The sequence below is a fragment of the Lithobates pipiens genome, unplaced genomic scaffold, assembly GCF_037356315.1.
Source record: "Lithobates pipiens isolate NorthernLeopardFrog02 unplaced genomic scaffold, aLitPip1_a1.2 Scaffold_16, whole genome shotgun sequence".
In the NCBI taxonomy this organism is placed as follows: Eukaryota; Metazoa; Chordata; class Amphibia; order Anura; family Ranidae; genus Lithobates; species Lithobates pipiens.
This window is the reverse complement of record NW_027507748.1, coordinates 214,974,029-215,262,386: the sequence shown is the minus strand read 5'-3', so window position 1 is coordinate 215,262,386 and position 288,358 is coordinate 214,974,029. Positions and strand designations below refer to the sequence as shown.

The 288,358-nt window shown below is 44.6% G+C and overlaps 2 protein-coding genes across 3 annotated transcripts; both read right to left on the bottom strand.

Moving 5' to 3' along the window:
• Nucleotides 1–7,923: 7,923 nt before the first annotated feature.
• Nucleotides 7,924–8,688, bottom strand: LOC143984126 (integrase/recombinase xerD homolog). The gene has a single exon (XM_077484437.1). It carries the CDS (start codon nt 8,686–8,688, stop codon nt 7,924–7,926), a length of 765 nt encoding a protein of 254 aa, XP_077340563.1.
• A 120,469-nt stretch (nt 8,689–129,157) lies between these two features.
• AHDC1 (AT-hook DNA binding motif containing 1) lies at nt 129,158–274,005 on the bottom strand. Of its 2 annotated transcripts, none has more exons than XM_077481014.1 (5): nt 273,588–274,005; nt 197,156–197,288; nt 182,448–182,494; nt 171,503–176,295; nt 129,158–129,625 (listed from the first exon to the last, which is right to left on the bottom strand). In XM_077481014.1, the coding sequence occupies exons 1-4, from the start codon at nt 273,652–273,654 to the stop codon at nt 171,554–171,556; spliced, it is 4,989 nt and encodes a 1,662-aa protein (XP_077337140.1). In that variant the 5' UTR covers nt 273,655–274,005; the 3' UTR covers nt 129,158–129,625; nt 171,503–171,553. The 2 variants fall into 2 exon arrangements, with proteins under 2 accessions (XP_077337140.1, XP_077337141.1); XM_077481015.1 differs by lacking the exon at nt 273,588–274,005 and adding an exon at nt 225,637–225,682.
• Between the last annotated feature and the right edge of the window lie 14,353 nt (nt 274,006–288,358).

Sequence of the window (288,358 nt, the reverse complement as noted above, 5' to 3'; positions counted from 1 at the left end):
AGGAATTTGCGCTCGGCTTTAGATCACCCGGGGGTGGTGGATGACAAATTGGGTAAGGAGGTGGCGCTGGGCCAGATGGGCGGCCTTTCGAAGTGCAGCCGTGGGGGGACCTGGTGGTTTCCCCGTTGGGTGTGGTTCCTAAGAAGGAGCCGGGGAAGTTTCGCTTGATTCATCATCTGTCTTTTCCGAAAGGGGGGTCGGTCAATGATTTCATTGACCCGGAGGCGTGTACGGTTTCCTACACGTCTTTTGACGCGGCGGTACGGTGGGTCAGGCGGTATGGTCGTGGGGCTCTCATGGCCAAGGCGGATGTGGAATCGGCGTTTCGACTTTTGCCGGTCCACCCGGACAGCTTCCGGCTGTTGGGATGCCATTGGCGGGGCAAGTTTTATGTAGATTTGTGCCTGCCCATGGGTTGTTCCATTTCATGCGCCTATTTTGAAGCTTTTAGCTCATTTTTGGAATGGGTGGTGAGAGATGTTTCGGGCCTGGAGTCGGTCATCCACTATTTGGATGACTTTCTGTGCGTGGGCCCACCTGCCTCCAATGTGTGTGCGATTCTTCTGTCCACGTTGCAGCACATTGCGGGCAGGTTCGGGGTGCCGTTGGCGGGGGATAAGACGGAAGGCCCGGTTACGGAATTGAGTTTTTTGGGGATCGTGATTGATTCGCTGGCAATGGAGTGTCGATTGCCAGAGAATAAATTGCGGGATCTGCAGGCAGAGTTGGCAGGGATGCAGGGCCGGCCGAAGGTTCAGCTTCGGGCCCTGCAGTCCCTGTTGGGCAAGCTGAATTTCGCTTGCCGGATCATCCCTATGGGCCGTGTATTCTGCCGATGGCTGTCGGGGGCCACCGCCGGGGTGACCGCCCCTAATCATTTTGTGCGTTTGCGGAAGGAACACAGGGAGGACCTGCGGGCATGGCATGAATTCTTGGGGTCGTATAACGGGCGGGCCATGTGGATGTCGGGGCCGGTGAGCAACTTCGATGTGGAGTTGGTTACTGACGCGGCTGGGTCTGCGGGTTATGGGGCATTTTTTCGGGGCCGGTGGAGTGCTGAACCTTGGCCGCGCTCCTGGGAGGTTGCGGGGTTGTTGGGCAATTTGGTTTTGCTAGAATTATTCCCGATAGTGTTGGCGTTGGAGCTGTGGGGGGAGGAGTTTCGTAATTTGAAGTTGCGCATCAATTGCGACAACATGGGGGTGGTTCAGGTCCTCAATCGGATGACTGCTTCCTCGCCCCCTGTCATCCGGCTGCTGCGACAGCTGGTTTTTCGCTTCAATTTGCGGCTCAATGTTTACGTTTATGCAGTGCATATACCTGGGGTGGAGAATTCTTTGGCTGACTCACTCTCTCGTTTTCAGTGGGACAAGTTCCGGCAGCTGGCGCCGGGAGCGGAGGAGTCGGGGGCGCCCTGCCCCGGGTGGATGTGGGAGCTGCCCTTGGAATCGCCGCAGGTTGGTTAAAAAGGTCATTGAGTGAGGCTACATGGTCCGCTTATTCTAGGGTGTGGGCGGAATGGTGAGCGTTCCTGCGGGAGGTTGGCGTGGCTGGTCGGGGCTCCGACCGGCGCTGGGTGGTATTGTATTGGGTGGCCCGGAATATTGAGACGGGTCTGTCGCCTGCATCTATTGAGCGGAAGCTGGCTGGGTTGGCCTTTTTGTTTAAACTGTGGGGGGAGCCGGACGGGACGAAGGATTTTTGGGTGCGGCAAACGTTGAAGGGGTACCGGAAAGATCGGAAGGGTCGGGATGCGCGCCGGCCGGTGTCGTTTGACAATTTGGTGGCAATTTGTTCTCGGCTGGTGGACGTTTGCTCGTCTGCTTACGAGACCGTTCTGTTTACGGCAGCTTTTTCGTTGGCATTTTATGGGGCGTTTAGGATAGGGGAGTTGGTGTGTCGCTCGACTGGGGGTCTGTTGGATCAGGATGTGCAGGTGGTTGCGGATCGGGTGAGTATACGGTTGCTTAGATCCAAGACTGATCAGCGGGGCAAGGGAGTGGTGATTACACTGCTCGCCCTTCCGGGTTCGGCAGTATGCCCGGTGGCGGCGGTACGGGCCTTCCGGGCGGTGCGGCCTGCGGGGGCAGTCCCCTTTTTGGTGCATGCGGAGGGCTCTTTTCTATCCCGGTTTCAGTTTGTGTCGGTTTTCCGGCAATGCCTGAGAGCGGTGGGTTTGGATGAGCGGGAGTACGCGTCCCACTCTTTCCGGATTGGGGCGGCAACGGAAGCGGCACGATGTGGGCTGGAGGAGGCGGTGGTTCGCCGGATTGGTAGGTGGGAGTCCCGGAGGTTCCGGTACTATGTTCGGCCGCAGTTGGTCTTGGGGTAAGATGGTTGCGGCTGGGGGTGTTGTGGTTTGTTGTTGGGATTTCTGGGGGGGAGTACTGTACTTGTAACGTTCCGTTGGTTGTTGTGTTATTTCTCGTTTTCATTCCAGATGGAGGTTCTCCACGCCTCGTTTGGATCCTGGGGCATTCGTACGTGTGCTGGGGGGCCAGGAGAGGTGATTCTCTACCAGCAGGCAGGCAATTGGGTATCCCCAGGCGGGTGGCTAGGGTGATGTGGTTGGGGTTCCCGGGCATGAGGTGGGAGCGTGTCATGAGGGAGGTGGAGCGCTTCGCTTTGAGAGACAGGCCCCCGGATGTGCTGGTTGTTCACGCGGGGGGCAATGACCTGGGCGTTCGGAAGGTGAAGGACATTTTGGCAGATATTAAGGCGGATGTGTTGCGCCTGCGAGTCCTTTTCCCGGGCACCATTTTGGTGTGGTCGGACATTGTGGCCAGGACGGTGTGGCGGTGGGCTAGGTCTTTAGCCAGCATTGAAAAAACTAGGATAAGGGTAAATAAGGTGGTTGGGCGGTTTGTGGTGCAGAACGGGGGCATTGTGGTTCGACATCGGGAGTTGGAGGTGAATGTGGGGCTTTATCTTCGACAGGATGGCGTTCACCTGTCGGATGTGGGGATTGACCTCTGGTCCTTGGGCTTACAGGAGGGGATACAGAAAGCTCTTCGGGTGTGGGGTGGCCCTCAAGGTTGAGGGGGTCACCCTTTCGGGCTGTGGCGGTGTGTTTTCTGGTGGTTTCTGACGGTAGACAGGTACTCAGAAGGGATCTGAGGGTGTGGGGGGCTCATCTAACGATCGGCCCCTCTGGGTATTCCTGAACGTTGGAGGGAATACGGTTATGTTCACTGGCGGAAGTTGTCTCCGACCGGTCACAGGTGGAGGCCTTTGGGAAGTTGGTCAGGTGTACCGCAGTGATTTGGTATTGGTTTAAGTGGGGTCACCGTCAGAGATCACCAGAATGGGCAGTTAATGTTATTTAATGTGGTTTAATGTTAATAAAGTTATTTATATTTATATATTTATATATATTTATATATTTTCATATTTACAAGTTATTGCAGTGAATTTTGAGTTATGTTTAATAAAGGCTGTTGTGGCCAGTTTACTCCAACCTATGGTGTGGTCTCGTTTCTAATAGGTAAGGAATAGTATAAGGGGAACATTCAGACTACACTAGTCATGGATGGGATGGAAGGAAGTAGCCACAAAGAAACCAGCAGGGACACTGGAGGTGCAGCGTTGGAGCAGAAGTGTGTCACTAATAATCAAGAAGTACATCGCCAATGAACAGGAAGTTCTGAAGTGGCCATTCTACTAGAGTCCTCAATGCCAGTAAGTGTAGGGTCTCAAGGATGACATTTTTGAGGCATTGCCTCTTTCCTTGGTTCAACTGCTGTGTTTCAGTTATGTCTACACACTAGCAGCTTTGTGAATCTTGTGTTACTACACTGTATCTTGTACAGTACATCCAACAGGTTTTTACAGCGCTTCACTTTTTCCACTTTGTTATGTTACATACAGCCTTATTCCAAAATTGATTAAATTACTTATTTTCCTCAAAATTCTACAAACAATACCCCATAATGACAACGTGAAAGAAGTTTGTTTGAAATATTTGCAAATTTATAAAAAATTTGAAAAAAATCACATGTACATACACTAAGTATACACAGCCTTTTCTCAATACTTTGTTGAAGCACCTTTGGCACCAATTACAGCTTCATGTCTTTTTCAGCATGATGCTAAAAGCTTGGCACACCTATTTTCAGGCAGGTTTACCCATTCTTCTTACCCATTCTTCTTTGCAGAATCTCTCAAGCTCCATCAGGTTGAATTGGGAGCGTTGATGCAGCCATTTTTAGATCTCTCCAGATATGTTCAGTCAAATTCAAGTCTGGGCTCTGGCTGGGACACTCAAGGACTTTCACAGAGTTTTCCCGTTGTTATCATGGCTATTTGCTTAGGGTTGCTGTCCTGTTGGAAGATAAACCTTCACCCCAGTCTGAGGTCCAGAATGCTTTGGAGCAGGTTTTCATAAAGAATGTCTCTGTACATCGCTGCATTCATCTTTCCCTCGACCCTGACTAGTCTCCCAGTTCCTGCCGCTGTAAAACATCTCGATAGAATGATGCTGCCACCACCATGCTTCACTGTAGGGATGGTATTGGCCTACTGATGAGCAGTGCCTGGTTTCTCCAGACATGACACTTGCCATTCAGGCCAAAGAGTTCAATCTTTGTTTCATCAGACCAGAGAATTTTGTTCTAATGGTCTGAGAGTCCTTCTGGTGCCTTTTGGCAAACTCCAGGTGGGCAGTCATGTGCTTTTTACTGAGGAGTGACTTCCCTCTGGCCACTCTACCATACAGGCCTGATTAATTGGAGATTGTTGTTCTTCTGGAAGGTTCTCCTCTCTCCATAGAGAAATGTTGGAGCTCTGTCAGACTGACCATCGTGTGCTTGGTCACTTCCCTGACTAAGGTCCTTCTCCCCCGATCACTCAGTTTGGCTGGGTGACCCGCTCTAAGAAGAGTTCTGGTGGTTCCAAACTTCTTCCATTTACAGATAGAGACCACTGTGCTCATGGGGACCTTCAATGCTGCAGAAAATTTTCTGTACCCTTCCCCATATCTGCGCAATCCTGTCTCAGAGGTCTACAGACAATTCCTTGGACTTAGTGGCTAGGTTTGTGCTCTCACGTGCACTGTTAACTGTGGGACCTTATGTAGACAGGTGTATGCCTTTCCAAATCATGTCCAATCAACTGAATTTACCACAGGTTGATTCCAATCAAGTTGTACAGACATTTCAAGGATAATCAGTGGAAACAGGATGCACCTGAGCTCAATTTTGAGTGTCATGGCAAAAGCTTTCATGTTGTCATTATGGGGTATTGGTTGTAGAATTTGGAGGAAAATAATTAATTTAATCCATTTTGGAATAAGGCTGTAACATAAAATGTGGAAAAAGTGAGGCGCTGTGAATACTTTCTCGATGCACTGTAATCCCCAGTGTTTGTGCATCCAGTGTTGTGTACCCCTTCTTGTGAGCCTGTGTCCCTTGTTTGTTTCCTACCAACATCTTGTCTCTTCCCCTTCTGCACATCCCTGACTGTCTGCACTAGTCTGTTTCTCTGCGTGTCTGTCAGTTTGTCATTACCTGCACCTATATTCCCTGCCTATGTTTCTGTGTGTGTTCAAACACTCCTGCTTTTTTTTCTGTGTACCCACTATCCCAGTGCTGCAAAAGAATCTCACCTGCTCTGCTCTCAGTTGCAGCCTGCTTGGACCACAACCTGGGCACCATCTGCATCATAACACTTCCACCTGTAGGAGCTCTGGTAAAGACCTGACGGTGTCTTGGATTCTTCACCTCACCCCTTTTCAAGGCTCTCACCTCTACCTAGAAAGTGGCTGGCTGAGTACTCCATGTCCACTAAGCTGCTACATGAAGTCCAGGGCAGCCACTCTGCCCCTAGTGGGAGAAGTTTCCCTAATCTGTGACAAAAGCATTCCAAAACACTCAGCATTCTCTTAATCACAGAAGCCATGATAGGGCTTGTAGTCCTCAGCAACAGAGCCTACAATCTACTTTGCCTCTGAGGAGTCCTATCTCCAGTCACCTTAATACTAGGATTTGCTGGGCTTGTGGGGCTTGTCTCTCACTGCTTTGCATGACTACAGGATGACTGACATGCTTCAGCTGCTGTACCGACCACCCAACTCCATAATTGTCCCTTCCCATTAAACGAGACCACACCTTCTTTTGGAGTATTTAGTGGCCGTAGCAGCCTCTTTATTAATATATTAAAATATAATAATTTAACGTATAACAAATATCAACAAAACATAGTTTAGCTTCAAACCCTGAGCGCGTTGGTCATCTGCAGTAAAACTCCCCCTCTCCACCCCATTAGCATATCGATCCAAACAAGCACTGTGGTAATATTCCTTTAACTAGGCCTCAAGCCGACATGCTGGCTCAAAGACACCAAACTATTTTACCGCAGTGCACCCATTCACCATCAGCCATATCAACCCTCACTATATGGCCATATCATCAACGAGCCCATATCTCCAATGGGTCCCGCATCAACTTCTGTGGGGAGGGGTTATCTTCCTGTACCTGCATCGACCAACACCCGCCAACCGCTACGACATCCAACACCGCAAACCTGAAACAGAAAAGAACAAGTTAGCCTGTCCTCCCCCCCCCCCCCCCCGGTAGAATCTACCACAAACACTCCATCCAAGGTAAGGGAGGGAGGGCGGGAACTGTAAAAATTACACTGCCGCCGGGGCGTAGAGCGCGCACACGTCCGTGCGCTGACTCCGCCCCCCGGCCAATCGCTGCAGTCCGCTGTCTTCATGCCAGCCCTGCACCTACGCTGTGCTTTCGTCTGCGGGCTGTGCTTGACTACAGGATGACTGACATGCTTCAGCTGCTGTACCGACCACCCAACTCCATAATTGTCCCTTCCCATTAAACGAGACCACACCTTCTTTTGGAGTATTTAGTGGCCGTAGCAGCCTCTTTATTAATCAAAATATAATAATTTAACGTATAACAAATATCAACAAAACATAGTTTAGCTTCAAACCCTGAGCGCGTTGGTCATCTGCAGTAAAACTCCCCCTCTCCACCCCATTAGCATATCGATCCAAACAAGCACTGCGGTAATATTCCTTTAACTAGGCCTCAATCCGACATGCTGGCTCAAAGACACCAAACTATTTTACCGCAGTGCACCCATTCACCATCAGCCATATCAACCCTCACTATATGGCCATATCATCAACGAGCCCATATCTCCAATGGGTCCCGCATCAACTTCTGTGGGGAGGGGTTATCTTCCTGTACCTGCATCGACCAACACCCGCCACCGCAAGCAAGGATAACACCTTATCCTTGAGAGCACCGCCACACCCTCAAGGCACGCTCCACCCCATCCTGTATGCCCAAAGTCCACAAATCAGTGCCCACATCATTCAGGTGTACGCCATCCCCTTTTAGGTACCGCCACGTCTCAACCTCCAACTCTGGATGCCGGACCGCCAACCCCCCATTGCGAACGACAAAACGACTGATCTCCTGATTAATTTTCCTGCGGGCCTTGTTAATTTTGTCCACAGACCTGGCAAAACGCCACTGGGTCCTGGCTATCATGTCAGACCATACTATGATCATGTGGGGAAAGGCCGCCCGCAGTCGCAAGAGATCGTATTTAATATCCTGCGTGACATCCAACTTGGTGCGGAGGCCCAAATCATTGCCCCCAACATGCAACACTAAAACATCCGGGGCCCTGTCAAACCCCGCAAAACGGCATACTTCGTGCACCATTCTGCTCCATAGCATGCCGGGAAACCCAAACCACTTCACACACGCCTCCAATCTGGATATCCCCAACTGTCTGCCCCCAGGCCTAACATCACCCCTCCGGGCGCCCCAGCAGACGTATGAATGGCCCAGAATCCAGACCAATCCTGGCACTGCATCTGAAAGAAAATAAAAACAGAACCAAAATCACAGTAACTGAACCCGTGTAACACAAACCCATGCCAAAACATCCCCCCCCCTAAACAGCCACCAATTCCGGCCGCACGTAAGACCGAAACCTCCGCGACTCCCAGCGGCCAATCCTCTTAACCGCCTCCTCGTCCAAGCCCCACCTGACAGCCTCCGTCGCAGCCCCAATCCTGAAAGAATGGGAGGAAAACCTTTCCCCTTCCAAACCTAAGGCCGTCAGGCACTTCCTAAAAACCCCTATGAACTGGTACCTCGAAACAAACTCCCCATTCCCATGTACCAACAGCGGGCCCGAACCATCCGGCCGAGCGTTCAAGAATTCCCTCAAAACGAACACCGGGCAAAGCTCGCAGTCACGAATCGCGAACACCACCACGTCCTTCCCTTTCCCCACCTGATCAGTCTTCGATCTCCGTATCCGCATGCGCACACGGTCATCCCCACAAAAAACATCCTCCATAAACAAACCACCCGGCCCAGTCTTGGAAGGGCTGACCAATTCCCCTATCCGAAACGCCCCAAAGAACGCCAAGACAAAAGCGGCCCTGAACAGCACCCTCTCGTACTCGGAAAAACACACCACCCCCAACCGGCCACAAAGTCTACCCAACAACTCGAAGGACACCGGCCTCCTGTCATCCTTCCTCAGCCTCCCCTTCCGATAGCCCTTCATGGCCTGCCGCACCCAAAAATCTTTGGTGAAGTCATGTTCCCCCCTCAGCTTAAACCAAAAGGCCAAACCGGCCAATTTCTGCCCCATCCGGGACACCGAAACCCCCTGCTCCAAGTTCCTGGACACAAAATAGATCACCATCAGCCGCCTGTCTCGCACATCCGCCCCCACCTGTAACCCCAAAGCCTCCCATTCAGCCCATGTCTTCTCGTACGCTGCCCAAGTGCCCCCACTCACCGACCGCCTGATCCAGTCGGAGGTTCGTCCAACGCAATCCTCCACAACTCCTCTGGGCAGGGCGCCCCCTGGACGTCCGCAGACGGCGCCAGCTCCCGAAACCTGTCCCACTGAAAGCGAGACAGCGCGTCAGCCACAACATTCTCCACCCCAGGTAAATGCACTGCATGTATAAAGATGTTCAATTGCATGCATCGCAGAACCAAATGTCTCAACAGCCTAACCACCGGCGGCGACGCCGCCGACACCCGGTTGAGGACCTGCACCACCCCCAAATTGTCCACATGGAAACGAACCTTCCGATCCCGGAAGAATTCCCCCCAAAGCTCCACTGCCAGCACCACCGGAAGGAGCTCGAGCAGCACCAAGTTCCGCAGCAATCCCCCACCCGACCATGCAGCGGGCCATGGGCCCGCACTCCATTTGCCTTGAAAGAAAGCCCCAAAACCCGTGGACCCCGCCGCATCCGTGTAGAGCTCCAAATCAAAATTGCTCACCGGCCCGGCCATCCACAGCGCCCGTCCGTTGAAACGCTCCAGGAAGACATGCCAAATCCGCAGATCCTCCCTATGATCCTTCGACAGACTCACGAAGTGTCACGGGGAATCCACCCCCCCCGTACTGGCCGCAAGTCTCCTACTGAAAACCCTACCCATGGGAATTATCCTGCATGCGAAATTCAACTTCCCCAGCACAGACTGAAGAGTCCTGAGCTGCACTTTACGCACGCCTACTAACCCCCGGATCTCTGCCTTCAGCGCTGCCAACTTGTCATCCGGTAAGCGACACTCCATCGCCTCCGAATCCAACACAATCCCCCAAAAACTGAGCACCGTCGTCGGCTTCTCCGTTTTCTCGGGAGCCAGAGGAATACCGAAACTCCGTGCCACCCCTTCCAGCGTTGTCAAAAGCACAGCGCACAGCGCCGATGAGGCCGGACCCACGCACAGGAAATCATCGAGATAATGGATGACCGAATTCACTCCCGCGACGTCTCTGACCACCCATTCCACGAATGAACTGAACTTCTCAAACAGCGCACACGAGATGGAGCATCCCATGGGCAGGCACCGATCCACATAGTATTCCTCCCGCCACCGACAGCCCAGAAGCCGAAAACTCTCGGGGTGCACCGGCAGCAACCGAAAGGCCGCCTCAATGTCCGTTTTAGCCATCAACGCCCCCCGGCCATAACGCCGCACCCAAAACACTGCCGCATCAAAAGACGTGTAGGAAACCGTGCTCAGCCGGGGGTCGATGGCATCATTCACCGAACCCCCCTTCGGATAGGACAGATGGTGGATCAAACGATACTTACCTGGTTCCTTCTTCGGAACCACCCCCAATGGCGATACCACCAGGTCCGGCAGAGGCATCTCCGAAAAAGGGCCCGCGATCCTCCCCAAAGCCACCTCCTTCCGCAGTTTCTCCGAAACCACTTCAGGATGAAGCATGGCGGACCGCAAGTTCCTGGACACCGGGGGGGCCGTCCCGAGGACGGCCGGAATATGGAAACCCTCCGCAAACCCCAAACCCAGAAGCCCCGCTGCCTCCCTATCCGGATATCGATCGAGAAAAGGACGCATCCTTTCCAGTCTCACCGGTGTCGTCCCTCTTGTTCGAAGGCTCCCCGGCCCTGCCCCGTCCTTGTTTGAAGCAGCGAGACACCGGGTGGGCACCCCCACAACCGGAGCACTCGTGCTTGTACTTGCAACTCCCTGCGAACCGGCAACTACCTTCATTGTACTGCCAGCAGACTCCCTTCTTTCGAACGGCCGATTGACCGGAAGCCCCTGATCCACCGGCCCCCCCCTGAAAAAACTGACTCGTAGTCCTCGACGACGACATAAGGCGCATCCACAGACTGATATCCTTATGATCCCAGCGAAGAGCCGGTCGAATCGCCCTCCGTTGCCGAAACTGCTCGTCATATCGCAGCCACGCCAATCCCCCGTAGACTCTGTGCGCTTCCCCTATCGCATCCAAGTAGCAAAACAGAGCGGAACAATGCTCTGGATTCTTCTCCCCAATCACGCTGGCGAGGATCGCGAACGCCTGCAGCCAATTCGGGAAGGTCCGCGGGATCAACCGGTACCGCCTCTTCTCCTCGTCCTCCTTCTTGTTGTCTTCCGGCTTGACCCTATCGAGGTTGAACTTATCTAGGGGCAGCAGAGAAAATATCTCCACGTATTCCCCCTTCCAAATTTTCTCCCTGACCTCCTGTTTTAAGTGCGCACCCAACGGCCCCTCAAAACACACATAAACTTCGCACCGCGCCGCGTCCGCCAACCTAACCAGGTCCTGTCGTTTTGCTGCCTCCCCCGCTTTCTCCCCCGCAGCCCCAGCTGGTGCCGCCGGCACGGCAGCCACCACCTGGTCCCCTGCGCCCGGAGCCGTGACTGTCTCCGCCGCAGCCGGCGCGGTCGCCCCATCTGTCGCCCCCCCAGCCACCGGCGGAGTCGCGCCCGCAGCCCCCTCTACCCCCCGAGCACCACCCACCGGAGCGTTCCACGCCGCCCCTGGCCCCGCCCCCCCGCCCTCCAGCCTCCCGACCAAGTCCTTGAGGCCCGCCAGGAGGCCCGCTAGCCCCCATCCGCCGGAACGCGGTCACTCTCCCGCTGTGCCAGATGCGGTGCAAGCGGGGCGGAAACCCCCCCGCCGCGGGCAATCCCCGGGTCACCCCCCCCCCACTACCCGACCCCCCCCAACCAACCCGCCCCAAGGACCCCTGAAGAAGATCTGACTTACCGGGCCGCCTGGAAGGATCGCCTCCAGCCGCCGAACCTCCACCGACCGCCGACGGAACGCCATCCGGTCGCTCCTCTTCAGACGACGACAGTTCGCCTTCCGACCGGTCCTGGGCAGCTGCTCCATCCCCTGGCGACATCCGTCCACGGGGCCCCGTCTGGGCAGCCGACGAACCGCTCCTGGGCCGTCCTCTTCGCCGCCCCACTGCCGACTTCAGAAACGCCTTCCCCCGGCTTTTCACCCGCTGCTCCGCAGCCGTGGGCTCACTGTGGCATGGCGGCCGCCGCCCCACAGGATTCTCGGCCTCCAACCCCTGCGCAGGCCCTCCGGCAGCTCGGAACTGCCTACTTCGGCGGAGCCCCGCCCCCGCAGCGGCTGCGCCACGAGACGTGCCCGGATCCTCTTCGCGGCGGACCGCCGCGCTGATGGAGGCCGGCGCCGGACCGGCCACCGACCCCACGGAGCTGCGCCCAGCCCCCCATCCGCGGCCCGAGGCCTCCACTGCCCGCCGGGCTGGCCGTTTCGCGGGCGGCTCGCAGGGGGCGGGGCCAGCGGACCCCGCATGGCGAAGCGGTGCAGGCCTTGTGTAATCTGGGGAGAACCTGGCCGGCGGGCGGGACCGCCGCACCCGGGCCGAGCCTTCCCCCTCCACTCTGGAACTGTCCTGGTCCCCCCCGAGGGCAGCCGCCACCTGTTCATGGAGCCAACGCTCCCCGTTCGCCGCCGCCGCGGCCCGCAGCTGAAGCACCAGGTCTCCGAGCGAAGACGCCATCCTGCCTCGGGAACTGTAAAAATTACACTGCCGCCGGGGCGTAGAGCGCGCACACGTCCGTGCGCTGACTCCGCCCCCCGGCCAATCGCTGAAGTCCGCTGTCTTCATGCCAGCCCTGCACCTACGCTGTGCTTTCGTCTGCGGGCTGTGCTTTTCCATTGGTCACTCCATCTGTTGAAGGTGTCAGAGATGCTCTACAATGGTAAGATAAAAAAAAAAAAACTTTGCCTAAAATAAAAAATGACCCGCTCGGATCCACCTGAAAAACAGACAGGCGGATCCGAGCGGGCCTAGCATATGAAAGGGACCTAAGAAGGAAGTTTCTTGCTTTTCCTTCATTGAAGAAATCAGAGTTATGATACATAGGAAATGGGTTAATCCAAATGAAAAAAATACTCTTTAGAACCGATTTGTTAAATGATATCCTCTCAGGCAGATGGACTCAAGTCTGTGGGGAACGCACCTAGTGGTTGACCAGACATGTGACTCTGCCCATAGAGAACTCATTGGCATTTAAAAGATCATATGGATTGCTGTATTGATGCAGATCTTAATAAGCTCTAAGCATCAGCAGGCCTAACATGCCATCCAGCTATAGCCCCAACCTTGGTCTCCAAGGCATTAAAGATGTAGATTGATAACTTAGAACAAGCAATCAAGTCTGGAGTAAAGCCAGCAGCCATTATCACAGCTTTGGATGAGCTGAAATTATCCTCAGACTTCCTAGCCAAGTTCACCATTGACCTTGTTACTTTCAGGAAAAATTATGGGGCATTCCGATACAGCCAAGTGGGCTTTGTGGCTCAGGCACTGATTCCTTTTTAAAGCAGGCTCTTTTTCAGTTTCCTTTAATAGGAAGAATTTATATGGGAAATTCTTTGACGTGGCCATATAAAGGGTGATGGGTGGAAAATCTGGTCTCATCCGTTAGGACAAGTAGAAGTGCCACCAGTCTTTTTGTAACAACAGAAAATTCAGAGAAGACTTTCGAGATAACAGAGCAGGGCCGCCATCAGGGGGGTACAGCAAATACACATGTAAGGGGCCGCAGGCGTTCCGAGGGGCCCATCTCTAAAAGGGGGTGGTACAAATACCCATTCACCTGTGTTCACCGTCCCTGAGCCTGGACCATGTCTGCAGACAGCAGTTTGTAATCCCTGGCAGGCAGGGTCAGATTAAGAACATCATGGGCCTGGTGCTGAGGATTTTGGTGGGGCCTTTTATAAACAATAAATAAATAAAAATGCAAACTATTTTTTGTTATAACAAATTAAAGAGAGAGAGGGAGGATGAGAGAGACAGAGAGAGAGAGAGAAAGGGGATGAAGGAGGTGTGAGGGGTAAGGGAGGGAGGATGAGAGAGAAAGGGGGGGATGGGAGAGAGAGGATGCACATGAGCATGTGTGGGAATGACATCAACGCAGCCTGGCCAAGGCAAGTGACCGAAGGTACAGAACCCAGAAGGAAAACCGGGTGAAGATGGAAGTGCCCGGGCCCTGCCGGATTGATCACAGCACAGCACTGGAGGGCTCAGTCTGACAGGTAAGTGTACCCTAATGTGCTAATATGCTGGGCATACTTGTACATTATGGCATAACCTACCCCAGGGCCTCTAAAAAGTAGTAATGTTAGAAAAGTTTACTGCCGCTTTAATATCACGAGCCTCTCATGGGGCCCCCTACTGACCCTGTGGCCCTTGGGCAGTGCCTAAGTGCATAGTTGTCAACATTTCAAAAATATTTTCAGGAACGCTTTTTTACAAGTGCTATATTTAGAGTAGCTGACATCCCCTATGTTCCTCTATACATCACAATAGTAATTACAAAATTAAATAAATACTAATAATGGGGCAGAACAAATATGAGGACTGTGAGATTTCCTTTAGTTGAACTGACAAAAGTGCCCATTCTAGAGCTGGTAACATTGAGGATATTCAGTTTAATTTTAAAGAACAGTTTTTGTGGGTAAGAGGCATAGGGGAGGAGTATAGATGGTATAAAAGTGGGAAGTATGTGCAGGTGAGGGAGAGGAATGTGGAGGGTCTAACAGTGGGCACTATGTACATGAGAGGAGTGCAGAGGGTATGGCCAGGGCCAGATTAAGAACATCATGGGCCTGGTGCTGAGGATTTTGGTAGGGCCTTTTATAAACAATAAGTAAATAAAAATGCAAACATTTTTTTGTTATAACAAATTAAATTAAAGAGAGAGAGGGAGGATGAGAGAGAGAGAAAGGGGATGAAAGAGCTGTGAGGGGTAAGGGATCGAGGATGAGAGAGAAAGGGGGGGGGGTGAGAGAGAGGATGCACATGAGCATGTGTGGGAATGACATCAATGCAGCCTGGCCAAGGCAAGTGACCGAAGGCACAGAACCCAGAAGGAAGTCCGGGTGAAGATGTTAGTGCCCAGGCCCCACCGGATTGATCACAGCACAGCACTGGAGGGCTCAGTCTGACAATTTAAGTGTACCCTAATGTGCTAATATGCTGGGCATACTTGTACATTATGGCATAACCTACCCCAGGGCCTCTAAAAAGTAGTAATGTTCGAAAAGTTTACTACTGCTTTAATATCACGAGCCTCTCATGGGGCCCCCTACTGACCCTGTGGCCCTTGGGCAGTGCCTAAGTGCATAGTTGTCAACATTTCAAAAATATTTTCAGGAACGCTTTTTTACAATTGCTATATTTAGAGTAGCTGACATCCCCTATGTTCCTCTATACATCACAATAGTAATTACAAAATTAAATAAATACTAATAATGGGGCAGAACAAATATGAGGACTGTGAGATTTCCTTTAGTTGAACTGACAAAAGTGCCCATTCTAGAGCTGGTAACATTGAGGATATTCAGTATAATTTTAAAGAACAGTTTTTGTGGGTAAGAGGCATAGGGGAGGAGTATGGATGGTATAAAAGTGGGAAGTATGTGCAGGTGAGGGAGAGGAATGTGGAGGGTCTAACAGTGGGCACTATGTACATGAGGAGTGCAGAGGGTATGGCAGAAGGCATTATATACAGGAGAGGAGTGTGAAGGGTATGACAGTGGGCAGTATGCACAGCAGAGGAGTGTAGAGGGTATGACATTGGGCACTATGTATAAGAGAACAGTGTGGAGGGTATAACAGTGAGCAATATGTACAGGAGTGTGGAGGGTATGACAGTGGGCACTATGTACAGGAGAGAAGTGTGGAGAGTAGGACAGTAAGCAGTAATTACAGGAGAGGGGTGTGGAGGGAGGGTATGATGCTGGGCACTATGTATAGGAGAGGAGTATGGAGGGAATGACAGTGAGTAGTATGTACAGGAGAGGAGTGTGGAGGGTGTGACAGTGGGCACTATGTATAGGAGAGAAGTGTGGAGGGTATGACAGTGAGTAGTATGTACAGGAGAGGAGTGTGGAGGGTATGACAGTGGGCACTATGTATAGGAGAGAAGTGTGGAGAGTATGACAGTGGGCACTATGTATGGGAGAGGAGGATGAAGTAATCTGGGAAGGAAAAATGTAAAGGTTTGTGGAAGGATGTTTAGGGACTGCGTAGTGGTTAATCGGGCCATACATGGATTGAAATTACACCAATTAAGCAGAGACCAGCCATAGTCGATCTATGTATGGGCTAGCTGGTTTTACACAAGTCAACCTATTAACCGACTTGAGTACAACCAGCCTGTCAGGTTTTCCCCAAAACAATCAGTGCTGCCAGCTATAGTTAGCAACACTAATCATTGTATTCACTGTCAGAACACAATAACACTGCGGGAGTGATTGCCCCATTCACAGGTCAGCAGGTGAGAGGGTGTGGGGGGACAGGCTGGGGAGAGATACTAGTCAGTCCCTGGGTAGGCACTGGTTAGTATCAGAGCCAGATACACACAGGTTACATACGCCACCATCGTTAGAGCGAGAGCAATAATTCTAGCACTAGACCTCCTCTGTAACTCTAAACGTGTAACCTGTAAAAAAATTTAAAGCATCGCTTAGTACACAACAAAAAATAGTGCTAACTTTAGTGGGTTTTTTTAATGAATGAAACAGTTTCTTTCCAAAAAAAAAGTTTGAAAAATTGCTGCGCAAATGTCATGTAACATAAAAAGTTGCAAAGACCACAATTTTATTCCATAGAGTGTCTGCTAAAACAATATATAATGCTTGAGGGTTCTGAGTAATTTTCTAGCATAAAAAAATGATGATTTTTACATGTAGGAGAGAAGTCCCAGAATGGGCCTGGGTGGCAAGGGGTTAATTATCATAAGTAATATACAAATAATTATTATGAGCACTGTGAGTTCATCCTCTCAGTCTGCTGCAGAGTGTTCCAGATTGTGTTTAAACTGGCCGCTCTGTATGTAGCTTCTGACAGGCTGCGCAAGCAGCCCTGTATCTCGGGAACCATAGATGATAGCAGCCCCAAATTTTAACCAGTGCTGGAGTGGGTCTTTAGCTACCTACCCCCCAAAATGTGGGGTCTCTGTGACTCCTGATCGCCGAGCTACAATCCTCAAAGTCAATCTTTTTTTATTTATTTATTTATTTTTATTTTTTTGGGCAAATGGGCCTATCTTGAGAAAGGGGCCTGGAGCTGCAGCTCCAATAGCCCCCATGTTAATCCGGCCCTGCCGGCAGGAGACAGACTGCCCTCTTGTTCCTCCCTAATCTCTGGACAGGCGACCCCTGCAGGATAACGGCGGAGCTCCAGATAGGAAAGTTACTGCAGGCAACAGGAGTGTGCGGGCTCTGCAATGTTAGGGGAAGGAGTCGGTACTGGTCACTCCGGGACGTCTGCTGCATACTCAGCCCAGCAAAGTGCTCTCGACCTCCCCTCAGCTCCTGTCAGCAGAGTGCAGAGCTGGGGTCCTGCGGGAGGATAACAAGCATGTGGGGGAGAAGCAGCTGGCTAAGTAGAGGATGTATTTGAGTGAAGGCTGCCGTGCTTCCCGATCATTCTGGTCAGTGCTGGCACCCAGGGCAGGCTGAACTCCTTCACCTATGGTATCCTATGGCATGGCTTTCAGCAGGATATGTGTTGGGCAGAGCTTCTCCAGTGCTGACCCACATGCAGGGAGTGATTGTTGCCTTTGAATGTCCAAATTATGTCCATATTATACATTATATTTAATATACTCGATAGACTAGAATTGAGGGGAAATCTCAGTATATTGCTGGCTATGTCCCCACTGAGATCTCCCCTCACTTCCTGTCTTGGTATCACCAAGGATGTGGGAGGAGGAGGACATTAGATGGGGGGTGTGACTGGAGGAGGAGGACATGGGATGGAGGAGGAGGAGGAGGAGGAGAACACTGGATAGGACTGGAGGATGACATGGGTTTGGACTGGAGAGGGAGGACATGGGATGGAGGAGGACATGGAAAGGGACTGGAGGAGGAGGACATGGGATGGAGGAGAAGGAGAACATGGGATGGGACTGGAGGAGGACATGGGATGGAGGCGGGGGATGACATGGGATAGAGAAGGAGGAGAACATGTGATTGGACTGGAGGAGGAGGACATGGGATGGAGGAGGAGAACATGAGATGGGACTGGATGAGGAGGAAGACATGGGATGGAGGAGGAGAATGTGGGATGGGACTGGAGGAGGAGGAGGAGGACATGGGATTTGACTGAAGGAGGAGGACGTGGGATGGAGGAGAACATGGAATGGGACTGGAGGAGGAGGAGGACATGGGATGGAGGAGGAGGACATGGGATGGGGGAATGGGACAGGAGGAGTAGAAGGCCATGGGATGGAGCAGGGGTGGACATGGGATGGAGGAGGAGAAGGACAACATGGGGTGGGGGGATGAGACTGGAGAAGGAGGAGGATATTATATAAATAAGGATATAAATGTTACCTCACAATAAGAGGGCACAATTGATGTGTGCGCACAGTCATCAAACCTCCATTGAGTGTGGAGGATTGCATGCTTCATCTCTGGCTAATGACAGCAGCCATTCAAGTAGTCCCTTGGGCTCAGTGATTAAATTATTGCAGACTGACTTCCTTCTCCAATGGGACCAGAAGATATTATTGTGTATGCCTTTGATGAGGTGGATAGTGCAAGGCAACTGGTCTCTGGGAAGGCCCCTCAGCCCTGAGGTTGGATCATTTTTAGTTTGAATGCTAGTCTCTGGGGGCTGGGGGCCCACTGCCTGGGAGAACATGCTCAGGGCATTGGAAGATGACTGTTCCATGTCACTCTGATTGTTTAAAGCCCCGTACACACGAGAGGACTTATGTCCGACAGACTTCCGAAGGAGTTCTGCCGGAGTTCCGACAGAGTTCTGACAGACTTTTCGGCTGAGCGGACTTGGCCACACACAATCAAACTAAACTCCGACGGATTCGAACGTGATGACATACGACTGGATTCGAATAACTAAGTTCATAGCCAGTAGCCAATAGCTGCCCTAGCGTCGGTTTTAGTCCGTCGGAATAGCATACACACGAGCGAATTTTTCGAAGGGACCGGGTCCGGCGGAGTTCCGTCGGAAAAATTTGAAGCATGTTCCATATTCTAAAGTCCGTCAGACTTTAGTGAATCAAAAGTCCGTTGCAGCCCACACACGATCGAATAGTCTGACGGAATCAGTCCGTCAGACTTTGGATGTTGAAAAGTCCGCTCGTGTGTACGGGGCATTAGAACTCTCGGCAGCTTGGGAGGCTCTCAAGACATTTTCTCATCTTCAAGGAAAATTGTATAAGTGGATATTGGGCAACAAATCAGCTCTCTACAAAGCCAACCTGAACAGCATGGAAAGTATTCCCTCATACGCCTCTGTACTTATGTAAATGCTGACACTTCATTGCATCAGCATTTATCCACACATGCATGTGTAAATATTTTCCTAAACGTGACAATTCTGCGTTTTGGAAAATACTCTATATGCAGGTAAACAGAGATGGAATGAAGCATCAGCGTTTACAGAAGTATAGCCATTACCTTCCATCATGAACTGTACAGCCCACCCACAGCTTCCCTGCCATTTATTTTTTTACTCTAGGCATATTATATGCATATATACATATGTGTAGATCTCCTGTAATTTTAAAGTGAGCTGCAGGGAGAATGCTGGGGGTTGTCATGGGCACAGTGGCCCTTATCAAATGGCCAGGAGCAAAAGGTCACATTTCAAATCAGGATTTGCTCTGCAGAGTCATATAGAGAACACATATTTACTCTGCATCGACCCTCATCAGGTACCCTGTGCTGCTGACTTTTGACATCACTGACAGCACTGTTCTATTTAGCATCTCTGCAGCTTACCCGGTAGTCTCAAGTTGCACATGATAAGGCTTAATTTACAAATTGAGGTCTGTTGGCATTGACGATAGTGTATGTATCTGAATAGAAAAATGGTTACAGAAGCGTGTCTAGAGAGTGGTGATAGCGTATCTTCTCAATGGTCTGGAGTTGCAAGTGGGGTAGCCCAAGGCTCAGTTCCAGGACTAATCTTGTTTTATTTGTTCCAATGATATAGAGGATGGTATAAATAGTTTAAACTTAGTTGCTGCTGATGATAAAGCTAAACAGGGTAATAACTTCACAGTAGGATATAAAAACTTTACAAGACCTTGATAAAATAGAGGTGCAAGTAACTACATGGCAAATGAGGATTAATATTGAAAAATGTAATACATTAAAAAAAACTGCTGAGGGAATCAGGGACGGAAAAGAATCTGAGGGTCCTGGTAGATCACAAGATCAGCGATAGCATGCAATGCCAAGCTGCAGAAAGCAAGGCTGCAAACTATTAGCATGCATTTAAAAGGGCATTTACTCAGAAGATAAAACTATAATTCTACCACTTTATTAACCACTTGACCACTGGGCACTTAAACACCCTTAATAACCAGACCAATTTTCAGCTTTTGGTGCTCTCACATTTTGAATGACAATTACTCAGTCATGCAACACTGTACCCATTTGAAATTTCTGTCCTTTTTTCACACAAATAGAGCTTTCTTTTGGTGGTATTTAATCACCGCTGGGTTTTTTTTTTTCTGTGCTATAAAAGAAAAAAGACCAAAAATTCTGTAAAAAAATTAATTTTTCTTTGATTCTGTTATAAAATTTAGCAAATTAGTAATTTTTCTTCATAAATTTTGGCCAAAATTTATACTACTGCATATCTTTGGTAAAAAATAAGTACAAATTGGTGGATATTATTTGGTCTTTGTGAAAGTTATAGAGTCCACAAGCTATGGTGCCAATATCTGAAAATTGATCACACCTGAAGTACTGACGGCCTATCTCATTTCTAGAGACTCTAACATGCCAGAAAAGTACAAATACCCCCCAAATGACCCCTTTTTGGAAAGAAGACATTCCAAGGTATTTAGTAAGAGGCATGATGAGTTTTTTGAAGTTGTCATTTTTTCCCACAATTCTATGCAAAATCAAGATTTTTTTTTCATTTTTTTTCCACAAAATTGTCATATTATCAGGTTATTTCTCACACACAGCATATGCATACCACAAATTACACCCCAAAACACATTCTGCTATTACTCCGGAGTATGGCAATACCACATGTGTGAGACTTTTACACAGCATGGCCACATAGAGGCCCAACATGCAGGGAGCACCATCAGGCGTTCTAGAGCACCCAGGCCAATTCTGATATTTCTCTCCTACATGTAAAAATCATAATTTATTTGCTAGAAAATTACATAGAACCCCAAAACATTATATATGCTTTTTTAGCAAAGACCTTAAAGAATACAATGGTGGTCGTTGCAACTTTTTATCTCACACGGTATTTGCGCAGCAATTTTTCTAACGCTTTTTTGGAAAAAAAGCTGTTTTGTGCTTTAAAAAAACAAAACAGTAAAATTAGCTCAATATTTTTGCATAATGTGAAAGATGAAGTTACGCTGAGTAAATAGATACCTAACATGTCACCCTTCAAAATTGCGCACTTGTGGAATGGCGCCAAACTTCGCTACTTAAAAATCCCCATAGGCGACAATTTAAATGTTTTTACTGGTTACATGTTTTGAGTTACAGAGGAGGTCTAGGGCCAGAATTATTGCTCTTGCTCTAACGTTCGCAGCGATGCCTCACATGTGTGGTTTGAACACCGTTTTCATATGTGGGCGGGACTTACGTATGCGTTCGCTTCTGCATGCGAGCACATGGGGACAGGGGCGCTTTACATTTGTTTTTTTATTGTTAATTTTACTTTATTTATTTTAGTATGACTTTTTTTCCCCTAAAATAATTTTTTTTATCACTTTTATTCCTATTACAAGGAATGTAAACATCCCTTGTAATAGGAATATGGCATGACAGGTCCTCTTTACAGTGAGATGTGGGGTCAATAAGAACCCACATCTCACCTCTAGGCTGGGAAGCCTGAAATAAAAAACAAAACAAAACAAAAAAGATTCTGGCTTTGATTGTATTGGTGAGTCGGTAGAAGCACTGGAGGGCAGCGGGAGGGGGGGTACGTCCCCTCTCCCCTCCTGTAAGAACGATCAAGCAGCGGAACAGCCGCTATGATCATTCTTATGGTGTAGGAAATCGCCGGCTGAAAAAGCTGATATCTGAATGATGCATGTAGCTACAGGCATCATTCAGAGATCCCCGCACAAAGTCAAGGATGTCATATGACGGCCGGCGGGCGGGAAGTGGTTAAAATGCATTTTTTTTAACACAAAGTTGTCCATTTATACAATATTTCTAACACATAGCATGTACATACCAAAAATGACACCCCAAAATAGATTCTCCTACTCCTCCTGAGTACGGCAATACCACATGTGTGAGACTTCCACAGCCTGGCCACATACAGAGGCTGAGTACAGCCAAGCATGGCCGAGCATGGCTGGGTATCACCGAGTAATGCAGGGTATCACCGAGTATGGCTGGGTATTGCAGGGTATCCGAATATGGCTGAGCATGGCCGAGTATGGCTGGGTATTGCAGAGTATCACCAACTATGGCTGGGTATTGCAGGGTATCACCGACTATGGCTGGGTATTGCAGAGTATGGTTGGGTATTACAGGGCATCACCGAGTATGGCTGGGTATGGCAATTTATGGCAGAGTATTGGCAGGATATTGCAGGCTATTGCAGAGTATTGCTGGGTATTGCAGAGTATTGTCAGGGCATTGCTGGGTATTGCAGAGTATTGGCAAGGCATTGCAGAGTATTGGCAGGGCATTGCAGAGTATTGGCAGGGCATTGCTGGGTATTGCAGAGTATTGGCAGGGCATTGCAGAGTATTGGCAAGGTATTGCAGAGTATTGGCAAGGCATTGCTGGGTATTGCAGAGTATTGGCAGGGCATTGCTGGGTATTGCAGAGTATTGGCAGGGAATTGAGGGGTTAATTGTCGGCAAGCAGCGCTGTGGGCACTGCAGATCCAGCCCACAGCGTTGCTGACACCGATCTCTCCCCTCTCACTGTACCGATCTGTACAGAGAGGGGAGGGAAGAACCGGCGTCATAACATGACGCCGGTTTGTTTACAAGTGATCGCTCCGTTATTTGACGGAGCGATCAAGTGGTAAACGGCTGCGATGAGCGGCCATTTACCATGATCCGTGATGTGTACCCGGAGGTCATGGATGCTCTCGAGTAGCGCGCAAGAGCGGAATTCTGGGAGGACGTCATATGACGGCCTCCCAGAGTTAAGCAACCGCCCCGTAGCTGTCATTCGGCTATGGGCCGGTTGTTAAGTGGTTAAACTCTGGTACAGCCACATTTTGAGTATGTCTTCAAGAGAAGGGCAACAAAGCTAATAAAGGGACTGGAGGACCTTAGTTATGAGGAACGACTACAATCATTAAACGTACTCTCCCTGGAGAAAATAGAAAAGGAGATATGATTGCAATATACAAATATCTGAATGGTGAGTCTATAAGGAGTAAACTATTCAGTCTCAGTAGACACGCAGCCACTCATTGAAGTTGGACAAGAAGCAGTTAATCCTAAACTGCATAACGGGTTCTCTACTGTTAGAGCGATAAGGATGTGGAAATCCCTTTGAGAGTTGGTGGTGTCAGCAAGGAGTATGAATATGGGCATCTTCGCTAATGCAATATACATGGGATATGGGCAATGGTAGTGGCATAAACACATACACACACGCTAACACAGGTTAAATGGGATTTATGGGTGTCTTTATTCAACCTTACCAACTATGTAATGATATACATGTAGCGCCGGTTCCTTAAGAGCACGCGCTATATGTTTTTGAAATTTAATGTTGCCCTTAAACCGCAGTTTGGTTTAGGTTTGATTACTCTAAATTTTGACCTCAGCATCAGTCTGACTGGACTAACGGGTGTTCTACCTAGCCATAGGTGGCGCTGTCACTTGCGGCAGGCATGGAAACACAGTCTAGTTGGGTGCGTTAAGGTTACTTTCTCTCGGAACCAGCCCAGTGGGAGTGTCACTCTTGCTGTGCCTTCTGGGAGAGGGTACTTAAGGTGCGGATGTCATGTGTTTCGGGGTTCTGGTCCAGAAGTATCTTCTCACTGCATGGTCCTGGTTCCCCTGACCAGCCCCCAGGACTTCCATGGCCTGGGGTGTGGATCCATCCGACTTTGTGTCTTGGGGCTGGCTAGCCTGAGGTGAGGAAACTGAGGAAGGGATTCGGAGGTGGTCCGTTGCAGTCTCGGTTAGGGGAGAGGCCCAGCAACTGTGAAGTTATCCAGGGGAGGACTCTTCAGGAGAAGGCCACGCAAGGGTTGGCTTCTCAACAAGAGCCTGGAAAAGCTGAAGGACCAAAGTGAATCAAATCTTGTGCGGTATCGCCAGACCGGCTGCAAGATACTGGTACCACACAAGTGTTCTACAAGTTTTTCAAGTTTCCCTCACATGCTCTATAACAGTCTGTGGCAGAGACTTGTTTCTCACTCAAGCACCCTGTTGGCTGCTAGGCCTGGTGAGAGAAGGACTATCCAACTAGGGTGAGAATCCAGCTGTGAATGGCTATTCTCTGGATTTATGCAAAGTAAGAGATTTCTCTTTTATACTGACTTTACCATTAAGAGTACCTGGACTTTTCACCCAAACCCTCTGATCCTATGTTGAGAGACTGTTGTTAACTATTTTTTTTGCAAATAAAAGTGGATCTGTCATCAGTCTCTGCAGTTTTTGGGCCATCTACCTCGGGAAACCCCTAGGCGCATACGAGGTGAAGAAGGCAACAGTAAGCCCAATAAATTCAACCGCTCCTTCGGGAGTCAGAGCTACATACAGTATATTGCAGCAGCTCACTGCTGGTGTAACTTCACTACTCGGTGCTGTAAACAGAGCTGTCGGTCCCAGAAGAGTTCTTTCACTACTTGCTTCCACTGCTGGGATCTGTATAGGTTAGGTCATCTGTCAAAACCCAACAACGGAAGTGAGTAAGGCCTTCTCTGTGATTGCTGGCTGTGTTTACAACAGTGAACATTGAAGTTACAGCAGTCAGTGGTGAACTATTATGTTCAAGTCCATACTGCATGTTTAGCACACAAAAGCAACCCCCTTGTTGCCATGAATGTGCCCCTTCCCACGTGAAAACCTTGTGTATAGGGAAGCTGCCTCTCGCTCCCAACACTGCTAGAGGTTCCAGTACTGAGTACTGACACATTCCATCTGAGGAAAAGCCCTGGAGAAGAGTGACTCTGCTGTGGAATGGTCTGCTCTAGGGCACTAACACTGAGCCATGGTGTTCCAGATGAAGACGGAAAATACAAGAAAGGAACATAAGGAACCCTCACTGAATGACTGAGGAATCTTAGATGCCGGAACCTGAAAACTGTTTGTCAAACAGACTCAAGGAGTGTATGAGAAGAGAGAGAGAATGCTTCCAGGAATGCTTCCAGGATGAACTTAGACTAAAATCCAGCAAACGTTGTGGGACATCTAGGAGGAAAGTACCATAGGCCAACTTGAAGATTCTCCAACACAGTAGAATTGCAATGGATGGAGAGATAGCACCAGAAAGGGAAATACAGGGAGAGGAGTTTCCAGGTTATCTCTGAGATTCCCTGAAGAATGTTCCCCCTGTGTGGGTTTCCGCCAGTTACTCGTTTCCTCACACACTCCAAAGACATGCTGGTAGGTTAAAGAGGAACTGCAGTCTGCTCACATAATTTGGTTACCTCCAACCACTTTGCATATTATTTTATATATACTGTGATTCTGTACTTGCCAAATATGCTGCAGAAATCTCCCTCCACTCCAGGGAGCTGTGCATTATGTCATAAGCCTAGGCTTTTTACCAGACAAAAAACAGGAAGTTTTACTATCCAAAGTTAAAACAACAAGGGCAGAAGGAGGGATTGATGTGAATGTACAATATATATATATATATATATATATATATATATATATATATATATATATATATATATATATATATATATATATATATATATATATATATATATATATATATATATATATATATAGCATTGTGTAAATTGACAGTGCTAAATAAGTACCTGTAATAAATAAAAAAAAGTAAATAGGAGGGAAATAGGCAAGCATCTGATAAACTCAAGGAAAATGGATAACAGATACATCTTTTGCAGGGACTGTGAGAAACAAGGAAAATTACTCTTTTTGGTGAAGGAGTCCAAGATGTTCTGTGATGACCAAGGAAACAGAAGGCACCAGGAAGGACATAATAGTCTGTGCCACTGGTCCATTGGTAGGGAGTAAAAAAGCTATAGGGTGTCACAGGAACAAAGGGTTAGTGGAAAACTGATCCTAATAAGTCATAAAATCTTTAAAGAGAAGGGTAGAGCTTAACCACTTCACGCAAATCGCTGTACCCGTACATCGGTACTTTGATGCCAGCTAGCTGCCATAACCCCAGTATTTTCAGGAACAGCCTGCGTTTCTCTTTAAGATTAAAGTGGTCTCTGCGGCGGATTCATCACGAGATCACTTTTGTTGGTGGCGGGTGAGGTGCCTCCCCCTCCCACCATGCTCTGGACTCGCCGGTAGCGCAGGAGACGATCGCGTCCTCTCCCATGGATGCATGGCTGCCAACTGAGGGGAAGATGGCCCCTGCTCGGTTTCATTGCATGGGAGGGTGGAAGCACCATCAAACGTCACTTCCACCCATAGCTCTTAAAGGAGACATTTTTATTTTTAATTTTTTTCAAATTTTTTTTTTTTAATTATTACATTTTAGTGTAAATATGACATCTGAGGTCTTTTTGACCCCAGCTCTCCTAATTAAGAGGTCCTGTCATGCTTTTTTCTATTACAAGGGATGTTTACATAAAAAAAAAAAAAAAAAACTTGTGTCAAAATAAAAAATGAAAAGTAAAATAAATAAGAATTTTTTTTTAAATTTTAAAGTGCCCCATCCCGATGAGCTCGCGCATAGATGCGAATGCACAGAGTAGCGCCTGCATATGAAAATGGTGTTCAAACCATACATGTGAGGTATCGCTGCGATTGTTATAGTGAGAGCAATAATTCTAGCCCTAGCCCTCTTCTGTAACTCAAAACTTGTAACCTGTAGAAAATTTTAAACATCGCCTATGGAAATTTTTAAGGGTAAAAGTTTGTCGTCATTCCACATGCGGGCGCAATTTTGAAGCGTGAGATGTTGGGTATCAATTTACTCTTATCCTTCACAATAGAAAAAAAATAAAAATGGGCTAACTTTACTGCTGTCTTATTTTTTTAATTCAAAAAAGTATATTTTTTCCAAAAAAAGTGCGCTTCTAAGACCGCTGCGCAAATACAGTGTAAAAGAAAGTATTGCCACGACTGCCATTTTATTCTCTAGGGTGTTCGAAAAAATAAATATATGTATGCATGTATATATGTATATATATATATATATATATATATATATATATATATAATATATATATATATATATAATATATATATATATAAAATATGTTTGCGGGTTCTAAGTAATTTTCTAGCAAAAAAAAAGATTTTAACTTGTGTGGCGCTATTTAGCTTGAATTAGCGCTAGTTAGACCTTGAATTAGCGCTAAACCGGTATTCACTATAGCGCTAGTAACAAAATACTCCCAAAACTGAATTTACTATAGTTTCCTGAAAACAAAACGGCGCAAACCCTTAAGCCTCGTACATACAATCGGATTTTCGGCAGGGAATTGTGTGGTGACAGGCTGTTTGTCTAAAATCCAACCGTTAGTACGTTCCATCAGACAATTGTTGTCCAACTTTCGGCCAACAAATGTTGGATGGCAAGCTAGTAAATTTTCGGCGGACAACGATCTGTTGTCATATTTTTGTATCGTGTGTACACAAATCCGTCACATAAAAGTCCAAAGTACAAACACGCATGCTCGAAATCAATGCTCACCAAACACAACATTAGCAGAAGGTGCTCAAAAGGTGGTGCTCAAGAGCTGAAATTCCATGTAGTACGTCACTTCATTTGTGTTTGTTGCCCGACAATTGTGTACCGTTTGTATGCAAGAAAAGTTCCTGGCATACGCCTTTCGGGCAAAAGTCTGACGATTTGTTGACCAACAATCCGATCGCGTGTACCAGGCTTTACTCTGCTAAAACTTGGAGTAGTGCACATGCAAATAATGTTTAGAGCATGATATAATTGCCTAACTGGTACTCTGCTTTTTAAACTGTGAAAAAAAATAGGATTTGTGTACTCACCGTAAAATCCTTTTCTCTGAAGTTCATTGACGGACACAGAACCTTTAATCTTGACCTTAGACTATATCGCCACCTTCAGGAGAGGACTAGGCAGAACATGTGAAAACAGCAAAACTGCACAGTACCACCCAGGGGGCGTTCCTACTGACTATAATCCCTCACTCTGCTTCCAGCTCAGTTCATCAAAAAGCAGTACAAACATAAATAGAAGGGGTAGGTGCTGTGTCCGTCAATGAACTTCAGAGAAAAGGATTTTACGGTGAGTAAAAAAATCCTATTTTCTCTTTCGGTCATTGACGGACACAGCTCCTTTAATCTTGACCTTAGGGATGTCCCCAAGCAGTGTCAAAAACGAGGGGTGGGAACACAAAGAAAATAAACTTCACCGATAACAAAAAGAACTCCTCAACAGAGGAGTTGCAACCTTAAAGAGGGATTCCACCAAAAAAAAAAAAATTAAAAGCCAGCAGCTATAAATACTACAGCTGCTGACTTTTAATAAATGGACACTCACCTGTCCCGGGTTCCAGCGATGCCGGCAGCCGAGGCCGATCGATCGCTCGGCCCTCGGCTGCTGCCGCCACCATTCTAGTTGAGGGAATCAGGAAGTGAAGCGAATCGGCTTCACTTCCCGGTTCCCTACTGCGCATGTGCGAGTCGCGCAGCGCAATAGGAATTCTCTGCGCTGTCACTGGGACCCGTGTGTGTCCCAGCAGACAGCGCGGCAGGACAGGAAATGGCGTAGACTCCCACAGGAGTCTATGCCCGGAAGTGGGTGTAAATATCTGTCTTTGACAGGTATCTCCACCCCCCTCCCCCCTGCAAGGTGCCAATTGTGACACCGGAGGGGGGGAGGGATCCGATCAGCGGAGGTTCCACTTTAGGGTGGAACCCCGCTTTAACCGCTTAAGCCCTGGACCATTTGGCTGGCCAAAGACCAGAGCACTTTTTGCGATTCGGCACTGCATCGCTTTAACTGACAATTGTGCGGTCGTGCAACATGGCTCCCAAACAAAATTGACATTCTATTTTTCCCCTACAAATATAGCTTTCTTTTGGTGGTATTTGATCACCTCTGCGGTTTTTATTTTTTGCGCTATAAACAAAAAAGTGCGTCAATTTTGAAAAAACGCATTCTTTATAACTTTTTGCTGTAATAAATATCCCCAAAAAATATATAAAAAAACATTTTTTTTCCTCAGTTTAGGCCGATACATATTCTTCTACATATTTTTGGTAAAAAAAAATCTCAATAAGCGTATATTGATTGGTTTGAGAAAAATTTATAGCGTCTACAAAATAGGGGATACTTTTATGGCATTTTTTTAAATATTTACTAGTAATGGTGGCGATCAGCGATTTTTAACGTGACTGCCACATTATGGCGGACACGTCAGACAATTTTGACACATTTTTGTGACCACTGGCATTAACACAGCGATCAGTGCGATTAAAATTGCTTTGATTACTGTAAAAAAAAGTGGTTACTATGTATCCTAGGGAGTGTTCTAACTGAAGGGGGATGGGACTGTGCAAGGAAACTAACCATCATACTCTGTATGAACAGACGATCTGTCAGTTCACTGCTCAGAGAACCGGAAATTGTGTGTTTACACACACACCTCCCGGTTCTCCGCGTGTCCCCCGCCGGGCACTCGCATCGGCTTAGGGAGCGAGCGGGGGGGCGCGTAAAACCTTTCGGTCGAAGCACGCATTTGAAGATGCGCTCACATCAACCTTGTAAAATTCTGTGAAAGAGTGAATGGACGAGCAGGTCGCCACCTTACACACCTGGGAAATGGACGCTTGATGTCGGAAAGCCCAGGAAGCACCAATCGCCCTGGTAAAATGTGCCATGACAGGAAAGGGGGGTGAACCACAATCCGTCTGATCCACCTAGAAATGGTGGCCGACGAGATCGCCAGGCCCTTCTTCGGACCAGCCGCCAATACAACCAGGGAGTCCGACCTCCGAAAAGGAGCTGTAGCAGACAGATAATCCAGCAGAGCCCACGTCCAAGGAATGCAAAGCAACCTTTTTGGGATGTGACATAAGCACGGAAGCCCAATGTCCTAATTTAGATGAAATGCCAAAGCAACCTTTGGAAGCACGCCGCTTCCACCCTGGCAACAAAGGACTCCAGGACTGCCGACAGAGTGTCCCTAGGCACCACAGGTGCAGGGGAACCGGTTGCAATAACAGGGATGTCTGGGGAAGAAGCGCCAGCTTCTGACGCCATGCTGACCCACTCTCGCCTGTCACTAGTAAGGCAAGCCACAAAAAATGCCCACCCCCTAACTGCCACAGACTGAGGGACCCCCTGCAGAACTCACCACCCTGACCCAGGTACTGTTCTGTGCTGCTGCCACCGTCCGCTCTCCTCTGTGCCAGCCACGAGGTGTTCTGTGTTAGTTTTGCACTGTTCCAGGCTAAACCAGCTGCCCAGCGCTAGAGTAAAATAAACCTGATGCTACTAGAAAATGGCCGCCCGCTGCCTCAGCAAAGAACGTCTGAGAGTGCCGGGAAAATGGCCACAGTTAAGAACCTGGCTGCGGCTAAAAGAAAATGGCCGCGGTTCGCGTGGCGGCCAGTCCTCACATGGCAACAGACAGCCACTCCAAAAACGGTCTAAAAACAGGGAGAAAACGAGCGGACCACCAACCGCCCAGTGCAGCCCCCTGCCAGGACCCAGAGACCCCCCCGAGCCAGGTACGTGCACTGCACCCCTTAGGGAAAGAGACAGGGAGAGAAGAAAGGGAGAGGGAGAGACCCCCTAGTCGACCTCCCAGGGAATGTCTAGCTGCTCCATCCTGCCGAAACAGGTGGAACCATACTTACCCCTCCTGCCGGGACTGCTGGATGCATTCCATGGACAGACCCTTCACCCAAGCAGTACGGGGTAGCTGTCGGTCATGGCACACTGTGACACGGACAGCAGTAGCCCGGTCATATGTGTTTCCCCCGGGGCATACAGCTCCCCGGCTGCTGCTGGACCAGACGGGGCATGTCATTGCCAACCCAGCGCGTAGCTAGGGTTTGCACACGCTCGATGGCCAGGCTGGGGAGACTACCGGGATCTATATTATCCAGCCTAAATTAAAAAGGGGGGGTGTGTGCGCTAACTTTTAAAACCAAAAATCTGAAGAAATAACAAACAATGTCCTCAATAGCAACCAAGTGTAAATATATGTAGAATATGTGGACCAACACAGGCAATTAAAAAATAAATAAATAAGTGGACATATACGTAGAATATGTGAACCAACACAGGCAATTAAAAATAAAAAGTGACTTAGTGCAAAGTTTAGATGAAAATTGCTGCATACATGAAAAACGCATAAATCATGTGTATAAAATATTCAAATAAAATCAAATAGGTGAATTATAGCAGCAAACAGTGGAATATAATGTGATACGGACCATATACGTGAAACACAGTGATATCAGTGCATCAGACTAAAGTGTCCCAAATAGGATGCAAACATGCAACTCAAAAAATCGCAGCAGAAAAAATAACAGCAGAAAAAATAAATAAATTTAAAGTGCAATGTGCCAAAAGAGGGACGATCCTCCGGTGGTGATCCGTGCCAGTAGTGCTAGCGCTAGGTAATTACCTCCCCGCTGCAAGATAAGCAGCGAAAAATCACACAGGGCAACCAGGTAACAGAGGATGATCCATGGGATGGCTGTACAGCAGAGTCTTGGGAATAACACAAATGTCTCCAATTTCCTCGTTAGTGGTATATGGTCACCAGGCTCAGAAGGATAAACCAAAAAATACCGCCATAGTGTAGTAGTTTAAAACACAATTTTATTATAAGTAAAATATCTACTCACAAGGAAATGTAAACACTAGCACAGCAGACCGCCGAGCGTCTTGCCCGGATGTAGACGTCACTTCCGGTTCCTACGCGTTACGTCATCAATAGGACTTCAACTGAGATCCCAGTTGAAGTCCTATTGATGACGTAACGCGTAGGAACCGGAAGTGACGTCTACATCCGGGCAAGACGCTCGGCGGTCTGCTGTGCTAGTGTTTACATTTCCTTCTGAGTAGATATTTTACTTATAATAAAATTGTGTTTTAAACTACTACACTATGGCGGTATTTTTTGGTTTATCCTTCTGAGCCTGGTGACCATATATCACTAACGAGGAAATTGGAGATATTTGTGTTATTCCAAAGACTCTGCTGTACAGCCATCCCCTGGATCATCCTCTGTTACCTGGTTGCCCTGTGTGATTTTTCGCTGCTTATCTTGCAGCGGGGAGGTAATTACCTAGCGCTAGCACTACTGGCACGGATCACCACCGCAGGATCGTCCCTCTTTTGGCACATTGCACTTTAAATTTATTTATTTTTTCTGCTGTTATTTTTTCTGCTGCGATTTTTTGAGTTGCATGTTTGCATCCTATTTGGGACACTTTAGTCTAATGCACTGATATCACTGTGTTTCACGTATATGGTCTGTATCACATTATATTCCACTGTTTGCTGCTATAATTCACCTATTTGATTTTATTTTAATATTTTATACACATGATTTATGCGTTTTTCATGTATGCAGCAATTTTCATCTAAATTTTGCACTAAGTCACTTTTTATTTTTGAATTGCCTGTGTTGGTTCACATATTCTACGTATATGTCCACTTATTTATTTATTTTTTAATTGCCTGTGTTGGTCCACATATTCTACATATATTTACACTTGGTTGCTATTTAGGACATTGTTTGTTATTTCTTCTGATTTTTGGTTTTAAAAGTTAGCGCACACACCCCCCCTTTTTAATTTAGTCTATACATTGAGAGTTCACTCATACAGTGATTGCTGCTGCTTTTGGTTTACCTTTCCCAATTTTTCATAGAGCGCGGAAGCTCACAGATATATATTATCCAGCCTGTCACCCAGCCCAGCTGTTGACTGTAGATCACAGGAATCAAAAAGCAGAAAAAAGAAAAAATTCCAAGGACCATTGGTCCCCACAGGGAGCCAAGTCCTTCTCCTATACTAGGCAGAAAAAAAAACTGAGCTGCTGGAAGCAGAGTGAGGGGTTATAGCCAGTAGGACTGCCCCCTGGGCGGTACTGTGCGGTTTTGCTGTTTTTACATGTTCTGCCTTTTCCTCGTTTGAAGGTGACGATATAACCTAAGGTCAAGATTAAAGGTGCTGTGTCCGTCAATGAACGAAAGAGAAATTATTTCTACACTGAAATATCTTTAAAAGTCTGAAAAGAGATAAATTCCCTATTTATGTACAACTAGGTTCCAACACTGCTGAGCATGCTCAGACCTGCAAACAGCTCTAATTTTATCTCCCATGGCTTTTTTACAAGGTGCTATAGTAAATACCAAAATTAGCGCTGGGCTAAAATGCGTTTTTGAGAATGAAAATCGTCGCTATTATAGTCCAATGCAAATTTTAGCCATTGATTCTAATGGTACAACTGTAACTTCCCCAAATAAATACTTTTAATGTTGAGATGAAATGTATCTTTCTCTGAAATAAACCACAAACAATACCATTGCTGATGCAAATTTAAAATGGGTCACAATTTTGTGTGTTTTTTATTATTTCCACATAATCATAATTTGATCCCAAAAATGTGATGTGTACCAACATCAGAAATCAAAATGTAGTTCCCAAAACTTTGAGGGTAACATCACTATTCTAAACTCACCCACCAAATATCACAGAAAAAATCAAGAAAAATAACTAAAAAAAATAACTATATGCCCAAAGAAATGCAGTATATGTGTATTTATGTGTAGGAGGTTTCCACATGTGGTGGCTCTGTGGCTTAGAGGTTAGAAATTCTGCTTAGTATCTCCTTGGGTCAAGTGTGCCGCTTCATGTAGAGAAGTTGTCTCATCTCCCTATACTGTTAAACATAACTCTGGACTCAGGTCCTAAAATTATTACTAAACATAGTATTTATGTGTAGGAGGGTTCCACCACCATTGTAAATCTTGTCATACTATCTAGCCAAAAGTATTGGGACACCTACCTTTACACACACATCGACTTACTTTAATGGCAGCCCAGTCTTAGTCTGTACGGTTAAAACTTGATTTTGCCCACCCTTTGCAGCTATAACAGCTTCTGGGAAGGCTGTCCACATGGTTTAGTGTGTCAATGGGAAGGTTTGACCATTCTTTCAGAAGCGCATTTGTGAAGCCAGGCACTGATGTTGGATGAGAAGGCCTGGTTCGCAGTCTCTGCTCTAATTCAGCCAAAAGGTGTTCTATCGGGTTGAAGTCAGGACTCTGTGCAGGCCAGTCAAGTTTCTCCACCCCAAACTCCTTCATCCATGTCTTATATGGACCTTGCTTTGTGCACTGGTGTGCAGTCATGTTGCAACCCTAAATCATAATCCCCCCTCCACCAAATGATTTGGACCACTGCACAAAGCAAGGTCAATAAAGACATGAATGAGTGAGTTTGGGGTGGAGGAACTTTACTGGCTTGCACAGAGTCCTGACCTCAACACAACAGAACACCTTGGGAATGGATTAGAGCAGAGACTGTAAACCAGGCCTTCTCATCTACATCAGTGCCTGACCTCACAAATGCACTTCTGGAAGAATGGTCAAACATTCCCATAGACACACTCCTAAACCTTGTGGAAAGTATCCCCAGAAGAGTTGAAGCTGTTACAGCTGCAAAGGGTGGGCCAAATCAATTTTTAACTCTACGGACTAAGACCGGGATGCCATTACAGTTCATGTGCGTATAAAGGCAGGTGTCCCAATACTTAGGCCAATATATTGTATATTGCTTCTGACACTGAGCATGGCTATGGACTTAGGCTGGATTCACACCTATGCATTTTTAGTGCTTTTTGCATTTTGCAGATTTGCACTGGAGTCCATTTAACGTCGTTTCATATGGAACACAATCTGTAGTGCAAATCTGCAAAATGCACTAAAACTGCACAGGTGTGAATCTAGCCTAAGGGCTGATTCACACCACAGAGATGCAGACTACATGTGTGAGCCTACCTGCTGGCTAAGTGGGTAGCAATTCCATCTAGCAGCACTGGGGTTGCTGGTTCAATTCTCCAACATCCTAATTCTTGTGTTAAAGTTTATATTTTCTCCATGTGTGTGTTTCTCAAAACAATCCAAAGACATACTGGCATTTTATTTGTCTCCTGTCAAAAGTTAGTTTTGGACTTTAGACTGGAAGCTCATTGCAGCCAGGGATTGATGTTAATGTTTGTTGGCACTAATCATGCCCAGGGACTTGGACATTTAAAATTGTAGGGTTTACACTGCACAGGAACATATGCTTAGAAAACTGTTGCTTTGTTTATGTGTATGTAAATGGACTTCGATCTTTGGCTTGTAGTCGAAGATTTGATGCACATAGCCAGGGGTAACACAGTTGCAATTAGTATTATGTGTTCCTGTTCATTAGGTGCATGAAAAGACAGATTGAAAGATACCGGTGGGTGCATAGTTCTATTGGGCGTGTGTCAGTGTGCTAGCACTACAACCTTATATAAAGGACTGCAGTAGAAGGGGTTAGTTTGGCCTGAAAAGTCGCCAAGTTTTTTGCTGTGATTTGTGGGGGAGAAGGAATGTTATTGTGCATATTGACAAATGCCCAACTAGGGCTGTTTGTTTGCTAAAATTCTTGTGCATTTTGTCCATCAAAAGTGGGTTTATGTGGCCATGCTGTCAATGTGTGTGTATTGTCTCTGTCTGAACAAGCATTCATGGTTTGGGAGCATCTCCTGACCTTCTACTCTTTGATCTCATTGTTTAAATGTGTACACAGAAATGCAGCTTTAAGCAGAACATACTCCCCAATTTACGTGTGGATTTTAGGGTGGTGGTGGGTGTTATAGTTTGAATATGTGCCTTTTTTTAATATCATGTTGGAATGCTTTGTATGAATAATGACTGTTAAGTATGTTTCTATAATCTTGCAGATAAAAATGTGATGTGTTGCCCATTATACACTGAAAGTAAAGCTGTGTTCACTCTAAAGTTTAGACAAATTTTAGATTGTACGAGCAGGGCCCTTAACCACTTTGCGCTGGGAGGATGTCCTGGGACGGCCTCGACTTTCCGGGGTTATATTTAAATGATGCCTGAGGTTACAGACATCATTCAGATATCGGCATTTTCAGCCGGGGGTTCCCTGCACCATAAGAACGATCATAATGGCTGTTCCGCCGCTTGATCGTTCTTACGGACGGCAGGAGGGGGACGTCCCCCCCCCCCCTCCCACTGCCCTCCAGTGCTTCTACCAACTCACTGCTTCCATGGGTGAGTCAGACACAGGATCCGCCGGCCCCCGGCTAATGATCATAGAGATTTCCGGTGGACCAGATGGTCGCCGGAGTCTCTATGATTGTTCGGAGGCCGGGCGCGATGTTATGATGTCTCGCCCGGCCTCTGCATTCAAATAATGGCGCGACCTCGGCTGGGAAGCCGTGATAGTTTTTGTTTTTTTGATTGTTTTTTGATTTTAGGCTTCCCAGCCTAGAGGTGAGATATGGGGTCTTATTGACCCCATATCTCACTGTAAATAGGTCCGATCATGCCATATTCCTATTACAAAGGATGTTTACATTCCTTGTAATAGGAATAAAAGTAATCAATTTTTTTTTTTTTAAAGTGTCAAACTAAAAAAAAAAGTAAAATTAACAATAAAAAATAAATAAAACATTTTTAAAGTGCCCCTGTCCCCGTGAGCTCGTACGCAGAAGCGAACGCATACGTAAGTCCCGCCCACATATGAAAACTGTGTGCAAACCACACATGTGAGGTATCGCCGCGAACGTTAGAGTGAGAGCAAAAATTCTAGCCCTAGACCTCCTCTGTAACACAAAACATGTAACCAGTAAAAAAATTTAAAGCGTCGCCTATGGGGATTTTTAAATACCAAAGTTTAGCGCCATTCCACGAGCGCGTGTAATTTTGAAGCGTGACATGTTGGGTATCAATTTACTCGGCGTATCTTCATCTTTCACATTATGCAAAAAAATTGGGCTAACTTTACTTTTTTTTTTTTTTTAAAGCATGAAACTGTTTTTTTCTGACAAAAACGTGTTTGAAAAATTGCTGCGCAAATACAGTGCAAGATAAAAAGTTGCAACAATCGCCATTGTATTCTCTAGGGTCTTTTAAAAAAAAAAAAATGAATTTTACATGTAGGAGAGAAATGTCAGAATTGGCCTGGGCGTGAAGTGGTTAAAACCCAATTGCTAACTGTTTTGCTAAATGTAGCACCTTATATCCTGTAGAATATTTATTTTTTTATGCTAGTAAATTTACATAATTTTGTTTCTGCTGGCAAAATAAAAGTATATTGAGCTTGTTTGTTGTTATTTCTCTTTTATTTCTTCTTTAATTAGTTTTGGGGGTGTTTGTTTAAGGAAGTGCAATATCTTACTTATACCCATAGAAATTAAGATATAATTGTGCACCAAAAAAACAAATCTCTTCAGCACACATGCAAGTAAAAGATAAATGTGTTTAGGTGGAGTCTTTGTATATAACAGCTGTGGAGAATTGCAGGTAATGAATTCAGCTGGTGGATAGGCAGTGCTGTATGCGTCAGCCCTGGTTCACATTGGTGTGATTTGACATGTCAAATCGCATGCCAAATCAATGGAAATTGCACCATCCTTATCAGTGCAGCGCTGCAATTTCCAAAAGTTTTGGTACTACTTTTGGCGACTTTGGGGTGCAATTTCCATTGAAATCTGTGCAGAAACACATGGGAATGAAACTGTGTGAGTTTAGCTGAACTTGCACGATTTCCTTCCGCTGTGAATCAGGGCTCACACTGGGCCTTTGTCTTTGCAATTCACCTGCTGCAATTCCAGGGACACCATTTCTTATAAAACTCTCTTAAGTTTGCCTTCAAATATCGGTATCTGTAGAAATACAGATTTGCATATCTGCAACCAAACAAAAAAAAGAAATTCTAATCGTGGTTGCGATCAAAAGAGCGTGGTTTCACCTTCTGACCTGGAAATGAGTCCTTGTAATCACCCGGAAGTTCCAGTGCTGGTCAGTATTAAGGATGAGCTCAGGTGTGTTCGCATGGACCACGTGCAGAGCCTGCCAGGAAGTTGGCGCAGCGCTAATCACAGGCAGTGAGACATTGCCCCGATGTGCGGCTGCAGAGATCGGGCAATGTCTCACTGTCTGTGATTAGCACAGCGCTGCGCCGACTTCCTGGAGGGTTCTGCACGTGGTCCATGCGAACACGCCTGAGCTCATCCCTAGTCAGTATCTCTATCTAGGTGGCCATGGCGAGGTCCCTCTTTAGCAAAGAGGAGGTGCTGCTCATTTGCCTGGTGAGTGTAGGATATGTACTTGTGCTTACTCGAGGTGGAGGTGGATGTGATAGTTAGATTTGGTGTGGGTGGGGTTTATTGATTTTTTTTTTTTTTGGGCATCACCACAAATCACTTCCTGCATTTGTTCTGCTGATGTAAATCAGTGAGGACTATGCAAATATAAACAAGAGCTCCTTTAAAAAAAAAAAAATATATATATATATATATATATATATATATATATATATATATATATATATATTTCTCTTGTTTCACACTTGGGTGACTTTTCCAGCAAATTTGGACCTCCGAGTTGTATGACAAGTTCCCCATTGATTCTCAATGATAACCAATCATATCTGTGCTACTTAAAGTTGCATCGGCTTCAAAGTAGTCTTTGTACTACTTTGGTGTGACTTTCATGCGAGTTGAGGTACATAGGTTGCTTTATTACACAGGTATTCCCAGAAGTTGGGGCCAAGTTGCATCAAAATAGTGTGACTTTCAGGTAGCAGCAGTGTGAATGAGATTCATGGATAACACCTTTGAATTTGACCCTATTGTCACATGTGCATCCTGAAAGGAGGGCAAATTTGTCCCTGCACTACCTTGGTTTGACTTTGATGTGATTTGAGGTCCATATACCACAAGATGACACAGGCATTGCTTCAAGTCACGGCTGTGCAATTTTAAGGTCGCACAAGTGCAAATAGGGCCTAATTCAAAAGGTGTTATCAATTAATCTCATTAGGTTACTTTCACACTTGGGTAACTTTTCATGTAGCTTTGGACCTCAGAGTCCCATGAAAAGTTGCCCCTCATGATTTCCATTCATATCTATGCAACTTCACCCATGTTCACATACCTCTGAATTGACATGTCAAATTGCAGGCCAAATCAGCGTCTGTTGATGGCAATGGAACTGCCCAAATTGGTGCAACGCCGCACCGATTCCCAAAAGTAGTTCCTGCACTATTCTGGGTGACTTCAGGGGGAAATTTCTTACCTCCTAACTTTTTCAGATGGGTATAATGGACACCTATTAGCAAAATTATGTAGGCATAGGACACATCCCCTAAAATACCTCCTTAACCACTTAAAGCGGGAGTCCGCCGTTTAAAAAAAAAAAAAAGCCAGCAGCTACAAATACTGCAGCTGCTGACTTTTAAAATAATGACACTTACCCGCCCTTGCGGCTTCATTTCCCGGTTCCCTACTGCGCATGAGCGAGTCGCGCTGCGCAATAAGGATGGTCCCCGCTGTCTCTGGGATCCGTGTGTTTCCCAGCAGACAGCGGGGGACCTTCGGAAAGGGGCGTAGATTCTGCGGAAAGGGGCGTACCTTCTGCAGATATCTATGCCGGAAGTACTGTACAGGTATCTGCACCCCCCTCCCCCCTGAAAGGTGCCAATTGTGGCGCCGGAGGGGGGGAGGGTTCCAATGAGCGGAAGCTCCACTTTAGGGTGGACCTCCGCTTTAAGGACCGAGCCTCTTTCTGAGATTTGGTGTTTACAAGTTAACCGGTTCCCGACCAGCGCACGCCGATGTACGTCGGCAGAATGGCACGGGTAGGCAAATGGGCGTATCTGTACGACCCTTTAAATTTGCCGTCCTGCCATCGCGAGTGCGCCGCTCAGTGTTCACTAAATTAAAGCCCAGCCCCCCACAGTTAGTAACACACCCCTAGGAACACTTAACCCCTACACTGCCACCCACTGGTTAACCCCTTCACTGCCAGTGTCATTTACACAGGAATCACTGCATTTATATAGCAGTGATTGCTGTATAAATGACAATGGTCCCAAAAACGTGTCAAAAATGTCCAATGTGTCCACCATAATGTCGCAGTCACAATAAAAATCGCTGATCGCCGCCATTACTAGTAAAAAAAATATATTAATAAAAATGCCATAAAACTATCCCCTATTTTGTAAACGCTATAACTTTTGCGCAAACCAATCAATAATCGCTATTGCGATTTTTTTTTTTACCAAAAATATGTAGAAGAATACGTATCGGCCTAAACTGAGGGAAAACATTTTTTTTATATATTTTTGGGGGGTATTTATTATAGCAAAAAGTAAAAAATAATGCGTTTTTTTCAAAATTGTCGCTCTATTTTTGTTTATAGCGCAAAAAATAAAAACCGCAGGGGTGATCAAATACCACCAAAAGAAAGCTCTATTTGTGGGGGAAAAAAAGGACATCAATTTTCTTTGGGAGCCATGTCACATGACCGAGCAATTGTGAGTTAAATCGACGCAGTGCCGAATCGCAAAAAAGTGGTCTGGTCTTTGACCAGCAAAATGGTCCAGGGCTGAAGTGGTTAAAAACATATTTATTTTTTTGCTAGAAAATTGCTTAGTTCACTTCTGCACGCCAGCTCAGCAGGACGGGGAGCGTTTAAAACACATTTTCTTATTTATCCTACCTTTTATTTTTACACTGTTCTTTAAAATTTTTTTTTTAAAAGTGTCACTTTTATTCCTATTACAAAGAATGTAAACATCGCTTGTAATAGAAACAAAGCATGACAGGACCTCTTAAATATGAGATCTGGGGTCAAAAAGACCTTAGATATCATATTTACACAAAAATGCAATGAAAAAAAAAATTTAATGTCAATTGAAAAAAATTAAAAAAGTCCCTTTAAGAGCTATGAGCGGAAGTGACGTTTTGACGTCGCTCCTGCCCTGCAATGATATGGAGACCGGTGGGGACCATCTTCCCCTCACTCATCTCCATACCACACAGGAGACAGGATGCGATCGCCTCCCCTGCTACTATGGCTCCAGTAAGCAGCTGAGCGCAGCGGGAGGGGGGCCCCTCTCCCGCTGCCGATAAAAGTGATCTTGCAACAAATCCGCCGGAGAGACCAGTTTAAACTGAAAGCGGACCGCCCGCTGAAGAAGAAGATACTGGGATGATGGCAGATGCTGCCATAAAAATAATATTCCTTTTCAAAGTATCGATATAAAACGACGGTGGGTGGTCCTTAAGTGGTTAAAGGAGAATTATACCAAAATTAAATTAAAAATTATTAGTTAAACCCCCCAAGGGCTTTTTTTTACCAATAATATTCCTTTAGATTGGCTTTGGAAATTTACAAACAAAGCAATTTAGACATTAGATGAAAGGTTTAGCGCTGGGAAACCCTTTTTGAAAGATGAAAAGTGCATTTTATATACAACTATATAGATCAGAACAAAATGAGGGACAAATAAGGAGGAAAGAGGGACCGAGGGACTTTGTTCCAAATCAGGGACAGTTGGGACCTATGCGATTTCACTAGACATCTGTGCAGGAAAGTCATACCCCATGATTTTCAATGAGTACCATTCATATCTGTGCGACTTTAAGTCACACTGACTTCAAAGTAGTCCCTGTACTACTTTGGTCCGACTTACACAGGCATTCCCTGAAATCGTGGCAAAATTGCAGATGCAAAATCATCACGACTTCCCTGCGACTCCTGCATCCATAGACCTGTAAGATTACACAGGCATTACCTAAAGTCACATCAAAAACATGCGACTTTCAGGTTGCACAAGTGTGAAAGGGGCCTAAGTCACTGTGCTGAGTACTATTATACCTAGAATATAAAGTAGTCCCACCATCAAACACTACTAAACGTATTTAGAAAAAAAGGGGGAGCAACGGGCGGGACTTTGTATGAGGCACATGGAAGCAGAAAAATAAATTTAGGTAAAAAACAGGTTTTAATAAATTCGAATAGTCATATATTTACATATTATTGCACATAACCATACATTAATATTTTCAATTTCATCAAAATATACATTCCAACAAGGACTTAATAGTACATACATGAGAAACTTCACATTCAGTAAGCACCAGTTATATATGGGTATGTGACACACTGAAGTGTCACTTAGGAAAAAATAAAAACAAAAAAAGGGATAAATCAAAACGAAACGTCCATTCTTTGTTAGAAATTGTGTACACAACATGGAAGTTGACAGCTCTACGCAGTTCCTGACCTTTTTGTCATTTGTCAGGAGCAAGACCGTGATGGTAACCTATGAATAGAGAGAACAACCATATTTGGGATGGTCTGGGAAAAAGTGGACAAATATACAATATGAAGAAACCCATATGTACACTTGACCCATAAACTTACATATATACCTGCGCATAGATGGTGCGGCACATAGTAGTCAGGCTGGCCAAAAATGCCATAGACCAGGGTTGAGGGGGCAAAACCCAAGAGACACCCGAAAAGCACAAATGACACCCCAAGCAGGTCAAACTGTAGAATGTGACACATTCAGTGTTGAAGATGGAGTGGCTCGTAATGAAGGGACATCTAAAAAATAAAACAGTCAAAAAATCTGAGTGTAACAAGTGAATGTGAAAGTGAGGTATAAGCCCTTGTACACATTCCAACAACCAAATCCGCCTGAGTTATTCTGATGGATTAATTCCGGGCGAGGTCCGGAAGTGATGTTGCATACACACGGTCGGACTGAGTTGTCGGAATTTCCAGTTGCCAAGAACACGGTGACGTAAGCCGCATACGGCGGGACTAGAAAAGGGAAGTTCAGCACCACGTCCGGCACCCTTTGGGCTCCTTCTGCTGATCTCGTGTGTATCGCGTGTGAGTAGAAGTTTGGTGAGAGACGATTTGCGCTTTTCAGATTAGTGATTCAGATCACTACTGCTCTTCAGTTTCTGCTTGTCTTTGCGTATCTGATAATCAGTGCGTGTAGTCAGTAAGTATTTGTTTCTCATTGTGGACTATATCTTGGTATAGTACGCTTTGATTTGCATTGCTTATTGTCTGCTTGCTGCTGCTATTCAGTTTGTTCTTTCAGGCATTGCTGTTTATCTGTGCTTTCTGTTGTCCGTTCTGACCAGCCGACCGTTTTCAAACCATGTTTTGTCTACGTACTCGTCGTAGAGTTTGTGCTGTGCAGGGGCTTTGTGTTGGGGTTCTTACTTTGACACAAGCCCGGTCCATGAACAGGCAGGGGAGGCGTTTGTGAACCAAGAATTGGTTGCGCCAGCGTGACCAGTTCTCGCACATGCCTTTGCTCCGTGAGATCCGGGAGAATAATCCTGATGATTTCAGGAATTATCTCCGGATGACGGACCCCGTTTTTTTAACCGTCTGCTGGCTTTGCTGACCCCTTATATCAGCAGGCAGGATACCTGCATGCGGCAAGCCATCACTCCGGAGCAGAGGCTCATCGCCACATTGCGCTACTTGGCGACTGGGAGAAGCCTTCAGGACCTCAAGTTCTCTACAGGCATCTCCCCCCAGGCTCTGGGGATCATTATTCCAGAGACCTGTTCTGCCATCATTCAGGTCCTGCAGAAGGACTATATGAAGGTAAGTTTTATCCTTTAACATCACATTCTATGTATTTCATGATTGCTAATGTCTTGCATTTCTTTCCTCATTCCCTAATTACTATCATTGCAATATGCTCTAATTCATATACTCTGCCCCTTTGTCCTCATGCATATTTGCCTCACTAACTTCACCACCATGCTCTTCTTGGCCCTAAAACTATAGTCTAGTCACTTACCAATGTCTTTTGTCAGCTCCATAGTATTGCTTTCCCCTAAACACCCCCTAAAATGTCTACAAATGTTATGTGTGTGCTTCAATTCATGCAGAGTGACATTTTTTTTTTGGGTTGTGCCAAACTCATTAGGAACCCCCCTTCCCTTAACTGCTAGCTCAGCTGATAGCAATCCTCTATCTGCTGACTTTACCAAACCCAATACACACTATATCTACCTTTTTGATGGTCACATTTATGGATGAATTCACCTAAGCATGTAGTGCAAGGGCCTGCCTCAATACTTTCAGATGCTATCATTTTTGATTTTTTTTCCCCTATTATCTTGCTATGTAATAGTAGAATGTCAAAATGTGCTTCCATTTTGTTTTCTTTTTGATATTATGACACTTATTACCTGTTCGGTGGGCTGCCAATAGTGTAAGTAAGGAGGGGCTTCCCAAAGTATCACACATTATTTAGGCATTCAGCTCTCAATCAAGTGGAGAGGGTTACCTGTCCAAAACACTCCCCCTCATTTTTTAGCAAGGGCACATCAGATTGGGGGGGGGGGGGGGGTGAAGACTCTGTTAAGGGGACCTTATACTTTAGGCTTTAAATACTCAGTTCCCAAAATGTTATACTAATCTTGGCCAAAAATGTTTGTGTCTAATCTGCTTGCAATGTGGATTTGTAAAATTACAAATTTTTGGTCTTGTTTCACTCCACAGTGTCCTTCAACGCCACAGGAATGGCAGACTTTGGCCTCCCACTTTGCCAGTCGTTGGGACTTTCCCAATTGTGGAGGTGCAATTGATGGGAAGCACATCCGCATCGTCCCACCACCCAACTCGGGGTCGTACTATTTTAACTACAAAGGGTTTCATAGTATCGTGATGTTGGCGGTGGTGTCTGCGACATATGAGTTTTTGTATGTGGACGTGGGGCAAAATGGACGGATGTCGGATGGTGGAGTGTTCTCACGGACGGAGTTCTACTGGCATCTCCAGAGTGACAGTCTGGGCTTGTCACCCCCAGAGGAGAATCAGGAAGGACTCCCATTCGTCTTCGTCGCGGATGAGGCGTTTGCCCTGGCAAACCATCTGATGCGTCCTTTCCCTCACCCCGGACCAGAGGATTTTTAATTTCCGCCTGTCCAGAGCCCCGAAGAGTGGTGGAGAACACCTTTGGAATACTGGCCAGCCGGTTCCGCCTTTTTTTAACGCCTATCCACATGGCGGAATACAAACTAAATCACATTGTGCTGGCCTGCTGCGTTCTTCACAATTTCCTAAAAAGACATTCTGCAAACTATGTGGTCTCAGTTGTCCAAGAAGCAGACTTGCTGGAAAATGATAACCTCACGGGCTTTGAAGCTGCTCATCCTGGCTTGCCCCCCCAAAGCGCCCGTGAGGTTAGAACCCAATACATGGACTACTTTGTGGGTAGGGGGGCCATTGATATGCCAGACAATGTCTGAGCGGCATTTTATGAATACATTTTTCTTTGAAACTCCAATATTTGTTTACATTTACTGCTTGGCTTGGTTTTAGGTGTCTCCTAGGTAAATTTATGTTTTTTCTTGTTGTGCCTTTTTCACCAACAGTGCAAACCCAAGTTCTGAGCGAGATGAGGGGACAGTCTCTTCTTCAGATAATGTTATTATGTTGTGGGTCTGCTACACACACACCTTGTTTTTGGTAACTAATGTATGTAGTGCATTACTGACCAAAATCGTGCTCATTTTCAGCACCATGGCAGGAAAATGGCATGATTGTCAAAATTAACACATCACTGTGGGTGTTATTTACTAAAGGCACATCCACTATGCACTACAAGTGCACTGCAAAAGTGCACCTGAAACTGCACTTGGAGTGCAAAGTGGAGTTACCTTTAGTAAATAACACCCATTGTCACCGAAAACAACAATTTTACTCCAAATACATAATTTGCGCAATGAAAAAGGAAGCCACACATTGTTGATAATTAAAATTTTTAATCAAAGCACACTCACATGTGCATTTAGAAAAGGGTTTTACAACAAACCAACAAATTGGGTGTATCAAAAACATTATTTAAGGTAATTTTTGTTTACTTGGTGTTTTTGTGTAAACAAGCATGTATCAAAGCATAACATACAGAACACAGGAACTTACAAAGTTAAACTTTGAAAAGTGAAGACAATATCAGACATGAGTATGTACAAACTGGGCTGATATTCCCTTCATCACATGGGGTGTCACCCCTGGAAAATCCAAATTTGGAAGATGCACACAGTGTGTCAACATGTGCTATCTCCCAAAAAAAGGGGGATCAATGTACATGTTTTGTGGCTGCAACCCCTTCATCTCAGCCACTTTCCACAAAACACGTACATTGATCCCCCATGATGGCGCATGTTGACACACTCTGTGCATCTTACAAATTTGGATTTTCAAAAAATACAAAAGTTGTGGTTTAAAAGCGAAAAAATAAAACTAGCTATTTTGTGCTGTTTCACACTCTCCCCAAAACATCAATGATGTTCTTCATTTTATTTTTAACATCATTGATGTTTTTCTGTATATTTTCTAAATCCTGATTGCATCCCATTATCTCCCCAATCAGGATCTGGGCACTTTCACTGGTAAAATGGGATTCTTCTTCCACATCACCTACAAAACAAAGCAAAAAAACACACCATGTATTATAAATATGGTGACATACATTGATGAGCTTATGGGAAGCTGTGTTCTCCGACACTCACCTGTTGTGGTGACAATTTGTCCAACTTCAACGATCTCTCCTTCCTCCACCTCCTCCTGCTCCTCTGCTTCTGGTTTTGGAATTTTGCTTTCTTTTGGAGGGGTGTGGTCCCTGGCGTCCTCATACTTGCCGAGTCTTCTCTCCACTATGGGAATGGAAAAAAAGAATAATTAGCACACAGAGGGCAGAAATAGGAATATGAAACATTGCTTGGAAGTGTTGTACAATTGTGTTTTTTGGCCGAGTTCCAAGGTGAGAACATTATTGTGGACACTTTGTTAAGTGAAGATGGATCCATTCAAAAAACCCAATTTTATGGGTCTATTCCTGGAGTTCTGGCTATTCCGAGTGCCTCATAAAAAGTCCCGCCCGTTGCTCCCCCTTTTTTTCTAAATATTGAACCCGGGATGGAGGAGGGGATCTGAACAGCCCCTACTACCTCATTTAAAGTCCCAAATATTGTTGCTCTTTTTCTTATTCATTTAATTAGGGATGGAGGCACACGGTCGCATTAACAATTAATTTATTTCTCCTTTCTAATTTTAATTTTGATTTACTCTATTGTTAATTTTGACTGTTTTTTGTATACCAATAATCAATTGGATACTATACTGCCCCCCCTTTTTTTTTCTTGTTAGTTCGTTCATTTTGGTTTTATACGTGCGCATTGGTGGCATTGGATGTTGCTGTCTCATGGCTGCGCTTTTCTTTGTTATGTCCCGGGGTTGCAACGTGCACTGGGGATTTCCCCCCCCCGCCCTGTTCTGACGTAGGGCGGGCGGGGTCTCCCCCACTGCACGTCTACGCCATGTTTCCAGCGCCGGATGTTTGACGTCCTCATGGCGCACTTATACCGGCTGTCGGGTTTTCCATCTCCGACAATTAGAGGGCTCGGTCTGACGCTCGCGGCTGCCTAGCCTGGTTGGCATGGCAGGCACCTTTTGGATGTCAGGTTCTTGGCGTTGGGGGTAAGTCTATGGCGGCGCCCTCTGCATGAGTTTTCCCTCCTCTGTAGGTTCTCATACCCTGTCTTTTTTAATCACTCATTTTTGCAATCATATGTACAATGGTTTCCTTACCTCCATCCACGTATTCTTAGGTACTCACATTTGTTTAAGATATAATTCCCCCCTTTTTTTTGCAGTGTTTTTCACCACTTGATTTCGTTTTCTGATTCTTTACTTCTCAAGTCTTTCCATTTTTTACTTCCTTCAACAATTTTTCTTGCTTTTTAACTTTTTCCTGCACTCTTCACCTTTTTCCCTTTTTCCTTTTCTCAGTATTATACTTCACTTTCACATTCACTTGTTACACTCAGATTTTTTGACTGTTTTATTTTTTAGATGTCCCTTCATTACGAGCCACTCCATCTTCAACACTGAATGTGTCACATTCTACAGTTTGACCTGCTTGGGGTGTCATTTGTGCTTTTCGGGTGTCTCTTGGGTTTTGCCCCCTCAACCCCGGTCTATGGCATTTTTGGCCGGCCTGACTACTATGTGCCGCGCCATCTATGCGCAGGTATATATGTAAGTTTATGGCTCAAGTGTACATATGGGTTTCTTCATATTGTATATTTGTCCACTTTTTCCCAGACCATCCCAAATATGGTTGTTCTCTCTATTCATAGGTTACCATCACGGTCTTGCTCCTGACAAGTGACAAAAAGGTCACGAAACGCGTAGAGCTGTCAACTTCCATGTTGTGTACACAATTTCTAAGAAAGAATGGACGTTCCGTTTTGATTTATTCCTTTTTTTGTTTTTATTTTTTCCTAAGTGACACTTCAGTGTGTCACATACCCATATATAACTGGTGCTTACTGAATGTGAAGTTTCTCATGTATTTACTATTAAGTCCTTGTTGGAATATCGCTCTCAACGGCGATATGCCGCGAGTGGCAGCTCCCGTGCGCATGCGCAGGAGTGACGTCATCGTGGCTTTATTGAATGACAGTGGCGGAGCAGCGAGACCCACCAAGATGGATGCTCTGGACTACAGGGGACAGCCGTGACATCGCTGGCTCCTGTGTCAGGTAAGTGACACATAATGGACTACTATGCGATGCATAGTAGTTCATTATGCTTTACCTTTGCAGGGAATCAAAGAGGAAGTAAACTCATCAGGGTTTACTTCCTCTTTAAGTCCTTGTTGGAATGTATATTTTGATGAAATTGAAAATCTTAATGTATGGTTATGTGCAATAATATGTAAATATATGACTATTCGAATTTATTAAAACCTGTTTTTTACCTAAATTTATTTTTCTGCTTCCGTGTGCCTCATACAAAGTCCCGCCCGTTGCTCCCCCTTTTTTTGTAAATATTGAACCCGGGGTGGAGGAGGGGATCTGAACAGCCCCTACTACCTCATTTAAAGTCCCAAATATTGTTGCTCTTTTTCTTAACTAGTAAACGTATGTTCTCAATATAATTGTGCTCAAATGGCTGAGAATCATACAGATGGTATCACCTACTGAAGCTTGCATTGTACTCAGCAGCATATGCTGAAAAAAGGGGAATACCTATTAGCCAATGCCACATCAGCATGGTTGTTACTATAATATAAATGCCTGAAATGCAAAACATTGTATAGAATTAAACATTAGTTTACATTGGTATGTATTTCCTATGCAGATATTTGCTCAGGTCTTTAGCATAGTGGTATGCCCTGTTACCTTCAAAGGTTCAAGCCATGAGTTCACCTCATCACCCCCTGAAAACATGCATTGTACTCAGCACCATAATTAGCCAATGCACATCAGTTTGGTTTATTCCATATTTTAACTCTTCAAAAGCATGCAATGCTATGCACTTATTCAATAATATTATGGTGTGGAATTCCAAAAGACGTTGGGCCCCCAAAATACTTACCAGACCCTTATCCAAGCATGCAGCCTGGAGGTCAGGAATGGGGTGACGAGCGAGTACCCCCCCTTCTGAACCGTACCAGGCCACATGCCCTCAACATGGGGAGGGTGCTTTGGGGTCCTCCTAAAGCACCTTATCCCCATGTTGATAGGGACAAGGACCTCTTCCCGACAACCATGGCTGGTGGTTGTCGGTCTGTGGGCAGGGGGTTTATCTGAATCTGGAAGACCCTTTAACCCCTGATCATGCCCCCCTATGGGAATGGGTATGGGGTACATCCTAACCCTACCCGTTCAGGAAAAAAAAGTGAAATGTAAAAAAAAAATAGCCGGTTTTTGACAAGTCCTTTATTGTAAAATAGCTGCTAGCTGTCTTCTTCCCTGAGCCGTCTTCTCTGCTAATAATAAAAAAAGACGCTCTTCTTCTGTGGCGTTCTTCCTCCACTGTGTTGTCACCCACTGTGTGGCATCTCTTACTTAGCCATGGGACGGGCTCTCTGGCTGACATCATAGGATGTCCACAGAAGACCACCACAGAAGAAGAGCAGCTTTTTTTTTTATTAGCAGGTAACCGGCTGCGCGGAACACCACAGTAGCAGCATGAGAGACAGCACAGGGAGAAGAAACATCAAACACTAGTAAATGTAATTTCTGTGGCTGATTGTGCTAAGCCCAATAGGCTAGTGGTCAGCTCTTCTACCTTGAAAAACTCAGGCTTTGAAGGACTCATGGGTTCAAATCCCAGAGAGATACTAAAAGATTAAATTGGTGGAAAAAAGGCAAATGACTATTAGCCTAAGCAGCATATGCTGAAAATAGGTGAATGCCAATTAGCCAATGCACTTTAATTTGGCTGATTCTATTATATTAACTCTTCAAATGCATGCAATGGTATGTAAGTATTCAATAATATTACGGTGTGGAATTCCAAACACCACACACTAGCTAACGGGCAGTTTACATTTCTTTGTTTATTTTAATTAGTTTGTGCACTGAAAAAATAAACACAGCTGGTGGATGGTAGGTTGGCTGGGATTTGAACTCATATCGTGAGTGTTGCAGTGATAGCTGAGCAGACCACCAAGCCACTGTGCTAAGTACGCTGAGACCTGCAAATAGTGTAGTATGATTAAAGAATGAACATAAATAAATTACCACTTTATAGTCATCTAAATAAAAAAAACAAAAAAACTTGAAAAAAAACAACATACAATAAATGGGTAACCTAAATGTTCAATAAATGTAACTTTACAGAATAGCAGACATTACTCTGTAATAATCCTTCATAACTGCTTTCATCAGCAAAAGTAGAAAAAAAAACTAGGAATACTAATTGCAATATACATCAATAGATGCATAGGAGATAGAGCGCATCTTGCATAAATATGTTTCTTTCACATACAAGAGAAGCACGGATTAAGAATGCAATGATATAAGGAGTGCTGGACATGACAGTGTGGATGAGGGACACAGAGGGTTAAGCTTTATGGGTGGAGTTCAGGAAAAGGTTTGCAGGAAACAAGTTCAGTGTAGGGGAGGGGTCACATAAAAGGGAGAGGTGTGGCTTTAAGGAATCATTCGGAGCCCAGTGTGACACAGAGGAGGCAGTTTTTCGCTGCTCCTCTGCTATGGCGGACCTCGAGGGACTCTTCGCGCGGCTGCGACGGGCGGCGGAGGTGCACGGTGCGGACTGGCTGCGGGAACGTGTGGGTGACCTGACGGACGGCGATGTGGACGGCGGCGGGACAGGTGAGGTTCCACTGCGCGCGCGGAGGTCTCAGCCTCCGGCGCGTTTTTCTCCTGGGCCTACTCCTCGGCCGCCTCGTGACTCCCGGAGCCCGGGGGTGGACCGATCGGTCCCCCCGGCAAAACGGCAGGTTATCGGCTCCCCCCGGTCCGGGCGGTCGTTGCGCCGCCGAACGGAGGGGGGCGGGGCTTCACGGCCGCATGGAAATGGCGCCGGGACCGCACGGGGCCCGGTGGAGGTGGGGGGGAGTGTGGATGGCTCTGGGTCGGCAGGCCAAGAGGGGGGGGTGCACGTGGCGGGGGATCTGCGGCAGGCTGGGTCTGGGGCCAGCATCCGCGCGGTGGGGGGGAGGGGGGCGCTCCGGGGGGGTCGCATGCCGGAGGGGGGGGAGGGAGGGTCGCAGAAGGCTGCCAAGGTGCCTGGCAGGGCTGGTTTTAGACGCCGGCATGCCGGGGGCGGCGGGGGGAGGAGGACATTGCCTGCAGTCCCGGATCGCAGGGACCGGATGGACCGTGCGGAGCACAGGGGGATTGCCGCGTCCCCGGTGCGCGCTGGAGAGGTCGGTTCGGAGAGCGAGCTGTCCCAGGAGGAAGAGGGGTCCTTTTCTACACCCGGACCGGTACCGGTCGCCGAGGCCCCTGGGGGCCCGGGTAAGTTGCGGGAGTCTACATTGTTGGCGGATGCCTTGCGGGATCTGATGGGGGTGGCGCAGGGGGGTGCGGTACCCACGGGATCCCGGGACGTATTGGGGGGGGTTGCGGCAGGTTCAGCGCAGGGGGCGGGGCCTGTGGCCCCGGGGGGGCCGTCAGGTCAGTTGCAGGAGCTGTTGGGGGGGCTGCAGGCCCTGGTTGGTAAGTTTGCTGGGGGCTCCGGGTCGCCTCAGGTGGCCCCCTGGATGGGTACTGTGGGGGGGGCCGGGGGGGCGGAGGTCACTCCTGCGCGGGATGCACCGCCTGCTGCGGTGTCGGGGAGCACGGATGCGGGGGCTGTGGGCTCGGGGGTCCCCCCGGTGCCCGCGGACCCGGGGGCGCGGTCTGACCTGGTTAGGATCGCGGATGCTGCCCGATGCGAAGTCTATGTTTGTTTCGAAGGCCCATTGGGGGCGCATTTGAAGCAGGAGGTGCGGGACAAGATCGGTAAGGGTGAGTATGTGGAGATTTTCTCCTTGCTCCCCCTCGAGAAATTTAATTTGGACAGGGTTAAGCCGGACAGTTCCAAGAAGGACGACGAGGAAAAACGTAGGTATCGGCTGATCCCGCGCACATTTGCGAATTGGCTTCAGGCGTTCGCTATATTGGCTAGCGTGATAGGGGAAAAGAACCCCGAGCATTGCTCGGCGTTATTTTGTTACCTGGACGCGATTGGAGAGGCTCACCGAGTGTATGGAGGGCTGGCTTGGCTGCGCTATGATGAGCAGTTTCGTCAGCGTAAGGCAGTGCGGGCTGACCTGCGGTGGGATCACAAGGACATAAGCCTCTGGATGAGGCTTATGTCTGCTCCGCGGGCGCCCACTCCGTTTCTTCAGGGGGGGGCCGGGAGTGCGTCTTCCTCGGGACTGCCGGCCGGAAAGAAGTGGGGGGTGTGCTGGCCCTTTAATGAAGGGGCTTGTAAATTCGGAGGCGCATGCCGCTTCAAGCATGAGTGCTCCGGGTGCGGCGGCACCCACCCCCTGTCTCGCTGTTTCAAAAAAGGTCAGCGTGCCAGTGCCGCCAGTCACAAAAGGGATGACGCCGGTGAACCTGGGAAGGATGCTCCCTTTCCTAAATAGGTATCCGGATGGTGCGGCGGCGCGTGGGTTAATTCTGGGTTTTCGGGACGGTTTTAGGATTCCCTGTTCTTTGGGAGGGGTGCCGCCGTTGGCCAGGAATTTGCGATCGGCTTTAGATCACCCGGGGGTTGTGGATGACAAATTGGGTAAAGAGGTGGCGCTGGGCCGGATGGGTGGTCCTTTCGAAGTGCAGCCGTGGGGGGACCTGGTGGTCTCCCCGTTGGGTGTAGTTCCTAAGAAGGAGCCGGGGAAGTTTCGCTTGATTCATCACCTGTCTTTTCCGAAAGGGGGGTCGGTCAATGATTTCATTGACCCGGAGGCGTGTACGGTTTCCTACACGTCTTTTGACGCGGCGGTACGGTGGGTCAGGCGGTATGGTCGTGGGGCTCTCATGGCCAAGGCGGATGTGGAATCGGCGTTTCGCCTTCTGCCGGTCCACCCGGACAGCTTCCGGCTGTTGGGATGCCATTGGCGGGGCAAGTTTTATGTGGACTTGTGCCTGCCCATGGGTTGTTCCATTTCATGCGCCTATTTTGAAGCTTTTAGTTCATTTTTGGAATGGGTGGTGAGAGATGTTTCGGGCCTGGAGTCGGTCATCCACTATTTGGATGACTTTCTGTGCGTGGGCCCGCCTGCCTCCAATGTGTGTGCGATTCTTCTGTCCACGTTGCAGCACATTGCGGGCAGGTTCGGGGTGCCGTTGGCGGGGGATAAGACGGAAGGCCCGGTGACGGAATTGAGTTTTTTGGGAATCGTGATTGATTCTATGGCAATGGAGTGTCGCTTGCCAGAGAATAAATTACGGGATCTGCAGGCGGAATTGGCAGGCATGCAGGGCCGGCCGAAGGTTCAGCTTCGGGCCCTGCAGTCCCTGTTGGGCAAGCTGAATTTCGCTTGCCGGATCATCCCTATGGGCCGTGTGTTCTGCCGACGGCTGTCGGGGGCCACTGCCGGGGTAACCGCCCCTACCCACTTTGTGCGTTTGCGAAGGGAACACCGGGAGGACCTGCGGGCTTGGCATGAATTTTTGGAGTCGTATAATGGGCGGGCTATGTGGATGTCGGGGCCAGTGAGCAACTTCGATGTGGAGTTGGTTACTGACGCGGCTGGCTCAACGGGTTATGGGGCATTTTTCCGGGGTCGGTGGAGTGCGGAACCTTGGCCACGCTCATGGGAGGTTGCGGGGTTGTTGGGCAATTTGGTTTTGCTAGAATTGTTCCCGATAGTGGTGGCATTGGAGCTGTGGGGGGCGGAGTTTCGTAATTTGAAGTTGCGCATCAATTGCGATAACATGGGGGTGGTCCAGGTCCTCAATCGGATGACTGCTTCCTCCCCCCCGGTCATCCGGCTGCTGCGACACCTGGTCTTTCGCTGTTTGCGGCTCAATGTTTACGTTTATGCTGTGCACATACCTGGGGTGGAGAATTCTTTGGCTGACTCGCTCTCTCGTTTTCAGTGGGACAAGTTCCGGCAGCTGGCGCCGGGAGCGGAGAAGTCGGGGGCGCCATGCCCCGGGTGGATGTGGGAACTTCCCTTGGAATCGCCGCAGGTTGGTTAAAAAGGTCGTTGAGTGAGGCTACATGGTCCGCTTATTCTAGAGTGTGGGCGGAATGGTGGGCGTTCCTGCGGGAGGTGGGAGTGGCTGGTCGGGGCTCCGACCGGCGCTGGGTGGTATTGTACTGGGTTGCCCGGAACATTGAGACGGGCCTGTCTCCCGCGTCTATTGAGCGGAAGCTGGCGGGGTTGGCCTTTTTGTTCAAACTGTGGGGGGAGCCGGACGGGACGAAGGATTTTTGGGTTAGGCAAACGTTGAAGGGGTACAGGAGGGATTGGAAGGGTAGGGATGCGCGCCGGCCGGTGTCCTTTGACAATTTGGTGGCAATTTGTTCTCGGCTGGTGGACGTTTGCTCGTCTGCCTACGAGACCGTTCTGTTTACGGCAGCGTTTTCGTTGGCGTTTTATGGGGCTTTTAGGATTGGGGAGTTGGTGTGTCGCTCAAAACGGGTGGCTGGGGGTTTGTTGGATCAGGATGTGCAGGTGGTTGCGGATCGGGTGAGTATACGGTTGCGTAGGTCTAAGACTGATCAACGGGGTAGGGGAGTGGCGATTACGCTGCTCGCCCTGCCGGGCTCGGTAGTGTGCCCGGTGGCGGCGGTACGGGCTTTCCGGGCGGTACGGCCTGTGGGGGCGGGCCCCTTTTTGGTGCACGAGGAGGGCTCTTTTCTATCCCGTTTTCAATTTGTGTCGGTCTTTCGGCAATGCCTGAGGGCGGTGGGTTTGGATGAGCGGGACTACGCGTCCCACTCTTTTCGGATTGGGGCGGCCACGGAAGCGGCTCGATGTGGGCTGGAGGAGGCGGTGGTGCGCCGGATTGGCAGATGGGAGTCCCGGAGGTTCCGGTCCTATGTCCGGCCGCAGTTGCTACTGGGGTAAGGAGGGTGCGGCTGGGGGTTGTTTGCTGTGGGATTTATGGGGGGGAGGACTGTGCTTGTAACATTCCTTTGGTTGTTGTGTTATTTCTCTTGTTTTCATTCCAGATGGAGGTTCTCAACGCCTCGTTTGGATCCTGGGGCATTCGTACGTCTGCTGGGGGGCCAGGAGAGGTGATTCTCTACCAGCAGGCAGGCAATTGGGTATCCCCAGGGAGGTAGCTAGGGTGATGTGGTTGGGTTTCCCGGGCATGAGGTGGGAGCGTGTCATGAGGGAGGTGGAGCGCTTCGCTTTGAGGGATAGGCCCCCGGATGTGCTGGTTGTTCATGCGGGGGGCAATGACCTGGGAGTTCGGAAAGTGAAGGACATTTTGGCGGATATCAAGGCTGATGTGTTGCGCATGCGAGTCCTTTTCCCGGGCACCATTCTGGTGTGGTCGGACATTGTGGCCAGAACGGTGTGGCGGGGGGCCAGGTCTTTAGCCAGCCTTGAGAAAACTAGGATTAGGGTTAATAAGGTTGTTGGGCGGTTTGTAGTGCAGAACGGGGGCATTGTGGTAAGACACAGGGAATTGGAGGTGAATGTAGGGCTTTATCTTAGGCGGGATGGCGTTCATCTATCGGATGTGGGGATTGACCTCTGGTCCTTTGGCTTACAGGAGGGCATACAAAAAGCTCTTCGGGTGTGGGGCGGCCCTCAAGGTTGAGGGGGTCACCCTTTCGGGCTGTGGCGGTGTGTTTTCTGGTGGTTTCTGACGGTAGACAGGTACTCAGAAGGGATCTGAGGGTGTGGGGGGCTCATCTAACGATCGGCCCCTCTGGGTATTCCTGAACGTTGGAGGGAATACGGTTATGTTCACTGGCGGAAGTTGTCTCCGACCGGTCACAGGTGGAGGCCTTTGGGAAGTTGGTCAGGTGTACCGCAGTGATTGGGTATTGGTTTAAGTGTGGTCACCGTCAGAGATCACCAGAATGGGCAGTTAATGTTAATTAAAATGTGGTTTAAGGTTAATAAAGTTATTTATATTTATATATTTATATATATTTATATATTTATATATTTTCATATTTACAAGTTATTGGAGTAATTTTGAGTTATGTTTAATAAAGGCTGTTGTGGCCAGTTTACTCCAACCTATGGTGTGGTCTCGTTTCTAATAGATAAGGAATAGTATAAGGGGAACATTCAGACTACACTAGTCAAGAGAAGCACGGATTAAGAATGCAATGATATAAGGAGTGCTGGACATGACAGTGTGGATGAGGGACACAGAGGGTTAAGCTTTATGGGTGGAGTTCAGGAAAAGGTTTGCAGGAAACAAGTTCAGTGTAGGGGAGGGGTCACATAAAAGGGAGAGGTGTGGCTTTAAGGAATCATTCGGAGCCCAGTGTGACACAGAGGAGGCAGTTTTTCCCACCCTCCCGCCCTATTGTTATGTGTTTGTTTTGTGGTGTTTTGTTGCTGGTCTTTTTCTTCTTTTTCAGGTTCATCGGTTGTCACGGCAGCTGAAAGTTTTTCGTGTTGGCGGTGTGTTTTCTGGTGGTTTCTGACGGTAGACAGGTACTCAGAAGGGATCTGAGGGTGTGGGGGGCTCATCTAACGATCGGCCCCTCTGGGTATTCCTGAACGTTGGAGGGAATACGGTTATGTTCACTGGCGGAAGTTGTCTCCGACCGGTCACAGGTGGAGGCCTTTGGGAAGTTGGTCAGGTGTACCGCAGTGATTGGGTATTGGTTTAAGTGTGGTCACCGTCAGAGATCACCAGAATGGGCAGTTAATGTTAATTAAAATGTGGTTTAAGGTTAATAAAGTTATTTATATTTATATATTTATATATATTTATATATTTATATATTTTCATATTTACAAGTTATTGGAGTAATTTTGAGTTATGTTTAATAAAGGCTGTTGTGGCCAGTTTACTCCAACCTATGGTGTGGTCTCGTTTCTAATAGATAAGGAATAGTATAAGGGGAACATTCAGACTACACTAGTCATGGATCATGGTTGCTGTGCAGTGCTATATAATAACTTAGTAGAAATTGGCATTTGCATATACGCGGAATCGCTGATTTCTGAATTTACTAATGTATGTTCGCCACTAATAGCGCTCTTTTTCATTCGCACATTCACCTGTTGAAATCTTAATTGACTAAAATGGGTGCTATTATATGTAATAGTGCCCAGTACTTCCTGGCACTATAGTAAATGACCCCCCACAAAAGTAAAAAAAGAGGCTCGGGGCTGAAGTGGTTAAGAATCAAGCAACATAAGCAGTACTTAAAGGAAAATTAATCAATTGTGATCAGGTGTGTGGGATGCATAATCAGATTTCTTCCAAAGTAGCAATCAGAGGTCCCAGGCTAACGGAAAAATGCACGATGGGATACAATAATGTTTGATCTAAAATTGTAGAATAAAACAGGGAAAAACCTGAACATCAAAAACTGCTATCATGGGAAGCTTAACTGCCAGCTACAAACATGACTAAGAGAAATAGGAAATACACACCATAGGCTGATCATGCCACCCAAGATATTGTTGGAGCCGTACCTCTCAGATCGGAGAAGGAAACACACATAGGCCACAGCCTCCAAGGGAGACTTCTACTGAGCTCCTGGTGCCAAATGGAGGATCCCATACAGCAAGCTTCCTCACAGGCCAAAGACAGGACTAGGGATAGGATTATGCTGACCCCTCAATCATACCAGAGCCCATTTTCAGTGATACAGATAGTGGTCAACACTTACAATACCTTCCTGTCAACATCCCCACAAAGCTTGAGCGGCATGAAATAAACATTCAACCTGACTTTTTAACCCCATTCTCTTTCAAAAGGCCACATAGCACCCCCTCCAGACCACCTACTCCAAGCATGCCACCACAGCCATTTCTTTTGAAACTTCTAATATTATAAAGATAGAGATCTGCAAAAAGCTAAATTATATAAAGATCTAGAAGTTGCAGACTCCAAAGTAAGTCTATTTCCGTATTTCTCCTCAGAAGTTCAATGCCATTACACCAAATACTCAGATGTCAAGAAACACTTTTGTAAATATGACATACCATACAAGATTATGTACTATGTCAAACTACAGTTGGTAGGCCGAGGCAACTTTTTATTTTATTTTAAATACCCCTGCCATGCTGTGGCTGGACAAGAATGAGTGAATGAATCTCCACAAATCATGTTACCTGTTTATGTCATTGCTATAACTAATCTCCTGTAATGAGCAAGCTTGACAACCTTGGAGGGCTCCTTCTCTATATAGACTGGACTTCAAACACCAAATACTGCTGTCTACTTTCCATTACCTTTGCATTCCACTACCTTTAAAATCCCCAGTATATGCTCCTGAGAGGAAACTTTTTTTTTGTTATTACTTTTCACTGGGAGTTGCACTAGACAACGTTCTTGCTTTTTGAGATTATAGTTTGCTTAACTGGATTACTGCTCACTGACTCTCTACAGATAATCTATGGACTACCTCTTGATCAAAGGTGATATCTAACCTGGACTGTTATTAACGGTCTTGCTCATACACCATAATCCTACCCTCTCAGCCCTCAAAATTGCCCATCAGTGATTGCCCATCTGTTTGCAGAAAACGCATCTTACTGCTGAGACTCTCACCTTAAAAGGAGACCATATAACTTTTTGATAGATACTTCATACACCTGAGGAGTTAGCCTTCACTGTCTGTTCCTGCAGACAGGTCAAGATGCACCCTATGGGCAGATTCATTTTCTTATACTGTGTGATGAATATTCTGCTTTGCGTGATAGCAAAGCAGATTATATTATTTGTATACAGGTGCATCTCATAAAATTTGAATATCAAAAAGTTTATTTAATAATTTATTTTAGTAATTAAATTCAAAAATTGAAACACATATTGTATATAGATGCATTACACACAGATTGATACATTTCAAGTATTTCTTTCTTTTAATTTTGATGATTACGGCTTACATTTTGAATATTTGACCAATACAAAAAATAATATTTTTAATACAGAAATGTTGGCTTACTGAATAGTATGTCCATGTACAGAGTGGTATTGGTCAGGGCTCCTTTTGCAGATGACATGGCTGCCCAAGTCATCACTGACTGTAGACACTTCGCACTAGACCTCAGGCAACTTGGATCCTGTGCCTCTTTACTCTTCCTCCAGACTCTGGGACTTTGATTTCCAAATGAAATGCGCAATTTTCCACAGTCTGTGATGATTTGGGGAGCCATGTCATCTGCTGGTGTTGATCCACTGCGTTTTATCAAGTCCAAAGTCAGCACAGCCCTCTATCTTTGTGGAGATGCTGATTTCGTGTTCCAGCAGGGCTTTGCACCTACACACACTGCCAAAAGTACCAATACCTGGTTTAATGATCTTGCTATCACTGTGCTTGATTGGCCAGCAAATTCATCTGACCTAAACCCTATAAAGAATCCATGGGGTATTGTCAAGAGGAAGATGAGAGACACTAGACCCAACAATGCAGATGAGCTGAAAGCCATTAGAAACCTTGGCTTCTATAACACCTCAGCAGTGCCACATGCTGATTGTCTCCATGCCATGCTGCATTGATGCAGTTTTAACACTGCCCCCTTGAGGGTGGCTAATAATTGCATATTATTCTGTGCAGCCTTGACCCTGTGAACTTTTCAGCCCTCCTGACACTCTAGGTTCAGACATGTTGTGTATACATCTAAAAAACACACTCACAATATGCAGATTGCTTTAGCTCTCTCAGATTTACTTAATCAAAAGAAGAGACTTAAAAAGGTATTAGTCAGCCAAGCCCTGGATAAACAGCAAAGACTTGGTTGAAATAGTTCTCAAAACAGTTAAATTACAATCTGAAATAACAGCCAAACAATATCAATGTACACAGTAACAGATAATAAATCAGTGGATTTCTCAAGAAGGCTATTAGGTGCTGGAAAATTACTACTGCTAGGCCCAGGCCGGCCTATTATAGTCTTAATCCTAATGAGAGATGAAACAGTATAGGTACTAGTGTTGTGTCCCCTTTAAGACCAATAGAATAGCAGTGTTCAGAATGCAAGACATTGCAATTATCTTCATCGGCAATTGGAGCTCAAAGAAATAAGAAAGTATGGCACAGCGATAAGTAATCAAGGCAAATTAGCTGGTTCTGAGTAGCAGCAATCCACGTATAGGGTGTCTGTATACAGTGTCCAACATACATAGTTACATAGTTAGTAAGGTTGAATAAAGACACCAGTCCAACCTTAGTGAGTGTCTACAATTGTCCATATTTCTGTACATTGCACACTCACATTGGTCCCTACCCTCAAGGAGCCCACAATCCAAGATCCCCATTCATATACTAGGGCCAATTTTGGACAGAAGCCAATTAACCTACCAGCATGCCTTTGGAGTGTGGGAGGAAACCAGAGTACCCAGAGGAAATCCACACAGGCACAGGAAGAACATGCAAACTTCAGGCAGGTAGTGTCGTGGTTGAGATTTGAACCAGCAACCCTTTTTACTGCTAGATGAGAATGCTAACCCCTACACCACTGTGCCGCCAACACGACATGTTCGAGACTGGTAACTGGATTTTTGGGCAGATGCCCTCTCTCCAATCTTGATAACTTTGTAGTAACTTCCTGAAGAGTGATCCAAGTCGATTCTTCTTACTGCAGGCGGGCTGAGAGGGCAATTAGTCTGCTGAATCAGTGAGTCGTCCAACTCTGATGCTTTCAGCGATACTGCTGGGGTGCCCCTCATGTAGCGTGCAATGTCTGAATGGGCTGGAGCTGCAAGGGCGGTGTACCGCGTGGTGGGCTGCATTCCTTTTATACAGCGGTGAGCTGGTTCTTACTCAATGGGACCTGAGAAGCAAAAAAGGGTGAGGCTACTCGGTAGATTACTTTATAGCCTCTCCCATAAATTCTCCCCTTCAAGCAGATGGCTTGCTGGGAGGTGTAGTCCATGGATTGTTCTGCAGTTCAGAAATGTCTGTTCAGGAGATTACAGTTCCCACAATGCTCTCTTCTAGGCTCACAACTGTGATGCAGGTAATCAGAGCCCAACACTAGGGAGATACAAAGACCGTCTAGAAAGGCAGAGGACAGGTCTACAGTGTCAGATAGCCATAGTCCACTCCCGGCTACACAGTAATTCATGCAAAAGAGCCCTGACCAAGTATTGAGTGCATACAATACTGTACATGGACATACTTTTCAGTAAGCCAACATTTCTATATTAAAAATCCTTTTTCTTATTGGTCTTATGTAATATTCAAATTTTCAGTTTTTTTTATTATTTTTTTTACACTAGCTGTAAACCATAATCATCAAAATTAAAAGAAAGAAATGTCTGAAATATTTCACGCTATGTGTAACACATCTAAATAAAATACAGGAGTTTTTGAATTGAATTACTGAAATAAACTTTTTGATGATATTCTAATTAATTGCGATGCACCTGTATGCCTTCAGTCCTTGACCACCTTCCATCTGCCGTACGTGTCTATACATCTTCAGACAGGAGCGGTGAGATCTCAGTCATCACTGCAGCTAAAGTAATGATTGAGGTATTTTTTGGTAGTGCTGGCGATTCCTCAAAAAAGTCAATGTGATTGGAGCGGTCATACAGCCAATTACTTTTAGAGGTGGTGGAATTTTCTTTAAAAAATTCAGACGGACCTAGAAATAGAACATGTTTCAAATCTGTCTGACGGACTCAATTCTTATCGGGAAAACCATTTGTCTGTATGCTGGTCTGATGGACCAAATACGATGCAAGGGCAGCTATTGGCTACCAGCTATTGAACTTCCTTTTCTGGTCCCGTCGTACGCCATCAGTTCAAAATGAATGGACTTTCGAATGGACTTTAGTCCGTTCGTGTGTGGGCAAGTCCATTCGTTTGGAAGTCCATCGCAACTCTGTCGAAAGTCCCTTGGGAAGACTGTCGGACCTTTTCTGGAAAATCTAGTCGTGTGTACGTGGCATAAGAGGAACTTCTGTTGTTCCTTCCACTCTGCAACGTCAGAAACTGGAAGAAACCAGGATTTTGTCACTTTTGGTGTCAGTTTGTTTAACCACTTCAGCTCCGGACCAATAAACACCTTAAGGACCAGAGGTCTTTTTGCAATTTCGCACTGCGCTGCTTTAACTGGTAATTGCGCGGTCATGCAATATTGCACCCAAACGAAATTTGCGTCCTTTTCTTCCCACAAATAGAGCTTTCTTTTGATGGTATTTGATTGCCTCTGCGATTTTTATTTTTTGCGATATAAATGGAAAAAGAGCGAAAATTTTGAAAAAAAAAGATATTTTCTTCTTTTTGTTATAAGAAAAATCGAATAAACTAAATTTTAGTCATACATTGAGGGCAAAATTTATTCAGCCACATGTCTTTAGTAAAAAAAATGTCAATAAGCGTATATTTTTTGGTTTGCGCAAAAGTTATAGCGTCTACAAACTAGAGTACATTTTCTGGAATTTACACAGCTTTTAATTTATGACTGCCGATCTCATTTCTTGAGGTGCTAAAATGGCAGGGCAGTACAAATCCCCCCCAAATGACCCCATTTTGGAAAGTAGACACCCCAAGGAAATTGCTGATGGGTATGTTGAGCCCATTGAATATTTATTTTTTTTGTCCTAAGGGATTGAATAATGACAAAAAAAAAAAAAAAATTTTTTTTACAAAAAGTTGTCACTAAATGATATATTGCTCACACATGCCATGGTTATATGTGGAATTGCACCCCAAAATATATTCCGCTACTTCTCCCGAGTATGGGGATACCACATGTGTGGGACTTTTTGGGAGTCTAGTCGCGCACGGCACCCCGAAAACCAATCACCACCTTCAGGATTTCTAAGGGTGCAAATTTTTGATTTAACTCCTCACTACCTATCACAGTTTCGAAGGCCATAAAATGCCAAAGTAGCACAAAACCCCCCAAAATGACCCCATTTTGGAAAGTAGACACCCCAAGCTATTTACTGAGAGGCATGTTGAGTCCATGGAATATTTTATATTTTGCCACAAGTTGCGGGAATATTACAAACTTTTTTTTTTTTGCACCAAGTTGTCACTAAATGATATATTGCTCACACATGCTATGGGCATATGTGAAATGACACCCCAAAATACATTCTGCTGCTTCTCCCGAGTACGGGGATACCACATGTGTGGGACTTTTTGGGAGTCTAGTCGCGCACGGCCCCCAGAAAACCAATCACCACCTTCAGGATTTCTAAGGGTGCAAATTTTTGATTTAACTCCTCACTACCTATCACAGTTTCGAAGGCCATAAAATGCCAAAATAGCACAAAACCCCCCCAAATGACCCCATTTTGGAAAGTAGACACCCCAAGCTATTTACTGAGAGGCATGTTGAGTCCATGGAATATTTTATATTTTGCCAAAAGTTGCGGGAATATTACAAACTTTTTTTTTTTTTGCACAAAGTTGTCACTAAATGATATATTGCTCACACATGCTATGGGCAGAAGTCAAATTACACCCCAAAATAAATTCTGCTGCTTCTCCCGAGTACGGGGATACCACATGTGGGGGACTTTTTGGGAGCCTAGCCACGTACGGGACCCCGAAAACCAAGCACTGCCTTCCGGATTTGAATATAAAATGCTATAAAAAACAAACTAACCAGAGTCACCCGTAACACTTATACGGTGATCAGTGGTGAAAGGGTTAACTAGGGGCAATCAGGGGGTTCAAATTTTTATTAGGTAGTATATGGGGGTCCCTGGCGCTATATAAAAACCTGACAGGGGAACCTAAATAACTAACTGGCTAACCAGCGTCACCAGTGACACTTATACTGTGATCGCTGGTGAAAGGGGGTGAAAGGGTTAACTAGCAGCAATCAGGGGGTTAAAACCATTATTGGGTAGTATATCGGGGTACCTAGCGCTATAAAAACCTGGCGGTGAACCTAAAAAAAATAACTAGCTACCTAGCGACACTAGCGACACTGATGCAGCGTTCAGAAAAATTATCGCTTAGTGACACTGGCAAAAGGGGGTGAAAGGGTTAACTAGCGGAAATCAGGGGGTTAAAACCATTATTGGGTAGTATATCGGGGTACCTAGCGCTATAAAAACCTGGCGGTGAACCTAAAAAAATAACTAGCTACCTAGCGACTGTAGCGACACTAATGCAGCGATCAGAAAAACGATCGCTTAGTGACACTGGCAAAAGGGGGTGAAAGGGTTAACTAGCGGCAATCAGGGGGTTAAAACCATTATTGGGTAGTATATCGGGGTACCTAGCGATATAAAAACCTGGCGGTGAACCTAAAAAAATAACTAGCTACCTAGCGACACATGCAGCGATCAGAAAAACGATCGCTTAGTGACACTGGCAAAAGGGGGTGAAAGGGTTAACTAGCGGCAATCAGGGGGTTAAAACCATTATTGGGTAGTATATCGGGGTACCTAGCGCTATAAAAACCTGGCGGTGAACCTAAAAAAATAACTAGCTACCTAGCGACTGTAGCGACACTAATGCAGCGATCAGAAAAACGATCGCTTAGTGACACTGGCAAAAGGGGGTGAAAGGGTTAACTAGTGGCAATCAGGGGGTTAAAACCATTATTGGGTAGTATATCGGGGTACCTAGCGCTATAAAAACCTGACGGTGAACCTAAAAAAAATAACTAGCTACCTAGCGACACTAGCGACACTGATGCAGCGTTCAGAAAAATTATCGCTTAGTGACACTGGCAAAAGGGGGTGAAAGGGTTAACTAGCGGAAATCAGGGGGTTAAAACCATTATTGGGTAGTATATCGGGGTACCTAGCGCTATAAAAACCTGGCGGTGAACCTAAAAAAATAACTAGCTACCTAGCGACTGTAGCGACACTAATGCAGCGATCAGAAAAACGATCGCTTAGTGACACTGGCAAAAGGGGGTGAAAGGGTTAACTAGCGGCAATCAGGGGGTTAAAACCATTATTGGGTAGTATATCGGGGTACCTAGCGATATAAAAACCTGGCGGTGAACCTAAAAAAATAACTAGCTACCTAGCGACACATGCAGCGATCAGAAAAATGATCGCTTAGTGACACTGGCAAAAGGGGGTGAAAGGGTTAACTCTAGGGGCAATCAGGGGGTTAAATCTTTATTGGGGGGTGATAGGGGGCTACCCTGGACCTAACACTAACTGTCCTGACAGTTTTTACTGTCACAACTGACACTGAATGCATTGATCAGTAAAGAAATGATCAATGCAATCAGTGACACTGTGACTGGGGGGGGGGGGGGGCGGGGGGGGATCGGGGGGCGATCGGGGGGGGGATCGGGGGGGGGTTTGTGTGCCTGTGTGTACCTACATGTCAGTGTAGTGTTGGTGCACACTTACTTTTAGTGTTCTCCTCGTAGTCCGGTCAAAAAGACCGCCCCGAGAAGAATGACATCACTTCCTCCTTCCTGTGTAAACAATACACAGGGGAGGAAGCTTCTCATTGGCCAGGAGCGATCCAGAGGGGGTGGCCGAAAACCAACGGCCATCCCCTCATCACGGAGCGCTCCTGGACCGAATCGGACCGCCGTAAACAGCGGGAGGGGGTCCGATCGGACCCCCCACCCGCTGGAAGGCAATCACGTAGATGTACGTGATTGTGCCTGCCTGTGCCATTGTGCTGACGTACAATGGCAATACGGCGGTCCTGAAGTGGTTAAAACCAGTTACAAGGAAAAAGCATCCGATCAAATGGATCTTGGTTTGATCAGATTCTTTGGAAAGCAGAGGAGAGACCTAGGGTCTCTCCTCTATACTATCCTATCCTATCCTATCCTAACTATACTATCCTTCTATACGAATCTCCATAAAGAGGACCTGTCACAGCTCATGCTTTCACAAGGGATGCTGTTCATCCCTTGTGATAGCAATAAAAAAATTAAATAAAGGTACAAGGTCAAATCCCACAAACACACATGTAAACAGTGATTGCACCACACATGAGGCTGTGCCACAAACGTCAAGACTGAGGGCAATAATTCTAGTGCCAGACCGTCTGTGTAACTCTAAACTGGTAACCTGTAAAGGTTTTTAAAGCTTTGCCTATGGAGATTTTCAGGTACCGTACTTTGTCGCTGTTTCATGGGCATACACAGTTTTAAATTGTGGCATGTCCTATAGGTATCTATTTACTTAACATAATATTATCTTTTATCATTTTACAAAAAATGGGTATTATATTATGTTTTTGTGCACTATAATTCATTAAAGTGTATATTTTCCTGAAAATCTGTGTTTGATAAACCACTGCACAAATAATGTGCAACATAAAAAAATTGCAACAAGACCATTTTATTCTCCAGGGCCTCTGGTTAAAATATATAATGTTTGGGTGTTCAAAGTAATTTTCTAGCAAAAAAAATGCAGCAAATAAGCCTATATATGTGAGGGTTAACCTTCTAGGTTTTGAACAAGGGAGACAGGATTTTTGGCTGCTTGAGTGGGAAATAGGCGGTGAATGTCTACTGTAGAAGATGAAAAAACAGGTTTTTTTTAGGTGTACACACTGACCACCATGGGTATTAGGAATGATATTGTCAAAAGACAGTACTAGAGAGATGTTTACATGTAATAGGGTATGTAAATTAAATGTTCCCTTTGGGTATCCTCAGGGTTCCAGGCACAAGGTCAAAGCACCCTACGCATGTGAACACACCAGCCCATGCAAGACACAAGTTTAGATATTGGCAAAAAGCCATTGTACATGTAATGCCACGTACATACGACTGGACTTTCTGGGAGACTAGGTTAGACGGTCTTCCTGACGGACTTTCGGCGGACTTTCCGAATGAAAAAAACTTGGCCACACACAATCACACCAAAGTCTGAGGTATTCGAAAAATGATGGCGTACGACCAGACTAGAATAAGGACGTTCATAGCCAGTAGCCAATAGCTGCCCTGTCGTCAGTTTTGGTCCGTCGGACTAGCATACAGACGAGCAGATTTCTCCATAGGAACTGGATCTGGCGGAAACATTTGAAACATGTTCTATTTCTAAAGTCCCTCAGATTTTTGGACAGCAAATGTCCGATGGAGCCCACACACGATCGATTTGTCCGACAGATTCGTTCCGTCTGACTTTTGCTGTCGAAAAGTCCAGTCGTGTGTACGAGGCATAACAGTGCTTTGCTCCCAAGTATGAGGGTTTAAGGTGACCCACTCTTAGACATAGATGCACAAATTTGAGTCACTGCCAAAGAGGGCCAAACATTTATATCAGAAAATTCAAACGGATGCCTTAGAATGAAGTCCAACTGATGATCACGTAAATCCTCAAAGGTAAGAACATCATCAACCTGTTTTGTTGCATGCTCATTAAGAGACCACTTCTCAATAAGTTCCATATCAAAGAGAGAAAGCTCCTCCACATTGCCAAGAGGGAACCACGACTCCACAGGTTGTTTCCAGTCTTCATAAAGGAAGGTTTTACAAACCGCGTGAAAGCCACAGCTCTATAAGACCCAGTTCCTAAAACAGACCAATCTCCTATTATCAGGGTATTATGTACTGCATAAATAAAAGGATCAAGAACTTTTTCTAAAACGGAGTCATAAGAGTCACACTTGCTGAAACAAAGGCACTTCAGGGGAAGACCGGAAGAGTCTCTGAATGAGAAATAGAGATGGTAATACAGGCCTCAGGCACACTTAAAGGTGGCAGAATGGCTGTGGGTTCTGTTGTAGAGTGCACAAGCCGATAAATATGAAATGGATATGTAGCAGAGTCCCGGGCCCCTGAGGCCTAAATGGTGACCTCCAGAGACAGAGACAGCTGACATCCTTCTGTGTATAGTGGGTTACAAGGCATTGTGGGTGTAATGCAAGATGAAATTGTGGACACCAGACGCTTTTTGACTGCAAAGAGATTTATTGTCTCTTGAACAAAACTGGGGGAGAGAGGGTTAGGACCAGGACACCCGTAAGTAGATGCAATGATAATTGGCAGACTCCAAGACTTCTATAAGTAGACAGCTATACAGGTGAAGGCCTCCAGCCAGACACCACTTCTGTATAGGTAGCACCGCTGTCTCCTATGGCAACAATCTTGTAGCAGCTACTAACAGTAGTTCAACTATTGTCAACACAAACAGTTCTCTGCTTACTCCACAATCACTCACTGTGGATCTTTACTCAATGAACTCTCTTTCACTAGACTTCGGATCCAATAGTCACGGAATCCCCTGAGTTACTCGACTTTTAGCACTCAGTATCTTCCTCAAGCGTTACCCCCGCTTTCCTGCTGGGTCCCTTACTTGGCACTCAGATACTCTTCATGCGTCACCCCTGCTGACCTGCTAGGTGCCAGGCTTGGCACCCACTGATGCTCCGCAAGCGTCACCTCTGCTGTCCCGCTGGGACCCTGGCTTGGCACTCGCTGAAGTTTTCCCACTTCTTCGCCATCCCTGGTTGGTGAGAAGACTGCTCAGGTACTGACTTCAGCTTACTCACAGTGGTCTCTTGTAACAAGGTGGATGGTCCCTTAGCTGCGACAGCTTCCCCTTCTAGCTCCAACCACACCTGGTTTCCCATCCGGCTGAACCGCTACTCCTGGTTGGACTACAAGCCAGTAGTCCCAACCCTACGATGCTTCTCCTCGATAGGCCTCAGGCAGCCTAGCAGCCAGGTGTCCCTGGGATAGGCTTCTGGCCTAGCAGCCCGGGGCAGCATAACACACGTCCACCCGGGGCAATCATCCTGGTGGCACAGAACCCTGATCACCTGACTCCACCCAAATAAATAGGCTCTTCCAGCTGGCCAAGGGACCAAAGAAAATCCCTGCCCATTGGCTGAGACACCCCATCCATTCATGTTATGTTATCTAATGTCACTAGCATAGTGTCACCCAGTGACAGAAGAGAAAGGGTGCAACAAGTCCACATTTGGAGAGGAATCAATTGATCTCCTAACAATTGGCCAAGGCAACTATCACCTGACAAATACATTTAATAGCAATCAGGGTGCTACAGATAATAAAAGGTCTTGTGGAAGTATGTGATTTCTCAGCTTAATACTGCAGAGCTTCATATAACCCCGAGAGGATAATCCTAAAGAAATAGGGGTACCAGGAGCTACGTTGTAGGTGTCTGGTGCCTGCTGGAGCATGTTATACATTACAACCTAAATATGGGTGTAATGTGTAACATGCTCCCAAAGGTGAAGCTGCACAATACACCAAGTTTTGAAAGGGTCATAAGCAAAGTCTAGTGCTTGAAGTCATGTTGCATGCAGATTCCTTAGGCTGACAAAGCAACAAGGATAGAAATACTGCTAAGGAAATGCCAAATGAAGTCAAGCTTTGTGACCAAATGAGTAGACCAGCTTTTCTGAACAGGGGTGCTGTTTAAGGTCCCCAGGGGTGACATTGCAAAATGCTTGAACGTTGACCCAACTTTTAAGGCAGACAGGAGAATTAAGCAATTTGTGTATGGAGTCACATGCTGCTATGTGACTGCAATGCTCAGAATACAAATACAGAGCACGTCCTGCCAACCAATGATCTCATAGGATTCCAAAGGCAGGCCTGGCACCAGCACAGGCTCCTTTGTGCCCTTCCACTGCCTCTCTTAGTCAGTGGTAAATAATTAAAGGAGAAGTCCAGCCAAAGCTTGTTTGGCTGTACTTCTTCTATGGATCACATGAGTGCAATTTGTTTTGCACTCCTGTCACCCATTTTCAGCAGAGAGCGGGCTGAAGTCTGCTCTTTGCTGATGTCACCGCTTTCAGTCCAGGCACCTGTCTCAGCCTCTCAGCGAGCCACTGAGAGCCTGGGACAGCCACTCGGCCTCTCCACAGCCCAGTTCTATCACAATGTTCACTTTCTAAATAGTGTAGAAAGCTGAAGACAGCAGATATACAAATAAAAATAAGGAAGATTTGTTTCATCTCTGAGTATAAGGAAATTGCATATTTCCTTAAAGTTGTCTAGTGGTCTCACAAATATCTAATAATAAATTCTAAACCTGGTCAAGGAGCCATATAAAGACATATGTAGTAGACTTGCGCACAATGGAAAATTTGTTTAGTTTCGGTTCATTGTCATTCGTAAAATACATAATTTCGTTCTGTTATATTCGTTATGTTACGTTAATAAGTTTTCGGATAATTCGTTATTATTCGTAGTGTCAAATTCATTTGTTCGTATTAGTTGAAATTTGCTATTTATGTATGTATAGACATTCGTGATAATGATTCGTAGTTTGGAAAGTCGTTTGTTTATTGAAACAAACACACAATGACAACGTCTCTTCTCCTCGGCTCAAATACAATACAACACCCTTCTAAGGCCGCGTACACACGGGCGGACTGTCTGCCGAAACTAAGTTCGTCAAACAGTCCGCTCAAACTTTTGAATGAACGAACTTGCCCACACACGGCACTTTTTGAGCGGACTAAGTTCGTCGTACTAAGTCCGCGCAACTTTTGAAATGAACGGACTCGCCCACACACGAGGACAGTCCGCTCATTTCGAGCGCGTGTCAAGGTAGGCTCCGCCGCCTGGAATGGACTTAAAGGGGAACCCCAACGCCGAAAAAAATCGGCGTGGGGGTTCCCCCAAAGTCCACAACAGACCCTTGTCCGAGCACGCTACCCGGCCGGCCAGGAAAGGGGGCGAGCGAGCGCGCCCCCCTCCTGAGCCGTACCAGGCCGCGTGCCCTCAACATGGGGGTGCCTTGGGGAAGGGGGGGCCACGCGGCCCCCCCCACCCCAAAGCACCTTGTCCCCATGTTGATGAGGACAAGGGCCTCTTCCCGACAACCCTGGCCGTTGGTTGTCGGGGTCTGCGGGCGGGGGGCTTATCGGAATCCGGGAGCCCCCTTTAATAAGGGGGCCCCCCGGATACCGGCCCCCCACCCTATGTGAATGAGTATGGGGTACAATGTACCCCTACCCATTCACCTGTAAAATAAAAGTACCCAAAAAAAAACACAACACACGAGATAAAATATTTTATTGCACAGCTCCGGGGGTCTTCCGTCTTCGGGGGTCTTCTCGCCGGACTCCTTCGCTATCTTCTTGTAGCTCTTTTGCTAGCGGAGGAGTCCGGCTTTCTTCCTCCCCGCCGCCGGCCTCTTCTCCCGACTTCGGGGGTCTTGTCCCCCTCTTCGGTTCTTCTGCCGGGCCACCGCACCTTCTTATAGCTCTTTTGCAGGCGGTGGCCTGGTCTTCTGTCGCCGCTGTCGCCGTCGCCTTCCGTTCTTCTTCTTCTTCTTCTTCTTCTCCAGGAGATGTTGACACGTCGCTCTCTCCGGCCGGAATGCCAGAGCCGCGCTGCGCGGCCACTTATATAGTGACAATGGGGCGGTGTCACATGGTATATGTCACATGGGTTGGTCACATGGTGACCCCGCCCCCTTACGATGTCATAGTCCCCATGTGACATCAACCCATGTGACCAACCCATGTGACATATACCATGTGACACCGCCCCATTGTCACTATATAAGTGGCCGCGCAGCGCGGCTCTGGCAATCCGGCCGGAGAGAGCGACGTGTCAACATCTCCTGGAGAAGAAGAAGAAGAAGAAAAAGAACGGACGGCGATGGCGGCGACAGAAGACCGGGCCACCGCCTGCAAAAGAGCTATAAGAAGGCGCGGTGGCCCGGCAGAAGAACCGAAGAGGGGGACAAGACCCCCGAAGTCGGGAGAAGAGGCCGGCAGCGGGGAGGAAGAAAGCTGGACTCCTCCGCTAGCAAAAGAGCTACAAGAAGATAGCGGAGGAGTCCGGCGAGAAGACCCCCGAAGACGGAAGACCCCCGGAGCTGTGCAATAAAATATTTTATCTCGTGTGTTGTGTTTTTTTTTTGGGTACTTTTATTTTACAGGTGAATGGGTAGGGGTACATTGTACCCCATACTCATTCACATAGGGTGGGGGGGCCGGTATCCGGGGGGGGCCCCCTTATTAAAGGGGGCTCCCGGATTCCGATAAGCCCCCCGCCTGCAGACCCCGACAACCAACGGCCAGGGTTGTCGGGAAGAGGCCCTTGTCCTCATCAACATGGGGACAAGGTGCTTTGGGGTGGGGGGGCCGCGCGGCCCCCCCTTCCCCAAGGCACCCCCCATGTTGAGGGCACGCTGCCTGGTACGGCTCAGGAGGGGGGGCGCTCGCTCGCCCCCCTTTCCTGGCCGGCCGGGTAGCGTGCTCGGATAAGGGTCTGTTGTGGACTTTGGGGGGACCCCCACGCCGATTTTTTTCGGCGTTGGAGTTCCCCTTAAATTCCATACCAGGCGGCGCAGCCCGCGACGTCTCCGTCACGGGCCCCGCCTACCTGGAGACGCGCTCGAAATGAGCAGACTTTTCTCCGGGCGGGAACAGTCCGCTCATTTCGAAAGTACAGCGGACTGGCCCACACACGGGCAGACTGTCCGCTGAAACCAAGTTTCAGCGAACAGTTTTACGGAAATTCCGTAAGACTTTGTTCGTCAAACAGTCCGCTGAAACTGTCCGCTGAAGCCCACACACGAGCGGACTGTCCGCTGAAACACTGTTCAGCGGACAAAGTTGGGCGAACAGTCCGCCCGTGTGTACGCGGCCTAACTTAGCTCTCAGGAATGCACTTTTCCAGTAATCCATCCTCCGGCACAAAATTAATTAGCTGATTGCACTATAAGATTTACTTTGAGCTGACCTTTTGTTTCATTAGATCTTTAAAGAATTACAGAATCATGACAAATTCATTCGAATTCATTCGTTATATTTCTTTCGTATTCGTTGTTATTCGTTATTTTTTTTTATTCGGACATTCGGATGCATCCGAATGTCCGAAAGATGCAAAATTCGGCCGAATTTCGATTCGTTATGAAACTAATTGCACAAGCCTAATATGTAGAGAGAAGAATTCGCCCAAGGAGAGATGTACCATGTCTTTGTTAAAATGAAAGACTGATAACACCTTAAGGAAGGAAGGAAGGATAATCTTGGGTGTAGTAATACCTTGTGATTGTGAAGAATGAGGAACGGCTCTTTACAAGAGAACAGCCAGCTCAGAGACACATCTAAAAGACATTGGAGCTCTATCCCCGCTCCTATATGCCTTGGCGGCGGAACCTTTAGCTATCACTATACGTGCTGATCCAGTAATTAAGGGTCTACAGTTGGGACATGTTATTGAGAAGATCAGTCTATATGCGGACGATACGCTATTGTATCTCTCTGACTCAGACTCCTCCTTGACTAGAGCCTTGAACGTTATAGAGCAGTTTGGGATATTTTCTGGCCTTAAAAATAACTGGAATAAGTCCCAGATTTTGCCGCTGGACAGCTTTCCCCCAACCAGATCCCAGAGCGATCCCTTGCAAAGAGCCGCAACAATTAAATATTTGGGTTTGTATATATCCAGGGATTCGAGAGATTATATAACCCTGAATATTGAACCCCTTTTCTCTCTAATAGAAATAAACTCTTTACATGGTCCCGCCTTCCACTGGGGGTGTGGGGTCGCATTAATCTCATCAAAATTATTCTATTGCCCAAAGTGTTGTATACCCTTTGGCATTCCCCAATATACCTCCCTCTAAAGTACTTTAAGAAACTAGAAGCCCTTCTAGGCCCCTTTGTGTGGGCTAAAAATAGACATAAGCTGGCGTGGCAAAAGCTTAAGAACCCGACAGATAGGGGAGGTATGGCGTTACCAGACTTTAACCACTACTACATTGCAGCACAGCTTTCCCAATTTTTTCATCTTGACAAAGCTGATGGTGATCACTTCATGACCTTGATCTGCCCTAAATGGGCTCAACGTACAGGTGATCCACTATATGCTATTACTATGGGCACAAAATGTAGGAGCTTAGGTGATGATACCGCACCCCTTCTACACCAATACAGACGTATTTGGGATATAGCCTCCGGTAGATTGGGAATCCCATCTTACACTGATTACACCCCACTGTGGAATAATAATCATATGAGGGAATTTGCTACCATACAAGGGCAGGAACTATGGAGCAAGTGTGGGGTGTTTTACTTACACCACTTAATTTCTGGCAGCACTCCCAAACCCTTTACTCAATTGCAGGAAGAGTTTGCAATACCATGCAACATGCATTTTCAATACCTACAGGTTAGACATGCGACTAATGCACAATTCCCTCGAGGAATATACCCACATCCCACCCCAACCCCATTCTCTCTGTGGCCAAGATCCCAAGGGCCTCATTTCGTCATATTATGATATGCTATCTGCTCCAATTGCCTCCAAGGTCGCATATGCCCCTAAGGTGAGCTGGGAGAGGGACCTAGACCACATGACAGATGAAGAATGGGAAGAAGCACTTGAGACGTGCAAGGAGGTGTCCCCTAAACTATCAGATAGAATGACCCAAATTTTTATACTGCATAGAGCTTACCTCACCCCGATTAGAATAGCGAAATATAAACCTGAGGTCCCCCCTAGTTGTCCAATGTGTAAAGTGGCCGCAGGCACCTTTTTCCATCTTGTATGGGCATGCCCTTTGCTACAAGGGTTCTGGATTCAGGTGGTGAATTTTCTGCATGACAATATGGGCACACCTGTTGGTCTGGACCCCAAACAATGCTTGTTGGGTGTATACCCGGGAGTACTCAACAGGAGTACTAAGTTATTCCTGCAGGAAACTTTGTTTGTTGCGAGAAAGCTTATCGCCAGGCAGTGGATGAGACCAACATTAGCGGAGTGGAAAGCTGACATTAATCTGACTCTGCCGTACAAAAAATTTATTTACATCAACAGGGGGTGCCCATTCAAATATAATAAAGTGTGGGACCGCTGGCTGAATGACTCTGACACCTGCATATAACCATTGTTAGACCCCGCCATTTTTAAGTGCATAATTCTGCTGCTGGTTTGATACTCATGGTGCTAAATGCTATAGGAGATATAATGTTTAGATACAAACCTGTACTCTATACTGAATGTACTATAGAATGCAAACTGTAGGTACGCTGCTGTAAACTACTTTCCTACGTGCTCATTACTGTAAACTAGGTTTTTGATATCTGTGACATTGGAGCAACCAAAAAGGCCACTTTGCAGGAGAGGTCCTACTTCAGGTGGACACTGCCATGATTTTTGATGACACAATCCTGGGTGTCTCCCCTACAACCCTACCCAGCTCTGCGTACTCAATATTTTTTAGTAAGAAATGCAGAGTAACCAAGGAACAGAAGAGAGAGTGACCCAAGTCCTGAACAGAACTGTGCCAACAAGCCCTATAACAACAAAGGTCAATAGAACCAACTTCAAAGTGCCGATTCAATGACCCTTATGGTTGAAAGCTGCATCTGCAAAAGACTGGATATCCACTTGATAGAATTTTGAAAACGTATAAACATGGCGGCCTTCAACAACTGTTCTACAGAGACCTGCTGCTGGAATGCCCAGGAAACTCCCACTGATCCGAAGGAACAGGCACATAAAAGCATAGTCAGAGATTTTTTTGAGAGTGTAAGCTTTACCAGATTTCTTATCCATCAAGCAATGGCAAATTTGAAAGCAGGGTGTCCCTTCCAAGGTCCTGAGAACTGAACAAGGGAATCAGTCTACCTGGCTGATGCTTTGAGGTAAACTCTTGTGGCTCTGACTAAATCCAGGCAATTAAGTGGAATTTCCTTTTGATGCTTTGGAGCAGGGCATAAGGATAGTAGGACTATATGGAAGACTGATACTACATTGGAAAGAAGATGGTCTTGGGTGTAAGCCCACGTACACACGGTCGGAGATTTTGCCAACCAAATCCGTCGGATTTTGCCCGTCGGATTTAGTCCGTCGGATCTTGTCCGAAACTGTTGCATACACATGGTCGGACAAAGTTGGCGAAAAATCCGATCTTTCAGAACGTGATGACGTAATTTCGTTACGATGGCACTATATTCAGGCTAGTAGCCAATAGCTTTGATGTAGGAATTTGAATGTGAGCATGCGTGGCACTTGGTCCGATGAAAATGCTCTACACATGATCGGATTAGGTCCGTCCGGCCCAGTTGGTCGGGAAATCTTTCCAACATGTTGGAAAATTGGGTCGGACGGAGATTCGGACGGAATCAGTCCGATGCATACCACACACAGTCGGATTATCTGACGACACGGTCCGATAAGACTCACTCCGACAGATTCTCCGACCGTGTGTACAAGGGCTAAGAGTACCTTGTCTTTGTGAAGAATCAGAGCTACCAACTCAGACATGTCTAATAGGGAGAAAAAATGCCACTTTGAAGGAAAGGTTACCTAAGGCAGTGGTTCTCATGTCTGTCCTCAAGTACCCCCAACAGGCCATGTTTTAGGAATGTCTCTTAGATAAAATAGCTGTCCAAAATACCAAGCCATTGGCTGATTTAATGCACCTGTGCAAGATAAAGGGAAACCTGCAAACATGGCCTGTTGGGGGTACTTGAGGACAGGGTTGAAAAAACTGATCTAAGGGGATATCCCTGATGAGTTACAAGGGTGGTTTCTTCAGGATAGAAAGAACCAAGTTTAGGTCCCAAGGAAGCAGAGGGTTCTGTAAGAATGACAGACTCAGAGACCCCCCTCTCTCTTAAGACCTTGACTTCAACAGCTATGCCTTTAAAGTTAGTGACTGCGAAACAGGGTGGAGTGGAGGGTCCTCAGACAGTCTGGCCTGTTAGAGAGAGAGGCTAGGGGTCATCTCCTAGTAGTCTGTATACCAGGTTCTTTTAGGCCAGGGTGTTGCAATGAGAATCTGGCTTCTTCTCTTGCCCAATTTTGTGGAGTAGAGGTAAAATATGCACTGGAGGTAAGGCATAGGTTAGACTGAACATAGACCAATGCATCCAATGCTTGTGCAAGAGGATCCCTGGCCATTAACAGAGGTATAGCTATCTGTTGAATCTGGAGACCATGTTATTCACATCCAGAGTCCCCCATCTCTGACACATCGTGTTGAAGGTGTCAGGGTGAAGGGCCCATTCGTCTTGATCAAGGTAGCCTTCCATGAGATTATCTGGCTTGCTTCCTTTAAAGGTTTTTTTGAAGAACCTTTGCTTAGAATGTGTCCAAAACTGAACTCAAGTATTCTAGGAGAAATAAAGGCTGGAAAGCAAGGCTTTGAAAATTGTTCACCCAAACATGGCCAGAATATCCTGAACTCTGAGAAGGTGCTAGAACCTTTGTGAATTCCCTGGGAGCAAAGAATAGGCCAAAAGGCAGTGCAACAAACTGGAAATTACTCGCTGCCACTGCAAAGAGCAGAAAATGCTGATAAGGTGAATAACTAGGAAGATGTAGATAGGCATCTTGGATGTCTACAGATGCCAGGTACTCCCTTGTCTGAGAGATGCAATATCCAACGTTGCAGATTTCAGGCAACATTTTAGAATTTGAAGATATCTGTTGAGGGACTTTAAAGTGTTACTAAGCCCAGGACCCTGCGCTCACTATCTGGTCTCCCACAGTACACAACATGGAAATGCAAATATTTTAGGAAACAAACTGCTAAATACCTTTTCTCATCAGCGATATATAGCAGTCTTGTGACTTCTATCAGTTACATCGTTTTTTTTTATCCAAAGAAAACATTTTTTTAAGTTAACATATACATACATACCGAGGCTTCACATGAAATCAATTACAAGTAATTGTAAACTTAATTAGTTTGCAATCTAAGTATATAGCAATATCTTTGGTATGGTTCAGTAGAAATGTTATATCGATTTTTTTCACCCAGCATTCATGTCTAGCAGCCTACCCATGACCAGATCCACCGGGATGAGTCCCAGCACATCCAGCCACGGGCCCCAGAGTTTCTCAAACAGCTGGGAGCATCCTCTATGTTGGTATATGACCTTTTCCTTTTGGAGTGTTGCTTCCACTGCATTAATCCATTCTTTAGTCAAAGGAACCACCCACAGTTTCCAGTGTGTCATTATTAGCTTGCGTGCCAAAAATAGGGTTCTGATAAGTGCCACCCTGATGCACTCTTCCCATTCGAATTCCTCTAGTACATTGCGTAAGCAGTGTTTTGGGTTTGTAGGCATAGAGATCTCAAATACCCTGTTTATGGTGCCCACCACTCCCTTCCAATAGGGATGTAGTTCTGGGCACCTCTACAGTAGATAGATCAGGTCTCCATGGTCTCTTTTACATCTGGTGCATAGTGGAGTGGGTCTCAGATCCATAATGTATATTCTGTGGGGGGTATAACACACTCTTAGTAGAATGTACAGTTGAGTTAGTCTCTACGATACATCTAGTGAACAGGTGGGCACTCCCTGCAGAGCCTCCTCCCACTGATAACTGTCCATCTGCCCCACATCTCCCTCCCATTTAGCCAGCATTCACAGAGGGTGTTTACTTAGGAAGTTCTGCAATAGCATACTTTAACATTGCAATATAAATCCCTTAGAAGCTCTTGTGATCAAATTAAACAGTGGTAATGGCAAAGGAGAAAATTCAGAAGATCTGCTCTGAGGCGTTACTGCATGTTTTATTTGCATATAATAAAATTGCATGGACTGCGGCAAGCCGCTTAGCTCTTGCAGAGTCTCAAATAATAGCAGTATCCCATTATGAAAAATCTGTCTAATGTATAACACCATGTACCTCTTCCAAAGGGCTCCATGTTGCAGCTGGGCTATTTCAGGGTACGTTTCATTGGACCGAATCAAGCTAAACTCTGTGTAGCCTGTCACTCCCTGGAGATAGTTTTATTGCAGATTTTTTGGATAAGGTTATTGGTCGAGTATATTTTATGGGGCTTCTCAAAGGCTGAAACCTTGAGGGCCACTGGCAGACTCACCTTTCACTGTATATAGCATTACAGACTCAGATCTGTAATTAGTGCCTCCTCCCTCCATGCCCCTATTCATAACTCTGAAAATTAATCGCCAGGGGCTCTATGACTAGTGCAAAGAGCAAGGGTGGCAGTGGACACCCCTGTCTCGTGCCCCTACCCAGGGCGAAGGCATGTGACATACTACCCGACCTCCGGATAGCCGCCTGCGAGTTGCAGTAGAGCAGGCATACCCAGGAAATGTATGCATCTTCGAATCTGAACCCCTGAAAAATCCCCCACAGGTACTCCCACTCTATGCTCTCGAAGGCCTTCAAAGCATCCAGTGAGAGTAAGGACCTCTGTCCTACGTTATCTGCTGGGGATTGCATATTCAAATAATGTCTCCTTAGGTTTACCTCCATCGACTTGTTGGGCATGAAATCAGCCTGGTCTGGGTGTACAATAGACGTAATGGCACCATTTAGCCTAATTGCCATGATTTTTGCTAGGAGTTTGATATTGTTCTGTAGCAAAGATATGGGTCTATATGAGCCTGGGTCTACAGGGTCTTTCTGGGTTTTAGTATTAAGACAATGTTGGCTATGGACATAGAGGGAGGTAAGGCCTGCTGTTCCCTAGCCACATTGAACACCTTAAGTAGTTTGGGTAAAAGTATTCCCACATATTGTTTATAAATTTCCATGGGCAGCCCATCTGCCCCAGGGGCCTTGCAGTTAGGGAATGCCGCTAACACCACTTGTAACTCCATAGTAAGTGGAGTGTCTAGGGCCCCCCTTTGGTCACTCATGAGTTGGGGAAAGGTAATGCCTTGTAGGTACTCTGTTAGTACCTTCGGAGTGTATTTACCAGTGGGAAGATACAGGTTTTCATAGAACTTGGCTAATTCCTGCAGAATTTGGTCAGGGGAGCTCACTAGTTTCCCCTCAAGTGTTCTAATAGCTCCGATAGCAGGGGAGCGCTGCTGCAAGTTAGCTATCCTAGCCAAAAGGCGCCCTGTGCTTTTACCTTCCTCAAAAAACGCTAGTTTGGAGAAAAATAGCTTTTTCTCCACCTTGGGGAATAGCAGCCGCTCATAAGCGGATTAAGATGACTGCCATGCCTCCCTGGCCGAGTCAGAAAGGGCTTGTACATATTTCTCCTCCAATTCCTGCACCTACTTCTCCAACTCCTCTCTATGCCCAGATGAATTTTTATTTACTTTGACAATTTCTGAGATAAGCAGTCCCTTCAGATAAGCCTTAATAGCATCCTATTGCATCAAGGGGGAATCTGCAAAATACCGGCCATCAAGAAATTCCCTCATGCTCCGCTCCATCCCTGCAAGAGACAAAAATAGCTTCAGCCAAAAGGTGTTCAATTTCCAGGGTGCCAAGGTAGCTTGGACACTGGGGATATAATTAGGGTAATCACCAGATGTGAGTGATCCGACACCCTGCGGGGTTTGTATACCGCCTCGGAGATGAATGGGAGCATGGCTAGGTTTCCTACTGCCAAGTCAATTCTGGATAGCGTTCCATGTGTTTTGGAAAGGCAAGAAAACTATTTCTCCAAAGGGTTCCTATGTCTCCATATATCTACCCAACCCACCTCGTTAAGCAGTTGTAGCAATGGAGAGTCCCTCGATGGGACAGAGACCCCCGAACCAGGGTGTCTGTTCATGGAGGGACTCAACCAGCAGTTGAAGTCTCCCACCACCAGCAACAGCAGATCCAGACGGCTCTCCAAATATGCTAGCAGAAAAGGGGGGGGGGACATATATACATGTAAGGATACATTGCAACCTCTCAACATAGCAATGCAAAAAAATATACAGTTCCTCTGAATCTATATATGCATCAAAGTCTACGGATCTGTGTATCATCACACTCACTCCCCTGAAATAAGAGGCGTGCATGGAATGGTACCCCTGCTCCACGCATGCATATCTAAGGCAAATCTGGGTCTCAGTAGTTGAATGAGTTTCCTGCATACACAAAATGATCGGATCATACTTTTTCAGGCAAGTGGAAATCATCATGCATTTAAGTGGGGAGACTAAACCCCTAACATTCCAGGATATTACCTACCATTTGGAGCAATTATACATGAACATAGTGGGGAACATGGTCTCGTTATAACATCTGGAAAACACTACTTTGGGTCTAGGCACATAGGGCTGAATAGGTTTGGGGATCCCCCTATTAGGGAGGCTGGGTGAGACCAGTGTCAGCTGGGGCATGCTCCATTTAGGGGTACCAAGCATGAACCATATGCCCACCGGCTTGAGTGTGTCAAGGCTCATGGAGCAGCTGTTCCGGTATCCAGTGTCCTCCATATGTAGCCTGCGGTAGAAGGAAAGTATGAAAAAATAAATCCAGGCCATCAGCACAGCCCATTGCATTTTAACTTGAAATAGAAACATGGCATTTTTTTCTCTACAGCTCACGTAGATAGTTCGTTTTTTTCTTGCCAACTTCACAAGCTCACGGTTCACATGGTAATATGTCTCCCAGCAGAACAAAGCAAAGGTTTTCCCTTTATGTGTGATCTTTGTGTCATAGGATCAAAAAAAAGGCAAGGATCAGATATGTGTAAAACCAAAAAAGGGAAAGAAAGAGCAAAAATGAACATCAAATGAGCTTTCCATATGGCTCTTGTATGGATGTCCGTGGATCCTGAAACCAGGCGCTACAGTTGTATCAATCATATCAATCTCCTTCCACGGTGACATAGGGCCTGCTCATTGCGGTCCAGCCAAAAGGCTGCATCTTGGGCCATTTCAAAGACATGTACCTGACGGTTAGTAACTATTAGCTTAGCAGGGTACAGCATGGCGTAGGGTAGTTGCAGGGACTGCCTGTTTACATCTGAAAATTTAGCCCAACGTCTCTGCACTTCTGCGGAGAAGTCTGAGTAGAATGACACTCTAACCACATTCACCTGTACGTTGGCCCTCTCTGTTGCATGTCACAGTACTGCTTCTCTGTCATGTAAGAGATGAGCCAGAATGGGTCTGGGGGGGTGGACACCTGGTTGTGGTGGGCAGCCTGGTGTGTGGTGTGCCCTCTCAACTGTAAAGAATGGGGAAAAGGCATCCCTCCACAGAGGAGGTGGTGTCTCTCCCCTCTGTTTTCTCCGGCAGTCCCACTATGCGGACAGCCAAAGTTGATTGTTCAGATTCATCAGTGTCAGTGTGCAAGGAGGGGGGCTGCTCTGCTGGGTTTTATTGCTCTCCCTGCTATCCTATGTTCACCGCAGTTTGTCCTGGTGTATCTTGTGCTGCCACGTGGGATGGCTCTGCAGTCAACCCCCCCTCCCCCCAGCTTTTGGGCATGAAAGAGCATATCACTTGGGTATGCCTTACCCTGACTTTTCTGTGTCATTTTGCCGGTCCCCTCTGTGAATTGCTTGGTTCCCCTCGGCGTGTGCTGTGCCAGGATCTTGGATTTCGGTTAGTTATGAAATCCTCCTCTTTCTTTGCCATCCCCCGGGTGCAGAGGGCCGGTGGGTGGTCCAGGAGGGTGAGCGGGTCGGTAGCCAGCTATAAAGCTGTGATTCCCTGTCAGATCACTGCTGGGAGAGGATCGTTTGTCTGTGCTGGAGCGGAGCTGTAAGACACGCTTCCACTCACATGCCCGTCCTGGCCACGCCCCATCAGTTACATAGATACATAGTAGGTGAGTTTGAAAAAATACACAAGTCCAACCTATGTGTGTGATTATATGTCAGTATTACCTTGTATATTGTGGTCGTTCAGGTGTTTAATAGTTTTTTGAAACTATCAATGCCCCCCGCTGAGACCACCGAATGTGAAAGGGAATTCCACATCCTTGCCACTCTTACAGTAAAGAACCCTCTATGTAGTTTAAGGTTAAACCTCTTTTCTTCAAATTTTAATGAGTGGCCACGTGTCATTAAACTCCCTTCCGCAAAAAAGTTTTATCCCTATTGTGGGGTCACCAGTACGGTATTTGTAAATTGAAATCATATACCTCAAGCGAGAGAAAAAGTTCAGTGTGCGCAACCTTTCTTCATAACGAATATCCTCCGGGCCCTTTATTAGTTTTCTTGCCCTTCTTTGTACTCGCTCCATTTCCTGTACATCCTTTCTGAGGACTGGTGCCCAGAACTGGACAGCATACTTCAGGTGCGGCTGTACCAGAGTCTTGTAGAGCGGGAGAATTATTGCTTTATGCCTGGAGTTAATCCCTTTTTTAATGCATGCCAATATTCTGTTTGCTTTGTTAGCAGCAGCTTGGCATTGCCATTTCTGAGCCTATCATCTACTAGGACCCCTAGGTCCTTTTCCATCCTAAATTCCCCCAGAGATTCTCCCCCTAGTGTATAGATTGCATTGATATTTTTTCCACGCAAATGCATTGTTTTACATTTTTCTACATTAAACCTAATTTTCTATGTAGTTGCCCATTAATTTGTTCAGATCTTCTTGCAAGGTTTCCACATCCTGTGGAGAGGTTATTACCCTGCTCAGCTTAGTATCGTCCGCAAATACAGAGATTGAACTGTTTACCCCATCCTTCAGGTCGTTTATGAACAAATTAAATAGGATTGGTCCAAGCACAGAACACTGTGGGACCCCACTACCCACCCCTGAACGTTCGAGTATTGCCCATTTATCATCACCCTCTGAACTCACTCTTGTAGCCAGTTTTCAATCCATGTACTCACCCTATGGTCCATGTCAATGGACTTTATTTTGGGGAACTGTGTCAAATGCTTTTGCAAAATCCAGATACACCACGCCTATGGATCTTCCTTTATCAAGATGGCAACTCACCTCCTCATAGAAGATTAATAGATTGGTTTGGCAAGAACAATTCTTCATGAATCCATGCTGATTACTGCTAATGATACTTTTTTCATTACTAAAATCTTGTATATAGTCCTTTTATCATCCCCTCCAAGAGCTTGCATACTATTGATGTATTTTGAGCCCTTTTTAAATATTGGTGCTACCTTGGCTTTTCTCCAATCCGCTGGTACCATTCCAGTCAGTAGACTGTCAGTAAAAATTAGGAACAATGGTCTGGCAATTACTTTACTGAGTTCCCCAAGTACCCTCCGGTGCAAGCCATCCAGTCCCCATGATTTATTAATGTTAAGCTTCCCAAGTCTAATTCTAATTCTGTCCTCTGTTAGCCATGAGGGTGCTTCCTATAATGTGTCACAAGGATAAACACTGCAATTTTGGTTACTGAAGCCCCCCCCCCCCCCCCCCCGATTCCCTCCTGAAGACTGAGAAGAATAAGTTCAATACCTTCGCCATCTCCCCAACCTTTGCAACCAGATGTGCTTTCTCATTCTTCTCTTTCTCTTGCTTTTTGGGGCCAATATGGTCTGTCCTTCCTTTTTTACATACTTAACCACTAAAATACAGGGCACTTTCGCCCCCTTCCTTCCCAGCCCAATTTTCAGCTTTCAGCGTTCTCGCACTTTCAATGACAATTGCGCGGTCATGCTACACTGTACCCAAATGAAATTTTTATCATTTTGTTCACACAAATAGAGCTTTATTTTGGTGGTATTTATTCGCGACTCCGTTTTTTTTTTTTTTGCGATATAAAATAAATCCAATAAAATCAAATTTTGTCATAATTTAAGCCAAAATGTATTCTGCTACATGTTTTTGTTAAAAAAAAATTCTGTTAAGTGTATAATAATTGGTTTGTGTGATCACGGACATATGTACGCAAATGATCATGTACATACGTGTGCAGGTGATCACGTACATATGTGTGCAGATAATCATTGGAACATGTGATTTTAGTGGGACATATGTGGGGGGCATGTGTTTTTTTATTTGGGGACATGTCTTTTTATTATTTGGGGACATGTGTGGTGACATGTGTATTGTGGTGACATGTGTGTTTACACTGTGTGGTGATGTGTGTTTAAACTAGACTGGTGATCTCAGTTAGTAAAAAGCTGTAAAAACAGCTCATACTCACTGATCACCAGCCCGCTGCAGCGATCTGCTCTCCTCTCCTCAGCGACGATTTCTGTGTGAGGAGAGGAGAGCCGATTGCCTAGTAACCGGCTGTTTGTTTACATCACATGACGGCCGTGATTGGACACGGCCGTCATGTGATCAGGAGGGCCAATCACAGAGCCCTCCTGCCGATCCGAGATGCGCCGTGTCCGGGTGACACGAGCACATCGGGATTGCGCCGCTGCACGGGCACGCGCGAGCGTGATCTCCCTCCTTCTGAAGGACGTTCCTGAAGGTCCTCTCAGAAGTAGAGAGCTCCCACTCGGCCGTATATGTACATTGGCCGGGTGGGAAGTGGAAAAGTCTTGGATTTTTTTTTTTGCTCTCTTCTGCTATGTGTCTTTTGTGTTCTATCTTAGCCGCTCTAATTGCACCCTTACATTTCTTGTTGCATTCTTTATAAAGTTGGAATGCTGATGATGATCCCTCAACCTTGTATTTTTTGAAGGCCTTCTCTTTTGCTTTTATATGCATTTTTACATTAGAGTTAAGCCATCCAGGACTTTTATTCGCTCTTTTCAATTTATTACCCAGTGGGATGCACTGGCTGATGCCCTTATTTAATATGCACTTAATACAAACCCCTTTCTCCTCCGTGTTCTTTGCTCCTAAGATTTTATCCCAATTTATGCCTTCTAACAAGGGTCCTAATTTAGAGTTGGCTCTTTTGAAATTCAGTGTCTTTGTATTTCCCTTATGTTTCCTATTTGTGTGATTTACACTGAAGCCAACTGACCTGTGATCGCCGTTTTCTAAATTGCCCCATATTTCCACATCCGTGATCCAGTCAGTAGATCTAGTACACTTTGTTTCTAGTTGGTGCCTCTACCATCTGACCCATGACGCAAGACGCTTAAGAATTGGCAAGCCTTAGACGAATGCGTGATTCCCTCTGCCCACTCTATGTCTGGATAATTAAAATCTCCCATTATAACACCACTTCCCATACGTGCTGTTAATCCAAATTGTGATAGGAGGTCTGTCTCCCTTTCCTCCCTCAGGTTAGGGGGCCTATATCACACTCCCAGTATTATTTTCCCCTTAGCTTCATCCCTTTGGAGCTCTACTCATAAGGATTCCACCTTCTTAGCTCCCTTAGTGATGTCATCTCTCACATTCATATACATTATTCTTGATATATACACATACTCCTCCCCTTTTTTTACCCTCTCTATCCCTATGCTAAAGGGTATACCCTTGAATGTTTGCCAGCCAATCGTGAGAGCTGTTGAACCAGGTCTCTGAAATTCCCACAAAATCCAAATCCTCCTCGTACAACAGTATCTCTAGTTCATCAGTGTCTGGTTAAAGCTTGTAGGAGTTTTCATTAATCTCTGACTGTCCTATGAGACTGCAGGACCCCTGACCCTCTGTTTGGATAGTGCTCATTCGTCCTGTGCTGATCACATGCACCCTCCCAAGAAAAAAATAAATGCTATAGCAAGACACAAATGGAACATGTACAGAGTTCCCCAAGGCTCTGTACTATCAGGAGATGGATTGGGGACAGTAGAAAGGGAGGATCAGAGAAGACAGCCTTTTTACAGAATGAGGATTAACCCCTTAGGTTTCAGTGAGTATAACTTTACTTTACTGCATATACACACGGATTTTACTGTTGTAGGTTTAGTAACACTAGGTCCAGAACAGGATAAATACAGTACCGGTGTGGGACTTTGGTACCATGTACAGGTTTAAATAGAAAGTTTTGAACCTGTTTTGTGGGGATACTTGCACAACTACTCCATGGGAAAAGAGATGGTTCTGCAAATTTGATTGTACATGGATAGTTTTTGATTTATTGGAGAAACTAAAACTATTAGAGGGTAGAGTTTTTAACTACTTTGTACCCCTTTGAGACCAACAATTTAACCCATGGGTCTGGGGCATCTGTGACCCAGAGAAAGGAAAACAAACAGACAGGGCTCGAGTGCTGCGGGAACGCATGGGAACGGCGTTCCCATACTATTTCCACAGCGGGAACGCCGTTCCCATTAGCTGTCTGAGCCGGGCTGAGGCTATGCAGCGCGTAGTCTGCGCCGCTCCTTAGCCGCCGAGTGACTGGTTGCTAGGCAGGGGCCGCTCCGCATCTAGCAACCGGTCACATGACTTCGGCCGTGCACGTGGGCACGCACTGGCGCGAGACCGTCAGTCAGTGTGACACACGCTGCGCGCCAGACTGTCCTCCCGCTCCCCTCTACCCAGTGCCTCCTGTTGCCACAGCCGCTGCACTTTTCAAGTTTACTTCTTCTCCCCCCAGAACAGAAGGGAAGAGAATAAATACCAGGAGGTCAGTCACTAGTGTGTAAGTAAGTTGCATTCTGCAATACCCTGCCAAATTGCCAATACTCATCCATACTCTGCAATACCCTGCCAATACTCATCCATACTCTGCAATACCCTGCCAATACTCATCAATACTCTGCAATACCCTGCCAATACTCATCAATACTCTGCAATACCCTATCAGTATCAATACTCTGCAATACCCTGCCAATACTCTGCAATACCCTATCAATACTCTGCAATACCCTGCCAATACTCTGCAATACCCTATCAATACTCTGCAATACCCTATCAGTATCAATACTCTGCAATACCCTGCCAATACTTTGCAATACCCTATCAATACTCTGCACTACCCTATCAATACTCTGCAATACCCCGCCAATACTCTGTAATACCCCGCCAATACTCTGTAATACCCCGCCAATACTCTGTAATACCCCACCAATACTCTGTAATACCCCGCCAATACTCTGTAATACCCCGCCAATACTCTGCAATACCCCGCCAATACTCTGCAATACATACCCTGCCAATACTCTGCAATACCCTGCCAATACTCTGCAGTACCCTATCAATACTCTGCAATACCCTGCCAATACTCTGCAATACCCTATCAATACTCTGCAATACCCTATCAGTATCAATACTCTGCAATACCCTGCCAATACTCTGCAATACCCTATCAATACTCTGCACTACCCTATCAATACTCTGCAATACCCCGCCAATACTCTGCAATACCCCGCCAATACTCTGCAATACCCCGCCAATACTCTGCAATACCCCGCCAATACTCTGCAATACATACCCTGCCAATACTCTGCAATACCCTGCCAATACTCTGCAGTACCCTATCAATACTCTGCAATACCCTGCCAATACTCTGCAATACCCTGCCAATACATACCCTGCCAATACTCTGCAATACCCTGCCAATACTCTTCAATACTCTGCCAATACTCTTCAATATCCTGCCAATACTCTGCAATACATACCCTGCCAATACTCTGCAACACCCTGCCAATACTCTGCAATACCCTATCAATACTCTGCAATACTGTGCCAATACTCTGCAATACCCTGCCAATACTCTGCCAATAAATACCCTGCCAATACTCTGCAATACCCTGTCAATACTCTGCAATACTCTGCCAATACTCTGCAATACATACCCTGCCAATACTCTGCAATACCCTGTCAATACTCTGCAATACTCTGCCAATACTCTGCAATACATACCCTGCCAATACTCTGCAATACCCTGCCAATACTCTGCAATACTCTGCCAATACTCTGCAATACATACCCTGCCAATACTCTGCAATACCCTGCCAATACTCTGCAGTACCCTATCAATACTCTGCAATACCCTGCCAATACTCTGCAATACCCTATCAATACTCTGCAATACCCTATCAGTATCAATACTCTGCAATACCCTGCCAATACTCTGCAATACCCTATCAATACTCTGCACTACCCTATCAATACTCTGCAATACCCCGCCAATACTCTGCAATACCCCGCCAATACTCTGCAATACATACCCTGCCAATACTCTGCAATACCCTGCCAATACTCTGCAGTACCCTATCAATACTCTGCAATACTCTGCAATACTCTGCAATACCCTGCCAATACATACCCTGCCAATACTCTTCAATACTCTGCCAATACTCTTCAATATCCTGCCAATACTCTGCTATACCCTATCAATACTCTGCAATACTGTGCCAATACTCTGCAATACTCTGCCAATAAATACCCTGCCAATACTCTGCCAATACTCTGCAATACCCTGCCAATACTCTGCAGTACCCTATCAATACTCTGCAATACCCTGCCAATACTCTGCAATACCCTATCAATACTCTGCAATACCCTATCAGTATCAATACTCTGCAATACCCTGCCAATACTCTGCAATACCCTATCAATACTCTGCACTACCCTATCAATACTCTGCACTACCCTATCAATACTCTGCACTACCCTATCAATACTCTGCAATACCCCGCCAATACTCTGCAATACCCCGCCAATACTCTGCAATACATACCCTGCCAATACTCTGCAATACCCTGCCAATACTCTGCAGTACCCTATCAATACTCTGCAATACCCTGCCAATACATACCCTGCCAATACTCTGCAATACCCTGCCAATACTCTTCAATACTCTGCCAATACTCTTCAATATCCTGCCAATACTCTGCAATACATACCCTGCCAATACTCTGCAACACCCTGCCAATACTCTGCAATACCCTATCAATACTCTGCAATACTGTGCCAATACTCTGCAATACTCTGCAATACCCTGCCAATACTCTGCCAATAAATACCCTGCCAATAATCTGCAATACCCTGTCAATACTCTGCAATACTCTGCCAATACTCTGCAATACATACCCTGCCAATACTCTGCAATACCCTGTCAATACTCTGCAATACTCTGCCAATACTCTGCAATACATACCCTGCCAATACTCTGCAATACCCTGCCAATACTCTGCAATACTCTGCAATACATACCCTGCCAATACTCTGCAATACCCTGCCAATACTCTTCAATACTCTGCCAATACTCTGCCAATACTCTGCCAATACTCTGCCAATACTCTGCAATACCCTGCCAATACTCTGCAATACCCCATCAATACTCTGCAATACTGTGCCAATACTCTGCAATACCCTGCCAATACTCTGCCAATACACACCCTGCAATACCCTATCAATACTCTGCAATACCCTGCCAATACATACCCTGCCAATACTCTGCAATACCCTGCCAATACTCTTCAATACTCTGCCAATACTCTTCAATATCCTGCCAATACTCTGCAATACATACCCTGCCAATACTCTGCAACACCCTGCCAATACTCTGCAATACCCTATCAATACTCTGCAATACTGTGCCAATACTCTGCAATACCCTGCCAATACTCTGCCAATAAATACCCTGCCAATAATCTGCAATACCCTGTCAATACTCTGCAATACTCTGCCAATACTCTGCAATACATACCCTGCCAATACTCTGCAATACCCTGTCAATACTCTGCAATACTCTGCCAATACTCTGCAATACATACCCTGCCAATACTCTGCAATACCCTGCCAATACTCTTCAATACCCTGCCAATACTCTGCAATACCCTGCCAATACTCTGCAATACTCTGCAATACATACCCTGCCAATACTCTGCAATACCCTGCTAATACTCTTCAATACTCTGCCAATACTCTGCCAATACTCTGCAATACCCTGCCAATACTCTGCAATACCCTGCCAATACTCTGCAATACCCCATCAATACTCTGCAATACTGTGCCAATACTCTGCAATACCCTGCCAATACTCTGCCAATACACACCCTGCAATACCCTATCAATACTCTGCAATACCCTGCCAATACTCTGCCAATAAATACCCTGCCAATACTCTGCAATACCCTGTCAATACTCTGCAATACTCTGCAATACATACCCTGCCAATACTCTGCAATACCCTGCCAATACTGTGCCAATACACACCCTGCAATACCCTATCAATACTCTTCAATATTCTTCCAATACTCTTCAATATTCTTCCAATACTCTTCAATATCCTGCCAATACTCTGCAATACTCTGCAATACATACCCCGCCAATACTCTGCAATACCCTGCCAATACTCTGCAATACATACCCTATCAATACTCTGCAATACCCTGCCAATACTCTGCAATACATACCCTATCAATACTCTGCAATACCCTGCCAATACTCTGCAATACATACCCTATCAATACTCTGCAATACCCTGCCAATACTCTGCAATAAATACCCTATCAATACTCTGCAATACCCTGCCAATACTCTGCAATACATACCCTGCCAATACTCTGCAATACCCTGCCAATACTCTGCAATACCCTGCCAATAGTCTGGAATACCCTGCCAATACTATGCAATACCCTATCAATACTCTACAATACACACCCTATCAATACTCTGCAATACATACCCTGCCAATACTCTGCAATACCCTGCCAATACATACCCTGCCAATACTCTACAATACTCTGCCAATACTCTACAATACATACCCTGCCAATACTCTGCAATAACCTATCAATACTCTGCAATTCTGTGCCAATACTCTGCAATACCCTGCCAATACTCTGCAATACCCTATCAATACTCTGCAATACCCTGCCAATACATACCCTGCCAATACTCTGCAATACCCTGCCAATACTCTGCAATACCCTGCCAATACTCTGCAATACCCTATCAATACTCTGCAATACCCTATCAATACATACCCTATCAATACTCTGCAATACCCTGCCAATACTCTGCAATACCCTGCCAATACATACCCTGCCAATACTCTACAATACTCTGCCAATACTCTACAATACATACCCTGCCAATACTCTGCAATAACCTATCAATACTCTGCAATACTGTGCCAATACTCTGCAATACCCTGCCAATACTCTGCAATACCCTATCAATACTCTGCAATACCCTGCCAATACATACCCTGCCAATACTCTGCAATACCCTGCCAATACTCTGCAATACCCTGCCAATACTCTGCAATACTCTACAATACATACCCTATCAATACTCTGCAATACCCTGCCAATACTCTGCAATACCCTATCAATACTCTGCAATACCCTGCCAATACATACCCTGCCGATGCTCTGCAATACTCTGCCAATACTCTTCAATACATACCCTGCCAATACTCTGCAATACCCTGCCAATACTCTTCAATACTCTGCCAATACTTATTCCTGTTTGTGGGATATTTTCTAATGGGCTGTGTAACAGAATTTGGAACAGGGTGTATTTGTGGTAGAAATTCCCTGCGAGGGAAAGATCATCACCCATTGTGTTGATTGTTTTGTTTGACACGTTATTTTGTTTTTGTAAACTGGCACTTTACAATAAATGTTGTACTGTATTTTCTGTGAAGTATATATGCATATGAGCGTACCTTTTTTTTTTTTTTTTGGTGGGGGAATGGATCTTGGGTGGGAGTTCCCACACTTTTTTTCCCAGGACTTGACCCCTGCAAACAGATATTACCTTGCTCATAGGAGTGAAGGCGCCCTTGCATTGAGAAGATGGCTTTGTGGGCCAAGTCTTGCACTGAAAGGAAGAGCTGAATTTATGTTTTGAGTTGAAACTTGGGTAGAGCAGTATTTCTAACAGTATTTTCTTCTTAAATGTCCGGGTTACACACTCTGTGCAATGGTATTGCACAGAACGGCCCCAAACCTCCCCATGTCGCAGTGCCTCAACAGCAAACAGCTTGATATGGGGGCACTCATGCACATGTGTTTGATCACTGCCCTAGTCTAGTTAGCTGCAGATTGACATGCTGGAATTGAGCTGATTGCAGAGCTGGCCCTGCAATAGTAGAGAACCTTTAAGAGAATTCCTAAACTTTCTGCATAATCTTTGAATGGAGGGCTTCTTCAATTGGTACAGTGAGATGTTTAAGGCAGGATCAATTAGCAGAACAGACCACTGTTTGGTGAACTCTTTTTCCACTAGATAGTGTTTGGCAAAGACTTATGGAGAAGTGAAAATCTTTTCTGGAATAATTCAACCATCATAAATTACAGATTCTGTTTGTTAATGAATAGGGAAGGTATTTAAAGATTTTGCAGGTCTTTTTGTATGCAAAAGGGGCATGTTGAGACTATAGAGAAACAAGTGCAACAATGGTAAGGCTTTTGCATGCAGAAGTGAGCATATCCACATTGACAAACATGTTGAATGACGCTGCAGTTTATGGGTGAGAAACCTTCAGCAGCCTCTTCTAACACTTCCTTTGCATCCTCCTCATTCACGTCTAGGCCAGGCATAACAGGATCTCACTGATATAACACCTGGTCATATACCCAAGACTAAAGTGGCTGAGTTTTAGTGCCTAGTTTGAGAAGTTCACACTGTCAGCCCAGGTTCACACTGAGCTGCGGGAATGAAGCCGTGCGAGTTCATATGATTTCACTCCCGCATGTCAGTCCCGTTTTCAGCGGCGATTTCACAGGCATCTGTGCATGTTTCTGCACGGATGTAAATGGAAATTGCAAAAAGTAGTACAGAAATTAACTTTTTGAAATCGGTGCAGAGCTACAAATGCGGCATCGCACCGATTAGGACGATGCCATTGCCGCAGATTTGACATGTCAAATCGCACCAGTGTGAACCAGGGCTAAAGCGAATACATTTCAAACATAGCCCGTTTTTATAGCAACTGTCAGATACAGGTTAATCCTGTAAAAGATGCCGGACCATATATGATATGCCATATACTCGTTTAAAGTGCAGGCTTCTCCCATCAAGGTGGGCATACCCTCAAAAGGGTCTTCAGGGTCTGGGTTCCATATGAATGGACCAAAGTCCTGGACTTGTATACCTTGCAACTGGCATGGGGGTCCAAGTATGGCTCTCGAGGCTGTACTGACTTCAATGCAGAGCTTCAGAAGACAGTAAAGGAATTGCTTGAAGAACTGGAGGATAAAATAATTAACTAAAAGCTATTTTTCTGTAGGGGAGAAGAGGTGCATCACCTAAGGACTCTCAGAGTGGGGTAGAGTTATAGGAGAGGCGTCTAGGGGGAGAGTCATCAGAAGCTTTTCAGTGTCCAATCAACAGAGGGTTTGAACCATGAGCCTAAAACTTAGGTCTATGAATACCCATCCTGTGCCCTGTACGATTAAGAAAACAGGATTTTTGAGTTCATTGACAGGCACAGCCTCCTTTATTCAGAACCATAGGGTTATATACACCCCCCCCCCCCCCCCACCAGGAGTAGGACAGGCAGAAAAAGAAAAAGACTTGGCTATGCCCATGGGCAGTCCTAGGTGTTATACACCCCCCTCTCTGCTATAGGCCTTTAGTTATGTAACAAGCAGTATCAGAAGTATTACAACTCCATAGAGGGGCAGGTGTTGTCTGTCTGTCAATGAACTCAGAGAAATGGAGTTTACAGTAAGTAAAAAATCCAATTTTCTCATTTGTTCATTGACAGAGACAGCCTTCTATATTCAGAACCATACGGATGTCCCAAAGCAGTGCCAAACATGAGGGGTGGGGAAGCCAACAAAAAAAAACAGGCCAACCAGATAACCTGAAGCTCAGCAAGAACAACCTGGAGCCCATCTGACCAGCAAAAAAAAAAAAAACGTCACGAGGGAAAAAAACTCACTGTTGTGAAAGTGTACACCGATGACCAGGTGGCCACCTTGCAAACTTGCGTTACTGACGCCTGATGATGGAAGGAGTCAAGTGCGCCTTAACCAGGAAGGGAAGAACCCGACCCTTGATAGAATAGGCCTGAGTCACCGTCTGCCTGATGCATCTAGTAATGGTCGCAGAGGAAGCGAACAGGGAGTCTGACTTTCGAAAAGACTCAGTGGCCGCCAAATACACCCTGACAGCCCGTATCACATCTAAGGTGTGCAAGGCAAATTCCCTTGGATGTTGAAGCCTGGGACATAGAGACGGCAACACAATGTTTTCATTTAAATGGAAATCAGAGACAACCTTTGGAAGGAAAGAAGGACAAGGACGAAGCACCACTTTGTTCCTATGAATCACCAAGTAGGGCATGTGACAGGATACCCTGCGAGCAGAATAGCTACCAAGAAGGCCATCTTCTGTGATAGCGTGAGCAGAGGAATTTCTGAAATATTTTCAAACGGAGGCTTCTGTAGAATTGAAAACACCAGATTCAAGTCCCACGACAGCAAGGGAGATCGCACCGGTGGAATCACGTCACACTCCCTGGATGAAGGTACGCACCAGGGAATGTGAAGCCAGGAAGTGTTGAAAGAAAACTGTCAAGGCCGACACTTGGCCCTTGACAGTACTCAAGAACTCAAAACCAAATTCTATTCCATGCCCCTCTAAGAAAAGTCAAAATCCGAGTCACCGAAAAGGAATGTGGGTGAAACCCCACGACTCACACCAAGAAATGTGCGATTTACACGTCCGATAATATACCTTCCTGGAAGCAGACTTTCTAGTTTTGAGCAGCGTCGGAATCACTGATGCAGATAAGGCCCTATCCTTTAACATCTGGCTTTCAATAGCCAGGCCGTTAAAGCCAGCAACGGTAAAGCAGGGTGGAAGACCGGCCCTTGGGATAGCAGATCCTCCCTGAGAGGCAGACATACCAGGTTGGCGTACCAGGACTGATGAGGCCCATCCAGGGCCACTAGAATCACCAGAATTCCTTCGGCCTCAATCCTGTGCAGCAGCCACAGCAGAAGCTTGAGAGGATGAAAGGCATAGATCAGAAGACATTGGCCCCACAGAGCATCTGAGCATCTGCCAGAGGGTCCTGAGGCCTGGCCACAAACCTCCGCACCTTCCTGTTCATTCGGGATGCCATCAGATCTACCTCTGGGGATCCCAAGTATAGACAGATCTGTTGAGATACACGATGGAGGGACCACTCCCTTTGGTCTAATACTTGACGACTGAGGTAATCTGCCTGCCAATTGTCCACCCCCAGAATGTGAATGGCGGAGTTGGCCAGGACGAAGCGGTCTGCCTGTCCGTAGAATGCCGGCTACTTCCAGGCTGGCTAACACAATCCTTGTTCCTCCCTGGTGGTTGACATAGGTCACCGCCGTGGCATTGTCTGACTGGGTCCATATTGGGTGCCTCTGAAGTTGATCCGTCCAATGATCCAGAGTCTGATCACCCAGAGTTCCAAGATTTTGATAGGTAGCCTGGATTCCTCCAACGTCCAGTGACCATGAGCCGAGTTCAGGCCCAGGATCCCCCCCCCCCCCCCCCCGGAGAGACTGGCATCGGTGGTGACCACTGTCCAGGACAGAGGGAGAAAGGATTTTCCCTGCCGAAGGGACGGGGAACAAAGCCACCAGATCAGGGACCCTTTGGTTTCTTGAGTCAGCCGAATCATTTTAACAAGATCTCCAGGGGTCTCGTATGGAACTGAGCAAACAGGACCGCCCGAACGTAGACACCATTAGGCCCAGTACCCGCATGCAAGTCCGCAGGGAGACCCACCCGCTGGACATCAGCAAGCAGGCTGCCTCCTGTAATCTCTGGAGTTTGTCCTGCAGAAGCACCACTCTGGCCCGAGCGGAATCCAGAGTCAGACCCAGATAAACCAATTTCCGAACTGGAATCAGCGCAGACTTTTGGTCATTTATCAGCCACCCAAAACCTGCCAGTCCGAGTCTGAGTCTGAACAATGATCTCCACGTCACCCTTGAGGGCCGCTGGGGACTCTGCTCACAGCAGAAGGTTGTCCAGGTAGCCCAGAACAGCAATTCCCCACTAAACTGGGGCCAACACTTTGGTGAAGACCAGAGGGAGCGGAGGCAAGACCAAAAGGGTAACGCCGCAAACTGATAATGCTCCTCTCCAACAGAAAAACTGGGAAACCAGTGGTGCTGTGCACAAATCAGAATGTGCAGGTATGCATCCTTGATGTCAATGGAGGCAAGAAAGTCCCCGTGGTGAAGAGACGCCACCACGGAGCGAATGGACTCCATTCTGAATTTCCGCACCCGCACATAGCAGTTCAGGGCCTTGAGGTCAAGAATCGGACGTTCAGTACCCTCTCTTTTGGGGATCGTAACTAGGTTTGAATAACAACCCTGGAAATGTTCTGAAACAGGGACAATCACCCCATTGGAGCAACAGGCCTCGCACCGCACCCCAGAGGGCTAACAAGCAGTCCGGAGACAGATGCAGTTTGGACAGAAAAAAATCAGCTTGAGGGTCAAGTCTGGAACTCGATCTTGTAACCAGACAGAACCACTTTGTGGACCCACTTGATGTTTATCAGAGAAATCCACGAGCTTGGAAACCAGCAAAGACGTCCCCCCACCCGGACTGCGGGTTAGGGTGCCTCTTCATGCCGAAGGATCCTTATCTGGGGTTCTGGAGAAGCCCGCTCTCGCTTTGCCTGATCAGGGCTGCTTGGAACCTCCCAAGGGAGGCTTGAAAGACTTTGAGCCTTTGTCAGTGGACCCTGAGGGACAAAAAAAATATTGTGTGCCAAGAAGGAAGGGCCACACTTGTGACTTGGCTTCTTCCGCTTAATATCATCCAGAGTGGCCCAAACAATCGCCTTGAAAAGACAAATCAACTAGGGCCTTTTTAGAGGCCTGGTCCACAGACCAACACTTCGGCCACAATACCCGTGAAAGCACTACAGCTGAAACAGATAGCTTAGAAAGTAAGGGAGCTGTGTCCAAAGAGGCACCGCACACAAACTGCATCCCCTGGACCAGTTGGTCTGATAATTCTGTGAAAGCAGGAGGAAACTGGTCACCTTCCAGGTCACGGTGCAACAGCTTCGCCCATTCTGTCAGCGTTTGCCACCAGAGCAATAGCCAAAACCAGTCAAAACCGCAATACAGAACATAGTGCGGCTCAGAGACTCTGCTTTCCGGGTCATTAAAGGCCGGAGAGTCCTGAACCGGAATCATAGTGGTTTTGTTCAACCGAGAAACCGGAGGGATCCACCACAGGTGGTGGAGTTGTCCATTTTTTGCGTAGACTTGCCTCAAAGAGATAACGCATAGTGAAACACTTTGGGATCACAAAGGGGTGTCATTCTTTATAGACAAACTTGTCAAAAAGGGAACACTTTTGCTGTGCCAGGCAGCTTGTGTGTGCCAAAGGGGACCGGCACTTCCACCGCAGCTGTGGCTGCATCCTCCATTTTTAAAGTTTCCCGCAGAGAAGCAATCGGTGCCCAGCGCTTTCTTGTGCACAGCCACTGGGGCCAAGGAATCATCCTCCCTGTCCGAATGATCTAGGAGTGTGACCACAGACCCACAGGGTGGGTCCTGTCCACGGCAGCTGAATCAAATTCAGGATCTGACGAGACAGATTAAGCAGGGGAAGGCGGGGGATGCTTCTTGCTAGTCTGCCACCAAAGAGCCACCTCCACCTGGGACACAAAGGGCTCCAGGGCCTCTGTCGGTGCGTCAACGGATGACTGGACCCAGAGGAACCTGCAGCCTCTGACAGGGGGTCAGGTGGGGAAACAAGCTCCTGAGACTCCGTTGGAGAGAAAAAAAGAGAGCCCGACACCGAAAGTGACTACTACAATGGGACACCCCCCACACCAGTAGTGGCACCGGACCATCAGGACACCCCACAGCCTGCAGCAGAGAGGAGGGATCCCCCAGACTCCCCCCTGCAGCAGAGAGGAGGGATCCCCCAGACTCATCACCCCACCAGCATAGCCCTTGCTGCCTCAGATGTAGACCTGCACACAAGGGAGAAGAAAACACAGGAGTCAGCGACGGGTTAAAAGGAGGAGCTTCCGCCTGCTAAAAACGTCATCCTGGGCTACACAGTAATGGCTGCCGTTGCCTGAGCAAAAATCCACCATATCATGGCCGCCGAGCTACACAAACATGGCCGCCAGCAACAGGAAGTCATCAGGCACTAGGGAAAAGGATGCTGGCTATGGCAAAATGGCAACCGGCATGCTACACGAGACTACCACAGATGCAGGAGAACCCTGTAGCCGCCCAGGATGAGAACGAGAGAGAGGATCCAGGCACCAGACCCAGTGCCTCCCCCGCTAAGCACAGCACCTAGGCAGCACACACCCCCAGCCCACCAGTACTCAACCCTGTCCCCCAGGACCCACCACAGACACACTACCCCATATGAAGGGGGGTTACCAAGGGACCTCCAGGGCCAGGAAAGGAGGGTGCAGGGACAGAGGGGACCCGCAGGACCGTCCGACCTGGGGAGGGACCCGCATCTGCCACAAAAACCGCCTAAGGGGAGAGGGGGACATTTACCTACTATATCAGGACCAAGTGGGCAACGCTCCAGACAACCTCCTCCCCGCCAAAGTGGGGGGGGTTGTCGACCAAGAGGGCCGAGACCCAGTCGTATGTGACCTCGTGAGATGCTTAACTTTCAGGGCCAGCCCCCGTCCAGTGTGGCTACATCGCAACCGACCTAGGGCGTAGCTGCGGTCTGCACACGCTTGCTGGCCAGACTTGGGGTGACCACTGGTTTGAATGTCCAGCCCTTCGCCCAGCCCAGCAGTTGATTGTAGATCTCACCGGAAAAATACAGGAAAAAAACCCAACAAATTAAAAAATAATAATTGCCAGGACAAGAGATCCCAGCAGTCCTCACTCCTGACTAGGCAGAAAAAAAACTGAAGGCCTATAGTAGAGTGGGGTTCATATCACTTAGGACTGCCCATGGGCATAGCCAAGTCTTTTTTCTGCCTAGTGTCCTACTCCTGTAGGGGGCAATATAACCCTGTGGTTCTGAATAAAGAAGGCTGTGTTTGTCAACGAACGAGTGAGAAAATAGGATTTTTTGTACTCACCGTAAAATCCATTTCTTTGTAATTCATCGACTGACACAGCTAATTTCTTAGCCATTGGGTTGTTACGCCACCTTTAGGAGAAGACTAGGCATTACATGTTATGTAAAACACAGAACTTTTTAGTTCCGCTCAAGGGGCGGTCCCTTAGGTAACAACCCTCCAGCCTGCCATGTAGCCATCAGCACGTCAACAAGCAGTATAACGCAAAGAAAAATAGGAGGGGCGGATGCTGTGTCAGTTGGTGAATTACAGAGAAAAGGATTTCACGGTGAGTACAAAAAATCCTATTTTCTATTATATTCACCGACTGACACAGCTCCTCTCTTAGCCATTGGGAAGTCCCAAGCAGTGCCAAAACGAGGGGCGGGAAAACAGTCTAAAAACTTCATCCACCATGGCAAGTGGGAACTAGTATAAACTTTACCCACAAAACGAGTGTGTGGAATAACCACCACAAAAAAACAGGGTGCTCCTCAACAGAGAGACACTACCCTTAAACTGCACCAAACTGCGGTAAAAAATGCAACAGGGTATTGACTTAAAAGGTGCTGTGTTTTTACCCAAAAAAAACAGGAAAATTCAAAAATTGTGTATACAATTGCAACTACACGGCCACCTGCAAAACTTTGCACCCAAAACAGGCATCAGCTGATGCACTGACATCTACCTTGCAGAATTTTGTAAAAGTGTGTACAGACGACCAGGTCGCCGCTTTATACACTTGAGCGACAGATGGTTGATGTCAGAATGCCAAAGACGTTCCGATTGCCCTCGTGGATTAGGCCGTGACCAGAAAGGGGGGCACCTGCCCCTTCAAGGCGTAGGCCTGTACTACAATCTGCCCGATCCACCTGGAAATGGTGTCCGACGAGACCGTCATGTCTTTCTTTGGACCAGCCACCAAAACAAACAGCGAGTCTGACTTCCGTAAGGGAGCCGTGGCAGACAAATACACCTTCAGAGCCCAAACCACATCCAGAGCATGAAGGGCCACTTCCTTAGGATGTGTCGGTTTAGGACACAGAGATGGTAACACAATGTCCTCATTGATGTGAAATGGCAAGACCACCTTCGGCAGAAAAGACGGTTATGGGCGCAACACCACCTTATCCTTGTGGATAACCAGATAAGGCCACTAGAAAGACCACTTTCTGGGAAAGAGTCAACAGGGGAATCTCTCTGGTATTTCCAAATTGCGTTTTTTGCAGCGCCGACAACACCAGATTCAGATCCCACGGAGGTAACGGTGGACACACCGGAGGAACAACATTCTGGACCCCTTGGACAAAAGTACTTACTAGAGAGTGAGATGCCAGGGGTCACTGAAAAGACAGCCAAAGCTGATATTTGTCCTTTAATGGTGCTTAAAGCCAATTTCTGGTCTACTCCTTGCTGTAGAAACAGCAGGATCCTGGATATAGAAAAGGAGCGCGGACGCCATCCTTTCTCCTCACACATGGAGATGTAGGCCTTCCAGGTACGATGATATATCTTCCGAGAAGATTGCCGTGTTCTCAACATAGTTGGGATCACCAAGTCTGACAGACCCCAGTTCCTCAACACCTGGCTCTCAATAGCAATGCCGTTAAAGCCGGCGATGGTAAAGCAGGATGGAGAATCGGACCTTGAGACAGAAGGTCTTCTCGCAATGGCAGTCGCCAGGGAGTGCCTGCCACTAGGCACACTAGGTCTGCGTACCATGGACACTGGGGCCAATCAGTAATACTGGGATCCCCTTGGCCTCCACTCTGCGAAGCAGACTTGGTAACAGTTTCAGTGGAGGAAAGGCATAGATCAGCTGGTACTGATCCCACAGAGCCACCAGCTCATCTGACGCGTCTGCCCACGGATCTCTCGTCCTGGACACGAATATCGGCACGTTCCAATTGAGATGGGAGGCCAGAAGATCCACATCTGTTGTGTCCCACCGCAGGCACGGTAGCCTGAACACCTCCAGATGCAACGCCCATTCCCCTTGGTTCAGCATCTGGCAACTTAGATAGTCCGCCTGCCAGTTCTCCACTCCCAGGATGTAAATGGCTTACAGGGCCGGTACATGTCGCTCTGCCCACCGAAGTATGTGAGCAACCTCTCGTGCGGCAGCCGAGCTTCTTGTTCCTCCTTGGTGATTGACGTATGCCACTGCAGTGGCATTGTCTGACCGGATCCTGTTCGGATGCTCTTGCAGTCCTATCGACCATGTGGAGAGGCATAGCCTAATCGCTCTCAGTTTGAGCAGATTGATCGGCAACTTGGATTCCTCCATCGACCAGAGGCCCTGAGTCGACTGAACTCCCATTACTCCACCCCAGCCGGATAGGCTGGCATCCGTTGTGATCACTGTCCAATTTAGAGGTAGGAACGACTTCCCAAACTGAAGCATCAGGGACCTCAGCCACCAGATCAGGGAATCCCTGACTAACTGGCTCACCTGGATCTGTCGATCCAGGGACAACGGAGATTTGTCCCACTTTGTCAAAATCTCCTTCTGCAGGACTCTGGTGTGGAACTAGGTATATGGTACTGCCTCGAAAGAGGCCATCATGTGTCCCAGGACTCACATGCAGAAGCAAAGTGACAACCACTTGCAGTTCATCAGCAGTTTTACTGCGGCACTAAGAGTCTGCAGCTTGTCTGAATGGAGAAACACTCTCACCTCCCTGGAGTCCAGCAACAAGCCTAGGTACTCCAAACGCTGAGTCGGTACTATCACAAACTTTTTTTAGGTTCAACAGCCACCCAAATTCTTGCAGGGTCTGCATGGTGATCGCCACATCGTCTTCTAACTCTGAGGCGAAAGAAGCTCTCAGGAGGAGATCGTCTAGGTAACCCACGATCGCGATCCCGCGTTGCCGTAGCAACACCAACACAGGAGCCAATACCTTGGTAAAGACTCGGGGGCTGATGCCAAACCAAAAGGGAGAGCCACAAACTGGTAGTGGGCTTCCCCGACTGCAAATCGCAGAAACTTTTGATGCCGGAGGCATATGGGTATGTGCAGGTACGCATCCTGGATGTCTAAGGATGCCCGGGCTGTCCTCTTGATGGAGTCCAGTGACTACTGAGCGAACTGATTCCATTCTGAACCTCTGCACTTTCACAAAGTGATTGAGGGCCTTTAGATCCAAGATTGGACGTAACATTTCCTTCTTGGGAACTACAAACAAGTTTGAGTAGAACCCCCGGAAGCGTTTCGATTCTGGAACAGGTACAATCACCCCGCAATTCAGCAGGTCCCTTACTGCCCCCAGGAGGGCCTCCTGCGAGCCAGGAAAACGGGTATGCTGGAGGGGAAGAATCTGTTTTGCGGCCAAGAGAGGAACTATCTTGTAGCCGTAGGAAATCAGATCACAGACCCATTGGTCGGACAGTCGAGGGGACCACCGGGCTTCCAACTCCCAAAGACGACCCCCCACCAGAGTCATGGGTGGGGGCAAACCTTCATGCGGTAGCACTTTTGTTCGCAGGCTTGTTAGGCTTGCGGTTCCAGGCACGTTTCTGTCCTTTCGTGTTCGTCCTGTCGGGCTGGGGACGTTTAGCTGAAGCTCCGGGTGGACGAAAAAGCCATTTGTGAGCGGAAAAAGAGGGCCCTTGCCTACGGTGTGGCGCCTTCACCTTCCTGGCCTGTGACAGTAGTGTGCTCTTACCACCTGTGGTATTCTTAATAATGTCATCCAAAGAGGCTCCAAAGACCCAAGGAAGGAAGATCCGTCAGGGCTTTTTTGGATGCCTGGTCAGCAGACCAGCATTTCAACCAAATCAGGCGCCTCAGCACCACTGTTGACACCGAAGCCCTGGATAACAGGGGGAGGGTATCCAGGGCCGCGTCACAAATGTACTTAAGGCCTTGCACTAGTTGGTCTGTTAGTTCCACTCAGACAGGAGAAGCCTGCTGTTCTCCCAATTCGCGGTGCAACAGTTTTGCCCACTCAGTTAGTGTCTGCGACACAAGTGCGGATGCCAGTACTGGTCGCATGGTTGACCCCACAACCGTAAACAAGGAACAAGCCACTGCCTCAGCCTTCCTGTCCGTGAGATGGAGTCCCCTCTACCGGGATTGTGGTTACTTTGCTTAACCTGGATACTGGGGGGTCCATGACCAGAGGAGCTGACCACTTTTTGAGAAGGCTCTCCTCAAAGGGGTAACGCACTGCCATGTATTTGGGGACCGAAAAGGTCCATTGCAGTTGACCCCATTCCTTGTAAATTAACTTGTCAAAATAAGTCAGATACGGGAACACCTTAGGTGAACGGGCTGGCTTACGGGACCCAAAAGGGGCCGCTACATCAGCAGAGGGATCTGCTGGCTCCTGAATATTCAGGGTATCACACACACAGCTGTGATAAGTGCTCCAACAATCACTTTGTCGCGCACGGACCCAGACGGGGACTCATCCTCACTGTCTGGACAGTCCTGGTCAGCGTCATCTGAAACGACAGAGCAGGGGTCACCAGCCTCAGCAGGGCTTGAGTCTGTATCAGAGCTCTCTCCAGAGGATGGGGGGGGGGCAGGGGCCGCTTTTTATCATCTTTTCGCCCACTCACCGCCTCCATCTTGGCAACGAACAAATTGAGGACCGCCTACAGAGCATCTAAGGGCACTATGTATTCTGCAAGCGAACCGGTTGCAATTGCCTGGATTTCGGGGGAAGAAACACCAGTTTCTGAAGCCATGCTGACCCTACCCTGTCTGCCACCTGAAGGGGACTTAGGACAGTGATGGTCCCACCCTCCTTACCGCTGCTGGCTGATGGGTTCTTTCCCGCAGGACTCACCAACCTGACAGGTTCTGCACTGTCCAACAAGTAGTGCCTGTGTTCTCTGTCAGCTCCCAGGTGCAGAGGAATCTGCACTGTGTCATTCAAATCTGCCACTAATGGCGCTGAAACTGCTCTGCAATGTGCTCAGGCTCAAAGAAGATGGCCGCCCAGCGTCCAGCATAAGGACATAAAGCACTGAGAAAATGGCCGCCGGATTACAGGAACACATGCCGTCTCTAGAGAAGCTGAAAAAACATGCTCAGGCTTCTATAAAATGGCCGCCGGCATCCAGTATAAGGACAAATCACAGGGAAAATGGCCGCCGAGACACAGGAGAGCATGCGTTCCCTTGCCCATACCTAAGATGGCCGCTGACACTGAAAAACCATGAGGGACAGAGCTAGAAAATGGCGGTGATCAGCGCTGCAGAGATCACAGGCACCCCCAGGGACATGAAAAAACACCACTCAAGACACAGCCAGCCAGCGCAGCCCCCACACAGGTGAGAGCCCCTGCACATGACATACACACCGCTAAGCAGCCACACACAGCATCCCCCACAGGGAGGGGGGAGGGAAGATAGGGACAGGGAGAAAAGAGAGGGAGGTGAGAGACCCCCAAATCGACCTCCCAGGGAATGCCCAGCTGCTCAGCCCCACTGAGGCAGGGAGAGCTGTATTTGCCAGTCCTGAAGAGCTGGGAGACATTCCATTACAGACCCACTCTCTGATCAGTACAGGGTGGCTGCTGGCCTCGGCACACTGTGACGCAGACATCAGTAACCTGGTCATTTATGCGACCAGGAGCATAAAAGCTCACTGACCACCTCTGGAGCTGAGGTACATCGTGGCCGGCCTAGCGTGCAGCTGCGACCTGCACACGCTCGCTGGCCGGACTGGAGAGACTACAAGGATAAGAGTATCCAGCCTGTCACCCAGCCGGCTGTTGATAGCAGATCACAGGATCTTTCATCTTGGGCACAAAGCAAAGCTTCTGCAGAAAAAACACAGACCGATGGGCCCGTCAGGGTTCCTAGGTCCTTCTCCTTCACTAGGTAAAATAAAACTGCTGGTTGCATGGCCGGCTGGGGGGTTGTTACCTAAGGGACCGCCCCTTGGGCAGAACTGAAAAGTTCTGTGTTTTACATAAAATTTAATGCCTTTAATGGCATAACAACCCAATGGCTAAGAGAGGAGCTGTGTCAGTCGGTGAATATAAAATAAAATTCAGATCCCATAGACTTTAATGGGGTTCAGGTGATGATCTGGGGATGCAGATTATTCTTTTTTTGCTCAGCTTGCTTATCACTACATCTAAGATAAATCTTGTGACCAGGAAGTGCAGGGGATATAGCGTTTTTATATCACACTGTGAGGTAGATTCTTTTTCCGGTCTATACTGTGAAACTACTCTAGGTTTAAAGAGCAACTCCACTCTTATTAAGAAAAAAAAAGCATTCCCCTTTGAGTGGTCAATGTACAGTGCTTTTAAAAAGTATTCATACTCCCTTGAAATTTTCCACATTTTGTCATGTTACAACCATAAATGTAAATGCATTTTATTGGTATTTGTGACAGACCAACACAAAGTGGCACATGATTGTGAAGTGGAAGAAAAATTATAAAATTATTTTTACATTATTATTTTTTTAGAAATAAATATCTGAAAAGTGTGGCTTGCATTTGTATTCAGCACCCGCGTCAATACTTTGTAGAACCACCTTTTGCTGCAATTACAGCTGCAAGTCTTTTTGGGCATGTCTCTACCAACTTTGCACATCTAGAGTGAAATTTTTGCCCATTCTTTGCAAAATAGCTCAAGCTCTGTCAGATTGGATGTGGACAGCAATTTAAGTCTTGCCACAGATTCTCAGTTGGATTTAGGTCTGGACTTTGACTCGGCCATTCCAACATATGAATATGCTTTGATCTAAAGTCCATTGTAGCTCTGGCTTTATGTTTAGGGTCCTTATCCTGCTGGAAGGTGAACCTCTGGCCCAGTCTCAAGTCTTTTGCAGACTTTAACAGGTTTTCTTCTAAGATTGTCCTATATTTGGCTCCATCCATCTTCACATCCACTCTGACCAGCTTCCTTTTCTCTGCTGAAGAAAATCATCCCCACAACATGATGCTGCCACAACCATGTTTTATGGTGAGGGTGGTGTGTTCAGGGTGATGTGCAGTGTTAGCTTTCCGCTACACATAGTGTTTTGCTTTTAGGCCAAAAAAAAAAAAAACAGGATTTTTAAAACAACTTTAAAACAACTTACCAGTAAAATAATTTTCTTTGAAGTACATCAGGGGACACAGAGCCATAGTAGTTACTATGTGGGTTATAGGCTACCTTTAGGTGATGGACACTGGCAGGCCCCAAGACAAAAAGTGCACTCCCTATATAACCCCTCCCACTACTGGGAGTACCCTTTGTGTCCCCTGATGTACTTCAAAGAAAAGGATTTTACAGGTAAGCCGTTTTAAAAATCCTGTTTTCTTTTCATACATCAGGGGACACAAAGCTATAGTAGTTACTATGTGGGATGTCCCATAGCAATGGCAACTGAAGGGAGGGAGACAACAAAAAAGGTAGGGCATTAAGAGGCTAGAGGACTTATACTGCAGCCTGCAGTACACTACACCCAAAGGCAATATCCTCATGACCTTTAACATTGATTTGATAGAATCTGGTAAATGTATTGACTGAAGACCAAGTTGCGGCCTTGCAGATCTGAGCCATAGAGGCCTGGTGATGCACCACCCAAGAGGCACTAACAGCCCTGGTGGAGTGCGCTATAACATGAAAAGAAGGAATTTTCTTCTTTAGATCATAAGCTTGAACAATCACTTGATGAATCCATTTGGGAATAGTAGATTTTTGATGCTGCCTGTCCTCTTTTAGGACCTTCTGGCAGTACAAACAAAACATCTGTTTTGCGAACCTGAGCAGTCTAGATCGAGGCTCTGGGAAGAAAGAAGGCAGAATAATATCCTGGTTCAAATGAAAACCTGTCACCACCTTCGGTTAAAATTTAGGATGAGGCCGCAATACCACCTTATCCATGATCAAATATGGCTCTTTACAAGATAGAGCCGCCAATTCCGATACTCTTCTGGTAGAGGATATGGCAACCAAAAAGACTATTTTTCTTGTCAAAAGAACCAAAGGAAGGCTGTAAAGCCAATAAGACTAAATTCAAATGCCAAGGATTTAGAGGTGCCCTGGCAAGGGGATTCATTTGTGTTACCCCCTGAATAAAACTACACACCAGAGAGTGAGAAGCAAGAGGCCATTGGAAAAATACTGATAAGGCCAAGACCCGGCCCTTGATAGTACTCAAGGCCAGCTTCATCTCCAATCCCATTTGCAGGAATTCAAGGATCCTACCTTTGACATACTTCCTGGTGTGCCAACCCCTGGATCCACACCAGCAAACATATGCCTTCCAGACTCTATATTAAATGACTCTGGAGGCCAGCTTCCTAGCATTAACCAAAGTAGACACTACTGAAGGGGACAGTCCTTTAGAATATGGGTTTCAATAGGGATTCCTAGCGCCATCTTTATGATCTCGGCAAACTAAGATCTTCCGTGCCACCAGAATCACCTCCTTTAATTCCCGCGGAGAAGGCACGGAAGTAGCCAAACCGGAGGAAATGCATAGATCAGTGAAAACTGATCCCATGGGAAGACCAAGGTGTCTGCACGCTAGTGGATCCCTCGTCCTTGACACAAAGTTGTCGACTTTGTTGAATCTGGACGCGAACAGATCCACGTCTGGAATACCCCATCTTTGACATATTGATAGAAAGATGTCGGGGTGAAGGGACCATTCTCCTGGAAACAATTGTTGTCGACTTAAGTAGTCCACCTGACAATTTTCTACCCCTGGAATGAAAATCACTGATAGGCAAGGAATTTTGCTTTCTGCCCAAGCTAGAACATAATTCACCTCTTTTTGGGCTGCACAACTTCTCGTGCCCCCCTGGTGATTGATGTAAGCCACAGTCGTGGCATTGTCGGATTGAATCCTGACAGGACAATTCCGTAGCCTGAGCGTCCAGGATTCTAGGGCCAGACGTACTGCCCGAATCTCGAGAATGTTGATGGACAAGGTCCTTTCTGATTCGGACCATTTCCCCTGGAAAGAAGCTTCTTCCAGGACTGCTACACAGCCTAGAAGGCTGGCATCCGTTGTTGCCACTTTCCAGGATACTGGTAAAAAGGATTTCCCCTTTTGGAGGTTGCTGGATTATCAACCACCAATTGAGTCTCGGACACACCTTGGGGGATAAGCGCATTGGAAAGTCCAAAACCTGAACCTTCTTGTTCCAGGCCGACACAATGGTGTTTTTGTAGCAGTCTTGAATGAAACTGTGCATAAGGGACGGACTTGAGGGAGGTCACCATCTTCCCTAACAATTTCATGCACAGCCGAATGGAAGGATTTCTCTTTACTTTGACAAGTTGAATCAGTTCTTTAATGGAGCTGATTCTTGCCTGGGGTAGGAATACTTTCTTTTGTACGGTATGTATGACCAGCCACAAGTACTGTAATCTCCTCGATGGTTTTAAGGAGGATTTTTCTAGGTTGAGTATCCAACCTAGGAATTCCAGGTAGCTTACAGCTGAGATTAAACTTTGGTTTAGACCAGAGACTGATTGATCTACTAAAAACAGATCGTCTAAATAGGCTAGGACAGTTATGCCCTGAGCCCTTAACCTGGCTAAAGGAGGTGCCAGAATCTTTGTGAACATGCGCAGTGCGATGGCTAGACTGAATGGCAGAGCCACAAATTGAAAATTATGATTTTCTACCTTGAAGCGCAGAAATTTCAAATGAGCGGGAAATATCAGCATGTGGAGATATGCATCCTTGATATTGATCAATGCCAAAAACTCCCCTCCTTGCAAAATGGAAACAACCAATTGGATTTACTCCATGTGAAAGGACCGGATATTTAAGTGCTAGTTCAGATCATTGAGATCTAGAATGGGTCTTACTTCCCCATTTGGTTTTGGAACCGTGAAAAGGGTTGAATAAAACTCTGAGCCCTGTTCCTCTAAGGCAGTGATGGCGAACCTTGGCACCCCAGATGTTTTGGAACTACATTACCCATGATGCTCAGCTACACTACAGTGTGCATGAGCATCATGGGAAATGTAGTTCCAAAACATCTGGAGTGCCAAGGTTCGCCATCACTGCTCTAAGGGAAGCTCTGATATCACCTCCTGGGATAAGAGATGATCCAGAGCTAGAAAGAGAGACTTCCTTTTCTCTGGATCTCTGGGAACATTTGATTTTTGAAAATGAGGAGATGGGAATTTTTGTAACTCTAGTTTGTAACCTATGGAAACTGAGCAAGCCACCCATCTGTCTTGTCTTTGTTCCTGCCAGATCTTTGAAAATTGCAGAAGCCTTCCCCCAACCCGAGCAAGCAGGGGCGCCCTTCATAAGGAGGCTTTAGCATTTTGTTTTGCAGGCTTTCTGCCCCAAATCCTCTTTTGGCCCTGGGGCTGCCCTTGAGGTCTTCCTCTTGAACCCAACGGTGGAGGCCGTTGAGACTGCCTAGAGGCAGATGCCTCTGGCACTGGAGAGGAAGCACGCTTAAAAGGAAAAATTTTAAACTTCTTCTTTACTGGTAAAAGAGAACTTTTCCTATTAGAGATCCTTTGGATATATTTATCTACATCGTCTTCAAATAACCATTCACCATGAAATGGGAAACTGGCCAAGAGCTTCTTACACAATACTTTGGCTGACCAATTCTTCAGCCACAGGACGTGTATGCACTAGTCCTAGCATAAGCCGTGAGTAGGGATGAGCTTGATGTTCGACTCGAACATCTGCTGTTCGCTCGTTTGGCGAATACCGAACGTTATGGGCCGTTCGCGCCAAATTCATGTGGCGCTCACGGCCCACAATGCACTGCACCATCGCAGTGCATTGCTGGCTCATGATTGGCCAAGCATGCACTGTGACCACGCATGCTTGGCCAATCACAGTGCCAGCAGCGAGGAGAGCCATGATTGGCCACAGGCAGGATGCCTGTGACCGATCATAGCTCAGGCTGTGTAGTACACGCCACACACTATATAAGGCCGCCAGCGCAGCGGCATTGTGTAGTGTGCTGGCGTCTGTAGGAGTTAGTGGGTGTTCTCTGTGTACCTTCAACACAGTATACACCGTTCGTTATTGGCCGATTTAGCATTCTTGCTCTTCTGTAATTGAGCTTTTGGCAATCTGCAGGAATTTGTGGGTGTTGTCTGCGTGCCCTGAGCGCAGTATACACCATTATATCCACCTATCTAGCTAGCTATATTGCTCTTCTGTAATAGAGCTTGCAGTCAGTTGTAGGAGATTGTGCGTGTTGTCTGCGTGCCCTGACCGCAGTATACACCATTATATCCACCTATATAGCTAGCTATATTGCTCTTCTGTAATAGAGCTTGCAGTCAGTTATAGGAGATTGTGCGTGTTGTCAACGTGCCCTGACCGCACTATACACCATTATATCCACCTATATAGCTAGCTATATTGCTCTTCTGTAATAGAGCTTGCAGTCAGTTGTAGGAGATTGTGTGTGTTGTCTGCGTGCCCTGACCGCAGTATACACCATTATATCCACCTATATAGCTAGCTATATTGCTATTCTGTAATAGAGCTTTCAGTCAGCTGTAGGAGATTGTGGGTGTTGTCTGCGTGCCCTGACCGCAGTATACACCATTATCCACCTATATAGCTCTTCTCTAATTGAGCCATCTGCAGGAGTTAGTTGGTGTTGTGTGCCTCCAGCACAGCACAGTATACACCAGTATCGATCCTTTAATTCCTGTTCTATAATAAAGGCATCTGCAGGAGTTAGTGGGTGTTGTGTGCCTCCAGCACAATATACACTACCCAATTGCTGGTTTTCCCATCTCCCTTCAGGCCATTACCATGTCTGCAAGGCCAAAAAGGAGAGGCAGACAGGCGTGAGCCGATAAAAGAGGGCAAGCAGGCTCTGTGTCTAGAGACAACAGTGTTGGTCGTGGACGCGGTGCATCGTCATCATCAGCACGTGGCCATGGGACACGCTTGTCCTTCTTTTCGGCAGCTGGATGTGTTGAGCCGCATCATGCCGAAGACTTGGTAGAGTGGATGACCAAGCCCTCTTCATCCTCCTCATCCTCTCTCACACAGGCTCAGGGTACTAGCAAAGCAGCTGCCAACGCATCGTCTTCCCTCGTCTCAATGTCATCATCAGTGACTCCTTCCCTAGACCCACCACGTCCTCCTGAGGAGTCCCCTGAACTCTTTGAGCACAGTATTGGGTACATGCTCCAGGAGGATGCCCAGTGTTTTGTAGGCTCTGATGATGATACTCAGCTAGAGGAAGGCAGTAGCGTGAGTGCAGAGAGAGGGGATGCTTAAGAAGGACAGCAATCTGGCAATCATGTTCCACAAGCTGCAGCATACTGCCAGATTTGCTCCAGCGATGAAGAGGGAGGGGATGATGAGGGCACTGACTCCCCGTGGGTGCCTGGTAGGAGAGAGGAGGAGGAGGAGGAGGCACATGTCCAACGAGTCAGGATGCCCTCCGGGGGCCAGCTTAGGGGCAGCACACCGACTGAATCACACCGCAGAGCTCCGCCTGTGCAGGTCGCTGCCTCTGCGTGTTATTCTAAAAGTTCTTTGGTGTGGGCTTTTTTTGAGACGAGTGCATCAGATCGCACCGCTGCTATTTGCAACATATGTCTCAAGCATATCTCGCGTGGTCAAAACATCAGCCGCTTGGGCACCACATGCTTGACCAGACATATGTTGACCTGCCATGCAGCTCGTTGGCAAGCGTACCTCAAAGACCCACACCAAAGAACAAAGCGGACATCTCCTTGCTCCTCATTAGCTGGGATCTCCAACCCCACTAGACCTTTTGTCCTCTCTGAAACCTGCTCTGAGAGGAATGAAGGTGTAGAATTAGGTGTGTCACAGCCAAGTGCTTCCGGGCACTCTGCTAGCAGTACACCCACGTCTGATTATAGCAGGCAAATTTCCCTGCCCCAGCTGCTGGACCGTCTAAAGAAGTTCACTCCCAGCCATCCACATGCCCAGTGGTTGAATGCTAGCTTGGCTAAATTGCTAGCACTTCAACTGCTGCCTTTTCAGTTGGTAGACTCGGCCCCCTTCCGTGAATTTGTACAATGTGCGGTTCCTCAGTGGCAGGTCCCCAAACGCCACTTTTTCTCACGGAAGGCGATTCCGGCTCTCTACCGGCATGTGGAAGGCAATGTCCTTGCCTCGCTGGACAGGGCGGTCAGGTGCATATTACCGCTGACTCATGGTCCAGCAGGCATGGACAGGGACGTTACCTGTCTTTCATGGCCCATTGGGTCACTCTTCTGGCAGCTGGGAAGGATGCAGGACAAGGTGCAGTAGTGTTGGAGGTTGTTCCACCACCACGCCTCCAAAATGCTACTACTGGTTGTGACACACCTCTCTCCTCCACCCCCTCCTCTTTTTCTTCCTCCATGGCCTCTTCCAGTGCTCTGTCCTCAGAACCAGTGGTGCTCTGCTGGCGTTCAATGGGCTAGGCAAGTACGCAGGCAAAACGATGCCATGCCATGCTTGCGCTGGTTTGTTTGGGGGACAGGAGCCAAACTGGGGCAGATATTTTGTCAGCTCTGCAGGGGCAGGCCGAGAGGTGATTGACGCCACGCCAGCTTAAGCCAGGAATGGTGGTTTGTGACAATGGCACCAACCTCCTCTCCGCCCTCCGACAGGGACAACTGACCCATGTGCCCTGTGTGGCTCACGTCCTTAACCTGGTGGTGCAGGTACCCGGCTTACAGGATGTCCTGAAGTAGGCAAGGAAAGTCTGTATGCATTTCCGCCGATCATTTAATGTCTGTGTTCGGCTGGCTGAGCTCCAAAAGGAGTTGAACCTGCCCAAGAACCGCCTTATATGTGACATGCCCACCAGGTGGAACTCAACATTGGCTATGCTGCAGCGGCTGCACACGCAACAGAGGGCCATCAATGAGTACCTGTGCGACTACAGCACCAGGACAGGTTCAGGGGAGATCGTTTTTTTCTCACCACGCCAGTGGGGCATGATCAGGGATGCATGCACTGTCCTGTCACCATTTGAGGAGGCCACAAGGATGGTGAGCAGTGACAGTGCATGCATCAGTGACACTGTACCTCTTGTCCACCTGTTGGAGCATACGCTGCATGGAATAATGGACAGGGCACTTGAGGCAGAACAGAGGCAGGAAGAGGAGGACTTCCTTGCCTCTCAAGGCCCCATTTATCCAGACAGTGTTCCTGCTGACCCACCCATCACACAGGAAGAGGACGAGGAGGATAATTGTGTCAGCATGTAGTTGGAGGCTGACACTCAGCATCAGCAGCAGTCTTGTAGGGATGATTTACAGTCCCAAGAAACCCGTGGACTTGTACGTGGCTGGGAGGAGGTAGCTACGGATCATGTTGTCCTTAGTGACCCAGAGGACTCCGGACCGAATGCCTCAGCGAACCTACACTGCATGGCCTCCCTGATCCTGCAAAGCCTGCAGAAGGATCCTCGTATTCTTTAGATCAAGGAGAGGGACCATTACTGGCTGGCCACTCTCCTTGATCCACGGTAAAAGGGTAAGGTTGCCAACCTTATCTTGCCATCGCAGAGGGAGCAGAGGATGAGACATCTCCGGGAGGCCTTGCAGAAAGATCTGTGCAATGCGTTCCCAGAGACTGGGAGGTTACAAACTCCTGGCCCTGGACAACGTGTTGCTGAGGCATCAGTCAGAAGGAGTGGTGGAGAAGGTGGCCGTCTGACCGATGCGTTCAGACAGTTTTTTAGTCCACAGCCCCAAGGTATGATTGGTTCCAGCAACCATCGCCAGCGTCTGATTTACATGGTGCAGGAATACCTAGGGGCAAGGTCAGACTTGGACTCCTTTCCCACCGAAAATCCTCTGGCTTACTGGGTCTTGAGGATGGATCACTAGCCAGAGCTTGCACAGTATGCAATTGAGCTACTGGCCTGTCCTGCATCCAGCGTTCTTTCGGAACGCACCTTCAGTGCTGCTGGTGGCTTTGTTACCGATCACAGGGTGCGCCTGTTCAACGACTCGGTTGATCGACTGACCTTCATCAAGATGAATCAGTCTTGGATCACCCACAGCTACCAAGCACCTGAAGCTGATGTAACCGAATAATTTTTTTTTTAAATATCACATCCCTTCAAGACTGCCTATGCTGATGCTGAGTGACTGTCCTGTTATGTTGATTGTCTATCCTCTTCCTCCTCCTTTAATATGTTGGAAGAACATTTTTGGTTCTGGATGATGCCACCAGCCCAATTTTTCCGCCCCTGTTTAACAAGGGCGTTTAATTACAATTTTTGATGCAATACTTTGCAGCAGGGCTCATTCCTGCACCACAACTAGAGTATATGGGAGAGGTTGCAGTTACATAGTTAGTCAGGTTGAAAAAAGACACAAGTCCATCCAGTTCAACCTTAAAAACAAATAAATAAAATAAAAAATAATCGTACAATCCAAATACCCAATTTTATGCCCACAATTGATCCAGAGGAAGGCAAAAAAAAAAAACCCCCAGCAGAGCATGCTCCAATTTGCTACAGCAGGGGAAAAAAATTCCTTCCTGATCCCCCAAGAGGCAATCGGATTTTCCCTGGATCAATTTTACCTATGTTAATACCCAGTTATATTATGTACATTCAGGAAAGTATCCAGGCCTTTCTTAAAGCAATCTACTGAGCTGGCCAGAACGACCTCTGGCGGGAGTCTATTCCACATTTTCACAGCTCTAACAGTGAAGAAACCTTTCCGTACTTGAAGATGAAATCTCTTTTCCTCTATACGTAAAGAGTGCCCCCGTGTCCTCTGGGTTGACCGTACAGAGAATAACTCAACACCAAGTTCCCTATATGGACCCCTAATATATTTGAACATGTTGATCATATCCCCCCTTATTCTCCTCTTCTCAAGAGTGAATAAATTTAGTTCCTCTAATCTCTCCTCATAGCTGAGCTCCTCCATGCCTCTTATCAGTTTGGTTGCCCTTCTCTGCACTTTCTCCAGTTCCCCGATATCCTTTTTGAGAACTGGTGCCCAAAACTGAACTGCATATTCCAGGTGAGGTCTTACTAATGATTTGAACAGGGGAAATATGATATCGCTTTGGAAACAGCAGCTTGGCATTGCATGTTGTTATTGAGCTTATGATCTACCAAAACCCCCAGATCCTTCTCCACTATGGATTCCCCCAGGTGTACTCCCCCTAGCATGTATGATGCATGCATATTCTTAGCCCCAAGTGCATAACTTTACATTTATCAACATTAAACCTCATCTGCCACATAGTCGCCCAATTAGACAGTGTATTGAGGTCGGCTTGCAAATTGGAGACATCCTGTAAGGACGTTATTCCACTGCATATCTTGGTGTCATCTGCAAAGAAAGAAAGGTTACTTTTGATCCCAGACCCAATATCATTTATAAAGATGTTAAAAAGTAAGGGTCCCAGCACTGAACCTTGGGGTACACCACTGATAACCTTAGACCATTCAGAGTAAGAATCATTAATCACTACTCTCTGAATTCTGTCTTTTAGCCAATTTTCTATCCATTTACAAACTGATATTTCCAAACCTGTAGACTTTACCTTACACATGAGCCGTGTGTGCGGAACTGTATCGAACACTTTTGGAAAATCCAAGTATACCACGTCCACCGCCACCCCTCTGTCCAAGGTTTTACTTACCTCCTCATAAAAAGAAATCAGATTTGTCTGACAACTTCTGTCTTTCATGAATCCATGTTGTCTGTTGCTTAAAGTGTTTTTGTTCAGCAAGAACTCGTCTATGTGGTCTTTTATTAAACGCTCCAGTATCTTCCCAGCTATAGAAGTTAAGCTAACAGGTCTATAGTTACTTGGTAAAGACTTTGATCCCTTTTTAAATATAGGCACCACGTTTGCCCTGCGCCAATCCAGTGGGACTATTCCAGTCATTAATGAGTCCCTAAAAATTAGATACAATGGCTCTGAAATTACAGAGCTCAATTCTTTTAGGATCCGTGGGTGGATGCCATCAGGGCCAGGTGCTTTATCCACCTTTATACTGTCTAAATATTTCTGGACCATATCACTTTTAAGCCATTGTGGATCATTATGGGCAGTATCACTATCACCCCCATTATGGACATGCACTCCCCCATGCTCTTTTGTGTACATAGAGCTGAAGAAAGTATTTAATAAATTAGCCTTCTCTTTGTCCCCAGTCACCCACTCTAGATTATTTTGTAAAGGGCCTACATGCTCAGACTTGACCTTTTTACTATTAATATATGCAGTGTCTTGGCCCTAGCACCAGTGCCTAAGGCCCAATTTTTCAGCCCCTGTTTAACAGGGGTGCTTAATTACAATTTTTGATGCAATGCTTTGCAGCAGGGCTCATTCCTGCACCACAACTAGAGTATATGGGAGAGGTTTCAGTGTCGTGGCACCAGTACCAGTGCCTAAGGCCCAATTTTTCAGCCCCTTTTTAACAGGGGCGTTTAATTACAATTTTTGATGCAATGCTTTGCAGCAGGGCTCATTCCTGCACTACAACCAGAGTATATAGGAGAGGTTGCAGTGTCGTAGCACCAGTGCCAACAGCCCAATTTTTCAGCCCCTGTTTAACAGGGGCATTTAATTACAATTTTTGATGCAATGCTTTGCAGCAGGGCTTATTCCTGCACTACAACTAGAGTATATGGGAGAGGTTGCAGTGTCGTGGCACCAGCACCAGTGCCTAAGGCCCAATTTTTCAGCCCCTGTTTAATAGGGGCATGTAATTAAAATTCTTGATATAATATTTCACAGCAGGGCCTGTTCCTGTGCCCACCGAGAGTAACTGTGAGGACTTATAGTGTTGTGGCACAAGCACCAGCACCACAACCACCAAAGGCCCAATTTTTCTACCACTGTTCAACAATGGCATGTAATTACAATTCTTGATATAATCGTTCACAGCAGGGCGCTCCAGCGCCCACCAAGAGTCACTTTGAGGGCTTACAATGTTGTCGCAAAACCAACACCTTGTTCCGCCATTTCTGCAGAGCATATAGGGCAGGCCCCTACTTTCAAACATTCAACTTACAAACGTCTCCTACTTGCAAACAGAAGGAGACAACAGGAAGTGAGATGAAAAAAAGACGGGCGGCAAAACAAATTATACAGGGGTGATAACCCTTCCCTATGTTTTCCAAAAAGCTTAAAAATAGATTTTTTGACTGGAGCTACACTTTAAAAATGTACCAGGTTCAAAATTACAAACAGATTCTACTTAACACAACAAACCTACACAGTCCCTGTCTTGTTTGCACCACCTGTATACTGTTGTTCTGCCCAGGCCCCACGTCTTTCCTTTTTTTAATATGGGTACGGGGTTCCCCTTAATATCCGTACAAGACCCAAAGGGGCTGGTAATGGGCAGGGGGGGTCTACCAATGCCATTTTTCTCAATGATTTTCATCCATATTGTCGGAACCAGATATTACATTAAAAACGCAAGCAGTTTTAAATTACTTTTTTTCTGATAAATGTAATTTTGTGCAGGGACTGTTCTAAACATGGGAAACACGTGGCACTTCACAGGCATACTATAGATACCCCCAGGCATGATATTTAAAGGAATATTTCACTTTTTTTTCACTTTAATCATCACTAAAATCACTGCTCCCGCCAAAACTGCAATTTTTAGAAACATTTTAGCCATTGACCCATGTCCCCTGGGGCAGGAGCCAGGTCCCCAAACCCTTTTTAGGACAGCATCTTGCACATTAGCCATTAAAATTAGCACTTTTTATTTCGAACGGTCGAGTCCCATAGACTTCAATGGGGTTCTAAAGTTCGTACGAATTTGCGGTCCATTCGTTCTGATGCGAACCAAACCGGGGGGGTGTTCAGCTCATCCCTAGCCGTGGGGCTTGAATGATAGAATCTTTCATTGCATCCACTGTAAAACATTGTGCATCTGATACGCCAGCCCATTGCTGGCCCTGCTGATCAGGAAGAATCTTAAAGTGGTTCTGCACCTTTAAAAAAAATATTAAAAGCCAGCAGCTACAAATATTGCAGCTGCTGACTTTTAATAAATTCACACTTACCTGTCCCAGGGTCCAGCGATGTCGGCGGCAGATGACGAGCGATCGCTCATCTCTCTGCTGCCCCTGCCGCCATCCTCTGTCAGGGAATCAGGAAGTGAAGCATTGCGGCTTCACTGCCCGGTTCCCTACTGCGCATGCGCGAGTCGCTCTGCGTGTCTCTGCTGTTCCCCACTGTGTCCTGGGTACTGTGCATTTCCCAGAACACAATGGGGGGGGGGGGCATCTGCGGCGGTCTTGTCCCGGAAGTGGGTGCAGATACTTGGATTATCCAGGTAACTGCACCCCCCACCCCCCTGAAAGGTGCCGATTGTGGCACCGGAGGGGGGGAGGGATCAGATGAGCGGAACTTCCACTTCAGGGTGGAGGACCGCTTTAAGAATCTCTACAAACTGATCCTTTATGGACAGATACACCAATTGCCTCAAGAACCGGCTGCCCTACTGAACTTGCCAGAGACATGTTGTTCTTAAAAAGAAATTCCAACTTTGTATCTGTTAGAGCCTTTAACATCTGCGCATTGTCTAGCGGACAAGTGAGATTTTTATTCACTGAGGCGATTGCAGCATCAATTGCTGGAATGTTCCATTTCTTATAGAAATCCTCCTCCATAGGATACAGTGTAGAAAACTTTTTTGGAGGAAAAAACTGCTTATTTGGGTGTTCCCAATCCAAATATATCAGCTTTTTTAGCCATGAATGGATAGGAAAAGCATCCCCAGATGGGGGAGGCTTTAGTGATCCCAAACCAGAGGTGGGCTCATCAATAGACTGCACTACAGGCAGCAGAAAAGTTAAGCAAACCAATTTAGTAAGGGAGTGTACAAGTAAACTGTCTAGTGAGACTACTCCCTCCATATTAGGATCCTCGGAAGAGGATATATTAGTATCTTCCAGATCTTTTGGAAGACCTTCCTGATCCCCTGTCCCTTGCACCTCAGTATTGAACTAACAGAATTAAGGTTGAACTGGATGGACTTGTGTCTTTTTTCAACCTGACTAACTATGTAACTATGTATGAGTGAGGGTCCTGAGCACTGGATGGGGATCTGCTACGTTTGGACCCACTATGGAGCGTGATCATAGCATCAATCTTCTTTTCCAAATGATAAATGGTAGAAGAAAAAAAAAACTCCTGTGATTATATATATATATATATATATATATATATATATATATATATATATATATATATAGGGGCTGAAGTGTCCAGCGCTGCTGCAACATCAGTCTCCCCTGATGGCTCATTCTGACCGGCTGCATCCCTCTCAGAGGAGGAGGACATTCTTTTGGAGATGGATTTAGGTTGCTGTAAAACAATCGAAACTCTAGAAGCCTTTGAGGATTTCCTGGTCCCTCTTCCACTCATAGCCTGATGCACAAAGTAGACGCAATACCAGAAGAATGCACACTGCTAGGCTATAGTCCAGCAATATAATGCTGCTATTAATGCCCAGCCTGAAGCAGTAATAACGTGTCAAGGGAAAATGCCTTTGTCACCAAACCTGACGTAATGCCACCTCTTTGCTTGTGTCCCTCCACAGCCAGAAGCAGCAGTGTGCTTTTATAAGCTTCCTCCACGTGCACCTGGCATTGGAGAACTCCAACGCGTTAGCCCCGCCCCTCAGCATTGCCCACCGCTCTACCCCGTTTTTAAAAGGATGGGTTTTCCCGTGCAAGTGGGATTACAGGTACCTTGGCACCCAGAGCTAGCATGGCGGGGGGGGGGGGGTATTCAAAAAAAAAAGCAGAGCGGCCGGTGCATTTTTTTTTTTTTAAGTGAATCCGGGCTCTTAAATCCCCCAGGAGAGGGAGGTAAATAACAGCATAGGGGGCAACAGGCGGGGAGACAAGTCCCCCCTCTTACTTACCAGAGGACAGTTGCTTAGGCATGACATTATTTTACTTAAAGCAGACATTCATAAGAAAATTCTGATATTTCTTAGAAAAATCCACTAACCTTCCCACCGCCAGGTTTTCTGTGGTAAACCCAATCTTCACCCTTCACGGTGGGCTCCGTAAACCTTCAGGAGCAGGGGAACCTAGAGGTAACCCACAATCCTGGACCTGCAACAGCACCCTGCCAGTAAAACTTTATGGCCTTACTACCAAAAAGTACTGGATCCCAGGGTTCAGCTCTCTAAAAAGAGAAGCATTCACAGACAAAACCTAGTTTCTTCGGATACCATTCCATTTGGCCCAAAAAAAAGGACACTTTGAATGGATTCGGTCAGCATGGCTAGCCCCAGCAAGGATTGTTCCAGTGGAGCTCAGCACAGCACATCTTTACCATGACCAACACCTTAGACACTGGTGAAAAAAACTGAGGTACTCCCAGTAGTGGGAGGGGTTATATAGGGAGTGCACTTCTGGTCTTAGGGCATGCCAGTGTCCATCACCTAAAGGTGGCATATAACCCACATAGTAACTACTATGACTGTGTCCCCTGATGTACGAAAAGGAAAGTTACATTTTGGTCTCATCGGACCAGAACACCTTCTTCCACATGTTTGCTGTGTCCTCTGCGTGGCTTTTCACAAACTACAAACGCAATTTCTTATGGCTTTCTTCTTGCCACTCTTCCATAAAGACCAGATCTGTGGAGCGCACGACTAATAATAGTTGTCCTGTGGCCAGATTCTCCCACCTGAGCTGTGGATCTCTGCAGCTCCTCGAGGTACCATGGGCCTCTTAGCTGCTTCTTGCCCAGCCTGTCAGTTTAGGTAGATGGCCATGTCTTGGTAGGTTTGTAGTTGTGCCACTCTTTCCATTTTCAGCTGATGGCTTGTACAATGCTCCATGAGATGTTCAAAGCTTGGGGTATTTTATTTTTTATTACCTAACCCTGGTTTAAACTTCTCCACAACTTTATCCTTGACCTGGCTGGTGTCTTCCTTGGCCTTCATGATTCTGTTTTTTCACTAAACATTCTCTAACAAACCGCTGAGGGTTTCACAGAACAGCTGTATTTATACTGAGATTAAATTACACACAGGTGCACACTATTTACTAATTAGGTGACTTGTGAAAGCAATTGGTTCCACTAGACTTTAGTAAGGCCCCTTTCCCACTGGGGAAGGGGTAAAGCACCAATATATTTAGCGGCGCTTTATCGCCGCATTTGCAGAGGTATTTGGCCGCTAGCAGGGCACTTTTAACCCCCCTGCTAGCGGTCAAAAAAGGGTTAAAACCACCCTCAAAGTGCTGCTGCAGCAACGCTTTACCGGCGGTATAGCCACGCTGCCTCATTGATATCAATGGGCAGGATCGGTATACACACCATCCAAAGATGCGGCTAGCAGGACTGTCCTGCCAGCACACTGGAGTGAATGGAGCGGCTCTTTCAGGGCGCTATTTTTAGTACTGTAGCGCCTGCAAAGCATCCCGGTGTGAAAGGGGTCTGAATAAAAACATTACATTTTTCAGACATTTACGTGTATATAAAAAAATAAAATAAAAAAGGAAAACCATTTATCATTTTCCTTCCACTTAACAATTATTTGCCACTTTGCTTTGGTCTATCACATAAAATCCCAATAAAATACATTTTTGGTTGTAACATGACAAAAGGTGGAAAATGTCAGGGTATGAACACTTTTTCAAGGAACTGTACATTGCAAAAATTTTAAACACTTTGTAGCAGATTCCTAACTTTTGTTATTCTGAAGAAATAGGTGTGTATTAGTCTATGTCCGTGTACAGAGTGAATCTGTATGAGATGTGTTTTTTAATTATCAATCAGCTGCTACAGGGCTCTAATGAGGAAATTGGCAGTGTCTGTATCCCTTTAGGCTGGGTTCACACTGAAGTGATGCGGGAACGCCGCAAACCCGCGTCGGGTTCCTGCATCGCATGCCTCCCGCCGGCAGTTCACACTGCCCTATGCGGACTGCTGGGAGTGTCAGTGAAACCTTAATGACACCCCCAGATCAGTTCGCATATCGCAGTGCGATCTGCAAACTCGGACAGGAATCGGATCGCATGGTGTGAACACCCATGCGATCCGATTCTGCTGCGGACCAAAAAAAGGGTCCTGTGCGAGTTTGGAGCGGGTGCGATACGAATTCAGCCATACTATCTATATGGCTGAACTCCCATCGGATGTGATTTGCACTGCAGTGCGGTGCGAATCACATCCGGGTCTCCCAGCCGCAGCAGTGTGAACCCAGCCTTAGACACGATTTTGGGAATATCTCCCCCAAAAGGACTTCTGGGATAAGCAATAAGCCAATCACACAAGCAGAACATGACATTTTTAGGGAGTGTTCTGTACACCACCTGAAAATTACAGTGCTGCAGATTGCAAAGGGACTATTTAAAAACATTCAAATACAATATGACTTGAGTCACAATTGTATACGCTATATTTTTTTTATTAGCCATTTTTTTCTCATGAAAATGGAGTTACCCTTTAACTATTATATTTACGTTGAGGCTTTATGTTGGTTAAAACTAATTTGGTTGCTGTGCAGCAGAATCAATGAAAGAACGGCTCAAAGGACCCTGTGCTAGGCGTGTGTTAAAAAACAAAAATCCCTAGAAGCTCAAAATTACTTACTGTAAGCTTCCAGATTTTGCAAAGTTTCTTTGACCTTTCACAGTATAGTGTATCCGTCATGAACCATGTTCCAGAAAGCGAAGTTCCAGTAAAATCTATATTTAAATTAAATTGAAAAGCAAACCCAACGCAGGGGAGATACATTGAAAATATCCTTTAAAATGTTAGCTACCAGCATATTTTAGAGCACAAACGGTCATTTACAATTAAAACTGCAAAAAGCAGCATTTCTTTTGTAAAAGTGGCAGAACGTGTAAATTTAATTTGGTGCTTAAGTAAAAACAGCACTAAGGAACGATGTGAAAATGAACACTGCATATTTACTTATTTAAATGTTCATGCTCAGAAAGCCTATAAGCACCATTGATGTGTGTGTGTTTGTGTATCTATATATATCTATATACATACACACATATATATATATATACATACATACATACACACACTTTATATAGTTGTTCATAAGTAGACATGAATTTTGTGACATTACATGTACTAGATTACCTCCTGTGCATACACTTATGTATTATTTAGTTCTCTTCTAAAATGCCCATGTGCATCAAGCATCGCACAAGGCAGTCTTAGAAATATTCTTCATTTTCCGGCAAACATCCATTATATCTCACAAACAACCCTCTCCCTATCTTGCATGCACACCTCTTTGCACACAGCTGTGTCAATGCACATTGTACAGGGTCAGACATCTGGGCTGTTGCTGGGCAACGCAGTCCCCCCACTCACCACTTACCTGGCAGTAAGGCAGACCCCCCCGCGGGCAAATCTGGAGGAGCAGCAGTGACCTCCACCCCCCCACTAATCTACAGCAAGGCCAGAACAGAGGATTAACCAGCACCCTGCCAGAGAACAGTGCAGAGCTTAGCAATGTAACTCTTTCCCAGCCAATAACAAACATACAGAGCATAGCAATGCATAGCCTTCTCTGCCAGAGACAAAACCCTACCGAGCGTGACAGTGTAACCTCTTCTCTGCCAGGAAACTGAACATTGTTAATGCGCAGAAAAGGAAAACTCCTTCTAGAAGCTCTGGTACAAGGCAAGGATGGCTTCTGAGGCAGAATGCATAACTCATTCAAAGATACAGAGAGCAACTTACTGTATATGTACATACATCTAAACATGCTCACATATGCATGCATTTACTCCCTAAACCACACAGCCACACACAAGCAATGAGGTGTGTCTGCAGTAATTAGTATTGGAGGGCGATAGTAATGTAGGCCTGGGGGAATTGTGGGAGGAAGTCTGTTCTGAGCAGGAAGGGTCATAGAGCAGCAGGAGATTGTCACACTGCTGGCACAGCTAGGAGAGAGAAGCTGACGAGTGGGACATCAAGAGCCTGGTGTGAACTGGTTGGGAGGGGGAAGAGTAGGGGACAGTGATCATAAGCAAGGACAGAAATGAGGGGTTTAAAACACACAACTTTTTTTTTTTTTTTAAACCCAGAAACCATGAGCGTAGATTAAAATGAAAAAAAGGGTAGAAAAACAGCTCAGAAAAAAAAATGGCTGGTCTTGGACTACGCTAACATGCACTAGTCCGATTTGGAAGCCTATCCATAGCAATTTGCCACACGCTTTTTTCAGTTTTACAAAGTCTTCTGCCATCGAAAATGCACTGAAAATTTCAGTCGCCACCTCAACTTCAATAGTCTGTTCGCTCAAAACAGGAAAATTATTCTAAACATCTGAGAATGGTTGCTGTGGACCATGCAATTGTGTTTTCAATCAAAAGCTGATGGCAACCTACCACTATGATCAAACACATGGCTTGCATTAGGCCCAAGATAAACAGGCAGTTTTTGATTGTGAAATTGTACTATTAGGATTTTCAACTTTTGCTTGTTTTGAGACAACACATTTAACCAAGAGTAGTAGAGTATACGTAAATCAGGTTTGCATATACAAATCTTATCTTGGTTTAAAGCCTGTTTACTTTCACTTTGAAGCAGGGGTCTTCAAACCATGGCCCTCCAGTTGTTCAGGAACTACAATTCTCACCATACCTAGTCATGTCTGTAAATGTCAGGGTTTTACAATACATCATAGGATGTATAGTTCTGCAACAGCTGGAGGGGCCCGTAGTTTGGAGATCCCTGCTTTAATGGAGAAGTTCACCTTTTCTGAACATTCTACCCATATTCAGGGTGAGACATGTAACATGTTACTGTAGCACCAGCCCCACACCCTCCAATCCTCAGTTGTGACAGTGAACGGGAATCTTCTACCCCTGCTCACTGCCTCCATTTTAAAAAAAAAACTGCCGCCATGCAGGGCACTGCAAGCATCATTGATTCACAGAGTTGCCTACATTTTGCAGCTATCGGCTTGTAGTCCTCAATGAACTATCAGGGTGCTGTTGAGCTCTCTGGTATTCCATGGATTCTTCCCGTCAGTGTGAAACTGCGTGCCCAATGTACGGTCAGACAGCTTACACCAAGAGTCTGTAGGGAGTCCCGCATGGCTCCCGCGATCTGCTGAATGCTTTCCATGCTCCAAAAAATAAAAATAAAAAGCAATTTTTTTTTACCTGCAAGAAGTGAACTTATCCTTCAAGTTCGTTTGGGCCAGTTTGGTCCAAAGGAACCATTTCCTTTACTAATCTCTGTGGTTGCTGTCAGACCTGTAAAACTGTATGTAGCATGAACCACATACTGTATGCGGGACTGTGTTCCAGCAGTGGCATGGGGACTTCCTGTCTGCTCCTGGAACAAAATCAAGTTGAGTCGAGTGCTGCTCAGCCATTTACAAAAAGACCTGTATTTTTATCAATGAATGCAAGCCTGTGACTGGCTGAGGTGGGGACACAGGTGGATGGCTGTGGCACATCTCTTTACTGGTTCATCACCGATATGTGGTCATACGATAAACAAATGGATTCATTAACAAACTAGTTAATTTTGGCCAGCTTGGTCCAAAAGACTATTTAACCTCTTCCCGTCCATGCTATAACCGAATGACGGCACAGACCTACATTGCCGGGAGGCTGTCAATAGAAGTCTTCCCTTCCCCAGGTCACACGCATGGTGCACTCGATCACCGAGTTAATGAGACTCGGGTGATCAGAGTAAGGGGCCTATCCTGGCCCCTTACCATGTGACCATGTGATCAGTTGTCAGCCAATGACAGCCAATCATGTGATGTAAACCGAAGCTTGATAATAGATAGCATGAGCAGAAAAAAAAAGCTGATCACCGGCTTCTGTTGAAGGGACATCTGTCCCGAAGAGAAAGGCATAGCCTCATCTGTGCCAACCAGTACCTCCTGCCAGTGCCAATCGGTGCCCACCAGTCATCAGTGCCACCTATCGATCCCCACCAGTGATGCCAATCAGTGCCTCATTAGTGTAATCTACCATTGCTGCTATCAGTGTCACCTTAGTACCGCATATTAGTGCCCATCAGTGCAGCTTCATCAGCGTACATCAATGAAGGAGAAAAATTATGTTTGCAAAACTTTATAACAAAACATAAAACTGTTTTGTTTTCCAAATTATTGGTCTTTTTTCAACAAAAAACCCAGAGGTGATCAAATACAAAAAAAAATTAAAAAAAATTGTGGGGGAAAAAATAAAAAATAAAGAGATAAAAATTTCAGTGTTACATGACCACGCAATTGTCATACAATGAGTGCTGAAAGCTGAAAATTTGTCTGGGCAGGAGTGGAGTTTAAGTGCCCAGTAAGCAAGTGGTTATAGTAAACATGGAGCTCGGCTTTAAAGTATAACTAGAGAATAACTAAAGCGCTGTGCAAACTGTTGGCACTAGATAAATCCTGTATAAGAGCCAATATTTTTTTTTTTTTTTGATGGAGGGGCAACGATCAAAACACCCATCAGGTTTTTATTGCTGCCTGTGACCCATTGGGGACAATCACTCTGTCTTGTTTGCTATTATACCCCGAGAGTGAAAGTTAAAAGACAAATATTTTGATTTCTCACCAGGGGCAGGAAGTGAAAGGAAATCTTGCAACTGGGGCACAGATGGCAAAAAATACTAAAAGGGGGATTGTAGCCCTCCCTTACGTTATCCAAAAAGAAAAAGGTTTTGCCTTTAATTCTACTTCTAATTTTCAGTAAATCCAGTCGAAGGCATGTTTGGAAGTGTAACTGGTCCATGATGTGCACAATTTTGCTGGGCTTAATGAGGCTGGCCATATGCCAATAGATTTTATTTCCCTGAAAAAATAAAATAAAAATATTTAACACAATTCAACATTCAAACTAAACAGCATGGATGGATAAATCTTCTGCTGCAGCTATTGTACTCTGGCAGCTGGCACCTCCAGCTATCAGAATACCCACATGGTGTTTGACTGGCTTCTTCGATTTTTCGAGGGTGGAGTGGTGTCTACAGGGCCACCTATTGATTACATTTCGGTCAACTTAAAGGGATTGTAAAGCCTCTTTTTCCCCCTCTAAAAATAACAAAAACTTACCTGCTCTGTGTACTGGTTTTGCACAGGCCTTTTCCACAGCACAGATCCTCTTCACGGGTTCCACTTTGGCTCTCCTGGCCCCTCCCTTCTGTTGAGTGCCCCCACAGCAAGCAGCTTGCTATGGGGACACCTGAGCCGAATCACAGCTGCCCGTGTCAGACAGGGAGCCTGCCACCCACATTTGGCCTGCTTCCTCTCTCCTGATTGGCTAATTGAGAGCAGCGGGAGCCAATGGCACCACTGCTGTGTCTCAGCCAATCAGGAGGAGAGTCCTGGATGGCTGAGACACTCGTGGACATCGCCAGAGATGGGGCTCTGATAAGTATTAGGGGGGCTGAGGGTGGCTGTTGCACTCAGGCTTTATTTTTTTTTTATCTTAATGCATAGAATGCATTAAGATTAAAAAAAACTTCCGACTTTACAGCCATTTTATGCTAATAGCATAGTAAATCATTGAATAGTCTCCTGTAGAGATATTGCTAAAGGTAGGTGTTCAGCCTTTGAGTCAGTGATCCATACTTTCCACTTCCAGCATGAAGAGCAGCCAGGAATCGGAATTGGAGTATATCACCCACTCATCCTCTGCCTTTAGTTTTAGAACCCTATGAACTACACTGCAAAAGTGTACACCTTTGTTTGGCTCTTTTGCAATGGAAATCATGTACATTGCATTCAATCTTTTTCTGAGGTTTTACACGTTTCTTAAACAAACAATCAAGTGTGGGTGTACACTGGGGAAGAACTGCTCACAGGATTCAATAAACTCTCAAGGCCATATGAGGGTGTGCTGCTCTAGCAGGCAGGGCCTTGGGTGCTCTACAAAAGCCTATGTATACCTATGTGACTATATTGGACTGTTGTGCAATAAAAAGCGATATGTAATGTGACGGGAAGTGAATGAGGACTTCAATATCAAAAAAAGCGAGGCAAATTTGAAGGTAGAAATGTTACTGTATATGCAGCTTAGAAAGGAATTCTGAAGACATGACAGGGAGAGGCACGAGCATTATGGCAGCATAAATGATGGAATAAAGATGATAAACAATATCATAAAAGGAAGCAAGAACGTGTTAGTGGGAGATAAGGGACAAGCAATGATGAGAGATAAAAGACGGAGGTGGGCGTGTGTGTGTGTGGGGGGGGGGGGGGTTGAAATACACATTTCAGAAAAGGGGAAGGACAGGAAGGGAAGAGGAGAGGAAATACATATGGCTGTTGATAAAAGAAAAGATACAAAGACCAGCAAAAAACATGTCATGATCACTGTCACCTTGGATTACCACGCTATACAAGAAAATAAAAAAGGACTACAAATTCAATAAACTAAGCTCAAACACACCACATAATACACGATATACAGCAAACCATATCTAGCCATTCACACATTGAAAACACAAAGCCAGTTTTGGACAATACACAATTTATGAGAAATCCTTATTTACAATAAATAGTTTTAACCGCCAAGGGTGGTGGTGGTAGGGCTTTAACATACGCAAGTTCAGTGCAGCCGGTAATTTTTTTTAGGGGGGGGGGGGGGGGGCAGGGAGGGTGGTTGTGCAGGATTAGGGGTATGTGAGGGAAAGGGAATGGATCCTTTAACCCTTTCCTTAACAGAAGCGGCCCTTGCCTTTTTTAGGCTGCTCTGCTCACATGGGAACAACAAACTTTCCACCCTCCCACGGTCCCTACCTCACCCCTCACATACTCCCCATCTCCGCATAATTTTTTTTTTTTTGTTTTTAGTTTTTTTACATTTTGATACATTTAAAAAAAATTCTTATGTACAATTTTTGCTGGTTTTGTGAAGATAAAACAAAATAAAACAAAAAAAGTTAAAAAACAAACACAAATTTCTTCTTAGGGGAGGAACTGGAGGGGATGAGGTTCCAGAGCTCAGGTAGAAGAGACAGGGAGCGCACTCATGGTGTAGCTGGTGCTTGCTCAGAGGGGAATCCCACGGCATTTCTTCTGGCTTCAGTGGAGGGAAGGGCCTGATCTGTAGATTGAAGAAGAAAAAAATAAATATAATAAGTGAAGTCTCATCATGCATATGTGAATTTAAAAGATTAGGCCTGCTTAATACAAAAAAAAAAAGTGAGATAAGTTGTGATGTCTATAGCAATCAGATTCCAGACTTTTTTTTTGCTGCATGGAAGGAATAGAGTTGCCATCCGATAGTCGTGGGCAACGCTGTAACTTTTTTCCGAACGAAGCAGCCCCACAGAGTCAACTAATTTAGTAGGAAAGCAGAAAGAAAAGGCTGTATACAGATTGGTGTTAAAAGGATGAGACAGACATGACTCATAGTTCTGGGTGTGTGCACCACATTACAGTGAAGAAGGCAGGATAAGGGATTAGCAGACAGAGGACTGCAATTAATTTGGTCAGCATACAGTATCAGCAGATGAAGCAAACAAAAAATCCATTCCCTCTGCCAGTTCCTGTTCTTAGTTTGGAAATCCCAAGCAAAGAGCTGAAAATGACCTGGTGGATTCACAGGAGCCTAAATATTTTTGCCATCGATGCCAATGATCCAGAGTGGATATTTACAGTTTGTTTTCTCACCAACACCAGTCCTTTGTCATCAAGTATAGCATGTCTGGTGGTCATGCAGGTTTTATGCTGTAATAGAGAAAATACTAGAGCCTGGCTGGTATCTCCAGGTTACTATGATGACTATACTCAGCAGAGATGCAAGTCTTTTGCGAATGCAAATAAAATGAGGAATTTAGGTTTTTTGAACTCGTGAACTGCTTTACCTACATGTACCCAAAATATGTCACTGCTTCAGTCAGTGACTATAGGAAACATGAGGCAAACTAATAAGCTGCAGCAGAAACAGTGACACCTACAGGGTATTTATTCCTACTGTATCTTTGTTTTCATGTTTTATTAGGATAGAAATTCCAAATTTAGCAAGTTGATTTAGGAGGAAATATTTGGATTCACCGTATCAATGCTGTTCTCACATTAACTACTGTAAAAATAAAATACTACATAAATATATGAAAGCTGTAATTTCTTAATTCCTTAGAGTAGGGCAATGATATAATATAATATTTAAAACTGGGGTTTCCAGCTTTCACTACCCCGAGTTTTATGGCCAAGATATATTTTACCTGAGCATGTGAGAACAGACTTATGGTACCTTGCCAATGATAACTTTTTAGGGCTGCACAAAAGTAACCAATCTTTCTGTATTGATCTTTAAATACGTACTAAAACTTCCAACCATTTGCAAGAACAATCCTAGCTAAACATTAAAACATTCTTAACAGTTGCTAACCTTTTCTCAACTTGCATTTCAATGCTCATACTTTTTTTTTTTTACTTTGGCTTTAAAAGTAAACTTGTTGGGTACCTCATATTTTAAAAATACAAAGCCCTACCTACAGGAAGAGGAGGAACAGGAAGTGATTTTTTTTCCCCCTGCTGGGGCAAATTGGAACATGCTTTGCTGGTGTTTATTTGTGGGCATGGGATCGCATATATACATACATATATACATATATATATATATATATATATATATATATATATATATATATATATATATCCCTTTACTGGTTGCTTTTTTCAACCAGACTATGTAAGCAGTCTCATGAACTGTTACCTTAGTGTGTTTTTTTTTTTCCTTTTGTTTTTAAGGCTGGGTTCACACAAGTGTGAATTTCGTCACAGCAGGAGATTGTGACTGGCTCTCTATGGAGCCGATTTACATATATCCACAGCGGCTCCAATGCAATTTGCAACAGGATCCCTGTGCGTCTTTTGGTCTGAGGTCCGAATTCAGCCAAGGCTGAAATAAGACTTAAATCAGTGAACCGGGATGCACTGGACTTCTGCTGTAAGGTGCTGCATATTTAAACCCAGCATAAAAAGGTATAGAAGAGATTTGGGGTCTTTTTGACCCTCAGATCTCTCCATAAAGAGGACCTGTCATCTTCATTTCTATTACAAGTGATGTTTACATTCCTTGTAATAGGAATAAAAATAAAAATGATTGAGGAATAAAAATTGAAAAAGGTACAGTGTATCAAAAAAAAAAAAAAAAAAATTTTAAAGTGCCTCCATACCTCCGTGATCGTGCACAGAAGCAATCACATAAGTCACGCGTGCATATGTAAACGATATTCAAACACCTGAGGTATTGCCAGGAATGTTCGAGCGAGAGCAATAGTGCTTGCGCTAGACCTCCTCTGTAACGCTAAACAGGTAATCTTGTAAGGGTGTTTAAAGCACTGCCTATGGAGAGCATACATGTGACATAAAAAATTGCAACAATTGCCATTTCCTAGGGTCTCTGCTTAAAAAAAATAAAAAATAAAAAAAATTATGTTTGGGGGTTATACGTGATTTTCTTTTTACCAGAAAAAGCCTGGTCGGCAAGTGGTTAATACCACTCTTTAACCTTCTCTATAACATATCTGCAGTGACACACGGATGTCTGCAGGGGCCTAGGTCTTGCTGATGGCTTTTACTTTGCACTATAAATACTGCAGAGGAGAAGGAATACATATATTTGAGGGGAGTCTACCCATTGAATCCCTGTAAGACAAGCCAGTGATCAATCTAACAGTTTTGGATGAACTGAGACGGCAAAGAAACAAATGAGTGGGAAAGTACTGTGTAATCATTTGTTTTCATCTCTAGAGAACCAAGATCCCCTAATAAGCCAACAAGCCCTGGCCCACGTCCCTTTGCACCTCTTTACTGGCCCACTACTGATATGTGGCCATACAATTCACAAGTGAGGCACAGGGAAGAGAGCCAAAAGTGTTAGGTTTTCAGGGATTCAGGGTGCTCTAGAAAAGAGGAGATCATGCATGCATTTTCCAATATGGTTTCATTAAAGAAACTAATACAGTGTATGGACCTGTATTTAGTCCTTTATTGCTCATTAATTATTTGACTGCGGTAAACCTGACCCTGACCATTTCCATTTATGTACATTGGCCGGGCAGGTGCTCTCTGGTTCCAGGATGACATACTTGTACCATCCTCCCAGAAGCTTGCAGTGGCACAATCTGACTGCTGTGCCCCCCAGATACAGCAGATCATGGTACAAGGTCACGGTGAGTGGCACTAGTACAATGTGACCAGTTACTGTAGTAAACAAGGCTGTCCGTCATGATGCCTTGCCTACTACTGTGTGATTTCTGATTGGTCAAAGCAATCACATGGTACCAAGGCCAATCACAGCTGCCCTGATCATAGTAGTAAACATGCTTATACAGTGATCAACACTAATAAACAATCAATGTTAAAAAAAAAAAAAAATCTGAGACACTGAGTGTCACTATTGTGACATTGCACTGCTCTGATGACTATATAAAAAAAAAAAAAAAAAAAAAAAAAAAAAAGTGAAACTTTTTTTTCTGTAAATACTGTGACCAGAGCACCTGCAGTACCACATGTACCACTGTGGCAGTAATCATGTACAATGGCGGACTGCTCTGATATCACTGTATGTCACCGCCACAACATTACAATGCAACCAGATCAGACTGCCAGTTGGTGTCTCTAATCACTGCTGTCCACTCACAGTGCCCCTAATCACTGCCACTTACTTGCAGTGTCCATAATTACAACCACACCAGTTACAGTGTCCCTGATCACCGCCACACCAGTTAGTGTTGCCTCTTCCTTCTGCCTGCACTAACTCTGGCCTATTTATTGACCCTGTTTCTGCTTGTAGCATGAACAGACCCATTGAAACCAGCCCACTGACTACGTTCCTGCAAGACACCAGGTAAGTCATGTACCAGTAGGCTAGCCTTGCTGGACTTATAGGAGCTGGGACTGATATAGGTGGCGCTACACTACATTCCCTGACCTCACAATATATATATATTTATTTTATATCTATATTATATCTATAGATATTGATTTTATTTTCAGCGGGAATGCACCTCCAGCACTAAATGTAAGGGGTGTGCTGGAGGGTCTATTGATGCTGGCTGCTAATAAATCTATTGTCACTGGTGATCTGTTTTTGTGTGAGGGTCTATTGTTGCTGGGGGGGGGGTGTCTTATGTTGCTGGTAGGAAACTATTATTGAGGGAGAAGGTCTATTGATGCTGACTGCTGGGAGATCTATTGTTGCCGCTGGAGGGTCTAATGTTGCTGGAGGTGGTATTTTATTGTGGGTGGTCCAGTGTTGGTGTGTGTTTTGTCTAGTGCTGCTGGGGGTGTCTATTGCTGTGGTGAGGTCTATTGTTGCTAGGGGAGTCTATTGTTGTATTAGCGATCTATTGTTGCTAGGGTGGGATCCTATTGTTGCTGGGATGGGGTCCATTGTTAGGGAGAGTCTATTGTGAGAAGGATCTTTTGTTGCTGGAGTGGGTTCTGTTACTGGGGGATCTATTGTTGCTGGCTCCAGAGGATCTATTTACTGCTTTTCTTGTTATTAGATAAGAGCACATTTCCATACAAATTATTTAGCACCACAAAATTATACTTGGGGCAGTACTGGGAGGTGGGTGGGACCAAGGGACAGTGCTCAGAGGAGAGTAGGGTGCATAGACAAGGGGGAACTCAGAAGGGGGGAGTTCCTGCACCTATTCTGAGAATAAAAAAGCCCTGGGGGGGGGGTAGGGGGGGTGAGAGCGATATGGGGGTGACCATTACAGAACATTGTTTTTGACACAGCTGGTTGATTTGTGCGATACACAAGATACAATGTCCACCAATGAAAGTCTCACAAACGTGGTATATATACTCCCATACTCGGGAGGCACAGCACAATGTTTTGAGGTTAATACTAAGGGAATTACAGACTTCAGTCTCTTCTCTACTGCAGCCCTAGCTCACACATTGGACAGAGGTGCTGTACATAGAGCACTTCAAGTTCATTCACAAAGAGGCATAGTAAACATGAATGACCATGTTTACTATGTCATTTATAAATGAACACCAGGTGATCAACACTCACCTGCTGTTCATTCAAAACAGGCAGATGATCAGTAAATATGACATGTCATCTACTGATCCACCTAATGGGCATCTACATATTTCTCCCTTGCACAACCACGGTAGAGGGGTTGGGGGGAAATCATCGGGCTGAGGAGAATGTAAGTTGTGCAGGGGGATGGAAGTTATCTGTTCGCACTGCCCGTCACTGGATCCTTTCACTGGGCACCAGTCACTTCTACCCCTACACAGCCTGCCCTTTCCCCTGCTGTCGGCTGGGAGAGAGGGGTGCCAGAGGTCACAGGGGGTTCTGGGCTGTGCAGGGAGCCCAGCATTTTTTTTTTTTAACCAGAGCCCAGCAGGATCACAGTCACAGCAGCAGCAATGGCAGAGGGGGTCAAGTCACTTTTTGTAATGCAGTTGCTGGTATGAATTAGCCCTTACAGTGGCTGTCAGGAAGAGTGGGTTATATTGTATTTGACACTACCTGCTCCATTTCTTTGCTCTCTGCCTAACGCTGTTTAAAAGGAGAAAGCCTGTATGTGACTGCAATTTTAAGTTTAGAGACTAAGGAAGATGGGTGTCTGCAAAGATAGAGGCAGAACAGATCATAGGGTGGTAAGGAAGAACATGATTTTGGCAGTTGTACAGGGACAAGGCCTACTAATGGTGCACTCAGAAAAAATAAAAATAAAATGATAAAGACATTGCAAGCTGTACCATGCACACACATACTAAATCCAAATATACCAATAATCACATCTACGATGCAAGAGAAATGGCACTGTCACAATATGTAACATTCAATGGCCAGCATCAATGGGAGTATGATACATTATTCAATTAATGGATTACATTCATATTTGTTAACCCTTTATTAAATGTTTTAGATTTCCAAACTTGTACAATGTTAAATACAGTGTTCCACTATCCACTGAGGATGCAGGTGAGTGAAATTCATCAGCGTAGCATAGGCAGTGACCTCATCGTGCACAACCACAGTCCGGAGTAGCGCGCAAGTTCTATACTGAATAAGTAAATGCTGACTATATACTGTACTTTGCCAGTGCATAATCTTTTAAATAAATGTAAGTATATTTAGTAACGCAATATAGAGCTCTTTGTATTTTCTATGTGCCTATCTGCGAGCGTGGCTGCTGTATGAAAATGCAGGACCAGTAATTCAGGTGCACGATGGTATGGAGCCTTCAAAAGATGGATTAAACTCAGTGAAGCCTGTCTGGATTGTGTGCTGGTTGCCCATACAATTTTATCAAGCAATGTGTGGCATGTACTATGTGGCCTTAAAGTGGTTCTAAAGGCTCAAGTTTTTTTACCTTCGTGCATTATAAAAAAAAAAACCTTGTGCAGCAGCGCCCCCGATATTTAACTAAGTCCCATCTCGATCCAGCAATGTGCATGAGAGCCTCGTCTCTTCAGGGGCACTCACTCCTCATTGGCTCACTGACCGACTGACAGCAGCCAATCAGGAGAGGGAGAGGGCGAGACCTAGGTGTGGCTGTGTGTGCGTGAAGCCTGTTTGGGAGCCCCCTGAGCAACATGGCAGGAGGGAGGGTCCAGGAGCATCAGCAGGGGGCCTAAGAGGAGGATCGAGGCTGCTCTGTGCAAAACCATTACACAGAGCCAGTAAGTATAACATGTTATTTAACCACTTTAATATAGGGCACTCCCCCTCCACTCCACCTTCCTGCCCAAGCCAATTTTCCGCTTTCAGCACTGTTTAAATGACAATTGCGTGGTCATGCTACACTGTACCCAAACAAAATGTTATTTTTGTGGTATCTGATCACTTCTGCGGTTTTCATTTTTGCAAAATAAAAAAAATAAAAAAAATCGAAAATTTAGAAAAAGTTTGGGTACTGATGAGGCTGCGCAAAAAAAAAAAAAAACTTTAATATCACTTTAACCTCTGGTTAGCAGGCTATGCGCTCACATGACTGGTTATGGTACACCAAAAATGGCTGCCAAGAGCCTGCTGGGGATCCACTGGATTAATGAATTTTGGATATTCCATGAGGAACTTAATCGATGCACATTTGTAGTTATTTATAGCATGTCACTTTATTGCACATTTTTTTAATATAATTCTTGATCAGACTTTTGCATAACATTTGTGGCACATGCATTGTTGATTTATTGATTTTGGATTCATCGAATTGCATTTTGTTATGGATGTGGGTATTTAAAGAGAGTGCATCCAATTAATGTTAGATATTAAAGAATAACTGCAGTCTTCTCACAATTTGCCATTCTAAAGGTTCCCTCAAACCACTTTGCATATTTTATATATACTACGATTCTGTACTTGCCAAAACATGCTGTAGAAATCTCCTTCCACTGAGTCTGGTTGCATTCATTTTAACTGTGGGCAGCTGAAGCTGTTGCCTGTTCAGTTGCTGGATTTAGACAGAGGCATGCCTCCAGTTCTGCAGCTCCCGCTGGCCCTCTTATGACTCACCCCCTCCCTTGCTGGAAAACTCATGAGAGCTAGAGAGCGCGCTGAGCAGGATGTCATAAGCCTAGACTTATTACCAGACAAGAAACAGGAAGTGGGCTGTATAAGGTATTTGCTGGCAGAAAACAAAAATGTTTTACTATACAAAGTTAACAGTTCCGCTTTAAATACAGTGTTAGCCACACCTATCAGTGTGGTCAGGATGGGAAGCCTCTTAATCCTGAATTAAGCTGGGTATATATTTGCAACCAGCGGCTGGTTGAACAAAAAAAAAACAAAGACATCCCCACATCAACACAATGACGTGCGATTTGGGGGGGGGGGGGGGGGGGGGGGGGAGTCTTCCCCCGCTGCGCTATCATTCCCCTCCCCGCCAAAATACACGGACCAACGCTTGCAGCCATTTGCTGAAAGCGCTAATGGTATGCTGATTTTCCAGCAAGACCGACTTCTGTCGAACAGACAGTGGTATACATGTACTGAAAGTAGTCTGGTTCCTGCTGAATTGGCTGTCTTTTGGTACATGTATAAAGGGCTTTAGCCCTGTGGCTGTGTTATGTCACTTCACATGAACAGAATTAAAGCGCTGAAAGGGGGAAGTTACATCCAGGACACTTCTTTCACTGAGAGTCCATTCACACAGGGGCAACTCCTGATCCGACTTCAGGTCGCCCCTAGTCGCCTCAGGTCGGACAACATTTAAAAAGCAATGTAAGTGAATGAGAGCCGTCTTAATGCACACTACTGAAGTCGCTCCGACTTCAGAAAAGGTTCCTGTACTACTTCTATCCGACTTGTAGACGACCGGTACCCATTGATTTCAATGGAGATCGCCTCCAAGTCGGATCTCCGTCTATACGGAGGCGACTCTGACAGAATTATCAGCTCTCAAGAGGGAACTCCACGCCAAATTTCTGAAAAAAATTTGGCGTGGGTTCCCCCTCCGAGAGCATACCAGGCCCTTAGGTCTGGTATGGATTCCAAGGGGAACCCCCTACGCCGAAAAAACGGCGTGGGGGTCCCCCCCAGATCCACACCAGACCCTTATCCGAGCACGCTACCCGGCCGGCCAGGAAAGGGGGTGGGGACGAGCGGGCGCCCCCCCCCCTCCTGAGCCGTACCAGGCCGCGTGCCCTCAACATGGGGGGGGTGCGTGCGCCCCACCACCCCAAAGCACCTTGTCCCCATGTTGATGAGGACAAGGGCCTCTTCCCGACAACCCTGGCCGTTGGTTGTCGGGGTCTGCGGGCGGGGGGCTTATCGGAATCCGCGAGCCCCCTTTAATAAGGGGGCCCCCGGATACCGGCCCCCCACCCTATGTGAATGAGTATGGGGTACAATGTACCCCTACCCATTCACCTGTGAAATAAAATACAAAAAAAAACACAACACAGGGTTAAAATATTTTATTGCACAGCTCCGGGGGTCTTCCGTCTGCGGGGGTCTTCTCGCCAGACTCCTCCGCTATCTTCTTGTAGCTCTTTTGCTAGCGGAGGAGTCCGGCTTTCTTCCTCGCCGCCGGCCTCTTCTCCCGACTTCGGGGGTCTTGTCCCCCTCTTCGGTTCTTCTGCCGGGCCACCGCGCCTTCTTATAGCTCTTTTACAGGCGGTGGCCCGGTCTTCTGTCGCCGCCGCCGTCGCCTTCCGTTCTTCTCCTTCTTCTCCTGGAGATGTTGACTCGACGAGCTCTCCGGCCACAATGCCAGGGACGCGCTCCGCTGCCACTTATATAGGGACAATGGGGCGGTGTCACATGGGTTGATGTCACATGGTGACCCCGCCCCCTTACCATGTGACATCAACCCATGTGACCAACCCATGTGACATCAACCCATGTGACACCGCCCCATTGTCCCTATATAAGTGGCAGCTCAGCGCGTCCCTGGCATTGCGGCCGGAGAGCTCGTCGAGTCAACATCTCCAGGAGAAGAAGAAGGAGAAGAACGAAAGGCGGCGGCGGCGACAGAAGACCGGGCCACCGCCTGTAAAAGAGCTATAAGAAGGCGCGGTGGCCCGGCAGAAGAACCGAAGAGGGGGACAAGACCCCCGAAGTCGAGAGAAGAGGCCGGCGGCGCGGAAGAAAGCCGGACTCCTCCGCTAGCAAAAGAGCTACAAGAAGATAGCGGAGGAGTCCGGCGAGAAGACCCCCGAAGACGGAAGACCCCCGGAGCTGTGCAATAAAATATTTTTTCCCTGTGTTGTGTTTTTTTTTGTACTTTTTTTCACAGGTGAATGGGTAGGGGTACATTGTACCCCATACTCATTCACATAGGGTGGGGGGCCGGTATCCGGGGGCCCCCTTATTAAAGGGGGCTCCCGGATTCCGATAAGCCCCCCGCCCGCAGACCCCGACAACCAACGGCCAGGGTTGTCGGGAAGAGGCCCTTGTCCTCATCGACATGGGGACAAGGTGCTTTGGGGTGGGGGGGCCGCACGCCCCCCCTCCCCAAGGCACCCCCCCATGTTGAGGGCACGCGGCCTGGTACGGCTCAGGAGGGGGGGGGGGGGCGCCCGCTCGTCCCCACCCCCTTTCCTGGCCGGCCGGGTAGCGTGCTCGGATAAGGGTCTGGTGTGGATCTGGGGGGGGACCCCCACGCCGTTTTTTCGGCGTAGGGGGTTCCCCTTGGAATCCATACCAGACCTAAGGGCCTGGTATTCTCTCGGAGGGGGAACCCACGCCAAATTTTTTTCAGAAATTTGGCGTGGAGTTCCCCCTTGAGCTCATTCTCTGCTTGGCCACGGCAAAAGTCGCCTGGCCTGGGGCGACTTGTAAGTCGTCCCAAGTCAGGTTGAAGTCATCACAAGTCGTGTTGAAGTCGTCCCAAGTCGCGCTGTGATCTTAACTCAAGTCGTGTACAAGTTGCCTCACTCAAGTCGCCTACAAGTCGTGTTGCCCCTGTGTGAATGGAGTCTCACTGTTTGGACAGCACGGTTACAGGATTATTTGTAACAAATATTACAAAGCTGTAAGGCCCCATTCACACCTGGGCGTATCGTTTTTAGGCAGAAAGTGGCGCAATTTTACCACCATTTTGATGAGTTTTGTACAGGTCAAAAGGGTTACCAATGTAAAAAGCTGAAAAATGCCCAAATCTGCCTAAAAAAAAAAAAAAAAAAGCTCCAGAACTTGTTTGAGCTTCAGGCGTTTTGGAGCAGAGATGTGAACCATAGAGAATAATTGAGAATTGATTTTTTACCCTCCAGTGTTAGGCTTCAAGCTACAAAACGCTCAGGTGTGAATGGGGCCTAAGTCTGTCAGAGATGTGCAAGCTGCAGCAGTGAAGGAACTCCAAAAAGGGAGTGCCCACAATCTAGGACAGGTTGGAAGAGGGCTGTGGCAAGGACTCAGAAATACCAAGAACCCCTGGAGACATTTATTTTGCATTAGACAAACAAGCCCTAAATGGCAGAAAACAAACATCCGAGTATGTGTTAGGTATTATAGTACACCACTGCCCTATCGTCCTTATTTAAAGAGGACCTAAAAGCTCTGCATTTTTGCCAGTTGCCTTTCAATGCAATAAATGGAAAAGCATCAAAATGCATGTTAAAGGAGAAGTCAAGTCTGAGCTTTTTAGCCTGGGCTTCTCCTACGGGTCACAGGAGTGCAATTCATTTTGCACCTCTAACCCGTTTTCAGTGGAGATCGGTCTGAAGTCTGCTCTCCGCTGACGTCACTGGAATCAGTCCAGGTACCGCATCATCCCGACTTCCAAGTCAGGATCCGCGAGCTGCCTTGATTGATGGCAGTCTCAGCGAGCTGCTGAGACGGCCTCTCCCCGCCCCTCTATAGCTCAGCGCTCCAGTGAGCGTGGAGGATCAGAGAGGAGACATGTTGACTGACTTTCCTCTCGAGGATCTGTGAGAAGAGAGCCACATGTGAACCAAAAAAAAAAAAAAAACACACACACTTTTTAATGTGTGTCTGTCAACATTCAATGCGTTCATCAGCTGGCATTTCAATGCATTTATACAAGTTTGATTAAAAAAAAAAAAAAAACACTCACTAGGGAAAACCACCAAAATGGAAAGGTGTGTTTGCAACTGAACAGTAAACATGCAGTCCTATGTGGACTCCCAGAAGGGGGAGGGAAAAAGAAAAAAGGCAACATGACAGAATCTTCTAAGATTCATGTGATCATGACCTCTCTAATCTTTCTAGCCCTTCTGGCTGGCTTTTGGTCTGTTGAATTACTGAAAGCAATTGGTTACAGTGCAAAAATACCTGAGGATTCTGACAGGAATGTTGCCAGTGCATAGACAGAGCGCAAAAAGTTACCAGTTAGGCCTTTTGGACACTTAAAGGAAAGATATGGGGTCTGAGACCTCAGATTATCTGTTACAGGTCCATACTATAACAAGGGATAGCGTTCATGCCTTGCGATAGCAAAATTCCAGGGCCAGACCATCTGTGTAACTCTTAACAAAACCTTTAAAAGCTTTTAAACTCAAAGCGTCGCCTAGGGTGATTTTTATTTTTAGTACCATAGCTTATTTTAAATAAGGCAAAAAAAATAAAAAATATTACACTTCTAGCCAAGTAGCAATTGTAGCAATTGCAGCAATTGCAATCACCCTTTTAGGCCTTAACTAATCTCATCAATATTTAAAGGCCAGGTGAGCTCAATATGTGCTTTTCTAGCTTGGCATATGCTTACAATATATGCAAACTTCTTACTATTGTAGGGAATTTTTCTTGCTCTTCTAGTATCAAAAAGGAAAGCAAATAAAATGATCTTGACATTATATGTACAGTGTAACCCTACAGCAGCCTATTGCTTGTTTACTGAAATAACAAGTGTTAATAATTTCCATGGAAACTTGTGCAGCTTTGAAATAGTAAAAGTAGACTCATCTATATGCAAGATGACCCAATCATTTAAATTCCAAGTAAACCCTCCTATCGTTTTCAGCCAAGGAAGCTGCCATCTTTGCCTCTGTTTAATTTACAACTACCATGATGCTGCACATGTGATCAGTTATGATACCAGCCATTGGATGGTTTGACAGCACAACCAATGAGAGAGTGTTGAATTTCCAGCATGGGCCGTATATGAAACGGTTTTATGGAAGGGTTAACTTTCGCCTTAACATTTATATAACTTCAGTTACTAATTTCTGAAATCTTATAAGCCTGTGATAAGTCTTAATGACTGAGATCAATAATTTAAGATTTTCTTTTAACCCTTTTTCTGCTAGGGCCATTTTTTTGCATTTCTTGCCTATTAAAATGCATGTTAGGCTTAAAGATTAGTGAAAACCCCCAAAACATTTATTTTTAAAAGAGATGCTGGGGAATACAATGAGAGTACCGTATATACTCGAGTATAAGCCGAGATTTTCAGCCTCTTTTTTGAGGCTGAAAGTGCCCCCCTCGGCTTATACTCGAGTCATCGCTGTCTGCCCGCTCGATCAGCGTGTCGAGCAGACAGACAGCGGCCATTCTATAGTTCAAAAGCCGCGCCTCCGGCTCCGCCTTCGCCTGTGATAGGCGGAACACTGAATTTCCCAGCAGCCTGTGTTCCGCCTATCACGGACATCGTATCATCCTCGTACTACGGACGAGGATGATACGATGTACGTGATAGGCGGAACACAGGCTGCTGGGAAATTCAGTGTTCCGCCTATCACAGGCGAAGGCGGCGGCGCAGCTTTTGAATTTTACAATGGCCGCCGAGGCGCCGACGAACGAAGAGGGCACGGGACGGAGGCAAGGCAAGGCACGGCACGGCACGGGACGGGACGGGACGGGACGGAGGCAAGGCACGGCGGCGAGGCAAGGAGGCTCGGCACGGGACGGAGGCTCGGGACAAAGGCTCGGGACACAGGTAGGCTGGACACACACACACACACACACACGGATGGATACACACACACACAGGGATGGATGGATGGATGGATGGAGACACACACACACACAGGGATGGATGGATGGATGGATGGAGACACACACACACACAGGGATGGATGGATGGATGGACACACACAGGGATGGATGGACGGACACACAGGGATGGACGGACACACAGGGATGGACGGACACACAGGGATGGACGGACACACAGGGATGGACGGACACACAGGGATGGACGGACACACAGGGATGGACGGACACACACACAGGGATGGACAGGCATGTCTTACCCTCGGCTTATACACGAGTCAATAAGTTTGCCAGTTTTTTGGGGGGTAAATTGGGGGCCTCGGCTTATATTCGGGTCGGCCTATACTCGAGTATATACGGTAGTTGCATTTTATGACAAATTAAATTTGTACATAAGCTTATCAAACCCACATTTTCTGTAAGAAATACACTAAAGTTAGTTTTAGTGCACACAAATACATTACCTTTTTTTGGTAAAATAAGAGATAAGGTTGCATTGAATAGATACCAATAATGTCAAGCGCCTGTGAAATGGCAAATCGTTTTGTACCCAAAATTGCCCACAAGCAACAGTTTAAAAGCCTTTGCAGTGCATAAGTTTAGAGTTAACAGTGAAAGACTTACTCAGAAGTGAATGGCAATACCTATTATAGGTATACAAGTCCTAAATTTAAAAAAACACACAAAACGTAACTTCCACATCTGGGAACTGGTAATCTACATTTTTCACTTACAAGAACATAGAGGCTGCCGCTATTAAAGAGGGATTCCACCAAAAAAAAAAAAATATTAAAAGCCAGCAGCTATAAATACTACAGCTGCTGACTTTTAATAAATGGACACTCACCTGTCCCGGCGTCCAGCGATGCCGGCAGCCGAGGTCGATCGATCGCTCGGCCCTCGGCTGCTGCCGCCACCATTCTAGGTGAGGGAATCAGGAAGGGAAGCGAATCGGCTTCACTTCCCGGTTCCCTACTGCGCATGCGCGACTCGCGCAGCGCAATAGGAAATCTCCGCGCCGTCACTGGGACCCGTGTGTGTCCCAGCAGACAGCGCGGCAGGACAGGAAATGGCGTAGACTCCCATGGGAGTCTATGCCCGGAAGTGGGTGTAAATACCTGTCTTTGACAGGTATCTCCACCCCCCTCCCCCCTGAAAGGTGTCAATTGTGACACCGGAGGGGGGGAGGGATCCGATCAGCGGAGGTTCCACTTTAGGGTGGAATCCCGCTTTAACTTTCTATTGTGCAAAAAATCTGCATCGTTTCAGGACTTTGAGTAACTAGCCCTGAACAAGTATATAAAGAGCCAACTTAAAACACATTTATTTTTTGTTTAACCACTTAAAGTGGTTGTAAACCCTTACAACACACTTTGACCTACAGGTAAGCCTAGATTAAGGCTTACCTGTAGGTCCAAGAAATATCTCCTAAACCTATACGGTTTAGGAGATATTTGCCCGAAGACAGGCACCGCTGGCTACGGCGCATGTGCTGTAGACAGTGGCGCGCAGGCGCACTGAGCGCAGCATCGTCAATGACAAAGATGCTGCGCGTGTCGGCTCCCGTGCGCATGCGCGGGAGTGACGTCATCGCGGCTTCGCCGAATGACAGCGGCGGAGCTGCGAGACTCCACAGAGAAGATGGATGTGCCAGACTACAGGGGACAGCGGTGACATCGCTGGCTCCTGTGTCAGGTAAGTGACACATAATGGACTACTATGCGATGCATAGTAGTCCATTATGCTTTGCCTTTGCAGGGAATGAGAGAGGAAGTAAACCCATCAGGGTTTACTTCCTCTTTAAGGACCAGGCCTATTTTCCAGACTCATTGTTTAAAAGCCCTACAAGAAAGCCCTAAAGAATAAAATGCTTTATGTCACACCGTATTTGTGCAGCGGTCTTACAAGCACACTTTTCTTTACTTAAAAAATAAAACTGTAAAGTTAGCCCTATGAAAGATAAAAAAATCTCCCTAGGCGACGTTTAAAAATTTCTACAGGTTACATGTTTAGAGTTATAGAGGAGGTCTAGTGCTAGAATTATTGCTGTTGCGATCAAGGCAATACCTCACATGTGTGGTTTCAACACCGTTTTCATAAGCGGATGCGACTTACCTATGCGTTCGCTTCAGCGTGTGTGCTTGGCAGGAGAGGGCTTTTTTTTTTACTCTGTACTTTTAAAGAAAAAAACAATACAGGAGATGTGGGGTCAAAAAGACCCCAGATCTCATATTTACACTAAAATGCAATTTAAAAAAAAAAGAAAAAAATCCCTTTAAGAGCATTGGGCGGAAGTGACGTTCAACATCGCTGCCCCCGTCCAATGCTATGGAGCTGAGCGGGGGCCATCTTTCCCTCACTCTGCATCCAGGCAGTGAGGGGAGTGGACACTGAAGTCTCCACCACTACCGACGTCTCCGGTAAGCGGGAGGGGGTGCCCCTCCCTGTTAAAAGCCATCTCTGAGAATCCACTGAGACCACTTATCTGTAAGAGGACCACCGTTTTTTTTTTTTTAAATACCGGGGTTATGGCAGCTGCATACTGAAGGTTTTTTACCTTCATGCTTAGAATGCAAAGTAAAAAACAGTCAGCCTTTACAACTACTTTAAGGTGATTCTGAAGTCGATTTTTTAGCTTAATGCATTCCCTGTATTAAAAAAAATAAAAATAAAAACTCATTGTTCGTTGTGCCCCTTAATCACCTCTCCCCTTCCATAAACACTTAACCAACTTTATTCCTGATCCAACAATGTGTATGCAGCACCACTGCTCCAGACGGGAAGGGACAGCAGGTGATCAGAAGACCTCCCTGTCACATATTGCAGCTCCCTAGCTAGATCGTGGGACACCTCCACCATCCAGGAACAGCGAATGATGGCGGGGCCAACCTAAAAATCACCCCCTGCCAATATTTAGATATGGCCACATAGTGAAGATATGTCAATGTGTGTATAAATAATGGCTAATGGGTGGCAGCAGACCAGGTTTGGCTAAATGGGCGTCTTCCACCCAAATTTGATAAGAACATTTTGAAAGGTCTGGTGTCACCTCAACATCACCTACAGTTAAGCATCTACCTCTCAAAAACTAGCATGGTCTCGTGAAATGCGTCGGGTACCACCGATGCGTGTATACAATTTTGATGTTTGTACACTGATGCTATATGCAATTTTATGTGTGTGGATTGTTTTTTTATATTGTATGTATACTCTACCAGTCTGCTACTAATGCCGTTGTGCTTTACACGCATGACAACTTGCAAGAAATCCATTTTGCATATACTTTTGGTATTTTATTGGCTAACCATACCTCATTTAAAGTCTGTCAGAAACCATGAATCAGACCGAGACAGAAGTACAATTAAATTGGCTGAACCACCAGGTGAAATAAGGCGGAAAAACAAAAATGCAGCCACAATATCTGCCAGGGTTTTGTTTAAGTTGTGCAGGCAGCGGCATTGTCAAATGAGGCACAGCAGTTGAATGGCCAAAGCTGCCGTATCCCAATATGGCATCTGTATGGATGCAGGTTCATTTCCCCAAACGCAAGCAGTGTGAGTTTAGGAAAACACTTACACCAACGTCATATTGGGACAGGAAAACTATGTCAGTGTCCCAACAGACATCAATGGAACCGTCTGCATGGAGATTCACAGAACACTTGTGCATCCCTGTGCAGATAAACATGGACCTGCATGGATGTAGTACGATATAGAATGCTGTGTGAATGAGGCCTTAGGACTGGTAGAAGGAAAAATTACATTTGGTTTTTGGGTTTAGATGCACTTTAAAGTGATTAAAAACCATCACCTTGTAAAACAATCCATTGAGTTTAAAATAGAAAAGTCGAAACGTTGTATTGGTATGAAAAACAAATACCTTTATTCCTTTTTTTTATAAAATGGTCACATTCTCTGTTCTCCGCTGCCTAAGAGCCAGGGGGGAGGAGAAGCAGCACACTGAGCTTGCCACTGAATGGCTGTGTAGAGGGAGTGTGTCAGGGACAAGTCTGATCATTGAAGGAGAGCACACAGAGTTCCCAACACAGTTAGAACTAACCACAATGTGCGCTACTGCTTAGTGTGGTCAGTTTTTAATAGGAAAGCAAGGGGACTGGCAGGAATGCCAGGGATTTCACACAAAGGAAGCAATACGAACAGAAGACTTTCATACAAGTACATGATACAGCAGGCGCATATCAGGAATATGAAGTGTTGGGGTAACCCTTTAAGCTTCAACCTTGGACTCAACTTTCCTTGACATGGATGAAAGCATCCAGCCATCTTGACCAGAATCAGCACTAAAGCTACCTGACAAGTGTGCCAAAAAAAAACAAAAAACATTGCTAGTAAATCAATTCATCAGGGGGCATCCATCCAATACAACACAAACCGTATTGCAATCAGGACTGTGCAACGTATGCTACATAACCCTAACTACTGCAATATGTATGCTGTGCTGTACATTGCATATACCTTAAAAGGTCAAGGTTTTTTTGGCCATACTTCTATGGATCACAGGAGTATAGTTCGTTCTGCACTCTTGTGACCCATTTTCAGCTAGGCTATAGCCCGCTGTTGGCCAACCTCACTCAGCTGTTCCAGGATGGGCAGCTGGTTCAACCTCTCAGCGAGTGCTCCAGTGAGTGCTCTGCTGGAGGCGCAGGGCAAAGCAGAGAGCGGGTGCCTGACAGTCACAGCTCTCTGCTTAGAGTGGAGGGGGGAGAACTGAGTGATCAGTAGTTTGATCGCTCAGTTTAAACTGCAGGAGACAGATGCAGCATCAGAGTATAAAATGTGTTTTTTTGTTTTTAAAATACCCCATACTTCTCTTTATTGCTGCAGTCACAGTGTATATATAGTGCAGGGGGTGAGGTACAGCACACAACCGTAAAAATATAAAACTTTTGCGTAAACTAATATACACTTATTGGAATGTTTTACCAAAACTATGTAGCAGTATACATATTAACCTAAATTGATGATGAAATTTGATTTTTCAATTTTTATTGGGTAGGTTTTATAACCGGATGTAAAAAAAAATAGCTTTTTTCAAAAATGGTCAGTCTTTTTGTTTTGTTTATAGCGCAAACATTTTGTGGGGAAAAAAAAGGACAATTTTTATTCTAGTAGTGTCGCATAGCTGCCAGTTAGAGCAACGCAGTGCTGTATAGCAAAAAATGGCCTTTTCAGGAAGGAGATAAAACCTTCTGAAGCTGAAGTGGTTAAACAATTCCCCTACCCCTGTAGCCCATCATGAGCACGACCTGTCCTTTAATAGCTTCCTCCGCATCCCCTTCAAAAATCCCCCTTGACACCTTCCTCCAAAACTGCTCACTTCTGCACTGTTCAACCCTGCACTGCACCCTGCAAGTTTCACTCCTGCACTCCTCCCTGCAGGTCTCTTCCCGCACTGTTAATGCCTGCACACCCCCTTTTTTATACTTACAAACCTTTACAACCAGCAGCTCTCTCAATCCAATCGCTTACAACTCGCCCTAACAGAACTCCAACTCTAGCAGAAGAGGTACATGTGGGACAGTGGGTGGTGCTGGGAGGCAGAGCCAAATCACAGACCTATCGACAGTCACCTACAGCTTGAAGCTCTGGGCTAGAAAATTGCACGAAGGGCATATGTATTAGGGCTGGTAGGGGAGTGTCAGGCAGTAATTACATTGCAGACCCTGGGCTGGGAATGCAATTACTGAAACTGGCACGAGATCAGGGGTGCCATTGTTGAACCTGGGATGAAATAGAGAATGGTGTCTAGGGACAGTCCCCGGTACGAGACTGTCCCCGTAAACTAGAGATGTCTGATCACACAGAGAAAATCAGCATGAATGAGGTATCTGTTTATGCGTCGGACGCCGTTTGCAGGTAGCCTTTATTAGCGAATAGAGCTATATCAACTGTACAGGCACACAATAGCAGGGGCAGGTGTGCAGCCCTAAACACACAGAGCCTGCATTAGGAGCCATGCATCCATCTTTGTGTTCTTGTCAAACTCGGATGTGTGGGTGTGTCTATAAAGCCGCTGCGTAAATGTGCACAAGATCAGCAACAGTAGCCCTGAGACCCCATTCACACCTGAGCGTTTTGTAGCCCTACGCCTGAAGCTACAAAACGCTGGAGGGGAAAAATACATTATTCTCAATGGAGATGGTTCACATCTCCACTCCAAGTCGCCTGAAGCCCTACGCCTGAAGCTCAAACAAGTTCCGCACCCTTTTTTGTCGCGCGAATCGGGCTGATTTGGGCGTTTTCATTCCCATAGAAACTAATGGAAACGCTCGATTCGAGCGTTTAGCGCGACAACGAGCGTTTCTATGGGCGTTTTGACGCTGTATCTGCAATGCTTAACATTGGTGACCTTTTGCCCTGCACAAATTCGCGACAAAACGGGCCAAAAAATGCCGCGAATCGCGGTAAAAAAACGCCGCAAATCGCGGTAAAAAACGCCGCAAATCGCGGTAAAATACGCCGCAAAAAACGCTTGAAAAAGCTACGCTCAGGTGTGAATGCAGCCTGATACTTCACATGACAGTAACTAAAGTTTTTATTTTATTTTTCCCTTATGAATATACCGGCACTCCTTTTCTTTTTCATGAATCAAAGTTTACCTTTAGAAACCCACTGTATTCAAATGTGGGCTGGGTCCTGTAGAAACAGTGTAGGCCATGTAACTCACCGAAAAAGCACCATGGATTTTCTGAAAGGAAAGGTCTGACTTATGCAGCCCTTTAAGTAGAATCGGTTAATGTAAATGGATTTCCTAACTTCATTTTATGAGGGTATGAGGAAACTATAAACCATCAACGAATCCTTGTCATACAAATTTTTATTTTATTTTTTAAGGCTGGGTTCACACTGGAGCGATGCGGGAACGCCGCGAATCCGCTGCGTTTTCCCGCATCGCATGCCTCCCGCCGGCAGTTCACACTGCCCTATGCAGACTGCTGGGAGTGTCAGTGAAATGTTAATGACACCCCCAGATCAGTTCACATATCGCAGTGCGATCTGCAAACTCGGACAGGAATCGGATCGCATGGTGTGAACATCCATGCGATCCGATTCTGCTGCGGACCAAAAAAAGGGTCCCGTGCGAGTTTGCAGCGGGTGCGATGCGAATTCAGCCATACTATCTGTATGGCTGAACTCGCATCGCACAGAGATCGGATGCGATTTGCACTGCAGTGCGAATCACATACGGTTCTCACTGCCGCAGCGGTGTGAACCCAGCCTTATTTATACCAATTAAAGCTTGAAAATACTACAGGTAGCTGTTTCTTAGAACATTACTTTTTGAGATGGCAAAAGGCTTTGAATTTGTCAAGAGACTTTAAAGTGACTGTAAAGTCTTGTTCTATTTTTCTATTAAAATAACAAACATTATACTTACCTGCAGCACAGTGGTTTTGAAAAGGGCAGCCCAGATCCTCCTCTTCTTGGGTCTCTGGTTGGAGCTCCTGGCCCCTTCCTCCCGTTAAGTGCCCCCGCAGCAAGCAGCTTGCTATGGGGGGCACCCAAGCAGAGCTGCAACTCACTGTGTCCATTCTTATATGGAGCTACTGCTCGGCCCCGCTCCACTCTCTCCTGACTGGCTGGCTGAGTTTGACAGCGGCAGGAGCCAATGGCGCCGTTGCTGTGTCTCAGCCAATCAGGAGGGAGAGTCCAGGACAGCCGAAGCACTCGTGGACATCTGTGGATAGATATAAGGGCTCAGGTAAGTATTGGGGGGCTGGGGATGCTGCGCACAAAAGGCTTTTTATCTCAATTCATAGAAAGCATTAAGAAAAAAAAAAAAAGAAAAAACCTTGTACCTTTACAGCCACTTTAATCTTGTAACAGCTTCATGCAAGTTGACTCTACATACTGATCTATATCTTAAAACAATGTTTCTCATCTCCAGTCCTCAAGTACCCCCAAAATGTCATGTTTTCAGGCTATCCATTATTTTGCACACATGATTTGATCAGATTCACTGCCTTTGTAATTACCACAGCCATTTCATCTGAGGGAAGTCCTGAAAACATAATCCATTGGGGGCACTTGAGGACTGGAGTTGACAAACATTGATACAAACCATTGGTTCTGGACACATGACATCGACGTGGTTACTGCATGAAATTTCAATACATCTAAAGACTAATAAGCTGCAATATATTAAGATTCCAGGACTTCTTCACATTTCTGTATGTATAGTGGCAGTGGTGGATTAACCTTGTTCAAGTCCCTATTCTAAAAGTCCTGTCGCACCGTGACATCAAATGGAGATGACCCTCCCCCATCCAACCCCTTTGCATGCTACTGTGCAGTTCCTAGCACAACTTGGCATATGAAAAGCAGATGACCATCATTCTTACATATGTAAATGTACTGTGAACAGCTGTCAGAGACATTGACATTCACTGTCAGATTGATGCTAGCAGATAACATAGCAGAACCTACTGCCACATTTTTGGTGCCAAAGAAAAAGATTTTTGTTCCCATTTGAATTTTGCATCTGGAACTAGAAGACTGATACTGCAATAAGTGTTCCGCAGGTTTACTGGCTTGCAAGTTTCACATTCTATTGGCTTCTATTGCACTTCAGAGAGTTAGATTTAAACTTTTGAATTCCATGCTCACAAACTACAGCTATCACATACTCTTACCTGTTTTTTAATTACATTTATTTTTCTGTGGAAGATATGAGGCCCTCCCAATTGCCTTCATAAAAGCCCCAGTTGAAAGGCAGTGCTGGGAACCCCAGGAGGAGAATGTACTACTGTGGTATATGAAATATCAACTGAGAGGCAAATCAGCTCAACTGAATATTCCAGTTTTGAAACGACTGACCAATGGATGGTTTGCTAGATACGCTGCTGATCCAAAATACAAATCCCCTTATATGGAAGTTGATAAAAGATTATTCATTCAAAAAGAACATAAAAACAGGTCTCAAAATAGGAGGAGGTTAAGGCACCTTACATATGGGGCATGCTCTGTTGGGAGTACACCTGCTCAGTGGGGAATGTCCTCTGATCCCCACTGAGCAGACAGATGGCAGGTCTACGCCTGCTCCGCTTATGCAGAACAGACACAGACCACTCTCCTCTATGGGTGGCTGCATGTAAACAGAATGCCTAAACGGCCATCCAAACCAATAGACGGTTGGGGAACGAATCCCCAATGGTCCGTTTTTAGCTGACAGGAACAGATATTGACATGTCCGTTGACACTCGTCGCTCCATAGATTAAACTGGAGGGTCCAGTCAGGTCCGAATGCAAAACTGACAGGCGGACCCCAGTCAACCGTTTGAAAGGGCCCTTAGGCTACATTCACACTTGTATGACTGCAACTTTGGATGTTGCGACTTGTCCCTCTGAAAAATCACTGTTACATGTAAAACATTCAGGTACTTTCATGCAACTTTTGAGGGATAACATTGAAGTGTATGGCCCTCAAAATGCATGAAAGTCGGACCAAGGTATCGGACCAGGGTCCATATATAATTGGACACAAGCACAATTTTCACACTTTTTGTGGCATACAGAGCCAAAAATAAAATGAAACAATCCAAATGAATTTAAAGCTGGAAGTCTGCACTTCAAATTCAAGGAGTTGAACATAAATTTCAAGTACAAATTTAAGGAACTGCAACCATTTTTTATATACAGTACCCCAATTTTCAGGGGCTCAAATGTATTGGACAAACGAATATCAAAAGCAACTGTTAATTTTTAATATTTTTTTGAGAATCCTTTACTGGCAATGACTGCTTGAAGTCTGGAACCCATGGACATTACCAAAGACTGGGTTTCCTCTTTTCTGATGCTTTGCCAGGCTCTAACTGCATCTGTCTTCAGCTCTTTGTGGGTCTTTCCGCCTTTAGTTTTTCCTTCAGCAAGTGATATGCATGCTCAGTTCGGTGGAGAAAAGGTCATTGACTCAGCCATTGCAGAATATTCCACTTTTCCTTCAAAAGCTCTTGGGTTGCTTTTGCAGTGTGTTTTGAATCATTGTCCATTTGTACTGTGAAGCACCACACAATCCACTTTGCTGCATTTGGCTGACTCTGAGCTAACCGTATCTCTTTAAACAATCTCTCTCTAAATAACCCAGTGCCACTGGAAGCCATGCCATCACACTGCCTCCACGTTTTACAGATGACGTTGTGTGCTTTGAATCATGAGCCGTTTCAAGCCTTCTACACAACTTTTTCTTACCGTCATTCTGGTACAAATTAATCTTAGTTTCATCTGTCCAAAGAAAGCTTTTCCAGAACTGGTCTGGCTTTTTTTTTTTTGATTTTTTTGGCAAAGTCTCATCTGGCTTTTCTATTCTTCAGGCTTATGAATGATTTGCGCCTTGTGGTGAACCCTCTGTATTTGCTCACATGAAGTCTTCTCTTGATTGTAGACAATGATGCGCCCACTTCCTGGAGAGCATCCTTCAATTGTCTGGATGCTGTGAATGGGTTTTTCATTACCATAGAGAGGATCCTGTGATCATCCACCACTGTTGTATTCTGTGGCTGTCCAGGCCTTTTTAATATACAGTGCCTTGAAAAAGTATTCATACCCCTTCACATTTTCCACATTTGGTCAGGTTACAACCAAAAACGTAAATGTATTTTACAGGGATTTTATGTGATAGACCAGCAAAAAGTGAAGTGGAATTGTGAAGTGGAAGGAAAACCATAAACGTTTTTCAAATTTCTTTACAAATAAATATTTGAAAAGCGTGGCGTGCATTTGTATTCAGCCCCCAAGTCAGTACTTTGTAGAACCATCTTTCGCTGCAATTACAGCTGCAAGTCTTTTTGGGCATGTCTCTACCAGCTTTGCACATGTACAGTGAAATTTTTGGCCATTGCAAAATAGCTCAAGCTCTGCCAGATTGGATAGAGAGCGTCTTAACAGCAATGTTCAAGTCTAGCCACAGATTCTCAATTGGATTTAGGTCTGGACTTTGACTGGGCCATTCTAACACATGAATATGCTTGATCTAAAACCATTCCATTGTAGCTATGGCTGTATGTTTAGGATTGTTGTCCTGCTGGAAGGGGAACCTCCACCCCTCTCAAGTCTTTTACAAACTAATAGGTTTTCTTCTAAGATTGCCCTGTATTTGGCGCCATCCATCTTGCATCAACTCGGACCAGCTTCCCTGTCCCTGCTGAAAAAAAAGCATCCCCACAACATGATGCTGCCACCACCATGTTTTAAGGCAGGGATGTGGTGTGCAGGGTGATGTGCAGTGTTAGTTTTCTGTCATACACAGTGGTTTGCTTTTAAGCCAAAAAGTTAAATTTTGGTCTCATATGACCAGAGCACCTTCTTCTACTCCCAGGGCATGACTAAGGCCCCTTTCACACTGAGGCGCTTCTAAACTGCCAGTAAAACACTGGAGCGCATTTGAAGAGCTTTCCAGGCACTTTTGAAGAGCTTTCCATTTTAATGGAGAGGGCCGTTTTTTCAGCACCCTGCCAATGCACTTCCCCAGTGTGAAAGCATTCATTGATTTTAATGGAAATAGGTTTTCGTGAGCTTTTCAAGCTTTTTTTGCCTGAAAGCGCCTGAAAAGTGTCTTAGTGTAAAAGGGGTCTAATAGTTGTCCTGTGGACAGATTCTCCCACCTGAGCTGTGGATGTCTGCAGCTTCTCCAGAGTTACCATGGGCCTGTTGGCTACTTCTCTGATTAATGCCCTCTTGTAAGTTTAGGTGGATGGCCAGGGCTTGGTAGGTTTGCACTTGTGCCATACGCTCTCCATTTTTGGATGATGGACTGAATAGTGCTCCACGAGATGTTCAAAGCTTTGGATATTTTTTTTATTTTTAATAACCTAACCCTGCTTTAACCACTTGCAGACCAGCCGCCACAGTTTTACTGCGGCAGAATGGTATGGCTGGGCGATGCAACTTTATGTGGCCACTAGGGGCACGCACTCCCGATAAAAATCACAGATCGCCATCATTACTAGTATATAAAAAAAAAAAGCTATAAATCTATCCCCTATATTGTAGACGCCATAACTTCAATATACACTTATTGCAATTTTTATTACCAAAAATATGTAGAATACTACATATCTGCCTAAACTGAGATTTTTTTTTTATTTAAAGCTAAACAGGGATAGAGCAAAATAGTGTTTTTTTTCAAAATGGACGCACTTTTTTGTTTACAGCACAAAACAAATGAAAACCGTAGAGATGATCAAATACGACCAAAAGAAACGTTTATTTATGGGGAACACATCAATTTTGTTTGGGTGCAGCATCGTACGAGTGCGCACTTGTCAGTTAGGCTGCTTTCACACTGGGGCGGTATTCAGGCGTTACAGCGCTAAAAATAGCGCCTGTGTAGCGCCTGAAAAAAACCGGCCCCTTTAACTCCAGTGTGAAAGCCGGAGGGCTTTCACACTGGAGCGATGCGCTGGCAGGACGGTGAAAAAAGTCCTGCTAGCCGCATCTTTGGAGCGGTGAAGGAGCGGTGAATACTTATACCGCTCTTATACCGCTCCTACCCATTGAAATCAATGGGACACCGCGGCAATACCGCCGGCAAAGCGGTTTTAACCCTTTTTCTGCCGCTAGCGGGGGTCAAAACCACCCCGCTAGCGCCCGCAAACCGCCGCTAAAACGACGGTAAAGCGCCGCTAAAAATAGCGGCACTTTACCGCCGACGCCGCTCCCGCTGCAGTGTGAAAGCAGCCTTAAAGCAACGCAGTGCCGAGTCGCAAAAAATGGCCTAGTCATTCAAGCAGCCAAATCTAAAGCGGTTAAACTTCTTCACAACTTTATCCCTGAACCATCCGGTATGTTCTTTGGCTTTCATGATGTCTGTTCACTAAGGTTCTCTAACAAACCTGTGGGCTTCACAGAACAGCTGTATTTATACTGAGATTAAATTACACACAGGTGGACTCCATTTACTATTAGGTGACTTCTGAAGGCAAGTGGTTCCACTAGATTTTAGTTAGGGGTATTAGAGTAAAGGGGGCTGAATACAAATACACCCTACACTTTGATACTTATTTGTAAAAAATTGTGAAAACCATTTATAACCCAAACCCAAAAGAGAACCTCACAACTTTAGCCCCAGAAGGATTTACCCACTTAATGACCAGGCCATTTATTGTGATACGCACTGTCGCTTTAACTGCGACACTATACCCAAACAAAACCAATGCCCTTTTCCCACAAATAGAGCTTTATTTTGGTGGTATTTGATCACCTCCAGTTTATTTTTTGCGCTATGAAAAAAAAAAAGGAAATATTGAAGAAAATATATTTTTTTACTTTCAGCTATAATACATACAACCCCCCCTCCCCCCGCCAAAAGTATTCTTCTACATATTTTTGGTAAAAAAAAAAAAAAAAAAAAAAAGACAAACTTGCAATAAGCGTATATTGATTGGTTTGCGCAAAACAGCGTCTATAAACTATAGCATAGATTTATGGACTTTTTTTATTGGTTTTACTGCCATTGGCAGCAATCAATGATTAAATGACACTGGCAGGGAAGAGGTTAACACTAGGGGGCGATCAAAGGGTTAACTGTGTTCCCTGGGTGTTACTGGGACAACACAGATTGCCATTTCTGATCATTAGGAACAGTAGATTTCAGTATCGTCCCATCAGAACGGGGATCTGCCTGGTTTACATAGGCAGATCCCCATTCCGCGATAGTGGGTTGCCTGGCGGACATGGAGTCCCCTGGACCTTCGGCGGATGCGCTGCCACAATAACACATGCAGGGACAGACATAGGTACGTTGGTTTGCACAGCCGAGCTGCCTTGCTGCAGTATATATGCTGAAGGCTGTCAGCAAGTGTTTAACAGCAGGCTGCAGACCTGAGAATTCAAGTCCAGAGATCTTGACAAAATCTCTAAAATAAAAACCTTTTGATTTAACATGAAAGCCAATATTTTTGCAACGTAAAATGCAATTTTATGGATTTCACATAAGGCACCATTTTCTCCCTCAGATGTGCTAGCACAGACTAGATTATGTAAGGTAACACTAGGGCGTAAATTGGTGACCTCAGTAGATCCAGCACCTCATCCCTGATTTAATGAATTATAAACGGAGGGTAGAAGCTAGGGATTATATTGGTGATCAACGTATAATAAACAGTATGTTTATAGTATAAAACTACTTTTTATTACATAAAACCATGAGACATAAGTCAAGGTGCATAAAATACAGCGTATACATATGGTCAATACTGGCCAATATATCCAGGCAACAGCAATTACTGGTAGCGATCTACATGTTTCGCTAAACAATGGAGTCTTCAGAGGAGTAATTGCCAGTATGTGATAATGGCTCTAATAGTAATGAATACAGTTAAAATAATGTAACAGAAAATGACAAAGTATGCATAACCTATAGTAAGTACTCTTGATTGTATGGCATGGCTCATAGACTATCCTCCCAGTGATCCAATGCCCCACCTACCTCAAGCATCCCCCACTGAGCGAAACATGCACCCGGGTCGTCCAAAGGCAGCAGTTGGGGTGTAGTGAAGGGCAGTTGCAGGGGGCATATAAGGAACCAGGCTAAAAAAAAAAAAAAAAAAGGATATAAATAACCCATTCCAACAGGCTAACATAGCCTCAATACTTAGTTAACTGTGTATTGAGGTTATGTTAGCCCGTTAGAATGGACTATTTATGTCCATTTTTACATATTCATTGTTCCCCTTTTTCTATCTCCGTCCTTTCAATTTTAGCCTGGTTCCTTATATGCCCCCTGCAACTGGCCTTCACTACACCCCCATCTGCTACCTTTGGATGGCCCGGGTGCATGTTCCGCTCGGAGGATGCTTTAGGTAGGTGGGGTGTTGAACCACTGGGAAGGGGGTTTATGAGTACTTAATATATGGTTATGCATGCTTTGTAATTTTCTGTTATTTTAACTGTTTGTATGCATTACTATTAGAGCCATTATCGCATACTGGCAATTACTTACGCCCCTGAAGCCGCCATTGTTTGGCAAAACATGTAGGGATCCCTACCAGCAATTGCCGTTACCTGGATATTTTGGCTTGTACTGACCATATGTATACTCCATTTTATGCACCTTGACTTTTTCAGTCTGATGGTTTTATGTAATAAAATTTTTTATACTATTTTTTACTATAAACATATTGTTATTATACGTTGAGCACCGCTTTTACTCTACAATTATAATACATTATGTAAGATTTTATTTTTTTAACAAAGCACCTCACTAAATGACATGGTGTGAACAGTCTTGGGCATAGTTAATTTCCCATGGATTCTGGCATCATATGCAGAATGTATCTAAAGCACAAACGGGCTCCCATAAAAAGTGCAGTTATGTGTGTACTTGCAAAAAATAAAACAAATGAGCACTAATCGGACTGTTTATACTAAAAACGCATGTATCAAAAGAAGAAATGGCCGCACTTTGTACTCGATCAAAATTATTTTATTCAGAACATCCCAAAGTGTTGACAGAAAGCTGGTAGATGCATTTCACACACTCCAAGTGTGCTTAATCATTAAGGGGTAACAATTAAGCGCACTTGGAGGGTGTGAAATGCATCTACCAGCTTTCTGTCAACACTTTGGGTTGTTCTGAATAAAAGAATTTTGATCCAGTACAGAGTGCGGCCATTTCTTTTGATTATATGTGGAGGCGAGCACCTGTCCAGATCATCAGGCTTTCAAAACCTCACCTGGAGCAGCAAGTCTTCTCGTTTGAAAAACACATGTATTGTCAGCCACCCCTTGCTCTGGGTGCCTCACACAGAACATAGTGATCAATATTAAAATAATGGATATCATGCCTTGGGGGGCATGCAGTGTTGCTCTATGCCAACTGGTAATATCTGCATGCCACTTACCAGTGGCAGGGAGTTAGTTATAGTTGTTACTGGCAAAAAAAAAAAAAAAAAAATCAAGCTAGGAAAGATATCCATAAAATGATGATACCAGAACAAGATGAAGGGATCCAAATCTTCTGATTACTAACAGGTTAAGACCCCTTTCACACTGGGGTGTTTTTCAGGCACTTTAGCGTAAAAAATAAATAAATAAAAAAAGCGCCTGTAAAGCGCTTGAAAGAAGCCTCATCTGCAATCCCAATGTGAAAGCCCAAGCACTTTAAGAGCCCTTTCACAATGTCAGCGCCCGAAAAACGATGGTAAAGCGCCGCTTGAACTAGCAGCGCTTTACCAGCATTTTTCAAGCGCTATTGGGACACTTTTAACCCCCGCTAGTGCCCAAATAAAGGGTTAAAGGCGCCCACAAAGTGCTGCTGCCAAACACGCTTTTCAGGCGCTTCCCATTGATTTCAATGGGAAGGGGCGCTTTAGGAGCGGTGTATTCACCGCTCCAAAAGCGCTGCAAAGAAGCTGCTTGCAGGACTTTTGACACCCTGCCAGCTCAGCGCCTCAGTGTGAAAGCACTCAGGCTTTTACATTGGGATTGCAGTTGGGGCTTCTTTCAGTCGCTTTTTTTTTTATCGCTAAAGCGCCTGAAAAACGCCCCAGTGTGAAAGGGGTCTAAGTGAGAACTCTTCACATTATAGCATTTAAAGTCTATACTTGGCCTCAACTGAAACTGCTTTTCTCATGATCATCCTCTAACACTGGACTACAAATCAAAGAGAAAAATGGGGGGCTACCAGCCTGTGGTAACATGATACAAGTCAAACTTTTACGTCATTCCATCAGTACGAGCCAGCTATTAACTCCTTTCTGGCCAACAGTATTTTTGTGATCTCCCAGGTACCCTGACCCTAAAGAATCTTTATGGTCACAGCATACACTTTCATTTTAGAAGACTAGCATTGTTAATTGCAATATAAGCAATATTTGGTGGACAGTCCAATACAAGCTTACTTGAAAAATCTCCTATTGCTGCCCATCTGCTGGTCATCTTTTTCCACAACCTCATGCATTTCCCATATGCTTTGCAGCTTCTCCTCTGCCGATTCCTTTTACTTTCAACTTCTAAAAATTACATCAGGGGTAGGCAATCTCGCCACTCCAGCTGTGGTGAAACCACAAATCCCATCATGCCTCTGCCTTTAGGAGTCAAGCCTGTGATTGATCTAACAAAAGGTCTTTTTTTTTTGCATTTACCACTAGAGAATGTCTAGCTCATAAGCAGTCTATGTTTTAAAGAGGAAGTAAAGCCTCAAAAATAAGAAAATTGAATAAAAATAAACCCCTGCAGGGCAAAGGCATAATGAGCTAGTATGCATAGAATACTAGCTCATTATGAATTACTTAGCTGAAATCGAAGCCCACAAATCAGTCCTCATTCCCCTCCTCCGACCCCATCTATCCCAGCATGATAGCGCATACGCGCTGGTGCCGCCGCTAATGGCATGATCACCGTTAGAAATGGCACGTTGGGTGTGCAGTAGACATTGGCGCAGCTAGTTCTTCAAATATCTCCTAAACCTTTTAGGTTTGGGAGATATTTCTTGCACCTAGAAGTAAGCCTTAATCTAGGCTTACCTATAGGTTAAAGTGGTTGTAATGGGTTTACAACCACTTTAACCACCTTCAATACCAGCAGGTTTTCCAATTTAAAAAAACACAACTGCGGTAAAAATATTTTTAGGTACACTGTTGCATGTGCAAGCAATTGTCAAACTATTGAACAGTGTATACTGAAAAATGGACCGGTAATGAAGTAGTATTACAGGCAGGTACTCAAGTGGTTACCCAGCATAAGCAGAAAAGCTTTGAATACTAAACATTATCTCATGCTGCCACTGTCAACCTTTGTCTCTAAAAATGCAAGCTACCTGGCTGTCCTGCTGATTATTTTTGCTTTAATATTTGATGAATGACTGGTATAAAATAAATGAAAGACAGGAAATTCTGGCTTTATTTTCTGCATGCTTGTTACAGGTCTGCAGCTGAGACATAATGATTACAGATGCAGCCTAAAAACATACACCTTAAGGGTGGGCCGTTAATACAGGTCAAACTGTTGTCTCTTGACTTTTAAAGTTGAACGCCAGAGAAAAATAGTTATTTTGTAGTGTGGCTCGCCTTGAACTGCAAGGGTTAAAATGTTGGTTTAGGTACAGGGGCTGCAAAAAGTCAATCACTGCTTAATGGATCAAACAGTCGATTCGAGTTTACATTCTAATGGAAATAACTGCTGCACATTTATGCGCCCACTCCACCAGATCAGTGGATGTTCCTGGGTTTTCCCAACACCAGGCCTCTGCAGCCCAGCTCGGTAAGATTGCCACCTAGTCCTCTGTTCATACCATTTAAGTTTTAACAGTTACCATTGAGTCTGCCCATTTTATTAATCTTGTTATCTGACTATAGATCTAGGCTTATCCCAAGCATGTTTGAAGCCATTTACTGTTGACTGTCTCACTACCTCTGTTGGTAGTGTATGCCAATCAACTACCCTTTCAGTAAAATACTACTTTCCTTTGAATTTTCTTCTAGTCAGTTTGAGGACCCGTGTTCTTGATTTTGGTTTCATATTGAAAAGACTGCCTTCCTTAACCATTACCACCCCTTGATCTATTTAAAGGTTTCAATCATGCCTCCTCTTTCTCTTCTTTTCTCCAGCCTGTACATTTTAAGTTCCTGAAGTCGCTCTCGATGTGTTTCATCTCCCAGACCTTTCACCATTTTTGTTACTAGTCTCTTACCCAGTACAGAGCCTTGTGGTACCCCACTAGCAACTGGTTTCTGTTCTGAATGAACCCCATTTACAACCACAACTGGTATTGATCCTTCAGCCAACTGCATATCCACTAGCTTGTACAACTTTTGTATTAGATCATTATGTGGAACTACATCAAATGCCTTGCTGAAATCAAGATATGCCATGTCCACAGCACCACCATGGTCCAAAACACTGGTAATATAGTCAAAAATATCAGGATTAGTTTGACATGATCGGCCCTCAGTAAAGCCATGATGCTTTGGGCCCAGCAAGCTGTGTATTTTTAGGTGATTAATGATCCTTTTCAGGAGTGATTCCATTAACTTGACAATCAATGCTAAACTCACTAGCCTGCAATTGGCAGCTTCTACCTTGCTGCCCTCCTTGTGGATAGATACAATATTAGCTGTCCGCCAGTCGTAGGGAACTTCTCCTGTTAGAAGAGATTGATTAAAAAGAGCATTCCCTGCAAAGCATTCATTCCCTGCAAAGGTAAAGCATAATGGACTACAATGCTTAGCATAGTAGTTCATTATGTGTCACTTACCTGACACAGGAGCCAGCGAAGTCACTGCTGTCCCCTTTAGTCCGGCGCATCCATCTTCTCGGTGGGTCTCGCTGCTCCGCCGCTGTCATTCGCGAAGCCACCACTCCCGCGCATGCGCACGGGAGCCGCCATGCGCGGCATATTCGCTGTTGACGGTGCCGCGCTCAGTGCGCCTGCGCCGTAGACAGCGGTGCCTGTCTTTCGGCAAATATCTCCTAAACCGTGTAGGTTTAGGAGATATTTCTTGGACCTACAGGTAAGCCTTAATCTAGGCTTACCTGTAAGTCAAAGTGTGTTGTAAGGGTTTACAACCACTTTAAATGGTCCAACAACTATATCTCAAAGTTCTCTTAGAACTCTGGGATGAATACCATCAGGACTTATTGCTTTATTAAGCTTTAACCAAGCCAGTTCCTCTGCTACCTGTCTCCGGGAATCCTAATAAACCGTACTAGAACCAATATGACGACAACTTTTCATTGGTGCAATTTCTGAGAAGACTGAACAGAAGTAATTGCTTAAATGGTTTGCTACAGCCTGGTCTCCCTCAACATATGTTCTGTGCCCAGTTTTCATCTTGGTGATTCCATTGTATTTTTTCCACTCTAACTAATGCACCTTAAAAAAATGTTATCTCCTTTAAAAGACTTGGCAATTTCTTCCTCGTTCTGTGCTTTGGCAGCACTGCTAATGTGTTTGACCTCATTTTTGTCTATTATACGCCTCTTCCAGCTACACCTCCTGTTTTCTTGAATCTTTTCCTTTACTATCCTACTTACCTCTTTAGTGAACCATATCGTTTTTTTTCCCCCATTTATTCTTGCTTTAATAATGCCAATTACTTACTCCCATTGCAGCAAAATTTGTCCTTTCAAAATCTAAAACTTTTTTACAATCCTCTGCAGATAGACTTTGGTCGTAAGGTTCTTGCATTCACACTCTGAAGTTGTGTCTGTTCACCCTGTTGGCAGAGTCTTGGTTGCCTAGTTGTTGCCCACCCTTCTCATTCATTGCTTGGAGACATCACAGGGTTTATGAATACTCAGCCTGTGTCCTACACCGGACAATTAGGACAAGAGAAATAGTACCTAGTAAAACTTAGAGAAAGTATGAACAGAAGACCATAAAGCGACCTTATAGAGTTGGGCAACAAAAGCTTGGTGCCAAAATGCCCATGAACCCACTACAGAGTGGAGTTGGCATGCAAAAGCGCAGGAGGTGGTTTTGGTTTTAGAGCATAACCTCTTACATTCAAGTTATTTATTTATTCATTATACAATGGTGGATTTTGATGCAGGATGTTCTCCTTACAAAGACTTGAGGAAAGAACAGAGGGAATGCATTTGATAGCAGTAGCTTTAAGGTATACTTTTAACAGCTCTCACTACACCCAGGCAATGTAGAGCATTCCTTTGGATGCTTAGAAGGGCACAGGGAGGGCAGAACAATATCCCCATTGAGATGGAATGCAGAAAACACCTTTGGAAGAAAGAATGATCTTGGACATAAAACAACCATTGTCATTGTGCCGTATGAGGAAAGGCTCTTTATGGGAAAGAGCTGCCAATTCAGAGACATGTCTGACAGACATGATAGCTACCAAAAAGGCTACTTTGCTGGCAAGACTCTCCAGGGGAACATCCCTAATGGGTTCAAAGGTTTCTGCAAAGGCAGAGAATCAAATTAAGGTCCCTGGGAAGCAGTGTGCTGCAAGGGAGGCATGATCTGAGAAACGCCCTGAAAATCCTTACCCAATCCTGACCCAAACTACAAATTCTACCAGTTCACGAACAAGAAATGTTTTGTAGGTTTTCACAGCTTTCTTTGTGCCCAAACGGGCATTGCGAGACTGAGGAAGGAAATATTAATAGGAATATTAACAAGCATATTGCATAAAGCTCCTTGGTTAGAATAGCGACAATCTGGGGAACAATCTTCCACAGCTTCCTTCAATAATGCACCTTAAAGCGGGAGTCCGCCGGGACTCCGCATTTTTTTTTTTTTTTATAAGCCAGCAGCTACAAATACTGCAGCTGCTGACTTTTAAAATAGTGACACTTACCTGTCCAGCGCGCCCGCGATGTCGGCACCCGAAGCCGATCTCTAGATCGTCTTGTCGGGTGCTGCCGCCGCCATCTTGGGTATGGGAATCAGGAAATGGAGCCTTTCGGCTTCATTTCCCGGTTCCCTACTATGCATGCGCGAATCGCGCTGCGCAATAAGGATAGTCCGTGCTGTGCAATAAGGATGGTCCCCGCTGCCTCTGGGATCTGTGTGTTTCCCAGCAGGCAGCGGGGCACTTGCGGAAAGGGGCGGGCACTTGCAGAAAGGGGCGTAATCTACGCCCCTTTCCGCAGAGAGCTATCCCGGAAGTGGGTGCAGAATACCTGTACTGTACAGGTATCTGCACCCCACTCCCCCCTGAAAGGTGCCAATTGTGGCGCCGGAGCGGGGGGAGGGTTCCGATGAGCGGAGGTCCACTTTAGGGTGGACCTCCGCTTTAATATTGTCATCCTTTCATGTCTGCATCCTCTAGGATTGCCACATGGGGATCTGACGCTGGTTGTGAAACTGGAGTAGGAAAAGATCCCAGGACAAAGATGGCTATTATAATGTTACATAGCCAGGTTGAGAAAAAAACAAGTCCATCTAGTTCAACCAATAAAGGGGGGGGGGGGGTGGGGGGGGAGAGGGGAAATCATACAATCCCATAATCCTATATACCCAAAGTTGATCCAGAGGGGGGGTGGGGGGGATGGGGAAACCCAAAGCATGATCCAATTTTCTCCAGCAGATGGAAAAATTGCTTCCTGATCCCCTGAGAGGCAATCAGATAATCAACTTTACCTATAAAATGTTAGTAGCTAGTTGATCATTTACATTTAGGAAAGATTCCATTGCCTTTTTAAAGCAAGCTGCTGAGCTAGCCAGAACCAGCTCTTGGGGGAGTCTATTCCACATTTTCACAGCTCTTACTGTGAAGAAACCGTGGATGTGATCAACCTGTATAAATGCATAAATGATCCGTATAGTGAACTTGGTGATGAGTTATTCACTTTAAGGTCATCAGAGGGCAAGGAGGCACTCTACATTTGGAGGAAAAGAGATTTTCCTCCAAATGTAGAGTGCCTCCTTGCCCTCTGATGACCTTAAAGTGAATAACTCATCACCAAGTTCACTATACGGATCATTTATGCATTTATACAGGTTGATCACATCCACCCTAATCTCCTCTTCTCAAGAGAATAAATTTAGTTCCTCTAATATTCCCTCATAGCTGAACTCCTCCATGCCTCTTCTAAGTTTGGTTGCTCTTCTCAGCACTTTCTCTGGTTCCCCCCCAATACCCCTTTTTGTGAACTGGTGCCCAAAACTGAACTGCATATTCCAGATGAGGTCTTATGAATGACTTGTACAGGGGTAAAACAAACATAAACGTAAAACATAGCCCCCGTTTTAACAGTAATGGTCAGAAATACAGGGTGAACCGGTGAGCTGCATATAATGTTCAGGCTCTGCCCATCACAGTGGGCATACCCCCAAAGTGGTCTTAACCATATCAATAAAAAGGCACTTTCACCCACTTCCTGCCCAGGACAGTTTTCAGCTTTCAGTGCTACCGCAATTTAAATGACAATTGTGTGGTCATGCAACATTGTACCTATATGACTTTTTTTTATATACAAATAGAGCTTTTGGTGGCATTTAACCACTTGCTTACAGGGTACTTAAACGCCCCTCCTATCCAGACCAATTTTCAGCTTTCAGCGCTGTTGCAATTTGAATGATAATTGAGCAGTCATACAACCCTGTACCCAAATTTAATTTTTATAAATCCCCCCCCCCCCCCCCCAAATAGAGCTTTCTTTTGGTGGCAATTGATCACCTGCACTTTTCTTTTTTTAAATGTAAAAAGAACAAATTTAAAAAAAGTTTTATTTCATTTTGTTTGAAAATTTTATTAACGGGTAATTTTTGTCCGTCATTGATGTACGCTGATGAGGCGGCACTGATCGACCGATAGGCAGAACTTCTAGGTGGCATTGATAGGCGGCACTGGTGGGCACTGTTACTGTTATAAATGAGGCTTAATTGCCTCTTCCTTTTCGGGACCGATGTCCCTTTAAGATAAGCCGGTGATCGGCTCCGCTGTCAGCTTGAGGATGCAAAAAATAAAAATAAAAAAAATCACTGAGCTTGTGTTTACATCATGTGATCAGCTGTCAGTGGCTAACAGCTGATCACATGGTAAGGGGCCGGGACCAGCCCCTTAGTCGGATCGGTGCTCACCAGAGTCTCATTGGCTTGGTGATCACAGCGCACTCTGCTCATGCCCTGCAGGGCCCACGCAGGGAGCGTGCGCAGTGGAGGCAGTCATACGACGGCCTCCCGGAAATTCATATCCACGCTGTAGCCATCATTGGGCCATAGCGCGAATTGCCAGGAGGTTAATCATTGGGTTTTTACATTTTTTGCTAAACTAAAAAAGACCGAAAATTTGAGAACAAAAAAAAAATTCTGCATTCATTTTGCAAGTAAGTTGTTTTTCCTCTTCACTGATGAGCGCTGATGAGGCTGCAGGGATATGTTGCACTGGGCACGGATAGAGCTGCAGCGATAATTAGTGCCCAGATTATCAGTGTAAATAAAGTCCCCTGTAACTGGAAAGCCAGTTATTGGATTTATTTTCCTATGGCACTGACAGCGCTGAGGAAAGAAAATGCCTATAACCAGCATTTGTTTACAAGTGATCAACAAGTGATTGGACACAGCTGATCACATACTAAAGAGTATGTCATTGGCTCTGTACCCCGATCGGTGATAATACAGCTCACCATCGATTGCTGCAATGCGAAGGACGTCATATGACGTGCAGTCAGAATGATAAAGCCACTGTCCGTCATTCTGATATAGGCTGGACGGGAAGGTGTTAAGGGACTTGGTTCCATAAGGATGGACCACAGCCCTAGACCTGACCTGTATAGCACCCTGTGGCTTACTCGACACACAAATTGCCAAGATGAGCATCCATGTAGGATCCAGTGCCCTAAGAAATAGTGCAGACTGTCCCCACATTGTGTACAGCTCAAGGTTTTACTGAGTAGCAATCCATATACACTGCTGCTGTGTAAGCATTAAAAAACTGAGGTGTTGATTGAAGAGTTCAGAAAACAAATAAAAATCAAACTAGTGAAGCAGAAGAGGTCCATCTTAACACACTAGCAAAAAAACTGAGGACTATAGGAGTGGGACAGGATTACAGGGAAGGCTCCATAAGGGGGGCCGGTACACACCCATAAACCATGGCGTATGAATGTTGCCTCTGACCTGTACTGTATGATTAAGCATTTACCTGATACTCCACTCATGTAACCTCCCTCTGCACTGCTAGACTGGTCCCCACAGCCCCCTTCTTCCTTATGCTCCAGTGGTGACCGGTCCTCTGGCATCATCAAGTGAGGATGCTAAGGGACAGTCCACTGCTGGGTCATAGGGGAGTAGAGAAGGACCGCTTCTGGAGGCCTCCAGATCCAAATGAGCATTTCATTCTTGTGGTGTGGAGGTGGATCCACTGCAATGGATTTTTCCTTTCCCCAAAGGTAAGCAGAAAGATTTACGGTGCATTAAAAAGCATGGAGTAGAAGAAACCAGCTGTCAGAAGTTTGCAGTGTCAGACCTCCAACCATTGCTACCCACGAGACCTTCATTTCTTACAATGCTAAAGACTGGACTGTCAGCTTCAAGCATTTCACATATCGGACAAATAGCAAGGATGCATGCAAATAACTGGTTTTAGGATCGTAAGATGTAAGATCACAAAAACTATTTTCCAATTTTCATTCAAAGCTCTTTGTAAAATAAGGGGGATTTCCCAGCCAAATGCACTCTTAAAAACAGAAACATGTTTCTTTACAGTGTTATAGTGAATTATACCAGTCATGTTTGATACAATATCACTTATATTGTAAATTTACTTTTTATTATGGATCTGAATGCAGATCTATCGTTTTCTGTGTCCCATGCAGAAAGTGCATGAAATGCTGTAAATTTGAGCTGCGTTAAGATTTGCAATGTCAAAATAGACAATTCTTTGTCTAGGGTCAGTAAATTAAGTGTGTACACATAAATGCGTGTACAAACACACATTTAAATGTAATGAAATTCAATGAATGTCAAATTTGAGGCTAAAACGCTGTACAGATCTGTGCGAGGCTGTGCGTCTGTCAGTGCATGCCTGTGTGGCTCTGTCTTGCTGCAAATTTGAGCTGCGTTAAGATTTGCAAGGTTAAAATAGACCATTCTTTGTCTAGTATCGGTCTATCATCTATGGTGGGAATGGATTTTTCTGCATGCTAGTGCCAAGTTTCCACCCCTCAGGATCACTGCATGTGTGGAGAAAAACTGCCTAAGAGAATATGGAGGAGAGGTGAGGAGGAGATCCAGGAATCAGGATAAGGGTTAAGGCAAGCAACAGATGAGCGAATCCAAAAGATTCCTGGTCCATCGTCGTCCATCTATGGTGGGGATGGATTCTGTGTGTGTAAATGCATGCAGTTTATGGAACATTTTTTATGTATACATTACATATGTATTGTATGGTGGCAGCAGTGGAACCAATTTTGTTTTACATTTTTTTTTTTTTTTTTTTTAACGCACAATATTTGACAGTAAGATTTTCCTTAGATAATCAGTAATTTTATTACGTCTATGTGCATGCAGACCTAAAGTTTGTTCTGGACTACAGTTTTTTTGTTAAAGTGGAACTGAACTAAAATCAGTTAGGATTTGCTATGTTTTAGGGAACACCAAGATATGGCAATTGAAAACAAGGGCAAAACGTCCATACAACATAATCCACCAAGTGTTGCTAGTAGTGATATTACACCAATGTGCTGCTGCTCTTTGAAATAAAATAGCACAGTCCTCTTTAATACAAATATCCTCCCAACTCAAGACATCTCCTTGCGTGTGATCCCTCTCCCTTTCATATGAAAACTCACAGACTTCATATGCCCCCTATTCTCGTGGTTGGCAAATCAGCTTTTTGGTTTAAAACACCAACTCCAGCATGGATGTTAAACCATGCCTCCGTATAGTTCACAATTAAGCAAATGTCATGTAGGAGAAATAAGGAAAAAATTTCAGTGGTACAGTAACCAAACCACCAAAATTTATTTTAAAAATGTTACCAGGGATTTGAGACCATGTCTATTCTGGAAATGTTCAATCAATATCTATAGTTATGTTAAAAATGAAAGCCGGTCACACTGATGAAAACACTTCAATAAATTTTAGTCCTCGTCATGAAGCTGAAAGTGATGAAACACGTCGGACGTGGCTACACAGTGATCAGAGATACCAGGACAGAAACAATGTCTGGTGGCGAGATCCAACAGAGATACAGCACCTGATGTGGTTTTATCCAAAAGAAAAGTGAACATTTTTTTAATCAATGTGAGCGGTGCTTTTATTTTTAAATACATTTTGGTGGTTTGGTTACTGCATCATTGGTTTTTTTCCCCTTTTTTCTCCTACATGACATCTGCTTATTGTGAACTATATGGAGGCACAGTTTAACATCCATACTGGAGCTGGTGTTTAAAACCAAAAAGCATATGAAGTCAGTGAGTTCTCATCTGAAATGGAGAGGGATCACTGGTGTATGCGAGGTGGTGTCTTGAGTTGGAAGATATTTGTATTAAAGAGGACTGCACCATTTTATTTTATTTTAAAGAGTAGCAGCACATTGGTGTAATATCACTACTAGCAACACTGTGTGGATTCTTTTGTATGGACTTTGTTTTGAACCTGTTCTCATTTGGATTTTATATATTACAGCGCTACTTGTAAACTGAATCACGGAGATTATACAATTTTTATGTATATTTGTATTGAATAGTGGCAGCAGTGGAACAATTTTGTTTTCAATCTTAGCGCACTGATAAAATTGGGATAGGTTTATATGGAGATAGTTATTTGGTCCTTAGCGCGCAGTTGTTTCTTTCATGAAAGATTATGCCAATTGTGCCTAAGCAGAATGTTGAAAAAAAAAAAAAAAGCCAGTGATGGCAAACTTTGACACCCCAGATGTTTTGGAACTACATTTCCCATGATGCTCATGCATGCTGCAGTGTAGTTGAGCATCATGGGAAATGTAGTTCCAAAACATCTGGGGTGCAAGGTTCGCCATCACTGCCCTAGGCATTGCTGTGCCTACAGATTCATAACTTTATATCTGCAGTTTAAGTTTAAAGATGGCCATATACTTAAAAAAAAATTTTCAGCCTGAAGGCTAAAATCAAAATATACAGCTCCGATGGACCAATCTCACTGTGTCCATTGTATTCGGACAGCCACTGCATCTCATTAAATGCAGTCTGTTTCCAAAATTTTCACATCAAAAGAGGTTGGTGACTGGGCCATTCAAAGTGATTTTCAAACACTTCATTAGGAATTGTCTGGAATTCGAATAATGTATGGCCAGCTTAAGGCTCTGCTGCCCATTGACTGCTAGTCTCAAGAGACTTAGAGCAACTATTGAGGTCACTCCTGTGTTGCTCCTGGTTTGTCTTGCTAGAAGCTCTGACATATGGGAAGCAAAACTCTGCCTCTACCAAGGTGGTCACATCTACATACACACACAAAGCAGAATAAGGGCCACTTATACGTTTTTTTTCCTGCGTTTGTACCTTGCAAAAAAGACAAGAAAAAGGCTTCCCCTAAATCCTATGGGACTCTTTACAGCACTGCGTTACAGGTGCAGTGAATTTTTTAAATTCCTGAATGCTGCATCTTTGGTGCAGTTTTGAAAACCTCAAACTGTTTCCCATTGAAATGAAAGCACATTGTGGTAAAAACAGCAATTTGCATTTTTGGTGCATTTTGAGTCACATGCTCATTTTCACAGGTGCACACAATCCAAAAATGCACAAGCACACAGGAAACGCAGCATGTGTTTTTACAGTGGTTTTGCTACAGAGCTGTGTGAAAGGGCCCTTAGTTATAAGTAATAGTGAGAGATTAACTGCAAGGAAACAAACCACAGGCAATGCTTCCCCCTGTTTGCCTTTTTTCTGGGTTTAGCTTTCAGTTTCCCTAACCTTCTTGGCCTCACAAACTTGCACCCAAAGCCATGTTTGAAATATGTACCCTCACGTGATAAAAAATAAAAAATTTTTAAAAAAAGACCACGTATAATGGCTTTCTCCAATGCATAGAGATATTTTGATATTAACGAATGAAACAAAATGAAGCACAGCTTTTAACATTGTGCATGTCAACTTAGAACTTGTTGCATAGTACACAACTCAATTACAAGGCAGTATATATAGTAAAATTATATTTTTTTTTGTGCAATTATACCAAAACATATTGTAGCCTATTTCTCACCTCATCCCTTTGACTCCGCTGCTCCTGATGACTCTGGACATGCCACTCCCCCTAGAGGGAGGTGACTGTGAAGTTGTCCTCTGGTATGTTCTCGGGTCCCAAGAAACCACCCTTCAGGTTCGGGGGTGAAAGGACTGGGGGACCCTGGGGAGGGAAGGCTGGGTAGCGATAAGTATCCTGGAGCTGCACCATGGAGTCTCTCTGCACGGGGGAATGGGTAATATCACTGATCAGGGGGCAGGGATATGAGGCTCTGTGATGCCCCCTTACCATGTCCAGCGTCTCTTTGTCTCTTTTAGGGCTTGGGATATGAGGGCTCAGGCAGGACACACCCTCTGCTCGCCTGCCCATGAAGTCCGAAAGTAATCCACCCTTACCATCATAAGGAGGACTGCGGGGTGGATACCAGTAGCCAGCGTTCTTGCAGCTGGGAGGGTCATAGCGATGGTGTGTTGTGGGTTGTGGAGGAAGTTGCTCCCTACAAGAGGGTAAGTGGGGGGGCAGGCTGTGTTTCAGGGGATCACAGGATGAATGGGGAGGGGGTACAAGTTTTCTTCCCTCCCCTGGCCGCAGCTCAAGCGTTGGGGAGCAGTTAGGGGAAAAGGGAGAGTCTTGTAGCGGGTGATCATACCCCAGTCCAGGTGGGGGTGGTGGAGGATGTGGGGCACCAGTGTTGGTGTTGCCAACTGTAGGGAGATGGGAGAAGTGTTTACTAGATTCAAGCTCTGTGGAGGGAGGGCCCAGCCCAGGAGAGTCACTCTGGAAGCCAAATGTGCCATCTGAAGGGGTAGATGGATTCATGGAATAGGGTCCAGAGAAGTCACAAGGAGGCTCCCTCTCACCCACCCCATACGCCCGCGAGTGGGAGGGCAAAGGTGACATGCTGCTATCTCCACTATAGCAGTCCAGTCCTAAATCTGAGGTGTCTTGAAAGAGGGAGTTGACTGAGGAGGATGGTGGTGGAGCAGGTGGTTTTGGGGAAAATTTCGCTTTGCTTGAACCCCTCTCTTTCTTGTTGGTTGTACAATTTCCACCTCGCCCACCTCTTGGGCCCCTGGGCCCGCCTCCTCTTTTAGTGGGAAATCCAGATGGTGGAGCTGTAGCAGATGATGATGAAGATGAAGGGGAAGATGAAGAAAAGCCCAGGTGGTGGTGGGGTGACGGCTCAAATATATCAGTTTTCTTTCTTCGGCCTCTGCCAGGTTTAGCTGTTTGGTGGAAGAGGACAGTTTGGTTCCAGCTGTAACCTGGTGCAGATGATGTGTCATTCCAGTCCATCATCAATTTTTCAAGGCTGGAGAGACTAGACTGCCCTTCACTAGATGAGGCTTCACTGTTGGCCCTGCGATAGCCTGCACCAGGTTGAGTGTACTGTGTACTGTCAGAGGAAGACTCTGACAAGTTGTCAGTATTTTGTTTAGCCTTCTGTGGTGTATAGTTGCTTATGTCCAAGATGACATTAGATTCAGTCATGTGGCAGTCAAACCCAGGCCCATAAAGTTGCCCAAAATTATCAGGGCCCCAATCAGACTGTCCATAACCTTGTCGAAATCCCCATTGCCCTGTTCCTACTGATGCTGGAAAGGTGCGACTGTTTTCACCGGGAAACATAGGACCAGACACCTTAGGCAACATATAACCTGCAGGTGAAGAGGTGCCTGAACGGCTTTCACTCCTAAGTGGTGGATATGGTGGCAGCTCTGATGTGCTGAAAAAAGGACTTTTAGCTACATTAGACCCTGAACCTGCTGCTGACATCTGTTGTTGCTGGCTAAAGCTAGTGCTACTATGGGCACTACCCGGTGATGACGGGAGACTATTGCCACCACCAGTGAAGGAAAAGCTACAGTCCTTATTACCCAAGCAGTCAGGTGGAGCAGGGTACTGCTTGTTTGGTGCAAAAATTCCATGGCCGGGTAAGTTTTGACCAGTAGATCCTTGAAAGGCTCCAAACTGGCCAAAGTTTCCAGAATGCTGGGAATTGGGAGAACGTGACAACAGCTTTTGAAAGGCATCAGATCCACGGCATTCTTGTTGGGTAAGTGAGACATAATTTGTGTTTCCCCGGTTGGGGGGGAACGGCTGCCTGGAGGCTGCTGAACTTTGGTATGATGATTCTGGGTTTCTAGATTTCCCTCCCCGAGAATTGGGGTATGACTGAAGTGCCCTTGGGTTGGGTGAGGCTGATGACCCAGAGAAGGCAGATGCAGATTTTCTTGCTTCTTGTCTCTGTGCAACAGAAGAAAAATCCACAAGGTCAGAAGAGTCATCAGAGTCCAATAGAGATCGGAAGTAGCCTGTAAACAGTCCATGACGATCCTGCCCTCCACTTTCACTCTGGGTAACAGATCCTGTTCCACCATAAAAACCTGAACGAGATGGCGAGCCATCATGCAAGGCAGAAAAACCTGTGCGTTCTGGTCCTTGGTAACTACAAGGTCGATTACCTGACTGACTGTTGGAAAGCTGTGATGCCCATGGACCACTTTTACTCTCACCACCCCAATCTGACACACCTTGGTAGCTAGGTTCTTCTCCCATGTCACCCAGCAGAGCACCATTTTTTCGAGATCTTCTCTTGCGCTTGGGTTTAGCATTAGGATCTGGTTCAGGCTTTGGCTGTCTCCGTTTTCGTGGTTTCAAAGGATCAACGGTTCTTGGTTTTGTTTTCTTCTTCCCAATGCCTTCAAAAAACTCACTGAAAGAACAGCGAGATAGCTCTGCATTGTGGCTATTGCAAGCTCCTCTTCGCCCTGGTCCTCCCCCACGACCTCCTCTTCTCCTATAGCCCTGAACTCTATGAAGGTATTGAGATATATTAGGAGTTCCAGGTGCCTGGTGCACAGACTCTGGTAATGTTGGTGTCCAACAACGAGGAGGTGAAGTTCTCGATGCTCCTTGACTTTGTCGGTTGAGAAAAGCAAGTTTTGCCAGTACATCACTGTAGTCAGATTTGCTGTCATTAGTGTCTGCAACATAAGAAGGCTGCGGTGATTGTAGTTTTTGCTTCCGTCTTCTCCTTTTCTTTGCAAACTCTCCTTCTGGAACTGGTTGAGGGGGCATGGGACTAGGCTGTGGTGGTAGTGTGGGTTCAACAGGAGGTGGTTGAGGAAGGATTGGTGGTGTATCCCTAGCCAAGACCAAGTTCTTGGGAGGCCGACCACGTCGTCTCTTAAGAATGATTGGAAGTTCACCAGGTGGAAACACCATTACTACATTCCGTCCATTGTTTTTCATCTTTAGAAGGGAGGTGGGACCTGGGCCTGAACCACCAATCAACTCTCCTCCCTCCACACTTAGAGTGCTACTGAATGAAGATACTTTATAGCTTGTTTTATTTCTCCTTCCCATTGGCATTGGAATTCTGGCAATCCGAACTACCATTTTGCGTATGCCCCTACGTTTTGGCTTTGGTGGTGGACCCTGCTGTACATTAGCCTCTGCTGTGGGTGGTTTGTGATGAACAGCAGGAACTGGAAATAGTGCATTTTGTTCATTAAGTCTGTAAGCCCTAGGCTCCTCTGGTGTTCTATAAGGAGGCATTACAAATGCACGGGAAAGGCTGCTCTCAGATGCCCTTGGCCTTCCAGGTCGTCTCCTCCTTCCCCTGCCTGATCTGTCACTTCTGCGGCCTCTGAAACCAAACCGATGTCCGCGGCTAGAAAATGGAGTTCGTCTAAGGGTTTCTGATGTTTGAGAAAAGAGAGGTAGCATCCATGGCATTTCATCAATCTGTTGCTCTACAGTACTTTCCTTTTCTTTGTAAGTGTCTTCTATTTGGCTACACTTGTCTACCTCAATGTCATCTTCGTCATCTGAAGATTTCTCTTTATCACCACCTCCTGTTCTTTCCTGCTTTTTAATATCTATAATTAGTTCCTGACTTTCATTTATTTTAGCCTGCTCTGCTTCAATCTTCAGATCTTCCTGGTCTTCAATTTTAACTGCAGATTCCCCTTCCTGCTCTTCATCTGATGACTCTTCTTGCTTACTTTCCTCCTGCTCCTCACCAGATTCATCATCTTGTTTATGCTCTTCATGCTCCTCCCCTGACTCCTCCTCACCCTGTGTATTCTTTTGTTCCTCCTCAAAACAGGATTCCTGTTTAAATACTTCCTGCTCAGCAGATTCAGCTTCATGTTTACCTTCTTCATGTTCTTCTCCAGTCTCCTCAATTTCATGCTTACTCTGCTCGTCACCTGATAACTCGTCTTTATCATTTTGATTCACAGTCCTTATATTGCTTGAACTTTCTCCCACATTATTACTACCATCATCTTCTTCCCTTTCTTCTACAGTGTCTGTAGGCTGTGGTTCCATCCAGGCAAGAGCTGCAAGCTCTCGAAGAACATTTGAACTGGCAGACTCAGAAAAGTCTGGGTTGGGAGACACAGGGTTTGTTTCTTTATCCACCGTTTCTGAAGGCTTTTCTTCAGGGCTTCTCAGTCCACAAGCAAGGCTTTGAGAAGAAAAAAAGCTGTACTGTAATCCTGGCTCAGCATCTTCAGGCTCTGATGATGGGCTGGTGACATGGCTGTAATTAAGGCGGACACCACTGGATCGCAGGTCATTGGATAGTTGGCTAAGGTCCTTCATGATATCCATCAAACGCACAACTGGCTGAAGGTTGACACGACCATTGCCACATTTGCTTTTTAATAGAGCGATTATTCCATCAACACCTAATTTTGGAGTTCCTGCTGATGAACGGCAGAAGGGTTTGCTTGAGCGACCCCAGGAGTGCTGGGATCGAGCGTCTTCACCTTGGTGTTCTTGATTGGCAATGGTGGTGCCTGGAAAGAAAAGAAAAAAGGGTTACGGTTTTTAAAAAGGGACAGTAGTTTTTTTTTTTTTTAAACTTCATGTAAACGTGCACAATCAGCTTGGTCTGTAAATGTATAATCCCATATGTTCCTGGGGTTAGCCATACTAGTATATTACATATACGAGATCTGCTTCCTACACAGTAGTTGTGCTTTATCAAACCAAAATGCAGCTGAATTTTGACCCATGTATAGGCAGGCTGGTTGTAGAGAAGAAGTAGATCTACATCTATAGATTTCCCAGAAAAGCACAGATGAAGCTTTCCCATAGTACAGCTGTGCTACCCTGGCTATATTATCAGTGCCTCATTCAACCAGGAAGTGGATGACCGTAAGGGAGGCAAGTTATATGTGATATATTCATGTCCCTCATTCTTGCTTACTGAAGTTGTAATTTTTTTTATATTAAAGTGGTTCTAAAAGGCAGAAAGTTTCTTACCTTGATGGATCCCCCCCTTATATACTCACCTGAGCCAGCGATGTGCAAGAGCATAAGGTCTGCCTACCCCATTGGCTGAGACACAGCGGATGGGAGGCATTGGCTCCCGCTGCTGTTAATCACAGCTAGTGATGAGGGAGCAGGGCTGAGCCACACTGTTTGACACACAAAGGCAGCTCGGGAGCGAGCACACAGCTTGCTATGGGAGGATTCAGGGGGGGGGGGGCACCGGCAGGCGAGCTGAGAAGAGGAGGATGGGGACTGCTGTGCAAAACCATTGTATGACGACATGATTTTATTTTTTTAAACAAAGTTGAACCTTTACAAGCACTTTAAGACTTCATGTACACTTGGACATCATTTCCCACGGCCATGGGAAAAAGTCAAAAACACTTGCGATTTTGATGCAGTTTTCCCTTAGTCGACGATCAAAGTGTTCCTATTCTGAATGCGATTTTTCCTCGTTCAGGACAAAGAGGTTGAACCTGACCTAACCACAGGGGCTCTTAAACGCTGCTAAAAGCCTATGTATACAAAATTTATACACACACACACACTTATACTAATACATATACACACATATATATACATATATATATATATATATATACATATATATACATATATATACATATATATACATATATATATATATATATATATACATATATATATATATATATACATATATATATATATATATATATACATATATATATATATATACATATACATATATATATATATATATATATATATATATATATATATATATACACACACACACATACACACACACACACATATACACATACATACACACACACACACCTTTTGCATGTAGTTAACCCCTGTCCCTCTCTATACTACTACCTGAGCTTGATCCCAAACCAGATGTGCACAAGAGCAGCGGCTCTCTCCCTCATCAGCTCAAAGACAGCAGCTGGAGCCATTGGCTTCTGATACTGTCATACTGATACTGTCAATCACAGCTAGAGAGGAGGGAGCAGTGGGCAGGGGCTCAAGCGCAAACATGCACGAGTACCCCAAAAGCAAGGGGCTTTCTATGGGGGGCGCTCAGCAGGAGGGAAATGCCAGGGAGGGCTGCCTGGTGACCCAAGAAGGAGATTGGGGCTGATGTGTACAAAACCATGGCACAGAGAAAGTAACTAACACATATGTTATGTAGGTAAAGCGGCATTATTTTTAGCCATTATGCCACTATTGGGGTGGTTTAAACTCCCCCCCAGTGGCTGAAAGGGGGTTAAATCCACCCATAAAACACAGCGCTTTGCCAGAGGTATAGCAGCGCTGCACCATTGTTTTCAATGGGGAGCAGCGGTGTCTTCACTGCTCCTCCACCTCTGCAAAGAAACTGCTGGCAGTACTTTTTGTGACGCCTTGCCAGCGCAGAGCCCCAGTGTGAAAGCACGAGTGCTTTCACACTGGGTTTGTAGCTGAGGCTTTTTTCAGGCACTTTACAGGCACTATTTTTAGCACTGTAGCGCCTGAAGAACGCCTCAGCGTGAAAGCAGTCTAGGACCAGCCCGATTTAAATAGACCTAACTTTACAGTTTAGATCTAGACTAGTTGGGTCTAGAAGAGGGGACTAGAAAGTGCTCAGCATATTTTACAGCAATAAGAGAAAGAACAAAGGATAACCTTTTATCCCAAATTATTAGGGACCCACAATGTTGAAGTTTTTTCTGAGTAAGAAAGAAAATATAACTAAAGACTTCAAAAAGTGGTTTCACCTAGTTCTTGCTGTCATAAGCTACCCGCTACTAGGCAGCTTTTAAAGACACTACTGAAAAATAGGATTTTTGACATGCAAGTAAAATCAGTTTCCTTGAGCACAGAAGAGGACACAATGCTTCTTTAAATGGGTACAACTGGGTTATATGCAGCTACTTTCAGAAGACCAAACAAAAAACAAAAGCTACCGGGACATCCCTCATAACCCTTCCACTTCAGTTTGCCTCAGTTTTGTAGCAAGCAATAGAAAGAGCACAGGAACAGAGGTGAGTGTCTGGTATACTGTACTCAAGGACACCGAATTTAACTGGTAAGAAACAGAATCAAACAGTACAGAACTGATTACACTGGAAGATCCCAGGTGCAGGGCCACCCTAACCCTCTTGTATTAAATTGTATTGTTGCTTTATTGTCTCCCTTTATATTGTAAAGCACTGCGCACACGGTTGACGCTATATAAATCCTGTACAACAAGACAGGCTTATCCATATAAACATCCTGGACTTCAAGTGGTTAAAACAAGTTAACAGTTGCAGCCATGAGCTTGGTACCATGTTTTTTTTCAGCCAGCGAATGTTTTTTCATTAAAAGTGATCTAGGCAGCTTTAGACGCCTGATCAGTTTTAAAGTACTGAGGTTGGGACACCAATCCCGAACAAGAACTCATGAGCCCAAGTGCAACAACCATTTTGTCCCAGGTTAAAAGCTGTCATTTACTGGCTACTGAAGCCAGACATCCAGCTAATCAAGCATGATCTGACAAGCCTCCGTTTTACAGGACCATGGCTTTAATGGCCATGCAATTAAGACAAGGAAATGAGATGCAAGATGGAACATTAGTTCTTGGGACAGCAGGTGTGGACAATCCATGCGGTACAAGGAGCATCTGTCAAGATTCTTGAGTATGCCCGAGTACCACATCCTCTGTGCCATCTAATGGACACGAAAATAACTTAAATGTCCTCATCTTGATCCTGCAAGGAAGGCAACGGCAAGTCTGAAAGTAGTGTCCACTCAGAACTCTCCAGCAACAAACCTGTCCAAGTTCTAGGTCAAATCTAGAGGCCAGAAGATCCACACCCAATGCCACTAATCTTTGGCAAAGGGCTTGAAAGACCCATGGATAAAATAGTATGTTCACCAATCCATACCCTGAATACTAAGAAGGTCCACTTGCCAATTTTCCATGCCTGTGATGCAAATGGACAGGGCCAGAATGTGAAGCATCAAGTCTTTAAGAGCAGCACGACTACTCCTGGTGACTTTTAGATGATCGATGTGGGTGAGGGCCGTGGCAGTCAAACTGGATTCTCATCTGGGATCCTCGGAGTAGAGTCTTACAGCATTGAAAGGCCATTCAAACTGCCCCAGGGTTAAAAAAAAAAAAAAAAAGGTTGATAAAAAGCGAGTTTCCTTCAATGCCCACAGCCCCTGTACCAAGAAGGTATCCTGGACTGCACTCCAGCCTGACAGGCTGTCATCCATCCTGAGTGCCTTACATGATTAAGAAAAAGGGCTGCTTTAACTCCAGCGCTAGGTTGGGATGCCGCCAAACTAAGAAAAAAAAAAGTTTTGCCCCAGGGGTCAAGTGCATGGAACAGTTCAGTGACCGAGCCTGTCTCACTGCCAGAATGTTGAGTTGCAACATACTGGAATGAAATTGGGCATATGGCACTCCTAAAGTAGGCAGCCATGAGACTAAAGACCCTCATATGCAGACATGAGCTGAGGGCCACTTCTGAGCCCAGGACACCAAGCAAATGGACAAAAACTTCCCATGGCAAGAAGATCCTGGACAGGGCATGTCTGAGTCAAGCCCAGATACTACAACCTGTGGGAGGGGTTTAGCTGTGATTCTCAGATTGAGAATCCACCTGAATCTCTGCAGAAGTTGTACTGATGTTTGACTGTCGGGGACAGGGAAGCCTTTTACCTCAACAGAAGATTGTCGTTGTACCCCACATCATGAATTCAAGAACCTTGTTGAAAACTCAAAGGGCCACACAGACCGAATAGAAGGGTGACAAACTGGTATTCGTGGTCTCCCACTGTAACTGTAGATAACATTGGTGTTGTGGAAAGATAGGAATGTGCAGATAAGCATCCCTGATGTCTACAGAAGCCAGACAATCCTCCAGAAGGAAGGAGAACGGCTGACCTCACATTTTCCATAAAAAATTTTGGAACCTGCAGGAACAAGCTGAGAATCTTTAGATCCAAAATGTGCCCGATTTCTCCATTCGGCTTCTGAAGTAGAAACCTTGAATTCATTCCATTGTTGGTATGGGGTGATTGCCCTTTAGGACAAGAACTGCTGCATAGTAGTCAAGAGACCCATACAGTTGGAAACAGGGCATCTTCAAGAGCTCGAAGCAGTGAAGAGTCAAACACTTAATTGTAGCCTTGGGAAACAATCTGAAACAACAAACAAGATCTGTTGGGATCAGAAAGCTGAGAAGGCCAAAAGACATAACCCCCCCCCCTCCGGTCCCCCCCCCCCCCCCCCCAACTGCAAGAAGCAGGGGTTTCTCATTACTGTGAAGAGGCCTTCACTGTCTTGGAAAGACCGTAATAACCTCAGAAAGACGACCTACTGGTATAGACATGCGCCTTCGAGTAGGAGTATACTCTTAGCTCCTGTCATCTTCTTAACTTATCCAAAAAGGACATTTCTTGTATGAGAGCACAGCTCTCCAGCATTGAAACCAGAGAGTCCTGTGTAGGTGGATAGAGAAAAGACCGATCCTGGAATTTTGGAGATGTGCATTTACCAAAGCATTCACACATTTAATGCAAGGCCATAGGTAAAAAGGTCCAGTTGACTCTAGACAGAGGCATCTGACCTCTTATCCAGGAACTTGTAACCACCACCCGAGGCTAATAAAATGTCCCCCAAAAAAGGGTACTCAAATGCCCTAATAGTGGAGCAGGAGGGAGATGCCTTGGTGCAAACAACTGAAAGGGTCACCAATAAAATTGTGTCCTTGGTAGCAAAGGACCAGATGATGCTTTTCAGTCAGTGCCTTGAGACCAAAGAGAAGGGAAATGTTTAACAAGTGCAGAGACAGCCTTGGGAGCAGGGTAGCACCATACAGGTGCAGTGGTGCCCCACTTAGGAGATTGGGTGCGACAGCACCCTGCTGTTCATGTTTGGAAGTCCAACAAAGAAATGTGGAAAAAGACAACTGCAAGTGTCTTTTCCATTTCTCTTTGTTGGCGTAATTATTAGTGGGGACACCCACCTCCACTGAGGTTAGCACCAGGACCAAATAGTTGGCTCCCACAACCATTTTTTTTTCTTGTTTTAGGACACTAACAGCAGAATACCACATGGATAAGGCTAAAAATAAAACCATTAACCTTCTCCATCCTGGTCTCAAAAAGGTAGTCCTGCAAGGAAACAGTCACAGCAGAGAAACTGAAAAGGGGACACCCTGGTAGATATATTTAGAGGGCTTCCGACCTATAAAAATTGCATTAGCAGAAATAAGGGGGACTAACCCCATACCTGGTTTTGCCCTCTAAAATGTGAATCTGGGAGGGGCTGTATGAGGGATTTCTCAGCAACCAATCACCTGAAGGCAGCTGCATATAACCAAACGAAGAACTTGAAGACACCTGTGTCCTGTACTGTAAAATCAGGAAAAGGCATTTTATACAATACTGCATGAGGATGCCAAAGAAATAAATGCAATTCTGGTCTCCTTGTATTGTGCAGCTGTGAGGAACAAGAAAGAAACCGAGGTCTGCACTTTTATTTCCCTTTTCTTTTTTGATCAGAGGGAACATTGGAAGAAGAATTTTAAAAAGTCAAGCTCTCCCAATGATAAATTACAGGTATACTGATAAAATATAAATGCATGAGGTGAATCTAGTAATACAAAACCCTAGAAACAATGTATTTCATATTGATATAATATATACTTACTTTCTTGCCTTTCTTGCTTTGCACTTCGCCCACTGTACTTGTGATCTCTGAGGAAAGAATAAATATGATTAAACTATCAACCATATAACCAGAAGAAAAGATAACAGGAAAAGCAGATGGAATATCTTAGGAAGTCAAAAGTTTTACTCAATATCCAATCAGTATCTACGCTTCTCGTTTTACCTTATAACTACAGGTACCTATAGACATGAGATAATAGTAACCCAATCCAGTTTTTCACTGCTGTCAGCTGGATGTACTATATCACTCAAGTCAAAAGGCTGCTTAACTCTAAGAACAAATTTTTTTTTTTTATTTCCTTGCCACTGGCCGAACACACATCTGAGGTGCTCCAAACATTAGTAATAAAATGAGAATCAGCGTAGCTTGAAATGTTACTGGTTGGGAAGATGGTGGAACAGATATAAGCTAGATTTACATATATAGTTTAAAATTAACCTGGTCTGACTTAATGTACCTAAGGTGACAACAATCAACGTGCAGGACACCAGGTTAGCCTTTAACCACTTAAGGACCGAGCCTCTTTCTGAGATGTGTTTGGCTAGAAAATTACTTCGAACCTCCAAACATTACACATTTTTTTCCTAACACCCTAGAGAATAAAATAGCGGTTGTTGCAACACTTTGTCACACCATACACTTTTTTGAATTAAAATAAATCAGTAACGTTGGCTCAATTTTTTTTATATTGTGAAAGCTAATGTTACACTGAGTACATTGATATCAAACATGTCACGCTTCAAAATTGTGCACGCTCGTGGAATGGCGACAAACTTTTACCCTTAAAAATCTCCAGATGCAACGTTTAAAAAATACAGGTTGCATGTTTTGAGTTAGAGGTCTAGGGCTTGAATTATTGCTCTCGCACTACCGATCGCAGCGATACCTCACACTGTGGTTTGAAAACCATTTTCATATGCGGCCTCTACTCACGTATTGCGTTAACTTCTGCACGCAAGCTGGGGACGGGGCACGTTTAAAGTTTTATTTCTCATTTATTTTACCTTTTTATTTTATTTTTTACACAGTTCTTTAAAAAAAAAAAAAAAAAAAAAAAAAAAAAAGTATTTTAGTCCTATTACAAAGGAATGTAAACATCCCTTGTAATAGGAAAAAAAAAAAATAAATAAATCATGATAGGACCTCTTAAATATGAGATCTGGGGTCAAAAAAAAAAAAAAAAAAAAGTCACTTTAAAGGGCAATGGGTGGAAGTAACATTTTGACGTCGCTTCCGACCTGCAATGGTATGAAGACAGGTGGGGGCCATTTTCCTCTCACTCGTCCCCATGCCTAGCAGGAAGGAGGATCCGATTGCCTTCAAAGCTGCCGACGGCTTCAGTAAGCAGTGGAGGGCACCGACGCATGGCGGGGGGGGAGGGGGGGGTTGAGGCCTCTCCGGCCACTGATAAGTGATCTTGTGCCGAATCCCCTGCAGAGACCACTATTAATCAGAAACTGAGGGCAGAGGAAATTGAGGAAATTGAGATTTGTTTTTTTGAGATGTGTTTAAATTTATTTTTACACTGAATTTTGTTCCCATCACTTGGGGGGCAATGGTCCCCTACATGATGGCACACCAATGGCAGGTTCTCTTTATTGTGACATAAGGGTCCTTGGAGCTACTTGGACCCCAATACAGGGCTGTACACAGAACCTTCACTTACTGCAAGATAGAGACCCCTCTGACACAACATCCAATGTCATTCAACTAATATTCCAGAGCATAAATTGCACTAGAATTTGACAGATAAATCACATGGTATGAGGCTTAGCATTAAAGTTGAACTATAGGCAACCTTTTTTTTTTTACAATTTTTGACAGTAAGGGAAGTTTTTTTAACCCCTGAAAGCTTTATTTGTGCCCTTTTTGTCCCAATGGGGAGATATACATTCACTTCTTCCCCATAGCCAAAACAGGAAGAGGAAATCCTTACAAATAAAGGGAATTTCTTTGGGACCCTTAGGTCATCAGAACTAGCAACCCCATTGGGATATTTGCCCTCAATTACTTTTCTGGGGACAACTCAAAATTTGGGATTTTCTTTACTTTCAAATATAATGGTTAACAGGACAAAGAGGGTGAATCTCAATAATGGGGACACAGACCGCAATAAAAACTGACAAGCATTCCACATTCCAAAAATTGTTCTGCCTTTAGTTCTACTTTAAGGCCGGGTTCACACTATAGCGATGTGGGAACGCCGCGAATCCGCGGCGTTTACCCGCATCGCACACCTCCCGCCGGCAGTTCACACTGCCCTATGCGGACGGCTGGGAGTGTCAATGTTAGGCCGGGTTCACACTATAGCGATGTGGGAACGCCGCGAATCCGCGGCGTTTACCCGCATCGCACACCTCCCGCCGGCAGTTCACACTGCCCTATGCGGATGGCTGGGAGTGTCAATGTTATGTTAATGACACCCCCAGATCCGTCGGCATATCGCAGTGCGATCTGCCGACTCGCACAGGAATCGGATCGCATGGTGTGAACCCCCATGCGATCCGATTCTGTTGCGGACCCAAAAAAGGGTCCCGTGCGAGTTTGCTGCGGGAGCGCTGCGAATTCAGCCATACTATCTGTATGGCTGAACTCACATCGCTACGGAGATCGGATGTGATTTGCTGTGCGAATCACATCCGGATCTCCCCCCGCAGCGGTGTGAACCGGGCCTAAAGTGGAATTCCAGTAAAAAAAAAAAAAAACACAACATTTACCCTTGCTTAGTATGTGTAACAACTTAAACTTATCTTATGCATGGTCTTAATTTCCGATTGTCTAGATTAGAAAAATTAGCTAGACATTTAGCAATTTCTGGAGCATCACCGACAACTGTGTGCCTTTGCAGTAGAATGTGGCTGCTCACAGGCACTTGCTCACACTGTTGTGGGCATGTGTAATTTCAGCACAGCCCGATTAGCCCCACCCTGTCCCATCTAGCTTTGCCTCCCCAACCATCAGCACCATCGACAGCAATGTGCTGCAGCTTCTCCTTGCCTAGCTTTCAATTGCAGGAGCAACGGAGAGCTGTAGTGACTATACTGGCAGGAAGTGTATACCCAACAGTCAGCCTGGAAAACTAAAGTCAAGAGCTTTGCATTTATGTGACAAGAGGCATTTTCAAACCAAATAAGATAGAAAAAACAAAAAACAACAAAAAAACACATTTGCATTTCGAATGACAAAGCTGTCCTATTAATGTCGAATCTGATTATAGGGAGGTAAATGGAAAAAAGCCTTTCCTTAAACTAACTGGGAAAGATGCTTTTCTAAAAACCTTGAAGATGGGGCCTCATTAGGTCATGACTTGGGATCAATGTGAAAACTAGTAGTTATCCATGGGCACTACAAAGTACCTGCCCTTCAACATTGTTACCCAAGGCACTTTAAAGACCAGGTCAGATTCACCAACTATCACACGAAACGAAAAGGGGCTCAATGTAGCGGTGGTCTTTAAAAAAACAATTCAAGTCGTTAACTGAAAAAACAGAAAGTACATTTAACCCTTGCAATGCCACTGTCTTTATGAGAGGATACAGTCACAATCTCAGTTTCAGCCAATAAGATGAAGATTTGTATTCAGAGAATGCAATGCTTCCTATGAGTAGCTGAGCATGCTCAGTCCAACTAAATTTGGCTGCAGGAGTGGGACAGGAAGTTTTTATCCCATGCTGGAACAGAGCGCTTTATACTGTATATAGTGGAGGCAACACAGTAAATACAGCACTGAGAACTGCTGCATATCTTAGTGAAGTAAATACCGGTAGTTAGTTTGGACCAGCTTGATTCAAACTAAACTAAAAGCTAAAGATGAACTTTAAAACCCCCAAAACAGTATATATTTTCAGAAATCAAAGACCCTAAAGATAAAAATAGCGGCAATTCCAATTTTTTTCTGTCACATATTTGTGCAATGGTTTAAAAAGTGTAAATTTTCAGTAAAAAAAGAAAGAAAAAAAAACACACTAAAGTTAATTTAATTTAAGGTACACAATGGCAATATGACACCAAATCTTTTGGTAAAAAAATTAAAAAAGGATGCGCTTGCACAGAGTAAACAGATACCCAACATCCCAAGCTTAAAAACTGCACAAACGTTGATACCCTTTTCTCTAGAGGCAATATGTAACAAAAAAGCCCCTACAGCAGTTCATCAGTTTAGAGCGAACCCAGAATAATTCAGCACTCCGTGTACAGAAATACGCAACATGTAGTGCAAGAGATATTTTTGACTTCCAGGGGACAGTGAAAGCGATCAGGTGGCTGTATAGCCATCAAATTGATTTGATCAGAAAGCCAACAGTCAGCTTGTGGAATATGCGCCTTTACATTTTTCTGTAAGCAGTGAAGTTGATCACTGAGTGACAGGGTTGAGCTCATCAGTGGGCTGATTCTCATTTTATTGTCCAGACACAGGGGAGGGGTGGTGATAAGACATGCAAGCTTAAGATAAACTGCAGCAGGAAATATTACATTCCCCTCCACTGCTAGATGGGGTGGTGCTGGGTGGCATAGCTATGTAAATAACACACACTAAATGGCCCCTGTATATGCATTACGTTTTTTAATTGGAGCTGTTCTACAGGACCATAGTATCAACTTAGAAATCTTTGAGGGTTTTAAAACATAAAACAAGAAAATGCACCACAATTAGCACATACAAGCCTGTGTTGGCAGATCCAGTAGCTTCAATACTTATTTATTTAATGACGCAAGTCATTAAGTACGCATAGCGGTTTTTCTGACACTATTTGTTGTTTACTGGTTCTGAGTTCGAGACTTTTTTCACCTCAATATATCAAGGTAAAAAAAAATGTTAAAACATGAGTATCGCCCCCTCAACTCCTTATACTTAGTGAGGGAAAAAAAGTATTTGATCTCCTGCTGAATCTGTACGTTTGCCCACTGACAGAAATGATCAGTCTATAAAATTTGAATGGTAGATTTTAACAGTGAGACAGAACAAAAATATCCAGAAAAACACATTTCAAAAAAAGTTTTAAAACTATTTGCATCCCCCCCCATTATACTTACCTAGGGTGGATGCAGCATCTGTCCCCCGGCATGTCTACACTGAGAACCGAGCCATTGAACACCGCCGATTGCTCGGTTCTCTCGGCTCCCCAAGCAGAGAGCTGCCAACTGTCAATCAGCAGCTCTCCTGCTCTGCTCCTCCACACTCAATGGAGCGCCGAGCTGTGGAGGAGCGGGGAGCGGCCATCTCAGAGGCTCGTAGAGAGGCTGAGACAGCCATCAGTCCAGGCACCTGGCGGATCCAGGGCTTGCAGAGTTGGGATGACACAGTGCCTGGACCGATTTGTGCAACTTCAGCAGAGAGCAGACTTCAGACGGCTCTCTGTTCAAAACAGGTCACAGAAGTGCAAAACAAATTGCACGCCTATGACCCATAGAAGTCCAACCAAATGATCTCAGGCTGGACTTCTCCTTTAATAAGTGCAATAAGTATTTGATCCCCTATCAGCAAGATTTCTGTCTCCCAAGTGTCTTCTACACAGGTAACAGATTAGGAGCACTCAAAGGAAGTGCCCCTAATCTCAGCTTGTTACATGTATAAAAGACACCTGTCCACAGAAGCAATCAGATTCCAATTTCTCCACCATTGCCAAGACCAGAGAGCTGTCCAAGGATGTCAGGGACAAGATTGTCGACCTACGCATGGCTAGAATAGGCTACAAGACCATTGCCAAGCAGCTTGGTGAGAGGGTGACAACAGTTGGTGCGATTAGTCACAAATGGAATGAACACAAAATAACGGTCAATCTTCCTCGGACTGGGGCTCTATGCAAGATCTCACCTTATGGAGTATTAATAATCATGAAAAAGTGATGAATCAGCCCAGAACTACATGGGAGAATCTTGTCAATGATCTCAAGTCAGCTGGGACCAAGTCACCAAGAAAAATTGGTAACACTACACCGTGAAGGACAAATCCTGCAGCACACGCAAGGTCCCCCTGCTCAAGAAAGCATGTACAGGCCCATCTGAACATCTGCTATGATTCAGAGGAACATCTGAATGATTCAGAGGAGAACTGGGTGAAAGTGTTGTGATCAGACCAAAATCAAGCTCTTTGCCATCAACTCAACTAGCCATGTTTGGAGGGGGAATGCTGCCCATGACCCCAAGAATACCATCCTCACCATAAAATAAGAAGGTGGAAACATTATGCTTTGGGGGTGTTTTTCTGCCAAGGAGACAGGGCAACTTCACTACATCAAAGGGACGATGGAGTGGGTCACATACCATCAGATCTTGGGTGAGAACCTCCTTCCCTCAGCCAGGGCCTTTAAAATGGGTTGTGGATGGGTATTCCAGCATGAAAATGACCCAAAACACACAGCCAATGCAACAAAGGAGTGGCTCAAGAAGAAACATTAAGGTGCTGGAGTGGCCTAGCCAGTCTCCAGACCTTAATCCCATAGAAAATATGTGGAGGGAGCTGAAGGTTCGAATTACCAAACGTCAGCCTTGAAACCTTAAAGTGGTAGTAAACTCCCCTATCGTTTTCAGCCAAGGAAGCTGCCATCTTTGCCTCTGTTTAATCTTCAGCGGCTATGGTGCTGCACATGTGATTCGTTAGGACACCAGCCATTGGATGGCCAATGTGCAGTTGGCTTTCCCGGCATGCTTTTTTTTTTTTTTTTTTTTTTTTTTTTTTTAACTGTTTAAATCGAGGGGTTTACTTCCACTTTAATGACTTGGAGAGGATCAGCAAAGAGGAGAGAGAAAATCCCTCCTGAGATGTGTGCAAACCTGGTAGCCAACTACATGAAACATCTGACCTATGATTGCCAACAAAGGTTTTGACACCAAGTATTACCGTATATACTCGAGTATAGGCCGACCCGAATATAAGCCGAGGCCCCCAATTTACCCCCAAAAAACTGGAAAACTTATTGACTCGTGTATAAGCCGAGGGTGAGACATGGCTGTCCATCCCTGTGTATCCGTTCATCCCTGTGTGTGTGTCCGTCCATCCATCCCTGTGTGTGTGTCCATCCATCCATCCATCCATCCCTGTGTGTGTGTGTATCCATCCATCCCTGTGTGTGTGTGTGTGTGTATTCATCCATCCATCCCTGTGTGTGTGTGTGTGTGTGTGTGTGTGTATCCATCCATCCGTGTGTGTGTGTGTGTGTGTGTGTGTGTGTGTGTGTGTGTGTGTGTGTGTGTGTATCCATCCATCCCTGTGTGTGTGTGTGTGTGTGTGTGTGTATTCATCCATCCATCCGTGTGTGTGTGTGTGTGTGTGTGTGTGTGTGTGTGTGTGTGTGTGTGTGTGTGTGTGTGTGTGTGTGTGTGTGTGTGTGTCCGTGCAGCCTTGTGTGTGTGTCCAGCCTACCTGTGTCCCAAGCCTCCGTCCCAAGCCTCCGTCCCGAGCCGCCGTCGTCCCGAGCCTCCTCCGTCCCGTGCCGTGCCGATGGATCGCCGCTCCAGGATCGCCGCTCTTCTCGGCGGCCATTCTACAATTCAAAAGCCGCGCCTCCGCCTGTGATAGGCGGAACACTCAATTTCCCAGCAGCCTGTGTTCCGCCTATCACGGACATCCTCTCATACTCGTCCGTAGTATGAGAATGAGCGGATGTCCGTGATAGGCGGAACACTGACTGCTGGGAAATTCAGTGTTCCGCCTATCACAGGCGGAGGCGGAGAAGGAGGCGCGGCTTTTGAATTTTAATGTCCGCCGTCTGTCTGCTCGATACGCTGATCGAGCAGTCAGACAGCGGTGACTCGAGTATAAGCCGAGGGGGCACTTTCAGCCTCAAAAAAGAGGCTGAAAATCTCGGCTTATACTCGAGTATATACGGTAAGTAATGTTTTGGCAAAGGCGTCAAATACTTTATTCCACTCATTAAAATGAAAATCAATTTTATAACTTTTTGAAATGCATTTCTCTGTATTTTTTTGTTATTCTGTCTCTCACTGTTAAAATAGACCTGCAATTAAAAATATAGACATTTGTCAGTGGGCAAACATACTGTACCTGAGCCTTCATTCAAGGCAGCGCTGTTCACAAGCGCAGCTCTTCACTCCCCTCACTTCCTGTTCTTACAGGCTTTGCTGAAGCAGCAAGAGCCGGTATAAATGGCAGTAGCAAGGGAGCAGTCAATGTCTGTAGATGCATACAACAGGGTTTGGAAGGAAGCATGCAGGTGGGCCCCATAGGAAGCATTTTCCTATGGGTGTACCACCTAGAAGAGGAGCCAGGTGTGCCAGCACAGAGAAGGCAAGTATACACCTGTGTTAAAAAAAATAAATAAAAAAATACAAGCTTTACAATCACTAAATGTACCAAAGCCAGGGACAAAGATTGGAGAAAGGGGCAGAACTACAGATCATCTTGACAACAGGAAGGTCAGATGACCTGCTGCACTTTCTAAGAAAAGAAATTCAAAATAGTTCATCTTAGCTAAAAGTAAATGTGGGATTCCCAAATATTGCCAAGAAGGGAGAGCGCTTTGAAAAAAAAATGCTATACCCAAGCATTTCATATTGCCAGTAAATGGGTGTTCAGCTCTGTGGGCAGTATGGCAACTGACCACAGAACGTTTGTTAGTTAACCACTACAATACAGGGCACTTTCACCCCCTTCCTTCCCAGCCCAATTTTCAGCTTTCAGCGCTCTAGCGCTTTCAGTGACAATTGCGCAGTCATGCTACACTGTACCCAAATGAAATTGTTATCATTTTGTTCGCACAAATAGAGCTTTATTTTGGTGTTATTTATTCACGACTCCGGTTTTTTTTTTTTTTTTTTGCGATATAAGCGCAAAAATAGCGGAAATTTGGAAAAAAACTATATTTTCTTTTTTCTATTTGAAAAGAAATCCAATAAAATCAAATTTTGTCATAAATTTAAGCCAAAATGTATTCTGCTACATGTTTTTGGTAAAAAAAATTCAGTTAAGTGTATAATAATTGGTTTGTGTGATCACGGACATATGTACGCAAATGATCATGTACATATGTGTGCAGGTGATCACGTACATATGTGTGCAGATAATCATTGGGACATGTGATTTTAGTGGGACATATGTGGGGGACTTGTTTTTATTATTAGGGACATGTGTTTTTATTATTTGGGGACATGTATGTTTTGGGGACATGTGTGTTTTGGGGACATATGTGGGGACTGTGTTTGTACTGTGTGGTGTGTTGTGTGTTTACACTACACTGATGATCAGTGAGTAAAAAGCTGTAAAAAGCAGCCCATACTCACTGATCATCAGCCGGCTGCAGCGTTCTGTTCTCCTCTCCTCAGCGGTGACTTCCATGTGAGGAGAGGAGAGCCGATTGCCTAGCAACCGGCTGTTTGTTTACATCACATGACGGCCGTGATTGGACACGGCCGTCATGTGATCAGGAGGGCCAATCACAGAGCCCTCCTGCCGATCTGAGATGTGCCGTGTCCGGGTGACACGAGCACATCGGGATCGCGCCGCTGCGCGGGCACGCGCGATCCCGCTACTCCTGAAGGACGTTCCTGAACGTCCTATCAGGAGTAGACGGCTCCCACCCGGCCGTATATATGCATTGGCCGGGTGGGAAGTGGTTAAAGGGGATGCTATTGGATTCCTATCAAGGGAGGTAGAAGTAGGCTGTGCCAGATGCATTGATGGTCCCTGTAACATAAGGTGCTACATGGCATAAACAGGTGTTATGAAGATCCACAGCCCTGCACTTTTTGGGAAGGGACAGCAACTCTGTACTTATGGACCTATGGAAGGACCAAAATGTCAGGAATAGAGCAAGAAAGAAAAATTGTCACATTTCCTTTAATTAAAATGCAGATCTTCAATGAATAATGTCTCTTCATGCACCCGATTGTGTCCCGATGTTCATGCTCCTTTGTAGGCCGATACCTCAACTAAACATCCTGTAGCTTTTATTGCTTTAGGTTCTATATTTTAACTGCTAAAAAGCAGATAACACCAATAATAAAACACATTAAAAACAAAACTATGAAACAATATTTCAGTAATAAGTTTGCATACATATACACTTTACCTCGCTGAATGGTTTGTTAAAAAGCAGAGAACTTCTTTAGCGCACAAGTTGTAACAGATATAAAAATTTGATTTAAAGCTCAACTTCAGGGACAATAACCTTACTAGGGTTCATCAAGTTATATATTCCACTGCCTCAAATCTACGTTAGATAAATCTGCTCTTTTACATGCCAGGGAAAAAGTACAGCTCTGCCTGTATTCCCAGCCCACTCAGATGTAAATATTGCAAGGTCTTAGACCCCAGTACTTGAGGTAACGGAATGGATAACTGAATTTACACTGGTTATTGTGCCAGGCATTAAGCCTTACAGAAGTTTGGATTTAGTGCAAAGATTAGTAACATTTTTACTATTACCTACTGTCTAATGTGTATAATTGTATTTAAGCCCTACAGGGACTTGAAAAATTATTCATACCCCTTGACATTTTCCACATTGTCATGTTACAATCAAAAATGGAAATTTATTTTATTGGAATTTTGTGACAGACCAACATACAAAGTGGCACATACGGTAATTGTGAAGTGGATGGAAAGTGATAAATGAAGAGTGGTGTGCATTTGTATTCAGTCCCCCCAGAGTCAACATTTTGTAGAACCACCTTTCGCTGCAATTACAGCTGCAAGTCTTTTTGGGTATAGGTCTAGCAGGTTTGAGAGTGACATTTTTGCCCATTTGTCTTGGCAAAATAGCTCAAGCTCTGTCAGATTGGATGCATCTGAACAGCAATTTTCAGAGAAACGGTCTTACCACAAATTCTCAATTAAATTTAGGTGTGGACTTTCTAACAAATGAATATGCTTTGATCTAAACCATTCCATTGTAGCTCTGGCTGTATGTTTAGGACCATTGTCCTGCTTGAAGGTGAACCTCCACCACAGTTTCAATTCTCTTTTGCAGACTAATTCTGACCTTCCGTGTCTCTGCTGAAGAAAAGCATCCCTACAACATGATGCTGCCACCACTATATTTCCCATTGGGGATGGCGTGTTCAGGGTGAGTTTTCCGCCACACATAGGGTTTTGCTTTTAGGGCAAAAAAGTTACATTTTGGACTCATCTGACCAGACCATCTCCTTCCACATATTTGCTTTGTCCCCCACAAAGTTACATAGTAGGTGAGGTTGAAAAAAAAAAAAAAAACACAAGTCCATCACATGGCTTCTCGCAAACTGGACTTCATATAGCTTTCTTCTTGCCACTCTTACATAAAGGCCAAATTTGTGGCGTGCAGGACTAATAGTTGTCCGGTGGACAGATTCTACCACCTAAGCTGTGGATCTCTGCAGTTCCTCCATGGGCCTCTTGGCTGCTTCCTTTTAATGTTCTCCTTGTCCGGCCTGTCACTTTAGGTGGATGGCCAGGTTCTCTAATAAACCTGAGGGCTTCACAGAACAGCTGTATTTAAATTGAGATTAAATTACACACAGGTAGACCATTTATTAGGCAACTTCTGAAGGCTATTGGTGCCATTAGATTTTAGTTAGGTGTAACAGTAAAGGGGGCTGAATACAAATGCACACCACACTTTTCAGAAATTTCTTTGTAAAAAATGTTGAAAACCATTTATCATTTCATTTACCTTCCACTTCACAATTATGTGCTACTTTGCGTTGGTCTATCACATAAAATCCAAATAAAATACATTTATGTTTTTGGTAGAAACATGAAAAAGATTTTGTACCTTTTTTTGGAATTTTCCACATTTTGTCAAGGAGCTAAATCTATGTTTCATAGAAAGTTAGATTGAATCCTATACAGTACTACAGTACATAGCAGTGTGACCTACACATGTGGTGAAGTTGACCATTTTCTGCATTAATTCCTTGGCCGCTAGCATAACTAGTATACAATATAATTTCCTTATAAAGTCACTGCATTCAGATATAGTAAGTTAAAGTGCTTGTTAAACCCCCCCCAAAAAAAAGAATTCAGATGCTGGGATCTTAAAGCAGATTTAACAGCAGCACTTTTGCTGTTTATTATGCCTCTCTCTAAACTGTAAAAAACAAAACAAAAAAAACCCTCCCCAAACCTGGCACTTCCTGTATCCCCCTCTCTGTACTGACCATGAAAATCAGGCCTGCAGAGCCCTGACCACTATGGTCAGAGGGCTCCCTTCCATCATATGCAGCTGTCCTTGCAGTCTCATTGACCATGTGGAGAGGCATAGCCTGATCGCTCTCAGTTTAAGCAGATTGATTGGCAACTTGGATTCCTCCGTCGACCAGAGGCCCTGAGTCGACTGAACTCCCATCACTCCACCCCAGCCGGATAGGCTGGCGTCCGTTGTGATCACCGTCCATTTCAGAGGTAAAAACGTCACTTCCGCCTATAGCTCTTAAAGGGCCCTTTTTTGTAAATGACAATTCTTTTTATTACATTTTAGCGTAAATACGAGATCTGAGGTCTTTTTGACCCCAGATCTCATTTTATGAGGTCCCGTCATGCTTTTTTTCTATTACAAGAGATTTTTACATTGTATGAATAATCTGAATAAAATTGAATTTTTTTTTTAAAAGAACATTGTAAAACTAAATAAAAAAAACAAATGTTAAACACTCCCCGTTCCGCCGAGCTTGCGTGCAGAAGCGACCGCATACGCGAGTAGTGCCCGCATATGAAGACGTTGTTCAAACCACACGTGAGGTATCGCCACGATCGCTAGAACAATAATTCTAGCCCTAGACTGCCTCTAACTCAAAACATGCAACCTGCAGAATTTTTTAAACTTTGCCTATGGAGATTTTTAAGGGTAAAAGTTTGACACCATCCCATGAGTGGGCGCAATTTTGAAGCGTTACATGTTGGGTATCAATTTACTCGGCGTAATGCTATCTTTCACAATATAAAAATTGGGCCAACTTTACTGCGGTCTTATTTTTTTTAATTCAAAAAGGTGTATTTTTTTCCAAAAAAGTGTGCTTACAAGACCGCTGCCCAAATACGGTGTGACAAAGTATTGCAATGACCGCCATTTTATTCTCTAGGGTGTTAGGGGAAAAAAAAAAAAACATGTTTGAGGGTTCCAAGCATTTTCTAGCAAAAAAAAATTAATGTTTTTAACTTTTAAACAAATCTCAGAAAGAGGCTCGGTCCTTAAAGCGGAGGTCCACCCTAAAGTGGACCTCCGCTCATCGGAACCCTCCCCCCCTCCGGTGCCAGAATCGGCAGCTTTCAGGGGGGAGGGGGGTGCAGTTACCTGGATAATCCAGGTAACTGCACCCACTTCCGGGATAGCTCTCTGCGGAAAGGGGCGTAACGTACGCCCCTTTCCGCAAGTGCCCGCCCCTTCCCGCCAGTGCCCCGCTGCCTGCTGGGAAACACAGATCCCAGAGGAAGCGGGGAGCGTCCTTATTGCGCAGCGCGATTCGCGCATGCGCAGTAGGGAACCGGGAAATGAAGCCGAAAGGCTCCATTTCCTGATTCCCATACCCAAGATGGCGGCGGCAGGACCCGACAGGTGACCTAGAGATCGGCTTCGGGTGCCGACATCACGGGCGCGCTGGACAGGTAAGTGTCACTATTTTAAAAGTCAGCAGCTGCAGTATTTGTAGCTGCTGGCTTTAAAAAAAAAAAAAAAAAAAAAAAAAAAAAAAAAACGCGGAGTCCCGGTGGACTCCCGCTTTAAGTGGTTAAAGATTGCATGCCCATGTGGAAAATGATAGTGTCTCTTTAAAAAGGAAAATACAGAGTTATTTAAATGAGAAGGTGAATTTTTCAAATATATACAGATGACTGTAAAAAAGCCCTATGTACAGAGTGGGACTTCACTTGTGAGGTTCCTTAAAGTGAACCTGTGCTTTGCCCACAAAGGGACAAGCAACAGGTTCACTTAAAGTGGTTGTAAAGCCTGAAGGTTTTTTTTTTTATCTTCATGCAGTCTATGCATGAAATTAAAAAACCTTCAGTATGCAGCTCTCCTTCAATACTTGCCCAAACCCGATCTCGACCTAGCAAAGTGAACAAGAGCCAAGGGTCTCCTGCTTATTCGTTGAGATGCAGCAGCAGGAGCCATTGGTTACCACTGCAGTCAATCACAGCCAGTGAGAAGGGAGCAGGGGGTGGGGCTGAGCTGAGTACTCGGTCTCTTATAGACACAGAGCCCCCATAGCAAGGCTATGGGGTAAAGGGCAAGGAGGAGGGGCCCAGAGCACTGGCGTGGGGACCTGCAAAGAGGAGGATTGGGGCTGCTCTGTGCAAGACCAGAGCACACTAGTATGACTTTTTTCTTTACAAACGTTTTAAATGCTCCCCACTCCACCTCTTCCCAGCTACTTTGGCTTGCCTTCTCTTCAAAGGGCAAAGAAAAAAAAAAAAAACTTGTGTAATTTAAAAGTAGCTGGTTGGAGCTTACAGAGGACCAACAGCGCTCCCCAATACCGAGTGGTAGCACTGAGGCCTGGCAATTAGGCAATAAAGTACTCATCATTGCATTATGTGAGAAAGTGTAGAGAGAGAGAAAGAAACAGGTTTCCCAACATTTTAGGGAGAGTGGACTGGGAATCAGTCATTTAATTGAACCAGTCACTGTTCTGCAGGAAAAACATAGGTTCACATTAAAAAAAATAAAAAATAATTGTATGTTGGATATTCAATTGCACTAGTTGGCTCGCGGACTCTACATTTCTAACCATTTTTACAACTCTAATAGCCTCACCTTGAACGTGGGTGTCTGCATGCCTGGGTCACTCTGCGGCCCCTCTCTATCTCCTTTGGATGGGAAGTACGCTTCTCAGCAGGAGTATCTCCATTTTCCAGGCTAGGCGGAGTAACATCAGTAGAACTGACATCTGCCAAAAAAATAAATAAAAAATAATAATAATTCAGATATCTGAATTTGAGCAAATGATAATTTAAAAATCGTTTGGTTTCTGCAAATAAGAATTTTCTTAATCTTCAAATATGACAGTTACTCTTCACACAAGAACTGGTCTTTACCATGCACTCATGTCTAGGACTCGTTACTACCCTTATGACCCAATTATTTCCTTGTACCTTGTCATTTCTTTTTCAGTATCTCCCCCTTTTTTGCACTTCTTCCGTGTCCCCTGCCGTCTCTCTTTTCGGTTATCTATTTCTCAGTATCCAGTGGAGCGGTGTATATATAATGTGTCTCTCTCCTACACACTGACACAAGTCCTCACCTCGGGGCTGTAATGCCCTCCCCCCTCCTCTCGAACTTAATCCCATGATCTTCTCACGCCTTTCCTTAAGGCTTTGTGTCTTCTCTCTGCATTCGCATCTCTCCAACTCACCTCAACCTATGTGTTGTAGATACCCTTTTCATTTCTCCATCATTCATGCAAACTTTTTCATAATACACCCCCCCCCCCCCCCCCCAACAGAGTAAATGTATTCTACACTGTTCCGCTCATTAGTACTTTTCCTGACTACTGGCACAGTGTAGCACTCTTCTTCATGTGCAGTTTGTGCGCCTGTGCTCAGGGGTTGTTTGTGTGTGCGCGCGCATCAGCGCACTGAAGCCAAGGACATAAGTCAGTACTGGCCTATCTGCACCTGCCCATGCATATACAAGTATTAAAGCCGACAATGATTTATTCGTTTAGGGTTTGAAGCCAAAGTGCATCTAAGTATGTGTACGTACGTTTGTGTATAAATCAGTTGCAAAATTGTGATCACATGGATTACAGTGAAGTGTTCCTAAATAAAATATTTAAATATGTCAACGCTGATCTTCAGTGAACAGAGTGATGCAAGTATGACAACTAGATCATGCCATTTTATGGCAAAATCAACAATGAACCACACATGTATCACTCACATAGAACACTGGGCAGCATTGATCACTGTAAGGGGGATCTATTTGATTCAGTGAGAACTGCAGGAATTAAATGGATAACTTAAAAGCGAGATGCTGCAGGATTACGGTGAGCATGTTTTCCAAAAGCTGAAACGAGTCTATCGATCTGAGAAGTTGGAAAAGAACATAAATATAAATATAAGAGAAGTATATTCGACTAGGAATAGGAGACTAAAGATATGATGTAAATAAACTCGGTAACAATAGCTTTACTACATCGAAAACAGTATTTCCCAGTGAAACAACTGTTTTCAGATTAGTACAGATGAGGCAAGATAATAGAACACAAGAGTAAATTGTGTCAAAGAATTAAAGGGAAGCAATGAGTGTAAACAGCTATTCACAGGTACAGCGAGCATACAGTGAATACAGATGCTATTCAGTGCCACTGCAGCATAGGTACGTTTAATATGGCCAATCATTTGTTCACTGTGGGTGTATGTGTAGAAATTGGTTCTGAAGCATATACCTATATAGTCAGACATCAGGAAGTTTGCTCGTGTCACAGCTGAGTGTATGTGTGGGGGAGGGTAGAGGGCAGACAGATGGTGCAGTGATGAGAGGAGGGAGCAGGCATTGGATTCCAGGCACAGGACTAATTATAGCTGCCCTCCTCCCAGAATGCTTTGAGGCAGAAAGCACTCAGCCAGGGAACCACATCCTGGCAAAGCATTCCCTTTCCAGCCAGAAAGCCCTGCAGACCTTGGCATTCTGACCATCCTCTTTCCTGCCTGAAAGCAGCATGTGACAGTGTAACCCTTTAGGTGCTGTGCACAGACGACCTCCTATTTACAAAGGCTGTGCACTGTGCTCACTGCCATCTAATCCAGATACCACATAAATGAACTACACCAAAAAAATGTAAAAAAAACAGATGTCTGAAATCTGTGTCAATACAAGTAAAAACATTTTCTACTGTGATACTTAACCTCTTGACTAACAGTCTTTGTACCCAAAAATCGGACCACCAAATCTGACACCAGAGCATGCTCTGCCTACCCAGTAGTGCAATGGTGTGTAAGCCGTGGGGGATACATAAATTGGAGAATATAAACACAGGCCTACAACTGAGCACACATTACAATTTGATTGTACAAGGTTTTAGAAATATACCAACTATGCAGTGCAAGGGCCTATATATATATATATATATATATATATATATATATATATATATATATATATATATATATATATATATATATATATATATATATATATATATATATATATATATGATATGACATCAATTGAGTGGGCTGTTTTGTTTAGCCCTCATATTTTTAGAGTTCGTAAATCTAAGGGACATAGGGTCAATTTACTAAAACTGGAGTGAAAAATCTGGTGCAGATCTGCATGATAGCCAATCAGCTTCTAACTCCAGCTTGTTCAATTAATCTTTGACAAAGAAACCAGGAAGCCGATTGGTTTCTATACAAAACTGCACTAGATTTTGCACTCTCCACTTCAACCCCATGGCGTACAGATTTTCCCTATACAGAGAAAATATGTACGGTCATCAGTGTACATACTATAAATGCTTAGATTCCCCTTCATTTTAAAAAGGTTTGTTCTTCATGATTTTTTTCCCCCAGAATTCCCTTTAGGCTTGATTCACACCTATGCATTTTTAGTGTGTTTTGCTCTACAGAACGTGTTCCATAGGAAACCATGTTTAATGGACTGTAGTGCAAATCTGCAAAATGCACTAAAAATGCATAGGTGCGAGTCGGGCCTTAGACCAGGTATGCTTTTTTTTGCTAAACTTCCCCAAAAAGTAAAGCTCTGAGGAACATTTCAGCACTATATAATTCAGGTAGGAGATGTCTAAAGAATGATGGCAGTCAGAATCTGATTTGTCATGAACAGATATTTTTTAGCTTTACAGAGCACCTCTTCAAATGCAGGACAGAGGTTTAGTAAATGTACACTAGACAAAGTTAGGTATGTATCTTCACCTGCATAGGAAAGTTTGCGCATAAGTACATGGCGATTTCTGGCATATGAGCAAATGTTAGCCTTTTGAAGTTGCTAGACTAATATAACCTTGTTTTATAAAAATAAAATTGGAACAGCGAGACAGATGCAGGTAGCAGATTCTTCTTCGTTCCTTCGAGATTTGTACACGGCAGTCTTTAGAAAAGTCACTGGGAGAAAGTTGAGATGCAGGTTCCCATGTACTATAGATCGAGAGTGACCATGCACACTAATGTTCATTAGAATAGCTGTGCTAGTGATGAAAGATCACATGCCTCCATGTTGAAAAAAAGTGCAGAGGAAAATCTATTCTTCCCACCAGATGTCTCTCTTTGCTTCTTTTCCCACTACAAAGGCCTGCACACTAACTCCTTCCTTCCCTCCCTTTCTCCTGTCTGTCCTGTCTCCTCTGTCTCTCTCATCCTTTATTTATCTGCTTCCTCCTGTGTGCACAGATTAGCTGCTCCCCGCTGGATCCGGGATCTGTCAGACAGGCAGATAAAATACACAGCTACAAACAGAGAGGGGGTGTGCAGATACTCAGCATCATTATACAGCTCAGCGTGTGCATTTTCTGTACAGATACTCAGTGCCACTCTCTGTTCTAACAGGATGCCGCTGTACCGGGCGTTACATGAGGTAGGGCAGAGGGAGCAGGAGCATGTTGCCTGGATACCGAATGTGGAAGTGGGTCATGCAGCAGTGGGGACACGGTGACATCCGAACAGGGAGTGCTCACCATTAACCCGTGGACTGCTATGGTCTTTTCGCACTGGCGGAAAACAAAGTTTAAGACATCCAGGTAAAACTTGTCGGGGAAAAAAAAAAAAAAAAGAATCAGACAATTAGCAGAATATTTGGCAAGGTGTCACGGGCACCTCTAAAAATGCTAGATGGGCAAGACTTTCTGTTAAGATAACTCTTAGCAGACATCAGAAATTATTGGTGAGATGTTCCTACTCAACAAAATATTTGAAAAACAGAGTTGCCTCCTCCCAGGCACATTTTAGAGATGTGAGGCATGCCACTAGACACATTAACACTGACCATTCCTATAAAAGACAACCTCCCACCAATCCTATGTGCATTTGGCATACTTATGAATATGGGTTGCATATGGTCAATACCAAAAAGTCCAACAAAAGACCAGGTGTCATCTGTTTATAGATGCTTGCTTTGCAGTGTATGTCAACTATGCCGGAAAGTCATGGCTCAATCAAGATCTTCAGTTTACAGAGAACACAAATACTAAGGGTTGCTTATAATTAAGCGAAGACTCGTTAAACAGTTTTCATCAACGAAGGCTTTTCAGCTACTTTTCTACAGTACAAGGCATTGCACAAGCAATAAGTGCTTTAATGTACTGAGCGAGCACAGTGGTCACTTCCATACATTTCTGAGTTTGCCTTTGTACTGCACACAAGAATCCCTTGCTGTAATCCATCTTGGTTTTCCTGTAGGAACCATGGCACAAAGACATGAATATACCAGGTGTGTGGAGAATTTAAGAGGATTGATTTTCCTTTCAGATATCTGCTCAGCTCTAGATTTTTTTTTCTCTCTCTCTCTCTCTCTCTCTCTCATGCTGTACATCTATAGACACATTATGTGTGCAGGAAGCTTTTATTCCAAGCTGTCTCTGGCTAGAAGGTGACAAGGTCACATTCTCCCCAGAGCTGACAGTGACATCATTTGACAGGGGAGGGGTGTTGCTGACAAGGTATTGTGTTACCATAGGTACATAACTACGATGTTCAGAGCTCGGCAAGGGAAGGGTTACGTTGCTATGCTCTGCAGGGTGCTTTATGATGCAAAGCTCTACTGAGCTCTCTGTGGCAGGAAACTGATTGCAGCCAAGGAACTGAGAGGAAAGGGTTACACATTGCCACACTGCAGTGAATGGTCTCTCACAGTCTGACCTCTCTCAGTGTAATCAGTTCACTGATTCGGACTCTGTCGGCTAGAGATGGCTATGCTTGCTGGAGATTTCTAAATAGAGAGCAGATGGGCCCCAGCATAGCTGGAATGGCCAGTCATAGCTCTGATACAGAGAACAAAGCCACAGAAGCAGATTTTTCTAAAAAGACTTACAGCATTTTGGTGGCTAAAATGCTCATTTTAATCATGGCACACCCAACATGTCCATACTAACTAACTATCTTTAAACTATGCCATGCAAGTATTCAAAATACATAGGTGGACAGATAATGAGCCACATTAGGGTCTTGTGCTGTAGGTGAAATACAGGATTTGTATTTATTTGTGGTATCCTATAACAATCCTGGGATATAAATAAATCCACCTATCTATGCTCACAAGGTGTACTGGGAAACTAATGCTTCCAGGTTCACCTTATGTGTGCATGCATACATTTTCAAATAGAGAGGACAATCCATTTTTGCATTAGGTATAACTCCTCTTTTTTTAAGGGGGGCACTGGTATCCACGTGTTATTGTGCAAACTGCAGTTTGTTCTGAATTTTCAAAGAACTTTAAAGTGGAATATACCAAAATCTGACAGGTGAGCCCTTTAATTATGATATGCAATAATAAATGTTGGGAATATTGCACACTTTCTGAATAATCACAAAACCGAACATAACGAGCACGGGAATGGGAAAATTCATGGCCTGGCACTTACACATGCTGCAGCAGTGACATCACTAGGTCCTCTGCTTCTTTCAGAGGCAGAAGCTCATTTATGGCTGGTTCCACTCTTGCCACTAAATACAACCCCGCACGGTATCGACAATGGAGGAAACACCATTCTCAAACCGACCATAACCCCTATGATTTAGCAGTACATGCAATTTACCCATTTACAACCTCTCTCAACCTGAAGCAATCGGGCCCTGACCACTAAGATTTTCCAACAAATTTAAGAAGCCTTTTAATAATTACATGATTCTAAAGTTTTTAGTTTTTTTTAAACATGTTATACTTACCCGCTTTGTGCAGTGGTTTTGCACAGATCAGCCCTGATCCTCTTCTCAGGTCCCCACTGCTGGGGCTCCTTGCTCCTCCCCCTTGACCAGTATCCCCAATAGCAAGCTGCTTGCATGGGCACTGCTGCGTGGTTGCTCCCAATCCTGTTCTATGCATCCAAAAGAGCTGCAGCTCGACCCTGCCCACTTTCTCCCTATTGGCACACTAGCTGTGATTGACAGCAGTGGAGCCAACTGCTCCCGCTGCTGTTTCTCAGCCAATGAGGAGAGAGAGACCCAGGACTGCCAAGGCTCCTGTGCAGAACGCTAGAGCGAGAGGGGGCTCAGGTAATTAGGAGGGCTGTTGGGAAGCAGCGCATGTTTTTTTTACCGTCATGCATAGAATGTGTGAAGATAAAAAACAACCTTCATGCCTCACAACCACTCTTAATTTCCATGCACACTGGCATAAAAAAAACATTGTTTCTACAGGTGTTGTGTGTTCTGCCTGTAGAAGCAGCTCAGTGTTATCCTATGTGCATGCCACGCACATTAAGACGATTACAGGCATATTTTGAACTCAACGTTTAGAGGCAGAAAAAAAAAAAAACACCTTGCTCATGTTTCCGATTGGAGCGCACTGGCAGAAGAAAAAGTAAAACTTTCCTAAACTCGTCTAGACTTTGTACAAAAAATTATCTGAGCGTTTTTTACTCTCAAGCAGACTTTTTTTTAAAGCCGTGTGCATGAAGCCTAAGAAACTTTGATTATGCTTCAAAGATGGATTAGGCCTCATACATGCTGTATGCGCAACGCTTTTTTTCTCCTCTATAAGTTTAGCAACAGCAAAAACATAAAAAGCCATGTCTTGCATGGGCATTAAAGCGCATTCCCGCATTAATACATTCTATTGGCCAAAATTCTGGCCATTGGAATGCAATAACGTGGAAACGTGCTTGGCTCCTCTCCTGAAAACACAAGTGATTTTTGTTTTTCTGCCACTAATCTCCTGAAAACACCTATAGTGTTCACGGACACACAGGCCAACATGGAGGGGAGTTTACAGAGAACTTTTCCCTGGATCAACTTTACCTATACATGTTAACATCCAGTTATATTATGTACATTTAAGAAAGAACCCAGTCCTTTTGAAAGCAATTTACGGAGCTGGCTAGCACTAGCTCTTGAGGGAGTCTATTCCACATTTTCACAGCTCTTACAGTGAAGAAAACCTGTATTTGGAGATTAAATCTCCATTCCTCCAGACAGAGTGCTACCTTGTCCTCTGATGACCCCCAAAGTGAATAACTCCATACCAACTTCACTATATAGAGCATGTATTTATACAGGTTAATTATATCCCCCTTAACCTCCCCTTCTCAAGAGAATAAATTCAGTTCCCCCAATCTTTCTTCATAGCCCAGCTCCTCCATGCCTCCTATCGGTTTGGTTGCCCTTCTCTGCTCTCTCCAGCTCCTCGATATGCTTTTTGACTGGTGCCCAAAACTGAACTGCATATTCCAGATGAGGTCTTTATAATGATTTGTACAGGGGCAAAAATGATATCTCTTTCTGGAGACCATACCTCTATTAAAGAGGAAGTAACCTGTGCCCAATTTTCTTTTAAAAGAAACCCTGCAAAATTATGAAATACTTACCTTAGAACAGTATTTCTCAACCCCAGTCCTCAAGGCACGCCAAAAGGTCACATTTTCAGGATTTCCCTCAGAATAAACTGTGGTAATTACTAAGGCAGTCAAACTGATCAAATTGACCTGTGAAAAATAATGACAAGCCTGAAAACATGACCTCTTGGGGCGCCTTTAGAATGAAACCCTGCACCTCAACGCTGTCAGATCTGATGGACGCTTCCATCTTCACCTGGTGTTTCTTCTGGGATTTTGTCCTCCAGCCATCTGATTGGCCACGCCAACGTCGCCTCCACGGGTATGCCGTCCCTTCAGAGTGAATGCACCAGTGACATCACTGGCTGCATGAGGTGCAACTATCTACTAAACCGTGAAGGCTTAGGAGATATTCATAGTGCCAACAGATCAGCATTATAAGCTTACCTGTAGATACAAGCCTGCAGAGTGGCTTTACATCCTCTTTAAAACAAAAAAGTACTTTTCTCGCTTTAGAACCCGCAGCTTGGCATTACATGCGATTATTAAGCTTACCAAAACACCCAGATCCTTTACCATGTATGTATGGTGCATGCATATTCTTAGCCCTCAAGTGCATAACTTTACATTTATCAATATTAAAACTCATTTGCCACACAGGTGCCCAATTAAACAGTGCATGGAGGTTGGCTTGCAAGTTGGAGACATCCTGTAAGGACGTTATGCGACTGCATAGCTTGACGTCATCTGCAAACACTGAAATCGTATTTTTAATCCCAGACACAATATCATAAAGTTTATATAACTATAAAGTTATAAAAATGGCAACTACAAAATCATAGATGTGTTAGATTCAATATAGCAGTCTCTAAACCTGAGGAGTTTCTGGGTTCAGATATGAAATTCAGTGGTTGGTCTTTGGAATCGGCTACCATTAACTTAGTATACTAGCTCTTTACGAGTAGAAACCTGGACATTTTGTACATGTGATTAAGACTTCAGTTACTAAATGCATTTTGTTTTTTTTAAATAGTATACACTTGAAAAACACAACATTTTTAATAAGTTGTCGTACTTGATACCTTACTGCAGTAATTTTTCGCAGCATGACACGACAATGACATTACAGAATCGGTGACTATTGTGTTCAATTTGGTTGGTAGGAAGTAATTTTAAACTTTCAAATCCTTATCACACCTGACTAAATAGCATCACTTTTTTTTATTTATTCCAGGTACTTCTGAAGCGCCTTAACACAAAAGTCTCTGCTGAACACAACAGTACTGTGTTTGCATAAAAACACATTTTCTCAAGTGGGTTTGGTGTCAAAGTTTGCATTTTTGACTCAGCTCAACAGATCTCTGCGGCTGTACATGGTTGATGTGTTGTAAAAGATAACGGCATTAGACCCCTGAAGTGTTCGGAAATACAGCATGCTCAGCACTCACTGACTTCCTTAAAGTGATTGTAAAAGGTTCTTCTATTAAAAAAAAAAAAAAAAAAAAAAAGTTGTACTTGCCTACTATGTGCATTGGTTTTGCAGCATGGGCCGATACTACTATTCTGGGGTCCTCCGCCGGTGCTCTGGGCTCGCCCTTTGCAGGCACTCGTAGCAGACTACTTGCTATTGCCATACTTGTGCGGGTTCTATCCCAAGTCGGCTGTGTGCATTTATTAACAGCGGGGTTTGCCTTCATTGGACCGTATCCTCTGTCCTGTGCTCCCATGGGAAGCCACTTCAAGCTCCAAAATGCTCAGATGTGAATGGGGCCTAAGGCATGGTTTTTCAAGTCGGCACATCAAAGATACAGGACTTTAATGCACTGCACCTAACAGGTGTAAATGGGCCCTAAATATATTCGAACAGGAGTCTCCAAACTTTCTACACAAATGGCCAGTTCACTGTCCTTCAGACGGCACGGGGGCGGACTGTGGCCATTGGGAGTAGAAATTGTGCTGGTGCCAGCAGGAGGAACGGTGCCCAAGGGCCAGATAAAGGCAAGCAAAGGGCCGCAACTGTTTTCCATGGGCCCGTTTGAATCAAAACAGAATCAATTAACATGCATATCATCAACCCTACAAGGGACGGGAAACCAAGATGACATGCTATACACTTATTTAGAAACTTTAAAGTCTATGTATAGACGTTCATAAGGAGTACAGTGGGGAAAGGATTAAAAACCCTATTAAAAGTTACTTTTGCTGTCTAGGTCCCTGCTGGGGAGATTCGGCCTTCTGTTTACCCTGGTGACCACTGTCAACTAGATAATGTAACGTGAAAGTCAAAATATCAGTTGTCCCTTGAGCATGTGGTGAGGGTAAATCTTGTAATCTCTCTCTATATATTTTTATTATAATTAACTTCTTAATTTAGTACTTTATAGTTCTTGTGTATAGTACACTGTATACAGAAGCAACTGTCAGTGCAGTACAGTCAGTGACGCCATTTATAGAATAGGGCTTTTTTTTCCATAATGCAGCCCAAAGTTTGAAGTGAAGGTCATCCTATCAAAGAGGGTTTGTCTGGGGGACAGTTGACTATTTTTAGAATGATGTAAAATTCAGATTTTAGGCAGGGCTCTCACAGTATATTGTCTCATCTTAAAAGCTTCTTTAAATTAATGTTGCGTTTACGTTACATACAGTTTGTGTTTCATTAACGCAGTGATGAAAAGAGCTGTCCATGCCATACACATGAAAGATGTACACTATACAACCTTAACAGAAAATATTTAAATTTACCTAAAAAAAAATATATAATAATAAATCTGAATGCAACGGTGAATTGCAAAGAATTATGCCAGAGCTTGGATGTTTGAGCACACTTGTACTGCAGCTGTGCTTTAAGATATGACATACAACAATCCTCTGACTTCTATTATTCTTAAATATTACAGTAGGGGGCACAATATTCCACGTGTATAGGTGCATGTGAAGCCACATTCAGTGTAACAGGAAATTAGCATAGCCATCTATTTTTAAGAGATCGCTATTCCTTTGCAAGTGATTTAGACACACAGACACAGATAGATATACACATTTGCGCATCTCACCACATTTCCAGCTATGTGCGATATTCTCTTAGGTGTGAAAGAGAACACAGCTGCACACGCCATGGATGGGCTCACCAAGTATGATTTTATTCAGGAGCTTAGAGTGATCACCGACAAACACTCTACGAATTTACTACTTTTAGGCGTCATCCAAATTACTTCAAATCTGCTCAATACTGCAACTAGTTGACTAGTGAATATGGTCCTTCCTCGTAATATTCAATATCCTGTTACTGGAATCTACCTCCAATTCTACCTACATTCCAAAAAAACCTAAAGATAAAAAAAATTGAAAGACCAAAATATGGCAGGTCTAAATACGAAGTGAAGATGAATGAAGATGCATATGTAGCAAACATGCTGCGTCTACTGATATTCCTACCCTCTGCTTCATAAGTGGGCCTGCTGGGATGAGCAATATAAATGAGTAAGGGCTGCAATGTCATTGCCCATAGGTGTAGTAGCTTGCGGTCAATCGAACATTATGCAGTACAAGGCAGAGCAAATGCTTCAAGAGCTCACCTGTACTGAGCTTTGCAAACCAAATCTAAACTGAATAGGATCTCTGAAAACACAAGATCACACTTTAAAGAATACTGGACAAAGCAAAAACTTAATTAGGCTGAGAAGATACATACAATAAAAGCCGTCCATGTGATATGCTTTATTACAACATAGTGGAAGGCCTACCAGTAAAACAAAGGTTTTTTTGCGCTGCAGACCAAACAATTGCAGATTGTACATTCCAACTCAATGCTGGATTCACCAAGATGCTGTCAAAGCTGAACTCTGGAAACAAAACCTTCATTCAAAAATATTTCTCAATAGCCACAAAGGATATCAATCCGCCAAATGCCTTTTCAAAACCATGATAATACATGGTAATGTAGCAACACCATCACCAGTGCTATATCTAGCCTGTGCAAAGTGAAGAGTTGAGGGACCCAGCAGGCTATTGCAGAAAACTACAGGAAGGAGCAGACAAAAGACCAGTCACCATGGACAAGGAGAGGTTTTTTTTCCCCTCTCAGGAAGCTTTTGCACAGAGGCATTGATTAAAAAAAAAAAAAGCGCAGATTTTATTAACACAAACCTGCCATACTTAACATGTTCTGTACAGTGGTTTTGCACAGAGCACCCATGATCCTCTACTTCTTGGGTCTGCTGGCATTCCTAGCCCCTCCTTCCTCCCAAATGCCCCCATAGCAAGCTGAGTGTCAATCACGCACTCTCTCTCCTCTATGGCTCACTGGCTGTGATCAACAGTAATGGAAGCCAATAGCTCCCCCCCCCACTGCTGAGGGAGGAGAGCCGCTGCTCTTGTGCAAATCACTGGATTGAGATGGGTCTCAGGTAAGTATAGGAGGGGTTGCTGCACAGAGAAGGCTTTGTACCTTCATGAATAGAATGCATGAAGGTATAAAACCTTAAGCCTTTGCAACCAGTGGTCTTTGATCATTCAGTTTTCGATGTAGAGGCAGCGAGGGACAGATGCAGAATCCATCTAGGCGAGTATGGATGTTTTTTTAAAGTAAAAAATGTCCCTACATTTCTATCACCCCCTTAGCCCACTGTAAATTTAACTGAGCCCAATCAAGCACTATGCCCCCCTGCGGCAGTTCTCCCCTCTTGGCTCACAGAGGCAGCTGGAGAAACCATTAACGGGTCTGTCAGCTAAGTAGCTTGCCTTTTAGAGCCATTGGCTTCTGCTGCTCTCAAAATCCTGAGAACAGAGAAAGGGGGTTGGGAGGTGGATGGGGTCATGGCTTAGCTGTGTTATTTTTGTCAATGGACACAAGCAGTCAGGCTTGGGTTCGAGCCCGCAGGCGTGCCCCCATAGAAAGAGGCTTGCTATGGGGGCATAAAAAGAAGTGGAGGAGCCAGGAGCGCCACCAGGGGGCCCCAGCAAGAGAGGTTCAGTTCCGATCTGTGCACAAGCATTGCCATATAACAGGTCTATTAAAAAAAAAAAAAAAAAAAAAAAAAACAACAGACCTTAATAACTACTCTCACGATTTGTGCACATGGCATTACTTTGGGTTTACCAGAAAAGCTGTTCAGACCACAGTTCACTGATCCTTTGCATCAGTTACCGATATGCTGTATCTCAAATGATCATGCCAAGCAATGCAAAAAATAATAAAAATGGCTGTAAACAGCCAGCGTGAATGAACCTCTTAAATAAATAAATAACACCCCATATATAGAGAAATACTGTGCTAGGAGACAATGCACATTGCTCGACTATCATGCACCTATTGCAGATTAGCATTTTCCACTTAATTGGCTTTTTACTTGTCCCAGGTCAATTTAGAAAGCCTGAAATTCGGAGAGCGCAACTAGCATTTTCCAGTCAGCAATGGTTACCTACATATTTCTTCAAGTAGCAGTTCCAAGATTTCCTATGTGCAAAAGTGTGTTTAACCCAAATTCTGTGTGCGTTAAAATGCATTCGATTAGGTGGTCAAAATTTCAGTATAGACCAGAATGGGTCACACAGAGTTTTATAGTATATTATTGTATTAATATACTTGATGCTGCCACAGGTGGGGAACATTGTTTAAGGTAAACATGGTTTAGGACAACTTTATATATATAGTTTTTTGTGAACGAAAGTATGTCTTACGAGTCAAATTAAAAATTTGGTTTCAAAATGAAATACAGCTATCCCTAAATCACGTTCATAAATAGCCAAAGCATGACTTTATTAAGGAAATATGACAAATACGTTTTTTGGGGTATCACCTGCATCAATATCATAGATATTATGCCTGCTACACGCTACAAAAAATAAATGCAGAGCAGAGAATTCAGTGACTATAAAATAGAAGTGCATCTATGACACCTAGCCCCCTGTTCCCATCGGTGCAACTTGTCATGCGATTTTACAGTTTTAAATCACATGACAAGTTGTACCCTATTGTCGGCAATAGAACTGTTGAAATCAGTACGACTACGACTTTGTGGTGCTGCAACAATTTGCAACAGGTTCCTGCACTATTTCTTGCGATTTCAGGTGTGACTTGCATAGACATCGGTGCATGAAACACAGATGTCAGACAAGTTGCACCTGAAATCGTATGGACCTACAGCTTTGAAATTGTGTGAACGGGGGCTAAAGGCTGGACACATGGCCTGAATATAGGCCAGTTCAACAGAAACCGCCCGACATTTGACCAGTGTGTACAACAGCCTGTCCAACGGGCATGCTGGAAAACCAGCAGCCAACCAGCATTCGATTAGCGGTCACAGCCAATGGCCCAATTCTTCCACCCATACATTTGTGGATGGGGGGGGGGGGGGGGATTTCTTTTGCAGTGGTATTGTATTCTGATAGTGTGGAGACTTTCTCTGCCATCAGAATAGTGATCAGCGCTGCAGACTAAAACACTGATTAAACAGCTAAAATTCCACAGGGTGGGTGAACAGAAGTTGATTGGCATTTCAACTTCTGTTCAACCAGTGCCCACACATGGATCAAAATTATTTCGGTTTCCATTGAATCAGACAAATTTCGATCCATGTATGAGCATAAGCAAATATCTTGTCAGGCACCGCTTGCTTACAGCACAGGTAAGAGCCCACACCTAAATAGTGCAAACATACACAACATAGCCAACACTGCATATTTAGTATAATGCATAGATCTTTGCAATACACAGTTACATCTGACCTTTACAAGACAGCTTGCTCCGATTCCTCACACCTTACTACTGACCGTTTAGTGCCTTATCTAAAAGTAGATCTAATTTTCTGGTGCATTTTCATTTAAGAGGGAAGTAAACAGACTTTTGCACACCCACACTATCAGCTGTAACGCTCCATTCACACTGGGCCAGAAGAAAAAAAAAACTGCTCTTCCATTATGGGAGCACACAATAGATAAATATGCCACAACCTCCCCTGTAATAAATGAAAGATCAACAAGCATGAGTCAAATGGTCGAAAATTCTGCCTTTAGGTAAATCGATAAAGAACTCACTGACACGCACTGACTAAAAAAATATATATTATATAAAATAGATAGAGATAGATCTATAGATATTCTAAAAACATCAAATATTGCAGTGTGTGGCTAAATTATCTCTTGTGCTAGATCACAAATGCTTACAATTACAGCAGTCTGCACCTGACCGTTGACAAGTCTTCCTGATCAGTGATCAATACATGCACACTCCTATATACAAACTGCTTTTGATTTAAGATGGCATCCAGCAAATATATTTGAAACTTACTTAAACTGGCGCACACTAAGTTTTCCCCTACTCACGCCATTCAATTACACAATGACAATTATTTGCAGTGAGGGGGAAAAAAAAAAAAAAAAAAAGTATTTGCTCCCCTGCTGATTTTGTATGTTTGCCCACTGACAAAAGAAATCATAATTTTAATGGTGAGTTTATTTTTTTTAACAGAGACAGAACAAAAAATATCCAGAAAAACGCATTTCAAAAAAAATTTAGAAACCGATTTGCATTTTAATGAGTGAAATAAGTATTTGATCTAACAGCAAGATTTCTGCATTTCAGATGTCTTCTATACAGGTAACAAGCTGAGATAAGGAGCACTCAAAGGGAGTGCTCCTAATCTCATCTTGTTACCTGTATAAAATACACCTGTCCATAGAAGCAATCCGATTCCAATCTCTCCACCATGGGCAAGAAAAAATAAAATAAAAAAAATAAAAAAAAATAAAAGTAGCTGTCTGGGGATGTCAGGGACAAGATTGTAGATCTACCCAAGGCTGGAATGGGCTACACCATCGGGGCAAGCAGCCTGGTGAGAGGGTGACAACAGGTGGTGCAATTATTCACAAATGGAAGAGCACAAAATAACGGTCAGTCTCCCTCGGTCTGGGGCTACATGCAAGATCTCATGTCGTGGAGTTTCAATGATCATGAGAAGAGTAAGGAATAAACCCAGAAATACACAGGAGAATCTTGTCAATGATCTCAAGGCAGCTGGGACCATAGTCACCAAGAAAACAATTGGTAACACTACGCCATGAAGGACTAAAATCCTGCAGTGCCCGCAAGGTCCTCCTGCTCAAGAAAGCACACGTACAGGCCCATCTGAAGTTTGCCAATGAATATCTGAATGATGGGGATGGTCTGATAAGCCCAAAAACTAGCTCTTTGGCATCAAATCGCTGTGTTTGGAGGATGCGGAATGCTGCCCATTACCCCAAGAACACCATCCCCACTGTCAAAAATGGAGGTGGAAACATTACGCTTTGGGGGTGTTTTTGTGGTAAGAGGACAGGACATCTTCACTGCATCAAAGGGATGATTTATGGGGTCTGTACCGTCAAATCTTGACCAAGAACCTCATTCCCTCAGCCAGGGCATTAAAAATGGGTCATGAATGGGTATTGCAGCATGGCAATGACCCAAAACACACGGCCAAAGCCAACAAAGGAATGGCTCAAGAAGTACATTAAGGTCCTGGAGTGGCCTAGCCAGTCTCCAGACCTTAGTCCCAAAGAAAATGTGTGGTGGGAGCAGAAGGTTCGAATTACATCAGCCTCAAAACCCTAATGACTTGGGAGAGGATCTGCAAAGAGGAGTGGGACAAAATCCCTCCTGAGATGTGTGCAAACCTGGTGTCCAACTACAAGAAATGTCTGACCTCTGTGATTGCCAGCAAGGGTTTTGCCACCAAGTCATGGGGTCAAATACTTATGTCACTCATTAAAATGCAAATTTATAACTTTTATGAAATGTGTTTTTCTGGATTTTGTTATTCGGTCTCTCGCTGTACAAATAAACCTACCATTAAAATTATAGACTGATCATTTCTCTGTCAGGGGATGAAATACTTTTTCCCCCCCTCACTGTAGATCCCTGATTAAGGTTAGTCATATGCAGGCAGATTTGGTAGACAACTGCAAGATCTGCATTACTGAAACCTTCGGAGTCCACTTGCTTACTGGGCACTTAAACCCCCCTCAGTCCCAGACCAATTTTCAGCTTTCAGCGCTGATGCACTTTGAATGACAATTGCGCGGTCATACAACACTGTACCCAAATGAAATTTTTATCATTTTTTTCCCACAAATAGAGCTTTCTTTTGGTGGTATTTAGTTACAGCTCGGAGTTTTATTTTTTGCTAAACAAACAAAAAAAGATGCAAAAAAAAAAAAAAAAAAAATCATGTTTTAATAGTTTGTTATAAAATTTTGCGAACGGGTCATTTTTCTCCTTCATTGAAGTGCGCTGATTAGGCGGCACTGATGGGCTGCATTGGTGGGCACTGATAGGCTGCACTGGTGGGCACTGATAGGCATAGTTAAGGCGGCACTAATAGGCACAGATAAGGCGGCACCGATGGGCACAGATAAGGCGGCACTGATGGGCACAGATAAGGCGGCACTGATGGGCAAAGATGGGCACAGATAAGATGGCACGGATGGGTGGCACGGATAAGTGGCACGGATGGGTGGCACGGATGGGCACTGATAGGTACCACAGATAGATGGGACTGATGGGCACTGATAGGTGGCACTGATAGGTGGCTCTGATAGGTGGCTCTGATAGGTGGCACTGCTGGGCACTGATGGGCGGCACTGCTGGGCACTGATGGGCGGCACTGGGGTGCAGCACCTTTGAGGCAGATTTTGGGTGGCACTGTGGGTGGCACTGCTGGGTGGCACTGTGGGCACTGCTGGGTGGCACTGACAGGGGGGCACTTACTTTATTTCAGGATGGCACTGCGGGTGGCAGGTGGGCACTGGCAGGGGGCAGGTGTCCGTTTGAATTGCTGGCCGTGATCGGGACTGATGTCCCGAACACGGCCGCCGGCGATCGGCTTTTTTTTTTCTCCTCGCGCTGTCAGCGCGAGGAGGAATACTAGCCGATTACCGGCTCCGTTTTATCACATGATCAGCTGTCATTGGCTGACAGCTGATCACGTGATAAGGGGTCGGGATCGACCCCTTACACGGATCGGTGATCAGGCGAGTCTCACGGACTCGCCGATCACAGAGCGCGCCGCGCGCGCCCCTCAGGGGGCGCGCAGGCCGCTCGTAACCGGGACCACGTCAATAGACGTAGTCCCGGAAATGTGGGTCCGCGCTGTTGCCGTCATTTTGCAATAGCGCGGATCCCAAGTGGTTAAGGATTCCTCACCAACAATCACAAGACAATAGTCTGTTCTGCACATCCACAGTTCCCCGATACTCTCAGCACTTTACAAGCTTCTACAAAGAAAAGAATCTCTTGATCAAGTAAGCAAATTTATATACTTTATGAGATAGTTTTCATTGCAAGTTGTAATATAATTCACAGTCAGCCAGAAGTGCCTTGGGACTAGCGTTAAGTGGAGAAAACGTTGTTAGTTAATATTGCTGAAGTGTGTCAAAATACTGAAGTTCCTAAAGTGGCGCTTCACCCCAAAAGGGAACGTTCCACTTTAAGGCCTCCTCTCACCGCTTCTGTTTATGAAATGTCACATTTAGGGAGGGAGCAGGTACCAGATTTTGACAGCTACCCGCTCCGACCGCCTAGGCAAACCGATCGGCAGTTCTTCAACCTCGCAGTCTTCTGGGATACGTCACAGGTCCCAAGAACACTGTGGGATCATTCACAATGTGCAGCACAGCAAGCGCATGCGCAGTGGGCACCCAGATGTGAAGCTGTAAAAAAAAAAAAAAACATTTTATCTCAGTTTGATATTGGGCATCAGTAATACCTTGTATAAACTGAATGTAGGTGGACCTCAGCAGCACTGTGCATTACTCACTCCCAAGTTACAGTAAATAATACAGATTCTAGCGTACATCACCGGGGGGTGGGGGGGAGGGAAAGAAAGAATGGGAATTACTTCAATCACTCCTGCAAAAGCACCGGCACAGTTTGTGTCTCCTGCATCATACTGCTCAAACAGTGCCCTTACAGAAATGACCATGAGAGGCAGAGATCCACATCAACTAAAAAAATGGCTCCATCCTCCTGCCCAATGGATACCATGTTTTCATAGAAATACAGTAGAGGATTTATAAAAAAAATGCTTTTTGGGTATGTTGATACTACTTGATATGGTTTATGTCATTTTTAACCTCATTCTAGATTGGGCTTTATCAAATCATTTGCTGCCAGAGAAATTTTCCCCAAAAATGGTAGTTGTGAACATACTATGTTATAGTCACCTTCTAAAAAAGAAACTGTGCAGGTACCATAACAGCTTTTGCTTAGTTTAACCACTTGCCCACCAGTTGCCACAGTTAGACCGTGGTAGGGCGGGTCTATTGCACCGATGTACCGGTATAGCGCTTCGCGTAATAGATACAGCGGGGGGGGGGGGGGCACGTGGCGCTGCGTAGGAGAGAGGGCGGCTCTATTGCACCGTTGTACTGGTATGGCGCTTCGTGTAATAGATACAGCAGTGAGGCGCACGTGGCGCTGCGCAGGAGCCGATGCGCGTGTCCGGCAGTCGTGATAGAGCACAGAGAGGCAGAATGGGGATCTGCCTTTGAAAACAAAGCAGATTCCCGCTCTGTCAGGGGAGTAGTGCAAGATTGTCTGTTCCTAGTGATTAGGAACAACAATCTCTATTTCCAGTCCGTCAACCTACCCCCCTCCCCCAGTTAGAAACCACTCCCTAGGACACACTTAAACCTTTGTTCGCTGGCGTTAACCCCTACCCTGTCAGTGTCATACAGTAAGCAGCACATTTTTATAGCACTGATCTCTGTATAAACATCACTGGTCCAAAAAAAAAAATATGACAAATCTACCCTATTTTGTAGCCGCTATAATTTTTGTGCAAACCAATACATGCTTAAGATTTTTTTTTTTAACCAAAAATATGAAGCATACATGCATATTGGCCTAAACTGATGAAGAAATTTGTATTTTTACATTTTTTTGGGGATATATCATCAAAAAGTAAAAAATATTGTTTTTTGAAAACCGATGGTCTTTTTGTCAGTCTGCAATTTTGTTTGGGTACATCGCACGATTGCGCAATTGTCAGTAAAAGCGACAGTGCCATATTGGAAAAAATGGCCTGGTCATTAAGGGGGTAAATCCTTCCAGGGCTGAAGTGGTTAAGAAATGAGCGGTCTTACTTTTATAAAAAGGTTAAATAGTCAAGTCATGTGACCATGGATCTCTAGCCTGATAGTAGGGGGAGTGGAGTTTCAGGACACTGTGCGTGCACACACACAGGCACATTCCATAGTCTGTTCAGCCTGAGGCAAAACGCTGGCTTTGCTTGAGCTGGACTATGCTCAGGAGGCAGGCTGTGATTGGTCACGGGGTGTGGTGGCTGAGCAAACTACCCAGTACAGGCATGCTGTGTCTCCGCACAGTGTCATGTACCTCTGAAAAGGTTGAAAACGAACCACAACCACAGATCAGCTTCTGTACTTGTGTGGTCAGTTTACAAGAAAGGTGGCAGGATCAACCAGGTACTACAGCTGGAAAATGAAAAAATTAGAGAGAGACTGATTTATAAAATACCCATGTGAACACGCACATTGAAATAAATATTTGGAGTCACGTACACTGTAAAACCCCTAAAAAGTTTAAGCTAGTGACATGATCACTGTCACATGTTTTCTGTTTCTAGTTGGCTCCCATCTCTCAAAGCATCCTATGAAGCCACCTTTGCATGTGGGGACTAAAGTTCTCTTCTATACTGTGTGCATCTATAGAAACACACAGCCCCATGGCCTAGGTTGGCAAGGTACTCCTCTGCTCTTCTCTTTTCCAGACTGACCAGAGAATGTCCTATTTGCTGTCAAACCTTTCCTGTGAAGAACTAAAGTTCGGGGAAGCAAGTCCCGGGGTAAGAATTTTAACAAATCACTTACTGGTGAATGCTTATTTTATTATACTTAAATACTTACACTAAGGGCCGGTTCACACAGGGGGCGACACGACTTGCCGTGCCGCGACCTGACAAGTCGCCCCCGTTCTGTACAATGGAACCGTTCTAAGAGGAGCGACTCGAGTCGCTCCGTCTTAGAAAAAAGGTTCCTGTACTACTTTTGGGCGACCTCGGGGCAACTTGCATTGACTTCTATACAGAAGTCATTTGCAAGTCGCCGCTGAGGTCGCGGCGAGGCAAGTCGTGTCGCCTCGCATCGCCCCCAGTGTGAACCGGCCCTAAGGGTATAATACTACTTTAAGGGCCGGTTCACACAGCGGGCGATGCGAGGCGACACGACACGACTCGCCTCGCTCCCGCAAGTCGCCCCCGTTCTGTACAATGGAACCGTTCTGAGAGGAGCGACTCGAGTCGCTCCGACTCAGAAAAAAGGTTCCTGTACTACTTCTGGGCGACTTCGGGGGCGACTTGCATTGACTTCTATACAGAAGTCATCTGCAAGTCGCCGCAGGTCGCGGCGAGGCAAGTCGGAGACGCCTCGCCGCGCCTGCAGTGTGAACCGGCCCTAAAGTGGTTTGAAAGCCTCAAAGTTGTTTTTACCTTAAAGGGGTTGTAAAGGTAAATATTTTTTCACCTTAATGCATTCTATGCATTAAGGTGAAAAAACATCTGACAGTGCCGGCCCCCCCAGCCCCCGTTTTACTTACCTGACCCCTCGAAAGTCCCGCGCTCGCCCCGACGTCCTCTTCGTCATTCAGCCTGGCCGCTGATTGGCTGGAGCGGATGGATTGAAAGCAGCGCAGCCATTGTCTTGCGTTGCTGTCAATCACATCCAATGACGTTGCGTACCGGGGGCGAAGCCAAGCGATACAGTGAGTGGCTATAGCCACCGGCTGTATCACGGGAGCGCGCCCGCAAGTGCTTCTCACCATGTGAGGGAGCTTGCATGAACATGAGAAGTATTTACGGGAGGAAGCAGAGACAGCGGCCGAGGGACCCCAGAAGACCAGGTTCGGGGCCTGTCTGTGCAAAACGAGCTGCACAGTGGAAGTATAACATGTTTGTTATTTAAAAAACAAAACAAACAACTTTACAACCCCTTTAATGCATTCTATACATTGTGGTAAAAAAGCCTTCTCTCCTGCAGGATGCCCCGAGACCCATCTTATTCTAACCTGATCCGATCCAGCAGTGTGCACGAGAGCAGCGGCTCCCTCCTTACTAGCCAGATTGATAGCAGCGTGAGCCATTGGCTCCCGCCAATCAACTCCAGTGATGAGGGAGCGGGGCAGAGTCCCACTGTGTCAACAGACAGCAGCAGGGCTCAGGAGCGAGCACACATGGGTGCCCCTTCATTCGTTCATTTCCCATTAAAAATCGCTTCAATGTTTTCTTGCTAAAAAAAGAAGGCATCAGAATCTCACTTAAAGTGATTCTAAAAGGTTATCATTTCAAAATAAAGTTATACTTACCGACTCTGTGCAATGGTTTTGCATAGAGCAACCCTGATCCTCTCCTGGCAGTCTTGGCTCCTCCCCCTGCTGTGTTGTCCATTCACAAAGTGTGTCAGTCCTGCCCTTGCTCTCATTGGCCCACTGGCTGCGATTGACAAAAGCAGAAGCCAATGGTGCCTGCTGCTGTGCGAACCAAAGAGCCGCTGCTCATAACATGGCTGGATCGAGATAAGGCTCTGGTAAGTATGGGGGGGGGGGGGGGCGGGGGGGCTGCAACCAGGTGCTTTTTTTTACCTTAAGGCATAGGATGCATAAAAATAAAAAACTTACTTTAGAACCACTTGAATGCACCCACCTTAAAATGATACTCTACAAATGAAGCGACATTCCTGCGCACTCATAAATGCTGCAGTCAGACATGAATGAAAGGAAAATCTTAAGGCTGGGGTCACACAGGGGCGGCACGACTTGGAGCGCCGCGACCTGCACACGATCAGCGGCGACTTGCAAAACGACTTCTGTATAGAAGTCAATGCAAGTCACCCGAAGTCGCCCCAAAGTAGTACAGGAACCTTTTTTCTAAGTCGGAGCGACTTGAGTCGCTCCTATTAGAACGGTTCCATAGTACAGAACGGAGCGCGACTTGTCAGGCGGCAAAGTCGCCTGGACAAGTCGCCCCTGTGTGAACCGAGCCTAAAGTTAAAGGGTCAGTGCACCCAAAAGTGACATGCTTTTCATAGAATGTCGGGGACTGAGTCACTAGCTGGCTTTTTTGTTTTATTAAGATTTCCTCAGAGATCCTGGCTCACTTCTATCTCATTTTGGGTGTTCCTCCTTCATATGCATTTCCCATTATAAAGAGAGGCGCAGACGAGAACTCGCTTTTTAACCACTTTCAGACCGGACCATTTTGCTGGTAAATGACCAGAGGTCTTTTTACACTTTGGCACTGCGCTGCTTTAACTGGTAATTGCGCGGTCATGCAATGTTGTACCCAAACAAAATTTGCGTCCTTTTCTTCCCACAAATAGAGCTTTCTTTTGATGGTATTTGATTGCCTCTGCGATTTTTATTTTTTGCGATATAAACGTAAAAAGACCGCAAATTTTGAAAAAAAATGATATTTTTCTACTTTTTGTTATTAGAAAAATCCAATAAACTCAATTTTAGTCATACATTTAGGACAAAATGTATTCAGCCACATGTCTTTGGTAAAAAAAAAGTCAATAATTGTATATTTATTGGTTTGCGCAAAAGTTGTCACATCTACAAACTAAGGTACGTTTTCTGGAATTTACGCAGCTTTTAGTTTACGACTGCCTATCTCATTTCTTGAGGTGCTAAAATGACAGGGCAGTACAAAACCCCCCCAAATGACCCCATTTTGGAAAGTAGACCCCCTAAGGAAATTGATAAGAGGCATGTTGAGCCCATTGAATATTTTATTTTTTTGCCTCAAGCGATTGAATAATGACAAAAAAAAAATTTTTTTTTTTTTTTTACACAAAGTTGTCACTAAATGATATATTGCTCACACATGCTATGGGCGTATGTGAAATGACACCCCAAAATAAATTCTGCTGCTTCTCCTGAGTACGGGGATACCACATATGTGGGACTTTTTGGGAGCCTAGCCGCGTACAGGGCCCCGAAAACCAAGCACCGCCTTCAGGCTTTCTAAGGGCGTCAATTTTTGATTTCACGCCTCACTACCTATTACAGTTTTGAAGGCCATAAAATGCCAAGATGGCACAAAACCCCCACAAATGACCCCATTTTAGAAAGTAGACACCCCAAGCTATTTGCTGAGAGGCATGTTGAGTCCATGGAATATTTTATATTTTGCCACAAGTTGCGGGAAAATTACAAACTTTTTTTTTTTTTTTTTTTTTTTCACAAAGTTGTCACTAAATGATATATTGCTCATGCATGCCATGGGCATATGTGAAATGACACCCCAAAATAAATTCTGCTGCTTCTCCTGAGTACGGGGATACCACATATGTGGGACTTTTTGGGAGCCTAGCCGCGTACGGGGCCCCGAAAACCAAGCACCGCCTTCAGGCTTTCTAAGGGCGTAATTTTTTGAGTTCACTTCTCACTACCTATTACAGTTTTGAAGGCCATAAAATGCCAAGATGGCACAAAACCCCCACAAATGACCCCATTTTAGAAAGTAGACACCCCAAGCTATTTGCTGAGAGGCATGTTGAGTCCATGGAATATTTTATATTTTGCCACAAGTTGCGGGAAAATTACAAACTTTTTTTTTTTTTCACAAAGTTGTCACTAAATGATATATTGCTCACGCATGCCATGGGCATATGTGAAATGACACCCCAAAATAAATTCTGCTGCTTCTCCTGAGTACGGGGATACCACATATGTGGGACTTTTTGGGAGCCTAGCCGCGTACGGGGCCCCAAAAACCAAGCACCGCCTTCAGGCTTTCTAAGGGCGTTACAGTTTTGAAGGCCATAAAATGCCAAGATGGCACAAACCCCCCCCCCCCAAATGACCCCATTTTAGAAAGTAGACACCCCTAAATTTAGGGGTACACTAGTGAGACTAGGTAATAAATGGCGGGTGCCCTGAAACTATAAAAAAATAACTAACCAACCAGCGTCACCTGTAACAGTTATATGGTGATCACTGGTGAAAGGGTTAACTAGGGGGCAATCAGGGGGCTTTATGCGGTAGTATATGGGGGTCCCTGGCGCTATAAAAAGCTGCGGCGAACCTAAATACCTACCTGCCTAACTAGCGTCACCTGTGACACTAATACAGCGATCAGAAAAACGATCGCTTATTAGGCTGGGTTCACACTGGAGCGATGCGGGAACGCCACGAATGCGCGGCGGGTTCCCGCATCGCATGCCTCCCGGCGGCAGTTCACACTGCCCTATGCGAACTGCTGGGAGTGTCAGTGAAATGTTAATGACACCCCCAGATCAGTTCGCATATCGCAGTGCGATCTGCAAACTTGGATCGCATGGTGTGAACACCCATGCGATCCGATTCTGCTGCGGACCAAAAAAAGGGTCCCGTGCGAGTTTGCGGCGGGTGCGACACGAATTCAGCCATACTATCTGTATAGCTGAACTCGAATCGCACAGAGATCGGATGTGATTTGCACTGCAGTGCGGTGCGAATCACATCCGTTCTCATAAACCGCTGCAATGTGAACCCAGCCTTAGTGACACTGGCGACGGGGGGTGATCACGGGGTTAAACCTTTATTGGGGGGGTTAGGGGGGTACCTTAGAACTAAAGGGGGCTAACCCTAACTGCCCTAACAGTTATTAGTCACAAATGACACCTGCCGGGTGATCAGGGGGTTAAACCTTTATTAGGTAATAAATGGCGGGTGCCCTGAAACTATAAAAAAATAACTAACCAACCAGCGTCACCTGTAACAGTTATATGGTGATCACTGGTGAAAGGGTTAACTAGGGGGCAATCAGGGGGCTTTATGCGGTAGTATATGGGGGTCCCTAGCGCTATAAAAAGCTGCGGCGAACCTAAATACCTACCTGCCTAACTAGCGTCACCTGTGACACTAATACGGCGATCAGAAAAATGATCGCTTATTAGGCTGGGTTCACACTGGAGCGATGCGGAAACGCCGCGAATCCGCGGCGGGTTCCCGCATCGCATGCCTCCCGGCGGCAGTTCACACTGCCCTATGCGAACTGCTGGGAGTGTCAGTGAAATGTTACTGACACCCCCAGATCAGTTCGCATATCGCAGTGCGATCTGCAAACTCGGATCGCATGGTGTGAACACCCATGCGATCCGATTCTGCTGCGGGCCAAAAAAAGGGTCCCGTGCGAATTTGCGGCGGGTGCGGCGGGTGTGGCGGGTGCGGCGGGTGCGGCGAATGGCTGAACTCGAATCGCACAGAGATCGGATGTGATTTGCACTGCAGTGCGGTGCGAATCACATTCGTTCTCATAAACCGCTGCAATGTGAACCCAGCCTTAGTGACACTGGCGACGGGGGGTGATCACGGGGTTAAACCTTTATTGGGGGGGTTAGGGGGGTACATTAGAACTAAAGGGGGCTAACCCTAACTGCCCTAACAGTTATTACAGTCACAAATGACACCAATGCAAAAAAAAAAAAAAAAAAAAAATAAAAAATGACATTGGTGTCACTGTGACTGGGGGGCAGGGGTAATTGGGGGGGTGATCGGGGGGTAAAGGGGGGGTGTGAGTGTGCCTGGCATGTTCTACTGTGTGTGGGATGTGTTGGTGCAACTCACTGATCCGCTCTCCTCCGTGTCGGAACGAAAAATACCGACACGGAGGAGAGAATACATCACTTCCTCTCCTGTGTTTACATTACAGGAGAGGAAGTGATGTCACCGGGGATTTCCATTCGTCGGGAGCGATCGCGAGGGGGTGGCCATGAATGAATGGCCGTCCCCTCGTCCGGGATCGCTCCCGAACGAAAACCGACCGCCGCAGGCACCGGGCGGGGGCCCGATCGGGCCCCCGACCCGCGGGAGGCAAAGGACGTACATATATGTGCTTATGCCTGCCCGTGCCATTCTGATGACGTACATCGGCGTGAGGCGGTCGGCAAGTGGTTAATGGCTGCAGCAGCTATGCATCCCCAAGAAGGCAATCACTTAGATCTGGCTGCAGAACTTACCTAGATATTTAAAGAAACCATAAGGCAGTCTGTCTGTCCAGCATTTATCAAGTCAAGAAATCAGTTCTGGGTGGATCATGTAAAACACACAGCTGCACTGATACTTTAATCACGGACCTTATGATAAAAATGTGCAGGTTTCCTAAGGACATGTACAATCAAAACAAGCAGCTCTGTCTCAAAAGGAAAGCTTAAAAAGCCGTTATGTACTGCAACTGAAAAATTTACAAAAACAAGTTGAACTAAATGCAACACTCAAAAAGCATCTCTCCCTATAAAAATAAAATTAAGAATAAGTAAGATCTGTAGGTTTCTAATATTCTGTAGTGTGAATAAATTCAGCGCACCATTTGTGAGCACATAGTTATATACTATGCTGGTCATCTGTATGCCGAATCTAATTTTGCTGAGGACTCCAATCTAAAAAAATGGGAATGCTGAGAAATGTATAGGCTAAAAAAAAGACAGTAGAATAAAGCAGATTACTGTGCTCGGTACCGAGTATATAATGCACGAAGAATAAGGTCCTCCCCTCCAGGCATGGTGCTGAAGGTTATTCTAATGGATGTTGGATCTGAAACTGATCCAGGGACATCTGTTCCACCCTGTAATTATGGAGAGCCAAGAGGGAGAGAGACAGAGGGAAAGAGAGATTAGGAGGCAGGAAGATAAGGCCAAGGAGAGAAGGAGGAGAGAGGGAGAGACAGTGTGCCCTCAGCAATTCTGCTACACCAGATACACCTCATACACATTTTACAGCTGGAATGACACACAAATACCATTATTGCCCCTGCAGAATTCCAACCTCACCTGCAGTCTTATTCACCTCCTACTGTTACAGTCTAGAGCTCCTGCTTAATATGCATGCCACGCACCTCTGCCCCTTATTCCTCTGGATTGCAAGCTTAAATAGGTATGTTTATCACTGGGTTTGTTTTGTTTGTTTTTTGTGACACATTCTACTATTTGTTGTATGAATGTACTTCCATTCCACTTTAGTTAACCCATATTTACCGGTTTGAAGCACTCTGGGAACGGGTGGCACTATACACCAAAGTGCAAAGACCCCAAGTAACAGCTCATATTAAAATAACTGCATGACAAATACAAGGTACACATGTAAATAAACTGCAGTTATGAATTGAATGTGGTTTGTAAAGTTTTTCTGGATGTGTGTAGAGAGCTGGGACAAAAAGCGGTGGTCATGTAAAAAGAGACCTGTAACGGATAAACAAGCCTCTGTAATCTCACACCCTGCTTGTTCTGCCCTAACACCACATGGCCATCACTCCACCCCCTTCTAATCCGGCCTGGAGCAGAAGAGGGCAGAGCAGGGATTCCAGGCCGCCAGCCCTGGGGAGAGGGGGGAGCAGAGAATACTGTCTTCTCCAGCTAATGTGAAGCAATGTCCAGAAAGAGGAAAGAGAGGGGGGGACGGGGGGGACCCAAGAGGTGCAGGCACAGAAAACACTGACAGAAAGGACAAAATAAATTGGAACACATGAATAGACCGTCAGACTTTGTAGAAGTGAAGGAGAAAAAGTATAAAAGAGGTTATCGGAGAGATAAAAAAGAGACTGAATGAAACAAACTTGGGAGAGATTAAAGCTGGAGAATGGGGTAAGAAATCAGTGAGAAGATGAAAAAAAAAAAAAAAAAAACGGGGAGAGCTTGGGGTGGAATTCAAGACAGACAGGAGAGAATAAACAGAGCGAGGAGGAGGGGGGGTTTGGGGAAGGGGGGAGTGTGGGAGAGGAAGAGCAGAGGGAGGGAGACAGATCCGCCAAGACATTATCACCTCTTTCCAACATCTGAGACAGACCAGGAATAACCACACAGGCACACAGGAGGGAAACAGGGAGGAGGGGAAAACAAGCCTCGGTCACACTCTATTCACATCTACACATTAAGGGTTATGCTGTAGCGCTTCCTTTAGCGGTGGCTAGGAAAGGGTTACACTGCTGGGCTCCCAGTAGAGATTTACATTCCACACCATATGCCCTAGGTGATCTTACTAGGGGCTAGGGAGGGTTAAGCCGAGTAAACATGCAGAAGTGATAAGACTGTTACCAAGGCCAGCGGAGTGAAAAAAGGGCAGTCTTCTTGAGCCTATGGACAGGACGGCCCATTTTCACCAGCAACTGAAAAATCTTAATTAATGGCCATATGTAAACTGTGTCCGGATTCGAGGAGGATCCCAAGTTTATGGAAATCGTTCTCAACAGGCACACAACACATCTTGCTGGGAATCAGGTTAGAAAACTCGACCCAATCACCACTGACAAGACGCATTCATGGTCATCTCCTCCCCCTTCACCTCTCCATAGAAACAAGCACGACATCTTGGCTTGTGCACTCACCAGGCAACATCTCTGCCCCGAGGAAACTAAACATGTACCAACAGATCTATATGGTCACCCTAAATATTAGTGGACTTCATTTATCAAAGTGCTGCACTAAAGGAATTAATCACATTCATACCTGTACTGAAAGACCGTTACAAAGTTTCAATTACACAAATTCTCTGGAACATAAAACATTCTTAATTTAGACACTTTCATCTAAATAAAAAAATAAAAATAAAAATGGTGCGCACAGACTGCGAAGGATGGAGGGATGGAGTAATGTGAAGGTAATGATCTAACGATAAGGTGATGTGTATGGCAAAATTTAAAAATGTAGCAAGTCGGTTGTCAGTGCATGCATGTTTATGTCTGTGTGACTGATGGAATTCTGCCAGCTAATTTCATGGCAAACAAAAGCTTTTAAATCCAATTTAACTATTCTTTCTTCTATGTGAAGAGTTGGTAAACCCAATTCAAAATAAAATAGGCTGAGAAACATAAGGACACATGCAAAATTAGGGGCAGGCTGTATGTTATCAATCACAATTGCACAGCACAATGTAAAGGACACCATGCATTGTGCGAGCCACAAGTGCATGTTTTATGGCGTTATGTAGGGGTGATATTTGCAACAAATGCCACTGCAAGACACAAAAGCATATAATGGGTTGCCATGTGTTACCATTATGTAATGCTGTGAATGAGCCCTGAATGTAGATCTGTTTCAAGGTGAACTTTTTGAAACATCTTTGTGTTGTCTCATTCTATATACAACTCTACTAAGGCTAGGTACACATGGGCCGCAAATCAGCCAAACACGGATGGTTAGGCAGGGACCGACAGACTTTGGGCAGTGTGTACAGCTCCCTGTCCGACAGAAGCCAGACTCAAGACCAACTTCTGCCGAACAACCAGCTTCCGATCAGCTGTGCATCTTATAAGTTGGTACCACTAACGAGAAATATAAGAAGCTTACAGACCAAGCTCGTCAGAATCTAGCTATGAATGAAATATCACTTACAGCTACAATCGCCTCTTGTGATTTTAAAGGCAAGTTTTTTTTTTTTTTAAATAACAAACATGCTGGTTTTGCACAGAGCAGCACTCATCCTCTACTTATAGGGTTCCCAGCTGGAGTTCTTGGCCCCTCCCTCCTGCCAAGTACCCCCAGAGCAAACAGCTTGCTGTGGGGGCACCCAAGCAAGCTAGCTCCAGAGCCGCTGCTCTGCATGCCCATTCAGACATGGCTCCGCGCCCTCTCTATTCTCATTAGCTCACTGGCTGTGATTAAGACCAGGCCTATTTTTCAAACTTGTTTACAAGTTAACCACTTAAGCCCCGGACCATTTGGCTGCCCAAAGACCAGAACACTTTTTGCGATACACATCAAGTTTCTTTAACTGACAATTGCGCAGTCATGCGACGTGGCTCCCAAACAAAATTGACATCTTTTTTTCTCACAAATAGAGCTTTCTTTTGGTGGTATTTGATCACCTCTGGTTTTTATTTTTTGCACTATAAACAAAAAATAGCGATAAATTTTAAAAAATAAATAAATTTTTTTTACTTTTTGCCATAATATCCCCCAAAAAATGTTTTTCCTTCTCAGTTTAGGATGATACATAGTATTCTACACATTTTTGGTTTAAAAAAACAAAAAAAAAAAAAAAACGCAATAAGCATTTGGTTTGCGCAAAAGTTATAGCGTCTACAAATTAGGGTAACGTTTTATGGCATTTTTATTATTAGTTTTTTAACTGCCACATTATGTCAGACACATCGGACACTGCTGGTGCTATTTTGGGATCATTCACATTTATACAGCGATCAGTGCAATTAAAAATGCATTGTTTACGTTGTAAATGTGACTGGCAGTAAACCACGAGGTGGCGCTGCAGGGGTTAAGTGTGTCCTAGGGAGTGATTTTAACTGTGGGGGGGGGGGGGGCCTATGACACGACACTGATCCCCGTTCCCGATTACAGGGAGCTGTGATCAGTGTCCTGTCACTAGGCAGAATGGAGAAATGCTTGTTTCCCCATTCTTCCTCTCCGTGAGACGATCACATGTATCCCCACAGAGTCTGAGGGACCCACAATCACACTCATGGAGGTTGCAGCGGGCGCACGCAAACAGCTTCTTAAGAGGCAACGAACAGGCATGTTAATCTGTATGTGCCCTTCTGTCAACGTACATCAGCGTGAGCGGATTAGGTTTAGATATAAATTCTGTATAATAATAATAATAATAATATACGGTACCTTAACCACTTGACAGCTGGGCACTTAAACCCCCCTTGTGACCAAACCAATTTTCAGCACTCTCACACTTTGAACAACAATTAGTCAGTCAAGTAATATTGTACCCAAATACATTTTTTGTCTTTTTTCATACAAATAGAGCTTTCTTTTGGTGGTATTTGATCACCTCTGGGTTTTGTATTTTTTGCACTATAAATGAAAAAAGACCGAAAATTTTAAAAATGCATTTTTCTTAGTTTCTATGATAAAATTTTGCAAATTTTTCTTCATAAATTTTGGCCACAATTTATACTGCTAAATATCTTTGGTAAAAATAACCCAAATTAGTGGATATTATTTGGTCTTCGTGAAAGTTAGAGAGTCTACAAGCTATAGTGCAAATCATGAAAAAATTGATCACACCTGATATACTGGTGGCCCATCTCATCTCTGGCCTATCTCTCATTGGACACCCAGAGCGAGTGATAAATGGCCTCTGTGATTGGCCATTTAGCACGAGCCAACACAGAATTTCCCAGATGCGTGCCCGTGGTGGCACGCAGAGGGGAACAGGACATCCAGGGACGCCCTCCGTGCTGTAGTCATCTTTTTGGCTATAGCGCAGACCCCTAGTGGTTAAAGTGGTTGTAAACCCCATTCATGAAATTTGACCCAAGCCCATATATCTGTAGTATTTACTTATACATCACCAAAGCTCTAAGTGTAGATTCTCTCTGATATTTTTTCCTCTTATCAGCATGAGTCACTTCTGACAAGTTCAACGCATGAGATCGCAGCTGGAAATTTGTGTCGGGGAGGGAACTTAGAGATAGATACACAGAGGTTGTCTATTCAGACAACAGCTGTGCATGTGCCTTCATGCCTCTGCCTATGTGGAGGCACACGTGTTCCTTTCCTCCAATCAGTTCTCGCACAGTGCAAGCCCAGACTCCACACCCACTGCTGAAGGATCTGCACTTTGCAAAGAGTGTAGAAAGGGGAAGACTGCAGATATACATGTAAAACTTATATAGGATGATTGGCTTCATCTCTATCATCTGCAGCTACTCGCTTCACTGGGCTTAGGAGAGAGTTTACATCTATAAGGCCAAAGCGTTGAGCTTATTTTTCAGACACACTGACATTTTAATATCCATTACTTTGCTCTTTACTCTTCAACTCCTTAAAATGAAAATGTTGTAAAAGCAACTATAACTAAGCAAAAAAAAAAAAAAAAAAAATTAACTTTACAATTAAAAGTATTAAAGAACAAAACATATATTGCAACCTACCAGTACCTGGATGCGATTGCTGCATTAGATTTTTTTTTTTTTTTTTTTTTAGGCCAAAACTATTATTTTCGGCAGTACAGAGAAAAAATAAAAATAAAAACACTTGTAGATCCTGCAAGAAATCATGTGTTTTTGTTACATCCTGTGCACCAAACTGAAATCTCAAAACAATGCTAACAACGTTCTCAGCTAGCCACACAACCACTCCTATTGTAATGTGAGGGGGGTGGTTCTGCAATCAAAATTTGGAGAGCAAAGTGAAAGAAAGTGACAAGGTTGCACCTCCAAAGATGAAGCACACTGAGTGAATGTTGTCACCCTAGGACAGAAGTAGGTTATTTGCAGGATTACCAGGTGAAAAAGAGGAAAGAGCCTGAAAAATAGGCAGCACGGTGGCTAAGAGGTTAGCACTTCTGTCTAGCAGCACCAGGCACACCAAAGACATGCTGGTAGGTTAAATGGCTTCCATCTAAATTGGCCCTAGTATGTGTATGAATGTGAGTTAGAGACCTTTGATTGTAAGCGTATTGAAGGCAGGAGCAAATTTATTTTATATTATATATATATATATTTTAAAAGATTGATGTCGCTACATATGTTCCTGTAATAAATAAATCTAAGGGACTGTAAGCTACAAAATACCACACGTTTTTGGTTTCAGATATGTTTTAATGACAAGTTCATGCTTTAAAATGCATATTTCATTAAAACTAGAAACTCCATTAAAGCGATATGAAAAGCAAATTTCAGCAGCTCATTCATGCTGCCTTTACTTTGGTGTCTGCTTCCCTCTCATCTGCAAGATTTGGATCCAAGAGGTTGTTGGATTCTGTGTGTAGCGCTATGTATAAAAAGGTAGAGAAAGATGGGGTCCAAGAGTAGAGACAAAGATGAAGAACTTATGTGGTCGTATATGGTACTAGCAGAATTTAGTTAAAAAAATTTTTAAAGAATGTTTGATTTTCTAATGGTTAGTCAAATTGACGTTTGTTTTCTACCACAGTGACAAAAAAAAAAAAAAAAAAATTTAAAGAGCAGGATGGAAAATTTCTCTTGAACTAATTTCTAACAGTGAATGTGCTTTTGGTTCTATATCTATATCTATATCTATATATACACACACATACATACACATTAGAGAGAGATTGATTTTCACTTTTGAGATAGAGATAATCTAACACATTTTGAAGTTATCTAAATGAAACTTGCTGCACCACTCTAAGCGGAGACAGATCTGCCCGGTTGCAGTGAAGGGAGCTTGGCGCCAGTGGACCATTGAGAGGTGCAAGAGCACCTCTGACAAAGCCCCAGTGAGCAGGGCGAAACATGTCAGGGGGATGTGGCTGGAATGACCTGGCACATTCATCTATTAATGCACTGGGTTGGTGAGCACTACCATTTGTTCTCTGATAAATTTTGAACGATATTTATCAAGTCATTGAATGTACTAGAACTTTTTCACACAAATGTTCAGCTGAAAATCAACTAGTGCATGGCTAGTTTAGGATCAAGAATGAAGGTAAAGAGAAGGGGGAAAAAACAGAACTGGTGATACAGAAAAAACAAAAACAAAACAAAACACATTCTTAAAATATTACTTTTTTAAACCAATGTCTAAACAGAACAGCTCATATTGTGTGAATGGATCAAAAGAAAAGCAATTGGACAGGTTGGAAAATGTCCAGTAGTTTGATGGGTTTGCAGTATGTGTGCCAGAATATTTTTTTTTATTTCAATCTTTCAGAGCACGCAGAAAAAAGAAAATACTGAAAGAAACTTTATTAGCAAACATTCATAATTTCAGTTGAAATTAAAATAGCAAAACTGAAAAAGAAATCATAAATATGTGCCAATTACAAGATCTTATCAGACATTACACAGAGTCAATTTGCGACTATAGTAAGGGGAATAAATTCACTTCTATTTGTCAGTAACACAGTAAGTCATTAAATGGTGACTACATCAGTTTTCCTTTCTTAGGCTCTGGTCAGTCACATCTAGAGGGTTTGCAATCGTGGGGAGAAATCGCTGAGATTCCAAAAAGCTCTGCAAAACTGACAAATCACACCATGCTTTTTCAGGTACCATTCTTTTCCAATGGCACCTAAATGCGGGTGCGATTCTGGAACAATAAATCTCACTGCAATCGCAGCAAAAGTTGGTTGTGCAAAGCCTTTTAGCCTCAAAAAAAGTTGCAGCTCCTTTTTGAGCGAGAATCGTCGAGCAATGCGGTTCGCCGTGATCAGATAATTGTGGCAGAATTGCACCACTGAAAATGAATGGCATCTGAACAAGCATTTTGCGATTTGGGATCGCGGGCAGAATCGCAGCGATTCTGCCCATGATTGCAAACGCCTAGGTGTGAACGGGATTCTAAGGCTTTTTTCCCCCCCCTCCGTTTTCACCTGGCCAGTAACAAGTCCTATATTAGAGAGCCCCCCCCCACTGTAGAGGGAGTCTTTGGAAGCCTGGGAGGAGGGAAGTGTTTGTGTATTTCAATCTGCTATTACATCTAACATATTAACGCTAAACCCCAGCTTATACTTTATAAGCAAACTTTTTTTTTCCTTTTGGGATAAAGGTTTTGCATAAATAAAAGCAAATCGTTGGCAACCCTGCTAGTTTTACGCGGTTTGTCTCATTCTCTGTAAGGCCCCTTTCACATTGAGGCGGTTTTCACGTGCTACAGCGCCTGAAAAAAAGAAAAACGTCCCCTTTCACTCCAGTGTGAAACCCGGGGGGCGGTACGCTAGCAGGACAGTGAAAAAAGTCCTGCTAGCAGCATCTTTGGAGCGGTGTATTCACTGCTCCTACCCATTGAAATCAATGGGGCATAGGCGCTTTGCAGGCGATTTTAACCCCTTTTTTGCCTGCTAGCAGGGGTTAAAACCGCCCGATAGCGGCCGAATACCGCCGCTAAAACGACGGTAAAGTGGCGCTAAAAAAATGATATATTCTGCTGGAGAGTTTGTTTGTGAAAAAAAGACCAAAAAAATAAAATAAACTTACTGGCCACATCACCAGATGAAAATAGAAGAAAAAGCCTACGAGAAAATGAAGGCAGCCAACACATCTAAGATTTTGGGTTTAATACTGCTTTAAATCGCCTGACATATGATAAAGGCAAATTTATGTCATCTCGCAATCCCCTTTTCATTAAGGCCCTTGATCACTTCCTGTCCATGTTGCACTTCTGACTATGGCAGTCTACAGGAGGAGGATAGCTACATTCTATTCTATCATGTTAAAGTGGTCTGAAAAAAACGTTTACATATTATAGAAATATAGGAACTGCAGAAGTCTGACAAAAAAATTAAAATAAATGCTTGCCTTAGTAAATCATTTGTTGTTTTGCCCTGGCACTATTTTTCAAAAGTAGGTAGCACCACAGATTAAAATCAGTTGTATATCTGTCCCAAGAAGACCCGGAACCTTAAAGCATAGGTTCACCTTGTGTAACATATCCATCGGCCCCCGCACCCCCTAGCTCCCCGTTGTGACAGGCGGTGGGGAATCTTCTACGCCACATTCTGCAAAGAACGTGGCCACATGGAGCTCGGGGGTGCAGGGGCCGGTGGAACAAATAACTACCGGTACAAGAACAGTCAGTCAGTCTTTGCTGCTGATGGCTTGTAGTTATCAATGAACTACCTCGGCACTGTTGAGCGCTGTGGTGGTTCATTGATGCTTCTTGTTAGTGTATAACCGCTTAACTGTACGATGTAGGGCCAAACAGCTTACACACATTCTGCCAGAGCCCTGCATTGCACCCACGATCTGCTGATTTCAGGCTCCCAATAAAAAAAAAAAAAAAATGTTATCTGCAAAAGTAGCTTTTTTTATTTCCTTTTTTAAAGTGAACTTATCCTTTAAAGAGAAAGTAAAAACGATGCCAAATTCTCATAAAAAACAAAAAGAAAAATTTGCAAAGTAAAAAGGCATAATATGCTAGTATGCATCACATACTAGCACATTATGAAATACTTACCCTAGAACGAAGCCCTGCACCGCTGTGCTGTTAGCTCTGACAGACTCTTCCATCTTTACCTGTTCTTACTTCAGGGTACACGCCCTCCGGCCGCACCGCAATGACGTCACTACCACGCATGTGCACAGGAGTCACGGCTCGCAGCACGGAGTTCTGAAGTGACAGTACAGGTATATCGTCCCTTCAGAGCGCATGCACCGGCTACATGAAGTGTAAATATCTCCTAAACCGTGAAGGGTTAGGAGATATTCATATTACCACCTACAGTTAAAACCTTATTATAGGGCTTAACTGTAGGTATAAGCCTGCAGAGTAGGTTTACTAAACTCATTACATAAAAATAAATGGTGTATTACATACTGTTCATACTCAGTCACTCAGATTCTTTTTCTGATCCTGCTGTTCTCTACCCCCCCTTCAGTCCATGTCGCCAATTCAGCTAGAGAATTTGCAGCTTTGCGCATTTGCAACTCTGCACATGCTCAGTTTTCACTGAGTTTCTATACTGAGCATTTCCCCTCCATCACATCTGAGCAGCCCATGTGACTATAGAGTCACACAAGTGGGTGTATACACAGTGGTAAACGACAGCTGATTAAATTAAACAGCATGTGTTTAGTATCACTTTAGGGTCACACGTCCTAAAAATAGTGGATTTTCAGTTTTCCCCGAAAAAGCTGGACATATATAAATTTTGTCAAGACCTTAAAGCAGTAGTAAATTGCAGGCGATTAAAAAAATAAATAAATACATTAATTCCATGCAAGGCAATATCATAATAGGCTAGCATGCATCGTATACTAGCCCATTAGGAGACTTGCCTTCATACAAAGCCCTCCAGCGCCACAATGTCACAGCTGAGACAGAGTACATCTTCCCTCAGTCTTCCAGCACTAGCCTAGAAGCTGAATCAGCCAGCTCTTAGGCTTCTGTTTCCGAGCACTCTATAGGAGTGAAAGTAGCATGCAATCTACAGAGCATCTTATAACCCCGGTCAAGCCACTCCCTCACCATAATAGCATAGAAGAAACATGCTTACAACCACCCATATGCAAGTATTGCTCAAACAATCCACCAGCACTTTGGATGCCACTTGATGTGCCCCAGACATCTAAGATTTGGCGCACAGCTGGCTGCACGCTGAGTGCCAGCACCACCAGTAGGCTTTAGTGCTGGATTCACTGGCTGTCAATGACTGCTGTGGTCCAGCAGCACTGATTCTCCTGGCGACTTCTTAGGAGCACACAATGCAGGTGCATTGCCTGTTTCTGTAACAGTAAGAGGGGGTAAGATTGCAGAGTGGTACAAAGGTTACCATGCGTTGCCATAATGCACAGCAAGTTTTATAATGCTTTAAAGCGACCCAAATGTATAAAAATCTAAACTATTTTGTGGTCCTCTAGACATGTTGGGGCCTTCACTTGAGGCCTTATAAAATTTACCAAATTGGCGACAACAGGTTTAGCCATTTCCATCGTGTTCTTACAGATGCACCAAACTGATTTTTGTCATCATTTGTACAACATCCAAAAGCATAACAAAATTACAGCCAACTAGCATCGTATGTGTACAGGTAAATATACGAACCCAAACTAAACGTCATAACAAATGCAGTGCGTTACCATGCTGCTGTCTTTATGCACATTGACAACTATCTTTATGTCGATTTAATTTTAAATCCAGACAGCACACACAAACATTGATTAAGGTAGGCAATGTTTATATATGGGCCAATGCAGAAAAAGGATTTTTCAATGCAAAACTGATTTCCTACAAGTTTGTCATCAAAAGGGGGATAAGCAACAAAGGTAAATTGTAATTCAAATACAAGCAGCTAATAGTGCAATTAGAAAGTCAGACTTCGGGAAGGGTAGAGGACAGCAAAATTTTGTAACAATGCTAAGGACAGAGGAATCAGGGAAAATGGAATAACAGCACCAATGATGCAGTTGAGATCAGCAAGGATAGGTTATGATCATTAATATATGTAAAGCATCACTAGCAGTCAGGAAAAATGCCAGAAACCTACTGAAATGGTGACCAAAGTAATGCGACTATTGTGCACATACAAAAGGACCATGCTATTGAATACCCCATTACCATAATGCCAAGTGAAATGTTGGTCACTTAAACTTATGCATTAAAGCAAAGCTTACACTGCATTGTGAGCTAACTCCTTTGCATATATATGGCTGATTAGTTCAAAAATGCTGATAATATTTGTACTTTGCAAACATAACTATTACAATATGCAGCCTACAGAAACATGGCACCTTCCGTAACTGAACATCTATGACCATGATTAAACTTTTCTAACTATAATGTGACCTCAAATATATGTCAGCTGTTACCATGGAACGGAATGCATGTGTGTATACCTTAATTTTGGCATACTAGCAACATACATACACTATATGTGTAGGGGTGTGTAGGGGGTGTAGGGGTGAGAAAGTGACTGCATAAGGCTACTTTCACACTGGGGCGTTGCGGGCACTGGCGGTAAAGTGCCGCTATATTTTAGCGGTGCTATTCGGCCACTAGCGTGGCAGTTTTAACCCCCGCTAGCGGCCAAAAAAGGGTTAAGACCTCCCACAAAGTGCCGCTTTGCAGTGCTGCCCCATTGTTTTCTATTGGGAAGGGGCGATTTAGGAGCGGTAAATAGACTGCTCCTACAGCACTCCAAAGATGCAGCTTGCAGGACCTTTTTGACTGTCCTGCAAGTGCACCGCTCCAGTGTGAAAGCCCTCGAATTTCCCCCGATGGGAAATAAGTCACAATGACACTGGCCTACTTTAAACTAAACCAAAAAAAAAAAAAAAGTTTTGCCTCTACATATATATATAGTTTATAGTTTGATCTGTAGTTAGGATGACTGTATTCATAAAGTCTGAGTCTCAACATTCTAAGATTATTCTAACATAGCAAAATAAGCAAGTGACTATATTACATTCTAAAATTCATTAATGTGATAAAAAAAAAATTCACAAAAATGAATCTTTAAATGCAAGATGCAAAAATTGTATGATGGTGTACTCTTAAGAGCTCTAAAGATCATTGCATTGGGTTCCTTTCATCCAGATGACAAACTAAAGATGAGAATGGCCATATCCAGACACTCCGTTGCAGACAAGGAATACAGCAAACTCCCATATGCACACACGAATCCATTAAAAGTACAATCTCACATCTCCACTAATGGCACAAGTAATAGTTCTACCATGTTGCAGCACCCTCCGCTACCTAGGTTGATCACAAGATATGCTGTGCCACCTGGGGTAGCCATGGTATGCGTCTGTTGTGTGATGCTCAGGGCACATGCTACTAGTGATGCCATGTTTCCTGTGTTGGCCATGGCATGTTCCGTCAGTCCGTGGGGTCTGTTGTAGTCCCTGTGCTGGATATGATGTCCAATGCTTTGTTTACTGTGCTGGGAATGTGGTATACCTCCACCTGCTCAACTTCTTGTAATCCCTAGACTTCAAAAGGGGCACAACGAGCGACATCAGCTTTGCCCTAGCCAAAAATCAATAGGCTTTTTTTATATCATGCAACCATATTACATTGCTGTAATCTTGGCATGTGTGCATTTTCTAGATTATGGTAGCTGGTCCATGTTAGAGTACTTGTGTAAGTGTTTAATGAGCATACTTCATGACTTTTTCAATAATTTCAGTCATCTATACAAAAAGAAAAACCATACTTGGGCACGCAGCATTCCCAAAACAAAACTGCCAGCTTTCTTGTAGATAAGCAATTCACTGAAATAAAAAACAGAGCCAGCTAGGAGTTAAATGACACTGGCGGGTGTGTATTGGTGGGGCACAGAATACCTTCCCAGCTGCAAACATGGCGGCTCTTCACTCCTCCTATCAGCACACACCTGGCAGTAAAGTGCTTCGTCTGACAATGCAGCTCTTAGCTCACAGGAGCTGCATTGTGTGGGACCGGACATGGGAAGAGGGAGAGGATAAGGGGGACACAGAAAGGCCTGTGTCCAATCCAATCTGTAAATACACACCAGGTACAAAGTTACTGCAAAAAGCCCACATTGTGCTGAATAAACCTGTCACGATGATGGGCTCATCTGTACATGAACAATACAAAAGGGATTCACAGGAAAAAGAGAAGTTATGCTTTGCAAATTGCTAATCTGCCCACATCCCATTAAAATATAAAGAACGCGGAAAAGAAAGGACTAAGAGAATAAGCAGTACTACTGTTAACAGGCACAACGTAGTAGATGTGTGAAGGACAGATCAATCAAGTAGAAAAGCTATTCTTCTGATAGGAAAACAACATCTGACAGAGAACTTAATTACAAAAATACACCATTCCTTCATTTCCTGGCACTATTTACAGGGTGGGATTTCCAAATAAACACTTCCTCCCAGTACACTGCCCCAAGGAGGTCCAAAAGCCACATGGTAACCATCTGCATGACCCCATGGAGTCACTCATAATGTAACAAAAAGCCCATACAAGCTTGAACTGTAGTATAAAAAAAATGATTGTATATATGGATGATGCAGGGCACCAAGACTATGCCAAAACAAGATGTCATATAGAAAGCAGTGGAACAGGAAAGGGATAGATTTAGGAGAGAAGAGAAAAAGGGTAGGCAAAAGGACTGGGCCAATAGGTGTGACTCAGAATGATCGGATTTAAGTAAAAGAGAGAAAATAGCAAGCTTTCCCACCCGGCTGAAGAAATGACTTAACCCTTCATAGAATTAAAGGAGCATGTAAGAATTAAGAAGCACAGATGGTAAGATTTTCAGAAAGTGTGAGGGGAAGAAACCCATCAGAGTAAGCACAGTAAAGAAAAGCTGAGTGCGATGAAATCAAAATGAGAAAAGTGCAGAGAGAGCACAAAGAGGAAAAGAGCAAGAAAAGCATATTGAACAGGGGAGAGCAGAGAAAAAAAAAAAAGAAAAATGAACGAAAGGGTTAGGAGTGAGAAAAAAAAAAAAAAAGTGCAGACACCAGAGAGGGACTAAAAGGAAAGAAAAAAAAAAAAAACTGGGGAAAAAAAAAAAAAAAAGGGAAAGAATTCAAGCAGAGCGAGCTTCAGAAATGGAACAGGAGATATGCTGAAGCACAGATTTGGTGATCCAAGCAGAAAGAGGCACAGGGGGGAGGGGGGGTAGTGAAAATGAGACAGGGAAAGGTGTGGGAAACATGGACAGAAGGGGGAGAGGAAGGGGTGGAAAATCAGAGGAGTGAAGGAAGCAGAGACAGCATGGGAGGTGAGGTAAGTGAAAGAGGTAGAAGAACGCAGAAGGACGGGGAAGCATAATGAAGCAAACAGATGAATTGGAGAGAGAGAGAAAAAAAAAAAAAAAGCAAGGAGAGAGACAGAGAAAAGAGTTAGCGAGGCAGCAGTCAGCAGCAGGCAGGGGACCTGGCATTGCCAGCCCTCAGCATGTAACAGAGCACAGATGGGGGGAGAGAGAGAGGAGAGAGAGGAATAGCATGTTGTTCAATCTCCTTTCAGCGTCCAAATCCTACTCCCCCCCCTCCTCTCCTCACTCTCTCGCTCCCTCTCTCCCCGGCTGCAGGGCTGGAATTTTCCACTGGTTTTTTGCACATCCCTCAGCCTCCAGGAATGCGGCTGGCTACTTCTCTCTTCATGCACAACCAGGGGAGAGGAGGCCAGGACACCAGCGGCTGTAAGGGGGTGGAGGAGGGGAGGTGGCAGGACACAGCTGGCCAGCCCCCTAGAAAGGAAGCTCTGACTGCTTAACACATGTGCTTTTCTTAAACAGCCCCCATAAATAGCCTCAGAACCTGGAGCCACAACCAAGTTGGAAACCTTAGCAGATACTCACACATTTTTATTTAACACAATGGATACAAAAAGGATATTGAGCCTTTTACTCAAATGTACTGAAGTATATTCACTGATTGGGGATCTTGATCCTAAATAATGGTTTAGTAAGGTAGGCTATATACAGATCCTTGCATGGCAAAATATTCAACATATAGAAGAACCATGCCCATTAAGAATGTAAACCATACTAGCGCTAGGACCCGTCAGAGAACACCATTGAAACCTCAGCAATGAAGTCTGTTGTGTGTAAGCTGCGAGTCAGACAGCTCTACTATGCATGCGTCAGATCACACTGACCTCATATGCAGGCCAATAAGAGCACACATACCTGATACTCTCAGACAACCACCCTTCAAACACAACCCCCACAGAAAATGTAGTGCACCCATGATAATGCAAACTGTGCCAATTTCTCCATCAGCAGAGAAAGTTGCCATTCATAAATCAAGGCAAAGAGGTTCCCACATGGCATGACTCTTTATGGAATGGGTGACATCAGCATTCACATATTTAGCAGAATATCAACTCACACAATCTACTTCTCTTATTATACTAGGTACTTGCGATTTTCTCTGATTCAGAGCATTTAATGCTTTAATGTGACTGACCCTCCTTCTGGACAGAGCCGATTGGCCCTGTGCTGATCACATGCACCCTCCCAAGAAAAGAAAAAAAAGAAAAACCTCTCCACACATCAAACTGAGCATGTGCAGCCTGACTCCAAAGGCTCGGTCTTCTCCGACCCTGTTCTGTAGTCAGTGGAAGAAAAGCAGGATCTGTGCATACAGGATCAAGCACCCTTTTTTAAACAATGCAGAGGATTAACCTCTTAGGTTCTACAGTCAGTATAACAAACATGCTTTACTACATATACAGACAGATTTTACTGGGTTTAGTAACACTTTAATTTTCACCACAGAAATGCAACAGACTACATTTTGGCCTAAATTTATGAAGATTTGCAAAATTATATAACAAAAACTGACACCTTTCTCAAAATTTTCAATTTTTTTATTTTGCAAAAAAAAAAAAACAGTGGTGACTAACCTTTCCCTGCCAGGAGAGTTTTTATATTTTTTGCACAAGTTTAAAAAATACAATTATTCCTGAAGATTACACAAAGCCCCGATTATATATTTTCTGAAAGCAGACACCCGAGAGAATAAAAGTGGTAATTCCATTTTTTTTTTTAATGTCACTTGACCTTACTACAAAGGATTGGGAAATGCAAAATTTCTGTTAAAAAAAAAAAAAAAAAAAAAAAAAAAAAAAAGCACACTAAGGGCCGGTTTACACAGCGATGCGCGGCGAGGCGTCTCCGACTTGCCTCGCCGCGACCTGCACGGACCTCAGCGGCGACTTGCAGAGGACTTCTGCATAGAAGTCAATGCAAGTTGCCCCCGAAGTCGCCCCGAAGTAGTACAGGAACCTTTTTTCTGAGTCGGAGCGACTCGAGTCGCTCCTCTCAGAACGGTTCCATAGCACTGAATGGGGGCGACTTGCGGGAGCGAGGCGAGGCGAGCCGTGTCGCCTCGCCTCGCGTCGCAGTGTGAACCGGCCCTAAAGCACAAGCCGATCAGCGAGTGCCAGCCAATTGATGTCCGCCAGCACCCACTGATCGGCAAGGAGAGAGACAGGACAGAGCTCTGCCTACATAAACAAGGCAGAGCTCTGTCCTGTCAGAGGGGAAATTATAGATTGCGGTTCCCTGCAAAACAGGGAATAAAATCACTCTCTTGCTTAGTAATAGCCCCACAAAGTGTACACAAACAATGGCTAGGTACACATTTAACCCTTTGACCGCCCTTGCTGTTAAACCCCTTCCAGCCAGTGTCAGTACAGTCACAATGCATATTTTTTAGCACTGATCACAGTATTAGAGTCACTGGTCAGAAGTGTCAGAATGTCCGTCGCAATATCGCAATCCCACCATTATACGCAGATTGCCATTACTAGTATAATAAATAAAAATTCCAGTACATATCCCATAGTTTGTAGACGCTATAACATTTGTAAAATATAAAATAAAAATATACGCTTATTGGGATTTTTTTTTACCAAAAGTATGTAACAGAATACATACTGGCCTACATTTATGAAAAAAAAAATTTTTTTTAATGGATATGTTCTACAGCATAAAATAACTTTTTTTTTCAAAATTCACCGTTTTGCGCACTATAAGCAACCAAACCCAGTACTGATCAAATATTACCAAAAGAAAAAAAACATTTTGGGGGGGGGGGTTACAAATTTCATTTATTTAGATACAGCAGTGTATAACTGTGCAATTGTCAGTTAAAGTAACGCAGTTCGGTATTATACAGGTTTTATATAGCGTCAAGTTTGTGCAGCGCTTTAAAACATGAGGGCAGACATTAGTTACATTACAATTTGGTACAAGAGCAATCAGAGGGCCCTGCTCGTTGGAGCTTACAATCTAAATCGCAAAAACCAGCCATGATGTAGGTAAATCTTCCGAAGGTCAAGTGGTTAATAAGCCCCACATCTGCCATGTTTGTATGCAACTGGACAGCAATAGATCCTTGAATAATGGATCCTAGTAATGGTTGGACAAATCTTGGTTAGGAGAAAGTCAAAGTGACTGGAACAACGCCCAGGGTGGGCTAGTGGGAAAGCATAAAATACCATGAACTAGATACTGTTTGAAAGAGGGTAATTTCTGTTTTAAGATGGGCAAGGCAATGTGGCACCACACTGCTAGAAAAGCTTCTCTTTCAGCTGGATAGTGCTGAACGCAAGTGGCGTTTATAGCAGAATCCCACTATGAGCGGCATAAGCAGCACAGGGGAGAAAACGTTGTCTAAGCCCCTCCAGGAGGATAGGAAGAGGGTGCCTTGGAAGTGAAATTGCTGTTGCTGGGTAACAGCACAGCACACGCTTACTTTATACAGTACATTTACTTGGTAATGGACATTTCTGGACACATCTACACTGGATAACAAGTTGGACAAGGTGGCCACCTACTCCTTGCTATAAAAACCTACCCAATTTCAAATGCAAGGCTGCCATGCAGGCAGAGAGGTAAAGAGCCTTCAGATATTGAATATGAGCCCATTATAAGTCAGAACAAAAAAGGTCTGTCTCTATCCTACACTTCCTGGCAACCACCCAAACATCCATAAGCAGCCTATACAACTGGGTTCATGTCCACCATATGTTTACAGTCAGCCATGGTCAGCCTAGATGTAGGGATGGACCCCTCCTACCTACACAAGCTAGGAAATTTCAGCTGCATTGTTTTTGGTTGCACTATATAGCCGCCTCATACTTATGATTCATCTGTGCATTTAGGAAGTCTCTTCAGTCTGACAGAACACTCCCCTTATGGCAGACCTTGACAAGTCTCACCAAGGTTTAGGAGCCAACTAAAAAAGTTGGGAGCTTGCAAAAATACAGGCAGTCACCATGGCGATCCGTATTTCAGTACTGTTATTTAGCCAACATATTTACACACATTTAAAACCACTTGGTAGAGCCTGTATATAAATAAACTTTGAAAGCGGACCCAGGCAAATTCTGCTTACCACTGTCTTTTTGGACATTCACACACTTTACTAAAAAAATGCACACTATGACACACGCATGTTACAGATCCACATGCTCCCCCCGAGTGCGCACACGCCTCACGCATAGCGACCCCCGAGTGCGCACACGCCTCACGGATAGCGACCCCGAGTGCACACACACACATACAGAAACACACGCCTCATGCATAGTGACCCCCGCATGCGCGCACACGTCTCATGCATGGTGCCCCCCTGTGCAAACATATGTAACTGATACACACACACACACACACACACACACCCCGAGTAGCTGAGAATACTTTCTATTTTTTTTTTATTCAACCAGTGGATGGAATTTAAAAGGGGAAAAAAAAATTATATATAAAACAAAAAAAAAAAAAAAAAACACAAATCATCACCACAAACCTTATGTGATGCAGGGATCTCTCTAAGGTATTGTATTTTGACAGCAGGCACTCACACCCTCCCCCAGAACCTCACTGACCACGTTTAGAAACCTCATACTGGGACTCCAAGCACAAACCTATACTTTCTCACATCCAGACAAGAGGCACTTGCAGTGTTAATCAGCTGATTTTCTTCCAGAGGCCACATAGTGGTGACTGATGAAATTGCAATCAATGGGACTGCAAATAGAGACTTCAATGACCAGGTCACCAGATAGCATATTTTAGTCTCCATGGTGACTGGAACTTGTCCTGCCCTGCCTTATGGTGTCCACATGCTCACGCTAGTCACAGTATGTCTATGGGTTTCTGGTACACCGACTTCCTAACATGGTACACTGATTAAGAGGGACATTCCAAAGTCAAGAGAAGGAGAAAAAAAAAAAAAGGAATCAATGGCATTAATTGAAAATTTAGTATGGACTGTAGCAAAAACAAATATGCAGATTTAATTCTCCATCCTCAACATCTCACTTTGAAGGCTCATTTCTAGTTTCAATAAATTGACAAAGCTACACAAGTACCTGTAATAAATAAAAAATAATAAATGCGCATTTTGTAAAAACATGTGCATTTATGATTTTTCTAAAGAGCCTGCAGAGCATTGCACTCCTGATCAGCAGATTGCAGGTGCAATGTCCAGCTCCTGCAGACTTCTCAGCATAGCGGTCTGCTTGTACAGGCAATTACCTGAGAGCAGGAAGATCAGAGGACTACAATACTCACAACCAACTTGGAAGCTCATTGAAAACTACAAGCCGCCAGCCGCAATGGCTGGCGGTACTTGTAGGCATTCATTCCCAGCAAGTACATCCTTTATGAAGTAGAGCTTTGGTGTACAGTGGCTGAGTAGCTTGCAGTCAGGGCACTATCTGCATGGAGTTTGGATGAGTGTCTCCAGGTACTCTGGTTTCCTTTCACACATATGCTGCTCTAAAACCTAAATATAATCTTTCAGTGTCATTTTTGCCTTTCCAGATTTGCAAGCTGCCCATTCCATATTTTCTATTGCACATACAATGAGCGTTTGACATTTGCAAATCATCGCTTTCTAATTTTATGTAGATTTTACACAGCATCCCAACTTTTTTGGAATTGGTTGCATGTATGTGAGCGAGATTAGAATCTTTGATTGTAAACACTTTGAGGGCAGGGACCACTGTGAATGTAGAATATGTAAAGTGCAGTGTAAATTGTCAGCACTATAAAAATGGCTGAAATAAATAAACTGGCGATTTTCATCTCTTGCAGCCAACATGTACCCACTTGTTGGTATTCATTTTATTTACAGAACACTAAAAGCAATCTGCTGCTAATAAAAAATGGTGAAACAAGTGTTTACTTCAGGGTCAAGGTATAAAATTCACTTTAGGGCCTCATTCACGTTTACCAATTTGTACCACTGCGAGGGGCCATCTTCTCCTGCACAAAATGCACAGCTGTTCACTGCAGCCCTTTGCAGGCAATTTGCTCAAATCAGAGACAGCTGATTGCACAGATCAAATTAAAACTTTCCAACATTCCCATACAACAGAATTCAAAGTCAACTCTGTCAAGGGGGAACTGCCATAAATGAATGGAAAAAATGTCCAGTCACTGCTAAACTGTCCAAATTTCAATCTGTGTATGGCTAGCTTAAACTAAGCCTTTACTAACATACATGTCATACTTACCTGCTGTGCAGTGGTTTTGCACAGAGCAGCGCTGAACTGCCTCGTCTTGCGTCCCCTGCTGGCGCTCTTAGCCCCTGCCTCTTGCTAAATACCCCCATAGCAAGCTTCCCTTGCTATGGGGCACACTCTCCCTCTTGAGCCGCCTGTGTCCATTAAGCTCCATACACACCATCAGATTTTCTGCTGATTTTTGTCTTTTGTCACCCCATCATCAATGGCTATGATTGAGAGCAGCAGGTGTCAACGAGGCAGCAGAGACCAGGAGGTCCACTGCTCTCACGTACATCACAGGATCAAGATGGGGCTCAAGAAGTATTGGGGGTATGCAGGGGAAGCTACACAGAAGGTTTTACCTTCATACATAGGATGCATGAAGGTAAAAAAAAAAAAAAAAAAAAAACTTCATGCCTTTTACACCCACTTTAAGAGTGCTAACTGCCTGGCTGTCTCTGGCCTGGTACAAGCAGATCAGAAGATTGGAGAGAAGTCAGAACTCACAATTTGCATACTTGTTCTAGGTCTGTTCCTGAGAAAGTATTGCAGCCATTAGATTAGCATGACAGCCAAACCATTAGCAGTGGCAGCGACCTTATTTCCCAGGTACAATATTTCTTTTAAGGGAAGTCTGTACTAGGCCTGAAACAACTAATCGATTAATCGACAACTAATCGAATCAAATAAGATGGCAGGAGAGCAAAGGAAGGCAAATATAAGCAGCTGGAAGGACTAGAAATAAGGAAGAACTGAATTCTGGGGACTGTGTCCAAAAAAATAAAGGCAGGCAAAGAACAAAGGACTGAATACCAGTATTGCCTGTGGTCTCCCCACAGCTGATCTTTTCCAGTTACAGACTTGTTCTGTACTCTGTGTGAAGGCAACCAGCTTAGAGGCAAGTAATGTTTTTGCATGATTTCTCAGTGGTCAAACACTAGTGGCATTACCAAATCTTACTCCAAAATCTCGAGAGCAGCAGTGCCGTAGAACACTTCACAACTATGAGGCTACAGGTTTAGGGAGTGCCAAGGCACTCACATACCAGAAGGCAAACTACTAGCTTTCAGGAGCAGTTTGAGACTAGAAGTAGATTCTTGAGGGTACTCCCTGGGCACAATTAGCATTTATAAATAATCCCCTATCCCCCAATAAAAGTAGCAAATATTTACATTTTGCATTTCAAACAAGAAGACTTGCTGCTCCAGGTGAGGTTTTGAAAGCCTGATGATCTGGACAGGTGCCTGCCTTAGCTCGCCTCCCCATATAATCAAAAAGAAGAAATGGCCGCACTCTGTACCCGATCAAAATTATTTTATTCAGAACAACCCAAAGTGTTGACAAAAAGCTGGTAGATGCATTTCACACACTCCAAGTGTGTTCAATCATTACACCTTTACGTGGAATGATTAAGCACACTTGGTGTGTGTGAAATGCATCTACCAACTTTCTGTCAACACTTTGGGTTGTTCTGAATAAAATAAATTTGATAAGAGTACAGAGTGCGGCCATTCCTTCTTTTGAATCCTTTTTGCGTTAAAAAGAGGAAGGTCAGTCCCCTTACTGCTGAAAAGCATTGAAATGATGCTTGTGCAGACTGCAGAGTGGCTGACCTGGGTTAAGAATACAGCAGAGAAAGTAGTTCAGCATGGGACCCAGAATAACTGGAGAAGTTGTCTCCTTCAGTGATACACTGAACTGTAACAGAGTTTAGTTACATTGGTCCAAGCTGGGCCAATGTTACTCTGTGCAAAATATCCATACCTGGAAGTAACCACTTTTTGTCCTTATGCCATTTTATGTATATACGGACTTGGGAGCAAGTGGTTATACCAGGATCATGGCTGTAGCCGTAATTCTGTATTCATTTTCTTCAGCCAGTGATAGACTTTTACGTGCCTACAGCCACCCAATCATTTTATGGAGCTTGGAAGAAGCCCCCTACTGTTCCCAGGCTCTCCTGTTCCACCAGGGAGCCCGGGACCACTGTAAAACAGTTGGGCTAGCTGCTCACAGAAATGGAGGAACATCCATTCCTTTATTTCCTCCAGAATTAATGAAACCGGAAGTAATGAGGATTTTGTCACTTCCAGTTTTGTTTCCCTGGCCAGTACAGCCAGGAAAGCAGCCAAACAGATCTGTTTGATCAGCTGCCTTGGAGGGCTGGAGAATCAGAGATCTATATAAAAAAAGAGTACCCTTCACTGCTCAAAGCCATCACAGATCTGCAATGTTGTAATTTCTCTGCAAAATGCAATATAGCATCCTGGAGGCATTTTGTACACTGTTGGTATACAGAACACCCTCAGAAAAGTAATTTCCTGCTTCTATGATTCTAAGGGGATGCAGACACTGCCACGTTCCACATTAGAACACTGTGCATCAACAGACTAACAATGAAGATCTCACTCCCATTTAGATTACATCTCTGCACACAAACAGCTTTTTCTTCAGAGCAGAAACAAGTAGGAATACACTACAAAGTTTGTTAAAATCCCTGCAATCTACTCTGATCTGAGGGGTTTACTCAACAAAAATGGATTTACTCTTTAAGGACACAAAGTCCTGCATTGCATGTTATGAGCTTGTCTGTACTGTTCTTTGTTTATAGCTCTGAGGAAAAAAAAAAAAAAAAAGATTTTTATTAGGGTACAGCACTGCACAACCGCGCAATGGTCAGTTAAAGTAAAGCAGTGCCATATCACAAAAAAATGGCCAGGCCATTAAGGTGATAAACCCTTCCGGGGCTAAGGTGGTTAAAAGCAGTATGGTTAAACTTTTTTAGCCATACTTTTCTTCTGGGTTCCAAGAATGCACTTACATTTTCATCTGTGACCTTTAAACCAGCAGCAAGTGGACTAAAGCCCACTCCAGGCTCTGGAAAGAACGTCAGCTGGTTCAGCACCTGAGGCAGCTGCTCCTGCCTGTGCTAGAGGGGCAGAGCAGATGGCGATGACTGCCAGTCACCACTCTCTGCTCGGAAGGGGAACCAAGAACTGAGCAATTAGTAGTCTGCTGATCGCTCAGTTCTCGAGCTCAGAGCTGGCAGGCGAATCTGCATCCATAGAGGAGAGCATGTTTGTTTTTTTATATTCCCACACTTCTCCTGTGTGTTCACTTGTTATCTGCAGGTGTCTACACCGAACAAAGAAGACTGTATGCAGGATGAATTTCTACCACAGACATAAGATCATTAAAAATTGCTGATAGCTTAGTCGAGCAGTAGTTATCAAGTGATTAATGACACGTATGAATGAAAGCACAAGTGTGAATAAATGCAGTGCAAGTCATGTAAATCACCCAGTATGCTGGAAAAATAGCAGTAAAATATTCAATCATCTCTTTAAGAGAAAAGGAGTGTTCCTGTGGACTGAGCAGGTTGAATTTCAAGTCAGGAAAAAATATTTACCAAGATGGGCAGATAACAGACATAAGAAAAACCCAATGTTAGGCCAGCATTAATCACTGATTTAGTTTTTTTTTTTTTTAACCAACACATTTAATCAGAAGCCACTTAATTTATAGTGACAAACACAGAAGGTGCCACTGCTGACATTAAAGTGGAATTGCAGGCAGAAACTAACTCTAAACCTATTCTCTGCCACATTCTAAGCCTAATCCATCTAAAACTGTAAAGCAAAAATCACTGTACTTAACAGTTCTGCAGCCGCTCCAGTGCAGGAGGCGCAGCCAACATCAGAAGCCCCATAGTAAGTCTATGAGTGACATCACTTTCCAGGCATTTCCAAGCTGCTGACGGTTCTCTTCTGCACACAGCATCCGCCACTGGAAAGAAGACTGGAATGGCTGCAGAGCTGCCAAGTGCAGCGTTTTTTGCTTTACAGGGTTATATAGATTAGGTTTAGAATGAGGCAGAGAGTAGGTCGAGCGTTAGTAGGTTTTGACTGGAATTCCTCATTTGAGCCATCATGCAAGCTTTACTGGAGAGAGAAACGGTGGAGACATGAAAAAGACCTGAAAAGGGTCAGGTCTACGGCGACATGTTCACCAATTTAACGCAAAACAAAATGAATACATCATTTTACATTTTTGACCAAAGACACACCTTAGGAACTGTTTAACTTCATATATTGGATGCTGCATACACCCAGTCAAGTTTCAGGGCCCAATCACACTTAGCCGTTCTTCCTCTTTGCATTAATGCTAATGTTCCATAAAAGGCAAAGTTCACCTTTTCTAAAACAATGAACATATTTTATTGAAGGTAAACAATGAGCATTTATATTAAGGAACCTGCAGAGCATTGCACCCATGATCAGTAAATTGCGGGTGCAGGCTCCTGCAGTAGTCCTTTATGTGTCACTTACCTGACACAGGAGCCAGCGAAGTCAACGCTGTCCCCTGTAGTCCGGCGCATCCATCTTCTCGGTGGGTCTAGCAGCTCCGCCGCTGTCATTCGGCGAAGCCACGATGACGTCACTCCCGCGCATGGGAGCCGACACGCGCGGCATTTCCGTTGACGGTACCGCGCTCAGTGCCTGTCTGTCTACGGTGCCTGTCTTCGGGCAAATATCTCCTAAACCGTGAAGGTTTAGGAGATATGTCTTGGATTTACAGGTAAGCCTTAATCTAGGCTTATCTGTAGGTCAAAGTGTGTTGTAAGGCTCGGTTCACACAGGGGCGGCACGACTTGCAAATCGGCTTCTGTATAGAAGTCAATGCAAGTCGCCTGAAGTCGCCCCAAAGTAGTACAGGAACCTTTTTTCTAAGTCGGAGCGACTTGAGTCGCTCCTATTAGAACGGTTCCGTAGTGCAGAACGGAACGCGACTTGTCAGGCGGCGAAGTCGCCTGGACAAGTCGCCCCTGTGTGAACCGAGCCTTAGGGTTCACAACCACTTTAATAGTTTCAATTTTAACACCTACAAACTGAAGTTATATATTTTGTTTTAGTTCCAACATATTTACAAAACATAAAAAAAAAAAAAAACTCGCCTTAATTAATCTGGACTTCAGGAGATGAACCACCTAAAACCTTCTAGACCAGGAGTCTGCAAACTTTTTGAGCAAAGAGCCAGTTTACTGTCCTTTCAGGCTTTAGGGTGGCCAGACTGTGGCCAGTGGGAGCAGAAAATGCCTTAGCATCAGTGGAAGAAAACGATACCTCATCATTGGTATCAGTTTAAGGGGTAGCTAAAAAGGCAAGCAACGGGCTGCATTCGGCCCTTGGGCCAGTTTGGAGACACCTGTTCTAGACAGTAGATTTTAGGAAGTCATAAAATAAGGGCTTCTATTGCCAACAGAATGGGGCGATGAACCCTAAAGTTAGAAACACATTCTTGTACAGCCCCTTCACACTACATTAAGGCAGCCCATTAATTTTGAATAGGCTGCCAGTATAGCTCAAAGCATGAAAGACAGCACCTGTAGCATTTTTAGCAACAAAACGCACCACATGCACAGTAAGCGAGTTGGCAGCTGTGGTGTGTGTGCACTGAATAAATGGCACCACAATATCACTCACTAAAGTGGTTGTACAACCTTTACAACCACTTTATACTACAAGCAAGCCTATAATTAGGCTTACCTGTAGCTACACTGGATATCTCCCAAACCTGCACGGTTGAAGAGATATCTCTGTATTTGCCGACGTCATCAGCACATGCACACTTAAGCAAACTGAAGCAACGGCACGTACGTGCCGTTGCTTCAGTTGTACTTGGCCGTTACAGGCGGCTCCTGCGCAAATGCAGGGTTTACAAACACTTTTAATGTGTGTTGCAATAACAGCATTCTACCTTGTATTATCACAAAGCAGCAGTGTAAAGCCAGGCATAAAGTATACTGTCCTGAAGGAAGCTGCCTTTGCAGACCTGCTTCGGAAAATGGTAGATGACTGGTAGACATACTGACCCAATAGCTTCAATATTTTGAATCACTGACCTGGAACAAGCAGTTCAAGAAAGTCGCAGCAAGGTCATTAGGTGCCAGGCAACAAGGATTTTCAAAAGAAGAGCTCAATAATGGAAACCTTCATGATATTCTCATGACAAGTTTTTGTTAACGCAAGTGCACTCATTATTGAAACCATATCATCTCTTACCAAAAACCACTTATATGAGCAATCACTCATCAAAAATGCTAGCAACTTGTCTAACATACAGATAGCCACTAGAGGGAGAATTTACATTCCTGTGAAAAATATACCATCATGAAAATACTGAACAGCATGCAAATAAAATATACCGGTAGATGCAATAAAAATTACTTTAGGGTAAACTTTACAATAATAACTCACACTGCATACATACAAGAGTTTACCTTTAAAAAGGAACCTGCAGTTTCTGCAACAATGTCACCCTTCCTCCCCCACATAATGGCTCATGTAAATAAAAATAATAATAATTTAGAGATAGGTAAGGTAGGTACACTTTTGTTCAACCCAGCGGAGCAAAAAAAAAAACACAACACTTGAGATCAAGAGGAGCTCACTCACTGTACCAAGTATCCAATGTTAGTACAGCAATCTACCCGCTGAGCTATTGTGTTCTGACAGGGGGATGCGCCGCTTCGTTTCTGTTGAACCGGCCGATACTGGCCAGTGTGTGTTAAATATTTTCGGGGGGGGCCAGGGGTAGTGGGGCACGTCCTGTAGAATACTACGTTTGTATTGGTCTGCCCTGTTCATGCAATTCAAGTGCAAAAAAATTTAAAAGTTGTATGATTGCGCATCCTACCCAACGCTAGTCTGACAGATTTCCCATTAGAAAAAAAAATAAAGTATATTTTATATATAAAACATACAGTATATATTTATACACCGATCTGTCCCCAACTGCAAGATATTGTCAGATGTATCTGCTGAGCTACTGAAACAAAATACAACATTAATATTAAGAATACTACTGAGGACATACACATGCAGATGCAACAGTTACATAACAGACCAGATCCATTGGAGAAGGCTTGACTATTCAACAGCAGCAAATCACAACGTACAGTATGTGCTTTGTAGTGCACTGCTACATATTGTGCTTTAGCTACTACCGTATAGTGTGTCGGGGTGCCATTCCTAATGAAAGTTTCCAAAACACACCTGAGTAGGCCACGTGCTTTGACAGTATTTAAAAAGGTGCATTTTACTATGCATTATCACAACACTAGTCTGAATGGGCCCTGATTATTTAAGGTTGATCACACATGCATCTTTTCTACCAGTGTAATACTATTTACAGAAAACAAATGCAAGGTTGAGAAATGGCATTTAATACAATATTTTTACAGCACATTCTCTCCATGTATGCCACCCATCTACCTCTAACTCCCCACTTTTGTGATATTACTTTCTGCTATCCCCCATCCCCCCCTCCTTTTCAAGCTCTCTGCCTTATTCAGGAATATCAGTCCTGTCTCTCCCTCTCCTCCCCCTCTCCTCTGGGATGCGGCCTACTCTCTGATGCCTGCTGTCTGTCAGGTCCTTGCCACATATTTTCCGCTGACCCCCAACCGCTCCTTGCTGCAGCAGAGTGGGAGGGAGGGGGGAGAGAGCGCCAGCACAGGCTCCAGGGCACAAGAGAAGAGGAGGGGGGAGAAATCCAACAGGGCTCTACCATCGATCTGATAACTGAGCTTAAGCTGGCACCTCTCCCTTCCTGTGCAGATAACACACAAAAAGTAGTACTAAGTATCCATTGAATAAGGCCATGCTATACTGCAATGTTTACTGCACAATCAAAAAGGTACAGGTCCCATACACAGAACTCCAACACTTCAATATTCAAGTTTTCATTTGTGACATAAAAGGAATAAGTTAGGCTTGTAAAACGCACAGACACTTTGCATATAAGATACAGAGATGTTAACCTGATCCATTAAATCATTTCAAATGCAAATTTTATCTTTATAGAAACTTACAGGCCAAAAGACAACACAAAAATTTGGTAAAGACGTTACCTACTATATTCCATTATACTTTTATTGGCCTTCTAGACTCCCAGTTTGATATTTTACTTATTTTTGTTTAGGAAGGGTAGACATAATGGAAAAGATAGGGAACACATTTAATAGCAATTACATTTTTTATATATTACAACTAGGAAAAGTTTTCCATTTGGTATATTACCATATGTCATGTATCTAGCATACATGTCAATATATAAATCATAAATAAGTAAAACCGTTGCAAGCCATTCTCAAGTTTCTATGGACTAGAAAGTTTCTATTAGTGATACAAAAACTAAAAGAGCATGCAAATGTGTACCCAAATTGATGAGGGTCACCCAATCTAGATCTCCTGTGTGGATGAACCAACACTATCGGGAGGGGGGGGGGGGGGGAACTAATAATGGAGATCGATCAACAAAATCTTTTCCAATGACTCCATCTTGAGAAGACCTTACCGGGCCTCCCTGCTACTTGCTCAGAACACCCCTAAACAAGTTGTGTTTGGCAAGATCATAATCAAGAACCACCTAAAGTCTATGGAGGGTTAAACGTGCATGCAAGTTCGCATAAGTAACTCTAAAATATAATTACTGCTCAATGCCCAGCACAATAAAAAAAAAAAAAAAAAAAAAAAAAAAAAACTGTTTTGTAAAGCACTGCGCAAACTGTTGGTGCTATATAAATCCTGTATAATAATGAAAATTAGGAACATAGTAACAAGGTCTCTTAAAAAATAAAATAAATTGGCATTAGACTTACTGGTAACTTTTTGTAGGAGTCCTCCAGGACAGCCTCTGAGACATGGGGCTCCTCCCTTCGTGACAGGTTCACCCAAAAATTGTTAAGATGTTCCTCTAAGCTTTCCCCTTCAGTTTCCACAAGAACCACCGGAAGGCCCTGAAAGACATAACACACTGGCAAAAAAGATCAGTATATACATTTTTCAACAGGTACAAAAACACACTGGGTGGGAAACCAGGCTGTCCTGGAAGATCCTAGAAACAGTTACTGGTAAGTCTAACTCCGATTTTCTCCTATCGTCTTCCAGGACAGCCTCTGAAATAAGCAAGAAACGTACTCTGTTAGGGCGGGACCACTGCATGGAGGATCTTTCGCCCAAACGCCTGTTCTTTAGCAGAAAACAGGTCCAAGCGGTAATGCTTTGCGAACGTGGAGTAGCTGGACCATGTTACTGCTCTGCAGATCTCCTTCAGAGTGGCATTGGCTTTCTCTGCCCATGAAGCTGACACCGCCCTGGTGGAATGCGTCTTAACTAGGGGAGCTTGTTTCCCCACCAATCTGTATGCCTCTAATTGTCATTTTATCCATCTGGCAATAGTGGCTTTTGATGGTTTATATCCGTTGCGTGCCTCTGCAAAGTTCACAAATAAAGACTTCCTGAAGTCTCTGCTGACCTCTAGATAAGCTAAAAGGCTTCTCCTGACATCTACTAAACCTTCCTTCCTCATCAACCTCTGAAGAGGAATAAAACACTGGCAGGATAATGTCTGGCCGATGCTATTGCAATAAAAAAAAAAAAAAAAAAAAACTGGCTTTGGAAACACCCACTTAATTCCAGATTTCTCCAGTGGATCAAAGGGGCTCCCTGTAGGCGCCTTGAGGACCAAGGATAGATCCCAGGCAGGACAGGCCCAGACCTTCACTGGTCAGGACCTTGAGAAGGCCTTAAAGCATTTATTTACAAATTGATCTTGCTAGAGGGAGACCTTAAGAAACATACGCAAGGCAGCTGCCTGTACCTTTAGAGTGCTAACGGAGAGGCCCAATTCCACTTCTGCCTGGAAAAAGTCCAGTATCACTGGAATTCCCGATTCTATCAGCACTTGTTCTGCTAACCAGGAGTTGAACCGTCTCCAGATCTTGGTGTAAAGGGCCCTGGTTACTGGCTTACAGCATTCTGAGGCTCGGTTCACCTAGAACCGTCTGCGGACCACACAGGAGCGCTGTTGCATTCCTGTTCATCATTTCAGGGATGAATCTATGCCTGAATTCTGCCCTGAAACGGAATCAAAGACACAGAGTTTGTGCAGTGCACTCCACAGCCGCAATGGAGATATGTGAACCGGCTCCATAGGGAGCCAGTCACATTCTCCTGCTAGGCGAATTGGATGCGGAGAAACTCGCATCTAATTCGCATAGGCGTGAACCTGGCTTAAAAGGCTCTTGACTCTGAGAACCCTTGAAAGCTGTTCCTCAGATACCACACTGCAAGTCTGAGCTTATCTACCCGAGGGTGCCGAATAGGTCCCTGTGTGACAAGATCCTCCCTCATCAGGAGAGGAATTGAGGAATAGAAGACCATCCTCTTTAGGGCGGGGAAAACAAGCCCTACTCAGCTAAAATGGAGCAATCAGAATGAGATCAGTTTTCTCGCTCAAAAATTTCTGGATTACTGCCACGACTAGTCTTACTTGGGGAAAGGGATAACAAAGGCTGAAGTACCATGTATTGGCAAAGGCATCCATCTCCCTGGCTCGATCCAGCGGATGCAGGGAGAAGAACTAGGTGACCTTGTTGCTTTCTGAAGCAAAAAGACCCCATGTCCTCACAATCTGCTCGAAGACATCCTGGTGGAGCGACCACTCGTCTCGTCTTACTCGCTGGTGGCTGAGAAAGTCTGCCAGAGAGTTCTTAGACCCCTTTAAGTGGACTGTTGTCAAAGCCAGGTTTAATTTGGGCCAACCGAAAATTTTGCCTGCCATCAACTGTAAGGCAGGGCTCCTGGTTCCCCCTGCTCGTTTATGTACGAGACTAGTGCCGCATTGTTCATCCTTACTTGTAGGTGCTGTCCCCTTATCTTTTGCTGGAAGGACTCTAAATCCCTCTGCGCTGCCAGTAGCTCCTTCTGATTCTAGGTCTGCCTGGCTTCCACCCCAGACCAAGTTCCTTGAGCCAGATTTTCCAGGTGGGCTCCCCAGCCAAAAGAACTGGTGTCTGTCGTCACCCCCAGTGCTGTTGGTCTGAACCACAGCAGACTCTTGTCTAGATTGTGATGGGTGCTGTGGTGGCAAACCATTTTGACTTTGGTCAATATGGGCATAGACCAATTCAAACTCTGCTTGCTGCCATCCCAGCAGTGTAAAAAGAGCCTGTAATGGGCGCAGGTGAAACCTTGCCCAGGGGACTGCTGGGAAATAGGATGTCATTAAACCTATCACTCATGACATTTCTTATATGGAGATCCTGATTGCTCTGAAGCTGCGCTGCTACCGCTAGACCCACTTTCTCCATCTTCTCTGTTGAAGATATCCTATAGACCAGGGGTAGGGAACCTTGGCTCTCCAGTTGTTTTGAAACTACAAGTCCCATGAGATATTGCAAGACTAACAATCACAGGCATGACTCCTAGAGGCAGAGGCATGATGGGATTTGTAGTTTCAAAACAGCTGGAGAGCCGAGGTTCCCTACCCCTGCTATAGACCAAGTAGTGTACTTCCTGGGTTGGGATTAGCTGGGACTTGTCCCGCTTGATTAGCCACCCAAGGGAGCGCAGGAAATATGGGCTTCCTGCAAGTTCTCTTCCAGCTGCTGATTGGATGATCTTCTGTTTGTGAACCAGTCCGAATGGCAGTGCCCTGAATTGGGAGTGAAGAACTTCTGAATTCACAACTGCTAGTCTGAGGAATTTCTGAAAATCCTGATGTATCGGCACATGCAAATGTGTCCCTGAGATCGATTGTTGCCATACAGCAAATCTGGAAACTGGACGATTCATTACTGTGTAGATCTACTCCTTTCCGAAATGCTTGAATCTGATAAACTTGTTCAGAGGATGGATATTGAACTTGCCTGATGAGTTTTTGACTACGAATACACCCCCTGGCAGCGTTCTGCATGTGGCACTTGGCTGATGACTTGTTTATCCACCAGCTCCCCTAACAGCAAACTCAGAGCCCCTGATTTATCCCGATCTCAGGGTAACTGAGTAATAAGAAAAGCGGGAGGGGGAATGGCATTGAATTCCAACTTGTAGCTTTTTTTTTTTTTACTTCCAATATAAATGGTCTTGAAGTTGCGTTTGTCTATTGTGGGAGGAAGTCCCCCCAATCTTCATCCCACCGGGACACAGGAGTCACTGAGGCTTTGAGGTGGTCTGAGGAGGATTGAATAATATTCCTCTTCCACGTCCCTTCTGACCTGTCCAGTGTTTAAGACGACCCTCTATCCTGTTGGGTCTGCTGCCTGTAACCTCAAAAAAAAAAAAAAAAAAAAAAAAAGTTTAACCTCTGACTTTCGTTTCTGGGAACACTTTTTCTTGTCTTGGGTACATTCCAGTGCCTCCTGAAGCCCAGGTCAAGAGAGGTTATCACCTGAGAAAGGCAATCCACAAAGCTTGAGCTTTGACGCTGCATCCTCTGACCAAGCTTTTAACCATATGGCCCCTTCTTGCGGCATTCACCAGTGCTGATGACCTGGCTGCCAGCTTCACCGATTCCAACAGAGGTATCTGCTAGGAAGCCGACTGCTTTAAAATGGTTGTAAACCCTTACAAACCACTTTGACCTACAGGTAAGCCTAGATTAAGGCTTACCTGTAGGTCCAAGAAATATATCCTAAACCTATACAGTTTAGGCGATATTTACAAAAAGACAGCAACAGCGTGCAGGTGCACTGGGCGGGCCACAGATCACGGCGATATGCCGCTCGTGTCGGCTCACATGCGCGGGAGTGACGTTATCACGGCTCCGGCGAATCACAGCACCGGAGCAACGAGACCCGGAAGTCACTCCGGGATACATGGCAGCGGCAAAGATAAAGGAGGACCGCTACGGGGGATTCGTTCTCAGGTAAGTTATTCATGAGCTAGTATGCAATGCATACTAGCTCATTATGCCTTTGCCTTGCAGTTTGCTTTTTTTTTTTAAATAGCCTTTACTTCCTCTTTAAACAGTAAGGGAAAAGATTTCAGCAGTTATCTGAATGTGTCTGCAGAAATGTAGAATCGCAACTGCGTTAACCAGCATTCTACGTTTCTGGCAATGCAAGTAGCTGCAAGGGCTGGCTTAAGCCCAATAGAAGCATCCCAAGCTGCTCTTAGCAGCACATCACCCCTTTTTGTCCATGGGGTCCTTAAGGAATCCCAAGTCAAAGGCCAAATCAGTTTTTTTGGAAACCTTCGCCAGTGGTGCATCCAACTTTGAGATTTTGTTTCAAGGATGGGCCGTGCCCTTCTCAGAGGGAAATCTGCGCTTAGGACTGCCTGAAAAGAATGGTCTTTCAGGGTGCTCCAACTCCAACAAAATCGACTCCACTAGATTTGTGCACAGAGAAAACCCTTGATTTCTGTGCACCGACTAGGCTCCGATAAGACAGGCATATTTGCTGCTCTGGATAGGGGCCTAGAGGGACCCTGCATCCTATCCATAACCCCTTTAAAAGATTGGAATGTGGATGCAATCTCATCTTGAATGAATACAAGGATCTTATGACATGCCATCACAGAATCGTCCTTGACCAGACTGACACATTCAGGGCAAAGTGGCTTCTTCCAGTTGGAACCTAAGTGGCCCACATCTTCTCCTAGGGGCTGCATCTGGACTTGTCCTGGGCTTTACCCTGAAAGCCAAAAAAAAAAAAAAAAAAAAAAAAACACGCACGCCCATGAGTGCCTGCCCCAGACCTACACCAGCACTGTGTTTGGGATCAAACTGAGGAAGTGCCTAGCCCTTCACCTGTGGTTCCCCACCCAGGGAAGGACCCCACTCCCCCAGAGTAAGACATGGCCATCCATCACCATGCTAACCTGGGAGGTGCCGATGCCAGAAGACCTGGAGTTAACCGCCTGAGATCGGTGTATGCCCCAGCCTTTGCTGGGTCTTCACTGGCTCCAGATGCCAAACATCCACATGCAAGCCTAAAGATGGGAACCTTGATGCAGCTCCACCGGAAGCCGCGTCATTTCCTCTCATTGGAGCGCAGAAGCCCCGCCTCTGACGCATGCCTTCCTTCTTATACCCAGAACCGCCAGGGTAAACAGGTGCCGTTCACATCGTGTAAACATGCCGATGGATGCCGCCCAACCATTGGACCGAGACCCCTGACCAAGCCAATGACAGGAGGACTGAAGCCATACAGGTAACACTGATGTGTGGCGTTATGGCGGTGGGGTCTCGCCACATGCTTCCAGGGGTTCAACTATCTCTGAGTTTTAGGCAGCAGTGGGGCCAGCAGCCCTACTCTTCCCTAGCTAGACAGAGGGGCGCTTGGGCAGAGCAGAAGGCATGCCAGGGGCTCACTCAGGACAGCCCTGAGACATGGAGCTCCCAGATTCCTAACATGCTTGCTTCCTGTCTGGCAGGAAACACAACTGAAGGGGGAAAAAATATATATCTCTACTACTTATATGTACAATATTAAAGCCCCTCCCTCCAACAACCTGATTAATAGATTATGCAGGCCTAAAGATCTTCCTGCTTTAGCATGCGACACTGTTCAGCCCTTGATGGCTGCTCTGGCACCAAGCAGTGTCTCATGAAAGGATGGAGAGAGTGGCAATTCCACAACACAGTGCCTGGTACCAATTGACTGGTTGAATCTTAACTTTCCATAGCAAAGTCAAACATAACCAAACATACAGTATCCTATTTCCCACCCCCCATTATCTTCAACTGCATTCTCCTACCTCCATTAAACATGTTTTGTGTATAAAACATTAACACAATTACCACCATTGCGGGGGTTCCTGCGATTAGTGAGTAGTCAGCCCCCATTGAAAGGAATGGAAGGCTGCCGACACTCGCAGCTCATCACACACATGTAATCATTCATGCTGCGATCACATGCGACCAGGTTCCTGCGTCAATCACAAGCATGCGATCACAGCATGAATAATTGTATTCAAGTGGGCACGATTAGATGTGGGAGCCAGAAGCATCTCATTGCTTTAGACTGTGCTTCCTACTTGAATCTAATTGCGTGAAGCCCCGCTGGGGATCCCGCACGTAATAGCCAGCAGGGTGCATTCGCAAGTCTGAATGCACCCTTAATACCTGGAATAAGCATACTGTAAATGTGTCAGAAAAAAGGTCACAATTTATTGTCCTTATACCCATTTCAGGTCAGCAACTCAAAGGATTGAAGCAAATGTATTACCTTGGCAGCCAAAAAAAGGTCAAACAGTCTCAAAAATAGAGGTGAATAGAATCTACCATCTGTCCTGACAGTTTTCTTCTTTACCATAAAAAAGCCCTCATTGTGGAGTTTCCTCTATATCAAAAGTTCCAGAAAACCCCCAAGGGCCCTCCAGAAGTTGCTAGGGGTTCCTGAAGCTGTGGATGACCTCCCATCTGAGGGTACCTGCATTATTTGTTGGTCCAATACCACTTGGCTGAGTCAGTGGTATGACAAGAATGCTTTTTTTGCTGTCTGTAAGGGTGGTATTCCACCCACCATTGTATTGGGGCACGTTTTCCACTGACCCCTAAATTTTAGAAGGGGTTTCCTAATATAAACAGATGGCATCAGCGTCAGTTACATATGTTTGTAGACAAGAAAACACTATTTTGTCACTTATGGACCATTTTCCTTAACAACTAAACATGTAACAAAATGTACGTAACCTTAACCAGTGTTCAGTTACTTCTTAGTACAAAACATCAATGAACTGATGATTCCCATGTAAAAAGGACCACAGGAGATGCTATTAGGGCCAGTTCACATCACTTTTTTCCCTTAGAACAAAGTGCTGAACAGTGGGGAAAAAAAAATAAAATCTGGAACGCATTCGGAAATGCATCAAAAACGGAGTTGGAGGACTTTAATGGTGTGAACTGCAAAACGCAAGTATAAAAGAAAAAATGTGTTGGGGCAGCATTTGCCATAATGTACAAATATGTAACACTATAGTTATATTATCTCAAGAATGTACCACAATCAGTGTGCAGATTAAAATAAAAAAAATTGGCAGAAGGCAAGGTTTTTACATTTTAAGAAATTTTCTTCTACCAAAAGCCCCTACCTGCTGGCAAAGATACTGAAAATGAATTTTAGATTTACACAAACTTTAAGATTCACTTCTGCATTAAGGTGTCTGAATGACCGTTTTTTCATTAAAATACACGTTCTATACTTAAATTCCATTCGTTAGAGGTGGTACTGCCAAGTTCTCTTTCAGTTAGAAGCGCCAGTGAAATCTTCAGAATCCGACAATTCTGGGTGTGTGTTGGATGCCTGCATTTCAGATTTATTTATTACAGATTTATATTGGTGTCATTACGCTAAGAGTTCACTATTGCATACCTGGTGGGAATGTCCATTTGTCTATGATTTCTGGGGTGTGATTCTCCAGCTCCATACCCGTCCAACTGGAAGCGATTGTCCCCAATAAATCACAAATGATGATCTTATAAAAGCATTACAAAAGGCCTTCTTAGGCTTTGGCTGACGGCAGCAAGAGCTTATACCACACTACTAGCGATCAGCACAGGTTCCACCTCTGAGTTGGTTACAGAGATGGACCATATTGAGACGATGGAGACACTCCTGTCACATGAACTGGACACAAAAACCATTTTGCCAAATCTGGCAGCCCTGGAAGTTACTCAGGAAATAATGCGAAAATTATATATATATATATATATATATATATATATATATATATATATATATATAATCTCAAGACATGAACCTGGTCTAGAGTTGGGATGAGCAAGGTGATGTCTGTCCAAGTGTCTACTCCAGGTTGCATGATTTCCCCTCTTTTTTTGGTCTTGTTATGTGTGATGTCTCCTACACCCATACGGGAGTTTAAGATGGGGAGTAGTAAACCATGGACTACAACCTTGTTGGGTTGAGGAAGATATGATAGGGTTATTCTTGCTAGGGGTCCGACAACGTAAGTAACCCAGTGTATTTTTATTTCTCTTTATAATATATGAGCTTTTATATTGGTAGACATTCCCCAACAGTATTCTAATTAGTTCATGCTATTATAGGGCGTCGATATACATCTATGTGCAACTTGTTTTATGTTCTGAACATTTTCAGATCTTCTTTCTGATTGTGACATGTGCAAATGGAATGGAATCACCATAACATTTGTATACTGCACACAGGCATGAAAGAACATAAATAAATACAAACTGCAGTAAAGAGACTGCAGCAGTCTAAAATGTTCACATAGAACTTACTCTTTATGCCAAGACAGATCTTTTAAGTGCCTTAAATAAAAAAAATTAAAAAAGAAATAGGAAATAGATTATATATATTCATTCTATAGTTTAGTTCCTGTTCCAAAAGTTTACATATTTGTTACCATGGAAACCACCTGAATGGTGCAGGAAAGGGTTTAAGCACCAGTGCCAGCCTATGTGTTCATGTGATTGCGATATCACTGTGCGTTATACCCATATATATATAAAAAAAAAAAAACAAATAGGATAAACTCAGTCTTGTGAAACGAACATTATAACTGGGAGTGCAAGTACTAGAGCCAACACATTTAAAATGCTTTTCCTACAGACCAAAATAATGAATGTTCGTTAGATACAGTGTAAAAATATGCACATTACAAATACTAACTTTATGTTTATATACCAAATAGGGTTTTTGTTGGCATGCCGTTAACAGGTGGCACAGCAGTTTACCTACAATAAAAACTTGCAAGTAAATTTCGCACAAGTTCCCACTGCACACTTGATGTTAACAGACCCTAAGCCCTCATGCACACTGGATGTTTTTACAGCTGCTGTTTTTGGCTTCAGAAAAACCACCTGAAGCCAGTAAACTCCCCAGCATGGTATCCTATGTGTCCATGCACACATAGGCTGTTATCAGCATTTTTGGCAGGGGCGTTTACTGGCTCGAAAAGAAACCCCAAAACTAGTGTTTGGAAATAGGAGTTTTTCAGCTGTAAAAACACGAAGGGCATTTTCATACATGCAGACCGTTCAGATCCGTTTTTTTCAGGCAGACCTGAACGAACACTCCATACATCTGTATGGAGAGAAGGATGTCAGCTGACATCTGATCTGCTACATCCAGACAGATGCAAACCCCATTTTCCACCCGTCTGGCAGATGGGATTAGGAACAAGCTGTCATTTTCATCAGATCCCCCCCATAAAGGAGAGCGAAGATCTGACTGGTCCGTTTCTGCACAGTGTGCAGAGGTGGACTTGTCATCCGCCAGCTCAGCGGGAATCAACAGACTGATCCCTGAGCAGGCGGATGTCTGAAAATGGATCCGCACATGTCAAAGGGGCATTAAAAATAAATAAATAAATAAAACACACACACACACACACACACACACAGCTATTCGGCATTTGAGCCTTAAGCTTTTGTGGGGAGTATAGATTCGCTAAAAACAGCCAAAACGTAAACACTGAAAAACTCTGCTGTAAATCTCATTCTACAGCTAACGCTACTGCTGTTTTTTAACATCCAGTGTACATGAGGCCTTAACGTTGGAGGTACCTTGAACTCCCTTGGTACACTAGGGCCTACTTTCATGTGCCCCCAAAACATAGTATTTTCTATATAGATTTATTCTCATAACAGACTGCATTTGAGAACTGTAGTGATTTCCATGGATTTGTTACATGTATGCCTTTTGTTTGTTTTTTTAGTTTTTTTTATTCTGCAAGATGGAGATTATAATATATATATTCTAGGGTTGCGCCGATACTGGAGTATTTGCACAAGTATTGGTACTCATGCAAATGTACCGGTACTTTCATGCTCGGTTCTTTGAGCGGTCAGCGTTAAAGAAGTCCAGTAATTGGAGCTGCAAAAACAAAAAACATTGCTCAGCCCTGAAAACGCTAAAATATATAAAAAGAAACATGGTTTCTTTTTGCACATTTCTGTTTCTTCATCTGCAGATTAAAGTGATGAACAAATGTTCCTCTGTTTAACCCCTTAATTTACTGTAATCAGCCTTAATTAACTCCCCAGTCTCCTCCATTTAATTAATATCCTGCTTTTTTCCTTTTGTTAATGTCTATTTTATTAACAATTAAAACTTTTGTTGTTTGCTTTGTTAGTGAATATTTTTACACATATATTGACATTTGCACATTGAGAAATCACTAAATGAAAAAAATATAATAAAAAGTATTGGTGCATTCCTAATATGTTCTATATGTAACCAACGGTAACCGTATTTCATTGCGGTTCAAAACTAATAACCTATGGATTGATTCCTACTGTAAATAGATGCTCCATGAAATAAGCCTGTAGGGGAAACCTGTACAGAAAGAAATACACAGGCTGCCATTGCTGACCACCTCCTGAAAATACCTGGCTGTGTCCATCTTCAATACCTACCTGGAAACAAGCATGCAGATCAGAAAAGTCAAAACTCCTGCATACTTGTTCAGAGTCAGTGATTTAAAAATACCAAGCCACTGATCAGCATGACAGCCAGGGAACAAGTAAATGCAGAAAGAAAGGTCGGGAATGATAGCCTCCATGCTTTTTCGCTACCAAAGATGGACCTGGAAGCACAATTTAGTTTACTCCTAGAAACAGAATATGCTGAAAAAAAAAAAAAAAAAAAAAAAACTTTAAAAACTTTCAATTATGACTAGGAATTGATGGAACTGGGGATTTGTTTTCGGATTGTGGAGTTGGAGAGAGAAAAAAAAAAAAAAAAAAAACACACAACAAAACTATTATCTTAAGGAAGATGGGTTACAATTACGTGCAATATCTTTTGATTTTCTGATTATAAGGACAGGTTTTAGGTGTGTGCATAGAATGAAATCGGGCGAGCACCATTCATCAACCATGCAGCTGTCCCTAGGTAGCTTCTATATTTAGAAAATAGCTGAAGCTCAAGTCAAACTAAAGCAAGATAACTCATGTGTATGGCATTTATCCCAATCTACTATGCAGTGGTAGAACACACTGCATAGTAGGGTTGGAATATACAAATATTACTTATTCCGATATATAGATATATATGAGATAAATTGGTTTATGTTCAAGTAAAAATATTCAACATTTAAAAAAGTGTTTAATATGCATTTACACCATTCATTTAATACACAAACTGAATTATACTGTGCGGTCCACTCTTCATTTTGTTTATTCCACTGGAACTTTAGTCAGAAAATTAAGTCCTGCTAGATCACTTCAGGCTGGCCCCTTCTGCATGCGTAGCTATGCAATACGTTTAAAGGAATTGTAAAGTGATTTTTTTTTATTTAAAATAACAAACATGTTATACTTACCTCCACTGTGCAGCTCGTTTGCACAGAGTGGCCTCGAACCTGCTCTTCTGGGGTCCCTCGGCGGCTGCCTCTGCTTCCCCCCCGCAGATGCTTCTCACGTTCATGCGAGCTCCCTCACATGGCGAGAAGCATCTGCGGACGCGCTCCCGTGATACAGCCGGCGGCTATAGCAGCTCACTGTATCACACGGCCTCGCCCCCGGCGCTCCGCGTCAGTGGATGCGATTGACAGCAGCGCGAGCCAATGGCTGAGCTGCTTTCCATCCATCCACTCCAGCCAATTAGCGGCGGCCAGGCTGAACGGTGGAAAGGACGTCGGGGGACGAGCGTGGGACTTTCGAGGGGTGAGGTAAGTAAAACGGGGGGCTGGGGGCGCAGGCACTGTCAGATGTTTTTTCACCTTAATGCATAGAATGCATTAAGGTGAAAAAACATTTACCTTTACAACCCCTTTAAAATAAGTGTCTATAATGTTTAAAATCCAGTAATACACCGTCTCAACCTGCTCTGCACATGCTCAGTTATTATCCATGTTAGGCATTGCTGAGTTTGTACAGACTGATCTGCTGACAAATCTTTAATGGGGAATTAAACCCTCCTATCCTTTACAGCCAAGAAAGCTGCTTCTGTTCGATCTGCAACTGCCATGGTGCTGCACATGTGATCAGCTATGACACCAGCCATTTGATGGTTTGACAGTATGGTTGAGAACACAAGCAAACATGATAGTTAGCAATCCGAGCATTCCATGAATGTAACTGTTAAACCGAAAAAAAAGGATTTAGTTACATTTAATGATTTACTGCTGTTCGGGGGCTCTGGGCTTCAGCAACATGGCAGCCTCCAGGAATAAGAATGAGGAGCAATGCCAAGGCAATTTACATCACACACTCAATTCGGTAGCGTAATTTCTGATATGGAACTTATGTTCATTGCTAAAGAACATTTTTTTTAATCAAGTTACTGGTAAAGTTAAAATTTAACCCAAAAAAAAAATCCACCTAAAGCTGTACCTACATTTGTAATACTCCAATCCATTCAGATGGACCATGTGTAAAGCAGCCCATAGATTAGACTTTTTTTCCCTCTACCAGCAGGTTGAATGTTATTAAAAAAAAAAAAAAAAAAAAAAAAAAAAACACACACACACATTTGAGGTGAATGGGGCAATCCTTCCCACTGCGACATTGTATTCTGACAGCAGGGTAGCATCCCCTCCCTCAGAATACACCGATCAAGCTTTTCCAGAAGGATGGTTATACAGAAGGCGATAAATAGATCAATTTCCATTTAACCACAGTACTTATACCCAAGTCAAAATTCGGCCAATGCCTGTTGAACCGTCTGAATTTCGATCCATGTATGCGCAGCTTCAGAAACCTTTCTGGTTTGCTACTGCCCTTCCCACCCATAAGCAAGAACCAGCCACAATATTGCACTTTCCTTCCCCGCCCACCCCCATTGTCAAACTTTAAAACAGAAGAGTGTGTGTGTATAATATCTATACATACACAAACACTCTTTAGTTTTCAAGTTTGACAATGGGGGTGGGCGCAACATCAGCCTTCATATTATACAGAAAAATTGGGCTAACTTTAATTCATTAAAAGTATTTTTTTTTTTTTAAAGAAATTGCATCTTAAAGACGACTGCGCAATTCTCTATGGTCTCTGATTATATATATTTGGGGGTTCTAAGTAATTATCTAACAAAAAAAAAATGATGATTTTAACGTTAAACCAACAAATGTCAGAAAAAGATTTAGTCTTTAGGTGGTTAACTAGTTGCCGACCAGCCGCTGCAGTTACACTGCCATAGGTTGGCACAGCTGCGCGAATCACCGTCATGGTACGTTGGCTCTTCAAGTCGCTATATCAAGCACAGCATGTCCCTTGAGCTGATGCGCATAGCTGGCGGGCACAATTGCCGCCGGCCACCCACTATCGTGGGCACGAGAGCCAGAACCAGGATGTGTGCGTGTAAACACACAAATCCCGGTTCTGACAAGGGAGGAGAAACAGATCGTTGTTCCTACACATAGTAGGAACAGACAATCTGGCTGCTCCTCTGGTCAGTCCTATCCCCTCACAGTTAGGACCACACCTAGGGAACACATTTAACCCCTTGATTGCTCCCCAGTGCTAACTCCTTCCCTGCCTGTGACATTTACACAGTAATCAGTGGCTATTTATAGCTCTGAATGCTGTACATGTCAGTGGTCCCAAAAAAGTGCCACAAGTGTCCGATCAGTCCGCCGCAATATCGCAGTCCTGAAAAAATAAATAAAATTTGCAGATCACCACCATTGCTAATGAAAAAAATAAATAGTTAAAAATGCCATAAAATCTATCCCCCCATTTTGTAGATGTGACAACTTTTGCACAAACCAATGAATATATGCTTATTGCGATTTTTTACCAAAACTAAATGTATAAGAATACACATTGGCCTAAACTGATGAAGAAATTCATTTTTAAAATTTTTGGGGATATTTATAGCAAAAAATAAATAAAATTATAGCTTTTTTTAAATTGTCCGCCTTTCTTATAGCGCAAAATATAAAAACCACAGGAGGTGATCAAATGCCACAAAAAGAAAGCTCTATTTGTTAGGGGGGGGGGGGGACAAATTTTGTTTGGCTACAACATCGCACAACTGCGCAATTGTTAAAGCGACGCAGTGCCATATCACAAAAACAATGGCCTGGTCATTAAGGGGGCAAATAATCCTTCCAGGGCTGAAGTGGATAAATTTCCCTCATTTACACACCAAAGTTCATTCCTTTGATCTAGGATAAAACTTTACAATGTTTATAGTTAGCTCAGCAGCTGAGGAATGTTGTGATACTTGGCAGACCTCCTGGTTATTTTTTTTTTATTTTTTTTTGACAGCTGTCAGCTTCAGCAGAAAATTCTCTGCATAGAAAGAATTGGGATAATGCTTTGTCAAGATCGTGATGGGGGAAAAAAATTGCAATCTTGATTCTTAACGATCATGCAGATAGAGATAAACCGATATAGATCTATTAAAAAAATAAAAAGAAAGACAACACTCCCTCACATGGAGTGGGATGTTTGAGATGAGATACTTGCATTTGCAAACGAGTTTAGCACCAACATTTATAAATTAGGGATTGTGAGACTGCATCTACAGCTGGAAACTGTCCTACCACTGTACCTTTTTAGATATATAGCAATACACACATACCGTATTTTTCGGACTATAAGGCGCACGTAAAAGCCTAAATTTTCTCCCAAAAACGACCGTGCGCCTTATAATCCGGTGCGCCTTATATATGACCTGTTGACATCGCTGGAGTGCTTTGTTAACAGTATCTGTCAGATGGGCGCGCATGGAGTCACAGATCAAGTCTCTTGACGTTAACCTTCGGACTATAAGGCGCACGTAAAAGCCTAAATTTTCTCACAAAATCGACCGTGCGCCTTATAGTCCGATGCGCCTTATATATATGGAAATATCCATTTTATCAGCCGGTCGTTGCTAGTGCGCCTTATAATCCGGTGCGCCTTATAGTCCGAAAAATACGGTACTTAGCTCGGTCCAATGCTGCATCTGCCTTCACCACTTCTATGACTGAGAACTGAGCTATCAAAGACCGCTGATCACTCAGTTCTCGGTCTACACTGAGCTAGTGACTGTCAAAACAAAAGAAATCTGAAAGATTTCGCAGCATGTATGGACAAATCTCCCGCTGTGGCTACTGTATTTTGCCAGCAGGCCAACCCAATTGTCAAAATAGCTGGACAAGAAGCTACACCTTACCAAATGTCACCTCTGATCATCTGACAAATTTCCACCTGGTTCCTTCGAAGTTTTAATTGAAGGAAGTCGGGTGGAAGGGTGCCAACAGGGCTACTCAAAGAGCCAATTTCATACAGTATTCAGCCAGCTTAGAATGTTAAGGCAAATTATAAAGTCAAGAGTACAAGCCCCTTCCTAATGGTTGCATTAGATTTGCATTCTTAGGATCCCAAGCAAAATTTCCTCAACCTCAGTCCATAAATGACAAAAATAAATAAAAAAAAGGATCTTGGGTGATTTAGATATAAAGCAGCTGCCAAACAGATATACTTCAAGTGGACTGATCCTTTAACAGCTAACTTATACATACAGTAAGACAGCCCATAAATAAGTCCATTTTTTGTGCAACCAGCAGGTTGGTTGAAGGAAAAAAAGAAATGGCTATTCCCCCATTCCACAGACTCAACAGATAGGGGAATCCTCCCCGCTGTGCTATTGTATTCTGACAGCAAGGAAGACTTCCCCACCATCAGAATACACTGATCAGCACTGCTGGCTACAGCCGGCAGTACTGACTGAGAAGAGAAAATCCTACAGGGTACAGACCTCCCTGCCAATATTCAGTCGGTCCCTGTTGAACCAGACAAATTTCGATCCATGTATGGCCAGCTTAAAAAGGTGTGCTCACCCTTTGGAAAGCCTGAAACAATATAATCATTCATAAAAGTTATTGCTCCTTCCTTGAAATTCAACCTATAATCTAGAGAGTTTCTTTCAAGAGAAAAATACAAGCTCAGTTTGTAGATAGATTGAAGCTTATCTGGTATCGGTTTTTTGCATGGCTCAAAAACTTGTAGCTAGGAAATCCTGGTAGACCCCTGGTTCATAACTGAACTTGTCAATGAAGCATAAAACAGATATTATGAACAGGCAACGTGGCATAGACAAATTGACAGGGATGCTTTTAAATAAATATGTATTGAACTAGTGCCATAATATTTCAACTATTTTCTTTATACAAGACTACAATCAAAAAAATAGATGTGTTGAGGTTCAAAATATGTTCAGGCCATTTAGCTTTCTCATTTAAATAAAGCTAAGCTAACTAGTTGATAATAGGAAATGCAGGTATTCCATAATAAAGTTTTCTATAGTATACTGTAATTTGATTTAAACTGCCACTTTCATAAAATAAAAATGTGTAAGACCTCCAATTTAAGACGAATGCAACAAGTCATTTGTAGAGAATTTCCAGGATGCTGTATAACATGCATAACTGAAGATCTTAAACAGTGGTGGCGAACACTGGCACCACAGATGTTTTGGAACTGCATTTCCCATGATGCTCATCTACACTGCAGAGTGCATGAGCATCCTGGAAAATGTAGTTCCAAAACATCTTGGGTGCCAAGGTTTGCCAACACTGGTCTAAAACTAGCTTGCAGGAGGAGGAAACAATCTTCCTCCAAAGATGAAAAAAAAAAAAAAATAGAATATTAACACTGCAAACAGAAAAACCATACAAGCTGCCCAATGGTAACCAAACAATATATGTTATCAAGTGTTCCTATGAGGATGGAAATAAATCACTTAATTGGTTGTTATTATTAAGTGAATTAAGTGTATTATTACCAACTCAAGAAATCAGTGTAAAAGCAGCCTTTGGGGACAAATGACCATGTGCTTTTCCATATTTGTGAACAAAAAGCTAGGTTTAGAAACTGCAGCAAAAATGGGGAACTGTTGATGGATACCAGATTTTTATGCCTTAATGGTTACCAGTGCAGACTGAAAAATGGTTGGTTGCTAGAAGAAGCAGCTTCAGTTTTCAGCATATTTGTCTTCAAATGTTAATTAAACAGCATGCTAGACAAATATGGGTATGTCTAAAGACCAGTTAATAACATCTTTTAGGCCATTTACACAAAACCACAAAATTAATAATTCAGTCAAACAACTCCACCAATTGGAATACAACAGAAGGAGGAAGGCTGCCTTACTTCAGATGGAGGCTGGACATTCATGGACCAACTGATATTTATTGACTTTCCATAAACAAGCCTGGTTTATCCAAAATATAGTAATATCATCAAGGAGTAAGACCAGGGACCCCTTATACCAGCCTTATCTTTGGATAAATAAGTGGCTGTTTCTCTAAGTGGCAGATGGCTACTTCATTCCCAAGATTGACTGGGGTGCCTACAGCTCCCCATAGATACAAGGATCAGCTATCTCATGTCTGTGGGTACCTTTAACTGGCAAGCACAAACATCAGCTGAAATGCAACTACAATGTAAAGACTATCAAAATCAATGCTTAACATATAAAGTATGAAGACTGCACAGCCACCAACAGAACACTATAAGAATTAGCATGTTCAAACCCTTAACTGAATTACATGTGGCTGAATGGGGGTCAGAGCTGCATAGTGGGTAAAGCACAATTACTAATTCTCAACACCGGCTTTAAGAAACACGATGCTCTCTTTAAAATCAAATAGACATGTATTGTATTGAGAAAATGCATTCACAGACACCCTTCTGCACAGCCAGTGAAACTACAACACAGATACGAAGCCTCACTGAGAAAGGAAAAAGGAGGCTACCAATAAAAAAAAAAAAAAAAAAAAAAAAAAAGGACTGAGCGTTTCAGAATGCTTGTGAGGCTGTTGCCTTATTAAGCCAATAGAGCTACAAACCAGTTTTAAAGAGAAAAGGGGAGCTGCTTCTAAGTCAAATAATGATGTATATTACATAATACAAGTTATTACCGTGGTTATAGTGCAGAAATAGGAAGACAATCATTGCATCCAGCAGTTATTTGTTCCCCTCTGAGTATATCACCACCAATATACACACACCTCTTACTACAAGCAGCAAGCAACGAACAACACCTAGATAATATCTCCGCTGGTAAGCCTTATATGTGTAGACTTTAATACAGATAGGAGAGATAAAGCCAAGCGAGACAAAAGAGTAATCTAATACTACCTGCTAAAAACCTTGCCATACACTGCAACAAAACAGTGATACAACTTCCCAAAAATCCACACTGCATAAAAACCACCAACACAAAAAGGAAAAAATAAAATAAAAAATGATGATATCTTCCTTTCAATAAATAACTATGGTGTGAACATGCACTTACTTCTGACTTGCCCCCTTTTCCTTCTGCCACCTCAAGCTCCTGCAGACTGTGTAAATGTAAATATGTATATATATGAGTGTGATATTTTTCCAGGCACCTCCCCCTTCACAATGATTGGCTGCAAAGCCCTCTGTGTCATTGTTTTGCCTGGGACACAGACACATTTTATATAATACACACAAAATATAAACAGTATAACACAGGAAAAAAGGGAATCATGCAACGTTCTTTCAGACCACACGTTTCCTTAAAGCATATCCATAAAATGCAGAATTTTAATAACGCCCGGGAATATTAAAGATGAGCCTCTGTGCCATCACTACAAAATTTTGCCAACGTGCTGCGTTTTTATTCCTACAATTTTAACAGCAACATGAAAAAAATAAAAATAAAAATTAACTGACAAACCTGATCATTTTTCTACGCTATCTGCGGGTCTTTTTTTTTTTTTTTCCCAGAAGGGTTAAAGGAAAAGGCAAAAAGGAGAGGCACTCAGACAATGAATGTCACCTGAGCTGAGACACATGTCCCCTGACCCTCTGCCCCTCCTCCACCCCTGCGAGGGTATAATGGCACCTTTTAATTAGAACCGAAGAAGGAGGGGGGGGGGAGGGAGGGCAGCTGAAGGGGGAAGATGACATGCTATCAGACCTTATTTATGGCACATAAAGAAAACTACAGTAAAACAATGATGAGCAGCTGTAGAGGTGATCACCATGAAGGGGGGGGGGGGGGGGGTCCTGCTGTTTTCTGTGGATGGCAGAACTACACTTGTGACAGCGGCGGAGGTAGATTTAGCTGACAAGGTAGCTATTATATGTAAAGGAGGGGGGGGGGGGACATCATGATGTCACCAAGATTGTAGGCACACTATTTCTAAATGAAATGTATGGATGTGGCTAACCTTGTAAAAAAATGGGCATGTGTGGAGGCCTGGCGATTTGCACTATAGGAGGTGCAGGGAAAAATGTGGAAAGTGACAGACACATGTCACACATATACACACACACTACGCCCTATCACAGATCCCCAGAGTTAGCAGTAAAACGAGCCACTTTTTCTTTGCTATTGTCAGCTTTAGCCTTGCAGTAGCAGGAAGAGGAGATCGATGTGCGGAGGACAGGCGCACAGGCAGCTTAATCCCCATCACACCGATGAAAAGGAATCACACGGAAATCAGAGCCGGCTGTGTGCACGGAGGAGACCCCCCGGGTATATGGAGGAGTACAGGAGACTGGCTCAAATTGGCCCCCCTGAGAATTCCTCCTCCTCCTCCATGCATGGCTCGGCAGCACCGATTGCCTGTCATGGCTGGACACTGGGCATACAAATAGTCCTGCCAATGGCCCGGGATAACCCGCCTCCCCCTCCTCCCCGGTGCCCACACTGACCGTTCCCCGCCGGCTCCGGCTGCTCTCGGCCGCTCATGGCTGCTCCAGGTCCGGGCACGCTCAGCATGGTCACATCATCTCCCGGGGGCCCCGGGCTTGGCGCTGACTCCCCGCGGGGGGCGGGATGTGTGTGTGTGTGTGGATAGAGGACTCTCCGCTCCCCCTCAGGGCTCTCACCACAGGCGGTTGGGCTTAAGCTGCTGACAGCCCCCGGTGCGCCGCTTCCCGTCTCCAGAGACGTCCCGGGCGATTCGCTCTCAGCACACCGGCCTAATCTGCGTTGCTCGCTCTCTCCCCCCGCCGTGGACGTGTGGCCACCGTCGTGCCTGTCAGTCCCGGTATTTCCCCCGGTCTCAGTGCCGCTCTCCCCTTCTCCTCCTCCGTGTCTCTGCGCTCAGAGTCTCTGAGCCGCCTCCGCCCGCCGCTGGCACCGCCCCCCGTTCTGGGCCGCCGAGCATGCCGGGACATGAAGTCCTCCCCGCTGGGCCTCTCACAGGAGGGGGAGCGCTGCATGACGGGATGTGTAGTGCGTAGTCGCCAGCGCGTCGTACTGCGCATGCGGCGGGCCGTTTCCCATCAGGAGCGTTCGGGTACCTAACAGGATGCTGGGAAATGTAGTCTAACTGAGGGCTGGAGTATTCGCCGTGAGAAATACAGAAAAACCCGCTGATGTTAAAATTATGTGCTGGGAGAGCGATATAGAATAACGCAATGACTTAAAGTCGTTTATTTTAATTTGTTCGATGAATGACGGGATTTGTAGTTTTTTGGCGGCGAGGTGCATGCTGGTCTGTGTAGTTTGTGTGAGTAGACAGCGGTGCACGGTGGAAGTTGTAGTGTGCGGAGTACAGGGAGAGTAGCCAGTTTACAGCTTGACTCCACATACTTTATTCATATATATATATATATATATATATATATATATATATATATATATATATATATATATATATATATATATATATATATATATATATATATATACATATTCATATATATATATACATATTCATATATATATATATATTCATACATATATATATTCATATATATTTATATATATATATATATATATATTCATATATATATATATATTCATACATATATATATATATATATATATATATATATATATATATATATATTCATATATATATATATATCCCTACATTCTTTTCCTAGTTAGTTTTACAATGTACTTTGCACTTAAAGTGGTTGTAAACCCGCACTTTTTAAAAAACGAAAACAAATAAACATGCATAATGAGCTCATTATGAAATACTCACCTTAGAATGAGGTGCCGGTATCTCACCCGATCCACGCCGAGGCATGTCAGCTGCCTCGGTGTGTCTTCCAGGTATCACGGCTCCAGCGCTGTGAGTGGCGCGATACGTCACATGCGCGCGGAAGTCTTTTTCCCCCGACAAGGTCTGGCAGTTCTGCCGGACCTTCAAGGGAGATATACACCACCGCTCAAAGGCAGGTCCTGGGAACTCAGAGATAATTGCTCCAGGTGAAGGGATCCGGGTGCGAGCCACATCATGCAGATAATGGGGATAATGACAGAACTCTGGACGGCCGCACTCCAATGCTAAAACGATGCTTTATTCAAATAATATTCAGGACACAGCAAATGACATCACAGCAAAAGATGCTAAAAGCTGACGCATTTCGCACTAAGGCTAGTGCTTACTCATAGCTGGTTGAGTAAACACTAGCCTTAGTGCGAAACGCGTCAGTAGTATCTTTCGCTGCGATGTCATTTGCTGTGTCCTGAATATTATTTGAATAAAGCATCGTTTTAGCATTGGAGTGCGGCCGTCCAGAGTTCTGTCATTATCCACATTATCTGCCGGACCTTCAGCCAGGCCTTAACAGCGCATGCCCTGCATGACGTCAGCAGCTGCATGAAAAGTATATATCTCCTAAACCGTACAGGTTTAGGAGATATTAATTTTACCTACAGGTAAGCCTTATTATAGGCTTACCTGTAGGTAAAAGTAAAAAAAAAAAAAAAAAACTATACAACCACTTTAAAGAGGAACTGCAGTCTGCGCACCTAATTTGTAATAAAATTTTTTTTCCATTCTGAAGCTTCCCTCCAACCACTTTGCATATTATTTTATATATACTGTGACTCTGTACTTGCCAAATATGCTGCAGAAATCTCCCTCCACTGAGTCTGGCTGCAACGATTTTAACTGTGGGCAGCTAAAGCTGCTGTCTGGTCACTTCCTGGATTTACACAGACACACCTCCAGCTCTGCGGCTCTCATTGGCCTTCTTATGACTCATCCCTCCTCCCTTCCTGGCAAACTCCCACAAGAGTGAGAGAGAGCAGTGCATGATGTCATAAGCCTAGGCCAGTGATGGCGAACCTTGGCACCCCAGATGTTTGGGAACTAGATTCAGCAGCTACAAATACTTTAACTGCTGACTTTTAATAGGGAAACGTACCTGTCCAGGGAGCCTGCGATGTCGCCCCCCCCCCCCCCCGAGGCCGATCTGTCCATCAGATCGGGTGCAGGTGCCGCCATACCAACTAAGGGAAACCGGCAGTGGAGCCTTCAGGCTTCACTGTTGTTTTCCTGCTGCACAGTCACGTGGCGCTTCCTGAATGGCCCCCTGTCATCTTCTGGGACACACTAAGGTCCCAGAATGCAGTGGGGGAGAAGAGGACGTGACCCACTGGGCCGCTGTGATGCTGGAGCAGAAGTACACAATGTACTTCATAAAAGGTGTAGATTAGGGGGTCGGACGCATGGATAAGGGGGGAGTGGCGCCCTTGCGCCCCTAATGGACAGGCTGCCACTGTGAACAATAATGACTAGAACTCGCTTAGCAACATCCTGGGAGTATCACAGTCAGGCTTCAGGAGCTATGGAAAAGGCCTGCTTCTACAGCATGGGCATTATTCCAATTTAGTTAGAGCTGCTCAGTTAGTTTTTACCTACAACAACCCTTTACCTGCATAGGCAGTCTTGTTTTGTAAAGATGAAACAGCATGTTGCTTTCAGTGGACAGTGCCTCACCCAACATGATTAGAGCAGTTTTATGGGGTCATGATGGAACTGCACCGCAACCGACTGTAACGCACACAATTGAGGCAAAGTTGTATGGCAATTATAAGGTGAAATCCGGAATGTTGCCTCCTCACCTCCTATCAAACACCTCTGAAAAACAATCTGAGTGTGAATCGCTTTTCAGAGGGGTGACATTGCCTGCTACACTTGTAAACAAGCCCTGATGCCCAACCTGTGGCCCTTTGATATATGATGTGTTGCCCTCAGACCTCAGCCGTCTGTAGTGGGAAAATTGATTAGAGTGATAGCTCTGATCTCTACTAGCCTCATGTAACATCTTCCCAGTTTTATATTTTTTTTTATGTAGCATATTCCCAAGCGGAAATGCAGTTTCTGAAGTCCTCCCAAGTATTACATATACTGAACATTATGTGCGGCCCTTTGATTATGTCAGAGGCTGCATTTGAGGTCCCCTTTAGCTCATAAGTTGACAATCACTGCCTTAGAGCATATTCTTACTTTAAAATGAAGCACAGGATTGCTTTACGTGTCACAAAATAATTATTACCAGTGCAGGCCTCTGCATCTGAAAATGCTAGTTGCCTGGCTATAAAACTGCTACCCATGCTCAGGTATGGTTAGCAGCAAAAGGAAGCCAGGCCAGCAGAGAACAAAATGGTTAGACACCGTGAAAAGCCAACACCAGTCAGAGCATGAAACAACTAAAAGTAGCAGTACAAGTATGAGAAAATGTGAAGACAGCAGACCCTTATGCACACGAGCGGAATGTCCGACAGAAAATGTCAGACGGAAGCTTTTCATCCTATATTCCGATCGTGTGTATGCCTCATCTGACTTTTTTTTTCAAAAAAATTCTGATGGATCTTGAAATAGAACATGTTCTAAATATTTCCGACGTAGCCAATTCTTATCCGGAAAACTGCTCGTCTGTATGCTGTTCCGACGGAACAAAAACGACGCATGCTCTGAAGCAAGTACGAGACAGAAGCTATGGGCTACTGGCTATTGAACTTCCTTTTTCTAGTCCTGTCATACGTGTTGTACATCACCGCGTTCTTGACAGTCAGACTTTGGTGTGATCGTGTGTACGCAAGACAGCTTCAGCGGAATTCTGTCAGAACTCCGTCGCAAAAACCTTCAGAGTTTATTCCGATGAGAAAACCGGTCATGTGTACAGGACATGAGAATCACTGAGAGTCAGACACAACCAAACAGATACAGTTGTGCTCAAAAGTTTGCATACCTGTGGAGAATTGGTAATAGTATGTACTATTTCTAAAGAAAACATGAGTGAGCAGGCAAAACACATTTCTTTTTTTTTCTTATGGGATTCATATTGAACTGTAGGTCATAACAGAATGGCACAATAATAAAACAAAACATGGCAACAAGTAAACTAATGAAATGACCCCTGTTCAAAAGTCTGCATACCCTTATCCCGCGTACACACGACCGGACTTTCCGGGAAACTAGGTCCGATGGAAGCAGTCCGTCGGATAATCCGATCGTGTGTGGGCTAATCTAATAGTTTTTCATTAAAAAAATCAGACGGACCTGGAAATAGAACATGTTTCAAATCTGTTCGATGGACTCAATTCTTATCAGGAAAACCATTCGTCTGTATGCTGGTCCGACGGACCAATTACGACGCAAGGGCAGCTATTGGCTACTGGCTATTGAACTTCTTTTTTTAGTCCTGTCTTACGTCATCACGTTAAAAACGAACTGACTTTCGAAACTCCACCGAAAGTCTGTTAGGAAAACCGTCGGACCTAGTCTGCCTGAAAGTCCAGTCATGTGTATGCATCAATAGATCTTAATACTGTGTATTGCCCCCTTTAGCATCAATGAAAGCATGCAGTCTTTTGTAATAATTGTCTATGGGGCCCGAATTCTTACAGTTGGTATAGCTGCTCATTTGTCTTGGCAAAATGCCTCCAGGTCATGCAAATTCTTTTCTCAATTTGCATGAACCGCACATATGAGATCTCCCCAGAGTGGCTCGATGATATTAGGGTCAGAAGACCGTGATGGCCGCTCCAGAACCCTTACCTTTTTCTTCTGTAACCACTGGAGGGTTAACTTGGCCTTGTGTTTAGGGTCATTGTTGCGCTGGAAGGTCCAAGAGCGTCCCATGCGCAGCTTTCATGCAGAAGAATGCAAATTGTCTGCCAGTATTTCTGATAACATGATGCATTAATTTTGCCATCAATTTACACAAGTGCCTTTAGAGCGCACACCCCCCAAAACATCAGTGAGCCACCATTTCTTGTGCTATAGGCCGTATTGACCTCTCACCAAACAGCTCTATTTTGGTCTCGTCACTCCAAAATACAGTGTGCCAGAAGCTGTCAGATGTGTCAAGGTGTTGTCCTGGTTATTGAAATCGGGCTTTTTTGTGGCATTGGCGCAGTAAAGGCTTCTTTCTGGCAACTCGACCATGCAGCTCATTTTTATTCGTGCATCGTCGTGTTGTGCTCCTTGAAACAACCACACCATCATTTTCCAGAGAAGACTGTATTTCTCATGAGGTTACCGGTGGGGTTTGTTTTGTATCCCAAACAAATCTTCTGCCAGTTGTGGGTGCAATCTTTCTTGGTCTACCTGACCTTGGCTTGGGATCAAGAGATCCCAAAATTTCTCACTTAATAAGTGATTGAATAGAATAGTACTGACTGGCATATTCAAAGCTCTGGATATCTTTTTATACCCTTTTCATCTTTATTGAAGTGTTTGTAAAAAAAAAAAATGCACTGCAGATAGGGTTGCCAACTTTTCTTGAAGCCAAACCCGAACACTTTACTGGTGCACTGCATTTTTTTTTTAGTATACGCTAAAGACAATAGGATTGTCAAAGAAATTCAATGAATACTTTGCAAACAGTCTATTTAAATGTTTAGTTAAATCGGCCCAGGAGTGGAGTATTGTGTACCTTATGGGGTCGGTGGTCATTGTGGATGGCCTGGGTATAATACAGGGGTGCTGCTAGAACTATACAAGACCTGGGGCATCTTTGGGCACCCAAACTTAAGCAGTAATGTGGCATGCACAGCATGTCACGGCGAACACTGAGTGCTGGCCTAATTACAGAGAACAGTGAATGGGCTTAAAAGAGTATGGGTTTAATAAATCAAACCTTTATGAACTCATAAAATAGACTTTGTTTGCTTTGCCACAAGAAATAGTCTCACACATATGCATACCCATCAGCATTATCATTGAAAAAATGTAATGCTACCATTACATGAAATTTTATGTGCACTGAATATAAACAGACAGCTAACTCTTTGAGCCTACCTTAAAGAAAACCGTCATTAAAATAGTCAGGGACTGATTAGTAACCAGCAACTGTGGAGAAAATTATCACTTTAGTCAGAAGTATATAATGTACAATGGTGTGAAAAATGCAGATGTCTGTTAAGCTGGCCATACACAGTTACTTTTCATTCAGCCAAAGGGGTGAATGGGGAAAAAAAATTAACTCGATCTAAGCAAATTAAGTACTATAGATGGAGGAATCTCCCTGTTGGATACCGACAGCAGCACTAGACCCAGTCAAGAAAATGCTAATCAGCAGATGTAGATCCCTTACATTCGACCTCCTATTACAACCCCCCCCCCCCTCAATTCCCCCTCCTAGCACAATCCCTTCCTCTATAAATGCCACCTTCCCAGCACAAATCCTCCAAATCCAATCCTTCCTCTAAGCCCAAATTCCTCCTCCTAGCACAAATCCTTCCCCCACCAAATTCCTATCTCCCAGCACAGCTTTCTTCCCCTAGCACTGGTTTTACTACCCCTTGGCGGGGGCGTTGCCAGGTGGCAAAAAGACCAGGGGCTTCAGCCCGAAGTCGAAGAAGCGGGGGGGATGGGGGCGCAGCTTTTTTTTTTTTGGCCTGGGTGGTGGGGATGTGTGACTTACTAAATAAACACACCTCACTGACCATTACACTGACCTGCCTGAGCTACATACACTGACCACTGACCTACATACACTGACCTACAGACACTGACCTGCCTGACCTATATACACTGACCTGCCTGACCTACACACACTGACCTACATACACTGAGCACTGACCTACACACACTGACCTGCCTGATCTACATACACTGACCTGCCTGACCTACGTACACTGACCTACATACACTGACCACTGACCTGCCTGACCTACATACACTGACCTACATACACTGACCACTGACCTACAGACACTGACCTGCCTGACCTACATACACTGACCACTGACCTGCCTGACCTACACACACTGACCTACATACACTGACCTACACACACTGACCTGCCTGACCTACACACACTGACCACTGACCTACACACACTGACCTGCCTGACCTACATAACACTGACCTACACGCACTGACCACTGACCTACACGCACTGACCACTGACCTACACGCACTGACCTGCCTGACCTACATACACTGACCTACATACACTGACCACTGACCTACACGCACTGACCTGCCTGACCTACATACACTGACCACTGACCTACACGCACTGACCTGCCTGACCTACATACACTGACCTTCCTGAGCTACATACACTGACCTACACACACACACGCTGTGTCTGACGGACCTACCTCAGCTCAGTCGTGGTGTGTATGTGTGTGATTACAGCAGTCAGTCAAGCACCGTGAGAGCCGAGCCGAGGAGAGGAGAGGAGAGCTAAGCCGAGTCGCCTGCCCGAGCGGGGATGTAGCATTCCCACCTTCTGGAGCCTGCAGGCTAAGATGCATTCAGAAGGCGGGACCAGTGGCACTCGGCCGCTTTGGGCCGCTATGGCTAATTTTGGCAGCCGGGGACCGATTAGCGAGTGCGGCCGAAATTATTATAGACCATGGACCACTGGGCGTCTTTTTTGGTGTGATGGACTATATTTATATATTTTTTAACAAACCTAATTTCCCAAATCTTTCTGTCCATGGGCTTTAATATAGATCTATATATACTTACCCCAAATGGTTTATTTCATTACTTTTTTACTCTAGTTTTTCAACTCGTAGTGCAGAGTCTCTCTACCTTTTGCACCCCCCGTGTCCGCCCCCAGGGGGGGCACCCCAATTTTGGGTGTCTCCAAGCTGGTCGCTCTGTTTGTTGAGGGGTTTGGGAGATCCAGGGGTGAGTCATGACGCTTTTATTATGATTATCCTTGGTTGTATCTCCATTTATGTACTATTATGTTTCTATTATGATTATTTCTGGCTGTATTTTTACTTATGTACTTATGGTCATAAATTTTTAAATTATTGTACCTATTGAAAAATCATATCATTTTCCTTATAAACATTAGATTTGTAGGTGACGTTCCCTGAGGAAGCTGCTTTTCTAGTGCCGCGAAACCCGGTCGGATTTATACGTCAACTCTACACTCCTGCAAAAAATCCCTTCTTGTTGGGAATTTTTCAAACCACCTTTGTATTTATTCTGTCCTTCGAATGGATTGAGTATATTTTGTCTGTTTTGATTTTTTCTTTTTGTGTATATGTTTTTCTACTACCTGTGTGTACCCATTTATAATAAAATGTGATTGAATTTTAATGTTTATTTTTTGATTATTACACGATACCGCAATAGTCCCTACTGTTCCCACTAAACTATTAGGAAATTCTCTTTCAGAGCTTTTTCCTATTTGTTTGAGCTTTATGCTCAGTTTTTCTATATACACTAATTGGGACGATGATATCTTGTTTAAACTTGAGGCTGCCCCATTATTCACTGCGGCCGAAATTAGCCGACGGCGCTCGGGGCTAACAATGGAATGCAGCATTCCATTGACTCTGGGATTTTCGGGGTCACACTCGGGGCTTCAGCCACCCCTAGCCACCCCCTCCCGACACCCCAGCCCCTTGGCCACTAAAATGAATGGCTAAGTTCACCCTTCTGAACAAGTTACATGTGACACCCGTATTTAGGGCATAACATGTAACATGTTCAGCATCCACCCCCTCCCTCTCCTCCAAATACCCCCCACCATGACAGTGTGCATCCACAAGGCTGGGTCATTTATTCACAGATTTCTTAGAAAAAAATATTTGCATATTTTTTACCTGCAAAAAAAATGGTAATTTCATTTTTTGTTACAAAAGTTTAACTTAACCTGTAATAATCCTTCCCATATATTCAATAACCTAAAAACAATTAACACACGATTCTATATTGTATATATTACATTGTATATATTGTATATTGTATATATTAGTAAATGACATACTCAGATATAGAAATATGTTCAGTTAATAACATACATAGAGATACTGAGATGTATACATATACACTCAGATATATACATATGCTCAATTACATACAGAGCATGCATATATATATATATATATATATATATATATATATATATATATATATATATATATGTATATATATATTTATATTTACACTCAGATACATGCATACATACACACAAAATGTAAACAAACACTAAGATATATATTATAAGAAACATGCATGCACACTTATATACACACTCAGATGCATGCATACACACACTCAGATAATTATTGTACATATGCTCAATTATATACATATACACACGCTGAGATTCATACATACACTCAGATACACACAAACATGCATAAATACATTAGACACAACATACTGTGAGATGAATACTTACATATGTAGTCTGGTAATGGGCAGACAGCTTCTCTCCTCCCCTCTCTGTCCTGCTGCCCCCTCATACTCCATGCAGCTCCTTCCTCTGCCCACCCACACACTCACAGCACTCCTCACTAGATCAGTCTGTGAACAGTCCCAACAGGGCTCCAGGAGCCGGGACTAGAAGCAGAGCATCGGAAAACATGTGGCCAGTCCGGGTGAATCCCGGGTAGGTGGCAATCCTAACTGCAGACTAAATGTCTCTTAAACCTCTTAAGGAATGGTCCACATACATTGACTGCGCCTGGCCAGCCCTTAAGAGCAAAACCACGTACTTGTAGGTAATTTTTTTGAAAGAAATATCTGACACGTGGGCGCCGCTGGAGCCCAGCTCCCGCTGTGTTTGGACACAGTGGGAGCCAATCAGCGGGTCTGGCAGACCCGATGTCCACCAGAAACTCAGCAATTGCTTGGAGAAAGGCAAAACGGCAGTCTGCCTATGTAAACAAGGTAGATCGGCGTTTTGCTAGTAAGGAAGATTGAGCTCTTGTGTTTCTGCTAAGCAGGAACACAGATTTCTGTCTTCCTACACTACAACCATCCCCTACACAGTTAGAATGCACTCCCAGGGAACACAGTTAACTCTTTGATCACCCCTGATGTTAACCAGTTCCCTGCCAGTGTCATTAGCACATTGGCAGTGCATTTTTTTTAGCACTGATCACTGTATTTGTGTCACTGGTCCAAAAAAAGGGTCATTTAGTGTCAGATTTGTCCGCTGCAATGTCCCCTGTAAAAATCGCTTATCTCCGACATTGCTAGTAAAAAAGGCCATAAATCTATCCCATAGTTTGCAGATGCTATAAATACACGCTTATTAGGATTATTTTTTAGCAAAAACATGTAGCAGAATATATATTGGCCTAAATTGATGAAGAAATTTGATTTTTTACTTGTTTTTATTGGATTTTTTTTTAGCAGAAAGTAAAAAAATTGTTTTTTTTTAAAAAAAATGCTGGTCTTTTTTTATTTATAGCTCAAAAAATAAAAACCGCAGAGGTGAATAAATTCCACCAAAAGAAAGCTCTATTTGTGAGAAAATAAAGGAAATCAATTATTTTCTGTTCAATGTTGCAGGACTGCACAATTGTCAGTTAAAGCAATGCAGTACAGTATTGCAAAAAATGGCCTGGTCAGGAAGTGGTTAAAATAGTTAAATGTAATTGCTCATGGCTGCATTACATTTCTGGACTGTGGATTATCTGATTTACCTGGTTGATCCTGCTACTCCTTCCACAGGTAAACTGACCATGGTAGCATGGCAGCCGATCCACACTATATAAGGCCGCCTGCACGATAGAGAGAGAGAGCGTAATTTCATTTACTTTGAGCAGGCAGTTGTTTCAGTTAACTGAAGTGTATTTAATATATATATATATATATATATATATATATATATATATATATATATATATATATATATATATATACACTGTATCCAGTTTAGCTATCTCTCACTGCAGACCGTTCCTCCTGGTGTACTGTTTCTAATATACTTCAGGCAGGCAGTTGATTCAGTTAGCTGCAGTGTATTTAGTATATATATATATATATATATATATATATATATATATATATATATACACCCCGGCTTTGTATATATATATATATATATATATATATATATATATATATATATATACACACTGTATCCTGTGTACATCTGACTGCAGGCCATTCCTGGTGTGCGTATTCAAATACACTTTCAGGCAGGCAGGCAGGCCAGGCAGGTTATTCAGTGATCTGCAGTGCATAAATTATATATATATATATATATATATATATATATATATATATATATATATATATACAGTCTCCAACATATATATATATATATATATATATATATATATATATCCACTGCATTCTAGTCTAGCCAAGCCTATATCTGACTGCAGGCCATTGCTGGTGTACGTTTTCAAATACACTTTCAGGCAGGCAGGCAGGTGATTCAGTGATCTGCAGATATATATATATACAGTCTCCTACATATATATCCACTGCATTCTAGTCTAGCCAAGCCTATACCTGGCTGCAGGCCATTTTTGGTGTAATTTTTCTAGTAAACTTCAAGCAGTGTTTTGCTAATCCAATTCTACAGCATGTCTGGAAGGCCACCAAGGAAGAAGGCAGACGCTCACAGGCCACTAAAAGAGGGCAAGCAGGCTCTGTGTCTACAGCCAACAGTGCTGGTCATGGACACGGTGCATCCTCAGCACGTGGCCGTAGGGCACACTTGTCCTTTTCTTCGACAGCTGGCTGTGTTGAGCCACAACATGCAGAAGAGTTGATAGAGTGGATCACAAAGCCATCCTCATCCTCCTCATCCTCTGTCACCCAGGCTAAGAGAAGTTTGGCTGCCAATGCAGCCGCCAAAGTAGCCTATTCCATAAGCTCAATGGCATCAGTCACTTCTTCCCTAGCACACAGTGTCGGGCGCATGCTGCAGGAGGATGCGCAGCGTTTTGAAGGCTCCAATGATGGTACCCAGGTTGGAATCAGTAACATGAGCCGAGAGAGAGGGTGCCCAAGAAGGACAAGACACTGGCAGTCATGTTCCACCAGCTGCAGCATACTGCCAGGTTTGCTCCAGTGGTGAGGAGGAAGGGGATGATGAGGTCACTGACTTTACGTGGGTGCCTGATAAAAGAGAGGAGAAGGCGGAGGAGTAGGCACATCTCCAACGAGGCAGGGTGCTACTGACTGCACGTTTTTTCAAAAGTTCTTTGGTGTGGGCCTTTTTTGAGATGTGTGCAGCAGATCACACCATTGCTGTTTGCAACATATGTCTGAAGGTTATCAAGCATGGCCAAAACAGCAACCGCTGGGGCACCACATGCTTGATCAGACATATGTCGATCTCCCATGCAGTCCTTTAGCAACAGTACTTAAAAGGCCCACACCAAAGAACAAGGTGGACCTATCCTTGCTCCTCATCAGCTGGGATCCCCAACCCCACTATACATTCAGTCCTCTCAGAGACCTGCACTGAGAGGAATAAAGATGTAGAATTAGGTGTCCCAAGCACTTGCGGGCAATCTGCTAGCGGTACACCTAAATCTGATTGTAGCAGGCACATTTTCCTACCCCAGTTGCTAAACGGTCGAAAGAAGAAATTCCGTCCCAGCCATCCACACGCTCAGAGGCTGAATGCTAGGTTGGCTAAATTACTAGCACTCTAACTGCTACCTTTTCAGCTGGTAGACTCTGCCCCATTTCATGAATTTGTGGAATGTGCGGTACCTCAGTGGCAGGTTCCCAAACACCATTTTTTTTCTCAGAAGGCCATTCCGGCTCTCTACCGGCATGTGGAAGCCAATGTCTTGGCCTCGTTGGACAGGGTGGTCAGCGGTAAGGTGCATATTGCCGCTGACTCATGGTCCAGCAGGCATGGACGGGGACATTACCTTTCTTTCACAGCGCACTGGGTAACTCTGCTGGAAGCTGGAAAGGATGCAGGACAGGGTGCAGTAATGTTGGGGCTTGTTCCGCCACCACGTCTCCAAAATGCTGGTAGTGGTGATTCTGCCACATCTCTCTCCTCCATACCCTCCTCTTCTTCCTCTATGGCCTCTTCCTGTGCAGATTTGTCCTCGGAACCAGCGGTGCTCTGTAGGCATTTTAGGCACTACGCAAGCACTCAAGCAAAAAGATGCCATGCGGTGCTTGAGTTGGTCTGCTTAGGGGACAGGAGCCATACTGATGTAGAGATTCTGGCAGCTCTGCAGGGGCAGATTCAGAGGTGGTTGACACCATGCCAGCTTCAGGCAGGAATGGTGATTTGCGACAATGGCACCAACCTGCTCCCCACCCTCCGACAGGGACACTTGACCCATGTTCCCTGTTTGGCTCACACCCTTAATTTGGTGATGCAGCAGTTCTTGTGCAGGTACCCAGACTTACCGAATCTCCTGAAGCAGACCAGCAAAGTCTGTGGGCATTTCTGACAGTCATATAATGCCAGTTCTCGGCTGGGTGACCTGCAAAAGGAATGCAACCTGCCAGAACTGCATCATCTGTGACATGCCCACCAGGTGGAACTCAATGTTGGCAATGCTGAAGCAGCTGTCACCATTTGAGGAGGTCACAAGGATGGTGAGCAGTGACAGTGCATGCATCAGTGATACTGTCCCTCTTGTCTTTCTGTTGGAGCACACACTGCGTGGAATAATGGACAGGGCACTTGAGGCAGAACAGAGGGAGGAAGAGGAGGGCTTCCTTACCTCTCAAGGCCCCCTTTATCCAGACAGTATTCTGCCAGCCTTTAGTGCTAGAGACGGTCGGTTCACGGCGAAATTTGCTCATTTGCAATTCGCCAAACCTGCGGACTTCTGGCGCTGTTAGCGGCAGTGCCATATTCATTTACATTGTGAAGAACTTTGATGGGGTACAGGACAGCCAATTGAGACATTTCAGCACATGGACATACCCCCTACCTTATAAATAGACCTGATCTGGCAGCCATTTTACATTCTGTCTTTTGTCAGTGTAGGGAAAGGACGCTGTGTGGAGCAGGGACAGTCAGTCTAATCACTAGCTAGCTAATTAGCTATTACTATTAGGTCCACAAAAGTCCTTTTAAGGACTGGTATAGGTGTACAGTATATAGGGTCGTAATACACTTATAATATACTTTCTTTCAAATATAGAAAGTATATTTTGGTGCACTGCTGTGCTGCTGAGTGCTGACCGATTCTGCAGCTGTCTTTTATCGGTGTAGGGAGGGACAGTTTGGTGTTTGGAGCAGGGACAGTCTGCAAATCACTAGCTACTAGGTCCACAGAGGTCCTTTTAAGGACTGGTATAGGTGTACAGTATATAGGGTTGTACACGTATAATATACTTTCTTTCAAATATAGAAAGCATATTATACTTCACTGCTGTGCTGCTGAGCTGAGTGCTGACCGATTCCGCAGCTGTCGTTTCTCAGTGTAGGGAGGGACAGTTTGGTTTTTGGAGCAGGGACAGTCTGCAATTCACTAGCTACTAGCTAGCTACTACTAGGTCCACAAAGGTCCTTTTAAGGAATGG

Coding starts and splice junctions, on each gene's coding strand:
- LOC143984126 (XM_077484437.1), bottom strand. CDS start 8,688: ATGGTGATCTATTTTGTGTCCAGGAACTTGGAGCAGGGGGTTTCGGTG.
- AHDC1 (XM_077481014.1), bottom strand. CDS start 273,654: ATGCTGAGCGTGCCCGGACCTGGAGCAGCCATGAGCGGCCGAGAGCAG. Junction 197,289..273,587: donor GCCGGAGCCGGCGGGGAACG/GTCAGTGTGGGC, acceptor TTTTTTTGGCAG/ATGTCAGTTCTACTGATGTT. Junction 176,296..182,447: donor AAAGCAAGAAAGGCAAGAAA/GTAAGTATATAT, acceptor TTTTCTTTCCAG/GCACCACCATTGCCAATCAA.